This window comes from Homalodisca vitripennis, chromosome 4 (assembly GCF_021130785.1).
Source record: "Homalodisca vitripennis isolate AUS2020 chromosome 4, UT_GWSS_2.1, whole genome shotgun sequence".
NCBI classification, from domain to species: Eukaryota; Metazoa; Arthropoda; class Insecta; order Hemiptera; family Cicadellidae; genus Homalodisca; species Homalodisca vitripennis.
Window position 1 is genome coordinate 174,928,841 of NC_060210.1, and position 288,358 is coordinate 175,217,198.

Consider the following 288,358-nt stretch of genomic DNA (forward strand, 5'->3'; position numbering starts at 1 on the left):
AATGGCTACATTAAACCCTTCTCAAGCACAAAAAAATGATAGAGTTGTAGAAAGAGATTCTATGGATCTGGAAAAGAAGCGTGCTCTCTCTTCAGAATCTGAAGAGGAAACAAACAAACAGAGAAAAAACTGCAGACAAGAAAATTAATATTCAAAATCTTCCCACCCCACTTTTTCTAGTATTCAAACACAAAGACGATACTCAGAACTTGGCAAAGGTGAGCCCCTTCCTTGTTAACAAGGCTCTAGTCGGAGTGGGCGGCTCGCCATCTTCTGTTAGGAAGCTCCGTAATGGAAGCATCTTGGTAGAGGCTGCGAACGCTCCACAGGCTCAGAAAATTTCTCTCCATGAGATCCTTTTACGACAAAGTAAAAGTCGTTGTCCATCCTCATGAGACATTAAACTTCTGCAAAGGAATTATATTCTGTCGCGATATGCTATGTTGCTCAATTGAATCGTTTATTGCAGAAACCACATAACCAACAGTTTTTGAATTTTAGGGAAATAAAAAAAACCTAATTTCTAAAAAAGTAACAAACATTTCAATTTAGTAAGTTTTCATTGTTAACCAAGGTATTCAAAGTCGTGGATGTTGATCTTAATCATCAGGGTTGATATGCCACTTAAAAAAAATTTTTTTAAATTGTTTCACTTATGGTGTTTCTGTAAAAAAAGCTGTTTTTGTAAATCAAATTATAATTTGGTTCCTAATTTTCTGACAGATTTGCAGGTTTGAGCACAATGGAAAACAAAAATATGGTTAAGACACTTTATTCAAAGATAGAACTCATTAACTAGTTTAAAAACATGAAAATATATAAATTTTTCGGACTAAACCTACTCGTCATCTTCATTGGACCTCTCAATCATTTCGGCATCTGTTGTTGGCCATTGTAACAAAGCATTGTAGAAGTCTTCTTACCCTGTGGTATAGTTGGGCAACTTTGTGATGTCATTGAGCTTTGCCTTTTGGATAGGTACCTGTAACCAAGAAATCAACTTGTTGATTCAGCAAAAATAAGTCGTGACTGGCTAGCATATTAAAAAAAAAAAAATTGTATACACTGTTGATATTATTTTTATTAACTAATAACATTATGTTCATTATTATTGTAAAACAAAAATAACTTCATTGTTTTCTTTTAATTGTTCCGAATAAAATTGTAGGAATTAAAAAAATGTCTTACCTGTCCTTGAGGGTAGGCAACTGCAGTTGGTAGCTCCGGTGGTTAGTTACATTTCAGGAGGGTGAATGTGGACTCACGTAAGCCATCAATGAACTCCCTCACTACTACTTTCCCTTGTGAATGTGAGGAGAAATGGAACTGTCTGTAAGTGGATATTTTAAATGCTTCTTTGTCCTTCTTCGGAATGGCTCTTCCTGCTGATTCATCAGAGGCTGAAACTGTCTTTTTGTAGTATGCAGGCCACCAGCTCTTGAAGTTTAATATTTCATGGGTTTTCACTTCATGGACTGTGAATCTACCAGAATTACTGGCCCTCAGTATCAGTTCAATGTACTCCTGTGGTGTATAAATCCGGTCAGCTTTCCGTATTAGGCGCTTTATACAGCCAAAGTCCCTATCACAGGGGCAAAAAGAATGCCCTCGCACTGGGAAGTAGTATGTAATAGTCTTAAAATGTGAATTGTCACACAGAGCCATTAAGAATCTTATCATGGTGTGATTCTTATTTTGTCCGAAAGGACCATCACTAAACAGTACCAATTTCTTTATTGTATCAGGGACTTCAGTCTTCATGTAGTCAAAAAGAAACGAACACACCTCATCTGGTGATTTATTTCCTACACCCTCATGGTATACATAAATTTTCGCCTTATTTGTCTTTAGGTTGTGGATACAAAAGCAGTTCACCCACAATTGCCGCATATAGAAGACTTCTTGGACAGGAATGTGCGGCAAAGGTAGATTTTGCATGAAGTCGAAACATATTGCCAGAGTTTCGTCATCTTTGTCATTACTGTAATCTTGCAATTTCTTGAAATACTTCTTAGCCCTGTTTTTATGGACCATCATCTCTGCCACAGCAGTACATTTGGCACTTTCACACAGAAGAGGGTCTCTTAGCTTACTAGATAGACTTTCACAAGTGCAACAAACATCCACTTGAGGGCGACCAAATCTGTAGTCAAAGTTCTCTTTGAAATATGTGTAGTAAAAGTTATACTTAACTACATTGGTTAGATCTGGATGTTTATCAAGAAACATTTCATACCTTTTCTTAACAGTCAGTCTGGCGTCCAAATATTTTTTTGGCTTTCCTCCATAGTGGGTCACTTTGACATCGTAAGAACTGACATGTTGATGAATCAGATTACAAACTGTGCCAGGTACAGAGTTCCCACTCCGGTTTTTTCCCCGTAAGTCCCTTGGACTTTTGTTCTGGAGTAAAAGACTACAAATCCTTCTTATGCGTTCACCTGTTACTCCATACACTTTCAAAAACACATTTTTGCATACCGGTACTAAGCACCCTTTATTTTTTATGTAGTACACAAATGTGTGTTTTCTTTTATAGACTGTCTCACTACGTTCATTTTCATCTTCATCATCTAACTCATTGTCAACTGTTACCGGTACATCATTCTTTGCAGATTTTGTACGTCTACCTACTGCTCTTGCTTCAATTAGCGATTGTAAATATGTATCTTGGCAATTTTTGGTCTCTAGGCTATAAAAATAGTCCCATATATCTGTTACTACTTCTTGATCAATCTTAGAATGACATTTAATCGGGCATTTACAAGTAACATTTTGAGGACAAACTTTGCTTTCTATTCCCTTACCTTTGTAAGTAACATAACCTTTTCCTTTGGTCCTGGATTCATGAATCACATTCCTTTTGTAAGTATTTGGATTGGTGATACCTCTTTTCCTCTTTGGTTGAGAAGGCCCATCACTATCTGAACTTTCACTCATGTCTTTATAACCAGTGCAACAACTTATACTTAACAACACATTAACAACCAAGAAATCAGCCCGGTATAAACAGTATGTAAACAAACCACCACACAGTACACCACTGACAACAGACAGGAAGTGAAGAGCACATGGCAACAAGAAAAGACACGGTTGCCAACATTGCTCAACACAAAAAATAAATTTACCCCGAGTTTGTTGCAGAAACCCCACAACTGCAGTCACTTGAGGGGTTTCTGCACTAAATGGAAGATTCGATGCCCAGTTTAAAGCCTTTAGGATGGTTGCAGTTGTGTGATTTCTGCACCAAACAATGTATTTCAATTTGTAGATTATTAATATCCTAAAAAGTCAAAATCGAAAGAAATGTTGGTTATGGAGTTTCTGCAATAAACGATTCAATTGAAGAGTTGAAAGAAGAACTGAAAGATTGTCTTGTGACTGATGTGGTGAGAATAATGAAGGTTGAACACGGTGTACCAACACCTACACCAGGTCACATTTTGACTTTTGCCCTTCCTCACCCACCAGCCACAATTAGAGCAGGATATCTTTCTCTACAAGTTCGTCCATACTTTAGAAATCCTCAGAGGTGTTATAGATGTCAACGTTTTGGACATTCAAGCAAAACTTGCAATAACCCTGAAACATGTAGTCTTTGTGGCAAAAGTGGTCACAGTGACAAGGACTGTGCCGGTGGCGAAGAGCAGTGCGTCAACTGCAAGGGCAAGCATCCTTCAAGCTCTCGCAGCTGTAAAATATACTTAGAAGAAAAGGAAGTGCTGAAAATAGTCACTAGCGAGAAATTGTCTTTCGGCGATGCTCGTAAAGAATATAGGAAACGACTTGGGCAAACCCCGAAGAAGGACGTATCCTATTCTCAGGCTGCCTCTGTCCCTGTGCAACCGAAACCGTGTTCTTCCTGCTCAGCTCTGGAAGGCATGGTTAGAGAACTAACCCAACAGGTTGCTGCTTTGGTACAACAACTTAGTGCCAAGACCTTCCCACGTAGTGGAGGCACTGATGTATCAGACCTTGCACCTTCTGTGCCTGTAAGACCGGCTACACCTACTCAACTCAAAGGACGGAACACTTTAAACAAGCAACAGTCTTCTGAAGGGCAGGTTGCTGCTCAATTTTAAAAAAACCCTAATGCTGGAGGTTCCAGTGTGACGGGAAAGAAAAATTTATCTCCGAAAGTACGCCAAAAACTTGTATCAGGGCTGAATAAAAAAATTGCCTCTAAAGTGGTCGAACGGTCAAAGGGTGCCAACAGAACCCCTCCCTCATACCAGTCCTCTAAATCCAGGCTAATGGAGGAGGATTTGTTTGATGACGACCTTAGACCACATTCAGAATTAGAAAAAACTACTGTAAATTTCAAACAAAATCAAGGAAAAACAAAAAACAAAATTACTTTTAAAACCTAATTTTATATGAATATTATACAATGGAATATTAACGGACTGCGAAGCCATCTAGAAGACCTGAACCTATTAGCATCACAAATAAAACCAAATGTCATATGTATTCAGGAGACCAAGCTTCGCCGTGCATGCCAATTTTCCATCAGGGGATGGGATATCTTCCGCCATGACAACCATAATGACGGACATGCATGTGGAGGAGTTATGGTTCTCGCAAATCCTTCTCTGAATACAGTGGAGGTACCTATGAACACACCTCTACAAGTAATATGTATAAAGCTTGACATACCGTTTAAATTACATATCTGTTGTGTTTATATCCCCCCGCCACCAGAATGTCTTCCAAGAGAAGATCTATTGGACCTTATTAATCAATTGCCTCATCCTTTCGTACTTGTGGGGGATTTCAACGCCCACCATCGTTTTTGGGGCTCTACTACTTGCTCTCCAAGGGGCAACATGGTTTCCAAGGTCCTTGATGATCTGAATCTTGTTTTATTGAACGATGGCTCGCCAACTTATCTTTGCCCGAGAACAGGTTCCTGGTCAGTATTAGACCTAACCGTGTGCACACCACAAATTGCTTACCGCTTCGACTGGTCAGTTTCCTCTGACCTTTACGGTAGCGACCACGCACCGGTCATAACTAAAGTTCTCGATATTCCAGGTAATGTGCCCCAAAGACCTAAATGGGTGCTTGATAAGGCAGATTGGGGCAAATTTAAACAAGTTTTACAGGCACCAGATGTTTCAACATCAGTAGATATAGACTCCGCCGTCAATAAGATAACTGTTGCCATTTCAAGTGCCGCTCTGGAAAGTATTCCAAAAACAACAGGAATCATAAAAAGACGAAACGTACCTTGGTGGACAGAAGAGTGTAGGATATCGCTTCGGGAGGGCAGGAAAGCCTTGCGGATATTTAATAGATCTCCGACCGAGGAAAACCTCGCACGTTTTCGTCTTGCCAGAGCTAAAACTCGTCTCATATTTAAAAGATGTCGACGAAATTCGTGGAAGGAATTCACTTCCTCGATTAACCGTACCACCCCTTTATCTCTGGTGTGGAGGAGACTAAAGGCAGTTTGCGGAAAACAGCCACCTCTGCCTATTCTTGGCTTAAGGGTGAACGACATCATATTAACCGAGCCGAAAGATGTGGCAAACGCTCTGGCCTCGTCCATTTCTAACGTGTCGAGGACGACGTCCTACAGTCCTTTGTTCCAGCGATATAAAGTATAACATGAAGCACAGCCCATAAATGACAATAACTATATAAGTCCCTTAAATTTATTGTTTTCCCTTGACGAACTAGAATCTGCTATTTCTCCCATTATAAACACAGCTCCCGGTGCTGACGACATCCACTACGCCATGTTGAGAAACCTTCCTGTAGAGGTTAAAGCGTGCCTCTTGTCCCTTTTCAATAGAATTTTTCAAGAACGCAGCTTTCCAAGTTCATGGCGTAACTCTTACGTTGTGCCATTATACAAACCTGGCCAAGACAAGTTCTCCCCTACTAGCTACAGGCCTATCTCGCTTACCAGTTGTCTTTGTAAGATACTGGAGCGGATGGTAAATCGTAGACTGGTATGGTTCCTAGAACACAATAATCTCCTGTCTCCACAGCAAGGTGGCTTCCGTCAAGGCCGTTCAACTCTAGACCACCTAGTATGTCTAGAGTCGTCAATCTTGAATGCTTTCCTTGAACGGAGGCAACTTGTTGCTGTGTTTTTCGATATAACAAAAGCGTATGATACAGCTTGGCGTAGGGGAGTTATAAATACCCTTTCAAATTGGGCGTCGGCGGTAATATGTTATATTTTATTAAAGGTTTTATGGATGAACGTTCTTTTAATGTAAGACGTTCTCATTTGTCCGACACCAAAATTCTTGAGAACTGTATACCTCAAGGGAGTGTCCTTAGCTGTACTCTCTTTGCTGTGGCCATAAACAGCATCACTTCCTGTGTCAGAGCTCCTGTCAGATGCTCTCTATTCGTAGATGACTTTGCTGTGTTTGTCCCTGCCAGGAGGCTGGCTACTGCAGAGAGGTACCTTCAGCTCACCATCCACCGTCTTGGATTGGAGCAACCAAACCGGGTTTTCTTTTTCTCCTTCAAAGACTAAATGTATAACTTTTTCTCGACTGAGGAACGTCGCTGATCCAACTCTTAGGATAAATAGAATAATAATCCCAGCGAGTCGCTGTGTGAAATTCCTGACACAGTTTACTGACAAGAATGTTCTCCTCACAGCATATTTTGGCTGTATATATCCGTATTTGTCCTATGCAGTTGCAATTGCACAAAAACTAAACAAATTTTTCGCTTGCAAACAAATCAATTAGGCTGATTTTTAAATGAAAGAAATCTGATTCCTGTAGAGGGGTTTTTTCTAATCATAATATTTTGAAATTTTTTAATATCTACATTCTTAACACCCTAACTCTTTACATGAAACATAAGAGCATTCAGGTATGCCAACCTACTAATACTAACAGATACAATCTTACAAATAACATTTTTTTAAATTATTAACAGTTATAATAATTGTTATTTTTACTGTTCACAGTAAAGTTATTGATTGTGAATATTAATAAACAAGTATTGGATTTCCCCTAAGAAAATCGGTTGATAAACAAAGGAGCTTATTCGCTTTTTAAATGACAAGTGCTAAACAATATCAACTGTCATTATGTGACAGCATTGCTTGTTAGGTACACAATTAACTGTTTCAATTTTATATGCTATAATCAGCTGATTATAATATTTCATTGTTGTATTATGATCATAATACCCTTACCAATTGTCAAATCAGTTACAAAAATTTGATTTGTTGGATTTGTAATTTTAAATTATTTAAATAAATATAATAACAATAAGTTTCTTGTCATGTACTTTTAGTTTAAGGTATTTATGCGTGAAGTTTTTAAATAACCACCATTTTGAAAATTAAACTTTTAAAAACTTATGAATGTGTTCTGTAATTAGTTCTTTGGGTTATAAATAAAGGTAAAATACCATATTTAAACTTACTAACAAGCCGTTCTCAAAATCAAAATAGTTAAGTTAAAAACCAAAATACTAGCAGTTTGGATAATTATTAACTTTTAACAAATTTGTATACAATATTTAGGATTGTTTTCGGTCCAGCAATTATACCTGAAGAGGTTACAGAAAGTTCTGGGACAGTTCATTAAGTGCCGCACTAACCAAATATTTTCTGAATGATTATAATATATAAAGCAATAACACTTGGTACATCATTACTACAACACAAAATCTATTTTTAAAAGTTACTATCAGTTTTCTGTCATATCAGTTGGAAAGACGCCCATAAAAACAGTTGACAGAATTTTGTAGGACAACTGGAATAAATTGAGGGAGTGAATAAATTGATATTCTTGAAATATGTTTTCTAAGTTTATCCCAGTTACTTAGTTTTGTAGAATTTTCCTTTGAGGTAACCACAAGCAAAATAATCTACTGGAGACAGATCAGGTGGCCAATTTTCTGTTGGCCCTTATTCCCTTATTTTTACGCTATAGTGTAGTGAGACTCCATCCTGTTAAAACCAGATATTCTGTAAATTTTCTCCAAACATGGTAAAAAACACCAGTATAATATCATTTTGGAGTAAATATTGGTATGATGCTGCATTTAAGTTGCCTTCTATAAAGACAGAACCCACTAACTGGGTACATATCATACCAAGCCAGACATACCTTTAGTGAATGTTGTGTGTGTGTCTTAAGCATCTAGTGAGGATTTTTGTTACTCTTTTAACAACAATTGTGCCTGTTTTTTTTTTCTTCCATTTAGCAAGGTAAATAAACACTCATCTGAACAGCAATTTTTGCTATCAGTTTTGTTCATCATTGTTTCAGAAAATTCTATACAATGATCAAAATCGTCTCCGTTGAGCTCATGCACCAAATTATCTTTATTACGCTTGAACACTTTCAGAATCTTTTTCAGTGATTAACAAAAATGTTGTGAGTGTTTCCTGCTGAGCATTGGAACCAGTGTGGGTACTCAGGAAAGTCTGCAATATATCTAAAGATTTTTCTTCATTTGTCTTAGAACCTGGCATTCCTGACCTAAAATTATTGAAAACACTTCTTATTTCTATAAAATATTGAACAGTTCTCCTTACAGTTGTTCTAGACATTGGCTGCCTCTCTGAAAAGTAGTCATTATATAAGTGGCACTCATCCTTGTGTGATTGTTTCTCTAACCAACCATAATGAGAAAAGTTATTCATTCATGTTCATCAAGCTATGTAGTTAAAAAATTACAAGCAATGCAAAGTGTGGCTAGAAAAAACCCCTGAGTTTGAGGTTGAACAAAAATTTACTTACCTATATTTACAATATGACGTGTACCTTCAATGTACTCCTCCCCTCCTCTGTGTTGCACCATGCAAATTGCACCATGTCATGGTGGAGGATTCATAACTTGTTTTTTTCACAAATCATTCTGTTTTCTTAGTACACACTCATGAATGATAGTCAGGATGCTAATTCACTATTTACTCCTTTAGGTAATCTGTGCACAATGAATCAATATCCCTTTGATGTAAAAAAACATTGATTTCAATTTCAATTTTGTATTTTTTGTTTTTTTTCCCCATGGAGAACTAGGGGATTTTGGTTTTCTCTCCGATCAAGAAAAAGAAAAATATATACAGTTAAAATCAAATATGCATATATATATATTTATATTTTAACAAATTCTTTGAATGTCAATAAATGTTGCTTGACAGGTATTTGGTTTTCCGATCATGTGATAGATTGGTTATTTAAACACATTCAATTCAATTCAAAACCTTATTTATTTCAAAATAAAGAAATTACAATTCCACAATAGATTAATATATACTATAGTAATTTTAAAAATATGATTAAAACATAAACGTTTCTTAAAATATAGGAAAAAAGTACTCACATAGGCAAGCCTGTGCGTGGGCACAAGTCGTTGAAAAGATAGGTTGACCCACATTTCTTTTATGAAGTTTGTTTTTGACGATGGAAGGATTGTGAAGGAAACAGGTTTTTTTCCGGAAATTTGCCAATGTTTAGTGATACTAAAAATCAATAACACTTTTGATAGAAACGGCTAAATACAAAATAATGGAATCGTAAAGAATAAGGGGTCTGTGGTGTAGTGGTAGCGCACTCACTCTGCAAGTGGGAGATCCGAGTTAGAGCCCTGGTGGAGAAAGTACTTTTTGTGACTCAATCTTTATTCAAAATTAAATCAGGCTATTGCCACTGTTAAAAGTTTGACAGGTATTGGTCATCCAATCATATGTTATTTTTTTAATTTAACCCTCTAAGTGGCAAGCGACGTCTGAGACGTTCTATTTACGCCGCCGTGACGTGGCAAGCGACGTCTTAGAAGTTGCTTCACATTGCCGCTTATTGCTAGGCAACCGATAATTATTTTTACGCCTAGTTTGCACAGTTGCGTTCACCACTAAATTTCAAATACATTTCATATAGTATCATCAACATCACGATGAAATAATCAATGGTACTAACTGAAATAATCCTAAGTTTTCTCCCGCGGTCTGTGGCAAAACTAGCTGAGTAGGCCTACGTAACTGTTTCGTTTCTCTTGGCTCGTACATATAGCTATATATTTTCTTTATTATTATAACATTGTCTATCTTTTTGGTTTGTAATAAATTTGGCATTGTTTTTACGATCTTGAGTTAGTTTGTTTATTCACTGTTTCCTGGTACCAAATTTTATTTTCAAGTTTGATTACAACCAAAAAACTAAAAATAATAATTTACTGTAATAAACTGATCTGGTAGATCTGTAAAAAAACTCTTTCTCTTCAAAGTAAAATATAGTATGCAAAAATTCTACAGCATTTAGGTTGTTTTTTTACCAGTTTCAACAAAATAACTTTTTTTGCTATTTTGCAAAAATGTTTTATTTTTTTAAATTTTTAAATTTATTTTTTTATAATTTTCAAACTTTTTCCTTTGTTATTTGTAGGTAATTATTGTTTCTACCCTTTGTATATAATGGATTTTCTGTAACTATGTGTTTGTTATTTTTTACAAAGTGTCAAAGTTACAATTTTAGTTTGGTCAATCAAAATTTTTTGGTTTTTCACATGATAAGTCCAATTCAGGTTTCAAGAAATCATTTTATTTTGTCATAATATGAAAATTCAACTATTTCCAAAGAATTCAGTATGCAACATGACTAGATTAGAGTAAAAAATATATTTTTGGTGAATTTAAAAAAAATACTCTTCAAAGTGGCCAAAAAGAGCTTGCCACTGTGGAAGTTTAGCATCGCCACTTCTAGGGTTAAACACATATGTGACAGAAACTGTCAAATACAAAATAATTGAATTACATAGAGTCCCACTATTCCGAACCCCGCTATTCAAAAAATCTGTCTATTCCTAACAGAATTCAGAAAAAAATACCATTTAAAAATGTTTTTGTAAATACAAAAATGATTAAATCTGCGATTTTTAACTCTAAAACTGTAGAAATTTAAAAGATGTTCGTGAAAAAAACATATATTTATTGTTATACAAAATATACTGTACAAGGAAGTTTAATAAACACATACCTGTGCTTAGCGCCTTGGTAGAGGAAAACACTAGACTAATTTATACACACTTAAGAAGTAAAGTCAGTGATTTTTTTGTGACGTAGTGCAGTGAATCGACTTGAGGATACAATGTTCTGCCATCGCTGCATAAACTTAACATAATTTGGTGTTGATGAAGCGTGTTGTTCGATGTAGCTGAAGGTGAGGTTAAGAGCTTTTGCCGCGTCTGAGTGTGCTGCACCATTGCAATGATGTCTTTGTCTCCATACTCCTGGTGGCCATTGTCATCCACAGCAAACCACTCCTCAACACAGCTTTCTTCTACTATTTTACAGCCAGTTTTCTTGAGTAGTGGAAGAAGTTCACAGTCATTTACTGGTGTAAAAGTTGTTTCAATAAATTCCAATCTAGGCCGAAGATTCTTCCACAGTTTTTGTATTGCACCTTTATTGGTGTTATCCCACACTTCAGCTACCCAGTAAATCACACCTTTTGCTGTAATTTCCTTAAGTTTTTGAAGGATTGTGTGTTAATTTTCATTCTCTACAGTAAGGCTACAAAGAAGCATTTTTCTGTATTTTTGTTCATTGGCCTGCATACAACACCCTGGTCCATAGGCTGAAGAATTTGGTGGCAGGGAAATTGCTTTGATGTCTCCACAAACAAGTTTTATTTCTTCTGGCTGGGATGGTGCATTGTCTATAAACAGGACAGCACAGTTAGGCAATCAATTTTCTCTATTGAACGCATTCACTAGGGACAGATAGGTGATCAAACCATTCCTTGAACAAGTCTTATTCCATCCAAGCTTTTCTTTGATTCTTATAATACACAGGAGTTGAGTTAGTGTTAATGTTTTTGAGCGCTCATGGTTTCACTAGTTTGCCTATTACCTTCAGCAGAAGTTGTCTGTTGGTGCAAGCTAAGACAGTTAGGCTTTAGTCCATTTTTAACCCTGGGGGGCAGATTTCTCTTCTTGAGAAGCGACTTTTGATAGGCAGAGCCTTAAAATTCAGTTAGGTTTTATCTGCATTATAAACTTTCTGTTTCGAGCAATTTTGAGAAGAAATAAGCTCTTCAAATTCCTTTACATAATTGGCAGCTGCTTCGTTGTCAGCTGACAGCTCCTCCCCGGCCATCATGAGATGTCTAATTCCGTGCCTTTTCTTGCAACGATCCAAAATATCACAACTAGCTGTAAATGAAGGATCACCATCCAAATGTTGTTTACTGTAAGTGCCTTTTCTTTTACCAAAGGCCTAGAAATATGGATTCCTTTCTGTCTCTGTTGAGTGAACCATAAGAATAAGGCCTCATCAAGTTTTTCATATGAAGTCACAGCCGTTTTTTTTTGCAGTTTTCAAGAGTTTTGTCACATGAAGCAGAACGAATCTGCTCAATTTTAACATGATTAACAAGTTTTTGTTGTAAAGTACATGAAGAACTTCATTTACATGCCATATTTAATGTTTAACAATTGACATCAAGGACTAAGAACATAAGTAAAAAAGGCACAGTCACTTGGTAAAGTCACTCAACACACATGGAACAAACCTTTACTATAAGCACATATAGTTCATCAAACAACGCTAGAGTGAACACTAACGTAAATATGACAAATGAGTCTTTTTTTGGAACGTGAGAGGGGGAGGGATATGTAGGCGTTGATGGATAAGCGTATGAGTCACCGATGGTCACTGCCTCTCCCTTCCGACTTTCACTAGTTTATGAGCCGATAAATACTGATATATCGATATTATTAATGAAATGCGGCTATTCCATGCGGCTTCCCAGGAATCCGGATTTGACCCCTATGGACTTTTTATGTAGTTATTAAGTAAAGAACATTATTTTGCTGTAAATATTCGTGATTTGGCACTTCTGCATTGGAAGCGATCGTAACTGTGACACCAGAGATGCTACGTAACACTTGGTGAGAAATTGAATACTGCTTTGATATCTATTAACTCCATTCCATTCAAAATCCCGGTACCCTTTTTCGGAGACCCTGTTCATATTATACTCTCTGAAGGTTCTCTGGGAATATAATAATATCTTTAATAATATATTTATTGCATGTAAACAATTTCTGACATTATATCACAATCGTCAACTTTGATAAAATTTGTAAAAAAAAACCATGTACACGTTTTCTATCAGTCAGACATACATTTTATATATTCATACAGACACATGCATTCTGACATCAGATCCAGCATTTATTTCTTGATTTCTATTTCCCAGCGACTCATCATTAATTCTTCAACCGAGTAAAACGCTTAAGAAACCAGAAGGTGCTTGAGACGAGTTTTAAATTGGTACATTTTCAGGGAGCCTGTTGATTAGTCTGACACCAACTTGTTGCAGGAGGTATTGATACGTCAGTCTGTGTTGCTGTGTTCTAAAGTTGTCTCTGCCTCTGGTTTCATATTGGTGAACTTCCCTGCCATGAACCAAGACACACTTGGACAAGCAGTACATGATCACCTCAGAATTATAAAGGCAGAGTAAAGTCAGCAATCCCAGCTCCCTGTAAGATTCCTTGCACGACTCTCTAAAGTTTAACTTTCCAATTACTCTTACAGCTTTTTTTGGAGTTTAAAATCTCACACCATTTTGCTTTTGGAACAACCTCCCCAGAGTCTTATTCCATACGCTAAATGTGCATGGATAAGACCATAATAAGCCATCTTTAAGACTTGGGGAACAGAACATTGCTATTTTTCGCAAGGCAAATATGCCTGAGGAAACTTTAGCACATCATACGTTATCTACATGATCGTTCCAGGTCAGTCCCCTATCATGGAGCATTCCTAAATCCATCACTGAATTACTTCCTCTATAAGGTCTTCATCCACAGAAACAGCAGGCCGCTCTGCATCTGGCTGTCGGAGAGAGAAATGAACAACATTTGATTTCAACTGGTTGGTTTTCTAGTTTATTTCCGAATAGAATTGTATAGATGAATTTAATTCTGTGAATGATGTGATCTCCAAATCTTTAAGAGATTTATTTTTGAAGCAGAGAGTCGTGTCGTCAGCATACTGAATCAGTTTCCCATGGTGGATTACTGAATTCAATCTGCTGACGTATATCATAAATAAAAGGGGTTCAAGGATTGAACCCTGAGGGACACCTGAGCCATTTTGGTTTTTTCTGAAACAACATTTGAAATCTCTACGCAATGGTCTCGATCCTTGAGGTAAGAAGAGAGCGATAAGTGCGGGAGGCCCCGAACGCCACATTTATCTAACTGGTACAACAGTGTCTCATGGTGTACGCAGTCAAAAGCTTTGGCAAGGTCGAGAAATACACTAAGCACGTATTCTTGTCTCTCCAAACCATCGACAACATTTTCTACAACATTATTTACTGCATCAATTGTGGATTTTTTTTTCTAAATCCAAATCGTTCAAGAATTTCGTTGTCTTCTAGAAAGCCTTTCATAGAAAACATTTTCAAAGATTTTGCTGAACACTGGAAGGATCGAAATAGGACGGTAGTTACTTTTAAGCAGGGGTCGTCCTTTTTGAAGGTTGGAATGACTTTTACGGATTTTTAAAAGAGATGGAAAATTTCCAGTGTCAAATGAAAGATTGATCAGTTTTATTAGTGGTCTCAAAATATGTCTAAAGCAGCATTTGATAAGCCACACTGATACTCCATTGGCATCACACGATTTCTTTGGGTTGAGCCTCTGCACACAACGCGGTCATGGATACAACTGGAATTCTAACATTTTTGCAAGATTGTTCTCTGAGCGACGGATTAAACAAACCCACAAAAGAGAAGTATTTATTAAATTCATTGGCAACTTGTGATCTATTTTAAACAATTTTGTCTCCAATTTTTACAGCAATTTCTTGAGTATGTTTTTTCAAACTTCTATCTCGAGAAAAATCGTTTATAATTTTCCAGGCTGTTATTGAAAAGTTTTCACAAGTATCCAAGGTCTATTAACATCATAGGCCTTAGCAGCCCGTAAGACTTTTCTGTAAACCCTCCGGGATGATATGAAAAAGGTTTTAAAATTTTCATTTTGAGTTTGAGTGAATATTTTATGAAAGAATTTAAGCTTTTTTTGAGATACAAGTATTTATTTAGTCGACCAGGAGCTTTGTTTTTGTTTCAGGTTGATTTTAATTTTTGAAAGGGACAAGCAATGTCCAAATAACAGTTAAAGCCATTACTTAATGCCTAATACATATCAACACTTTCGAACTCGTCTAAAAATGCCCAAGACTCGTTACTCAGGAATTTATTCAGCAAGCATATGTTCTGATGTTTGATTGACCTCATGATTTTAAGTTTCGGACTTTAAATATCCAGTTTGTACCCACGAACCAAGGCGTCCAGCTCGAAATGGTCAGAGATAGCCGTGTTCACAACAGAAACTGTTGTGCCTGGCATGTTGGTAATCACATTGTCGATGTAAGTGCTCGTCGTAACGGTTACTTGTGTAGGAGAATTCACAGACCAATTTAGATTGAAGGAAATGAGAACATCGTGAAGCCGCTTGTTAAGAGAGTCAGTGTGGTCCATTACATTGATGTTAAAATCATCAATAATTAAAAATTTTGTGAAATATGCAAAAATATACATACATACACCAATACAATACTTGACATGCTGTCAACTTCACTTTATCCTCTGACATTGTTCAGCAAGAAACGTTGTTTGTTTTAACAATATACCACAAGCTAAAGCTAGAAATGGAAGAACAGGAACCTTAAAAAACATTTGACAAATTGGCTAAGGAGAACCCATATCTATTTCGAAATGGAATTCTTTGACTGTAAAGAAGACAAAATATGAATCTGTATTCAACAAAACATGTTTCAACTGTTTTTAAGTACATTGTAATTCATGCAACCATTTTAACTTATGTTCTAATACCTGTGATTATATACAATAGAATAAAATTCAAATAAATAAATAATTTACAAAACTTATTTTTGCAGTTTTTTGCCTTTTGCAAAATATGGCACATCCAATCAACCCAACAGGCCTGGGTGTGGCCTTGCTATAATTGTCTTACATTTGTTTTTAGGAATTTATACAAAAATATTTCATTTTGATTCTTTTCATAGGTGATGATCAATTTTGAAGGTGTTCCAATTCAGTGTCAACCAAGAATATTGGGCTTAACAGCAACGTTACTGAATGCAAATGTCAAACCTAATGATGTTGAAAGTGAAATAAGAACCTTAGAATGTACCTTTATGGCCAGCATTGCTACAAGTGTTAACGAAGAAATGGTTGCTATGTAAGTATGTGTTAGTTTTATTCTAAAATTATGTATTATTTCATTATCATCTAATAATCTTTACAATCTGTTCGTGTGAAGCAACTAAGGGTCACTTTTTGTGTAGGTTTTAGTGAAGCCATTGAACTGGTGTTTGGATTCTGGTAAACAATTTTCAATCCTTTGTGTCAAAGTCAATGTCAAATATTCTTTATTTACAATTTCATTAAGAAATGTAATGGTGTCAAAATTGCATAGTAGGTATTTTTCTCGCTTTACATTGCTTATGAGTTTTTCGTTGTAGTGAAGAATTCTTCCAGTGTGTTAAGTGGTCGTTCCATCAGCCAGTCATGCAGTTGTTTCTTGAGTTTCGTAGAGCTGAGGTTCTTCATGGATTCAGGTAGTGCATTATATAGTTTGCATCCCATGTATGATCTCTTGCTGTATTGTGTGAAGTGGTGAATTGGAAGGATGTAGTCTTTGGCTCGTCTTGTATTATAACTGTGAACATTTTCTCCTCGGTTGTAATCCTGTTGGTATGTGTAGATAATCACAGTGTGTATGTATAGACAGACCACTGTTAGGATTCCTAAAGTTTTGAAAGATTCTTTGTAACTCTCTGTTGGTGTGAGATGTGCAAGCATTCTGATGGCTTTCTTTTGCAGGATTAAAATTCTGTCCAAGTTTTGCTTGGTTGTACCGCCCCATACTGACAATCCGTATCTGATGTGAGATTCCACAAGTGCGTAGTAGGCCTTTTTTGGCATATCTAGCCCTCCAACCCACATCAGTCTTCTCACCACAAAAATGCCTGACCCTATCTTCTTACTTAGGTTATTAGTGTGGTTGGTCCAGGATAGATCTGATTCTATAGTGATTCCCAGTAGTTTGGTTTCACTTTCTACCCGGAGATCAGGAATTTCTGGTATCTCATCTTGTCGTCGACTAAAGTTGATGCAGATTGTTTTCTGTGGGTTTATTGCCAGGTCATTTTCGAGACAATACTGAAGAGTTTTATTTGTTGCTGAGATGATTTCTGACTGAAGGTCTTGTGGTGTCTTTTATACCATTTTATGCGCCATTATAAATTCAGAGGTTGAAAACTATAGTATCCTAATTAAACTATATTATTTATTTTTAATATTAAACCAAATTTAATGTTTCAAAATGCTTAGTACAGTACTGTTAAGAATTTTGAAATCTGTATTGAACGTTGTTTTGTCTAATCATATATTTTATGGAAACAGACTTTTCCGGACATTTGCATCTTTTCAGTGATACAAAAAGTCAGTAACACTAATTCAAGTTCTACAACCTAGGTTAACTTACTTTTAAATGACTAATGAGCTGATAATGAAAGTTATCATTTCATGTTTTTGACCCTTTTGATACCCTCCTATTTTGATACCCTTCCATTCTGTCCTTTACCAACACTGCTGTCTGAAAATCATATTCTCTCCCAGGGAAAATTTATTTATCGATTTCAATAAAACCAGATTGTATGCTTGTACAATGCAAACTGGGTCTCAGGTCCTGGACTACATATTTTAACATAAAATCAGTAGATTTATTAGAATAAATAAAACAGTAGCATTGAATAGTTATTAATTTATTTATTATTAAAAACAATTTAGTTTTTCTCAAATGTATTTGAAAGACTGTAGTAACTATTTTATATGTATATATTCTATGTAATCATTATATTTGTGATGTCACAGGTATAGCACAAATCCTATAGAGAATACAATAGAGTATACTGGAAATGATACTACTAGCAAGATGTATCAGATTAGAGATAGAATTTTGGAAAATTGCATGAGGTTTGTTAATTCCGTCCAAGTAGAAGAACCTATAATAATCCCCCCAGGAAGTAAACCTCCAAATTCAAAGCTAATAGATAAGAAAGAAAGAAAAACTAACAAGAGGTTGGTGAGCAAATTTGAAGACATTAAGGTAAGTAAAACTGTATTTTTATTTTAAACACATTTAGTCTAATTTGTACTCATTTTAAGATCTGTAGAGAATTACGAGGGGCGGCTAATACGTAACTTCAAGGTCATTACTCCAGTGAATATCAAAACAACTTACTTATAAGACTGAGATTTGTTTGAAAGTTACAAAAGTCAAAAGTTTGCCATGTATAAGGTAGATCAGTCTCTTTAGTGTGGTGCTTCTTAGAACTAAGTTATGAATGTGGAATATAAATTTGGTTGAAAATAGATAGAAAATAGATGAATAAAACAACATAAAATCGCTCTTCTTCATATCTAAAGAATGAATGGTCATATGATTTACAACTTGTTAGTGTAAAGTATGTGCTTGTTAGGGCCTAGAATGCTTTTAACCTTTAAATTAAAGCTCAGCATCTTGAAAGTTGCCGCATAATTCTTCACAGATATGAAGATTGAGGAAATTATTTCCTGCATAACATCACGACTTGAGATGACAGGGTGCCCACCACCCAACAGTGAAAACCATGAAACTGAATTAGCTGTGAATTTCCTTCACCCTGAAAAAAACCTGTAATAAGCCGTGAATTCAATTTACAAAGCATGAAAATCTCAAATTGTTAATAGGTAAATCTAATTCGTCTTCACGGTCTTAGGGCTACGTTTGGCCTTGTTCACACAAATGAAAATTTATCTAGCTTAATCGCGGTGGCTTGTGGCTACTCCAGATAAATTGGGAGTGCTTGACATGAGCAAGCAATGAGCTGGCCGGTCACAGCCAACCGCAGCGTGCAGGCGTGATAATTGCAAACAACCGCCACCATTACTAGATCAGAGCTAGCAGAGGTGTGATCGCAGCTGCAGACTGTGAGCCCTGGCAACATAGTATATGTGGGTGTTTCAGATGGTTCACATGGATTGCCAGTCTATTGCCGATATTCGGGAATGTGCCACTCTTCTTCAAATGTAAACAGAATATTTCTGAGAACCGGGAAAATTAAAAAAATAATTTTTCTGTCTCCAAGAATTTATAGAATCAAGACTTAATTTGACAGTCTATTGAATCAAGAACTGATTAATCACGAAATATCGTATTTTACACGACGTATGAAAATTCTGAATGAAGATCGACATATGTTCGTGAGCTACAGCTGACACCGGTTGATCTAAGGTTACCTCACTAATGTAATACATTTATCTTGGACCTGTGCCGTGGCAAACCTCCGCCCCCCCCCACCCCAAAATAAGTAACAATGCATTGGAAAATTAAAATCGGCCGACCGATCGTTTCTGACTTCGGTACTACACGAGTAGTACGCTTTAAGCGGTAACGCGGCAGAGCGGTAGTAACCACGATACAAACGGGTTTTTTGTACTTAAGCATTATTCAGTCGCCAAAGTGGGGTCTCCGGACGAAGTTGTCCAACTCTTATTCTTTAGAGAAAATATTGTTTTGGAAAGACGTGTGTTAGATAGATAGCAAAAGCCTAAAATTTATGTCTCATTGTCCTTAACATTTTGGAAAAAAATTATGATCCAAAGCACATTCTTTGATCTTATTGTTAGTCCGTGAGTACTTTTGGAACCCATATAACATACAATTCATGGTATCCACGTTTTTGTGTGACATTCCTGTATATAGAAGTATTGCAACATTAAGAAATTCACTACCCAAGCACTTATTATCAATCGCCAATCATATTCTGAATCAATAAAACAATTGTAGTGGCATCATAAATAGTCAATAGACCTGTTAGTATTTAATTATAAACTATCAGCTCTCACTTTATGAATACATTTATACCCATATATTCCAAGTTATTATTAAATTATACTTTCATAGTCTATTATAACTATTTGAAGTTGAAAGTCATAATTAAAGCCCAGGTTATATCTGGAGGTAAAAACAAAATTACTAAACAGTTTTAAAACCATAAATAAAACCTGTGATTAATTTTATGCCCTATTCACAATAGGGAGTAAGTATCATCGATGCTACTATTAAGAGCTTGCTGTGAGTGATTGCAAGTTCTGTTAACAGTGGACAACTATATTGTGTGTACTACGATCAGATCTATACTGTACAGTATGTATTCTCTTCCAGGTAAACATGGATGACCTGGGGGTTTATGGAGGAGATATGGCTGTCTTGGCCCATCTTGTTCAGGTCATTCAGATGATACCTAATTGCCAGCTTGAAGCAGCAAAACAACTCTTCTTGACTGTCATAACGGAGCTAATTTATCTCAGGTTGTATAAAAATGTGTGATATATCAGTATAACTAGGAGAGTAAAATACCCTGGTATTTACGAATCAGGATAAATATCTTATGTTAATAGATACCCGGGTATTGTGAATTTTAATAAAAAATCTTGTTTCGGAGTAAGTTAAACATTGGGAGATTTATGGAAACTAATTTTTTAGAACTGTTAAAGCACTATTAAGTTATTAATATTTAACAGAAATTATAATTAACTGGAACAGCACCTCTGGTTAAAATATTATGAACTAGGGTCTAATCTAAAATTTCAAAAATGCTCTAAAAGTGAATGATACATTTTGATTATTTAGAGGATGATTCACTATTTTCACACCCTTTGTAATTAAAAATAAACTTAAATATCTTCCACACTATTTAAATTATTATTCTTATTAGGCCTATTTTTACTACAAAAGTGTCAAGCATCCCCTCCTCTCATATTGTAGGTGCTATTTTTCAGTTAAATTAAGTGAAGCTTTTTATAAAGAATTTAAATTAAAAATAAAAGCTGTTTAGTTAAAAATAAAAATTAAAAATATTACCTAGTTGACTGAGTATTAGTAAATCCTACCAGTCAAGGTGATGCAAAAATTTCATTTATTTAGTCTGTCCACACGGTATTATGAGAATAAATTCACCTATGGTCTTGAAATGTTGTACAAAACTTCATTTTTCTATGTGTAATATATCAAGTTAACATGATGCGCATGTCACTTCATGGGATTTGGCTGAGCATAAAGCGAAAACTTTTACGTTAATGTTATGGGTAATCATGATAGCATCAAGAAAATCGTAGATTAAACAAATTTGTTCACAAACTGAGTAAACACGTGTAATGAGTTTACTTTATTTGGAATGGCTGGTTAAGACTCTCATTATGTTCTATTGGTTCCTTTTTTTCTCAGTTATGTTATTTTATTTGTTATTAGTCCATGTCAAAAGTGTCTTTACAGCATAATACTTTTGAGTATATTGTGTACACATACAAGTAAAAGACAAGGGACTTTTAAAAGTATAAATACAACATATAAAATAAAAATTATACGCTACGACATGTACATTATAAAAACAAGAGACATTTTAGGCTTTAATTATCACAGTCAAGATTCATATAAACTATTACTGAAACAAAATTAGAAATTAGAAATGAATTATTTATAAACTCACAAGATAGAGTTAGATGATGGTATGTATACCTCCATGGGATTCGATTGAACAGTACATTTTATAACTCATAGTGATATTTTGAGATAGAATTGGACTATAAATTTGAACTGTTATGTATTTTGATTAGTTATCACAAAGGATCCTATCAAAATTATTCTTCTATCTATCTGGCTATGTTTGTTTTCCAATAAGTAAGAAGAAAGTGTGGTCCAGTATCATTCTTGAGGTGCTGACTTTAGTGGTTTCCTCTCTCGTGGGAGGTCTCCGTCCATTGTGTCATAGCTTTCTTTCATACACTTGAAGATGGTGATTTGGAAGGTTGTAGAGGCCAGGCTGTCCTGTATGATGTTGATGTATTACTCTACTTCTGGAAAGATCTACACCCACATGTAATACTACCTCCTGAATGTGAGTTGCTACAACTGTTAGAATTTCAGTTTCTTGAACACCTCTCTCCAGCTTTCCATCCATCTGAGTCTAGCCAGAACCCTTATGGCCTTTTTTATATGTAAGTATTCTCTGAAGATTTGTTGATTTCCCATCCCAAACAACTAACCCACATCTCAGGTGAGCTTCAAACAAGGATAAATATGCTGTTTCGGTGCTACTGAATAATTTAATTTGCTTTATAATATATACGTCTGTTAGTATTTTTGAGAAATTGTCAAGGTGTGGGATCCATGTTATTTTGTCATCTATATATTAATTCCTAGGAATGTGGCTCATGATTCCATTTCTATGCCAGGGATCACTGGGACATTTTCTTCTAAGAGGCGGCCTTGAGGGCCTTTTGCGCACCCTGAAGTATACCGTGAAGCCAATTAGTTTACAATTTCTTATTTATGTGGTTATATAATTTTATGAATTGAATATGATATCTTTATGTTCCTGATGTTATCAAAATGTGATTTATTAATTCATCACAGTAAATTTATTTAATCTAATTTGTTTGTTGTATTTTGAGAATTCTGATGAAAAATGTGCAATTTTCCTTATTTTATATTATTTACTCTAGATTGTACTGATTGACCAATGAATAAAAATATCTCCTTGGTTGTACAAGATTTTCTAGAAAAAACAAATTGTTCTTAGGATTACAACTTATCATTGTTAATACATTTTTGTAGTTGAGTTTTATCTTATTCATAGACAAATGCTAGACGTTAAATCATAGTTGAAGTCACTGGACTACTATCTTTTGAATGATTTTGCCATGAGAGGTTTTTAGTCTAGGTAGTCTTCTATTAGTTTCCACTTCTGCAGCGTAAGAATTTTTGGGCTTGAAGCTTTGGAATAGTCTTATTCTTTTGTCTTTAATTGATGGTTTCTTGATTTAGTCTTGTGTACGAGTCAGATTTATTTTTTTAATTTTTATGCAGTTTTTTAACATTGTGAACAAATAGATTTCCCCTTTATCAAAAGATGCATTCCATTTTTGGTAAAATAACGTCCTGGGATGGAATTTAAATCAAACAATTCACTGTTTGCATATTTATCAGTCAGTTCAGCGATGAAACTTTTTACAAAATCTGTATGTTCACTCATTTTGGTATTATACGGTAAATCATGATTGTAAGGTAAATTTGATAAAATAAGATTTCAATTTTTTTATTATATATTATTTAAATTTTTTTTAGATATTTCATTCCTCAACTGCAAATGTGTCATTAGATTCTGCATTCTTCATTATTAAATTTAGTACATTTTGGAATAATTTTTACTAATTTTGCTCCTGGAGGACATGTCCCAGTAATATCACTACTTTCGTCAATCTTGGCTTATTTTATCATACCATGTAAACTTCTATTGTGATTGTCTACATAGATTGATACATTTGTAAATGGAATTTCTACTCTTTGTAGTGATTTATAATATTTGTTCACTTTATGATAACCTTTTGCTATGTTACTACTTTGTTTAGTGATGTCCTGGGATGACGTATTTGCATGTTCTGAGTATGTTGAAATCGTACTTTCTATGCAAGTAGGGATATTTGTCCTTCAGAATGTCTTTTGAGTTCTTATGTGAACTTTGCGTTCACTAAATAAGTCACTTAAATTTACGTTATCAGAATTCCCTGGATTCAACCTTTATCTTAAGGTAATGTTATCAGCTCCCAATAATTCAACTATAGTTCCAAGATTTTTAAAAGTTTTGTGTCAACAAAGCTGAATGAGTTGTGTTGTGACATCTTATTAGAACTTAACTCAAGTTGGCATGTTGTTTCTGTTTCCATGTTTTTCATAATAGGTGTTACATTTGACTGCCAGTATCTACTTTTTGTGTATCCAATCTCGTTTTCTAGTAGATTAACCAAATTTATGATGTCAGGAATGTAGTGTACAAGAGTGTCATTTTGTATTGGAATCATAGTTGTATTATGCTTGTTAACCCATTGCGGATTGTATCGTTTTGGCGCGTGGGCACGAATTAATTTATGGTCAGCGGCCAAACGAACAGCAATGGTGCGCCACATCGTATTGCTCGCTATTGTATACTCATTTCATATCTGCGTTGAACTGGATTCTGGTTTATAAAATGTCTCCATCTATATTCTTGAAAACAAAGTAATTAAATACAATATATTGGCCACTACTCTCACTAACACTATCTAATAAATATCGATCAAGTTCAGACGATCGTAATTTTTCCTTTTCGATCAGCATATATTATGTCATGCAAATTATACCATAAAATGCGATACTAGTTACTATTATAATAACAGCTGAGGAAAACAACCAATCAGAAGCGCTGAAAAGCAGAGAGTAAACTCATGAATGATTTTTCAACTTCGACATACAATTGAGATCTGTAGGATATTTATAAAACTTTTGAAAACTCTGTACGTAGTCCATTGTTAAACATTCTTAGTTGACAAGTGAAGACGATCACCCAATCTATCAAACATTAATAGAACTATTTGGAGGGAAACTTAAAAGCAGACCATTTTTGCAACCTGAGCTCGTCATCGTGCCTTTAGGCCCGGCCACTGCATGACGAGCACAGGACGTCAGTGATCCACAATGGAATAATAAGATTGTCTAAAAATTATTTAGTAATATTATTTTTTTTAGAGTTTTTTTCATTACTGTGAGCTTTGTAAAGTTTTAAAGAGACAATATTTCCTTACTTGGAAATCGTTGAGTTTATAAACAAATGTTTTTGTGATTGACTGTTTTTAATAAATACAAATCAGAATAATTGGATTCAGTTATAAGACTATACCTTTTGAATCCAATATTTAAGAGTATTTATGTATTATTATGCAATTTAATTTAAAATTTATAATATACAAATTCACAATAACCACAGGTTTTTAAGTTTCATCCTGTCAGTTATCATTACATTAACTGTATTTTCAATTATTTTGATACAAACACTATGTGTATTGTTTTAAAATTAAATGTTGAGTGTAATGTACGTGTCTTTGGGGTAATAGACTTTATACATGCTTATGCGTAATATGTTAACCTTATATTAACAAATTGTATACTTTAAGTAAGTACGAAATAAATTTAAGTTTATTTATTTCTAACTAAGCCATTCATACCAAGCCATTGGTAACTAAAGAATGAACCTAACAGCTGGCAGGGTTGTTTAGATTGTCTTAATTGAAATGCATTTTATTATTATGTTTATTAATTTTATGCTTTTATCAACAGACATATATTTCAAAAGGAAATGGTACAATCCGGTCTAACAAGCATTGAAGCAATAAAAGCCTATTCTTCAAATAAAACTAATAGGTTTCTGGCTTTACTGAAGGGGGTAAAACCAACAGACTCGATGATCGTATTTACCAAGAGACGATTTACAGCAAAAATCTTGTATTATGTGTTGAAGGTAAGATGAATGAATAGTTAATTTTAAGTTATAGTTTTCGTTACATTCATGAATGTAATAATATATATTTTTGGGTGAGTTACTAGATTATTTATAGTAGCATTCCTCATGTAGTTGATTCACTGAGGCTTTAACAGGAGCATCATAAGATATCAGTGATTGGCAGGTAGAAGAAATCTTTCTTCTGGTTAATATCACGCCATATTATAATAGAAGCAAATGACCACCAACCGGGGCATCAAGAGAAATCCTTTCTTAACATTTTTAATAAAGATTTCTATGTCAGGAGCACATATGCTAGGAATTATACTCTGGTATCACTGTTGACATTGGAAACTGAGAGGTTAGTGGGGGGGGGAGAGCCCTAAGGGGGTGTCCTGAAATTACATAACGCCCCAGAGGATAGGAGGGGATTTTTGGCAACAATAAGCACCATTGAGAGGTTGAGTAGGGGGTTTGACGAAGTATAACGTCATTATTATATTTCAATTGCTTGATGTCGTCATAACATTTGCTTGGTTTCACAAATATGTTTTAATGTTAATATAATTTTTCCACCCTTAAAAGCAATCAGAAAGAAGTTTGAGTCCTTCATCTAAATACCTCCTTAAATGGTAAAGCAGTTTATTTAAGTCTGTTTGTGTCAAGCGTTTTTGATAAAATAGGCGTTTTGTGCCAAACGTGACAGTTTTTGATAAAAACTTTGTTTGGAGAAACTGTCTCCCTACTCACATGCTCTGCAACAAAGATAAAGCTTTGTGAATCATTGTGGATAAACATTGTCTCTTTCATTAATCCAAATATGCAATTTGATAAAAAATTGACTGAGCAGTTGGCCATGTCAGAAATTATTTTTTTTTTACCATGAACCTATCCTAATTCCATATTTATATTTTACTGCTTGATTTTCAACCGAACGATACCGTAATATTCATAGAAAATTTTTAATTATGTACTTTTTCAAACTAAGTCAATCTAAATCTTTTTATGTACGAGGACTACCAAAAGTAATTGCTGTTTGGTGGTAGTGGAGATATTGCTCTCACTCAAACACTGGTGCACTCGGCAGGTCATTCAGCATCTAGCCGTGGCAGTTACAAAGTCATACCAGTGCTCGTGTGTGTGTTTTCTATAGCTTTGCAAAGTGTATGCTGCATTTGAGTATCCCGCCAAATGGGAATTGCATGCTGTAATTAGTTGTTTTACAGCAACAGGGTGGCCATTCAACCGGGAATAAGCCGGGAATTTTTCTAAGGACCGGGAAAAATTTCACAAATAATTTTTTCGTCTCCAAAACTTGTAAAATTAAGACATAATTTGACAGCTTCTTGAATCAAGAACTGATTAATCACGAAACATTGTATTTTACGCGACGTGGCTCGTAGTACAGGCCTAAAATGTATAATGTTATAAACAGGTTTCAGAGTTCTGTTCGTTGATTAATATAATGTTTGACGTTTGATAAGAGGTGCAGCCCGAACCATTGTGCATATGATAAAACAATGAGAATACCTCTCAGGGTGGCCACCCAACCGGGAAACCGGGAATAAGCCAGGAATTTAACGGACCGGGAATAAGCCGGGAATTTTTCTGAGAACCAGGAAAATTTGAAAAATAATTTTTCTGTTTCCATGAATTTATAGAATCAAGACATAATTTGACAGCTTCTTGAATAAAAAACTGATTAATCACCAAATATCGTATTTTACGTGACGTAGCTCGTGAGCTACAGCTGACGCCGGTTGATCTAAGGTTACCTCTACTGGTGTAGTAATTTATTTTTGTCCTGTGCCGTGGCAAGCCTCTCCCCCCCCAAAATAAGTAACAATGCATTGGACAATTAAAATCAGCCGACCGATCGTTTTGGACTTCGGCACTAAACGAGTAATATGCTTTAAACGGTAACACGGCAGAGCGGTAGTGACCTCGATACAAATGGTTTTTTTGTGCTTCAATATTATTCAGGTCTCAGAGTTTGGTTCGTTGATTAATATACTGTTTGACGGTTTGATAAGAGGTGCAGTCCGGGTTTTTGAGTACACCAGAATGTCAGGTTAATAAGATGTTTCAACTAAACATCGCTATTCTAAACGGGTGCAAGAGCTCTTGCGAGCACTGCCGCAATCAGTGTCGGACAGTTGGTTACAAGAACTGGAGAACAGTGTCAGCTATTAAAATTTCAATTACAATCATTGCCGAGACATCACTGTCATGTGTGAACAGACTTGACTCCCGGAACAACCAGCGATACACTACTGTACAAGCAAGTATTTGCGATAGTTCTCGTGAGTAAAATTGCTTATATTGTTCACATTATGCTGCAGTAGTTGTGCAAATTCTCTCGCAACTTTACTTGCCAGTATAAACGCAACTTAATTTTGTTGCCAGTCTACAAACGGCAAACGACCGGCCGATCGAATCAGCAACGCTCATCAGTTTTCATTGTCAGAGCGGTATTGGTTTGACGACGGCTGGAAATCCCGTCAGTTCTCCAGTCAACTATTTACCGGAACGACTTCTTCGCACACTTGACGATCGTTCGGACGATTCTAACTGTTCAAACCAAATAGTCCAACGTGCATGAGGAAATATGTCTTGTTGTTTTGTAGTCCTTGACTGTAATCTAACTGACTGATTCTGCACTGTCTATTCGTGGACAAAAACGATCGGTAGTACTCATATTACCGTTAAGTGAAACATGTTTTTGTAGTTATTTGTGTATAAAACTATTTAGAAATATATAGCTACAGAAAAACGTAATTTATAACTAATATTTTAATTGAAATTCGTTTTTTCTGTGTCTATATTTTTCAACGCTAGCGTGCCTCCTGGTTCTATACCCAGACTTCAGTTCCTTGATAGTAAACAGATGATCGCTAATTCATATTTTATCCTTACGTCGTACTTTGCGTCATAGTTGTAAATAAATATATTGTCTATAAATGTACATCCATACATTTTTACGTAAATGTAATATATTCTGGAAGCTCGTTTTACGACCTACCATTTCTATTATTTAAAAAGAAAAAATGACTTGGAATTTTAAATATATTCTTTTGCCTGAATCTCTGCAAATTCCTTTGAAGTAACGTATTCTTAGGTTTCCCTCTCCCCCCCTACAAAAGATAAATTAATTAAGTAGAGTTCAGATGAAAGTATTTGGTTTATTTGTTGATTGTACTAAACCAACCTTGTGTACCGGCGAAATCATTGTCTCGTACCGAAAGTTCATCCACAGCTAGACCTTTGACCCGCAATACTGCCTCACGGTAGCGCTGTGTTGGTATTTATTTGTTTTCTTTGTATTTCTGAATAGGATACATGTATTTTCTAAACATCACAGAAAGGTAGGTTATTAGGTATACACAGTGTTATGTCAACACATTGTAAGACACAGAGATAAAAACTAAGTAGCTTAAAATAGGTGATAGCAATAAATCGTCACCAAATTTCTGGCACATCTCTAGTGACGAAATGCTAGAGCACCGCAGATTTGTGGTATTTCTTGCAAATACTGCTAGTGACGATAAACCGTCATCGTTTCACTTGAGATAAAGATTAAATACAGTACTACAATTGTCTATTTGGTTAGAAAATAGACTAGATAATCGTAAATGTTCGACCGGGAAAAAAACCTGGAATTTGAGAAGAGGTTTTAAGAGGCCACCCTGAGCAAAACAATATTCGCAGCAGCTATTCCTAGAAAACTTTGTGATGTTAATAGACCAAATGTTATGGGTGAAGGGATTGTACATAAATGGGTTCATTTGTTTTAAAGTAGACAAGCAAACATCTATGACAAAGAAAGGAGTGGCAGACCTTCAATAGTGAGTGATGAACTTTTTGATAAAATCAAAGAAACATGTAAAGAATAACGATGGTTCACAATTTCCGAGCTTTCAGATAAATTTCCATTACTATTTTGTTTAGGGTGGTAACATAGCGGTTAGGTCTCCTTAAGTAGGTGCTCGATAGGTACCAAAATTCTTTTTGAAGATCATAAAACACAGGGAATGGCATCTCCTTTGGAATTGCTTATGCATTTCGCTAATGAAGGTTGTATTCCTTAATGACTGGTGAAGCATGGATTAAGTATATGAATCCTGAAACTAAAGAGCAGTCAAAACTTTAGAGATCCATACGTCTGAACAAAAGCCAGTCAAGACTTTTGGCAGGAAGCTTATGGCAACAATCTTCTGGAGTATAAAAGGTGCATTATTGGTGGAATTTATGGAACAACCACCAATTCAGAAGTGTATTATGAGACATTAAAACAACAAAGAAGGGTCATAGATTACTGAATTCCAGTGAAATTTGTTGGCACAATTTTCTACCTCACTTTTCTTGGCAAACCACAGACCTTCTCTGAGAATTTAAAAGGGACATTTTTAACGATCAACCCTAGAGCTTAGTGCTCAGACTGGCTCTGAGTGATGCACATGATCATTTCTTTGTACATATGACTCTCAGTGTTTCAATGATGACTATGAACTCAAAGATGCTGTCACTGACTGTCTAAAGGTGCAAGCGGCAGAAATATTTGAAGAGCATAACATAAAAAAAATGCTCCAAAATTACACTCTTCCAGCTTTCCAGATCAATTAGGAGAGTGGGCATCATCCAAAAGTTCTCAATTCACCATTTCACAACATTTGATTACAAATAACTATTATGATATATCTGTAAGGCACAAATACAGTGTATATTTATCCCAACACATTTATATTTTCAAAGAAATGCCAACAAATTAAACCCAAACAAACACTGCCACACAACACACAATACAACACTGTAGATTGCACAACACATTTTGTGACATTGTACTTATAAACCAAACATCAGCTACCTTTAGAAGCACGAATTACATAAAAAAATTCTGTAAATTAGATTATAAAGTATAAATAGATGTTTAAAAATGACTGAAATGAATATGTATAAAATAATATGAATTTAGACGATGTAGAACTGAGACTAAGTATTATATTATATAACCTTATGCCAAACTGAGTCCTGTTCTGGAGCGGAATGGGAAATTCGCAATGTCGGACTCAGTGGAGTGCAAATCTTTAAAATCGCCATACAAAATTAAATTCTTTTAGTAATGTAGATAATTTTTCAGAAAAATAACCACAATTGTAGAAAATATTTGTGAAATATTACTGCTGCAGTCTATTTGATTAACTAAAATACCTCATAGTTAACATAAACTCTCTATAATTTTCATTGGATTCAGCTTTAATAGAGTACATATTATAAACATAAAGTATGATGTACTATTCATGATGTTTTATTCTTCTCATTCTTATTATTGAATGTACTTTATTATTTTTCATTATATCTGTTTGTTTATCCCCATTTCAATACAAATATTGTTTGAATATATGCATTCTGAAGTTAAGTTTAAGCTTGAGCGCGATTTTAGTGCCATCAATGTGTCCACATTTAGTAATTTTTTAAATAATGAAACTTGGGACGATGTTTTTTCTTCGACAACACTTGACGGTAAGTATAAGGCCTTTTCTTCAATTTTGCTATACTATATGGATTTGGCGTTTCCTATTCGCAGGAAAAAAATTATTAATCGAAAGCCTACATGTAAGATTGTTCTTGATGACAGTTTATTGAGCGTAAGACGGCAGCTGTTATCTTTACACAGACAGACCAGAGATCTTGATTATCTTGACCATAGAAGGCAGGTTTATTTAAAACTAAAGAAAGATTTTAGAGCTTCAGTTCGTTCAGCCAAATCTGAGAAGGTTTTAGGGTATGTTCTAAATGCTCAATCCAAACCTAAAGCGATGTGGAGCATCATAAATGAAAATACGAATCGGAGTAGTTCAAAAACGAACTTAATTGGAAGAATCTTGGATTCAACTGGAACTCCTGTGGATGAACCTTTTGTTAAGGCAAATGTCTTTAATGACTATTTTGTAAGCCTGGGGGAGAAGTTAAATGCTAAGACCAGCATGGCTCAGGATCTTTTGTCTAACAAACTTTCAGTGAGTTCTTCGCTGTTTCTGTTCCCTACTGATGAGACTGAGTTAAAGAATGTTGTTCTATCCTTAAAGCCAAGTAGTTCTGTAGGTTTTGACGAAGTATCGTCCAAACTTCTGGAGCAATGTATAGATTTACTTACAAAGCCACTAGTTCATTTGATAAATTTTTCTTTATTGTCTGGTTCATTTCCTTCACTTCTAAAAGTTGCGATTGTAAAGCCTCTTTATAAAAAGGCTAGCAATGAGCAGTGTAACAACTATAGGCCGATCTCAATTCTCTCCACATTTTCAAAGGTGTTTGAAAAAAATTTTTTCAATTAGACTTTTATCACACTTTGACAAGCACAATATTTTGTTCCGTAATCAGTTTGGGTTTCAAAAACAAAAAGGTACTCTTGACGCAATGTTCTGTTTTATTGACAAAGTAGTTACTGCTCTGGATAAAAAAATGTGTGCTATGGGCCTTTTCGTCGATTTAAGCAAAGCGTTTGATTTAGTTGACCATTCGTTACTGTTAAGTAAACTACAGAGGCTGGGCGTCAGAGGTGAAGCTCATGATTGGATAGCATCGTATCTTTGCGGTCGATCTCAGCGAGTTGAAATCAGTTTTGTGGACAGCCAGGGTATTTTAAGAAGAAAGTGTTCTAATGATCTGGTCATTAAAATGGGAGTTCCCCAAGGGTCCGTGTTAGGTCCTCTTCTCTTCTTGGTATTTATTAACGATATTAGACATTGCACCAAAAAGTCAGATCTTTGTATTTTTGCCGATGATACATCTCTTTTGGTCACAGCTCACAATCAAGTGGATTTAGAGATCAATGGTTTTGTTGAATCCAATGCTCTTCTTCAATGGTTTACCTCAAATGGCATGATTGTGAACACAGACAAGACCCATATTCTGAATTTCACACTTAGACGTAGTTTTGTGGACAACTTACAGGTAATGCTAGGGGAGTGCATGGTATCATGTGTGGACTCAGTGAGCTTTTTAGGTCTTCAACTTGACTGCAACCTGACATTTGAATTGCATATCAATAAAATAGTAAAAAAACTAAGTTCGTGTTTGTTTGCACTGAGAAAATTGGCTTCTTTCGCTAATTCACAACTACTACTAACTTTGTACTATGGCTGCTTTTATTCTCATCTTGTTTACGCAGTTCCCATTTGGGGAAGGAACTGCAGAACCAATTTCATTTTTAAATTGCAGAAGCAAGCTTTGCGGATTATTTTTGGGCTAAGTAGGCATCAATCTTGTAGAAATGTATTTAAAAACAACAACATTCTTACTTTCCCAAGCATATTTATTTATGAATCTTTAGTTTTTTTTAAAAAGAATGAATACTTTATGACACTAGCTAACACCAATTCAGATTATTCACTTAGAACCCGGCTTAACATTCCAGTTCCACAACATTCTACTTCTTTTTTTCAAAAACACGTAACTTACAACTGCATTAAACTTTTCAACTCACTTCCAGATGCTTTAAAGGTGGATTGTTCTTTAACCTTGTTCAAAAATAACTTAAAACAGTTCCTCATCGACGGTTCCTTTTACAGTGTCCAGGATTTTTTGCATAAATTGTAAATAGTAGACTAAATATAGTTTTGTTTTTTTTCTTTGATGTATACTTAGCATAACATGTAACACTGTATAAGTTAGTTAAGCTAGCCCTGTGTGTATACTTTAATGACGTTGCTAATGCATGAAAATGTTATTTTGAGCAATAAAGGATTTTGATTTTGATTGATTGATTGATTGATTATAAAATCTAAGCCATATTTTCTTTTGCACTCACCAAACTGTAGTTGTGTATTTTTTTTTACTGATTCATCCAAAAATCAGTCATTTCTAGACAGTTTTACCAATTGAAATAAATATTTCGGAATCTTTGTAGTTTGATGAGACCTACTTTTTGGATTATCAAAAATGTTAGGAGGTCGCCCCTAACTCAAAATTTTCAAGTGGCAATCCCCCATGTATGGGATATTGTTGGAAAGAGAATAAAAAGAAGAAACAATCAGGTGCTAACCGGAAGTTGCTGTCTATCACAATTTCAAGGTGGCGGCTGCTAAATGGAGTTTTCCTTCGTCCCACAGTAAGTTTTTGGCGGATTTGAATGAAAATCAGTATTGGGAAGTTTTTAGGTAGAGAAGGGTGAATTTGAAAACTATTTTCAAGAATATGTTACATGTCTAAGGTGGCGGCATAAATAATTGTATGTAATTGTGTGATATCCTAAAAGTAAGTCTCATTAACCTATAGAGGTCCCCAAATTCTTATTTCCATTGGTCAAAACGTCTAGAAATGACAGTGGTGTTCACTAACTTTTGGATGACCTTGTATAGTATTTATCACCCATAGAACTAGGTGGAGGTTTCAGAAAATTTATCACTGCCTAAAGTAAACTTCTGATTTGGATTTTAGTGGTATGATGGGTACCATTAGCTTTATTACCCAGGATTTATTTATGAAATAATATTTCAGAGAGCCTCAGCGGTTGATCCTCGTCTGAAGCATATTAAAAGCAATTTTATTGTGGGTTACAATGTTGGTAACCCATTCAAAGATACAAGAGAGAATTATTTACAAAGGGATCACAATAGAAAAGTTATGAACCAGTAAGTATTCACTTTAATTCATTCAGTTGTATTAATAGGATTGTGTTCTTTTTGTGTTTATTGTATGTTTGGTTTGTCACCTTACCTCAGGATATCATATAAGTAATTAATTATTTATTTTTAAATCTCTTTTATTACAACAACTTGTAAGTACTGAATTAAAGGAAACTATTTATTAAATTTGTGTGCCACCAAAATGTTAATACAGTTCTTGTTCATGCTCTAGTGATAAGGTCTGGCATTGAAAGGGTTTAACAAATTGCCAAGTGATGTCGAGGTTCATATTATAGATTTTATTTATAATAACCACATTTTTATATATTTATTTTTTTATAACAGGACCAGGTCTCCTAAACCTGTTAATTGCCTTTCAGCCATCCAGCTTATTTTAAACCCTCTTCCAGGTTTAAGCTATGTCAAATCCCAGGCCTTTACAAAACCATGAAATCTTCTGTACAATGCTTACCTGCTCCAATCCCTCTTCAGTATGCCTAAGGAAACCAAGGGACCTTGAGCGTTTGCTCTTTAATGTTGGACATTCGAATATGACGTGCTCAGCTGTTTCATCAGCCTCACCACATTTCCTGTACATGGTTTCCTGAACATGAATACCAATTATATTCGTGTAGCTTCTGAATATCCATTGTCCTGTAATAAAACCAGTCATTTTAATCTCCGTTTTACTCATTCTAGGGTTATCTACTACAATGTTCCTTGATAGTCCATTGAGCGACCGCTTTGGCTGTTCTCCTCAGTACTTTTCCATGTTTTTGGTGTTTATAAAACACCCACTTGGCAACCGATCTCCGTGCTAAGCTGTAGGAAACTCCACATATTGGTTCAGGACCAATAAGAGGACAATTGGCTCCTAAGTTAGTGCAACTATCTGCCCCCTCATTATCTGTTATTCCTCTGTGCCCTGGCAACCATTTTAGAATAACTTTATTGGTTTTTGCTAGTTATTTCATGGCCATATGGCATTCCCACACTGTCTTTGAGATGCAGTCATGGTTGGCCAAGGCCTGCAGAGCAGCCCTGCTATCCAAGTTAATGTAGATGGTTTTGCCTTTATAGTCTCTTTCCACATTAATTCTCACACATTTCGCAAGGGCAGTGACTTCAGCCTGAAACAATTACTAGTTTTTCCTAGGCTAAAGCTTGATCTGGCTTTAGGTCTGTCTCCCCAAATACCTGCCCCAGTACCCTTCAGTCTTCGACCAGTCTGTGTACCAGATCAGAGCCTTCTTCATGTAAGCAGGTTCTCCATTCATCTCTTCCAACAATGTTGACCTGAAATGGTTTTTCCATGTCCGTAACCTATGATATTCTGTTAGACATCATCTCTTGAATGTCCAGTTTTTGAATCTCAAAGATCATGGAATGCTTTCTAGCATAGTGATAATGCCAGTTCCCATTGCACTGCATTCTGTTGGCAACAATTCTACCCTCCCCTACGACAATTATATAAAGATGTGGGAGGTTTAGCACTACTTCCATAGCAGTGGTTGGTGTGCTTTTCATGGCACCAATTGTCCCCAAGCAAGCTAACCGTTGAACAGGCTTGACAGGCTTTTAACTGCAGTCACCTGACGATCTTTCAGCCACCATACTAATTTTTCAAGATACTCTTTGGTTTCTGCATTGACGTAACTAACCACTATCACTCAATCTTCAACATGACAATTGCACATTCTTACATTTTGCTTTTGAAGGCACGTTTACCCAGCACTTTCTTCAAGGTGTTGGCTTCCTCGATTGTTACTTTGGCCTCTGGTTATTGGTGCCGGACAATGGTCTGCTTCTCTACATAGATCTTTTTGATATATATTTTGGGTGTCTTCTTGGTAACATCTCCATCATTCCCCTTTCCTTTTTCCCTCTCCCCCTTTGCTAGCTCCTTGGATGTCAGCCGATCACGGCCTCTTCACACCTGCATATCTAGGGGTTTGCTGTTGTTTTTGTCCACAGATTTGGAGGAAATTTCACTTTGCTCTGGAACCACAACATCCAAGTTCTCTTTTGAGGAACCGGCTTCATTACGTGGTTTTACAAGGGCTAGGTCTTCTCTTCCCACCTCCTCTGTCTCCTTCCTGGGGATTAACAGCTCATCTCTTGCAATGGCCTTTTCTATTCTCCGTCTTCTTAGTGCGCCTCTAAAGACTCCTTTTTTAGCCCTTCTGGTTGAACTTCACCTTCTGAAAAGAGTAGTCCATCTCCTTCCATTGGGGACATCTCAGACAGTCTTAGATTCTCAATTGGTAGTTCTTCAATTTGAATACCACATACCTCTTGAGTTTTGGAGTAGTTTGTTGTTTTTTCTTCTTCCATTTTGTTCCCACGAGAAAAGAGTATTTGCAGTCCATCTTCGCAGTGACCCGAGTAGAAAGATAAGGGTATATACGATTGGTCGTCCTCTTGTTCCCAGAAGGCTCCATTAAAGACACTGAATACCCTCAGTTTCAGGATCAAACCAAAAGTGGGAAAAGGTTTTCTTCCATTGTCACTGGGATAATGATAAGGGAAGGTGACCTCCTCATCTTGCGCTGTCTCCCCTTTAGAAGCTGCAACACAAGACAAGGAGAGTACATCATTCTCAATCCCATCTGAAAGAGAGGCTGATGCCAATTAAGACGCTAATATAATGATAACAACATTAAAGGATATTTAAAAGAATATTAAGAGACTGCATGATTTATTCCACCTTCAAGACAAAGGTCTCCCATCCCAACCAGCCTCGTACCTCGTAGACATTGATTGTGAGCAAATGTACTAATTTGGAGTAAAGTTTACTACACTGATATATCCCCTCCCTGATATGTTGTGCTAAGGACTTAAGTACTTCAATAATTAATAAAATAATAACTAAATTAATGCTTTTTTAACTGAATTTATACACTTATAATTTTGTAAAAATCTTCATTTAATTTTTTCTGTTTTTGTTCTTATAGTTAGTAAGTTCAAGCTTTGTAAATGTATAAACTTGTTGTTCAAAACACATTGTTGTATAACTACAAATACAAAACTAAATTTGAATTTTAAAACATTTCTCAATATTTATACACGTTTTTAGATCCATAAAAGAAGTAAAGTTATCTATGCAATATTAGTTATTGTGTGATATTAGTAACAGAACATTCACTATCCAGTGCAAAAGCAGTATCTGCAAATAGAAAAGGTCTGAAACTCCTGCTTTATACATTTCAGTGACTAATGTGATAAATATTTGTTCCAGATTCAACCAAGGAGAACTAAATGTGCTGATAGCAAGCAATGTTGTTGAAGAAGGTGTTGACATACAAAAGTGTAACTTTGTTGTCATGTTTGATGGGGTATCAGATTTCCGTAGTTATATCCAATCAAAAGGGAGAGCTAGGGATGTAAATAGCCGTTATATCATTATGGTGTGTGTTACAGAGATAGACAAATTTAATGCAAAATACAAAGCTTTTAATGAAACTGAGACAGCCCTGAAAAAGGTAAAGTATGTTTCTGATGTGTCAAATTTAGATAATTTTGTCACTTTACAATGTTATCATATAAATAAAAATGAATTGCTAAACATGTTGCTAAGCACTAATCTTGAGAACGGTTGGATAATTTTAAAAAATATGCATTAAAATCTGAGAAAGATTTATATACTGAGAAAGATCTGAAAAGTTACGTGGAATATTTTAGAATTCGGAAACAAATGTAATATTTATGTTTCATGATCCAAATTTAATTGTCACCAACAGCTGTTGACATTTCAGTTGAAGTTCATCAAAGAGGCAGAAACACTTCATTACAATTTAAATTTTATAACTGTGCTTGATCATTAGTGATTCAGATAGCAAAGAAAAAAGTAATATCAAAATTTTGCTCCAGATTGTACCAATTTGACAAATTTAAACTATTTAATGCATTGGAAATATTGTTTAAACACTATTATAAAACCCATCTTATCGAATAAAGCTGTGAATGTTATCACATAAGATACTCAAAACTAGTAATATGCCATTTTAACAGTGGCTTAGGGAAACGGAGAAACAAACACAAATGTGCTTCAACGATTCGTTCTTTCCCACAATACAGTATGAAAAACAAGGCTTTTACAACGCAAAACCATATAAACGATTGTTTTGAAATATTGTATGAACTTAATAAGGATTTCCTCCTTATACCGGAAATGATGAGATGTTTCTTGGTTCTGCCAACAAATGTCAGTTTAGGAATATTATTCATTTCCTGCAATCAGAAGGGAATAGTGGCACCATTGGTGAATGTGCTGTGTTAATGGAAAAAACATAAATGATGGTGTTGTGCGTGAATTGCGTCAAAAGTTTAAAGATATCCAAATGTCAAATTCAAGGATCAGTTCGATAAATGTCAAAGCCTAAGCCATTTGGCAATTTTTGTGGGTGTCATTCAACATTTTTGGCTTTCTACACCATCATGTACAATGCCACCATCATTCATAATGTTTTTTCCTTAATTCTACTGAAATGTTACTAGATTATCTTCATGCTAGAAATGGTAAATGAGATAAATCCTAGTTCCATATCTACCTCTCTCCCTGCAACAGATAGAAAGTTAATGGGAACTGTCATTACAAGGGCGACGTTGGTTCTGCAGTCTGGCGGTTTGCGTGTTTGGACAAGCAGATGCCAGGCTAGGTAAATAAACAAATCCTCCTCAATTAAATTGGTGTAAAAAATTTAAATTTTTAGTACTTTACAAAATTAAACATCCAATATGCTTAAAGACTTAATGCTTGTTGAGAAATTCAAGGACATCAGTCAGATAGTGTGGCGGTGCGCCATTTTGTTTGAAGTAAATATTTCTTTCTCGGTCATCCTCATAGATCTGTGGTATCAAAAATTGTTGCAACATATCCAGGTACACTATCTCTTTAATGAATCTCTGTGGAAAAAAGGAGCCACAAATTTTCTTTTTGTCCAGCTTAGAGTTACATGAGCATGTTGCAATTTTTATGTGGATTTTCACTGCCCCAAATCCTACCTTGTTACTTGAGTAAAAAGTTGACTCGTCAGAAAAGGTAATGTTGTCCAAGAAATATTCATCATCCACTCGCTTTAACATACCCACACAGAAATTCTTCTCAGTTTTTTAATTGCTTGTAAAAGCAACAATCGGTATGGTTTCAAATGCAAAAGTTTTATCAATGCATGCCAAACCATTGTGTGTGGGACTTACAGCCTACGATATTCACGTCAGGTTGATTTTGTTGGGCTATTGACAAAACTTCATCTCATTTGCTCAACGAATGTGCTTGGACGACCTGACAACTTCTTGTTTTACTGAGCACCCCTTTTCAACAAAACATTTATGCCACACATAGATTGTAGCCCTACTTGGAGGATCTTTAGCGTACTTGGTATGAAAATTAAGCTAAACTATTGTTGCCGATTTTGATTCTTAAATCAAAACACACTGCTAGCAGATCCAGTAAAGGCAGCCATCTTTAATGTAACTTCCGCTAGAGCTTGTTGCAACACAATTGTACAATTCTGCACTAGCGAACTATGCAAGTCAAAACTTGATGTGTTTACCTTTAAAACAACACTAAAACTGTAACTTTCTTTGAATACATTTATATAAAATTTCAAAGTTGTAAAGCTCTTTTTGAAGCACCCTGTTTAATAGCTCCTCCCATGTTTATCTTGGAGAATGTGTCTGCTTCTGGGGTGTTAGCATAGACTTTACAGATTCAATTTAGATATTAATTTCTATCTTGAACATATAAAATAAGGGCTCCTCTGAAATTCCAGCAAAACTTTAAAATGTTCTGTCTGTTCCTTTCTCCTTCCTTGTGACTGTATGAGAGACATCCGCTACTGTACTGAACTAAGTTAACCTATTTGTTTATACTTTATTTGGTTAACTGTTAATGTTTTAATGCACAAATATCTGTGTGTGTTGTTTTTAATACATCAAAAGATGCAAAAAAAGAATAATTAATTACAGTTTTATTATACATTCCCCCAAAAATCCACAAGAAGAATAAACATAATTATTAATGATCATGTTAGAATCATTAATAAAAACAAACCTTTTTAAACAATTATAAAAACAGTTGGTCTAGGTAAAAGATGTAAATAAAGAAATAACCAGAAGATTTCTATGAACTTGTCAAAACTATAAGTTTAGCAACAATTTTTCTGTATAACTATATATTCAAAGAAAATATTCAATGTATAAAAAACTGAAAGATTTTGAATTTACTGATGATGAAAGATCATTTATATAGTTTCTTTTAAAGATTGTTTAAATAAATATCAAAGAAAATTGCATGATAATGTTTTTTAATTAACTTTGAAATTAACTTGGACATGTGTAAAGAAATTAAAGATATTTCAGAATTTATAAACAGCATTTCAATTAAGGTAAACAAGTATGCCTATTAAAGGTTGTGCAAGAAGTATTCATCACCAAAGTCAAAATAAAGATACTCATAGTAAATTGAAAGTAGTAAGTGGAAAGATTATTCAGTGGTTTATAACTTTAAAAACCATTTACAGACCATTAATCATAATAAAAGAGTGGTTTCAAATCTAATTGTATATAACAAATTTTTCTTTTTTTAATTTTTTTGATGGTTTTTTAAAGTTGATATCATATAAATTAATTTTGAAATTATTACAAATAACTTCTAAATTTTAAGATTCCTTCATCAGAGTATAAAGATTTAATTTTATTAGGATCCTTAATAATACTTATAATTTTGGCTATATTTCTAATTCTCCTAATTTATTTTTATTTTATTTGTATTTTTAGAATGAAATAATCACATTAAAAAAGATAATTTTCCTTAATTAACACAACATTGTGTAAACAAATTCATTACAAATAAGATCTTTTTACATTAACTTAGTTATTATATTTTGATTTTCAGTTATTACAGGTTTTTTTAGTTGTTGCTTTAGAAGATTTGTATTCTATTTTAAGTTTTTATTCTCTAAAATTTTTAATTGAAGATAAAACCTTTTTGTAACCCACTTTTTAAAGATTTTTCTTAATTTTTGTTTGATTTTAAAAGTAGAGAATAAAGACGAGGATCATTGAAAAATACAGTGTTTCACTATTTTTTGGTGGGGAGGAGTTTATTTACAGTATCCTTAATAAATTTATAAAATACATGATTTTTTTACCCATCACCTTTAATCTAATTTTTTGTCTTGTATTTTTATATTCTAGGACTTTACAAACATCCTTAGCTTTAAACCAAATTGAATTTTTTATTTAACAATTGTTGAAATGTTTTTGTTATTGAATGTAAGTTCCTAATTTATTAGGTCTACAACTGAATCCATTTAGACATAAAAATTGTAACTAGTAATTTGTCAATATAATGACTAGTAATGAAAACAGTATGAGATTGGAAGTTCAAAGGGGTAGACTATTCTTTCATGCTTTTATATATGTACGTTTTTTATATTTTTGGATTTATATATACCATTACACTTCTTTTATTGAAATATTGAAAATTAAAATGTTTTATTTAATTTTAAAATTAGAGAATATAAACCTGATTCATTGTTAAATAGAGTATCTTTTTAAATACTTTTTGTGATACACTTTAATGGACTACAATTATTTTTATTAAAATGTTTCATCATCATACACAAATTTTTCTTCCTTTTTGTTTGATATTAAAATTAGAGAATGAAGGCCAGATTAATTGATAGATACAGTGTCTTTATGAATATTTGTAAGGTATCTATTTATAGACGCTTTGCTAAGTATATCAAACTACATGATTTTATCATTATCATCAACCAATTTTTCTTCCTTTTTTTCGACCCTAAAATTAAACAATATGATCAAGATTTTTCTATAAAAGTTCTATCTTTATTCATTTTTTTATGAGAGCATTAAAATGACCTCTTGTTTTTAAAAACTTTATACTGATATTTTTCCATCTTTATAAATATTTTATTAGTAAATTTTAGTTTGTCTTTTAAATCTTGTTCATTAATAAAAACTGGATTAATTTGAGTTTAAAGAAAGTAGCGAAACATAACTCCTTTATTTATACAAATAAAAAAATATTCTTGTGTTAATTTTAATGACCCATAGTTATTATTATTTTGATAATTTATAATAAACAGTTATTTTACTTTCCCATTTTAACAAATTTTCTTAAGAATTTTAAACAGTCAACCCAGTATTTTGAATTCTTTTAATATTTCTTCTAATTGGACTCTAATTAATTTCATTTTCTTTCTCACTAATTTTAAAATCAAAATCAACATTTGGAAATAAAGTATGTACAATTTTTAAATGTTTATGTAAATTGGAATGTTTAGAACGATTTTCAATACTAGGCTCTCTAAAATAAAATGATTTTCAATAACATGAAAAGGTTAAATTTGGGATATCCTTAATGTATTTGATTAGTTTTTAAATTTCTCTTTCAAATCCTAATAAATGATTCAAAATTAATAAAAATATAAATTATAACACACATTTTAAATAAATGTTATTAGTAGTTTTTATTTCTAAATAATTGTTATTAATTTTTTAAGTTCTATCTTATTGAATATCTTTATGTAATCCTCAATAACACCTTTAAATTCATCGAAAGTATAATATTCTTTTTTAATTTCATAAGATTCATAATATTTATTACTATCATTTAAAAAAACTAATAACCGTATCTTTAGCAATATTCATTACAAAATTACCAGGATGAAAACCATTCAGACCAATAAAATACAGGGGCTATCCAGAAAGTAGATTACGTTTCGCATCCGCTAGGGGCGGGACCATTGCGGCCATTTTGATGTCAGGGCTACAAAAAATCTTAACATAAACCTATAAAAAACAGTGTATTGTTGCTTGATTGAAATTTTTGAACACTTGAAAAAAGATGGTGACTCGCTGTGAATTCCTATATATATATTGTGAAACCTACGAAATTGTAAAATTGATGACGATGTATAACTGCGAGAGGGTGTGACAATTAGGGTGTGTTGCTTTACCTGGTTGAAGTTTCAAGCTGCAGAATTGTATCTTATACAATTCTGCAGCTGGAATTTCAAAACTTATTCACCTCTATAAGTGGCCAATGTATGCCATTTGTATGGTGATTATATTGAAAACTAGTATTTTAGTGTTACTTTCAAATGTATATAATATAATTTTTATTCTTGTTCTTTTTTTATTGATATCAAAATGTAATCTACTTTCTAGATAAACTTCGTAATTCAACCTATTGAGGAAGCAATTAACCTAGCCTATCTATGATTGAATGTTTGAATTGATTTTGGCAAAAATGTATCCATGTACTAAAATATTAATAGAGTCTATTTGGTTGCTCTGCATTAGTTTTTGTTGTTTTCTCCAAATAATTTTGTTTATAATTTTTTTCTAGTATATATTTACAAATTTTTGTAGGAAGAAAAACAAAAAATCAAAAGCAACTGTCCATTTATATTTTATTATTTATTATTTTTCTGTTTCAATAATTTTGTTGACAGGTGGTTTTCCTCATCCTGTATACATCAAATGTGTTATTAGCCTCTAAAGTAGGCAGCAGACGGATATATCCTTACCATTGGAATTGCATATTTAAACTCAGTATTTAAGAAAATCTGAACTGTCTTATTTTAGTTTATTGTGTATGTTAAAATTTCTGAAAAAAAGGTACAAACATTTAGAAATGCATAATTGTATTGATTTATGGCCATCGGGAAGAAAATTGGATTGATATCACATGAAACATTAATAAAAAACCAGTGCTATTCCGTCTTACAGTGTATCTGCATGTAAAACTGATAGCGTAAAAAATTATGTGTTTGCTCTTTATTTAGCAAGAAATAGAAAATAAATTTTACCTTGGCAAAAATATAATTTTTTAAAATCTCTAAATGCATGCTAATTTAACCCTTTGAGTGCCACAGGTATAATTTCCCCAAGGCATATGCATAAAGTGCCAGGCTGTTTTTTGCATACTTGTAAGCTTATGGGAAAAACGCTGTTGTAAAATAACTACCCAACAGATATCCATATTTTTGTTGTTGTTTTTCTCATTAAATGCAGAATATGATATATAACGTTATAAACAAAATGTGATTTATAAAAATTTCAATATTTATAAAAAAGTTTTTTACTTTTTTATAAAAAGTTAAGTTTTGACCTAATTTGAGTGTATTCAGTATTTTTAATATTTTTTGCTTTATACTATGATAAAGGCCATATAATTCTAAATAAAACCCATGTATAATATATTATTCTGGAAGTAAAAAAACATGGCATTATATGTATAATAATAAAAAAACTAATGACGCTGTGGCACTCAAAGGATTTATTGGGACCAAATATTTTCAGCGCTTTTAGGGTTAATTGATACTTAACCCTTAGCGAACCACAAATAAATAACCAAAACTACTTCTAAGAGCCATACACCTTAAAAATAAAAAAATTCCCACATACCAAAACCAATTTTTTATAATTCTTATAACATAAGAGGTAAAAAAAACGACAAAATATTTTTTTTCACTCTTTATTGTTAATTTACAGCCAAAAAATGGTAAAATCATAATTTCACGGAAAAAATTTAATTTTGACATTCTATGTGTTCATATATAAAATTAACAATAGTTGAACACAATTATTGTTATATTTTACAAAAAACAAGCATATAGTAATTTGTATTTAGAGAAAATATAAAGAATATAGTAAAAATTTATATATATACAAACTCGCCTTCGGCTCGCTGGGGGCTACGCCCCCAGGCCCCCATTTGGGTGTTGGCTAAATTCGGGGATAAGCGTAGTTCGGTGATTGGTTAAATTCAGACGTGAAGTTTCCAAATTTTATGTATCCGTTCTCGAGAATCTTACGGGTCGTAATGCTTCGCTAACGCTCAGCCAAAAGATGTGTGGTGTATAATATTAATCAATTGATGTGGTAGAAGAGTTAAGTTATGTGTTCGTGAAATTTGGAGACAAGAAGAATTTGGTTTTAACCAAAGTCAGAGGACGTATGTATACCATAGTTTAATTTTCCGGATTTACCCAAACTTTTGACTTTGAGGGCGTTTTGCGGCTTAACCGTTAGAGATACGTGAAAAAGTGACTGGACCTTTCTTGTCGGAAATTTAATTTTGTCTTTCGATTTTACCCTCGGATTTGAGCTACGATCTCTGGTTTAGTCGGTACAACGCTTAGGATAAAAGTCTGCACAGGTCAGTTGTTGTGTAAACAGATATAGTGTAAATCAATTTAAAACTACCTTTATCAGATTATTAAGTTGATCAGGGGGTTTAATTTAATCAGGAGTTCATCAACCAGGAAATTCCCGGGAGGGGGTGTTAAAGAAGGCGTGGTACTTTTCTAGTAAATTTGTGTCTGGGCACGAGGAATTTTTATCAAAATTAAACGTTGATCAGAGGGTTTAAATTACTTCGGAAATTATAATTCCACGCCAGAGTTTTGACAATGAACTAATATTTCATAAAATTAAATAGAAAAACACTCTGTCCCTATCTACTATTGAAGCTTCAATAACGCTCAGCCAACTCCCGATGTGGAGGGGGGTTTTATTCACTCGTTAACTTAGTAATACAAGGTCAATCTGGAACCAGCATGAATCGCACCAATTATAGTTGCAAAATTTAAAACACCTAAAAGTGACGACAAAGAATTAGCCATTTAGAGCATTTATCAGGCTTACGGAAAGCTAAACGACAGAAAGCTGCTGGACCTTTTTTGTAGATCCTATTAATAGCTACTTACAAAAAGTTTAACATATAAGCTAGGGCCAACGGTTCGGCCACTATCGAGCACGAAAAGTAAGTTTTTAAGTGAAATTTTAAATATAATCACGTTTTACGGCTAAACCATGGAAGATAGAGTAAAAAGTCACTGAACCTTTTGTGTAGACTGCATTATTTTGTATTCAAATCATATGTTTTATCTGGCCTATAACTAAGATTTTATCTAAAATATAGCCCAGAATACAAAATCTCAGGTAAAACTCAAAAAATCAAAACTTTAAAACGCGTTATGCGGCCAGACCGTTTAGGATAGGGCAAAATGTTACTGAACCTTTTTTGTAGATCACGTCATTTCCTAATTCCCGATGAAGATTTGTTTTAAGCTACGACCAACCGTTTAGCCGTTATCAACCCCGGAATGTAAATTTGTAGGCGAAAATTTCCAAATATTTTCACTTAATAGCGTTTTGCGGACAAACCAATGGAGATAGAGTAAAATGTTATTAGCCCTTTTTTTAGATCACATTATTTCCTAAATCTAACCTTTGATTTATTTTGACCTCCGACCAATGGTTTCGCCGCTATCGACCTCAAAAACAAACTTTTCACGTAAATATTACAAAAAAATTGCACATAATCACGTTTTTCGGCCAAACCAATGGAGATAGGGCAAAAGGTCACTGGACCTTTTCTGTAGATCGCGCAATTTGCTAATTTGATGGGTCAATCAGATTTGAGCTACGACCTACCGTTCGGCCGCTATCGGGCTAGAAACTTTATTTTAAGCGAAAAAATCTCTGGAATGTCAAACATTCCCGCGTTTTGTGGCTTAACAACACGAGATAGGAAAAAAAGTCACTGAACCTTTTTTGTAGTTCACTTCATTCCTGACTAACGATTTTTCGTCAGATCGAAGCTAGCTCCAACGGTTCGCCCGCTATCGGGCTTACAAAAAACGCCTGCAAGGGTAAAGAATGCGTGATTTTTCGGGAATTTTTTTGAGGGGTTTAAAAGTAAAAATTCCCGGTTTTCAGACTTTTCCTGTTGGTTATACGGCAAAAGGTACCTGCGTGCAAAATTTCAAGTTTCCAGCACTTCTAGAAGTAGGTTAGAATTTGTATACATATATCAGTCAGTCAGTCAGTTTCACATGCGGCTGTATAGTATATTAGATTAAATAAAAGCAATGAACTAAAAAAAAAACTTGACAATAAAGCCCTACATCACGATAATAATACATAAACTACACTGCAAATTGATCAAAAATATTGATTAACATCAAAATTGAAAAGATAAATACGCGGATTGAAAATGGAAGGGCGAATAAACATCTAACCTCACGGAAGGCTACAGGCGGACTGAGCACGCGTCAGTAGACGTCGTTGGCTCTGCGGGAGACTATGAACATCCGGCCGGCCGCTATTTTGTCGATCGAACAAGAGCCGTGACATTCAAAATAGACACGAATGGTTGTCTCTTGTTTAGATAAACCTTGTTTAATAGTTTTTACTAAGTTTGTTACCCAGAAATGCTTTTAAATAATATTAAAATAAAAAATTGATTTGCTTCAGTGGACGTCGTTGGCTTTTAGCGCTAGTTTAGGCATGACGTCTAGTAACGTCATTGGCTCAGTAAGGGTTAACAATAATAATATAAAAGGACATTTACTTTTGTACGTTTTAAAATTCATTGCTCTTCCATAGCCAAAAAAAGTTATTACGGTATAACCAATTCTTACATTTTCAAAATTAATAGCTGCCATCAGAAAAAAAGGAAAATGACATAACTACTATCTTAATATGTTTGTTGCTTCAGATATGCATTGTTTTGCCATCAATGTCTTGATGTGGGATGCCTAACATAAAAATCTGTCCAGATGCTCTGCAAAACATGTTGTGATATTCAGATAGATTGTGCAATTTCTCCATTTTTTAAATTTCTTTTATAAATATTTATAAGTTGTTCGGAAATTGAAAATTTTGGTTTTGACAATATTCAATTTCAAACCAATTAAACATATTGAAGTTTGATTGGTGTGCAGAATATTCTAAATTGGTGTAATCTTTTCCTGTTTGAAGAGAGGTTGCACTATCAGAAAACAGAACAATTTTAGAGTTTACATTAAGAGGTAAATCATTTATAAATAATAAAAACAATAAAAGACACAAAATGAGACCTTGTGGAACACTAGCGTGAATCTCCCTCCAACCAGAGTAAAGTACTTTGCCTCTATTATCATCTATTTTCGACTTTGTGGTATCTCGCTCCCAGATAAGTTTCAAAAAATTAACTGGAAACTTTTAAACATGTAACATTTCGATTTTTTAGTAAAGGTCATGATTTACACAATCAATGGCCTTGGCTAAATCACAGAAGATACCAAGCATCTTCGGTGATTCATCCAAAGCCCCTAACAAATATAAAACAAGATCAAAAATATCCATTTGTGTAGACTTTGCTCTCTGAAAACCAAGTATTAAGCTGTAATGTGATTGAACTGTACCGGCATATGTTTTGGCGATGGCTGTGACTATCCAAGGTTGTGCCTACGTTTCATAACTAGGCATCCATTCTAAGATTTTCATTGATATTTTGTTGGTTGCAAAGCTTATTCAACCCTAATTGAAACAGCAGTGTCTCTTCTTAGTAGGCCAAGAAATAAATTGCTTGACTCAAAATGCTTGCACTTGTGACAGAGGAGATCAAGATTTTAGATAGTACATAAAAATCATGATGAAATTTTGCAATTTAAAAGATTTGTAACTAACATTTTATTTTATTATTTTGTGAATTAGATTTAATTTCATATGAAGTTTTTTAAATAATTTAAACAGTTACACATATGCAATTAATATGCTCTTGAAATTACTAACAATGTCAAGAATGCTTATGTTAAACAGATATTGTATGGAGGAAAGTTCCAAAGAAGAAGAGCTCCAACAGAGGCAGAATTAAATGAAAGCATATTTTTAGGAATGAAAGGTTTAGAACCATATAAACCACATGGGGAAAACGGCCCTGTTGTCACTGCCCTTTCAGCAGTTCCTCTGATAAATCGGTAAGTGTGTATTTTAAAATATCTGAATATTTATACAATGAAACCTAGACATGTAGCAGTTGGTTTGTGTTCAGGCCATTTTAAGGACATTTAGAAACATCCATAAACTATGAAGTTATTGTTCAGTGAATGTGTAGTAAAGGCTTCACATAAAAAGTATTTAAATTCGCTAATCTCATCACAAAAACATGATTTTATGTGAACATCAGTCTCTACATGTTTTAAGAAGGCTACTGTCAAAGTCTATATTTATGAATGGTTTTAAATGTGAATAGCTAATAGATACAGGGAAGCTTTGAAATATAATAAAAATATTAAAATAAGAATTATTCCTGTTGGCAGTAAAATATCGATGGCCTCTACTGCTTTATTAATTGTTGGTTATTGTATTGTGGATAAAGACTACAAGACATAAAAATTATGCTAATGAGGTACATACTGAGGATATTATAGTAGATAATTCTCCTTGGCAAACTATAGTTCTGGTTATGGCTAATCAAAATTAATAAAAGGTCATAGATTGTTCTCTAATATTACTAAGATGAATTATTTTACATTACTTGATGCCTATCAAGTATTGATCGTAGTGGTGTGTTAGAGCAGAATCTTGAATCCATTGAATCTTCGACGAAGACTCAAATTCGAGAATTAATTGATGCGATTCAACAATTGAATCTGCAGAATCCATCATGTCATTAATTATCAGTAGAGTGAGTCCCAAAATGTATGTATAAATGAGAGTTCGGTGTAGCTTGTGTGTCAAAATTATTAGATACTTGATGTTTGCTATACAAATGTACTTTTTGTCTCTGAAATAAATAATTGACTATTGGTCAACATTACACAAATTACTCCAAAACTATAGATAGACAGGATAGCCACCTAACCGGAAAAAACATGAAACCGGGAATGAGCAGGGAATCTCCCTGTAGAATTTCATACAAAATTTTTCTGTCTCTAAGAACTTATGAAATCAAGAATTAATTTGAACCTGAAATAGAGAAATAATGTTGCAGCTCCCTGAATTAAGAATTGATTAATCCCAAATATGAACAGTTCATACATGATGTGTTGCATTTTAAATGATATGGTCTGTGAATTGTAAATATAGACCAATAACTTGTAATGATGTTGTAATGTTTACTGAGTGCGTGGGCAGTTCTATGAAATTGGAGGACCGGTTTTCTGAATTTAAATTTTAAATTGTGAACAATTGCTCCTCACACACTTTCCGATTGGTCACTAGATTACACAGGATTACAAAGAAAGTGAGGTTATAGTTTGATACAGTCCTTCCGACCTTCTGATTTATCCGATATTCTGGGGCAATATGTCATGTAACATGATTTTACGCAATATGTCGTGTGAGACAGCCCCCTCTCGGCCTCTTGAGAGGTCGTTGTCGTTTAGTGCATAATTTTCTTGTTTTGTTTCTGCCGTTTTGTAGGCTGTTAGTTGTGTTTTGATTTTGTCATCTCTAAAAATTGTGGTGATGCCTTCAAAATGTAAAAAATGGTTGCTTCAATGGAAGAAAAAACCTTGAAGAGATTAGACCAGTGGCGTAGCGACAGAGGAGCAAGTGGAGCGACCGCTCCAGGGCGGGGGCGGCGGGCGGGCGGACGATAAAATGGCGGGAAGCAGCCCCTTCCACGCGCATCACGGCCGCGCAGTGTCTTTGTGTCAGTCAGTCTGTCATTGACCTTGGCTGAGACAAAAGGCGTCCGTACAGACCCACCGAGTGATTGACTTAGTTCAATTTACCTTTGCGTAGTGATTGCAGATTTAGCGTTAGTGCAAAGTATTGATTATATTATTTATTTTGTTGTGATGTGATTTGTGTGGTGTTGATTTATTACCTTTGGAATATAATGTCAAAAAAACTAAGTGGTGCTGAGTATCGGAAACGAAGGTTAGAGAAAAGTCACGCAGAAAATCTTGAACTTAAGAAAGTAAAGAAGTTATCTACCTACTTTTTGAGGGACACTTCAGTAGTTGCAGTTTCTCAAGAACCCACTTGTAGCTCACAAGTACCTACAAGCGATAAGGACTTGGAGCAAACACCTGTAGGCTTACCTGAAGATGCAGAAGACCACGTCCTTCTTCAGGAACCTTTTTCTAAGGTAGGCCTAGTTAAAGCTGAAGGTACCGATTGCGAGTTGAACCTTAAAGAAAATGTAACAGCTGTTATAAGTTCTTCTGATAAGGGTAATTTTGAAAACACTCTTACAGCCGAACAAAAACGGCAAATAATAAAATTAGGCCCTCATCAGCCTAAAGGGCCATTTCCAAAAGAATCAGAAGGGAGAAATAAAAATAGGGGATTTGACTAGAAATGGTATTTTCAAAAGAATAAAGAAAACCAATTGAGAATAAAACGTAATTGGTTATGCTATTCAAACATCCTCAATGTTTGCTATTGTCAGCCATGCTGGCTTTTCAATATGGCCTATACTGATGTGGGATTTTCGAAAGGTACGTCTGATTGGGCACATTTAGGTCGAAACATAAAAGACCATGAAGAAGATTCGCAAAGTCATGCAATTGCGTGTGAAATATACTATCGCTGGCAGTTAGGCCTAACAGTTGATAGTGAGAATCTGGAGGAGATTAAAAAAGCCACTGATTACTGGAGACAAGTTTTAAGGCGAGTGGTGGACGTCATTATTACGTTAGCTACAAACGACTTACTTCTGAGAGAGCACAGATTGTGTAATGACAATGAAGATGCAACTAAATCAAAAGGAAATTTCCTTGAGATAATACATATGCTAGCAAGATATGACCAGGTCCTTGCAGATTTAATTAAGTTACCAAAACGTAGTGTTAATATACATCATTAATATACAGCCAACCCACAAACACTCATTGAAACTTAACAAGAGGAGACTGACAAACCTCTATATAAAAAACAGTTCCCATTGCAATTTATGACTTCAAAAAATAAACAAATTTTAACACAGAGGAGCCTGCCAAACCTCATAATAAAAAAACAGTAAATTTCAAATTTCTGACACTAAAATACCATAACACAGAGGAGCCTGCCAAACCTCGTAATAAAAAACAGTCCATAACAACACAGAGAAGTCTGCTAAAATTTCGCTGTAAAAAAAGTGTTTTAAACCACATCAATTGATGACGAGCAGTGCTGACTGAGCAAGGCCAGCACATTCCATCACTGGCTGCTTATTGTTGCTGTCACACAAATTGTACTAATAACAACCAAGAGACACTTTCAACTTACGGAAGCAACAACTGCACTCAAGTGTAACAGGTATTGCCTATCACTTCCACTTGAAGGAACTGCAACCTGTAATTTTGACATTGTTGTATAGTCTCACTAATATACAAGCCCCTATTTTGACTATCTCCCCTTACAAGAGCAAGTTTTTAACCCTTACAACAACAATTATGACTGAAACCCTATTCTGACAACTTGGAGTCTGGCAAACCAAGATATAAAAAAACAGTATTTTCAATTACCAAACCTCCTTTTCTACTTCTCTGAAAATAACCTAAACAACTCAGAACAATTAATTTTCCCCAGATCCCGAAAATGGCATCAAACAATGGTACTTTGTATGATGTGGGCGTTATAGTTTTTGCCAAAATAAGAGGCCATCCTTACTGGCCAGCAGTTATACAAGACATTTTAAAAATTGACAATATCACTAAATACAGTGTCACATTCTTTGGAGACAATACTACTGCCTCCATCAAACAAGGCGACATGTGCCTGTATGCAGAATATAAATTAATTCATGGAAAGCCAAAAACGGACAATTTCAAAAATAAAAAGTTTAACGAGGCCCTTAGAGAAGCAGAACAAGTTTTTTAAAAACCTCTCTTTCTAAGTAAAACCTATAATAGACAATAGCCACAATAGATCACCAGGTTGCGAAGAACTAGACCTCAGCATTACTGCACAAAGAGTTGAAGGTTAGCTCCAGAACAAATGAGAGTTTAATACAAGAGCTAGAGATGTTAAACAATAGCAAGGATTTAGTTGAGGGTTGTCCATACTAAGATACAACATTTTCATGACGTTGATGACTTAGAAACTTCCCTGACACTGGCCGCCGAAGCAGGCAATGCCCTACTAGCGGAAAACTGTAAACTTAAGCAGGACCTGAATTCTCTAAGGAACTCCAAACTGGCACAACAGATAACCGATCAACACACTCTGTCAGAGCTAACCTATCAAGCCAAGATAGAAGAACTTAGAAGCTCAAAATGAAGCCTTACACAGCCGAAACACCCTGCTAGCTGAAAAAATTGACCGAAGTTGAAAACCAACTCTCAAAAGAAAAGCAGCTACAGGCTGCTCTAGAAAACACCTTTGAAGAACAAGACCTAAGTAAAGAAAAAATAATATGCAGACTTGAAGAGAAAATTAAGCAGCTCGAAAATACCATTAAAATGCTACAGAGTAGAACAGATAACAGTGGCTGCACTGAAATCAAAGTTAATGCCATCGACTCCGAAACCCAAACAAACAACCCTAATATCACTAAACAAAGAGGACACACTTCAAATTATGATCGAAACTGACCAAAACTTAAGTGCAGACAGGACCACCTAGAATCAACAGTGAAGACTTTTCAAAATAATTCCTATCAACATGACCTGCATGACCAAACTAATACAACACACCTGCAAAGCCTACTAGTAGAACACCTTTGTTTAAGCAAGTTAAAACACCAAACCGCTTGAATAGGGCTGTGAAAAATTCAAGTTCAAAGAAAGGAAATTATTTTAGTGTCTCTCTACAGATAGCCAAAAATAAAGAATTACAAGAACAAAGACAGATGGACACAGACCCCGAAAAAACAATAGTTCGTACAAACATAAAAAACTTTCGGTAACTTTTCGAGTACATAACAAACCCCCAATGACAGCAACTCTACTTAAAGACAAAACTTTTGAAGATTTTTTGAAAGAACATATGGAGAAAATCTCAAGAAAAACAAACAGCTCACCAGATGACAGCATGACCAAGACTCCATTAACTAGCACTCCTTCAGATATCGTACCTGGAAATACTTCAAATACTTTTTTTAGAAATTATACAGAGAAAGCCAAAACACCACTTAAAGAAAACAAGGGAAAAAAACCTATCACCATCTTTCATCAGAAACATTTTCAAGGACTATCAAAAAAGGTGGAAAGAGTAAACCATCTATTGAGTGACCTACATCCAACCATATTAATACTTACTGAACATGGATTAAACTCAGATAAACTATTACTCACTAAGATTAGTGGTTACAATTTAATTACACACTACAGTAGAAAAGACCATAGATTGGGAGGAGTTGCAATCTACATTAAGGAAACAGAAACCGCAAAAAAACAGAAGCAATCAACATAGCAAACAGTTGTCAAGAACTGATATGCGAAGAGCTGCATTAAACAAAGATAAAAATCAAGAAAAAAACTCTTTACATTCTAGGGGTTTATCGGACACCAGGAGGACAAGCTAATGTAGCTATCAACATTATATCAGATATACTTAACCTCATTTTACAGCTGAGGCAAAACTACTTATCTTAATGGGCGACATCAACATAGACAGGCTAACTGTTAACACGAATAATACTATTTTCGAAGATGAACTGCTGGTTTTTGGAGTCAGGCGGCTTCCCCTTCCAGCGACAAGAATTACTAATCATTCGACAACTTCAATAGACTGCATCTGTACCAAACATACCTGAAGATGCAGTCGACTTTTCAGTGATCCAAGGTGGAATGTCGGATCACACTGGCCAAATCTGTTCCATTGCAGTGGAAAGAGAAGTCTTCCCTAAAAAAGAAGCTACACAAAAAGAATTTTCTCAATAAAAAACTTAATAGCTTTAAAACAGGAATTCGAAATGGAAAAAGTGGGAACTGGTACACAATGCCCCTGATGTTGAAGAGGCATACAGAACATTTCAGACAACTGTGAGACAAATATTGGACCATATATGCCCTAGCAAAAAAAGTAAAAGCAAAGCCGAGGGGCAGACTAAAAGTTCAGTATGACCAAGAGTCCAAAATACTAAAAGAAGATTTTCTTAATTTGCCTTACAAAGATATCAGCTCACCAGAAATGAACATGATAGAACATCCATGGCAGCAAAAAAGAAAGCCTACGATCTCAAGCTTAGGAGTCTCAAACAAACATATGTGGCTGCTAACTACATCACTAACTCTGACAATAAGTCTAAAGCCGTTTGGGACATAATAAACTCAGAAAAGCAAAGTAAGCAACAGAAAAGAAAATTCAACACTGAAGATGGAGATAGAAGAAAACATAATAGACAACCCCGCCGAAATAGCCGAACATTTCAACCAATACTTTTCCCAAATAGCAGATTCCACATTAGGCGAAAAATAGAGAACATCTGAAATACACAGCAATAACTCATCCGATTTTGCTTCCACAAAGAAATTGTCAATTACTAATTTTAACACCAACAACTGTTAAAGAAGTCTTGGGAGTGATAGCTTCCCTGAAAACTAAATTATCATGTGGAATTGATGAAATTTCCTTCAAAATTAGTAAAACACTGTGCCAAACAACTAGCACCACCACCACTGGTTACCATAATAAAATCAATCGTTTTCCTCAGGCCAGTTTCCATCCCCCTTAAAAATATCAAAAATATACCCAAAGCACAAAAAAGGATCCATCACTAAACCCGAAAAATTACCGTCCCATTTCACTAATACCAACTTTCTCAAAAATAATAGAAAAGGTAGCACTCTCAAGAATGTTACAACATCTGGACAGATATAATCTAATAACAAAGAACCAACATGGCTATCTCAAAGGACGATCCACCACCACAGCTGTCACTAATCTAATTGAATATGTCATAGATAAATTAGAAAGACCACAAACACGTATCAGCTGTCCTATTAGACTACAGTAAGGCTTTCGATTGTCTAGATCATGATCTTATCTTGAAAAAGATTTCAGCCCTAGGTTTTGAAGGCTTGGCGAAAGATTGGGTGACTAGCTACCTGAAAGGACGCAAGCAAATAGTTGAGATTCAACAAAATGTAAATGGGAGTAAATGCGTGTATAGATCAAGACAACTCACAGTAAGTAGAGGAGTGCCTCAAGGCTCAGTTTTTAGGCCCCTTTTTGTTCATACTTTTTTACAAACGATTTTCCAAGTTTTATCAATGACAATTCTGTAGAAACCATTATGTACGCAGACGACACAACTCTTTTGTTTACAAATAACACAGCACAAAATCTAATTTTGGATATTTCATTAGCAACAGAAAATCACTCCAATTACTGCCTTCAAAACGATCTGGTCATAAATCAATCCAAAACCACCCAGATAAATTTTAGCAGAAGACAAGAGCAGATTCCAAAAAAAATACCTAATATTTTAGTTGAAAAAAAAGGCAAAACTGCTTGGCCTAACAATTAATGCTGACCTCTCCTGGACAGATCACATACGCGATCTGACCAAAAACTTTCATCTGGCACTTATGTGGTTAAAGCGAATGAAGTGGATAGGAGGTTTGGGAGACGGCAAAGACAGCATTACTATGCTGTAGTGGAGTCCCACCTCAGATATGGCTTAATTTCATGGGAGGAAACATCTGAAACCAATCTCAACAAAATCCTGATACTCCAGAAAAAAGCTGTAAGGGCACTCTATAGCCTCAGCCCTAGGGAAAGCTGCAGAGAAGCTTTCAATCCCTGCAGCTTCTTACTGTCATAGCACTATACATCCATGCAGTCGTCATCTACACCAGCCAGATGGACCTTCCTAGAAATGAAAATGCTCACTCATACCACACCAGACGAGCAACGGACTACATTCTCCCTGTACACCACACATCGCAATTCAGCAAAAAACCTTCTTACATTGGACGCAAAAATCATTAATGCACTACCACCAAATCTCAAGAACATGAAAGGGAACGAACTGAAAAGACATTTTCGAGACTGGCTGATGGAACGACCTGTATATTCATTGAAGGAGTTCTTCGATCTTCTATAAATACCACATCAATATTTGTAAAGCAAGAAATATTAATCTAAGTTTTTGTTATTATCTACTATTGACGCAATTGTATTTCTTAAAGAAACAACAAATAAAGAATATTGTCTATTGTCTATTGTCTATTGTCTATTGTTAAACTACCTTAGTCCTCAGATTCAAAACGAGCTGATCAACCTGATTTCCAAAGAGATAAAAAAATAAATCAAGGAAGAAATGAAAAAAGCCCCTATGTGTCTATTATCTTTGATACAACTCAAGATATAGCGAAAACCGACCAGCTGAGTACAGTGTTTCGTTATATAAAGATAAAAACTGATGAAGGCGACAGGCCAGTACAACTAGTCATAGAAGAAGCGTTCGGGGGCTTTTTGGAAGTGGAAAGCCAGAAATCAGAATACTTATCAAATGTGGTTTTCAATATCATAGAAAAGTATTCAGATATATCTAAAGTTCGAGGGCAAGGCTACGATGGAGCCGCTAATATGAGTGGTATATATTCAGGCCTTCAAGCAAGAATAAAACAAAAAAATCCTGCAGCTAAGTATATTCACTGTTGTGCTCATGCCCTTAACTTGGTAATCAACGATTCAGTATCAAACATTCCTGAAATCAGAACCTTTTTTGATAATGTTCAAAGTCTTTATGTATTTTTTAAAACTATATCAAGATGGGCACTGTTGACTAAGTCGGCTATGTTACAAAAAACCTTAAAGAAAGTGTGTCCAACAAGGTGGACTTCAAGAAATCAAGCCGTCGACGCTCTTCGATGTGGTTATTTTGACATAATGAAAGTACTGACTTTCCTAACGTTAGAAGGTAAAGACCAAGAAGAAGTAAACCAAGCTAAATCACTTTTGAAATATTTTGAGCAGTTTCCTACAGTAATATTGATAGTTATTGAAAGTGTGTTGCTTGAAACTATGGACATAATTTCTAAACAACTTCAAAGTACCGAAGAAGACTTGGAACACGCAACAAAAATGCTCTTAAATCTCAAAACAAAAATTAGCAAACTTAGGAATGAGTGGCAAACAGTTAAAGCAGATGCAACTAAGCTTTGTTTGCAGTGGAAAGTTGTACCACATTTCATTGACTCAAGAACAAAAAAGAAGACAAGAATGTTTGATGAAGTGCAAGTTGATGACCCTATTAAAGACAATGAGAAACGTTTTCCGGTTGAGGTGTTCAACCGAAGCCTTGACATAATCACAACACAGCTGACAGAGCGTTTTGAGGCTGTTACATTACTAGTAGTTTCCAATGTCTGAAGCCTTCTTTTTTAGTTGGAGCAAGTGATGAAGAAATCTTAGAATCAAGCAAAATTTTGATATTAAACTACCAAGATGACGTCTCCCTTAACTTAGGTCCACAGCTTGTAAGGCTAAAAACTTGTTTTTTAAGTCACGTGGAAAAAACTCAAAAGTATAAGGGATCTTGCAGATACTTTAATAGTGCGTGCTCAAGTTGGTTCCAGCTTTCCAGATGTTGTGAATGCTTGTTTGATTTTTTTTGACACTACCTGTTACAACTGCAAGTGCAGAGAGATCATTTTCAAAACTTAAACTGATAAAGAACTATCTTCGCAGCACCATGTCCCAAGAACGTCTGAGTGCCTTAGCAACCATATCTATAGAGCGCAGCAGAGCCAGGCACATCAACTTGGACGACACAATAACACAGTTTGCTAGCATGAAGTCACGAAAGAAGATTAGTTAAGATAGTAATATGCGAGTTGGTTTTGTAACTACTTAACTGCTATGTTCACGTTTTAGATAATGTACTCAGATTTAAACTAGGGTTTTCAATACATATTTATTATTATTAAATATATTGAAATTTGTACTTTCATTCCAAACCCTATGGAATTGAATTGAGATTTAAATACATATTGCTATACACGTAAACTAGGTCTCTTACAAGGAACAAAACTTTATAAAGAATAGTAGACTGTAAGTTATTATAAAAAAATGATGTTTGGTCAAAGACGCCTTACATTGCTGATGAAATGATGGCCAAGAAACGTTTGTTACGGTAGTGAGGTGAACTGTCGGCACTGATTGATCATGTAGGTAAAAAATTTGGGGAAGGGGCGCCAGGGACTGAGTCGCTCCATGGCGCCAAAATCCTCACTACGCGACTGGATTAGACAGTGGTGAAACTTTATTAAAAGTGGTGCAAGATTATAACGTGGCAAAAACAATTGTTAGAGATTGAAAGAGGAATCACAATTATATTTAAAAATTGTGTTCTCAGTGAGTCATGGAAACTGCTTTGGAAAATCAGATAACTATGAAAAAATTATGAGTACAAAAAAAGTAAGTGAAGTTTTGTACCCGTGGTTTACTCAACAAAGAGATAAAGTTGTACTGATATCAGGACCAATCTTACAACAAAACTCCTTAAAGTTTCGAAATGAACTTAACGATGGTGAACCTGTTTTACAGCTAATGTAGGTTGAATATATAGATGGGAGAGAAGATACGGAATTCAGCAGCTTAATATCTGTGGGAGAAGCTATCAGCAAACTGTGAAGCCGTTCAATCATTTAGAGACAAACTTCATACGCTATTGAAAGCCTATCAGGTGATCAAATATTTAACTGTGGGATTGGTTTCAATTACAAATTGTTACCAGCGAAGACACTAGTGCCAAAAAACGAAGTGACAGTGCCAGATTACAAAAGTAGCAAAGAAAGAGTGAAAATTCTTGCATGTAGTAATGCCATGACAATGAAACTGGCAATGATAGGCAAGTCAAAAAATCCTAAATTAAGTAATACGCTTCAATTTAATACTCTGCAACTGGTATCTTACTTCTGCTGTGAAAATAAAACTCACGGGCGTGTTGCCATTTATACTAAACTCTCTCCAACTAAAGTGAAGGAAACGTATGATTTGAATATCTTATCTGTAGAACTTGACTGTGAACTTACTTGCATAGAACTGATAGATCACAACCTAGTTATTTTGGCTGTGTATAGAAGTCCATAAGGTTGATTCGACTCTTTCTTCAAGACAATGGAAAATATGTGTTGTTTTATTAACTGATATATTTTATGTGGTGACTTCAATTTTTAATTTTTATATCTTGACAAGAATGCTGAACTCTGTAAATCTCTTCCTGGCCTATGGATTTAACAAGACAATTGGAGAACCCACCAGACTGAATTACTAGTAGTTTACACAATGTCTTTACTTTGGATGCAGAGAACTTGGAGCAAGGGTCATTAATTTCAATATTAGCGGCCATCTTGAACAGCATTTCATATGTTAGTTTTAATTTAGATTATGTAAATAAACCTGACCAGCATATTCATAACAGTTTTAGAGCCTGTTCAAGACAGTTGTACATTATCAATAATATTAATATGCAAAGTTTTAAGTTTCTTCTTTCCAAGCAAAACTGGGACAAAGTTTTCCATTTAGAGGATGCTGAAGCTTGTTTTGAAGAGTTTGTAAATATTTTTCAATTTAATTTCAATGCCTATTTCTCAAAGCATGTGAAAGTAAACCTTAGATCTAATATCTGTAATCATATAAAAGTGAATTTAATTGGTACACACCTGAATTTTAAATAGGCTACCTTTTTTGTATGAGCTAAAAGAGAGCCTCCTACCTCTAACACCTTAAAAGATATGTACTGTAAACAGAAAACCTACTACAAATTAAAAATAAACGAGGCAAGAAAACTAGCCTCGTAATATTGAACATATAAGTAATTGTTAAAATCAGACTAAAGAGTTATGGAAAGTTGTAAATAAAAACAAACCAAATAAAAAATGCAGATGTGAATGAAAGCAAACTAAATCCAAATGATTTCAACTGATTTTTTTATTAATGTTGGTAAAAATGTCGAAAGGACCCCTGATGAACCATCATATGTCTGTACATATAGTTACTTTACCTTATTATACAACAAAACTATTCCTGACAATTTAATAGATTTTTCTTTTAATTAACAAAAAAGACTTACTAGAAATAGTAAAATAAATGTCTTGCAAAAATAGACATGTGGTCACTTTCTGTGATCTCAACAAGGCCTTTAATTGTGTTTCTCATGAGATACTTCTAAACAAGTTGTAGTACTATCATGTAAAAAGCTAAGCTTTGCAAATTTTCTAATCCTACCTACATGATCGCAAACAGTATGACACTTTTAACAATCTTTATTCCTCGTCACACTTGTAGAGTGCCCCAAGGCTCTGTCCTTGGGCCATTGCTCTTCCTTGTAATGATTAATGACCTAGATGAGAATGTGCCATCAGAGGTTGTCTTGTATGCTGATGACACCACTATCATCAGCAAGCATTTATGTTACAGCCAAGCATTGAAAAATTCAATATTAAATCAAAATTTAGCTCAAAATTGGTTGGCTGCAAATCAATTGGTCTTAAATGAAGCAAAAACAAGAACTTTTATATTTGGCACAAATGAAAAATCTAATAACAATTTTCCAAAATTTTTGGGTTTGAACCTTGACCCAACATTTTGTTATAATCAACATATTATTGGCCTCAAAAAGAAACTTTGTCAGAGTATTTGTGCTCTGAAGCACCCTAGTGGTGAATTTGATAAGTACAATCTTCAACAGGCTTACTTACTTTGGGCTTTTTCAGACCCACATTATTTACAGTCCAAGTGTTTAGGGTGGTGCTTTACCATCATATTTTTTGTAATACAAAAAAGCTATAAGAGTCATAGAAGGAACTGCTAAACTTGAACATTGTAGACAATTATTTAGAGACCTCAGAATTAATATGTTATTTTCCCTCTACATTATTGAATGTTTGTTATATTTAAAAAAGTACTCTGAGAAAGTTCACTTCAGAAATAAAATACATTATTATGATACTAGGTTTAGTTCTCTTGTTGATGTACCATTTCATAGGTTAAACAGTGTTAGAAGTCATTTGATCATGTTCTGCAAGTTGTTCAATAAAATTCCTCTAACTGTAAGGCAGTTAAGTTACGTTAAGTTTAAGAACAAGATTAGTCATTTTTTTCTTAAACATGCATTTTACTCAATTAGTGAGTTTGTATATGAAAAATGGACTCAAGAAGACTTCTTCTCATAAATCCCAATGTTGCTTATTATTGTGACTTGCCTTACACATATGTAATGAAATGTCTCTTTGGTGAATAAATATTCTATTCTATTCTATGTCATAGAGTATATTTTCTCCTTGTAAGGAAAATTGAACTATTTGAATTTAAATGACCTATTATTGCATTTAAACTTAATTTAAGCAAAGCACATTACATATTGGTTTAAAGACTGACTATAATAATTTAGATATCAGTAATCTCTTTTGTTTAGTGATATTTATCTCAGAATTTAGTATAAATCATGGCATAGACCATTGTTACCTTATGTTTGTAAATATGGTGTTTTGTTTTTCTGATCAGATAGGCCAATTTGAAGTACTGTAACAATAAATTATACTATCCTTAAATTATATTTCTAAATTAATTGTATTAAATGTTAATATCTCAATTGAAGTGCATGTTTTAAAATCATTGCAATATAGGACTTGAACTGGATAGTTATAAAGACCATATTGTCTTAAACTATTGTCTAATACAATTATTGATATTTGTTATGATCAATAAATTTTGTATAATAATCCACTTAAGAAATTTAAATTTTTAAATTTTACTTGTAAATGTAGATTAATATACTATATGTACAATGCTATTGCTGTGTTATATATAATACATTATTTTATTATGAGGAGTTGGAGTGTATCATAATGGGACTGATTCTTGTTTACTGACTTGTATACTACTGTCTACTGTAAGTATTAACATTTTGTGTTTATATAGATGGCAGGGTTTGGGAAGTGTATTCTTGGATAGTTTATTGCATTGGTTAGAAAATAGTATCTACAAAAATTTAGCATTGATAGGCGACATGAATATTAATTAAAAATCAATATTAATGAAAAATACGTTGATGAATATATGAGTATTGTTTCAATGAATTGCCTAGTTTAGAATCCCTAATTGATATTGATACACAATTATGATCTGGTAAGTGGAAGGGGACATGTATCGATAATATTTTCATCTAAACAAACAGTATTTTAATAAAGCAGTTTTGGAATCATTAGTAACAAATCATAGAGCTTTGTGCTTTTCATTTTTATAGAGGAAAATGTAAAATCTCAAAATTAAATAGAATATACCCAATTTTATTATAATCTGTTGGGTAAGCTTGTAGCACATATTAATTGAAACAGTATTTTATTGATCAAAGATGTAAATGTTGTCTTATCTACTTTCTTGGACATTTTATATTAAGTATTCAAAATTTATTAATACATAAAACTAGAACATTAAAAGAAAATGGAGAGAGAAACTAAAACCACGGATTACCAGTAACCTGTGCCTTGCTTTAAAGCAAAAAAAGTTTATAGAAAACTAATAAAACCAAGTTAATAATAACAGCACTTTAACCGTTTGAGTGCTGCGGCATTTTGCTACATGGTATGCACGAAATGCGAGCCAGATTGCCTGATTTTGCAAGGGTCTGGTTAAAAATTCATAAAAAAATTATTTATTGGTATAATGTCTTGGGTTTTTGTTTGTTTTGTAGATAAATATATTTCCTTTATAAATATAATACATTCATTAGTAATTTAACGTTTTTATACCAATAAAAAAATTATTAACAAAAACTTTATGAGCAAAAACATTTTGTTTTTTATTTTGACACAACGTAGTATTATTGAAATATTTTATTTTTTTCATTTTCAGTTATGCTATCTTATACTCCATTTAATTCTTTACAAAAAGACATATAAAAACTTTTTTTATACTTATAATTAAAGTTTGGAAAATAAATATGAAAATATAAACCGCTACAAAACTAGAATGTTTTTAGCCTAACCTGACACTCTATGTCTTGTCTACACTGCTAATACTTGAATCTAATGCCTGCAATACTAGGTCATCATTGTCAGCAATGTTATTACAACTCATTGTTAGTAATATCACTGAACAAACACAAAAAACATAAAAACTATACAAATGTATTTAGTAAAGTACTAGCTGCTTACGATCACCGTAACTCACGGTCAAGTCATTGTTCTACTTATACATAGACTAGAACAACATAAACAAACAAAATAATATGAAGATACTAACACTACAAACCCATTTACACTTAAAAACTTTCAATATTTACAATAATTTGTGAAATAAATGCCAGCGCAAACAAAACATGTGACGGCTCGTCCGTGTTGCTGTTAATTCTAAACTTGACTAGGACACGCTCTCTTTACAACCGCCGTAAAAATCAGAATCTACTCAAAATTCATCAAAACCTTCATCAAAAGTTACGTTGAAGCCTTTGGAATGCGTATGTATAGTCATTGAGCCAATTAAGATAAAATAATTAGATAAAATATAAGCGTTACTGCAGAAGTCGCAAATAGCGATTCTGGCATTTCTTGCATATAACGCAGGATCGTAAATAGCGATGCTCCGGTACTCAAAGAGTTAAAGCAAAATTATAATACATTTAATAACAAATTGAATAAATGGATAAATGAAGCTAAAAGAAAGTATTATAGTACATTTTTCAATAATAAGTCTCAGAATTCTTGTAAGATGTGGAAAATAATAAATAATGCAACAGGTAAAACAAGAAAAAAGGCTAAAATTGCATTAAATATAGATGGGGAGTTCGTGTGTAATGAAACCGTGATAGCAGAGTAGTTCTTTTTTTTTTGAATCTCAAAAAAAAATATTACTTTCAATTGGCAATCTTAATGATGACTACAATGGAACATATGATAATACTTTAAAAAACTTTACTATTTATTTTAAGTTTTTCTCTACATTTTCAACTTGAGAATTAATGGATCTAATACGTAATTTAAAAATGGGGAAATCAACATGTGAAGACAATGTGTCTTCAATGGTCATTAAATCAATCAGTGATATCATTGCACCTGTTCTGGTTTAAATTTTCAATAAAAGCTTATCCTCAGTTTTCCCTGATATATTAAAAATTGCAAAACTTGTTCCCATTTTCAAAACAAGATACATTTTTTCAGTTGAAAATTACAGATTAATTTCATTACTATCTATATTTTCAAAATTATTAGAAGAAGCCGTTAAGATTATTGATTTTTTAAATTTAAACAATTGCTTTACATACATTTATGTCTAATATTTACAACAACTTAAATAATAACAAGTCCATTAAAATTTCTGGTCTCTTCCTGGATATTAAAAAAGCTTTCGGTACTGTCAATTTAATAAACTACATGAAGCTGGAATCTGTGGTGTTCTATTGGAGTGGTTTGTATCATGCCTTAAAATTGACAACAGTTTGTAAAAATAGGTCAGTCAACCAGTTCATTGCATACTATAACATGTGGTGTGCCTCAAGGCTCAGTTTTATTTTATTTATTAAAATTTTATTTCTAATTTATATTAATGATTTATTTTCCGGTCCTTTTAAAGGTATGATTACAGCTTTTGCAGATGATTCTGCTTTCTTTTATCATGTGATATCCATTGATGGGTTTTATTTAAATCTCCATGACTTGAATTATCCATCTTTATGGTTTACAAAAAAAAACAAATGATCTCTCAATGCCAATAAGACCTTTCTAAATTTCTCATTATCCAATTCTTTTGGTCTTGAAATTTTGATACGTTATCATAAAGTTGATTGCCAGCCACTTGTAATATTGCAGTATAATTGAAACAAGTATCATAATTAATTATTTAGTTGTTAAACTCTATGATCAAATATCTTGGAAATATCATTTACAAACACTTAAAAATCAGCTATATTTACTCTTTCACACATTTTACACTCTTAAAGAATGTTGTCCAATAAGCAATTCTCAAGTATCTTTTTTTCTTATTTATTCTAAACTGTAGTATGGAATTTCTATTACAAGAGACTGTTATGTTACTAATTTGAAGCCTATTATTAATATTGAAAAAGCTTTGGTAAGAATTATAAGTGGGAATGGCAGACTCACTGCCTCCTATCCATTATTTGTATTACTCGAAATTCTGCCTCTACGACACCTTTGAAAGTTTTGGATATATTCTTTAGGATGAGTGGTAATGTTGGAGTCATAATTTATTGTAATAAACATTATAGACAATCAACAGTTGAACTAAGGAAAAATTAGACCACCTAAATCCTATAATACTTTATTTCAAAAGATGTTCTTATTTTTAGGGAAAACATTTTTAATACAATACCAATGGAAATCAAGACCAATCTATCTTGCATCAACACAAATAATAAAATCAAGACATGGTTACTCTCTTTTACTCATGATGTTCTGGAGAGCACATATTTTGAATCTATCAATAGTTGCCTTTTTTTAGTTATAAAAATGATACAATTTATGCATAGGGATGTGTGCGTATGTATGCACGTGTATGTGACTAATTTGTTGTTTATTTGGAAACTTGATGATTCCCGCCTTTAATCAAGGTACTATATGTTCCTTAGAAGTTTTGTATTTACCCGTAAGTCATTCATGACTGTTTTTTTATTTGTATTTTATTTGGTTTTTTTTAATTATATTCCAACAAAAGTTTCTTATCGGGAATATTTTTTTACTCGATAATTATGAACAGCGTGACGGGCAATGCCCGTTATCAGTAATTACGCGACGCTAAATGATGACGGGAAATACATGTCAATGGTACCAATGGGTAAATATGTGGTAAAAAATAAAAACATGACACTTAAACTATAATCAAGTAGATGGTCAGTAGGAATATTAACAGTTCAAAAGATAAATTACTTTGTCAGCTATAGCTGCTTTGATTAAGGCAGTCTTTTTATTTTTAAGACAGATGTCTTGGAACTCACAATAGCTGCTACTCTTTCACAATCAGGACACCCAATGTTGCAGTCTTCTCCCAAATATTTTCTTCGTGTGAAATTAGAGAGTCTTCTGTAAATAATAGAAGTTTTGAAATTGTTAAGACCTTTAGGAAATGGTGACACTATGTAATTGGTCGGCATTTTAGGTTATTGACTTATCAAACATCAGTACCTTTTATGTTTGATTAACCCTTACCGCTCGGTAATGTTAGAATGTCCACAGAGATCGGATGGGCAGCAGTGTTGGCCACCGCCATTTCCTCTAGCGCGCGCATTTCTTTTTAGAGTCGCCGTCCTCAGAGATCGGATGGTCAGCTGTGCTATCCGTTGAATAATCCTACTAGCGCTCGGATGGACAGCAGCGTTGACCACAAGATATAAACTCTTTTTTTTTATTATGACGTATTTTTTTATAATACAACGCATTAAGATCAATCAGCTGTTTCATTACAAAGCTTGGAAATTGATCATCTGGTCAATATTGCATTCTAGGCTTTCGTTTTAGCGCGCTTTTAACCACATTGTCACTAGTGAGTTAACCTACACGCATTATTAGAACGGATTGTTTATTATTCTTAGTATTGTGCAATTTTATTAAATATTAGTGTAAATGAAGTTTTGTAGATATCAGTGTAAATATAACCGTAAATAAAAGTGTAAATATATCAGTATTAATACCTGGTTTTACTGGTATTATTATTAATTACTGGTATTAGAGCTTGTTGGCGATGTAAAATAAAAACAAAAATAAAAAAGGAAGACCATCCCAATTGCAAGACATTTCCCGACTAAATGGGAAACTTCATCTACCATATCCTCTTGAAGGTAGAAAAGTGAAGAATTGCGTCGTGTGTAGCAGCAGAGCACAAGGCGGCACCAGGAAAAGAGTAAAGTTTTATTACAAAACTTGTGAAAATGAGCCCGGTCTTCACATCGGTGTTTGTTTTGAAAAGTACCATTCTTCTCAGATATTTCAACAACAAGATGACAACTAGCCTGCAGTAAAATTTGTATTCGGAACAATAATAAGCAGTTCAATTTTATTTTTTATCATGTTATAATTATTTACTGTCACATTATTAATACTCATTGTAACTCATGTTAGTTTATAGAAATATAACATTTCCATTGTAATACTTTTCGACTACATTATTATTTACCTTTGGACCTTTAAATCCATTTAACTTTTTAAAAGGCACAGTATCAATGACGCGGCGAAAATAAATCCGAGCTGGTGGGGACGCAACAATGACATGGCTGTTGTGTGCACGCATGCGCCATAGTGGACAGCACCGCTGCCCATCCGATCTGAGTGGACAGTACGCGCTAAATTAATACGAGCCTACGAGAAGCCATATTTGGTCAGCACTGCTGCCCATCCGAGCGGAAAGGGTTAACACTAGACAACCAAAGTTAAAAATAAAATAAAATACTTTGTTGGTGACTGGGACTTTCCTGTTACAGCTTTTTTATTATTTCCGAGTCAGGAAAGCAAAATTAAGTAGCTGGTTCTATGTCAAGAGTTTGGTGCAGCTACTAAAGCTGAGGAGCTTTATACATATTCACATCTTAGACATTCTGGACTTACTAGAATTGCTTACTGAATCAAGAAATTTACCTATTTTACTGGAAAGATCTGGAAAAATGGGTACATCTTGTTCCGTATATGATTGTATGCAAAGGTTCCTGCACTGATAATGCTTTCGGCAGACTGATGCACAGAACAAGATAATTGTAATTGAAAATCTATTTGTATTATCAGTAATTTTCAGGAAAGCACTTTTTGCCTATTACTATTCAAACTAGATTTAATCACTTACAGGAATTTTCACACCAATCACATAGGCTGATGATATTAATATTGTTTAACAAAATTTATGTTATACTAAGTAAATTATATTATACTAAGTAACAAAATTATATTATACTAAGTAACATAATATGAGATTTGTATTAAAGCTCATTCCAAAAAGCAGAGACGACGTTTCAATGGGAACCCAACATTTTAATTTGGACATTACAGAACTCTTAATTATTGTAAGTATACTGCCTGGTATATAAAGGGAAAACGTTTGCAACTTAATTATTTACCTATATTGAATAGCTCTTGAATATATTTTCATGGTAAGCATTAATTTACAAAGAAATTTTTATTTAAAAATAAGGTACTTTTTTCCAATGAAGTGATTTATTCAATAGACAATAGACAATATCTTTATTTGCATAATCTTGGAGATCAGCATGGCGCCACAATTGTTACAGAGAAATGATAAAGTAGTATAGTATCGTCCGTGGGCTATGGAACAAAGTCAGGTATAGTCTGGGAAGTCCTCCCATCTTAAATATTCTTCTATGGAAAGGTCTTTTCAGCAGCCAGTCCTTTAGATGCTGCTTCAGCTGTTGGGGGTTGTGGTTCTTCATATCATCTGACAATAGGTTGAAGAACTTGGCTCCGGCGTAAGTGGGTTTCTTGCTGTAGAGTGTCAAGTAATGTGGTGGCAGGACAAAGTCTGTAGAGCTCCTTGTTTCGTACTTGTGGACATCTTGATTTCTGAGCTGCGAAGTTGAGATTATGTAGAAGATGACTTCTTGTATGTAGATTGCCACAACGGTAAGAATTTTTAGCTCGACAAAGGCCGTTCTGCAGCTGTCCCGGTAGCCAAGTCCTGTTAGGTGTCTGATCGCTTTTTTTTGTCGGATGAGGACCTTTTCTAGGTTAGAAGAGGCAGTTCCCCTCCATGTAGCTATGCCGTATCTCAGATGAGATTCCAGTAGAGCAAGGTAAGCTGTTCTTGCTGTTTCTGAGTTGCTTACTTGACTTAGTCTGCGAATAACATATATCCCAGAGCTCAATTTCTTGCACAATTTATCGATGTGGGGTTTCCAATTTAGGTTGGAATCGATTAAGATACCAAGGTGTTTAGTATTTTTCCTGGATTCCAGACCAGGCAGTGCCATAATGTTTGCTTCCATGCTCTTAGTAGTGAAGCCCAACTGTACCGTTTTAGATTTGTTCAGGACCAGGTGGTTGGAAGAACGGTACTCGTTGGTCGCAGTGAAAGCCTCTTCAGTGCTAGATAAGAATTGTTCCTTATCTTTTCATGCAAGAGTTACGACAGTGTCGTCCGCGAACATAACAGTCTGGCAGCTGTCTTGCAGGTGGGCAGGGAGATCATTTGTTAGTAAGAGAAACAGCATTGGGCCCAAAACAGAGTCTTGGGGAACTCCTCTTTGTATACTGATGAGTTCAGATTGATATTTCTGTGATATTGTTAGATGTATATTGTAGTTCCACTTGCTGTTTCCTATTTATTAGGTAGTTCTGAAACCATTCTGCTGATTTCCCTACTATGCCTATTGTTTGTAGCTTTTGTAGTAGGCAGTTGTGGCTGAGACAAGGCCTTGCTAAAATCCAGAAAAAGGATGTTAACGATGCAGCCTTCCTCTAGTTTGTCTATGATGTATTCGACTAGTTGTATCAGCGCGGTTGCAGTCGATTTGCCTTTCAGGAATCCGTGCTGCTGGTTGGTCAGCACATTGTTCTGGTCTAGATAGTTCGTGAGCTGTTCCAGAACAATTTTCTCCATGACTTTAAAGAAAGTTAAGATGAGCGAGATCGGTCGATAGCTGTTTATTTCATTTTTCGGGCCTTTTTTATACTTGGGATACACTTTAGAGAGTTTGAGTTGTTCTGGGAAAATTCCTTGTTGTACAGATTTATTTATTAGAGCCATCAGCGGAGAGGCCAGTTCTTCTCTACACGTCTTTGTGACCATAGCACTTATTTCATCGACACCAGATGATGTTTTTGGCTTCAACATTGGTTGTTGGAGCTATGGGTGGATTGTTTTGGTGTGTAGTTCTGGGATTGATATTATTGTCTAGAAGTGTTTTTTCTGCTATTGTTGAGAAGAAATAATTTTAATGATTTGCTATTTCCACTGGGTCTTCCATGATTTATCCATTTACTCGTAGCGAGTGTTTCTCTGAGGTGGCTAAGTTTTTCCTCTCCCTATTAATCACATGCCAGAGTGCCTTAGATTTGTTGTCTGCTCTGTTGATGTACATGGCTGTTTGCTGTTTCCGTAGGGTATTCAATTTTAAGTTGTATTCCTTTTTCCTTATCTTTGTTTCTGCTTTATCTTCTGTCCGTCCATAGAGAATTTCCTGGTCAAGGGCTTGTATGTAAGCATTCTTCAATCTTGAGCACTCTCCAACCCAACATTGCCTAATTTTATTGCGTTTGGTTCTGGAGTTTGTGAACGGGCAAGAGAGATTTAAATTTGTATAATATTGTTAAATATGTTGTAGGCCGAGTTTACTTTCACTAAAAGTCACTATTTTCATATATCCATATGAAAACCGTGGCTGATTCTGTTGCACTGTTTTACCACTTCAGGTTCTGGTCCTCAACTTGTCTGTTAGAGTTCAGTAATTATATTTTTTGTTATCAGGTACTTTGCTTCTCTCAAAACTGACAAGTTCACAAAAATAATACCTTGGTGGTGGCTTGAAGAACAAGGGCCAAGGCGTAGATGCTGTTTACAGCTCCCAATGGAAAGTAAAGTTCGAGGTTTAGTTGAGGTAAGTTTTTGTTTTATAATCTTCATTTGAAATTTTAAGTGTAGATCAAGACTGTTTATAGACAACCAACACATTGGCCTAAATAAACATTATAAAGACTATTAGGAGTCACTACTGATAATTGCCATTAGTAAAGGTTTCTTCAGATGAGAGTATGGAGAGTTTTCAACTAAAGTTAATATCGGCAATGCACAGTCATATCGTAGATTAGTGTATTAGAACTTGTTACTGATTGCAAGCCTTCTGAGTGAAAAATAGCACTTTACCATTGCTGCAGCAAATCCTAGAGCTTTAATACATTTTCCTAATAAAGTGAACATTTATTACTAATTCCACTAATATCATATCAATAATCTATAAGAGGGTCATGGAAAAATTTTTGTTTCTTTTTCCAGATTTGATTGTTCTATACTGTGCTTGTGCATCTCAATGAATTTCTGGATTCTTTTTTGACATTTGGATACTGCCTCTTTATATATGCCTGAATTACCTTTTCAATACTTGCTGGCCTGATACTTTTGGATGTTTTTTGTTTTATTAGTATGCATAACACAGCATTTTTTTAGTTATTTTATTAATACTGAGCATTTTATTGTTCTTGCTAGCAGTAAAGTTGCTGTTTTCCACAAATTTTTAAAACATTAATTTACAATGCTACAGCATTATTAACATGTCCAATAGAAAGAACTCATTAGTTTTAAATACTCTGTGTATTTTTAAGGGTACTTGGCAATCAAATCAAGAAAATGCTAAGCGTTCAGCTGCGCTAGAAGCTTGCAAGTTACTGCATCAGGAAGGCGAACTTGATGACTACAATCTTCTACCAGTTGGTATAAATGATCCTGCCATACAAAATGATAATTTTACCCCATGTATTGACAACAGTGAGGTTACTGTTGAAGAAGTTGGAGATGACAAGTTTGTGAAAGTTGGAACCAAGAAGTATAAACGGAGTTGTGAAAAGAAGGTAGATTAATATAATTAGTTAATTTAGTAAAACTCCACAAATCATGCAAATAACTATCAGAAGAGCAATTGAGAAGATTAGTTCATATGTTGAATATTCCATCAATAATAATATAGCAGTGGCAATTACTCTTAGATAATTTCTAATCTGAAATTTTTACTTAATTACTTTTATATTAATAATGGGATACTGTTTCATAATAATAAATACTGTTTAATAATGTGAACACTAAAATTTCTCAATACTTAATTATTTTTAAGTGATTTGTTTACAATCAAATTATTATGATGAACCTTTAAATAACTCATTTCATGAATCATGTGCTAGCTATACCACTCCAGCTATTTTTATGTAGGAAATCTGGCATGTCTTTTTGGATTGGGAGCCATTCTTTTCTTAAATGTAATTATTGAATAAAATTTTCCAACTATAAGTGTTACTCTCAAATGGAATAGATTTTGTAAGAGAAAAAAAGATTTTGTTGTTACAAGAGTTGAATGAGGTTGGTGATTTAAATTCAAAGAATATAAGAAATTAACTGATTTAGAAGACAAAAAGAAATATAAAATTATGAATCTGGAGAAAATTAAAGATAAATTTGGGCTTACAATTGTAAAGTACACTTACCTAAGACATTTGTAAGCCTTTTAGATAAAAAAGATTAAAGAATTTAATAAAAATGATAAATTACACTTGATTGTTACTGGAAAGAAGACTATTAAAGATAAGGAATGTGTTACAATTAACTTTGTAGAATAAAGATCTTTCAACAAATTTCGAAGATTTTTCATTAAAACAGCTATACCGGTTCATTTGTATATTCGGTTATTTTCCATTCGTGATTTACTGTTTGATTTCTTAGATTCATTTATGGTACACTGAACAGGATTTTACGTTGAATTATGGTTTGCCTCTAGGAGTGAGCTAGGAACCCCATATCCATATCTAACTTGCGCGTGCACGTGTGTGTGTGTGTGTGTGCGTGTATATATATACATACCGGGTGTCCCAAAAGTCCCACCCCACCCTTCTAACTTTTGAACGGAATTAAACAAACCAATATCCTTTGGGGAGTAATTATATAATGACAAATGATGATTTTTGCGCTACATGAGAACTTAGCCCCTCAACCCAAAATGAGGGGTTGGGGGTCAAGTCAAAATGTTTAAATGCAAACCCCCATCAAATGACACTTCATTTTAAAGGTCTTTATAAAAGAAGAACAATGCCACAGACTAGAGGTCTCTATCTCAATCCAGTACGAAACAATGGTTGTCAAAGTTTTATTGAAAAGTTACGCTAAAAAAACACTATTTTTCTTAACTCATCTGTTCAGACTTATTCTTAATACTAAGTAGTGCTAAATTCAACTTAAAATAATTAAACTTACCGTTGAAATCTTACCTCAACCTTTTTTAAGCTCAAAGTAAATGCTCAAAATGGCCCCCATTTACTTCTTGGCAAAAATAAAGTCTTAATTCAAATACAAAACAACGACTTGTCAAAATTAATACAAAAATACAATTCAAATCACTTGAAACAATTCTCAAATTTTTGGAATGAAAGTAGGAATAAGGTATGCTTAAAACATTTAAAGATATCAAAGCAAACTGATTTATATCGTGTAAGTACAAAGGTCATTCTGGACATAGGAGTAGTGTAGCTCTTATCTTTGGTTTAAAGTTCAGTGACTATGAGCACCAATGCCAGTTGTGACATTCGTTTTGTGAAGAGTGGTTGTAGCTTTCAGTATCCTTACGCTTTAAGATTTGTTTAGTTAAAAATATGGTTAGATCTAACGAAGATTAATTTTTACTCTTTAATTTTATTTTAAATTTTTAGTCTGATTTTTATATTTATACATTTATTATGGTTTTATTTCAGTGGGCTGACTGCCTTTGTGAATGCTACCCACTACCAGATAAAGAAAACTTTTTACATGTGATAGACGTGCTGCCAGTAGATCTACCACAATCAGACAATCACAGACTGATTGTTATGTTAAACACTTTGAATCTGCCTCACAACTTTGCCATTTTATCGTCAAAGAAATTACCAAAGGTACAAATTATAACGTATTCTTCTTTAAAAAAGTGTTTTATAAATCTTGTTATAGGTGAGGGACATTTTAATCTATGTTTAAAATCAGGATTCTATTAATTTTCATTATTGATTTACTCAAAAAATATCCTTTTTTTACACCAACATTAAATTTCATAAATAATTGTTTGTGGAAAATAATTGGTATATTACTGTGTATACCTTATTGTTATGATTTTCACTTGATTCTCCCTCATTTACACCAAACCATTTTAATTTCCAAGGTATATACTTGCTAAAGGAGAGTATTCTCTTTCATGAAGCCTGATGCTTTCATCTAAAACCAGATTTCGGTATAACCAAATGAATAGTATTTTCTCCATAATGTTCCTAGCACAGTCCAAATATTATATTGCTTATCTCTAGAGAATTAGTATTTATATAATCATCAAAGTAAATCAAGCGTTGCAATAATAATAAATATTTATCTTGACGGAAGAAAATCTCGGTAAGTGGATCTCTCGATCAGTCGTAATTTATTGTATTCTTTATACATCAAAAAGCTGGTAGCTAAGAAGCAATAAATGTCATCAGGAATTTTTGTCCCCACCCATTTTTGAGTTTGGGAAACTCAGACAGGACAATTTTTGTACATTGTGTATAATACTCGTAGGTTTCCAATGAAAAGTCCCAGTGCAATTTGTTCATATACCATCTGTCAGTAAATTATGTTTAAGTTGAACATAATTATTACTTATTTTGTTGTTGCATTAAAGGCGTATTGAGTAGGTCTGCTAAAAAAATCCTCTGGAGTTTCTCAATCAATTTCATTCCCACTGTCCTCAAAAATGTCCTCGATATCAAAATAATCTCCATCATACTCCAAAACTTCACCGTTGTCGTCAATGTTATAGTTGTCAGAATCTATTTGTAACTATTTGTCATCATAGATTCTTGTATGGATATGATTTCTCTGTAGTCCATCGTAATAGGTTCAATCACTTTAAAACTACCGTAATAATCAAAATATATTAATAATACTGCAACAACTGTAGGACAATAGTCTGAAATGATGTTATTATCAAAAAAAATGTTCTGTATAGATTAGCAGAACAAAAGCACCTAAATTGAAAGGTCACAAAATCTGTCTTATTTACTGCCATGGTTCATCATTAGATTATAGTACATTTAGAGTTTTTTTCCATTTTAAAATATTGCCAAAATATCTCAGGAACTAGGTATTTTTATTATAAATTACAAATAAAGTTATGTGTATTTTTTTAAATTATGGACTTCTAATGTAATAGACTTGGAGCTGACAATCAATTCGCATTGTATAAGCACAAAACCTGTTTTTTTTTTTTTTTAAATCAATAGATGTACTTATTCTATTTAAACAAAATCATTATTCACACTTACTTTGGTGTAGGTCAGTATGTCAGTATTTGGTTAGCTGATGCTGGTTAACCCTTTGGCTGCCAGCGGCCGGTTAAGACTAGTTGAAAACTGCCAGCGGCCGATATTTTCGGCCTCTTCCTTTTGGCTTATAGCGCAGCTATTTAACCACCAATCTTATAACATAAAAATAATAGCTAGAGTGTTTTTATTTCATAAAATATCAGTTATTACGAAAATCTTACTTTATATAGTACGCCATGTAGAAGAACGACGTAATTGTGTGGCTGTTGGTCTGTCGCGAACCTGCCGGCTGCCGATGCCGTTGACAACAATATCATATTAACAATATCAACCTAATATCATGTAAAATAATTTGTAGTTTCATAGTTCATAGTGTTTTTACTCGGAAAAAGCAATTTTTATTGCCATTGTTTCTCTTCAATCTTCTGTATCCAACTTCATTTGTAAGTATAATATTATAATTTATTTTCTAACTTTAAAGGCTCTTTGTAACTATAAAACCTATTTATTAGTTTAATTTTCTTCCAATAACAACATCAAAAAGAGAATTTAGTGTAAGACTAGTAATGTTTACCAATTCAAGCAAGTATTTGGAACCACATTGATAAAATTATGAAAATATGAAAAAATTTGCGTTGCCGCGGTGATTCAGTGTTATAATCATTATAACTTTATTCTCCAATATTTTTTTGTAATTTTTTGAACATTGACTCTCAATGACATTGTAAACATAAAACAAACATTTATTTTCTCCCATTATAGTATTTATAAGGTGTTTTGCAATACAAAAAAAAACTTTTTTTAAATTTAATTAATTAATTTATTTATTTATTTAAATAGTTTAATTAATTTGAAGTGGTTTTAAAAGTTATATAAGTTATAGTAAATTTCATTACGTTCAAAACAAAACAAAAATCATGATAGCTAGTTAAAAAAGAAAGTTATTATCGTTTTTGGTTTACCTATGCAAAATGCTCATTTTAAGCCTGGCAGTACAGGTAGGCATATGGTAGTTTGGCTTGGCAGTCTTCAGATACAGGTAACTTAAACTGTCTGACAGACTTTAAACATAAAATACAAATATAGCATGGCAGCCAAAGGGTTAACATTTCTTTAAATAATTGAAAGTTGGTTTCAAGTTTGTCAGGCTTAGAAAAATACAATCTCAGGAAAAATTATTGTTTTATTTTTTAATTCTTTTGATAGGTACCATTCCATTTTAACTTTCACCAAAACTAGCATGGCTGACAATCGATTTCTTTCGTAGAATAGATGAAATTTCTTATTCGATTTCAAGAAAAACCTGGTTGTGAGTTTGTCTTTTACAACGCAAATTGGTGCTGGTTCCTGAACTGTTAAGTCAATTCATGTCATGACAAAGATTCTTGTTTGGGATCTTTTGGATCACTCTACAATAAGGTTTTTTATATAAGACTTTATGAAACCTGTAACTACGTGTTAAATTAAATCCCATGTGAACTAGTTTTAAGTATGATATTGGACATCATAATGAATCAAATAATATTATTCTTTTAATATATACATGTGACATCACTTTAGATAGTAGGCTAAATTTCAAACATGCAAGTAGGAAGCACAGTAGTGTTGGAGGATAATCACAAGTAAAAAGTACATCAATTTTGGAGTTTAATCATAAGTAGGAAGAATAGCTGGTAGGAGTTTCATTACAAGTAGTAGGAAGCACAGCAGTGCAGGAGATTCATTTCAAGTAGAAAGCATATATTTTAGTAAGAGGTTAATCACAAGTAGGTAAAGCATATCAGTGAAGAAGCTTAATCAGAATTAGGAAGAACAGCTGGTAGGAGATTCATTACAAGTAGAAAGCACAGCAGTGTAGAGGTTCATGGCAAGTAGGAAGCTCAGCAGTGTAGGAGGTTCATCAAAAGTAGGAAGAAAAACAGTATAGGTGATTCATTACAAATAGGAGGAACAGGTGTAAGAATTTCATCACTAGTAGGAAGCACATCAGTGGAGAAGATTGATCACAAGTAGGAAATGTAGCAGAGTAGGTAGTCCATCATAAGTAGATGGGACAGCAGTGTAAGAGGTTAATCACGAGTAGGAAGCACAACAGTGTAGGTGGTTTATTACAGTTAGGAAAGACAGCAGTTTAGGAAGTATTTTACGTTCTGAAAACTTAAACACACACAACAAAATAATTTCTTGAAGACTAATAACATTTAGTTATAGACATAATATGAATCTGTTTTATGTAGAATTTCTTGAAGAAAATAAAAAAGGATAAATTGGTTTGTATGGCTTTTTTATTAATGATATGGTCAAGATGATATAAATTGTGTGATGTTGCAGTTGGCACCATTCCCACTGTATATGAGCACCGGAGAAATGGAGGCCACTGTGAGGGAAGTGCTTCCAATCACCCTTAGCGAGGCTAATTTGAAACGTATCTCAGATTTTCATGGAATAATTTTTGATCATGTCTTGAAAGTATCAAAAAAATTCATGATCAGAAATTTTAAAAACACACAGAATTCCTATCTCATTGCTCCAGTAATAAGAGGTATGATTTTATGTTAATACTAAATATCAATGTCATATAAATTAAAAAAAAAAAATATTTGATGAAGCAAACAGTGGGTTTGTATATGTATGATGTTATAGTGCATGTCTGAATTGCTCATAAATATGCAGGTTTCTGATAGTTAGATACGAGGGCTATCCAGAAAGTAGATTATGTTTCCCTCTGTAGCTGCTAGGGACTATCATGGCCATTTTGATGTCAGGGAGTTTCTTCATTCAGTGGCTATCCAGTCATGCTAGTGAGAGGTTACTGTCGCTCCTTGATGCTTTATAATAGCAGTTTAAAATGTGTGACACAATTCAAAATCCCGCTAGTTGTGAAGTGCGGTCAGTAATAAGGTTTTTGATGGCTAAGCACAGCAAACCAAATGAAATGTATCACTTACTCTGTGAAGTTTATGGGAACAATGTGATTACTTGAAAGTGGAGTGTGTCAGTGGTGTATTAGGTTTAAAAATGGCTGAAATAATGTGCTCGATGACGAACAAAGTGGATGGTCAAGCATTATGACCAATTAAATTGTCTCTCAAGTCAATGAGAATTTAAAGAAGACTGCCAATTCACAATAACAGAACTCTCACTAAGTTTTCCTCAAACTTCAAGGAGTTTGTTATACAAAATTGTTACACAGAAGTTAGGTTATAATGTTGTGCAAGATGGTTACTGAAAATCTTTACAAGAATCCATCAAAATCAGTGTATGGCTGCTTCATTGACATTTTGGGGATGTACGAAAAAGATGGTGATTCACTGCTCGAGAATCATTACAGGAGACAAGACAAAAACACACGATTAATTGTGAAACCAAATTACAGTCTCTGGAGTGGGGGCACACACATTCCCCCCAAAAACCAAGTAAATGCATGCAAACATTGTCATGGAAGATTATTACAACCGTTTTTGGAACAAGAGAGGAGTTGTTGCTGATTTCTTAGAACGTGGCACAACCACAAATTCTGCAAGGTTTTGTGAAACCTTGCAAAAGTTAAAAAGAGCACCATGACTCTCTAGACTGAAATGAGCTATAAACTTTGAAATTTTACATACAACCTCATTGAAACTTGTTACAAGACACATGTTTTCTTGTTAACATTATAACCAATGCTACAGTTAATGTATTTTAAAAAATTTCAGAAAATCATTCATATATGGATGATAAATATGTCAGAATTTTGAGCTTTACATTGAAATAAGATTTATGTATTTTTTTCCATTTTTAGATTCATCTGGTAGAGTGACCATTGATTGGAATGTAATGGAAGAGGTGAAAAATCCTTTTCCTTCAACCGAAACCAAACCTTCAAATTCAGAAAGACAGAATCTAAGTATCACTGATGAAAATTATCTGGGAAAAATTGTGTCACCTTGGTATCGCACAGTACCAACACAGGTAATCTTGTGATTTGTTACTGTAAACAAATTGTGTATCAATATTGTGTTATTTTTAACTGTGTTATTGTGTTAAATGTGTGATTTTTTTATTATATGAGGTAGATTTATTGAAGAAGCGTTAGCAAATCCTTTCCCTCAAGGGGTTGGAAAAATATCATTTCTGTCTGTTTGTCTGTACAATATCTCGATATCATGAGAGATATTATCTGTAGGATTAAAAATGTACACAAAACTTAATTTCTACAGAGTCGAGAATGAGTTCTGGTATGGTGCATGGCCATCCATTGGATTCTGATATGGTTCACGTCCATGCATTGGATTTGGCTGAGCACTATTAAAACTTATCACTCAATAGGCTGGTACAATTTCCCTTTTGTATGCCTGGGAGCTGGTAAATATTTCTGTTCTGTATGATTGTCCGTCTGTTTGCCCGCAGGACATCTCAAGAAAGGAATGAGCTATAGACTTAAATGTTTCAAGCAACTTCAGCAATGCCTGTTAAGTGACAAGTAGTGTGGCGTACTCCTATCTTGTATTTTATTTGAAATGTTTCAAGCAACTTCAGCAATGCCTGTTAAGTGACAAGTAGTGTGGCGTACTCCTATCTTGTATTTTATTTGAAATGTTTCAAGCAACTTCAGCAATGCCTGTTAAGTGACAAGTAGTGTGGCGTACTCCTATCTTGTATTTTATTTGAAATTCTGGTATTGAAATATTTACAATTTGTCAAACAACTAGAACGTTATCCATAATATTTTAATTTTAATTTTAAAAAAATTTTCAATTAAAATTTTTAACAAATTTTTATTTTCAACATTTTTAATACTGTACCAGAATGTACAGGTTGATTAATTTGTGGAATAATTTTGTGTTATTTATCATCAATTCTAATTTGTTCTTAAAATACTTCAATTAATTTCTTTTTAATTTTATCATGTTTTTTTAGTTTCTTCAGAAGTTAAGTTTGTCATTTATTTTGAAACATTTTGAAACGTGCAACGTTAATGTGAAATGATATATTAGACAATTTGTTCATATATATACATATATATATATATAAAATAGTGTGTATATATATATATATATATATAATATATATATATATATATATATATATATATATACTATTTTTATGTTTTAAAGTTAGAATAATAGGTAAAATCCATAATATTTTTTCCAAATCTTATCTCAGAATTGATCAAAACTCTTATAAGGACCGATATATTTATTGTAAATTTTTCTTGAATAATGGTTATTGCATTTTAAAATATTGACTCGAACTCTAAACCCCCTGCTTGGTGCTCCTGGAAAGAATTTTTGTTGTAATATTTTTAAACTAGGAAGAAATGTCATGCAGATTCCATTTAAAAAACTTTCCATTATACGTACTAATAAGAGACCTGTGACAGTTTGAAAATTTAGACCTAAAACTGTTTTTTGAGCACAGCAAGTGAACAACGCAACCAATGTATATTAACTTAACCATATAGATTTGTTGGTGTTTTTATTACAATTTCATTTCATTTTTTCTCTATCTCTTACATTTTCCAATATTCCTTCAGCGTGCATAAAATTTATAACACCTGGTATTCTTTCATAATACCAGTATTCCAATAATTTGTTCTTGGGTTTGCTCAAATTCAATTCAACTAACATCTTTCAGTATGATTCCTTGTTCTAGATTATATTCTTAATTTAGAAAATAAACAATATATTCTGTTTAGTTAAGAAGAGTTGTACATAATTTATTTTTATAATGTTCTAGAACAAGTAGTAGATCTTTATGTAATTATTGTTAATTTGTTGGATATTCTAGATCAACTTCAATAATATGTCCACATGATTCATCACCAGTAATTAATTGTAGAATTGTTTTATTTCATTCTTTAACTGTACAATTTTTGGGTTTCATCCATTTTATATCATCATGAGGTAAATTTTGGAAAGTGCTGAACCATAAATTTAATTTGCATCAAAGTACAATAGTAAATTGTCTCGTTTTGTTTCATGAAACTCTTTTAAACATTTATTATTTCCTTTTTACACATCTTTTTATATATTGGGAAATTATACCTAATCTCTTTTCAATCATTAAATACATGTTTTGATCATTAATCAATTGTAATTTAATCTTGGTTAGTTTTAATATTCCATCCCAAGATAGACTTGGAGCAGTTAATGTAATGGATCCAAATTATAACTGTTTAAGCAATGTGAATGTTTGAGTTTACCTCCAGTTCACCTTCCTCTTAGTGCAGCGTCTGGTAACTGATGTCATAGACTTGAGCCCTGTAAGTTGGACTCATGTTCGTCTGAAGAAATCTAAAAAGTTGGCAACGAAAAAGGTTAAAATGAGTTCTTAACCTCGTTTTGACATTAGAGACTCCTAGACTTATATGGGGCGGCCTACTGCCATGCACTTAAGCCTCAAGGGCTTTTTGCGCACCCTGGAAGCATACCATGAGGCCTGTCAGTCTATGATTTCAGCAGTTCCACAAACCGCCGAAAACAACCTATCAGGTCCTCCTGGGGAAATTCACCACCCTTGTCCAAACTACCAAAGATGGCATACCGCTCCTTTGCTGTTGAAAGGCAATCAAAGAGCAAGTGTTCAGCAGTTTCATCCTGCTCATCACACATTCTACAGAGTGGATCCTCCTGAAGGATGCCGACTCTGTGAAGATGCTTCCTCAGGTGACCATGTCCCGTGTTCAGACATATAACCCGTGAAGACATTGATCCATTTAGTGAGAGAAGGTCCGACGCCACTCTAGAGGAAGGCGACTGTAGTATTATTCTGCTCATTCTCATGTCCGAATGCAACCTCCACCTTCTCTAATGTTCCACGCGAACCCATTTCGAGACAGCCCCAAAGGATTCACACATTGGAACACCACAGAACGGTTGAGGGCTCGTCATAATTGACGCTGAGCCCCGGTTGACCAGAGCATAAGCTCTTTCATCCCCATGACCAGGAACCCAACAAACGGTCTCATTGTTGTTTCTGGCAAGGGAAGAAACGGCTTGATAGCAATCCCAAATTAGTTTGGATTTGATCACACAAGTCCAGCACCATCAGTGCTGCCTGACTATCCGTGAAAATGTTAATCGTCTTGCTCCTATATCGCAGACGAAGATTCTCACGAGCACATTCCATAATGGCTGTGGCCTCCGCCTGAAAAACTGTAGGATACGGACCCATAGGGACCACCAGCTCCCTACATGGTCTCACTCCCACAATTCGAGCGCATGTGCCGCCTTTTGTTTTAGAGCCGTCTGTAAACCATTCAAGCTCCGCTGGTGGAAGAGGTTTTCTTCCCTCCGACCAATCATCCCTAGAAGTTATCACTATCCTAAAGGGTTTGTCAAAGGAAAACTTTTGTGGCATCTGATCAGAGATCATGTGCAGAACATCCTCCTAAATCAGGATGCTAATTCTACAGTGCCCACTGCTGCAGCACGACCAGAGTCCCATTTGCTGAAGACAGTAGGAACTCCTCCTGGCCATAGCTAGAATAACAATGTCCAGGGGGGAGAGGTTGAGACAACAGTCTAGAGCTGCACCTGGTGCACTAGGAAAAGCCCCAGTGATAGCAAGGCAGGCCATCCCTTGGATACCCGCCAGGTGAGCTACCACTGTCTTGGCCTCTGTTTTAGCCACCAGATAACAGCAACAGCTCCATACATTAGTGCAGGTCTGACTACGGAAACATAAAGCCAGTACAAAAACCTTGGCTTCAGTCCCCCAAGACCTACCTATCACCCATCTGCATTGAATTAAAGACCATTTCCCCCTGGCGATGTCCCTTTCTAGATGAGGTCCCCAGTTTAGAACCCTACCTAGGATCATGCCTAGGTACTTGACTTCTGACTTCAGCTCAATGGAAGAGCCTCTGAATAGAAATGGACCAATGCCCTCTATCTGTCGCCTCCTGGTAAAGGCAACCATAGCAGCCTTGGTGGGGTTGACAGTGAGGCCCACCTCATCGCAACAATTTCCCATCATGTTCAGAGCAGCATTGGTCAGTTCCGTGACTGTTGTGTTAAACTTGTGACTCACAAGAATCACAATATCATCTGCGTACCCCTGTGCAAAGACACCGCTACTATTCAAAGAAATTAGTAGGTCGTCCACAACTAGGTTCCACAGGAGAGGAGATAGGACGCCACCCTGCGGACAGCCTCTCATAGTCCTTGCACTAACACTTGCTTCCATGAGGGTTGTACCAACCACCCTGTCTGTGAGCAAGGCCCTTATCCAGTCACATAGTTGACCTAGACTTCTAGACTACAAAATATAGTGTAATATAGGTTAAGATGTATTCTCTTTGTTTCAGAGAAAAGTGAACTGGAGAATATTTTTATATTGAACATTTATATTGAATCAACCCTTCCCACCATAGCTACGTTATGTGTAGGAGAAACTGAATCAAATTGTTCTAAATTTTTCAAATATATACATAATAATTAATATATTTCTCATAATTGTTTGCAATTAGATATGTTTCCAATATTTCAATATTGTTTTGCTAATTCTTTTATATACAAATGAGTGTTTTAGTTTGAAAGATTATGACAGAAAACAGATATATTTAGAGGAAATTTAAGATATAAATTTAAATTACAAATGTTATGAGCAGCACCTCTAAATTTTCCAGTTAAACAGTGACAATGAGCTCTAACTTTTTCAGAGGTGTCATCGTACCAATCATCATGCATAAATCCTTTGTTAGTGTTTTGATAATACTCATATGATGTTTGCACACAAATATGAAATAAATAGAATTTTTATATAAATTTTACTCTTCTTCATTATTTTTCATAGGTTTTTGTTATTTTTAGAATTAAATTTTTTTTTAATATTTTGACAATTTGGTGAGTTCTTCGAATAATTTTGTTGGAACATTCGGTTAATCTTCTTCAGATTTTGTTCCACACTATTTATGTTTCTATATTTTATTTGTTATATTTGAAACTATATAATTAAAACCGTAAGGAATATGCTTCTGAATATTAGTGGTTCTTGTTTTTCAGCTATAATTTTACGAGTTGGAATTTTTTCTAAGATTCTCTCAAAATCCATATAAATAACATGAGGATGACAACATTTCTTATAGTAGCTGAAAAACTTTGTCATTTGAACTTGAAATGGCATAATTAGATTACAAACTTCATGTTGTTTATAATTTTCTAATTATCTGATAGATCTCCCAACTTGTAAAAATCACTTAGCACTTTCACTGCCATCTCATTTTGACAACTTTCTTAAACATAAATATTTCTAAGAGATAGTTTTTCAGCGATATCTTGTATTTTTCAATATTAAAGAGATATAGATCACTCTTATTTTCTTTAAAAGATTTCTTTAACTATTTTTGAATGTAGTTTTTTATAATTATAAAATTTATTTTTATTTTCTCCAAATTTGAAAATAATTAAATTAATTGCCTTTTATTTTAATTTTTTAGATGTTACTTAAGAGTTGTAATGTAAATTGTAATTTGTCTTTAAAATATCTTGAGTGCAGTAAGGACATTTAATTTTGTCACACTACATTTATTAGGAACTTTTTTTAATATTTATTGAAATAAATTTTTATTTAAGAATTGGTGTTGTTACAATTTTGATAAATCTTTCAAGATTTATAATCTGAAACAGTTTTGTTTATTAAAAAAATATTTTATTAAGTCATTGAAAATTGACTTTTTAAATACTACTATTAAGGGAATTTTTAATTCTTTTTTTTTCAAGAAAAAATTATAAGAGATTAAATGTTTATTTTAATAGATTTATTTTTTGTACTTTAACCCTTTTAGTGCTATAGCATCTACGTTGTAGACGCTGCGTTTATGTCTGAAAGTGCTAGCGTCTACGTCGTAGACGCAGCGTATTTTTATATATATTGGTTCAGTTTATGCAAGTTACTGGCTGCAAACGATGACAGTTCATCCAAAAGCCATAGAATAACGATATTTGTATATTTAATTGCCGACGACCAGCTTTGTATACGTCATTGACGTGAAATAAAAAGGTCAGTTCGGATGTTTGCGTTGCGAGCGAACTGACGCTGTGCTTTCTTTACTCTGTTTTATCTTATTTTATCGATTAAATTGTATTATAATTGTGAAGTACTAATTCATTATTATTCCAAATCATTGCATTACTTAATTTTTCATTTTTGTTTTCCGTGTGTATTATATTTTACTAAGTTACAATGTCTAATAAGAACATTGTAGGTTATGATGAGTTACTTCACCTTTTTTATAGTTTTATTACTGAATAAAACAATTATTTAGGTAAAAAATGTGTTAACTTTGCTTGAATTTCTTCTTTGTTAGTAATAATAAAGTTAGTAAAGCATTTATGCTAATAATAGTAAGTGTATTACTTTTTCTCTTGAGCGTTTCAAACATTAGGCCTATATGTAGGGCAAAATTTGGCGCGGACAACATATTATATTTGTAATCCACACTTCTTATTTTTTGTGTAAAAATAAAATCAAATATATGGAATTTGTTTAGTTTTAGTTGCCCTTCCCGATGGTAGCCTCAGAAAACATAATATACAATTGTTTACATACTAAAACTGTATGCCAAAGTGAAAAAAATTATAAAAAAAATTTGCATTATAAAGAAATTTTTTTTATAACAATCCAAATATTTACAAATTTATTTTTTTGTATTTATTTCTGTTTATTGGTTATTTATCTTCAATACAAAAAAAGTAACAAGATATGACCTCAGTTAAGGAAATAGTAAGGAATTTACTAAAACTCTGCATTTATGCCCTAAAATGCTTAGCACTCTTGGGCATGGCAATGCGCCAGACCCCTTAGCACCAAAAGGGTTAACAAAGTAAGGATTTTAAAGATTTTTAAAGAGCCATTTTTAGTACATTATACAAAAATTTGTATTCATTTCTGATGGATTCTAAAAAAATTGTAGGAACATTTACTATAATTTTATAGATCTGTTTATCATATTTTAGACAGTATTTACATTTGAATTTTGAATGGCTTCGAAAGTGGACTAGGAGTGACAATATATTATCTACTTACACACACACACGTGCGCACGCACCTCCAAAACTCTAGGACACAGTATGCTTCTAAAAGTTAAGATATACTCTCATGAAATGGGGTTATTTATTTATCTTATCATAGTTGTCTAATAAATCATTTAAAACGTGTCTTCTAAAATTAAATATCCATGAATGTATACAAAAAAACAAAAAATACAAAATGAAAATTATCAAAAATATATCTACAGACCCTATATAATAAAAATATTGTATTTGACAAGTGTTTAAAGATTATGTATTTCATAAGAGCTTAATTTATGTGTGGATGTAAAAATAGAGAATACATTATTTTTATAATTAATGTTTTCTGTTATATTGGTAATTTTTTACATTTTAGTTCTTAATTGTGGTAGTAGATTATGTGTTAACTCAAATATTCTATTAAATTGATCAAGTATTTTTTTATAGAAATTGTGTTATTGTATATGTACTTTAATTTTAACCAACATTAAAATTGCTTTTTAAGAGTAGAATATTTAATAATGGAAGTTTATCTAGATAAAGCCACTAACAACCAGTAAGTTATATTTACAAGCAAGTAATGTGCAACTTATTTTGTTTTCAGAAATATCTAGTTACTAAGGTGTGCTATGATATGTCAGAAGACACAAAGTTTCCAAACAGTTCATATTTCACGTATAAGAATTACTTTAAAGAAAAGTACAAAATTGAGACTCTGCAAGCTGGTCAGCCCCTGTTGGAAGTAAGAGCTTTATCAGAAAGGTTAAACAGCATTAAACCAAGGTATGCAGTACTACATGTTATGTGTGTAAAACTATAGTTTTCTGTCCTTTGCCAGTTTTAGTTAATTAAGTCTACTACAATAATTATTCAAACTACAGTAATTATTGAAATTCAGAAATTTAGAATGATTGAAATACACTACTTAACAAAAAAATAAAACGCATCACTAATATAATTTGAAATATTTTGTTTTTATATAATTTTGTGATCGAAAGTTATCTTTTTCAATAAAATAGAGTATCCTACCACAATTGTAGGGATATAATCACACTCCCACCTATTCAATTACTCTCTCTTATCTTCGTAGGTATCAAATATCACACACCTTATCTAATTTGATTTTATCTGTTGCATTGCGTTATCTTTCATTCTGAGTAGAACCTTTAACATTTATTGTATGGACTTTTATTCATCTTTCTTTAGTTTTTTTTCCATTTTTGTATCCATTTTGCATCCAAACGACTATCGGAAAGGTGATAAGTGGTTCTGGGAGACAGGTGATCTGAGGCATAATCATTTTGTACTGATGAATACTCTCAGGAGGAGGTCAGCAACGAGTACTGAGGTGCAAAGTTTGCTATCAAGAGTACGTTGTAGATCGATGACGAGTGTGGAGAAGGTAAAATGAGAGGTATGCTCAAACCTGCATTTCTTCTAGAATGTCATTTGGTGGTTGATCTCTCATGTTTTGGGAAGGTGTTAATTTTGAAGCCTGTACAGAGTTAGTAGTTGCGCCAAGGCCAGCTCTTAATGCTCAGAGATATGTACAGACTATTTTGTAAGAGAATGTGGTGTTGTTTGCACCCTTCATAAGTTCAGACTTGAGTGACAATACCCACCTGACCTCTGCAGTTGCAGTGATAGACTACCTCCATGAAGTGGGTATTGAAGCACTGGATTGGCCACCTAAGAGCCCGAATCTTAATCCGATTGAAAAGATCTGATAAAACCTTGAGAAACACAATTGAGCCCGAGAAAACCTCCAGAAAACATTGCAGAAAAGAAGAATGGCAAAACATACCACAGGAAGATATCCAACGTCTCATCTCAAGGAAGCAGAAGAAGCTAATGACTGTTATCAGAGCAAGGGGAGGTAACACAGAATACTAGGAAATGTTTGGGGATTGTATTCGTAAAGGTTTGTAGTCAATAACAAGAAATTTAGTAAAAATGTTATATTTAAAATAAATATAACATTTATTATATTTATATAAATGTTCGGTAGAGTAAATTTCGAGGCCTGTCGAGTGTTGTATTTGTGTCTATCGGTATCTCTCTGTAGCTGTAGAGTGCTAGCATAAGTGGCCACCTCTAAGATGTACAAGCAAACCACTGTTAAAACCTTCAGTTCTTTAAATTTTTGTCGACAGCTGTCTCTGTTGTTGAGTTCTGCAAGCACTCTAATAGCTTTTTTGTGGTGCACCAGGACACGCTGCAAGTTTGTTGCTGACTAGTTACTCCAAACTCCGAGTCCGTACCGCAGGTGTGATTTAAAGATTGCATGATATGCAATTTTTGCTACTCTAGTACTACTTATGGATTTAATCGTCTTGATGCCATATAGGCTGCTACTTAATTTATGGCATAGGTTGTCAACATGAGGGATCCATGTCAGTTGCTCATCAATAGTGATTCCCAAATAATTGGCCTCTTTGGATACTTCTATATGAACAAAAAAAGTCTTTCAACGCCTTTGCCAGTAAAAAGAGGGGTGCCCCAGGGGGTCTGTCTTGGGCCCAGCTGTTTTCATTCTAATAGTCAATGACCTACCAGTCTATCTAGGAGACAGTTGCACAGCCATCATGTACGCAGATGACACCACCCTGGTGCTGGGTAATGACAACCTTGTTATAAATACACAAAAGACAAAGCAACTCATGTTTGGCAGAAGAGGAAGGGAGGAAACAGCTTTGTCTGAGATAGAAGTGGAGGACAGTGCATGTTTCCTGGGAGTTACCATTGACAGCTGCTTTACTTGGACAGCCCACATTGACTGCATATGCAAGAAATTAAACACTGGCATATATTTAATACAACAAATGATAAAAATTGGCACACCTGAAATTGCAAAAATAATTTATCATGCTTTTTGTGAAACTCACATAATGTATGGTATTGCAGTATGGGGTGGTACTTCTAAGAAAAACATGGACAGGATTCTAATACTACAAAAGAAAGTAATAAGAACTATAGCAGACATAAATCATATGGAGAGTTGTCGTGAGCACTTAAAAAACCTTCATATATTGACTGTTTATGCATTATACATCTGTGAGGTGGGACAATACGCATCTCTGAAACAACCTGCCCGAGGAACTGCCCTGCACAACTATAATACGAGACATGCCAACCTTTTCAACGTACCAACTCACTGAACTTCTCTATTTGCAAGAAAACCAATATAATATGGTATTAAAGTTCTCAATCACCTTCTTCAAGATATCAGGGAAGAAACTGTTGCTACATTAAAGAAGAAACTGAAGAATCTCCTATTGGATAATCCAATTTACTCTATGAATGAATTTTTTCAAATTACCTGGACTTCATGTTATACATTTTATTGTGTATTTTATAAAATATAATTTTGTACATAAGACACTATCACATTTCTTGAAGAAATTGTTAATAAAGAATATTCTGATTCTGATATTTGGTTCTTCCTGTTAAAAAACTGTTGAACTTTTTTTGCAGTAGTTCCATTTATACCCAAGATCTTCATTTTGTTCATCACTTAGTGTAGTCCAGGCAGTCAAAAGCTTTTCTAAAGTCAAGTAGGATTGCTGTTGATGTGTTGCCGGCTTCAAGATTGTCTATGAGAAACTCAAAAAGGGTGATAGTGGCTGATGTGGTAGATTTTCCCTTGAGAAAGCCGTGTTGATTCAAACACTTTGGAGAATGTGGATATTAGTAATATAGGACAGTAATTTTTGGGATCAAGATGGTCTCCTTTCTTTAATTTAGGAAATATTATTGAAATTTTGAGGTCAGTCAAGAAAATTTCATTTCTGAATGAATGATGACATGTACAAGTGGTGTGGTAAGTTCTTCTTTACATGTCTTCAGTAGCTTAGCAGAGATATTGTCAAAGCCAGTTGATGTCTTGTTCTTAAGAGGCTCTATCACCTTTAGCACTTCATGTTCATTAGTTGGATAAAGAAACATATTCGGTATTTGTTGTGTATGGGTAGTATCTACTTGGGGCTGTTAAGGCATTTGATGTTGGCTTTTTACAAGGAGGTCATTTGCAGTATTAGTAAAAAATATGTTAAGGTGGTTAGCAATTACATTAGGATCTTGAATTTTGGCTCTATCTATATTCAGCTCCACTTCAGCTATACTTGTGTATTGTTGGTAGATTTCCACTCACTTTTGATTATACTCCACACTGCTTTACTTTTGTCATTAGCTTCTTCTATAGTATTTGCAGTTGTTCTCATATCATTCCTAATATAATGAATTCTGTTGGTTAGTTCCAATAAAAATGTGCTGGAAGCTACGAGAACACCAGCTATTTTGAGGTTGTTTTTGTTAATTGTCATCTATGCTCACCTCTTGTTAGTTATTTATTTTGAAAGATGTTTTGGCAAGTTGGGTTACTGGTAGAACTGTTAGGATATAAATTGGAAATAAGAGTATTTCTGCTTTACTTACTCATAAAATAATTTTGTTTGACTTTCCTTACTTTTTAAATTATTTAGCTGTTTCGTAGGCTAGACAGAGGACCAACCCTCTGGCTGACACTCGTTTGAGCCTTGATTGGCACAAAGAGTTCTTACAGACTTTTTAATTTAGTATCTTATAATATTAGTACTATATTCATGTTTTTAAGTACTGTTATATACATGAAGTTGAAAGTGGTAAATAATTTGCACTAATTGCTGGTTCCTTCATGTGTCTTATTCTAGTAAAAGTCTTGAAAACTCTGTAACTTTTGAATTCATATAAAATGGTAAAAAAAACTTGTGTTGAAGTAAATTTAATTCTCTGCACCATCCCTTTGGACAAATTTTCTGTGAAAATAAAACTTGAAGCACTGGAGACAGAAGTGTGGCAAAAAATGTGTTGCCATAAAGGGTTTTTCCAAAAATTATAATTCACTGCTTAATGTCATTAATAGTAAGTAACGTGTAAAAAAGAAATGATAAGAACACAAGATGAACATTTTATCAGCTTAATTTTGTATATATGTGAAAGTTTTGTAGGACCAAGCTCTACTGAGATATAGGTGATAAAATGGGACCTTTGACCTCCTCCCCTTTTGTAGCGCCAACCCTTGGTTTGAGGAATTTTTGTGTATTATACTTACCAAAATTGTTCCAGTTACCCCAAAATATGTTCTATATGAGTTTTTCCACTAATTGACATTCCTTCTAGAACCATTTGTTGACTGGGCTAATAAATAATTCATTAAACGTGTGTGTGTGTGTGTGTGTGTGTGGTGTGTGTGTGTGTGTGTGTGTGTGTGTGTGTGTGTGTGTGTGTGTGTGTTTATTTAATACAGTACACTTATTGAGAAAATGTAACAAAATTTAAATATTCAACCTTTTAAGAATAAATATAGGCTTATTACAACTCTATGAGTAATAGCACTAACATTTAATTAAAGTCTCTTAAGTTTTAAAAGCTCTATACAATCATAATTCACAAAATCCTAACATCAAAAAATATTTTTACAATCTCTGTGACTGGCAAAAATCTAATTTGCTATGCATTAAACATCATCTACTAATTACATAAGAATTCTTACTATACAAATTCTGAATATCCAAGCTGCCTATTTAACTAAAGCCTTTAAAACAAAATAATAAAGAGGGTAAAAAATTACAATGAAGATACCAGGTCTGTTTCTGATGTGGGAGAATACTGCACACAACGTTAAGAGTGCAATTCTTGAAAAGATGCATTGTTAGTTTTTCCGCTTATTGACTTTTCTTTTAGACCTCTCATTTGGCCATATGTTGACTAGACTGGTGTTATAAATTTTTTTAATATTTTGAATATTAAATGCCATCAAGGGAATATCAAATTTCAAAATTTTAAATGATTATAAAGGTAGTTTTTTGTTAGATGTGGCCGAAAAAGTTACTTTGTCTGATCTAAAACGTGTGTCTTAAAAGTTGTGTAATAGGTCTCTGGATGAATAACTTAAAATATCAGGTGAAGACAGATAAAATCATCATACTGCACAAACAAATTTAAAAGTGATTATTTTCTTGATTGATTTTGTTGCATATTATCAAAATGTATTTTAATTAGCCAGGTTTATCTAACCACCTTACAAAATATGTAATATGAAAACCCTTAAAGCGCAACATGCAGATACGTCAACACTGTCGTCAAAAGCATACACACGTTAAAAGCGTGACAGTTTACTGAGAAAAAGTAAAAATGCCTCAAAAACTAAGGAAATAAAGTCAACCGACTTCGTACCAGGCGTGCCGAGAACGAATGTATATGTGAATGAGCACTCATACCACTCCATACTTCAGGAACCTGTTTTGCTATTCTAAAAAGCTGAGGGAATCCGGATTTAAATTCGTTTGAATCTCAGAAGGGAAAATATTTGTTAAGAAGACCGAAAATGACAGGAAGATACGTATCTCGGTGATGGAGGACCTGCAAAAGCTCGGACTGGATATTAATAGCGCTTAAGTGATCCTATGTCAAACAGCTATAATTTCTTAAGTATTATACACATGAACCAAATTCAAAATTTTAATTTTAATGTTTTTTGTATGAATATTTGTAGTATTAGGATGAATTTTTAGTTTATTTAAATAGTCTTTCATTAAAATATCAAGTAATAATTTTAACTGAAGTCTGGATCAAGGAGGATGAGGAGGGGCGGTACAATATCGCAGGCTATGACTTGGTATTACAACCTCGGCCAGATAATCAGGCGGGCAGTGTTATCATGTACATCGACACTGACCTTTGTTACACGCACCAACTCATCCTCCTGCCCACAGCTGAGCTTGTTAATGTTGTTATTGACCTAACATTTAATAGTCATGTTTTTAAATTTTCGGAATTTATAGACAGTGTAAGTTAACTTATAAACAGTTCAAACCTGATTTTGAAAATATTTTAAAATTAAAAAATGATCCAACTTTGATAATAGGTGATAAACATATGCACATTGAAAAATAAGGGATCCGGTAAAGATTACTTGAGCGCAGTTTCATCTTATGGTTTTTTTAATCTGGTTAACTGTCCCACTAGAATAGATGTAGGTGTAAGTTCTTGTTTGGACCACGCACTGATACATCACTCCAAACATTTAAATGTTAAATGTAATGTTGAGGAACTGGGTATTACTGACCATTATGCTCTCAGTGTTAGTTTATCTGGAATCATGAATGAAAAATGCAAAGATAATTTTGTCACAGTATCCAATAATGAGCAATTAAAGCGGCAACTATTATTAGCCGACTGGAGCCTGTTAACAGTACCTTTACATAAGAAGGGTGACAAAATAAATTTAAATAATTACCGGCCTATTGCCCTAGTACCCGTCATATCAAAGTTAATAGAAACTATTGTGAAAAACCAATTGGAATATTACTTTGAGTACAATAATTTGATTTCTTCATCTCAGTATGGGTTTAGGAAAAATCTGTCAACTGTTAAAGCTGTAGAAAATATTGTCTCTTATGTATTGAATAGCTTTGAAAATAAGGAAGAAACAGCTGCTGTGTTATTGGATTTAAGTAAGGCATTTGACGTTGTACCTTATGATGAACTCATTCAAAAATTGGTATACTATGGTCTGGAGAACAATGCTTTGTCTTTGATTATGTCTTATTTGAGCAATAGACTTCAGCTTGTCAAAGTAGGTGACCAGAGATCAGGGCTTAAGAGGGTGGCAAGCGGGGTGCCTCAGGGCTCAGTCTTGGGCCCCTTCTTGTTTACTGTCTTCTTTAATCAACTACAAAAATTGTTCCCTGGTAAGGTTGTCTTGTATGCTGATGATACTACTCTGTTATCATCAGACAGAGACTCAAAATGAAATGATGTCATTATGGGCTATATGAGAAAAGGTAATATCTCTGGTTCTCTGCTAATAAATTAACTTTTAATAATAACAAGACCGAATAAATTGTCTTTAGTTTACGTAATTCTGAAAATAAGTCTGTAAAACTACTTGATATCAATTTAGACTCAAAGCTTAGCTGGGGAATCCATACTAACCATTTATGTATTAGATTAGCAAGAGTAATATTTCTACTAAAAAAACTAAAATTGTATACAAGTCTTAATCTTGTCATTAGTGCATATTACGCTTTTTTTAATGTACTCCTTCTGTATGGGGTTTTACTGTGGGGCAACTCTAGTGGGGCCAAGACTGTGTTTAAGTGGCAAAAGAAAGCCATACGCTGCATAGTGGGAATTAGCGACAATGAGTCCTGTAGGCCATTTTTTGAAGAACTGGGTATACTTACGCTTCCGTGTATGTATACAGGGTGATTCAAAACTAAACGGCAATCTCTCGAGAGCTTATTCTATAGCTAAAAACAAGTAAAAAAGTTCATATAACCATATGCCCGGAAACGCTTCGTTAGCGAGTTACGCCTAGCGAAAGATTTCGCCCGGATTTCAGAACCCTTGGTGAAGTCAGGCCGTATAAAAATGGTAAAGGTAGTTACAAAGATACAAATACGATTGTTTTTTATGTTTTTATATCTGACAAATTTATTAAAATTCGTCCCAGAGCTGTAAATGCAATACTTTCAGAGATATCTTACGTAAAACACAAGAATTGGTGCAAAGAGAAATAACACATTTTTGTGTTTAACGTAAAATTACTTCCATAAATGTTAAATAAAGGTCATTTTTTTCTTAAACAGATTTGTAGAACATTTAATTCTGAAAAGATTCATGTGAATTACTTAGGAAAAAAATTAATAATAGGTATTGAAATTTAGCTTTATTTAAAAATAAAACAGACGCACAAAAATGCATATTCTTATCTGCATAAAATATTAACTAATGTTTAGGTTGTGAGTAACAGCTGATCATTTATTCTAGACTGAACATTAACATAAAATGTATTTACCTTTATAAAAATGTAATAATCACCTATAATAGTTGCTCAAAGTGTCCTCCGTTGTTAGCAATGCACGCTTTCGCACGACGAATCCACTCTTTTCTAGCGCGTTTCATAACGTTTGGAGCATTCTTGATAGTTTCTGCCGCTCACAACCTAAACATTAGTTAATATTTTATGCAGATAAGAATATGCATTTTTGTGCGTCTGTTTTATTTTTAAATAAAGCTAAATTTCAATACCTATTATTAATTTTTTTCCTAAGTAATTCACATGAATCTTTTCAGAATTAAATGTTCTACAAATCTGTTTAAGAAAAAAATGACCTTTATTTAACATTTATGGAAGTAATTTTACGTTAAACACAAAAATGTGTTATTTCTTTGCACCAATTCTTGTGTTTTACGTAAGATATCTCTGAAAGTATTGCATTTACAGCTCTGGGACGAATTTTAATAAATTTGTCAGATATAAAAACATAAAAAAACGATCGTATTTGTATCTTTGTAACTACCTTTACCATTTTTATACGGCCTGACTTCACCAAGGGTTCTGAAATCCGGGCGAAATCTTTCGCTAGGCGTAACTCGCTAACGAAGCGTTTCCGGGCATATGGTTATATGAACTTTTTTACTTGTTTTTAGCTATAGAATAAGCTCCCGAGAGATTGCCGTTTAGTTTTGAATCACCCTGTATATTACACAGTTTAGTTTTTGTTAAAGAAAATCTCGACTCTTTCAATCTTAGAAGCTTTAACCATGAACACAACACTAGAATTAAAGGTCTCTCTTTCAGGTCTTTAATTTCCCCTCACTTTTTTCTGGCTGATTCTTCTCTCGGTGGACAAACGTTTTCGGGGGTTATGTAACTCAATATCGATCTTGTAAAAAGGGTGTTTACAACAATAGATGTTGGGTATGAATTTGAAAATGGTAAGTACCGCCAAAGAATCTTAAGAGTAAGTACCCACAGTATGTATTAAGTTTTGTTCAGCTATAATTGTTTTCTATTTTGGTAAAATTATAAGACATAATTAATTTGTTAATAGAGCTTTAACAAAACAGTTGAAACGGAAAAACAAAGAAGAAAATGAAGATTTTGAAGTATGGTTGATACCAGAGTATTGTGTGGTTTATCCACTGTCAGGAAAATACTGGGTTAAAGCAATGATGTTGCCATCAGCCCTCCACCGTATCAGCCAGTTATGTCTAACTGAAGAGCTGCGCTGTCAACTCGTCAGTGAGACTGGCATCGGTGAAGTCCATCTTCCATCAGGTATTGTTATCTTTATCAATGATTCTTATTATCTTAATTATCACAGTGCCATAATGTTACTATATTTTCTTTTTTACGTTCATAAAAAGATTTGCATAGACTACAGAAGTTCAAATGCATCCATTTATTAAACTAACCAATGTTTTATATGGCTGTTTAGGGCTTCCATATTTGTACTGAAATATTTAACTTTAATATCGTAAATTAGGTAATAGGTAAGTTAACATTTGGTTAATAATTACAGACCAGCATCACTTTGTATGGATCTGATAAATCATGAATAGTTTTAGTGTGGTTCTTATCTATTTTTGTCATAAAATATACTGAATCTCATAGCTACTTTTAAAATTATATAAATCAGAACATATATATTGTAAATTTACATCTTCAAGCTTGTAAGCAAACCAGGAAATGGTTAGATTAAATATTCTGTCTTGAAATCACCATAGTTTCTAGCCTACTGTTTAAGATGAACTTTTCATATATTCACAAATGGAATCCAGGATTGTAAAACATTAGCAAATCAGTATACTTATTTACTCTTACGCCTGTGGCCACTGAAAACCCAGTTGGGCTTTGACCTCTCCATCAGACAGCCTTCATGCTCTTCTATATTGGCTTATTCCAAGAGTTTTCCTCATCTTCCTCAGGCCTTATCTCCACATCTCATTTTTTGTCTCATTCCCTCTGGTCTTCCTTCCTACAACTTTGAATCTTCTATTAACATAGCCCGGCCATTTTAATCTTGTTTCTTATAAGAGCAACCGACAAAACATATTCTACTGACATATGGATAGAAGAATATTCTAAATTATTTGACCTAAAATAACGAAAAAGCCAAAATTCTAGTATACCTAAACAAATTTTAATATAAACATACCCAACAAATATTATGAAAAATGTAATCCAGTATAACAATAGGAAATGTTCTTTTTATCTAGAACACAGATATATCTTAACTGTTTGTGATGTACAAATTTAATTTATATCTTTCACCAAACTTGTTCACTTAGTTTAAATCACTTCCCCATGTAATATTTCACTACATCTTTAATTGAAGAAGGGTGAATTTTCTTCACAGAAATTATAAGAACTGAAAATATAAAATGTTACAATTTTGGAATTTAAGAATATTTTCTTAGGATTTACCACTTGAAAAATATGTCTGATTATATCCCAGGTTTGTAGTTTTTAAGTATATCATATTATAATGATTAGTTTAAATCAGCATTTCATAAAATGGAAGCATTGTTGTTAGATCCGGTCAGAAGGACCCAAAAATTATGTAGGAGATCCGGCTTGGCGGACCGCAATTATGTTCGAAGGACCATAAATTATGTCTAATATTAAACTCATACTTTGATAGCTGAGCAGATGGAGCCCATACGTTGATTTTCTAAGAATAACTATTAGTCGAATGGGGAAAAATAAAAATACGAAATGAGCTCACAAAACATAGTATTAGAAAAAAGGCACACAATTAAATCAAGAATACAGGTGTTAAAATGATTTTCGCTTTCAATTAAAAATGTCCAAAAATGTCCGAATTAGTTGACGATTTTAAAATCTTGGTTGAGAAGAAAATTGTCTTTAGTTGCGAAGGACCATGATAAGAATGATGAAACACTGTTACCTTGCACCGTCCATTGTCTGATACCTCGACACAAATGAAGTTGGGTTGATTGCAGTTCGACCTGGGTTGCTTCCAAGGAACGTTGCACTGGTGGAGTCCTTGTTGATGGATGAAGATTCCACATTCACTTGACACTGTTTTCGGTTCACTCACGAACGCTGATGTTCCACAGAGACAAAGTTACTTTTGGCTCGCTAACAAAATAATGTCCGGCAAGGGGACTGCTAATTGCCATAGAACGGCTTACGGTTCACAAAAGACAAGACAAGGGGGCACGGCCCGAACTTAGTTAAAGCTGGTGTTGACGTACAACCTAGCGAGACGGAGTCTTTAGAAGAACTGGAGAGATGCCTCAGGGGGCTTTTCTTGTCTGCGTCCTGGACGCCTGATTGGTTGACAGAAGTCACCTCATACCACGTGACAATCGGACCACTATAGATTTGGAATGCAGGTGGGTGTGTGTGTGTGTGCACAAAGATAAGTGAAAATAGATGGCTTATAATTAAAATGGTATTGAACAACGGTGGGCAAAGAGCAGTTCTAAATAACATACAAAATTTTGATTGTTAGTAAAAAACTATATTAATGTGTAAGTTTGATTAATTATTATAACTAAATATGAAAACCTAACAATTGTAACTTGTTAGTATACAAAACTGTTGTGTCAGATTGATCTTTAGCACAACGAAATTCAATTTATTTTAAAGCATTACATCATATCATGTACGTGACTGGCAACTTGTTAATCAAGGTCTTATAATATTTTTACAAAGCTGTGTCTAATATAAAATCTAAATCTAAATAATTTTATCAAACAGAAACCCCATTACACAAGACATAAAATTTAGATGTCCTTTCTGTGGCCTTCCTCTGAAGCAATTTCTGAAATTATATTCTAAATTTCTTAAGAGTTTGTCATTATATTTCTAGGAATTTTATTTTATGTCTAAAAAGCTGAGGAGAAAAGATTAAACTAGTGTGAGCCAATGTTGTACATCTTTGTACATGTCAGTGTTTTTTATATATGCTGTCAGTAAATCAAAATTAGATAAATGACAAAGACAAATGTTTATATGTGTCCACAAATTTTAATTTTGCTTCTATTTACTGTAGAAGGTGGTACAAGGGCGGTGTGATAAGTCAGTGACTTTTTGAATTTCCTGTGCAGTAACTTTAACCCTCCGGCTGGCAACGTCGTAAATTACGACTCATTTTTTCCCACTGTGAACTGGCAGAGTCGTAATATACGACTCATTAAACATCGTCTACTAATTACGTCATAGTTCCGATAATTACCGCTCGAATCGCATAAAAGTTATATCACTTTAATCACAAGATCCCAAGCCTTCTAATAATGTATTCACTTTTATATATATATGAATATTTGTTATTTTACTGGCCGCTAAAAGCTCCCGACTACTTCCGCGTGACGCGACTCGGCAACTGTTAGTGCTTGTATATAGTCGTTTTTTTCAATTGTAATATCATTTGTAAATAAAAGTGTTTATAACTATGTATTTTCTTTTTGTGCATAATTAAGTGAACATTATGCATATTTTAGATTTTTAAATAAAATTAATTTTGAGTTTTTTTTTAATGGCTTAATATAAAAAAGTGTTTTTTGAAAAAAAAGTTTTGAGTTCTGACCATCAAACATCCACCATTATTTAGGCAAGTCAAATTATAGTTATGTTTATATTGTACAACATATTCTGCAGAGTAATTTGATGTATACAGATTTTTTGTTTTCTCCAATAATTAATTGTACAGGATAAAAAATTAAAAACTCTGCACGAAGCTTCAAAACAGGGTGCCAGTCAAGGCTCAAATGCGCGCCAGCCGGAGGGTTAAATGTAACAGTGCTGCTGTCAGCTGTAATCAATCAGTGAACAACTTCTAATTTTTAGCAAGCTGCGTCGTGCATTTGGTGTTTGATAGCCGTTCAAAGCAGACAACCTCTTTGAATTTTTATGAAAATGGTGAATTTTGTGTGCTGATAAGGCATTACTTTTTATGTACAAAATCCATCACCGAGACTTAAGGAAAAACTTGATAAATACAGGCTGGCGCAGAGAAACGTGAAATTTTGAAATAATCATAATAAACCAATGAATTGTACAAACAACTTTTTAATGCTTAAAATGTATTAGGCAAGAGTGGAAATTACATGAGAAATGTTGGAAATAACAATAAAGTTAAAGTCACTTTTTAAAAATAACATCAGTTAAGTGCTGTCCATTACACCTAACACATTAATTCAATCGATTTTGAAAACTTAGGGGATGAAACTGCAGGCCGTGCAATATTCTTTCTTTCCACTGCGACTCGCACTGCATCAACATTTTCTGGGGTTCGAACAGTCACTATACGCCCAGGAGGTTTTTTATTTAAGGCTGAACCAGTCTCTTCAAAATTCCGAACCCATAATGATATAGCATGTGAAGAAGGAACTCGACCGCGGGGAGGAATATCATAATGGCGTTGGAACTCTCGTGCAGCTTTTACACTGTCGCCATTTTTGTAATACGCTCTCACGGCAATGGCATGCTCCGCACCACTCCACTGCTCCGTCTCAACTAAATGACCGTTACTACTTGGCGTCATGACTTCCTTCCCCCACTCCTACGAGACTTACAGGTGTACCAACAACTTCAAAATTTCCTGTTTCTCTGCACCACCCTGTACTACAGGGACTCGGCACTTCAATTTCAATAGTTAAGAAGTGGTTTAAAGAGTTCCGTTGTGGTCGTACCAGCACTAGTGATGCTGAATGTTCAGGTCGCCCAAAAGAAGTGATCACGCTAGGAATCGTCAATAAAGTTTTTAACAAAGTAACAAGTGATCTGCATGAGCTAAGCAGGCACTTAGGAAGTGACGACTACATTTTAGTTTTGGCAGGGACATCCATACTATATCTGCCGATCTTGAAAATAAGAGAAGCTTGAGCGCGGGTGTTGCAGTAGTTTTCAAATATGTCTTTGGGAAACTATTACTCTGATTGTATTAATAGCCATTTGGCTTATCAGAAGATCAAGGATGAGTGTAGTGTTTTTAACTTAATCACTAAACCAGTATATCAAAAGCTGATCTTTGACTATGATGCTGCCTCCTACAATTAACAGAGGAGTTCAGGCAAAGAAAACTGAAAAACTCATACGTTCTGCGATGGGTTGTGTACAAGATCAGATTTGGCCTGATCACTTTATCAGAAAACTAACTGAATTTCAAAGATGAACAGGTGAAACTGTCAACATAGTTTGCTACTACCAACAATCTAGCCGGCTCTTACACAATGGCTTACCAATCAATTATTGTGAGAAGTGTCGCAGCCAAATCATTGATCACTATCCCCTGCAAGAATCATCCCCTGTTCTCCAACTGCAGTGCAGTATTGTTGCAGAGCTGATGGCCATCCCCAAAGATGACAACTCACCCCCAGTTACACCAACAGCAGCAGCCTCTTCTCCAGAGACCACAACCCAGTCCATCACGGTTCAACATTACCAATCTGATTTTTTGGACAATCCAATTCATCCTATACCTCAAAATTAAATAAATATCTTGACATTAATGTCTCCTCTGTTCTCCCTAAAATATCAAATAAATTTCAAATTGAATCTAAACTATCCATTTTCCATCAAAATATTCAGCATTTTAGCTCCCGTAAACTTGCTTTAGAAATAATCCTTGATGAATTTAAACCAGACATTCTAACTCTCTTTGAACATAAACTGCAGGATTTTGAAATAAGTAATACAGCATTAAATAACTTGTAATAAAATCATTCTTTTGCAGAACAATTGCTAGAGATGGAGAAGTTATTATTTTTACTAGAGAAAAAGATAGTGAACAGTAAAAAAATGTAAATATTTCTGAAGTAACAGATTTAGTAAGTGAAAAAGAATTTGAATGTTGTGCAGTAGATGGTAAATTAGATAATATTTCACTAGTTAGTTGGATTGTATAGAACACCTGGGTAAATGTATGATAATGTTTTTTTGAATAAGCTTGATATAATTTTAGTTATATTATGTAACAAATATGATAATGTAATTTTGGCAGAGGATATAAATATAAATGTTTTAAAGGGGTCTGGAGCTCATGACAGATTACAAAATATTCTATTTTATTCACCCATTGTCTATATTACCAACATTTTATAAAATATATGAGCGTGTAATGTATATCAGATTAGTGGAATTTTTTGAAACCAATAGTCTATTTGATGATGAGCAGCATGGGTTTAGATCGGGCAAATCTGTCATTACTGCAGGAATTGGTTTACAGTCAATTTTAGATACCATAGACTAGGGTGACCATGCTGTGAGTATATTTATGGACTTCAGTGATGCGTTTGACAGTGTCTTGTCAAGTATTAAAACATAGAAAATATAGGGATTTTAGGAATTTCATTGAACTGGTTTAAATCATACCTAAAAATAGAAAACAATATGCAGAACTACCCCATGTAGGTATTAGACAAGTTATGCTAAATCAACATTGAAAACAATAAAATACGGAGTACCTCAAGGCTCCATTCTTGGACCCGTATTATTTATCTGCTATATTAGGGGATTGCCAAATAGTGTTACAAATTTAAACAGTAAAATGTGTCTATACACTGAAGACTCTAGCGTTGTCATATCTCATAAATCTTTTAATAAAATAGAAAATCTATCAAACCAAAATTTATTTTCAATTTATAATTACTTTAGCAGAAAAAAAACTTTTACTGCTAAAGGTCCCCAAAAATTTTGGGTAACTTATGTTAATGACTTGTAGGGGGTGTCCTCATAGCAATGCTTAAAATAGCACAGTCCTCAGAGAGCATCTATAACGAATTTTAATGGTTCTTAGTGTTTGCCCCAATTGTGATGGGTAAATATCATAGTCCTAAAATAGTATGGTATGGCCAAGTTTAACAGTTTTTGGTGTGATTCCTTGCTGTGATGGTTCATTATTATAGTTCTCAAATAGTGTAGAATGGCCGATTTTAACATTTGTCGGTGTGTCCTTGCTGCGATGATTTCAAATTGTAGTCCTCACAACGTAAGACTTTGAAAACAATAAAGATCAATAAAGTATTTTATTTTTACTATCAATACCTATATAGGGAACATGATGAAAAATCAAGGATTTATTCATATACTCGGAACGTAGACTCCTGTCCTTGGATTGTACCCTTTACAAACTGTGTGTGTGTGTGTGTGTGTGTTTGATATGTGCTTACATGTACATGTTATCTAGTAATAAGTACTATTTATTTGATTTACAATTCTCTATGTACAACATTGCATATTAAAAATAAATGTATTGTTTGTACTATACAAACTTTTATTAAGATGTATAAAGTAATTCAATATGCACTGTTTGTATGTTTTTAGGAAGAAACTGGGACAAACTAGCACAAGATATCAACTGTCAGGTTGAAGAATTGTTACCTGATACACAACAAGCTTTAACTTCTTTGAATATATTTTCAAAGAACTCCAACTCTCTTAAAAATGAACAGTACAAAGTTTGGGGTAACGAAGAAGAGCCAATGGACATTGAAAGATGTATGGATACAGCAACTTTGTTTGATGTACTTAATTATGGAAAATTCATCAAGAAACCACTTCTTGGACTAGCTACAGTATGTATATTGAAAACATTATATTGGACGTTAATTCTGAAATATCAAATTGAATACAATAAAATTTCATAATTGAATTATATCAATCCTCCTGTCGAGGAGAGAGTTCATGAATTTATTTGACACTCAAGTGTATAATTTATTTTTAATTACAGAAGAATGTTGATGAAGCTGCTCGTCACAAGCTGACTAGTATGGACAAAAGGCCAGTATCAAGATTTGTGGAACCTCCACCCCTGCAAATGCTGCAAAGAAATACTAAGGGCCTTGGACCTCAACAGGTCCACTTGTTGCAGGTAATCTTTTCAATCAGTACTTTTGTCTGTTGAAGTATTTACTACATTTTACAATGTGCATGTTAAAATTGGATTGAGTTTCTAATTTTGTTCTTGAAGTTTATTCAGTTGCTGGAATTCAAACAAATATAATTTTACGTAAATTATAAATATAACAAATGAACATTTCTTTTATTTCCAAGTGTTTCTCAGTTTACAGACTGCTTTTCAGAACAACTTAAATCAACAAATACAATGTAAAATAAAACCTAAATACTACACAGATATAAACTGATAATTACAACAAACTGAATCAACAAATAATGGTTTTAATTAATCTTATTGTTAATTTAATTCTAACTAAATTTTAACCGTCCATAAAATTCTTAGTTCTAGTTTTTTCATCTTGCTCCACAAAACTTGGTGGAGTCCCTTAGTGGCAGAGAGATTTCGTGCTGGACAGAGACCTCACATTCTCCGATTATGTCACATACACTATTCAGCATGCCAATGGTAGACTTGGGGGCCTCCACATGTTCAGAGATCTGCTGCCTGAGTCCGCAAAGTTGCAGCTAATGCAGGCTTTTATATTTTCAGTTTTTTTTTTATCCTGCCTATGGTAATAGCATCTCGAAGAGAGACATGGGACAAATCCAGAAACTACAAAACAATTCATTTCATTTTTAAAATGAAATGTTTCGACCATGTGTCTCCCGTTCACGAAGTTACTGACCTTTTGCCTAAGAAAACGTAGTTGTGACGAAAGGGCACTGACCTTGACATGTATGCACCCTTCTCTTCAAACTTTGTCTGAGAACATGACCCAATCATATGCTACATGCTGCAGCCCACTGGTTTGGGACCATTGGTTTAGGCCAATAAAAAGCTTTCTGAATAAAATATAAAGTTCTGTTAATCCACTAGGGATGCATCCCAATTTAGGACACTCTTTTACAGTGTGTGTCATTGTCTGACCAGCCAATCCGCAATAGGATTGATCTAATCAACCATTTTGACTTCAAATTAAGCCTGTCAAAATTTAAACTTCTATTAGTTGCATTGTTCAGAAGGATGGAAGTGGTTGGTAAAAGATTCCTTCTTGGAGAAGTCCATTCTGTAAGGTTCTTTAATTGGTTAAGCTGTGAAAATGTTGTTTTTGACTTGAATTGGTTGGGCATTTTCTCTTTCCTGTGGTCTTCCCTTTTACAATTTTACTGACTCAACTCTCCTTTGTTATTTTTGTTCTTTCACTCATGATCTTCACCACAGTAACAACTGAGTTTCATTTAATTGCAATACTTGGTGATATGTTCGAAGCTTGCACTTACAACATGTCACTAGGTCTATGTAGTTCTTCATCCTACAATATTACTATTCTTTATATAGCTTTTGATGCATTCTTAAATCTGGTAGGATGTTACTGTCTGATTTAGAATGTCTGTGTTCTATGCAGAATATCTTTACAAAATACTATTCACTTATAATATTTCCTTGTACATTCCTCTTGAACAATTCTTCTTTAATATCCTTGTCCTTCAGGTTTGTGTTAACATCATAAGCCATTATTACCAGTTTCTCCTATACCAACTTCTTTGCTCTGTGCCCAATTTCCTTCAGTATATCACTTTTCAGGAGCTTTTTACACCCTCTTCACTTTCCATTTTAAATAACCTATTTTCTTCATTTTGTTGACCCATATAAGTCATATGTTAAGGACTCCTTTTGGGTACAAACTCTGTAGCTGATAGTACTCATGATTCCAAACAAAAAATGTTCTTTAAAGATCGATCAACAAATGTGTTGTTTAACCACTAGCCACCATTTTGTATTTTGTCTAAACAAATTATTTTCTCTAGAATTAGTAAGGCCACAGATACCAAACATTGCTCATGGGTTATGACAAATAAGAGGAAAATTAAAAAAAGAAATCTTGTGATTTGCATAAATATTGACAAAATGGCACCTGTTGAAAATTTGTAATATCAAAAAACAAAAATAGTAGTATAGTTATAAAAAATTAATAGCATGCCACCACTTTTTGCAATTTTATAATAATTCCTACTTTTTCAACAAAATCCGTCAAGGCATAAGCGAACATGACCACTTTAAAGGTATGATAGCACAAGCCGGGAGCAACAAACATGAGAGACATCAGCTGTTTGTTGTAATCTGTTTAGTAAATAAACCACTACTACCTGTTTTTCACTAAATTTATCAAGAGTTTCTTTAATTTTGGCTATCATTATCTTCATTTCTAAAAACATAATTTGTTTAGGACAAAATTACTAATATATTTTCTTTATTTGCAAGTTCCTTTTTTATGTTACTTTCATTTAAAATTAGATGTTCAGCCTCCTGAATTTATAAAACCTACTGACGTAGATTTCTTATTGTTATTTATTTGATTTTACCCTTTTGTGAGTTCTTTAATTTTTTCGTTGAAATGCCGAAATAAATCATTTCCATGGCATATAAAATCAGGATTTTATTTATTTTAAAATGACTTGGTTTACTATCCACCTCGTTACTAATAACTAATAGCGCTTTTACTTTAAAGTAATTTTAATTTATATAATTAGGTCTCAATCTAATTTCATTCAACATGGAAGGGTTAGTGTCAACTTTACACTTTTTTCACTCCCGGAATAGAGTTTGTATGATCATGACTTTATCTGCTAAAAATAATTCTTAATGTTAGCTGTATCATCTACTTGTACAATTCTTTTTTGGCACAGTGAAATAATAGTCTGACTGTGCTATAAAATCTTCTCTCAATTCTTTTATTTCCTCTTGTAGTTTAATTATTTCTTCTTCTTTTTGTAGTATTATAGATGCAAAGTGGTTTCTGACTTCTGAAATTTTCCTTGATTTGCAAGAATCAGTTCTTTAGTGTTGTTTTCAGGACAGATTATATATTTTCAAGTTGTTCTTTTAATTTCTTATAAACTTCATTATTTATTATTTCTTTTTGCCTCACTGCCCTGTTTATTAAAAAATTTCCTTCATTAGAGTTGGTGTCACTTTCGTCAGAGAGTCATTGTTATATACTTTTATTTCAGTTATGTGGGTCTGATGATTTTTTTCTTTGAAAACAAAAGGCCTCACAGCAATAAAATTTAATCGTTATCAGAATGTTTGTTTTTAAATTAAGTTAACTACATTTTTTTTAGGTATTGTTTCGTCAAAGAAAGCTATTGTTTATAACACTACATAAAACTTTTTCTTCACATAGTTTGCATTTAATTTTTTAATACTTATAAGAATAATGTTTTATAGTTTTATAATACGTTGTAATAAAATAAAATATCTTTTCAGGCCTTAACAGCTGCTGTAGCAAATGACATCATGAACTGTGAGAGACTAGAAACACTTGGGGATTCCTTTCTCAAGTTCGCCATTTCTCTCACACTGTTTGAGAACAAGCCAGATTGGCCAGAAGGTCATCTAACCTATGTGAAAAGCAAAATCGTTGGAAACAAAAATTTATTCTATTGTGGAACGAAGAAAAGACTCGGTTCATTACTTGAAGTGAGTTTTGTGTTTTTTAGTTCTTTACATTGTTTTAAATTGAATTTTTAGTTAATAACAATAACATTTAGAATCCCAAGCATTAGCAAAGCCTATTAACCCTTTGAGTACCACAGCGTTGCTTATTTTGGTCAAATAACCCGACATCTGTATTCAATAGGTTCCAAACTATCGACAAATACGATTTTTATGTTGTTTCTCTACTATTTTATCTGTGAGACTTATGTTGTTTGGGTACTTTTTGGACACAAATTTTGGGTACAAAAGGTCACAAATTTTGGACGAGTTTTCCTTATCGGGGCCAAATAAATTACAGTATTAAAAAGAACAGACTTTCTTTAACCTATTTTGGAATTTACAGGTTATTACGACAATCAATGAAAATAAAAGCTAAAAGAATGCTACCCAACAGATTTCCATAATTTTGTTGTTGTTTTTTTTTCTTATTAAATGCAGAATATGATACATATTGTTACAACCAAAATTTACTGTATACAAATATAAAAATTTCAGTACTTATAAAAAAAGTTTTTGACTTTTTTATAAAAAGTTAAGTTTCAACCTAATTTGAGTGTGTACAGTATTTTTTAGATTTTTTGCTTTATACCATGGTAAAGGCCATATAATTCTAAATAAAACCCATGTATAATATATTATTCTAGAATAAAAAAAAACATGGCATTATATGTATAAATAAAATGCTGCCAACATTTTATAAATTGTACTCCATTTGTCAGAGTTTAGAAATTACATATAGTAATAGTGCAGTTTTCACAAAACATTTAATAAAACATAAATATAATACAAATAAACATGATTAGTAAATGTATGGACAATTACTTGCTAACATATTTACATAGAAGTTTATATTTACTAAAATAATAATCATCCTAATATATTTACACTGAAAATTCATGTTATTCGCTTGGACACAACTCAAATAACTTCATTACTTTTGTAAAGAAATACGGTAAAATACTGTATAAGTTACTATTTTAGTTTGTATTTCTCTGGTATTATCGTAGTCCACAATTTTTGGTTTTTCTTATTAGGAACTAAAATAAACTTCATTATGTCATACTTCCTATCACCAAATCCTCTCCAAATAGACACACGAATTACCTGACATTTTCGAATAATAAAACGTTCTTTTGTTTTCATTGATTGTCGTAATAACCTGTAAATTCCAAATTAATGCTGTGATAATGCCTTTGATAATGTACTTAAATTGATGATACCTTTTAATACCCATTGAGAATTTTCTAATTGACTTCAAAATAATGATGAAAACTGTATATACAGTGGTGAAATAAAACCTCAAAAGTAAGTTAATTCAAAATATATTAATAAACTTGGAATCAGTTGATTAATATATTGCTTTGTATTTTGAATTTCAGATCATTCTTTTGTTTGTGTTCTACTGTAGATAGTACTGAATATAATCTAAAACATTTAGTTTGTTTTAATTTTCTTTTTTTTTTGAAGTCTTAAACAAAAACTAAAATACTGTATAAAATTGTAGGTACATCGATTCTCGCCAAAGGAAGACTGGGTTCCACCAGGTTTCTGTGTGGAACAATCTGTACAGACAGTGTTGCGAACCGCAAAGTTGGATCCAAGTAAGTAAATCCTCAATATTAATGTATCTGTAATTTTTAATGTTTTGTCAGATGTTTTAGATGAACTAATATCCCAAGTGTTCTCACACAATGAGGAATTGAGGTTCCAATTACTTACCAAGCATTGTATAAGAAAAACGCATAAGTTTACTACAGTTTGTTATTCCACACATAACATAGCTATGGTGAGAAAGGTTGATTTAATGTGAGTGTTGCTCCATTTCACCCTCCACTTAATGCAACGTCTGAAATGTGACACTATTACAGACTTGACTCCTGGATCTGGAGTTCACATTGATTTAAAGAAATCCAAAAAATGTCAACAACGAAGAAGTTGAAAACGAACTCTTTGTTATTTCATAGGTGCTCATAAGACTGTTTTACTATTTGACTTCTGTGGCTCTTAAGATTGTTCTTTAAACTTAAAGTCTAATCATTCTAAACTGGTAGATAGAAGTGGACCAGTTGTGTTTAGGGTTACCTGTAGTACCTAAATAAATTTAAAAAGTAAAAACTTATTGAAGGTGACCTTTAAGGTAGAAGGTGAGATAAAAATTAAAGATGGAATTTTCATTTCATCAAATTCATTATGATGTATTTAACCCTGACAACATCGCAGTTTTGCTGTTCCACTCATATTTCGAATGACATCCAACATTGTAATGACATCCCTTTTACTTCATTTTCAGCCAGTCTGTGTTGTTTCTGATCGTTGCTTTAATCGCATGGCATTCTCAGGAACTAATAGCTTCACATATATATTCATCCATTTTCCACCTAACATTGTCTAAGGAAAAAGAGAAAAATCAGGCGCTTCATAAACAGACCAACTCTTTTCCAATCCATTATACCACCATCACTATTTCCTGTTGGGCTTAGTCCTAGGCTATCATCACTCTGGGCTGCTACGCTCATAGAAAACCAGGAATTCTCAGAGAATTTAGTTAACTCTAAAAAAGCAGGAAATAAAAAATACTTCTTCACTATAATTGCTTAAATTTTATAATTACCAAATTTCTTTTTTCCTTTCTTTTAAATGATAAGTTTTTAAGTAGAAAAAGGATCTTTTAATGTCTAGTTTTTAAGTAATTAGACTTAAGTAGATTTTAAGTAAAATATCAGATTTGAGAATTAATTCACAGGCATCAATAATCGAACCTTCGGAGATTTGCAGCATAATTAATGATCACCTGATTGACAGTATACAAACTGACCTCGCTAAAAGATGTTTTTGTCATATTTTGTGTTTTTAATCATAAATAGATAACTTAATAGACTAATATCATACTTTTGTAAATAATATTTTGCTTGCATTTAGTATTTTGGCTCTATATTTATGTTCCTGCATGGCCACAAGTCTCCTACATTTATTAGCGGATGATAGCTGACCATAGAAGGAGTTGGTCCCCTTTACAGTGATTTTGATATAAAAGATATCAAATTAAGCAATAAATAAATACATGTTAATCATAACCAAAATTTGGGTTACATGAGATTGTTATTTAGTTTGTAGTTGTTATCATTATTAATTGTTATTTTTATCGAGTGGGTCCCTTTACAGCCATATCAATTAAAAAAATAACAAACTATGCAATAAATACATTTCAATCGTAATACTAAATTTTTTGTTTGTCATATGGTTTGTACAATTAAACGTTTGTATAACAATCTGACACTACCAAAATATGAGTAGATGTCAATTTTGACCAAGGGCATTGATGAAAAAAGTGTTCCCTCCATCCCAAAAAAAGCCAACCAACAAACGTAGCATTAGCAATCCTCACTCAATCGCCTTAGCATCAAAATCTCCAAAGACCAAGAAGCTCTTCATTAAAAGTAAACCCTCCCAGGTGGGTTTATTTCTGGATAGTTTATTTATACCTGTCAATAGATCCTACACTGCAAAAACCAACGTGTCATTTACATCTGGTCAACCTAATAGATATCCAAGAGTGAGTACATTTAACTACAAAATGTCAAGATATTGGAGTTCCTTAGGTATTAAGGATTAATCAAGATAGAGTAAACTTGCATCTACATTTGTCTGGAAGAAGCTGCAATAGACCAAGCCTCCCCTTCTTCCAAGATGACATGACTGAGGTAGTGTTCACTACCCTCTCTTCATAGAAATTTTAATATAGGATCTCGATAGGAGGTGGCCCATTCCTCTACTCCTTTAAGGTTTGTTTGAAAAATAACCAACTTTATTTTCTGTTGTGCAAAATGTGTTCCCAAAAACCTTTTCAACAGATCGAAAGCAGTTGTGGCTTGAAATTGCTTAGGGCATGTTAGAATGCACACAGAATGACCCTGATTTTCTCAGAAACAGTCGCATTAGGTGATGAATCGTGGTGTGTGAGTTGGACTCTGAAACAAAAATGCAGTCTTCCCAGTGGAATCACACAACACTGCTTGGTTCAAAAAATTGTGTCAAGTTGGAAGCAAAATCAGGGTCATGCTGACTGTGTTTTTATTGCAATGGAGTGTATCATCTTTAGTATAAATCCAAACATCACACTATCACTAAAAAGTACTACTTAAAAGTCCACACTCTCTTTTTCAGGATATTTTTAATGCACCTACTGTGCCATTTCTTGCAAGTAAATCACAAAGTATCAACTACAGCATTGAAAGGGCAGAATAACAGTATTCTCCTTTTATGTTAATTAATCATTAACAAATCCTAATAATAGTTTCAAAAAAATTCTAAAAATATTACGCTATAATTTTAATTATATATTTTGTACTAAAAAGGTAAGAGGTCATGAGCGTAATCGTTTTCTCCAATGTACATTTAATGAATACACTAAGATCAGTTGTATAAAAGATAGTAGTTGTGGAATAATGTTATGAAGACGTGCAAGTGAAATATAACAAAGAACACAGAGATGGGTTTCTAGGGTGAACAAGATTGATACACACCGAACTGTACTCGGATTGCCATCTTTTGGTTTACTTTTACTGATATGATTTTCATTTTTCAAATTTACGAGAATTGATTCTATATTTCATATAAAAATGCAATATAATCTGTCTCAAAATGTGCAAAATGTGAAATCTGTCTCATCATGTATTTGTTAGAAATCTCTTGTATCATAAAATACCAAAATACCATAGTTTAGTATTTGTAAGGAGAAATTTGTGCTACGTTTTGTACTATTTATTTGACGGCGGTTATACGGTTTGAAGCGATAATACAGTCTGCCATCTATGATGTTGATACATACTTGTCAGTAGAATCTATACCGAATACATAAAATCAGATGTATCATTTAAATCTGGGTAACCCAATGATAGTTTAACCGCATTAATGACCACAAATTTAAAATATCCCGCATATTAGGGTAAAAAGGTTTAATCGATTGGTTTAGTTTACTGTGAAGAATGACGGTTGGAGTAGATGGGGGCTGCTTTAATTTTAAAGGCTTTTAAAAACCTAATCATGTCTGCTGTTAATTTTGGTTTCCTTTCATCGAGATCATCTTCTTTTTGCAATTTTATTTTAAACAGACTGACTATGTTTCGTTTAAAAGTGTTATAAATATGGCTGGCTGTCTGAAAAACGTCTCATTGTGTATTTTTCAGAACTGTATTCTTTAGTGCAAAATACATACCTACAAAATTTAGTAGACGGAGGATATTTTATTATGCTTGTATTACTGTTTAATTAATCGCAATTATGTTGTAATCGCTATCACTATCTGTCATATTCAAGAGTCTAAGTTTTACTCATGGATGTAGGCGATACAAATCAAATCAAATCAAATCAAATCAAAATGTTATCAAGGGTTATGCGATGTTATCGTACATTGATACATAAGTACATCGATAGTTTATTATAGGTAAATCCCTTGAATGTGAAATAAGTTTTGGTGAAATAAAAGTGTGTTAAGAACATCAAGACATCAGCACAATGTTGAGATAGTGCGGGGGAGCTAGTTACCTTAGCTGTGTTTTTAATACTTGGTTTTTAATCTCCATAAAATGCTAGATAGAATTTTTCATGAAGGCATGACCTTAGCTGTGCTACTAATCCTTGGTTTTTAATCTTCATAAAATGTCACATTGCAAAATTCTACTCGATGATCAAAATCGACTTCACTTAGCTCATGAACTAAACTAATTCAGTTCTTATCAGTCTGCCGAGCTGGAAGGTCAAGTAGAGATAAGCGCTCCGTACGTGTAGTGTATGTGCGTGCCTTCCTGCCCAACTAGTTCTATCGTGCAGTCCGCCTAGTTTTTCATGTTCTTTCTTTTACTATCTCAAAAAATTTTTCTATAACAAGTTGGTGTTATTTTTTCTTGTTGTTTTCTTTTCTCACTGTGTTACATTTACTACCGACAAGTATGTTGTGTGCAAGCTGCAACCAGTCCTTGTCTTCTTCTACGGAGGTGGCCAAGTGTGCAGAGTGTTCTAACCAGTTCCATCCCGCTTGCTGCCGCAACAGAACTGCTGAGAAGTTGAAACAGCTCAACGCTAGAGGAGGTGTGTGGAAATGCGAGTCCTGCAGCGCTAAGTCTGAGTCAGATGATAGCAACACCCTGGAACTATTGAAGAGTATCCAAAAGCAGATGGCAGTCGACAGCAAGGAGTTCAAGACAAGTTTCGCCACTCTGGAAAAGTCAATGGTGTCCATCCAAGAATCGATGGCGAATATAATCACAAGGTTATCAGACGTTGAGCAGGACAACATCAGACTGAGGGAGGAGTGCAGTGAACTGAGGGAGAACAACAAGCAACTGAACCAGAGACTGTGGTCTGCGGAGAGCAAGATCCTGGACATGGAGCAGTACACAAGAATGAGCAACTTGGAGGTGAGAGGTGTTCCGGTAACAAGTGATGAAGACGTCTACACTATTCTGCAGTCTGTGGCTAATGCACTTCAAGTACCCTTCAACAACGAAGATATATCTACAGCTCATCGTCTTCAAGCACCTAAGAACCGCAACTTCCACGCTAGTATTGTTGTGCAGTTTGCTCGGAGGTCAGTGAGAGCTTCGTGGTTGACTGCAGCGAAGAAAAAGAAACTCCAGACGACTGATCTTCACTCATCTCTGAAGCCAGCCCCGGTGTTTGTCGTCGAGCATCTCTCCCCACACAACAGAGAACTTCTACAGGAAGCCAAGGCCATGGTCAGAGAGAACAAGCTAGCGTACGCCTGGTGCAGCAACGGCAAGATCCTCGTCCGGAAAAGTGAGAACTCTCGTGCAGTAAGGATTTTCCGCAGCCTAAACGAGCTAGAGGACAGTAACTAGAGGACAATGTGACTTCAGGATAGGCTTATAGCTCATCACAATGTAACGTAAGCATTTTATTTTCGTATCTTCCATACATTTTTTAATCTTGAGCTAATTGAGGATATATATTGTTTTAAGTTATAGTTAGCAAATTACTTACTTATAAAAATATTTTCAAATATCTTTAAATGTTCATTTATTTTCTCAATTTTTAAGTCTAATAACTTATTTTTCTCTGACATTTTAAGAATTTAATGAGGAATGTCGTTTTTGTGCTCGGTAATTCCGTATGTGTATTTTGTTTTTTTCATCAACTAAACTATAAATTCTGGAATTCAGGAGTACAATTAAAATATGTAGGTATGTTCTTTTTTTAATCAAGTTTTACTTAGAAGGAAAAATACAACGTAATAGCGTACAACGCTAATCTTGTAAACTGGTAAGGAAGTGTTACATAATTACATTTTATTCCTTGCTATCTCAATATATAATTAATTAATTTTATCTTAATAGTTCAAGTATAGTCTAAAAGTGGATTGTAGAATTAGTATTGAAGTTAATTTCAAGATTATTAGGATTTTTTTGCATAGGTACCTATATTAATCTTGGTTACACAAGTTTTAAAAAAAGAAAAGTTTTTATTGTGCTCTATGTATGTGTGTGCGCACGCATGTGTCTGTGTGTGTGCGTGCATGTGTGTGTGTGCATGCGTATATATGTATATGTATGCATACATATGTATGTGTAATTAGTGTGTATAGAGTGCAACTTCTGTAAGTTAGAATCAGTGTTTGTACTGAACGATTAATAAATAAATCTTGGGATTATTTATTTTATTAGTATTTTTCTAAACTTCTCTAAAAATAAACATATTTTAATTGTTAGTATAGCTAACAATTATGATTTCATTTATAACTGTACAAAATGAAATACAATATACATATAAAATAATAGTGTAAAATCTTAAGCCAGGCTTAGATCAATGTTACATTCAAATAATAAAAAAGTAGCGGGATATTTGGTAGTTTTTCTATTGTTGTGGGTGGGATAGGCAGCTCATTCGTTATCAAACAGTTTAAGTCCTCTTTACTTTTTCTTATTCTTGTTTGAGTTATTCTTTATTTTATATCAATTTAATTTTTTTTGCACAATAGAGTTTTTAGAAGAGTTAGCGGAGTACTGGAATATCAGCATTTTTTAATATGAAGATTTAAATCAGTTTTATTTGTCTAACGGTACCAATCAGTCCAGTGGTAACTTATCGATCCTGCATGTGAATATTAGAAGCTATAATAAACATATAGACGAGTTTTTAACTATTTTAAACAGTTTTAATGTGACATTTGATATCATAGTGTTAACAGAAACTTGGTTGGATGAAAGTGGTGTGATTGTTGGTGTGGATGGGTATGACGCCATAGTTAATAAAATAAGCAGAAATCAAAATGATGGCGTGATTGTCTATGTACGAAAGTGTTTCAGTGTTACGCATGAGGAAGTCAGACTGCATGGGACCACAAGTATAAAGATAAACTTATCTGTAGGTAATGAGCGGCTTTGTTTACTCGCAGTGTATCGTAGTCCGTCCCCTGACCTTGACCTACAATTGTTTATTCAAGACCTGGAGGTATATTGTAATGATAGCCCAGGGATTGCATGCACTGGATAGTTGGTGATATTAACTGTTGCATACTACAGGAAATACAAAATCTCCTCTCACAACAATACCTAGATGTTTTGGTACGGGTCCGGTTTTATTGGTTGTATTACTGTTTCCACAAGAGTTACGAGCGTAAGTAAAAGTTGTATTGATCATATTTTTACAGACTGTAAGGAAATTAATAAGTTAACAAGCTCAGTTATCCAATCCGAACTGACGGATCATTTCTTTATTATTACAGAATTAAAAAACTGGGTAGAAAAAACAAAATCGAAAAATAAAAAGTTAATACATTTTGTTGATGATACAGCTGTGGGTCATCTTATATCCGAGTTAGATTGGTCTCCGGTCGTAGAAACGGATGATGTCAATGTTAGTGCGGGTTTACTTGTTACAAATTTACAAAATATCATTAAAAAATGTACCAAAGAAATGCAAAATACAAAGCAATCAAACCTTGGATCACAAACAATTTAATTAAAGAAATCAGGAATAGGGACAAACTCAGTAAACAATTAAAAAAACAACCTTTTAACCCATTAGCATTAATGGCATTTAAAAATTGTCGTAATCGGGTAAATTCATTAGTAAAAAGTGCTAAGGAAAATTACTATAGAAATAAAATTATATTGGCAAAAGGTAACGCAAGGGAACTTTGGAAGAACTTGGGAGAATTTATGGGAACTTCTAAATCCAAATAAACGTTTCCTGTTGAACATTTTTTATCTGGAAATACTAGAAGTGAAACTGATAATATTTTAGAAGCTGCTGATCAGTTTAATGAGTACTACGCCAATGTGGGTAGTAATTTGGCTAATGCAATCCCTCCTGTCACGGAGGTGGTTGTCAATGACGAGGATTATCAGATAGACTCCGTATTCCAATTTTCTCCAGTTTCTCTAGAACAATTAGAGAAAAGTGTTTTAGAACTGAAAGGGGGATCAGCTCCAGGCGTCGATGGGATCCATACAAAAGTTATTAAAAGTAATTTTCAAAATTTAAAAATGCCTATTACTCATGTTATTAATGTTAGTTTGTCTCAGGGAAAATATCCAGATGTTTTTAAGATTGGCAAAGTAATTCCAATTTATAAAAGTGGCAAAAAAAATTTGATCATTAACTATAGGCCTATTACTCTCGCTTGTGTTCTGGCAAAACTCATTGATAAGTGTGTTAAATTACAGCTTGTTGATTATTTAACACGGAACAATTTCTTGTTCTCAAATCAATTTGGTTTTAGAAGAGATAAAAATATTAATGATAATTTATTTATGGTTACAAAAAAAATTCATGAAACAATCGGCCCTAATAATAATAAATGTATTATGGTGTTTATTGACTTGGCGAAAGCTTTTGATTCTGTTGATTGTGGTATTTTATTAACAAAATTGGTTAATGCTGGTATAAGGGACTTAGCACTTGATTGGTTTAAAAGCTACTTAAGTGATAGGCGTCAGTTGGTGTCGATAATGGGTGTTAGTAGTAGATCAGCAGAAATTGATTACGGGGTTATACAAGGGAGTACCCTTGGTCCTATTCTATTTTTAATATATATGAACAATCTAGGTAGGGTTAGGTTAGATAATGGCAAGATATTTCTTTATGCTAACGATACTGCTCTTATATTCGAGGGTTCGACCTGGGATGAAGTGTATGGTAATGCTGAACAGGGTCTCCGTACGGTTAAGGGGTGGTTTGACCAAAATAAGCTTACTGTCAATTCGCAAAAAACTAAGTGCATGGCCATCTCTCTTAGATCTTCTTCTGATCCTGTGGGATTACAACTCAGGTTACATACTTGTGGCAGAATGAATGGTTGCACAACGTGTGAGTGTGTTGAGAGTGTGACCGAATATAAGTATTTAGGAGTGACATTTGATAAGAGAATGAGTTGGGCCCCACACATCATTACAATAAGGAACAAGCTTAGAAAATTCATATTTGTTTTAGCCAATTTGCGCCGGGTGGTTAATCTGAACACTGTTAAATGTGTGTATTATGCTTATGTTCAATCGGTTTTACAGTTTGGAATAATCGCCTGGGGTGGAGCAAATAAAAATGTAATTAATCCATTAGAAATAGTACAAAAGGCTATTATTAAATCTATCTTGCAGAAAGACAGAAGATACCTGACAAACTTAATTTTCGATGAGTTTTCAATATAAATCAACTCTATGTAAGAACCCTTATTTTATATATTTTTGACAACAAGTCTACCCTTTTCACACCTATAGGCCATCACTACCTTACTCGTTCAGTGGAAAATATTGGAATTGTGATTCCTAGATTATCGAAATCTATTAACAAAACCTGTTCGTTTTACATAATTAACATGTTGTATGCAAATTTACCAGCACACCTTAAAGTTAACGATGTCCTAAATATAAATAGTTACAAAAAATTAGTAAACAAATGGTTAGTTGAAGTGGGGAGAGAAGGTGTTAAACGGTTTATTGTTTCTATATATTCCTAACGAGTGGTGTGGTGTGTGTGTGTTCGTGTGTGTGTGTGTGTGTGTGTGTGTGTGTGTGTGTGTGTGTGTGTGTGTGTGTGTGTACGAGAGCGGCTGGGTGTGTGTGAGAGAGAATGAGTGAGAAATTGGGAGGAGAGTGTGAGTGAATGTAAAAGGGAGTGAGAGGGAGATTGACTGAAAGGAGTGAGAAAGAGATAGAGAGAGAAATTGCTGATTTGTCTTTTATTTGTTGATAGTTTCACATGCAGGACGAAAGGATGCCGAAATTTTATAGTGTTACATAATTTTACAAATTAGGTAATTGTAATTAGCTTATCAAATAAGTAGTCTCAAATTGTATTACCTTTCTTTTCTCATCTATCTCTAATTCGCTGATTTAAGTTATGTTAAACTTATTCATAAATTGATTACAAGAGTTAATTTTTTTTTCTTAGAATTAATTCTGCTATCTTATATTTTTATTTATACTTTATGGTTGCTATATTTGTTTAGTAGACTTTTAGAGCTCATTCCCAGCACACAGGCATTTGCCTTTGCTGGGAACATATTTCACTTATAAATATGTATGTATTTAATGATTTCTGTGTGAAATAAAGTTTCTCATTTCTCAATTTTGCCCCCTTTATAACAATTGCCATGTAAAACTTCACAAACTGATGTTTGAGATATACCTAATAATTGAGAAACATTTCTTGTAGAGGTACGAGGATCTTCTACATTCTGTAAATCGTCAAGTGACAATGCTTCGTTTGTAGCCGATTTTAGTCGTCGCGGTCTGAAACGCTGCCTGTTTCCTGGAAATGTTGGATTGTTTTTTGAACTCCTGATTTAGACACAGGGTTTCTTTTGATAGTGGCAACTAGGCAAGCTCAACATTGGCTTCGAAAATATAATTCACTTGAACCAGAAGTTTTCATACAGGTGCAAAACCTACTAAATTGTGGGAAAAGCAGTGGATACCTGCTAGCAGTGCAGATATAAAAGACAAATTTGTCTAAATTTTACTACAGACTTAAAAATTGTTATGAAACCTATCTTGGTTGTCTTTTGACAGAAGTAGGTTTCTCAGACCTGTGGATGTATATATATTTTCTTGATTGGAAAAAAGGCAAAATCAACTAAGGAATAAAAAAATAATTAGACCGGAGTAAATTACAATGGCCATATATATATATATATATACACTGCTTAACATAATATTTTCTTGATTGTAGCAAGAAGGCAAACTCAACATTGGCGTCAGAAATACAATTCACTTAAACTAGAAGTACTCACACAGGTTCAAAACTTAAAAATGGTTTGCAAAGCCATGGGTAATTGCTAGTAAAATAATAAATAGTAGATTTGGTTTTAAAATTTGATTTTTTATTACATATTGATTAATTTATTGCTTCATAATTTCGTGTTCTAAATTTGAATTCTTTTCAGATTGTTTGTACAGTGTGCAAATTCCTGAGGCAGAAAGAGCTGCTGGAAAAATTGGTGAAAGTACTCACACAAAATTTACAGGTAATTTTATTTCTATTGATTTGGTTGGTTGTAGTCCTATGTTAGAACACTACTAATGCATGCTTTCCAAGGTGCGTGGAACAATTAATTTTAGAATGACACACTGTGTGCTATGCATGAACCTTATTTTTGTTTTAAAAAATGAGATTGATGTGCCTGTTTTCTGTATCTATTGCTAAGATAGAAACTTGTGTCAGTAAAGAGATTGAACTACATTATCATATACTACAACATGGATAGGCTTCATGTAAGGATTTAACTTGCATTACTAAGTCCACCCAACATTTTCATGAAATATTCCTAATGATCCTTTGTTTGAATAATCGTAGTAAGGTTTTCAATGATGTCTGACTGCCTGCGAAAATGAATTTCTTCGCTCAATAGAAAATACTCCTCAAACTAAGATACAAGCGTCCTTGGCAACATTCCTTTGTAACTAAAAGACAGTAAGAAAACATTGTGTATTTTATTGCCATCAAGATGTTATTGTTTGTCTAGTTAATTAATAAAGTAGGCTGACCATGCGGTTGTGTCCAAAATATAAGTTTTCTGATCATAGTAATTGTAGTTGCCAATCTGTACACAATTTCTACAAATAACAGATAATCCAACAACATAAAACTCCAATTCCTTGCATCGGGTGCACCTCCAAAACTGTTTCTAACATGAGTCACTCAGTATTCCCACCCGTACTATCTCGGTTTCTTGTTTGTAGGACATTGTAAAGAGAGAGAGAGGTGCAGTTTGCTCCTATAACTGCAATTGAAATATTTCAGCGCTATTTGTTAAATTGGAAATCTTTTAACTGTATTTATGGAACATCAAATAGTTTGAGATAAAATATGTTTGACGTCAACAAAAAACAAATGTTACTACAAACAAAAAAGCAAAACACTCAATTTTATTCACTTATTTTGATTAGATAATTATATTTATTTATTAACAACATTTTGATTAACACATTTGCTACGGAGGTGATCGTAGTGGAGAGGAGGTTGATAACACTTATAACACTGCACTGCACCGCTTAGTATCCAAACTAACATTGAACATTGTATACTCATAGCTAAATCAGTATTGGTATATCTGCTTATCTAACAGTTTTCAGCATGTGAAAAATCATTTACTAATCAAAAGTGATATAAATTTATCAATACAGTTTAATTACAAAATTTTAAAGTTACAGTACATTGTTTCTATCTTTTTGTTAAAAATTAATAATTATTACATGAATAATGTAATTTAAATGATGAGATAGTTTCCCAGGTCTTGGACAAACGTGCAATATAAGTTAATAAACAGTCAACCAAATTTGAGTAATTGTGCTACCCAAGAATCTTGAGGACAGCAGATGCCAGGAGACATGATGTGGCTAGAGTACCCGATTTTAAAGTAAAAATTTCAAAATTCATAAACATTGTATTATTCTAAAAATGACTGCCTATGTGCAAATTTTAATTTTCATTCAAACATTACACATAATCTTTACTTCTAAGTAATCTAACATTTAGGTTATCACACATACATTGTAGTTAAATTGCCAAACTGTCTAATGGGTCATAAACAGTTAATACACCTTAACATTTAATTCCTAATCTTTGATTGATTAGATTTCTTCAAATTAACTTATTACAATCATGGTTATATATATATATATATATATATATATATATTATATATATATATATATATACAGGGTGAGTGGCTCTTGGTGTGACAAAATTTTTTGGGTTATAATGCAATGTAAATGTGATACAATGGCGGTTATAAAAAAGTCTAACTCCAAAAATTAAGTCTGAAATGAATTATTTTCAGTTTTTCTAAAAAAACCCGTGTTTTTGTACGTAAATCTGATATTTCTCAGCAACGTATACACATATGTGAGAAAACTACACAATTTTTAGATTCTCCGTTAAATTTTCGATTTGAAAAAGTTATCGGTTGAAACGGTAAGAAAAGAAAATTAAGCTTCAGGTCGATTTAAATGGCAAAGTTGCTAAGTTTCAGAAAAACTTAAATATCATTGAACCCCATCTTTTTACCACACCCTGTATACAAGAATGTGTCAAGTGATATTAAAAACTTTGCCATTTAATAAGGCTTTAAAATGGTATGCCATATGACCATAGTTAAGTATTCGGTTACCTAATTTTATCGGGTTAAATATTACAAAACATGTAAGCTACAAAAAGATTAAAACAATTTTATAAGAACTGTACTTAATTTTTAGACTTTTTTATAACCGCCATTGTATCACATTTACATTGCATTATAATCCAAAAAATTTTGTCACACCAAGAGCCACTCACCCTGTATATATATATATATATATATATATATATATATATATATATATATATATATATATATATATATATATATAATTTCAATAAACATTGAATCACAAAAAGTACTTGCTCCGCCGGGAGTCGAACCCGGATCTCTCACTTGCCGGGTGAATGTGCTACCATTACACCACAGAGCGCTTACTTTTTCCGATTCAATTATTTTGTATTTGGCCGTATCTGTCACATATGCGTTTAAATAAGCAAACTAACATATGATCGGAAGACCAAACACCTGTCAAACGACTTTTATTTACGTTAAATTGTATAAATGGCAATAGCCTTATTTAATTTCAATAAACATTGAATCACAAAAAGTACTTGCTCCGCCGGGAGTCGAACCCGGATCTCTCACTTGCCGGGTGAATGTGCTACCATTACACCACAGAGCGCTTACTTTTTCCGATTCAATTATTTTGTATTTGGCCGTATCTGTCACATATGCGTTTAAATAAGCAAACTAACATATGATCGGAAGACCAAACACCTGTCAAACGACTTTTATTTACGTTAAATTGTATAAATGGCAATAGCCTTATTTAATTTCAATAAATTATATATATATATATTATTATTATTATTATTATTAGTCCAACATCATAAAATTAGGTATTGGTCTTTTTAATCGTTATATGTATTTTAGTCATAGCACAAGGCTATCTGGACAGTAAAGGGCTAGTGGATTTTGTCAGGTGGTAGGGATTTTGTTGGGTCCTGTACAATGGCCATTCTAGTGAGAGTTTGCTGTTGCTCCTTGTTGTTTTACAACATAAGTTTAAAATGTATGGCACAATTAAAAATTCCACGAGTTGTGAAGTGCGGTCAGTAATACGGTTTTAGTTGGCTAAGCACAGTAAACCAATTGAGATTTATTGCCAACTCTGTTAACACATTCACTGCGTATGACAAAATTACTGGCAACAAAAAATGCGGGAATTTTTTTTGTTTTTTACTTACCCAAAAGGGAGTCAGAATAGCCGAAAGAGTTATCCAAGGTATCCCGGAAGCTTCGTTGGCCAGAACGGGTGACGTTATGTCCGTGCCGAGTCTGCTCGTCATCCGCACCGGGTGCCGGTCCCCGTGTTGTATGTGCTCACAGCGAACTAGGTTTCGGCACAAACACTCGCGAATTACACGTAGATAGTACATAAATTACACGTATGTATTACATATTAGTTTGAAAAATATACAACATCAAAAGCAGTTAACACTCCCCCCTCCCCATGGACTAAAATTAAACGTAGACAAAACTCAGTGTATTATGATAGTTCATCCAAAGCTTGTTCGTAAACTTGACTTTACTACGGCTCCCAAATTAAAACTAATGATCAAGAGCTAGAATACTCTGAGAATGTTAAAAATCTAGGACTTATTATTGACAAACACTTAAGATGGTCTGAACAGGCTTCTTTGAAATGTAATAGGGTCTTTTCCGGTGTTCACTGCCTGAAGCGGCTGGCTTCATATCTACCACAACAAGTTAAAATAATGCTGATAAAGACTTTTGTACTGCCTCACTTCAACTACTGTGACATAGTCATTAATGATATGACTGTGGAGCTTTCAAATAGACTCCAACGTGCTCAAAACTTTTGCATTAGGTTCATTTTCAATCTCAGACGTGATGATCACGTAACGCCCTACTTCAATCAATTATCTATCTTAAAATTACAAGACCTTCGAGACTATCACTCACTCATTTTGTTGCACGCTCTTTTAAATACAAATTGTCCCAGTTATCTTTCAAACAACTTTCGATTTATGTCTGAAATAAGTGAACAAAGTGCGAGAAGGTGTACATCCTTATTATCTATCCCAATTCATCGAACAACTACCTTTAGCAAATCGTTTACAGTTTCTGCCTGTCGATTGTGGAATGCTTTACCTGTGAACAACAGAGCCATCGATAAGCGCGCTCGCTTTGGGGCGGAGGTCAGTGCCTTGATGCTGAGGGCTCAGAGGGTATAGCGGTTGGCGGCTTTGGAGTGCGGTACTTAGGGCGATTGCATGCAAGTTGAATGAATGCGAGTATGTGTCTTGCGATATTATTGTAAATTTGTATAAAGTTACATTAAATATTGATGATTGTTTTTATTTTAAGATTCATTTAATATGTAATGTAAATAAATAGACTAAAGTTTAGTTATAAATGTATACATATGTATGTTAGTTTAATTTTTATGAGGTTAAGTGGTAGAGAAGACTTTATAGTCCTAACTTCGCCTCTAATAAAGTCATTTTTCATTTCATTTCCCCGAGTAAAAATTTGAAAAAACTATATACATCCCCACCCACCGCTAAAGACTAAAAACTACTTATTTGTCCTCGTGATACTTATCAAAGCAACTGAGTTCATACAGACCTGGTTCGTCAGGACACACTGCACAATAGTACACTGTTTCCTTACGCTTGCCTTCTTAGTAGTAAACGCGGCACCTCCGGGTAACTGACTTGCCGTTTCCTTTGCGCTTCGTTAGTTTGGAGAGACGATGCATGCTGTTACGCGTCGGTGTGATGAGCAGTGGGGCTTCCTTTGGAGGGAGCAGGTCTTCAAGAACACGAACTCGGAAGTCATACAGGGACAGTCTATCTGAGTTGTACATGTTGTACAGGTAAAAAGAATTTACTACAACAACCTGGAGAAAGTGCACAAAAATTTTCTTGTGCCATCGCAGGGTCTTGCGTTCACTGGGGTAATAAGATACCATTTGGTCCAAGCGGTCAGTCCCCTTCATGTGAGAGTTGTAGTACATGATTAGTTTTGGCAGCGTTCGGTTTTGGTTTCCCCTGTTGGTGGTTTGGACCATCTCGTTTTCATATTGTGTGGAGACGTAGGTCACCGTCCGCTTATCCCTCCATTTTCCAGTCATGACACTTTGGGCATAGTTCGCTATCGTTTCACCTTTGCCCAATGCCTTTGCCTTCACTGCTGGAGGCGTATGGAGTCTGTCGATGCGTAGGGTGCCGGTAGTGTAGGTTGAGTGACGTAGAAGTTTGGATGATAAGACAAAACTATTATAAAAATTAACCATGAACAGGGAATGGCCTTTCCCCAAGAAGTCACTCATCAGCTTCATGACGACTTTGACGGTATGACCTTTGCTACCACAAGAGTCATGACTCCCCGTGTAAACATGGAAGCGCAGCATGAGTCCCTCGGGTTCATTCAGGGAATAAATTTTGATTCCATATTTGTGGCGCTTGCCCTTTACGTGCTGGCGGTAGACCAGTCTGCCACACCACAATACCATCTCTTCGTCGATTGTCAGTTCACGGTCGGAATAATAGATCTGTCGCATCTTATTGTTGAAATAATCAACAATATTTTGAATTTTAAAAGACCGGTCGTTAGCAGGTTCGGGGTGATCAGGGGTGTCAACTCTTGAACAATGCAGATATCTCAAAATGCCAAGAAATCGATCTCGAGACATGTACTCCTTGAACATAGGAAAGTTCAACAACCGATGAGTTTTCCAATAGTAGTTCAATCGATTCAGTCTGACATTACCAGTCAACAGTAGAAGGCCTACGAATGTTCTTAGTTCGGCCATCACTAAGCCCTTCCATTTGGTTATGCGATACGCGGGAGTAGTGGTGGGGCCACAAAATAGTTCCAGGGCATACAGGTTTTGTCTAATGATATTCTCTAAAAACATGGTGTCAAGAAGAAGATTGAACCAGTCAATTGGTTTATTGTCACCTGGAATGGAAACAAGCAAGCCAGGTTGACCAGTGAACGGCAGGTCACATAAACCAGCCGTCGCTGGCCTTGCCGTCCCACTGGGGGTGGGGGACACCGCCTTCACCGTCCCGAGAACTGTTTGAACTCGACTCATTGTCTTCATCAGACGAAAAATTATCATCAATAACATTATTGTCTTCCTCCATTATGAGTACATACACTTACACAGTCAACAGACACTATAAACCACTCACACAATATCGCAAAGCATACACAACAAACGAAAATGGCGAACCGGCGACGAATCGCACCACCTGACTCACCGAAACAGGCACACCTCGCTATGATTGTTACAGCCTTCCCAGGCAACTGCTCAGCTCACACTGAGGCAATATGAAAGCAGCTGCTGTATGCCGAGCTCACCCGTCCACCGCCCGGCGCGCCACTTTCGCATGACGAGCATGCTCGTCAAACTGCATTATATGTTATAAAGAGGCATGTGTATCAGCTGCACAAATGTAAATTCAGGGTCCCCACCTGACCGTGAAAACCGGGAATAAGCCGTGAATTTCGTTCACCGTGAAAAAACCTTAAATAAGCCGTGAATTTTGTTTACATACCGTGAAAATCTCTACAACTTTTGAATAAATAAAATCAACACGGGTCGTCGTCAGACGATCATATGGGAAAGTTGACCTTCGCTATTGCAAAGTAAAAAGTAGCACGCAATGTAGGGGATAGACCACGAAGTTTGACAGGTGCTGCTATCTGAGCGATTTTACTGATAATATGGTTTATAAACAAATGATGAAAAGGAAGGGCCGGTGGGAGATGACGCTTCCGGCTCAAATCACGTGAGGCCTGTCTTTGTCTGTCGCCAGGTTCCGGGCCTTGGCTACGCTACGCGGCTGTAAACAAGGCATTCTCTGATTGAACGCGAGATTAATAACACAATTTAATTACTTGATAGATTGTCGTTTAATGTAAACACTTTTCGTATTGGAGTTTTATTGTATCAGATATAGTCTATTATTGTTTTCATAAAATAAAAAAAGTATGCAAATCCTTAATCTAATGTAAGGAATTTAAATTACATTTTAACTTAATTTCATTCTATTAAATCCCTTATTTTATTTAAATATTAATGAGAAAAATGCTATTCAGTACGATATCTATATCGTTGTGTGTAATGACTGTTAACACAATGTAATAATTATAAAAAATTTTAATTTATGGTGGACAATAAATTGAATTAATTTAGGGTCTTGCGTAAATAAATAGTATAATAATGTGACGGAGCAGAACCTACACGACACATATCAATTAACGCAGCGAGACCATAACTTTATAGGCCTATATAACTGTTTTAATTACCAGTAAGGTCGTTTGAGAAAACAATTTTATTTTTCATCTCTTTAGATATTAAACGGTAGTGATATGCGTTTTCCTTATCAATAATATTTTTTATGATTCCTAAGCTGCATGGATATTACGAGTGTACACGGTTTAAATCTTTTATGGTGAATGTGTGTTTAAATTGTATAATGTATTAGTAAAATATTACAAATGAAACGTCATGTTATAAAAACGTTAGAAAAAAAACCATTGCATTTTTTCTAACCAGGAAACAACAAACGTCAAGTAACTTTGTAGTGTAATGCTTTATTACTACAAAACTACAAATCGAGGAAGTCGTCCAAGTATAATTTTGTCGGGTTCCATACGACTACGTTAACGCTATTAATCATTTCATGCAGATGAAAAATATATCGTACAAGGTTCATTTATTGTAATGTGGTGCAGCGATGTTATGGTAAAAATAACCTTTGTTGTCTACTGTCAATGAGAGTGGAGGGGGAGGGGTATATCGTGTACTCCACTCCCCCATCCTCGGACAACAGCTGGTTTCATGTCTCAACATGAAAGATTTGTTTCCCCAGCTCGGCACTCCAATCTTATTCTTATTGTGAGAATTGATATAAAGATTTAAAGCTTTTCATTCAACTCATTCTGACACTTTCTCACGGAAATTCTTCTGTTGAAAGAGGCTTCTCTGTCAACAAACAGTGTATAGTTGAAAACTTGAAGGAGGAGAGTTTAGTCGCGTTGAGAAAAGTTTGTGACGGCGTATCAGCAGCAGGAGGATTGGAGGCAATGGAAATCACTAATGAATTAGTTCATGCTGCCAAAAATTCCCACGCCCACTACTCGGAGCACTTGGCAAAACAACGAGAAGAAATGAAAGACAAAATTAATTCTGAGAAAGAGAGGAAGCAAGCTGCAATAGAAAAAAAAGAATTGGAAGCACAAAAATTCCAGGTTTTGTCCGACGCCAGGAAAAGGGCAGCTGAGTTAGACGATAAGATACAGGAACTTAGCAAAAAGTGCAAATCGTAATTCACTTTTATTCTAGACATTTTTGTCAATTTCTTTATTTATGTGTACAAATATAATTTTTTTTGTATAAACTGGTACCAAATAACTTTTCTTATAACAAGTTGTATATAATTTTTATACATTTAACGTTTATATGTTATTTTAATTTCAATAAAATTGCCTTTTCTTATGTACTAATTAAAATGTGAACCTGTGATTATGTGAAAATTTTCCTGTGGAAGAAATTGATCGAAATAATAATAATGTGTTAAACAAGAAAATAATTTAATAATCACGCAAGTGTACTTCATGGACTCAAACGAGTTAGCCTTAGCCAACGTACGAATCCTGTCACCCTGCATCTTGTCTAACCTGTGTCAACAAAGTTCTCTTCAGATTTCAACAAACTTGTAAGTTAAAGAAAATTATGAGCTATGTGCATGCTAATTATATTCAAATTTGTCTTTGTCATTGCTTTGATGACTGTTATGATGATGTTTTGTAAAAATAATATGCCTTGTTATATTCATTATGTAGCAAATCGCACATAAAATCGGGCGCTCGCCGCTCATTGCTTGCGTCGTAACCGAAGCCTATTGTTATTTCGTTCTTTTAGACGTTTCCGTCAATTCCTGCACGACCAATGACATTGTTAGTCAAATGGGAAGAAGTTTTATATTGTATTTTACCGCTCTGCCGCGTCTGTAGTGTTTACGTCTCAACTTCGCCCCTCTCCAACACGATTTTGTTTGTACCGGTAACGTTGTTTATGAAAACTTTCCGACCTTGAATTTTAATTTTTTTAACCGTGAAAACCGTGAATTAGCCGTGAATTTGAGTATTTAGATTGAGTGGGAACCCTGAAATTAGAAAACACCAATTACAACCCACTAAAACCCACCGAAGTGTTGCCATGTATGTACTGACAGCATACGGAGGATACACCTCAAACTGTACAAGACCCTAGTTGTTGTCTACGATTCACCTTTTTGCGAAGTAGATGGTTTCTGGACTACAGTTGGTGATAGTGGCCCTGGCAAGCAGATGACAACAACTAGGGTCTTGTACAGTTTGAGGTGTTTCCTCCATATGCTGTCAGTACATACATGGCAACACTTTTATATATATATATCCAACGAATAGATTCAGCCCAAGGAAAGCACTAGAGGACTGTAATTTTTTAAACTATATTTTTCAATCTGTCTATAGAATATAATGCCAAACTGTTTTTGGCTAAATTTAGGTTTTATTCAATGAAGTATTGAGTACAATGCCTATTCATGGGAGGCAAGAGTGTGTTGGATTTTATGTGGGTGGTGAAATCAAAATTTTCATAACCATTGTTTGTTTTATTATGCAGGTGTTATAAGAAATATATTATACCACCTGTATGAAAGGTGTTAATATACTTTATAATATTTAACAATTCTTTCTTTGACTCAAATGAGCTCAAATCATTTAAAATTGACAAGTATTAAAATCTGTGTGGGGCTGGGGAGATTATTATGATTTAAAAATCCATGTTATTGGCTAAACCTTCAAAGTAGTTCCCATATCTTCAAGCAACACCTCTGTAGATACTGGCATCTACAAACTCTCATCTCTGGCAGTTTCCAACATCTAGGATCATTTGATCTTTTGGAGCTTCCAATCCCTGACACCTTCCAATCTATGGGTCATCCCAAACTGAGATACCTTAATCTTGTGCAAGCATAAATTCTGATTGTTTACAGAAACTTCTAACTCTTAAGAAATTTGCCTTTGGCAGTTCCTGTTATAGTGCATGAGGGATCCTTTGTTCTAGAAGAATCCTGCTTGTAGGAGCCAAGATCTCTGGAAGATTCCGATCTTATGAACATCCAGAATAAATTTCTCTGCATACAAAAGTGCCTACCCTTAGGTGTTTTCCCTAAGCTGTTGAATTTTGGCTCCAGACTACTGATCATTTTCACCATCTAGAATTATTTTTCTGTGGCTGTTACCAATGATGATATTATCCAAAGGACTTGCTCTTAAAGTTTACAATTATACAGCACTAACTACAGATCTATTTTGTGTTACTTTCTGCAAGAAGCCACTCCTAACTCACTCCATATTAATTTCCCCTTTAAATCGTGTCTTGTTGAGTAATGCAAGTAAGCTTTCAGTATTTAAGTCACAACTACAGAATATTTCCTTTGAAACATTAAGACTTCAGTTGTGATGTATCAGACTTGTTCTGTATTACTTCGCCATTTGGAACTCTACCATATATGTTCTGAACACAAATACAAAATAATAATTATGATCATTAACATTTGACATTGTGAGTTTTTACAAATTACAGTTTGATTACAGGATACTTGTAATGTAATCATTTTTTTTAGTTTTATACAATTTCTTATTCAAGGACTTAATCCAAATATTAAGCCTCAAGAATTTTTAACCCTGTATTTCTTAGAACTGAATTTAAATTTGTAAAATATTTTATTACTGTTTATTTGAACAAAGTGTCTTTATCTGGACTATGATTTTTATGTGTTTGTCATTAATAGTTTTTTTCCTTACCCAATAGTCATTGATCATCAGCGCAAACTACTACTTCCAGAAAATCGTAGTGCTTTTAAAATTATAAATTCATACATCAAACTGTGATAATTGTGTGAATTACAATCCTTCTCACATTTTCAACCCATTCTAAATTAATCATTGATATATTAAAATTATTAAAAATCAGTTTCATTTTATTTAGAAGAATTCAGATAAATTTGATAAAACATTTATTATTTTATATTTATTCATTCAATTTATTTATTTATCTTATTACATATTTATCGACAACAACAACTCCTCGAACAAAATCTGAAAGTTTGTAAAGCAAGAAATTCTTTTTTACTACTGTGACGCCATTGTATTTCTTAATGAAATTACAAATAAAGATGTTTGTCTATTGTCTATCGTATTCCATTCAAATTTATTCATTTTGTAATCAGAAACAAATGTATTAGTGTTTTTCATTTATTTGTATACATAATAAATTTTAGCATGACTTAAGTATTTCCCACTGACCACATTATTATTCATATTAAACACTGAATATTTGAAAAATGTACTTAAATATTTTTATGTTGCAGACATACTGTTAGAAGCAGACGATAACAAACTCCCTCAGAACTGGACCTTTATCAACCTACAAGCTCTTACAGACAAAAATGTTTCTGATGCTGTTGAAGCTATTTTGGGAACCTACCTTATGGTATATGAATCATCATAAATATATTGTAATAATAAAATTATTTAATGTACTTTAATTTATTTTGGACTTTTACCAAAAGGTTTATTTAAATCATCTCTCATATATTAGTGTTAATATTAAATATAGTAGATTTTCACTCTGTAGTGCTTTTGGCTGGGATGAAAATATATTTCAAGCATGGTTATTTATTTCTTTGTAACTAATAAATAGATGAGAAATTTCAAAATTTGGTCAATTTATTTTAATCTTTGAGCATATGTAATTTTTTTTATAGTTGACACGCACAGTCAATTCATGAAAAAACCCACTGTACCAGGGTAATATTTTCTTTCAATTCATACTTACTATTATGATTTAATGTTTTGGTTTCTTTGAAAATTGTATGCTCTTTATTTATGCTTTTAAGTATACTTTAAAAAACATTAATTTTACCGAATTGTATATTGCTAAAACTGATCTTAATTATTGTAGACCAAAACAACATAATAGTTCACAGACAAAATCCAGCACTAGAAGATGACCACACAAACAATGATACAAGAACTTTGACATGAATAACACTTAATTGAAATAGGAAAAATTATGTTATAATCAGTCAGCTGTCCTTCTTAGATGAAAATGAGTGCAAAAGTTATTTATATCTGTTATAATTGTTTATAAGTAAAATGAATTAAATTTTATATTTAAACAAAAACCAATGTACACAATCATTAATTAACAACACATAAATACCATGTTTTATTAGAAAGTATCATCATAAATATTTAACATAATTATATATGATATTTAAACATAGATTTTCTAAATGTTTATAATGAATCGGACATTTATTTTTTAGGCATTCAGAATGACTATTGGATATTGGTCTCCAATGTTTTAAAATAAAAAGTATCAACATACTTTTTATTTTAAAACATTGGAGACCAATATCCAATAAATATTTAATATAATTATATATGATATTTAAACACAGATTTTCCAAATGTTTAGAATGAATCTGTCATTTATTTTTAGACAATCAGAATGTCTATTGGACATTGGTCTCCAATGTCGTAAAATGTGTAAGAACTCCTGAACATATTACTTTTAGCATTTATCAATTAAATCATAACAACAAAAATCTATGATATTTAAAAGTACTTCTTAAAATTAAAGTTAAAGTTTAAAACTAAATTATACAGTTTAGAGGAATTAATCATGAAGGCTATGTGAATTAAACGTGTGAGAAACAGTGAATAAATTAAATTAATAAATGTACTGTAATATTATTGTGTGTAAATACCAGTACATAGATTATTTGTTTTAAGTTAATTATTAATGACTATGGATTGAAATTATAATGGACATTCGCCATGGTTTTATGTGTTACAAAGAATCGTTACTTGCCCTATATTTTACATAAGTTATCAAATTCAAAAACTTAAGATTAACCTCCGATTGACAGGGTTAATAAATGCTCATTGGAAGGAGGTTTTTGGAAATATTTGCTCTTTAACAAAATTAAATAACACAATTATTTGATCCTTAAACATAACCGTGTTTATACTTACATTAAAGGGCAAATTATAAAGAATACAAATACCTAATTTATGAGTCCCTTATAAATTGGATGAAAAGATTCTGTTTTGGTAAATACTTTTTTTGCAGGAAAAACCCCTAAAAATTACATTGCTTATTTTAGGCATACATAAGTAATTTATATCTATACTATTATCCAATTTATAAAAATGTAACAGTTTCTGTGTGTGTTACTCAATCACGTAAAAAAACTACTTCATTGATTTTACTTAAATTTTATATAGAAAATCTTAGGGTCCCTGGTTAACATATAGGCCTATTCTTGTTTCAAAAATCCCTCTGGGCTATGCACCAGTAGTCTCTAAAGTCGCGAACAAATCACATTTTGCAGTACAGGAAACAATTATTATTAATTGTTAGAGCCTATTAAATATGATCACCTGTACCGTGTAAACATTGTTTTATGGCAGCACAACAGTATTTTAACTCAGGAACTGGCAATCCACATTATATTGGTTTTATTATTAATATTGTTATTGAGCCTTTTTCATGTTATTTTAGTATAATAAATTCCATTTCAAATGAGATGAAATTGGTTGGACATATCAGTCCTTGTCATTAGTAAATTGATGTTAACGCTGAGCTGGTCTTTGCTACTTGGAGGGTTGACCACACAATAAAGTAAACAATTAAAAGAACTAGTGATGAACACATTCTTGTCAGTGCTCAGGAACCTTACTTCAAGTAATGAATCTTTATGGTCTGTGAGGACGAGCAAGGCAAAAGTGAAAAACAATTTTTATTTATACTTTTAGTTATTGGTTTTGACTTAATTGTATTACAGTGGGATTTTATATAATGAACAAAACAAATTTGTGTTTTAGACTTGTGGATTATTTGGAGCTCTGGCAGTGTTAAATTGGTTTCAAGTGACAAACCCTGCATTTTCCACTCCAAAAGTATTCACACAGAAGACTTGCTCTCCAGCCAAAGGCCGTGGGAATCCCGACCATCATCTGATAGATCCGAGTTACTTGGAGAACATTCTCAACTACAAGTTTAACGACAGATGCTTCCTTCTGCAAGCAGTTTCACATCCTTCCTATACAAGGAATAATATCACTACTTGTTACCAAAGACTTGAGTTTTTGGGAGATGCTGTAATTGGTATGTTACATTCTTTATTTTTGTACCAACTTCATTTTGGCTATATTATTGACTAAAACTTAAAGGTTTTTGTAGTTTCTAATTTTTAAATTATATATATATATATATATATATATATATATATATATATATATTTCGTCTTCTCTTAAATACACCTGTATTATGTTTTAGAGTAGGTAAATTGTTTGATCTGACCTCACACTCATCTTGGAATAGTTTATTTGAACTACTCTAAATGAACTACTCCAAATTTACTAAGTATGTTTATACTGGGGCTATCTAGAAAATAGATTACGTTTTCATATGAACAAAAAACAGAGTACAAGACAAATAGTATTATATTGACAGATTGTATTATATACACATACATTTTTATATAACAGTTTTTTTTTAGTGTGCTTGTTATTGCGATATAAGAGGCACTGTAGCTTTGCCAGTAAATACTAAGGGTTAGTGCTCACTGAATCTCATCTAACTAGGCTGCCTCTTTAGGTAGTACTTTAAATATAAGTTATGTTAATACTGTGTGAACTTGGATATAAATGTATATTTCTTTTACATACCTTCAGTAAATAAATTATGAAAATTTAAACTCTATTAGTTTTTTCTATATTTTTTTATTTAGTACATCAGGATTTTTTAATTAGAAAAGCAGACATTACACATAGTAAAACAGTCCATATGTACAAGGAATTAATATTTCTGGTAGATATTTAATCGGGAGATAATTTAAATGGTAGATAAAAACTAATTGTAATGTTGAAGATGGAGCTTGTATTGGCTATTTTTTATTTATCCACTACATTTACTTTTTTAAGGTCTTTCGATAGCAAAGCTATTTTTATCAGACACATCACAAAAGTCTTGCTATCGAAAGGCCTCATAAAAATAAAAAGTTGTTAGTATTGGTTGACGTGTTCTATATGTAGTGAATAAATTAACTAATTATTGGTTTATTTAAAATTTCAAACTCATAACGAATCTAAATACAAATTGTAACTGCAATTTGCAGACATTAAGTCAGACTATCATGTCAAATTGTGATGGATTACCAGATCCTCTGATAGTGAATACCAAGAGACCTAATGTAGAAAACAATCTGAGTAAAGGGTGGCTACATAGTGTAGAAATGTAGTTTTTAAAATTAGTTCTTTTATTGGTCCATGTCTGAAACTAAATGTTAATTTCATAGTCAATGATACAAGGGCTATCGGGAAAGTAGATTACATTTACATCACATATAGAAAAAAAATAAATTACAAGAAAAAGATTCTATTATATATTTGAAAGTGACACTAAAATAGTATTTTTCAACGTAGTGACCATACAAATTTAGGCACTTATCAAAGGTGTGAACTAGTTTTGAAATTCCTGCATTATAAAATTCGGCTACTTCAGACTTCAACCAGGTAGTCACACCCTCCGCAGTTCCACGTCGTCATAAAATAGCCGTGTCACAAGCCAGGTCTTCATTGCTGGAAACAAGTGATAGTCACTGGGTGCAAGGTCCGGACTGTAAGGCGGATGTGGAAAATCTCTTACTTAAAAACATTCAGGACTTCTCGAGTTTGATTTGCTGTGTGTAGTCTCGGTACCCATCTTGCACAAAATTTGTGATAAACTCACTTGTTTGTAACAATTCTGTTTAACAAACTCCTTGAAATTTGAGGAAAACTAAGTGAGAGTTCTGTTATCGTGAATCAAATGTCTTTTGTTTATCTTGTTTACCAGTGACTTACCAAATTATATTGACACATACTGCTACCCAGGCATGTATGCAGATGACACTGTTCTGACCACCTCTCACAAATCGACAGAGCTTCTTAAAATTAATACCTTCATTTCCGTTAGCATGGCCCATCAATATTGCTTAGAAAACTACCTAGTTTTCAATGAATCAAAAAGTCAAACATCATATTTGGAAAAACAAGGACAAAATAACAATCCCACATGACTTTGAAATTTCTTGCTACACAAAACATCTTGGACTGACGTTAGATGACTCTCTCTCCTAGAGCTTTCATATTGATTCTTTTTGTCATCAGCTGAGCACAGCAGTGTTTGCCCTAAGAAGAATAAAATCTGTAAGTACCCTAGAAGCCACCAAAACAGCTTATCATGCAATATTTGAGAGCAGAGCTCTATACGGAATTGTACTATGGGGAGCATCCTCAAACAACAACCTTCAACGAGTCATGGTTCTTCAGAAAGGGGCAGTAAGAATAATGGCTGACATTGCACCGTGGGACAGCTGCAGAGATGCATACAAGAACCTAGGTTACTGACCATCACATCTCTTTACATACTTGAAGTCATCATGCTTGCTGCTAAGTTAAACTTGACAAGAAACAATCGTCACGGTCGAACCACAAGACATGGACTTGACTACAACTTACCTGCTCACAGGACCGCTCTGTTTGCAAAGAAACCCTCATATGCTGGAGCTAGACTATATAATGCTTTACCTATCGAGCTCAAGAAAAAAAAATCTAAAAAAAGGACTGTATTCCTGGCTTGCGAAGAAATCAATTTATACAATCAGTGAATTCCTTGAACATGCTGCAAATAGCCGCAACAACTATTAAAAACTTACAAGGAACTAAAGACAATTTATTTCCATTACATTGTATTGGTTTTCATTTATATTATTTTGTATTTGACACCTGTTCTAAACTTGATGTTTATGAATAAAGCTTTCTGTATTCTATTCTATTCTGTATTCTTTAATCTTCTCATTGACTTTAGAAACAGTTTCATCAGTCACAATGCTTGACCGTTCACTTTGTTAATCATTCATTATGCACATAAGTTTGGCCATTTTTAACCTAATGCACCACTGATGCACTCCACCTTTAGTAATTACATCACCCCATAAACTTCACAAAGTTGGCGATAAATCTCAATTGGTTTATTGTTTTTAGTCCAAAAAAACCGTATTACCAACTGCATTTCACAACTCACAGGATTTTCAATTGCGTCATATATTTTAAACTACTTTTGTAAAACAGCAAGGAGCAACAGTTACTTTTTACTAGCATGGCTGGATAGTCCCTAACGGAGAAACACCCTGACATTAAAATGGCCACATTATCAATCGATCATTTATTGTCAGAACACAAAGTGTAACAACGTCATCAGTTAAAGGATAACAACAATCCCTGCTAGCCTATAATTATTAACTATAAATACATTTTAAAAAATTCATCAACCCTTTAAATTTATGTCTTTACTATATTCAAGAGTCAAGTTTTTGTCATTTTACAAGACATTGTCAAAACAGTGAATATTTTATTGAATAGGCCTAGGCCTAATTTAAAATTACAATTTAGTGATCCAGATGTAAAATTAACCTAAAATTTATAAAATACAGTGATTACAAAGGACTAGAAACAGGTTAAAAGTTAGCCCATACATCAAAGTACTCACTTACACTATACATGTATTTTTCAGTTAACCATAACTTAATAGTGGTTTTATACCTGTTTAGGGACATTCCTTTGACTTCACTAGGTAATACATTGAATAACTTAATGCCGTGATATACAAAGCTGTTTTGAGTGCTAGAATAAACACATCTTTTTGTAACAATATTTAACCTATTCCTTGTTTCATAGCCATGAATATAAGCTAAATGTTGAAAAGCGTGGAGGTTTTCTTTAATGTACATTAGTGTAGAAAAACAGAGATGGGAGAGAAAGAATGTATAATTTGATAAAATATCATCTACAGTGGGTCAAATTGGGAAAAAAACACCCTGAGTGACACATAAATTAAAAAAGTAGTGAGGACTCAAAAATAAAAACAGAAGCAATTTTTAGCCCATAGACATCCAGGCATGCACTTTCTCTTTGTCCATTTATGGCTTTAAAAACTGTTTACAGATCTATTACCATCACAGTTGACACTATTTACATAAAACCTATAGTATTTTTTACTACAAGGCACCTTTGTTTTAATTCACATTTGGATAGGAATTCACACTTTTAGTATATGGTACCTCTTATACGAAAAGTGTTTTAAAAACAAGTGATAGACACTTTTTAAAATATCTAAGGCTAAGGTAGAAGAACAAATGCATTGCATTGGTAGTGTACTAAATGCAACAAAACATCGTGAAAGTAAGTATTTTTGGCACCATTTCTTAACTATCGAAGTTAAGGCCAAACTTTAATTTAAAAAATTTTAGTTTTTAGGAGATCTATTGATAGGTATAATGAAAGTAATACCTTGCTATTTGAATTGTGTAGGTTTTACAAGTTTGAAATATCCTAAATTTGAACTATCAAAGAAACGGAAATGTGCTGAAAAGTGACAACTTTAACTTCATATTTTTAGGAAGAGTACTTCTTTGATAACCTTGGATAAATATTTGAGTTTGCTAAAAACATTGAACTTGGTAACAGTAAAAAAAAAGCTGAAACCTTACAACTTTGTACATTCTGAACGACCCTGTATGCAAGAAGTAACATACATTGAAACTTTTTTTCTCTCAGAAGTATTAGTGAATAAAGGACATCTCATAGATAGTTTTGTTTATGACTGAAACATTATATATGTAAGTTAATTTTCTGAATATGTTTATTTTATCTTTAAATCATCTACCCTGATTTGGAATTTTAAATAACTATATTCGACCCATGCATTGGCTCTCAATGTACAATTATTGACTAATCTTATTTTGATTGGTGTTGGCACTGAAATTTTAATAGCAATGACAGCAGTATGATAACCACTCAGCTAAGAAAGAAACCGAAGTGGTTGAATAATTTGCAATATTTTATCAATTTTAATCGCAGTTCACTTCTATTATAAATTAAATGTACTAAACTTGAAAGATTAATGAAGGTGTATCCTACTGTTTCAGATTTTCTAATAACAATTCACATCTACGAAAAATGTGAAACTCTTACACCGGGAGATCTAACAGACTTGCGCTCAGCTCTGGTGAACAATGTAACTCTCTCTTGCATCTCTGTGCGCAACCAACTCCACAAGTTTCTGCTTCACAACTCAAATGTTCTCAATGATTGCATGATGCGATTTGTGAAACACCAGGAAGACAGGAATCACATCATAGATAATGATGTAATATTTCATTTATGTTATTACCAGGTTTCTTGTATTTCTCTTTTTGCAGGTCTTTGTCCAACATATTAAGAGATATATTAGATATGTTAGTAAACTAAACAGTGTATTAATCTAAAAATACAGTATATATACAAGCTGGCTTTTGAATTTCTTGGAAAACAAGTAAGAATATTAACCATGTGCATGTTCACAATAACTTTATTTGCACTAGTACTGTATAGCCTAATACGTGAATTTTCTATTTATTTTGAAATAAAAATTATGATTTATTTTGAAATAAAAATTGTGATTTATTTTGAAATAAAAATTATGATTTATTTTGAAATAAAAATTATGATTTATTTTGAAATGAAAATTATGATTTATTTTGAAATAAAAACGATGCTCTAGTTCAGACTCTTCTTTCTGTGTACTATTTGCAATAGAACATAGACCATAAATATACCGTTAAACTAAGTGTTATGTATAAGACTCATTTTGGAAAACCCATGATTATTATTTTAGGATACTAAAAATTGTATCAAAAATCTAAAAAATCCTATTATAAAACAATCCAATAGTCATATTTTTGCAGTGACATGTTTTGAAGGCTCTTTATGCCTTCATTATTGGACCTATGTAGCTATGGTGGTTTAATGGCTTTATCATTAAATTAAAGTGTATTACACAACACAGACACAAGTAAATAAATAAATATCACTTTACACATTCTACACAAAACATGATTGAACATGATACTACTTGCAGGAAGCTGTGGCGCAGCAATGACAGGTGGACGACTGGAGTTATTACCATTGTAACTTTTGAACGCAGCATAAATTTCATACTGTACTTAGTATGAAATAGAAGAAGTAGTCTACTTCACTCATGTTGTGATTTTCATCCAGCAGATGTTGGGTGAAAATAGACATTTTGGGGCAATTTTCCTTGTGTATTTGTTTGAAGAAGAAATAAGCCATCCACCACCATGGCTGCAAAGGTCTGACGATGAAGGAAACTCTTTTGAAACATGTCACCTTTAAAACACTTAACTATTGGATTGTTTGACAAGATATAAACCTAATTTCCTTTCTAAATTTTACATCACTTTTCTGTAATTTTGTGTGTATAGCATCATTAAAGGTAAAAACAGGTTGTATTTATAAAAATACAACATCAATTGTTTCAATAGGAAATATTTTGTTTACCTCATAAAGATTACATTAAAACGTAATTATACCACTAAAAAGGACGGTAAGGACTATAAACAGTAAGGTTTTTAAAATTCATCATAAGAGGGTTACAAGGAGGTACCCAAAAGAAACCAGAATTATTTTTTTAAAAGCTATACATTTTCAAATTTTTTACAAATAAACCTTATCTGTTTCAAAATACTCTCCATTACAACTAATATGTTTGTCCCACTGGTATTTCCACTGTTCAAAACATTTTTTGTACTCATCTCTAGAAATGGCTGACAGCTTATCCCTCGTTTTTTTATTCTTGACCTCTTTGATGTTGCCATATTGGTGTCCTTTCATACCCTTGTTCGTGTGTGGAAATAAGAAAAAGGTCACTCGGTACCAAGTCATGCGAGCAAGATGTGTGTGGCCACAGAACCATGCCATTGTTAGCCAAAAACTGTCTAATAGAGATGGCTGTGTAAGCAGGTACCTTGTCGTGGTGAAAGAACCAGTCTCCTGTCTCCCACAAATCGGGTCTTTTTTGACTAACACTGTTGCGCAGTCTTCTTAAAATATCCAAATAAAGTTTGATTGGTGGTCTAACCTGGGGGAACAAACTCTGAATGAACTATGCCCTTGGCATCAAAAAAGCAACTCAGCATTGTTTTGGTGTTTGATTTGACTTTACGACATTTGTTTTGGATGGGGTGACGATGACGTCTTCCATTAGCTTGACTGTTGCTTTGTTTCTGGGTCGTAACCATAGCACTATGACTCGTCACCAGTAATGATCTGTGACACAAAATCTGGATCAGTTTCAAGCTGTTATTTTAAAACAACATGTTTCAACTCAATGTTCTTTTTAATTGTCAGTCAGAATCTAAGGAACAAACTTGGCAGCAACCCTTTTCATTCCCAAATCTTCCATTAAAATTCACTGAGCTCCAATATAACCAACTAATCTCTTAATCTGTCGACGGTCTCTAAGCACAAGCTGTTGAATTTTTTCAATATTTTCATCGATTTGGGCAGTTGACGGACGTCCAGAACGAGGTTTGTTACCAACCGACATGTCACCATTTCTAAATCAAACAAACCACTCATATACTTAAGTTTTCTCCATAGCGTCATCTTGGTAAGTTTTTTTCAAGATTAAAACAGTTTCAGCAGTATTTATTAGAAAAAAATTTCACAGCTGCACATTGTTCACTTAAACTTGCTATCATAAAAAACAAAACAAGAACAAAACAGCACTAACTAAAACAATCACTGCAGAGGATTAGAACAAGCCAGATTGACAATACATTCGGCAATGAACTGGCTATGAGTTGTGCTATACATGCCTAGCAGCAGAAATGCGTTCCATACAAGATCTCCCCACGGCAGTGCTGTCCTGGTTTGTTTGGTACCCCCTCATATGGTCACTCAACTATATTCTGTCAACAAATAAAATTAATCAGCTTCCTTTCTTGTGTGGTCAAGAAGCCTTCATGACAACTCTAATGTTAATCATAAAGAATTCATAGGCTTCATTAATTTTAAAATACAAATAAAAAAATATTTTGTAGAACATTTTTAAATAAATTAGTGTTGTTTTTTTGGGCTTCAAAATAAGGAAGCTTGCTAGTTATATTAGCTTGCCACTCAGTAAAACTGAAGAAATGTTACTGTATTTTAGATCCTGTTTCTGTTTGAAGAAAGTGATGTGAATATAGCAGAGGCAGTAGATGTTCCGAAATCTCTTGGAGATATTTTTGAAGCTTTGATTGGAGCAATCTACTTGGATTCCGGTAAAAACCTTGATGTTACTTGGAAAGTTGTTTACAACCTCATGAAGGATGAAATAGGTAAGACTTTCCTAGTGATGTAAAAATATAAGCATTTAGGTAGGTTATAACCAAAATAACAACCTCTGAATCTTCAAGATTCAAAAAGTCTTAATTCGTGAAATGCACATCATGTACAAGAATAGTGTCAAGTAATATTACTTTCATAATAAGAATACTGTAAAATAAAAACACAAATTTGCCGTTAAAATACCATTAAATTAATTATATAAAGATAGCAATAAATTATATATATATATATATATATATATATATTATATAATATATAAAAAGGACACACCTTGATGTTGGCGTATCTGGTATTTTGTATTAGGTTATATATACAAAATAGTTACCTCCCAATTTACCTTCTTTCCAAAAATTCTTCAAAAGAATAAAGTGCTAGTTTCAGCAGGTCAAAAAGATTATTGTGTTTGAAAAACCTTAGATAGATTACTTAATAAACAAACCATTATAGATTATAAATAATAGTTTGCTTGCAATTAGTATTTTCTATATTTACATTCATGAATTATATTTTTGCTGCGTCTATGCAGGATCTTATTTTCTCGGTTGTAATAAAACAGATGGTTATGAATGTATTTTTAACTCGTAATATGTGTTGCTATATAATAACAAAAATTTATTCTAGTTTTTGAAAATGTATAACTATATATTCTTTATTTCACGAATAAATAATTTTTAGTACATAAACTACAGGTAAACTGGACCTAGTATGAAAATACATTATATGCAAAAATAGAAATATAAATTTTTAAATGTTTAAAACAGTTTTATTAGTACTACAGAGTTCCATTATATACTATAATTTAGCTAAATACATGGTCTACAAAGAGCATATAATGACTTGATGATTACTGATGGCGAGAGAAAAGAAGAGACCTGGATTCTGGCCTATCTGAAATTTGCAGGCGTTACTACTAGTATGTTGCCGCGCCTTGTTTCGTAATTCCATTAGTGTTTCACTGTTCCATTGCTAGGATAAACAATTCGCAGGGTTGGCTGTGGGGCGAAGCGCCTGAAATTACCGCGCGGCAACACACTAGTACACAGCTGTGCGCCGGTACGGGCCAGGTCTCTTCTTTACTCTCGCCAACAGTATCTTGTAGTGTTAGCTTAGGATTACTGTGAAGTTCGACGAAGTTCTCAGGTGTTCAAGGCCCTTGACAGGAGTAATGGAAAGATGATAAAGTTGAATAGTCAAAATTTTTTATTTATCTCTCCAATGGTTTATTGCCATAGCGTCTGCAGCATTAGCGTAAGCACGTTGGTTCAGTGCCGATGCATCATCAACTGTTTGTAATCACTATTTCATGTGTTCATCACTAAACATGTTGTATTGGCTATCGTTGAAAACTGCTAATTTCGCTCTTCATTCAGTGAGCATTCCATATTCCTGATGTTGACCAGACAAAAAGAATTATAATAAAAATCTTGCCAGCTAATTATTTGTTTACATTGTGTTCAAATTCATGTCAACTTGTTGTGGTTATTATTGCGGTCTTATATAGTTATGGTGATTGAATATGAATAATTTACGTACAAGTGAGATTAACAGAGGTAGATGATCAACTAACTGATTCAAGTGATGATGGAAGTGATATTGGAGCCGAAGATGTAACTTTGATTTGATAGTGCGTTCTGATTGTAAACTTACAATTAGGAAGATGGCTGATGAACTTAATTTAAGTTTCTATACAGTTCAGTCAATTTTAACTGAAGATCTGAACATGCGACAAGTGTCTGCAAAATTCGTTCCAAAAGTGTTTTCAAGTGACCAGAGATAACACCGACTTGAAGTGTGCCAAGAACTGATTAATCAGACTACAAATGACCCAGATTTATTAAATAGACTAATTACAGGTGACGAAATGCGGGTATATGGATATGATCCTGAAACCAAACTGCAGTTTTCACATTGGAAGACTCCCAAGTTCACCACATCCGAAAGAAGCATGGCAAAGTCAATGAAAGATGAAGACAATTATGGTGATCTTTTTCGATTCTACCGGCATTGTGAATCAAGAATTTATACCTGGAGGACAGACAATTAACCAGGAATACTACAAATGTGTCCTCCAGCATTTGCGTGAAAAGGTGCAGAAGAAAAGGCTTGCATTGTGGAAAGATAGGAGTTGGGTGTTACACCATGACAATGCTCAGATCATCGTGCCTTCTCCATAGTTGAATTTTTGACCAAATTCAAAATTCCTGTGCTTTCACAACCACTAAATTCTCCTGATTTGGCCCCTGAGGAATTTTAATTTCTCTATATTGTTATGAATTTTTCATCTTCCAAACTTAAATAATTTACTTGATACAAATATTAGTTTACTTAGGTTAAGTAAATTTAATACCGTACTGATACCATTCTATTTTGCGCATCGAAGCTTATCTATTTGTGAACAACAGCTGATCGGTAGTAAGCGAATTGTTGATTATTAAAAAGTGATTGATTGAAAGTGAGTTGATTATTAAAAGTTGATTATTAAAAATTTTATCATACCCTGTGTATGAAAATTCTGAATCAGTAACAACATGTGTGGCGTTGTAAATAATATTTAGCTTTAGTTCACATTTCCTATATCTACTTTCATGCATTGCTACATGTCTGCTGCATGGACATCAGCCACTGGACAAAATTTATTAATTTTGTTTTACCTTGTAAAAACATAGCTAAGAGCCAAGGATTATTACTAGTTGATAGGGAAATCAGCAGGCTTACCTTGAAAACTACTTTCTAGTATCCACTTAGTTAGAGGTAGTTTGACATTTTTTAAGATCATTCTCAGTATAATTAATATAGGCCCATATTGTTTAGGTCAAAGGCATATTTTCTTTTTTAATATATAAAAATAAAGTACAAGATATTGACTAAGTTTACAAAATAGCAATTTCACTGAACTTCTATCTACTGCTGCCCGCTACATCACGATGAAAGATCGTGCAAAGTGAGAAATGTGTAGCGCTAATCTCCATTAAGGCCACTCAGTGGCTTTTGTTATGTACGATTCAAAACCATAAGAATGTCAAACGTACATTTGTAATGACAAGAACTCAGCTTTTGTCATCTATGAAAATGTGCAATAATCTTTGTGATTGACAAGACTTTTTCCAAGGTGTTGTGACTTTTTTTGTTAAATAACGTTTTTTAATATTTATGATTTTGAGAATTTTGTTTTTGATGGATGACAAAATTACCAACTGACCAACTTAATGAAATAACTTCCCACACAGCTCGTGTTACCAATTGACCTTTGGGATATCAAAAACTTTGTTCTTGATTGGCGTTGAAAATGCTCATTGATCAACAGTAAAATCAGTTCCCACATAGCTCTTGTTACAACTTATAAAATATAAAAATTTAATTCTTGACTGATGTGTTGAGTTCACTAACGAAATAAACTCTTAGTGGATACACTCTCGGATGATGATTCGTTACCTACTTAAGTGAAACCAAGGAATAAATAATCACTATTACTCATTTATAAAAAAATCTTATTTAAATAAATTGTACAAGAAACGAGTTTGAACTACCATATTAGTTTAGAGCTACATATGTTTCTATACTAATTTTCCAAAGAATGAATCTTAGTAGGAAGAATAATAGGAGAGTGAGTTACTAAAAGAATTACATTATTAGTCTGGTATAATAACTCTAAAGTTGAGTGTCACCACAGGTGTTGAAAATGCTCACTGACTAACAAATTAGACCAGTTCTCACAGCTAAGTGACAAGTGGACCTAAAAGCAATATTTTTGTTAAATAGATGATTTATTTGTGTGGTTTTTAGTACCAAGCTCTTCTATTCATGTACTATTAAATCTAATTATATATACTCTATTGACTTGTTATGTCATTACTGTAAATGGTATTTATGACAATGAATAATGTGATATTTTTATTAATTCATAACTTGCAATATTTAAATTTAATGTAAATGAATATATGTTACTAATTTCAGACAAATTTCACAAAGATGTTCCTAAGAACCATGTGAGAATGCTCTATGAGTCAGAATGTGGACCAAACTTCAAGTGAGTATTTTATTAATTAATAACCAGATGGTCATATTTTAACACCTAAAACCAGTTAATATCTGTATTGCTGAGAAGTATCATTGTAATTTAGTATGAAGATTATGTCGTAAAATGTCTTTGAACCACAATTGAGGAGGTTCAATGGTAAAAGGGCTGATAACCAGAAACCATACTTTTGGGAAACAGGCAAACAATAATTGACTTGATTGTACTTTTTTACACATAAGAGTTATGGCTTCAAAACGTTCAAACAAAATAAAGTTCAGAATCTCTACTTTTATATTACAAAAAGAAATATTTTGTTGTTAGCATTTGAAATATAAATTATTATTAAAAAAAAACATTCATATACCCTTTTTCCTAAGATGGCAGTCAGCCATGTTTTTATACACCCTTTTTACAAAGAAAAGCCCTTATTCCAAAGATTTACAGCTCCAAGTATAACAAAACGGTTATTAATGTTATCATTAATGATCTCTAACCCAATGGGGACTGCATAATAAAAGGCTAGACTATAATTTTTCATCCAAATTATTTGTAGAATGTTTTTATCTTGTTTTTATGCCTGTTTAGTATCTTAGGTCTATTTACCTGCATGCACTAAGGAAATGTTTATGGTTAACAATTAATTTAAACACAATTTTATAATAACTATTATATTTATTGCAATGAAAATTCTTACATTAGGAGGTCAATTTCTTAGCTTTAGTTTATTTCCTCATCAGCCACAATTGATTGTCCACAATAGCAGCTGTCTCTTCTACTTCTGTGAGAGAAACAGTTCCATTATGAGACTCTTGGAAAACGTTCTCAAACCATTTTACGTCAGTCTCATTAAGAAATCTAAATAAATTTTGAATGTCCTTTTCCTTAACAGAATTAATTTTAACTTTATCAGCTGGTAGAAGAGTTTCGTAATCAAACCTCACGTTTCTTGAAGTACTGAAAAGGGCAATAATCCCCAAAATATGAAGTTGACACCAGAACTCCTCCCAAAGGTGGGTATCGAAGACGACAATATGACGCAATTTTAAAAGCCGTTCTCTTGGATGTTATTGGCTTCTGAGAAACATTCTGAAATCCTGTAGCCCAATTTTTAACAAAGGGGCACCATTTTTCAAGATTTCCCAAGCGAAGTTGCTAACCAGCTGCAGAATGTTACCATCATTTTATTCCTATTTTGTCCACTTGTGCTGTCTGACAAAAGATAGATCTCATCACATCTGATACTTTCAACCTTTTCCTTAATAAAATCATACAGGAATGAGCATACACATTCTGGATTTTTCCTTGCTTCGGTCTCTAAATAATAATACAAATCACTGCTGCTATCATTATGACAGTGCACATTAAATAAATATACCCAAAGAAGACGTCTGTAAAACTATGCCGTTTCATTTGTTTTTGGTAAAGGTAAATTTTGAGCATAATCAAACTCCAAAAACAAAATCTTTTGGTCAATATCTACACATTTTTTTAACAAATCATCTTTCATTATCTTAAAGGCTTTAAATTTTCTGCAATGTAATTCATAAGGTACTTTGCATTTATCGTTAGGATTGCTCTTAAGTTTCACTACACATTCCGAACAATAGTTCGAGGGACTCGAAAACCATAGTTCATTTTGTGCAGAAAGAAGTGATGATCAGTTTTATAATGAAGTTTAAGAGCTTTACCAGTTTTTTCTTTGTAGAAATCAGCGAAATTGTTTTACAAAACTGTTGTATTTAGGTTAGAGTTTTCAAATTAATGTTTCTTTATTTTGTTCCGATAGTAATGAGACTCACGGCTAGGGAACATCGACAGATGTGTTTTTGCAAGATCCCAGATTTCATCATCAATTTTGTGAGGTCGATTACTATGAGTCCTACGCTTCTCAATAAAAGTATCACCAGATAATACTTTTTTTTAATAATTCTAAGTCGTTTTTCAGAAAGGCATGCTTTTTTGCCTCTTTAATTTTACACCTGTACATTTTTCAATATTGGTATTCATTTTTGTACCATCCAATATTAGTTTCTTTTGAAAAATGGTAGAGAATATATAATCTATCTTTGATTCTTTGAAGCTCAGAATTGTACCAATGACACTTCCTATGTACCTTTTTATTTGTTGTTGTTTTATTTTCACAATGCTTACAAAGCATACATCAAAATAATATTTTAGAATATGTACAAATGTACCAAAGCCAACATTATCATCGTCTATCATAAACACTTACTTCCAATTTTCTTTCAATAAATAATATTTAAATTCTCTAATGCCTGCTTCAGTTATTTTAGTTATAGTTTTAAAATTCTCATTACAAAAATTACTTTCAAGATTACTGGTCGTTACCACTTCCTTGTGTACGCAGGACCAATGTGCCAAGTTGCATCTAATAGGTAGGTCTATTAAAACCACATTAGTGTCCTTTGTTTCATTAAGGGCTTTATGTAAAATATCAAAAAAATTGTCCGCTTCATTTTTTGCCACATCATTACTTTCGCAAACCACTACTAAAGTGTCACTTTTACTAAGGTTATCTTCTTTTACATTCATTACTTTAAGTACATCTTCAGTAAGTCCACCAGGTCTTAAAAAGCCCACTGCCTCATGTGTTCCCTGCACTGCTTTCAAATGCCATGCTAAATCATGACCATGGCTATCAGCGCAGATGAGTAAATTTCTTTCAGTAGATTTAGCAACAGAATGAGCAGTGTTAATTTTTTCTTCTACTTCGTCAGCCGAATCCTCATCAACACTGTCGTTACCATCCTCAAGTACTTTATAGCAATTATTTGTATCAACATCTTCATGCACTATTTGATGTTTCAGAAGGCTATGTGTTTGAATTTTTCCTTTTTTACTTTGGAAATTTGGTGTAGGGAGTACTGGGCTTAACTGTTGTTTATCCTTCTTGCAGTAATAGCCAGACAGGTTTCTTAATTACTGAATTGAGTTTGTTAATTTTGTTCTAACATTATTATAGTTTCATCTTTTTTTAAGACTAAAGTTTCAAATTGTACCTTATGCATTTTCAATTCTCGTATCTCCTCATTTGCTTGATTGAGATCATCATTTAGAGATTTTATAATTCCATTTTGAGTTTCAAGCTCTTGGCTTATCTCAGCATTTAATTCTTTATTTTCTTGATCTATTCCCAAAGTAACATCGTAATACATGCAGGAATCACATGTCCATTTTACGTTGCTTTTATATATTCCTTTTAATTCATCATTGATCAGTGAGGTACACTGTGAGTGATACCACTTACAGCATTTCCCTTTGCATAAAATTGCTTTATATTTTCCAACATTTATAGTACACTTTGGACATGGAAACTGTTTCTTATTCCTCATTATGATCAGTACAATTAATAGTTTTTTTTATCAGTATAACCACACTATAGTGAAATTCCCTATAGTGTTTGCAAAGTAGACAATATGATAATACTAATCTTTTTATGTATTTTATTTATTTTTATGGCTAGAAGAGACAAAAAAGTAATCCTTATAATTTATTTGTTGTAATTAACTTAAAACATAAATAATATGTTTATAAACTGAAAAATAAGTTAAGTTATATCTAAAACCTGTCTTAATATTCAATAAAGTTTAATCAATCATTCAATACTATTGGGTACACAGTTGAAGATATAATTGGGCTATAGTAGCTGACCTTGAGCTGTTCTTCCAGCTCTATTCAAGTGTCCAGTCCGCTAAGTCAACAATAAGACAAACTGCAACAATAGAGTTACTACTGTCAGACAGCTTGAGTAAACTGGTTACTGCTAATGCCAGATGCGTGTCTCTTTCCTATTAAACAATAATTCTCATTAAAAGAGAAAACAGTTTTACAATGTCCACTTTGTGTTTATTGTGCCAAATTATGTGATTAAGCACTCAGATTAATAATGTTTTATTCAAAAGTTTGGCCCTGAGAAGGACCGTTTGTTTGGTCTTCGATAGCTGCCATAACTGGGAGATCACAAGAGTGACGGTCCAGCTACCAAAAATTGCTGTTCGTTTAGCGTTACCCAGGGAGCACGTGTAGCAAGCTACGGACGCGAACAACTTCACCCCCCGTAGAGGATGGGTCTCTAAACTGGCTCAGTAATTTGGATTTAGCTTTGTGACAGGAGATTTTAATATTATTTTTAATTTATGACTCAAGAACTTTGTTCTTACGTACTTTTTAATAATTGTAATTTTTAATTTATTTATTTATGGATAGCTGCCTTTGTCCCCATACGATATATATATATATATATATATATATATATATATATATATATATATATATTCAAAAGTTCAATTTTATTATTGTTTCAATAAATATATAATTGTAACAAAAAAAAAACAAAATGAAAGTCGCAGCTTGATCCACTATCAAGGTAAATCCCCCAACAACTTCAGGTTTAACTTCTTCGCTTCAAACTATAATAAGACTCTTTGTAATGTATGATTTTAATCTTGAATAAGTTTATCTAGACTTTTATTATAATTTATAAGTGTCATATCATCTGCATACAATACTGATGAACAAGGCATATATTAGGTGCAAAATCATTCACTATAATTACAAATAGAAAGGTCCAAGAACAGATCCCTGTGGCACACCAATTATAGTCTTTTCTGTATCAGACTCATATATGTGCTGGACAACCATTGTTTCCTATTATTTCTTCAGATATGGTGTGAGCAGTTTAAGTTCATTGTATCTGACTATGAGCAAAATATTGTTTTAAATAGTAACTCTTTAACAGTGCGCATATACAGTCAAATGCCTTTGTCAAATCAATCAGTATTACAGATGATGTAATTTTGTTTTCAAATTTCATCAAAACTGTTTTGACAATATTTTCAACTCCTTATACAGTATTTCTGCCTGGTAAAAAACCAAATTGCTCCTCACAGAAAATACCATTTTTGTAAAAAGAAATATTAAGTTAAATTCTAATACATGATTCTATGATTTTACTAAACATTTGTACAAGAGATATTGATCTGTAGGTAGATGTGCTGAATCCTTTTTTTATAAATTGGCGTTACTCTTTTAACCTTCATTGCTGTGGGGTAAATACATTGCTTTAAAGTTATGAAACAAATGCTACGATAGATTATATTATGTATATATTGATATTTAAAAAGGTTAATATCCTGCAGCCAGACCCTAATGGTAACCTTTATTAAACAACCTTGCATTCAGATATGAAAACAAATTCTTTTACGTGATATTTCTTTGAATGCTTGGGGAGAGATGTCACTACTTGTATTATATTCCTTTAAGTACAATGGTTTCTTTACTGGAGACATAAGTAGTAGGAACCTCAAAAATTGCTGGATGATTTTTCTGGTTCACAGCAGTATTTTATTTTTTAAATATCTCCTATTTTATCATAACTTTTACTGTATAAATACATTTTGACTATAAATACTTCTTTGCCAGTATGTAGTGCCAAAGAGGAGTATGTATTTCCATAGTGGAGTGAGTAAACAGGTGGAAACATCTATTCCTCCATGAACTATTACACCGTCTAGTGTTTATAATAACTACATCAAAGTATACTTTTTTTACTTTGATTAAAAATAGTTATTTTGTTATGGAATTGTCTCTAACTCTTGATTACAATTTATGTGGCTTAGTAAGTAATAATGTTTAAGAATAACACAAATTAGAGCTGTACTAATTGCTCTAATAATTCAAACAAAAATAATAGTTTACACTATTTAAATGGAAGGTATAATGTATGTCATAAACAAAAATAATATGTCTTAACAATATCTTCTTCTTTAATAAAAATGGAATATAACTTTTAAAATGATGTGTTGTATTTGTATTGTCTAGATCGTCCATTCAAACAGACAGTGCTGTGATGGTAACTGTGGAGATCAGCCACAAGGGTGTCATTAAAACTTTTAATGGATTTGGAGACAACAAGCGTCAGGCAAAGAGAGCGGCAGCAAAGCATGCGCTGAGAGCCATTCGCACTCCTTCCAACTAACTATTGATTTATTTGCTTAAACCATTCACCAAAAGTGCTTTTGTTCGTAATAAGATATAATGTATACTATTTAGTATATTAAGATAGGGTACAATAATTAATTATATCTATTTATTTATCCAATTTAAAAATTATTGAAGTTGGTTTATCAAGTGCTTTTGTTAATGGTATGACTTGCATGTATACTATATAATATATTTAGATAATGTTATAATTTTCTATTTGTTGTATTTGTGCAACATAAATTTAAAGTTTACCTTCTAACCAGTTTTTTATTTACCCTTTGTCTTTATTAATACTATTACATAAAGAATATATTCTCTTTATAATAAGTCGTATTATAATATCTATTGTGAAATGCAAATTTTAGACACAAAACATTGTAAACTCTTTCATAAAAATGTTGACACAATAGGTAATAAAATTGATAGATGGAATCAAAAGCACAACGTAGATCAAAGTCTTAAGTTGTACTGACAGAGCAGAATTCAATGTAACTACTCTGAAATATGTTTGCGTAGTAAATTTTTTGCAGTGAAAATATCAGAAAAGCAGTCTATCTATTTACAAAAAGAAAAGTATAACTAATGAGATTGAATCTTTTGAGATAAGCAGTCATTGTGATCAGCTGTGTGGTGATGGTGACCCTTGATAATAGAAAACATCTCTGTGTTATTGGCATCTACCGACCCCTAAACACGTCTCATGAAATCTCTCTGCCCCATTTCGCTGGTGTACTTGAAAAAATACCCATAAATCACAGCAGAATCTGAATTTCAGAGTGCCCTCCAGTGAAAGTTGTGTTATAAGTGGTAATTATTCTACAAACTACTAAACTACAAACCTTAATAGGAACAACCGTAATTCCACTCATTAATTAAACTCCACTAATAAACTGACATTTTCTCCATGAACATTAAAACTAACCTTCTACACAACAAAAGCATAAAAACATCATTTTTACTAAGTACTTTTAAACCCAGCTGGGATAACTTGTGGCTGGTTTATACCTTCCAGTTGAACCTACATTGGACACAGCAAAAGCCGATGTCACTTAAATCTGAGCAACCTTGTGGATGTCCAGGAGCGGCACATCACTAATCACAAATGTCGAGATTTTGGGGTGTAAGGGTAATTTGATAGGTCTAGTCTACTGAGAGATAACTGTTGGAAGTTGGTGGAGTTCGTTCCTTAAGTTTTTGCTAGCCTCAACATAAGGGTGTGCCACATCCTGCCTGCTTTGACTGGTTCTAGCCTCCCCTTTCGAGGGGACATTAGTACCCTAAATCTTTATCCTCATGGATCTCGATAGGAGGCGACCCCTATCCCCAACCTTACCCATCCAGAATATCTTGTCACTTTGGAAGCAGCAAAAAGGTCCTTATAGGACTAGGTGCAATTTCTAAACTTCTTGTTCTAAGAAAACAAAAAGAAAAAGTACTTTTTAGATTTCACTGACTAAAGAAAATAATTAAGAAAACCCCATAGTTGAATCTAAAAGTGTCTTAGATGTATTAAATCTGAAAAGTCATTGATTTGTAATCTGAATTATATGAAAGTTATGTCCAAATAATTGACCAACTCACAAGTGTTATGGGCCTCCAACTAATCACCACATGTGACAGTTGCAAGTGTGTCAACTTGGACTGGTGGTGTCTTGTCTAGTTTCAACATATAGGCTGATAGAATGATAACCCCACTCTGGCTACAAGTATTAAACAACTCGAAAAAAAATCTTCCCAAGTAAAACTGCTAGCAAACAACACATTTTTGTTGTTGCCACTTCTTGTAGAGTGGCCTGATTTCAATTCTTTAAGTGTATTTTTATTCACTAACCAAGGCCTTAAAAAGGATATGTTAAAAGACTGTAAGTGCTACTTGAACATTTTTAGCTACCCTATTTTCCTCTAAAAATCAAAAGTTAAAAAACTATCATTATTAGTGTAGACCTTTGTAGCTAGTAAGAGTGCCGCAAACAGATTTCACACATCCAAAATAAAAATAAATTAATACTGAACCAGTTTTTGCTGCTCAGTTTTCAGCCGATCTAATATCAATGCAATGAATAATGCTCACCAGTAATGGTTTTACCATTTTCTAACTGGAACTGTTAAATGACTCCACTCTAAATTGAAGCCATAGATTTCATGATTAACTTCATCCTAGACTTTCCAGAAATGAATCAGAAAAAAATTCAGAACTACTGGTTTGGAAATTCCCCCTCAGCTAGCAAACATTTCAATACAGATTAATGATACAATAGATAACAAAATTTTAACTAAGAAAGATAATTCCCCGGAAGTTATCCAACAGATAGTTAACAACATGATCAACTTAACCTATAGACAGAATCAGGGTCTATAACAGGGGAAGGTATAGGAGCTGCAATTTTTATACCACAAGTGAATGTGGAGAAGAAATATAAATTTTCACCAAATGCATCGATTTATACAGCTGAGCTTTTTGCTCGTACATGTGCTCTCAGCTTATGAATAACCTCACCAACTGTGTGACATATTAATCTGCATCGATTCTCTTTCTGCCATCAAATCACTACAAAGTACATGTGATGGCATAATAGAAGATAACATGTCCCTAGAAATAATAAAAAACTGTGTAGACTCCAAGAACACAATCACCTTTCACTATGACACCCAGCCATGTGGGTTTGAAATAGTGGTGGGAATAACTGAATGAAAATAACTGGTTAGTTCGGTTATTTTATTTTAACCGATTAGTCGGTTATTTTTGCTGCATCCAGTTAAATTAGTCTATAGACTAATTTTTCTATAAGTTAACTGATTGTGCAGACTTAGTCTGTACTTGAATTAGTCGGTGATTCTGATCGGTTATTTTAAATTAGTCTTTAGATAAGTTTTTCTACCGACTAATTTTTCTATAAGTTAACTGGTTGTGAAGACTTAGTCTATATTTGAATTAATCGTTGATTCTGATCGGTTATTTTAAATTAGTCTTTAGATAAGTTTTTCTACCGACTAATTTTTCTATAAGTTAACTGGTTGTGAAGACTTAGTCTATATTTGAATTAGTCGTTGATTCTGATCGGTTATTTTAAATTAGTCTTTAGATAAGTTTTTCTACCGACTAATTTTTCTATAAGTTAACTGATTGTGCAGACTTAGTCTGTACTTGAATTAGTCGGTGATTCTGATCGGTTATTTTAAATTAGTCTTTAGATAAGTTTTTCTACCGACTAATTTTTCTATAAGTTAACTGGTTGTGAAGACAGTCTATATTTGAATTAATCGTTGATTCTGATCGGTTATTTTAAATTAGTCTTTAGATAAGTTTTTCTACCGACTAATTTTTCTATAAGTTAACTGGTTGGGAAGACTTAGTCTATATTTGAATTAATCGTTGATTCTGATCGGTTATTTTAATTTAGTCTTTAGATTAGTTTTTCTACCGACTAATTTTTCTATAAGTTAACTGGTTGTGAAGACTTAGTCTATATTTGAATTAATCGTTGATTCTGATCGGTTATTTTAATTTAGTCTTTAGATTAGTTTTTCTACCGACTAATTTTTCTATAAGTTAACTGGTTGTGAAGACTTAGTCTATATTTGAATTAATCGTTGATTCTGATCGGTTATTTTAAATTAGTCTTTAGATTAGTTTTTCTACCGAATAATTTTCTGTACGTTAACTGGTTGTGCAGACAGTCTATACTTGAATTGATCGTTTATTATAATAAGTTATTTTTATTACTGAAATATCGTTCTTTAGCGATTAACTTTCGGTTAACTTTGGTGATTCGTAATTAAAATAAATTATAATTTTACAATTTGAACGGTAATTATCTTGTAGTGTTATAGATGATATATGATAATATAACATTTTAAAATGTTATGACTATAACGTATGCACAGAAAAAAGTAATAATACAATTACAGAATTTCGTTTTCAATTACGGTTCTGCCAGTGCGGGTTTGCTTGGAATTTTTTGATTGTATATTCAGGTCCGAACTCAGACCGGGTTTTCGTACAATTTCTTCCGGAGCCAGTCACACGTCTATATGAAGGGACTGTGTCTGGTGGGGGGACACGACGGGGCCCGACCGAATATCTTTACCAGGGCTCGCCAAAGCTAAGTACGGCCGTGAGTAAATTGGCCGCTCCGCGTACCTGTCTCAACAGGAATGGTTCATTCCCCCACCACCCCATCCCTTTGACTCTCCATATCTATCAAAGAATATAAATAATCAGTTCAGTTCGCACCTACTTATCTCCAATAGAAGATCTTCTTTTATCAAACTTTGATGTTTGATTTTTTTATATGACATAAATAAAATAATTGTGTAGGTATTATGGTTAAGGTGTTTCGTAAATAATAGTGTTTTGTTTAAATACAAAAATGAAATGCGTTATATTGAGAGTAAGTTAAGCAGAGCATTAGGCTAATTGTTTAGGTGTAATTGTTATCTGTAAATAAACTCTGAAATTGTGTACTAAAATGTGGATTGAATTTAAAAGGTAATCGGTTATTCATTCGACTAAAATAACCGATTAACGAGAAAAATAACTGACTGGTTAGTCGGTTATAAAATCCACTCGGTTATCCCATCACTAGTTTGAAATATATTGAAATGGTTTACAAGCTCGCTAAAGAGGCAGTGGTGAATGAAATATCTGTTCAAGACAGGCCCTTCCATTATGTGACCTCAAATCGTTCCAAAGAGGAAGATACTTGAAGAAAAAAAAGACTTGTTGCTAAATACAACACATATAAATAGGAGTATACAACCTATTAGTCCTTTACTGCCTTGGTACCAAGATATGAGACTTAGCAGAAGGGAAATAGTAAATACTGTATAATCAGACTAAGAATAGGACATGTCACAGTAAAACAAGACTCCATCTAATGAAACTTTATTTCACTCCTCTATGCTTAGATTGCACTGCAGGAGTGAATGAGACTGTGGATCATCGGTACTTTGGGATTATACCGACCAGACATGAATCGTTATTCGACATTTTGCTTCTACTGATTACTAGATTAGCGTAGAACAATATTTCGTCAATATAAAACAGGAATTGTCTTATCGCAAACCCCTTCCCATCCTCAGACAGAGGTCAAAGTCGAGCGGTCTAGTAGATAACGTAATTGCAGAGTCTCGCCGCCCGTTCAGCTGGTGCCTCGCTTTGTTGTACTTCCGTGTTTTAGCTCTACATTTCTCCAAACACAAAAATTCAACAAAAACAAACATTACCAAACTAAAACTAAACTCTTTATTGAAAAAACACTAAAAAATTGTTTTCATTATTGATCACATTCCGCCACCCAAAATGCGAGTGCCTCCGGCCATCAGCCCGCGCTGATGTCAAGGAAAGAAAAACATCCCTCGAGATAGTACCTATCAGTTAAATATCAAATTCTAGAGGGGCTGGTCAGAAATATAAATTGAATTGTAATGGAAAGGCAATTATGTACCGTGCAAATCATGTGATGCCGCGCGGCCTGCCGTAATCGGGATTCTCGAGAAAGATAAGATAACAGCGACAACAATACCGACCACAATACCTGGAAATGCTTGTAATTTTGTAATTAAAGAGTTGTTTTTTCGTTCTATCATGTTTATTTCTATAAATTTATATTTTTGTGTTCTTCATACTGGTCGGTATAATCCCAAAGTACCCTCATCTACTAATGAAATGTCCACAATTTGACTATGCAAGGAACTCGTGTTTCCAACAAATTAGAGGAATACCTGATAACGATACCCCAGAAAAACTAAAAAAAAAATTATCCAGTTTTGGCGCAACATTATATAAGGAAATAAGTTGATTTCTGACAACCATAAAAAGAAACATACAACCTAATCGAAGAATAATGATCGAAGGCAATCGCAGATGAAATTAATGCAAAAATGTTTTAAGTGAAAATTAACTTCATGGTGTAATTTCATGTCAGCCGTAAGGCATTTAGAAAAAAAAAGAATCTGATAGACCGTCTGCTAACTTCAGTCTGGTCTTACTGATTACGTTCGTAGATTAGACGTCGTTGACTTGCACTTAAATATTTACTAGTGAATAGGGTATAAAAAAGTTACAGAGCATTTGTATCTTTTCTTATCTTTTATCTCGGTCAATATTCTAACTTGGTTGAACTTAGTGTGATAATATTGTTGTGTTCAAGTAAGACTATTATTAATTAGGTATTATGAAGGAATGCAATGGAAGTTTGAGGCATATAATTCATTACTTTTACAAACCCTAACAACTTTTTGTTGTACTTTTCTTTTTACAAACATATAATATCTTATCAGTTTAAATCCTGCAGTTATTTGATTATATTAATATTTCCAAGAGAAACCAAGGGATTTCCAAAGTTTGAAACCATGTTTATTGTGGGTCTAACAGGAGGTATAGCTACTGGAAAAACTACAGTGAGTGAAATGTTTCAAGAATATGGCATTCCAGTTATCGATGCAGATAAAATGGCAAGACAGAGTAAGTTAATTGGCCATCACATATATTATATTGCATTTACCATTTCTACTACATTATATTTAATTAATTAATGCAGATGTACAGAGTATAACATAGGTTAACAGTCATAAGTTATTCCCTCTTTGATTATTGGCTGGTATTTTCAGCTGCATTTCCACGAGGCCCAGCAAAATAAACAATATAAATATTGGTACTAATTACATGGGCCACTTAGCAGTGTGAAACTGCCCATAGATTCCATCCATAATAGAACTAAACCTCTGCCTAACCTGGTTCATGAACTACTACTGATGTAGTTCCTGAACTACCACTAACCTAGTTATTGAACCAGTTCAATTAACAAAACTAAATTAATTTTATTATTTTAAAACAGAAAAAACAAATAAAAAGTTTATGGAATTCACTTAACAGGCATTCTATAAGTTAACTAAAAATGCCAGTTTTCATGAACAAAGTGTACTTAATTTCACAGGCCAAATGCAGAAAAACAAATGACCGTACCTAAACTACGTAGGTGAAGATTTGGTAATTGTCACATTAACGGTCGGAGCGGCAAAATACGAGTTTTGCGTTATTAACTTATTGGAATCGTCTTACAGAACAAAACAATATAAGGTTTGACGGGGTGGAAATGAGAAATAACGAAGTTCTAGAACATCCAAAATGGAACAACTGTTCAAGCTCGGAGCAATATTTCATGTTCTACATCCACATCTGGCATCACGTGACCTTTTGTGACCATGATTCAACCTCGTGATGACGTCATCGGATGCGGCGCCATCTTCGTTGTCAGGACAATCTATGACATATGAATTACGTTTTTAAGGTATGGCCATCCATAGATTAGTTTTAATAGCACAAAGCCTGTTAAATCGTTGTGGCTCCGAAAATAGGCTTGGCCTAAGAATGAGGCTTTTATTGTAGTATAGTAGACCATGTAATAAATGTATATAGAAAATTGTATCAAAATCGGTTTGTACGTTTTTGATGTACGGCCATCCATATGTTTTTCCGGTATTTGACATGTAAAATCGATATATCTCCAAAAATAGGCTTATATTGTAGTATAGTAGATCATGTAATAACATATACCGTATAGAAAGTTTTATTAAATTCGGTTTGTACATTTTTGAGGTACGGCCATCCATATGTTTTTCTGGTATTCGACATGTAAAATCGATATATCTCCAAAAATAGGTGCGGCATAAGAATGAGGCTTTTATTGTAGTATAGTAGACCATGTATTGAATGTGTATAGAAAGTTTTATCAAAATCAGCTTGTATGTTTTTGAGGTACGGGACCATCTATAGGGTTCAGCGGACCCAGTTTTTTATATCGAAATTGGCAAACGATATTACTTAATCATAACCAGCGATATAACCAATCGATACTAATTAATTATTTTTAACAATTAACTTAAATAATCTATATGAACAGCTGTAAACACTTTCAAATAATACAATTAAGGTAATATTTCAAATTTCACATAAGTAACATTGTTTATTAAAAAATGGCTGTCAATCTTAGGAATCTTCACGAAACTGCTTTAAAAGACGATAAAACATGTTTTTTATAGCTTCAACATGTTGGGTTAGTACCTAAGAATCCATTATGTGATATTTGTGGAAAGGTAACAAATGTAACTGTGAGAGGAGCAAACATAGTCGTCTTCAGATGCAAAAAAGAAGGTAATGGTGGACACAATTTTAGTAAAAACGCACTGAAGAGTAGTTTTTTTGAAGGGTCAAAGTTCGGACTGCGTAATATTGTGACTTTAATGTACTTCTTTTCCAGAAATCAGACAAATTACGATTTTTTAATTCTTGAGTGTAGTTCGGATTTACACAGTCCATCAAGAAGTACGATATCTGACTGGCTGTCGTTTTGCAGGGAAGTGTGTTTTGTTTGGATAGATGATCAGTTTAATAGTGAAGAAAAGATTGGAGGTCCTGGAGTGGTGGTGGAAATTGATTAGTGTAAAATTGGAAAATGTAAAAATAACAAAGGGAGGTTGGTAGAAGGAACCTGGATTCTAGGTTTAATAGAAACTATACCAGAAGGACAAAAACGTGGGGGTAAGTATAGGATAGAGATTTGTCCTGAAAACAAACGAGATGCTAAAACTCTCATTCCTCTCGTACTAAAACACGTGGAGCCTGGAACAACCATAGTCACAGATATGTGGAAAGCTTATTTTGGATTAAGTGATTGTGGTTTTGTCTATTTTACTGTCAACCATAGTGAAAACTTTTTAAACCCAGCAACTGATGCCAACACTCAGGCAGTTGAAAGTTCGTGGAGAGCCGTAAAACGTAGTCTAAGAAGTGGTATCCCAGCCGACCTTCTCGCAGATCACCTCTGTGAATATTTATATAGAAGAGAGGTACGATTTTCTGAACAGGACGCGTTCAACCATTTCTTAAAAGCTGTAAAAAATTGCTACCCAGGCGTAAACTTATAGATAGTTTGACAAATTTCCGTTTCCTATTCTAATTATTGTTATGTTCTAATTTATTTTGTATTCCCAATGTTTGTTATCATTTCTTAATTATTTATGAGTTTTGTTATTTGATTGTTCTCATTCTGATTAATTTTGTTAAAGTTATGAGTTTCCCTAATTTTAGTTATGTTCATTTATTATTTGTGACATCATTAAATTCATATTTTAATTTAAAACATATGATTGTTATTGGGGACTATAGATACTTTATATCGATTGATAGTCTATGATTCGATATGCGAATATTAGGTATCGATGATTATATTCTTCGATATAAAAAACCGGGTCCGCTTATCGTACCCTACCCCTTGTCTTGTTAAATGAGAATAGTCCTGAAAATTACTGCTATAAATGGCGATTATTTTCATAAAAGTAGTCTTTGTTCATTTAAAGTCTTATTTGTAGTATTTATCTTCACGTTATTAAATTAATATATATTTTGTACGGGTTAAGTTGATGAACTAGGTTAGGATTTAATTAAGAACTAGGTCCGGGTACTCGTTCTTTCAATGGATGGAATCTGTGGCCAATTTCACGTCGGCACCCACTTTACATTATTCCATGATTTTTAAAATGGAATATGTAAGTGATTTGAGCTGCAGCATAATAAGCACAATATTATGAGTATTGAATCCTCAATATTCATGACTATCTCAAAATACTGTAAACAGATGTCAAATCGTGTAATAGGTATTTCAAATAACAGTATAGTTCTGCTAGTTTTACGTTAAAAATTTAATATATTAATGATAAATAAAAAACTTATCTAGACTATGTATATTATAAAATGTTACAAACAAAAGATACTTTACTCTCTACACTGTGCAGGTAGTTGCAATAAATTTACCCACAAATCCCTGATTTTTTTAACGTTTTGGTGTACCCTGTACATAAGCGGTAAGATTCAAACTTTTTGCATCAAAAGAATCAGTGAAGAAATACCTTTAAAATGAGGCAAAACTCAACATACCTTTACATTTGAAAATTTTCCAAAAACCACTCCTACCCCCCAAAAACTACCCTTTTGGGGAGTTTTAGAGATTTCAAAATAATTTCTCCAAATTCTTTGGGGTGGAATATGGGGGTTTAAGTTGTTATGCATAATCTACCTCGTTTGGTTTGGCCGCTATACATACTGTACGGGTGGTCTGCCTCACCCTGTATATGGTACTCAGTAGTTTACACCCTGGGGCCGTGAGTACCATATTGGTACTCACCACACTGAAAAATCTGACCTATATTTATTTGTTTTTTTTTTAACAATAAATAGATTAAGTGTTTTTTTTTTAGAATTGTGTTTCTTAAAAAAAAAACACATGTTTAAGCTTTTTATGTCTTTAGCAAGTAATTTTATGTTTCAGTTATGTGACAGTTTCTAGCACTTTGCTTTGTTTATTTTTCAGTCGAAGAGATTTGTTGGTTATGTGTACTTGTGGACAATGCACTAATGCAACTTAAAAATGGATAATTTCTAGGCTAACAACAGACAATTGTAATAATTCATTATGTCTCATGAGTTTGTATACTTATCTACACCTATATTGATGTATGTTTCAACGTTGCATAGTAAATTTTTGATATTAGATTTTCTTAAATGGATTTTTAGTACATATTTATTTAGCCCAACACTTTTATTGTAAATAATTATTGGATATTCTCATTTCTAGTTATTTTTGCTTCTAATACAATACAGGAGATACAAAATATTTTCTTCACCCGCAGGCCATGAGTACCAAATATTGTACTCACTTAAAAAATTATTATTTTTTTTATTGTCACTAAATTTACTTTCTTGCAGTTAATAATGTATGAAAAAAAAATTATGGTTGCCTGTAAAGTCGGTTTTACGGGCGAAGATTTTACGTGACAACGTCTTTTTCTCGGTAGAATATTTATTGATATGAATATTATTAAATTGCACAATAGGAACAAGGAATTGAATAAAAATAAGAATTGCACAAATTTTAACTATAGAAATATATTTTGTTTACTAAAACATTGTACATAATTTGAAATTAATTAAAATTTGTTATTGTAAATGGTAAAGTTGAATAAAACATTTACTAAAATTGGAATTTGAAATTCTTGCTAAACACAGTTAAATTCTAACTCCGCGCGTGGTGATTGGTCGGTTTAGTTCGTTTGTTTGGTCGCTCTGTTATGACAGGTTAGAGGTTATAATTTGTTATTTTAAATGTTTGACTAGCAATACGCGCTGTTTCTTCTCAATCGACTGAATTACGATTGATTGCAGAGTGATTTAAACTAATAATTTACTTAACACTATCAACATTTGTCAATAGTATGACATAACCTATAAACTCAGTTTCTCAACTTTTGTGTCAATCTAACAATTAATCAATCAATCATAGTTTACGATAATGAAATATCAGTGTACAATTATTTACCTTTATTGTTGTAGTTGTTGTAAATGACGAATCTAAGCACTCCACATTTTCACGAATAAACATAGTTATCTGCTTTATCCCGTGCGGCGGACCCACAGTTATCTGCTTTATCCCGTGCGGATCCCGTGCGGCGGACCCACTGGACGGGCATCGTAACGTTACCGGGCGTTACACTTTTTCATGAGTGACTCCGAGCCGCAACCTAATTTAAGACGTTTTCACGTCAAAAACCAGTTTATACATAATTACATTATTACCAAAATTGTGGCCTCAGGGCAAAGACATCCAAAAAGGGACTGGCAGTCAACCTGTTAAAGCCAAATATTTATCTAGAAAATTCAAAACTGAATCAAGTAGAAAACTCAAAATCTCTTGGACTAATATTGGAACAACACTTAAGTTGGGATAAACATGTTGACCATGTAGTAAATAAAATGTCCTCTGGTCTTTACGCTCTACGGCAAATGTCGAGAGTATGTAATATTGAAACCTTAAACACTATTTATTTTGTACTAATCAATTCACACATGTCTTATGGTATAAGCATGTATGGAGCTACAAAAAAAGCCTAGACCGAATTCTTCAATGCCTCTGTACTTGCATTTAAGGTTTGGAATGATGCCTTGGTTCATGGGCTGAATTAAAGGTGTGAAATTTGGAGGAAGGTACATGAAAGAAATATTACCAGAAGTAAGTTCATTGGTAGAGGGATGTGCCTACAGTTGTCTAGCAAAAGAACGAACGGCTTTTGTATCTTCTGGTTTTCCCAAACTGACAAATTGAGATTTTACTGATGGTACAAACTGGTGGAAAAACCATTCTTTGAACAGTTCTGCATTCATCCAAGCATTACTTTGAGCTACATAATGTACTGGTAGATGAGTAAGGCCCTAAATGTTCTGGGTTATTATATTTGCCTATTACGAACAGTTTAAGTTTATAAATTACCAGACGCTTTCCCACAGCACAACACTGTCTACCTGTCTTTTTTCATTTTAAAACCTTTGGCACTTTTTTGCCACCTTGACAAGCTAAAGTGGAGTTAGGCAAACAGCACAATAACAGTGCATGCATTGTACCTGGAATGGACTCAAGCCATTTTTTTTCAACGAAATCTTGAAAAATATAAACTCATTTGCAGCAACTTTGTAAGCAGACTTAGCTTCTCCTGAAAAATCTAACTTTCAGATCCCATGCCTAACCTTAAATGTATGTAGCCAACCACTTGAAAACATACATTTATCCTCCTCAAGATTCAATTCATGCTCAAAGTTTTGCTTTTTCAATTAGCGTAAGTCCGGTAACAGATTTGCCTTCTGACCTCTTGGCTGAAAACCATGTGTAAAGAGCGCTATTGAGATTTTCATTTTTTGGTTTCTTTGTTGCCGAGCAGTCACAGTGGTTAGCCCACTCAAATTCACTGCTCAGAGCATGACGCTTTGTGGCTCTTGAGTGTTGGCAGTAGTTGTCCAGTTGCTTACTTTACAATGTTCATTGTGAAGGCAATCTATAATTTTTGTATATTGCTGATGATGCCGGATTATAGGCAATTCCGGATTATAGAATGCCAGATTATAGGCAATTCCGGATTATAGAATGCCAGATTAAGGAGGTTTTAGTGTACATAGTACTTATATACGAAGTTATGGTTACAATAGTTTTACTTATTTATTAACTTGTGATTTTCTACACTATTTATTGGTTTGTTGAAAGTTATTTAATTTGTATGCGTTATTTTCAAATTTATTTTTATGCACATCGGAATGAGATTCGCGTTATTAACCTATTGACATTGTCTTTCTGAACAAACCGATATAAGGTTTTCGGGTAATGAAATAACAAATAACGAATATTATAACATTTAAAGTAGAACTACTTTTCTTGCAAGATAGTAAGAAGTTATATTGGTGAATTTATAATATTTGTGTTTTTTTAGTCTTGTGTCCTAAAAAGCAGTAAAGGCCAGAGGGATTCATGATCAGACTATGTAAAATTTTATTTCTTACTAATAAATACTACTTTAAGGGATGTTTTTCGTTTGTTGCCATCAGTGTGGAGCAACATCGGATGTGCTGCTGCATGGTCGGAGGCACTTGTGTCAACCTGATATGAACTTTTGTTCTTACAAGGTCTAAATTAATGAAAACGTCTTTCATTTGGGTCAAATTCCACTGATTTCAATATTATTGTTATTGTGGGTGCAGTATAATAAGCGGCCATCACCATAACCAAATTATTGATATACATGATTATCTAAATTACCGAAACCAAAATGTCGAACCAAATTACTTTATTGGTAGGCATATTTCAAAAGTAGTAATTTGTAGTGTACTGGATGCTTGATAACAGCACACTTCTTTCTTGGACTGCTTGGAAGGACAACTCACAAGATTATTTTCAAAATTTGGCATTGGTTTGATTAATTTGCTCCAAACTCAGCTAAGCATATTATTCTACGTAGCAAAATGACAATGGCAACCATATTATACAATAAGAATGTAATGTTCCATGACCACTAAACACTGCATAATAACTTTCAATTTCATCTTCACTCAATGAAAAAAAAAAACTTAATACAACACCCACTACATATATTGTCTGGAGTGTTAGCTAGCAAAAGTATCCATCACTGTATAAATAAAAAGCAGCAGACAGGATGCACCTGCCCACAATGTAACAGTGTCCACATTCCTGACTTCTTGAAAGTAGGTATGGAACAAAATATGACCATCAGAAAACAGAAAAAATATTTTAATAACAAGATGCATGGTATCAAACAATAATACATATTGACACTGTTTTCACTTCTTCATATGCCTACATTTCCTTAGGTTGTAATCCCCCTCCCCACCCAAAAAACCCTGATATTTCCCAGTCCCCTAGATTGAAGGACTATTTGGGATATATTCTAAATTCAAATTGGGCTATTTTAAAATATTGTTTGAACATGTTATTAAGTTTTGTGCTGGTTTGTAACTGATTACAAAATTCTTTCTGGTAATGAAAATATAGACTAATATTTTAGAAATAAATATATATTTTTTAATAGCGGTTTCAAATTGTTTTAAGTAATGTGGCTAAAATAAATACCACCCCTAACTTCAAATGTCACAAAAAGGTACTAACGTTTAAAAAATAATTTGCAACTTGTGTTTTGTCATGTGATATATTTAAAAAAAAGATTGGTAACATATTTTAAAAAATTCTACAAAAGTATAATTTATATTTATAAGTATTAATTTTTCTTTTGCTTTATTTATTTATTAACTGTTCTTTGCTCTTGTTTAACTAGCTATTGATATAAATAAATAAACGTTTGATTTACAATTATTATTGAGTTTGTTTGTCACATGTATGATACAGGGTTTCGTGAATTATACTGCCATGGGCACATAAAAAAAATATATCCAACATAGAAAAGGTTTTGGTTCATGTTAAGGTTTAAATTTTGAAAGATTTGGAATCATAAATTGGGTAGATCTTACTTGAGTTCAAGTCCAGTTTTACTTTGTGTGTTCCATTGACATTTATTCATCTTCCAGTCATCCTTGTCGGTTTAGTGTGGATTTAATACTGGCAATGTTGATCCTTGAAGATTTGAGAGTTCTGGTTGCCATCCAATATTCAAATGGTTATCCTCTAGTAAATGTCTATTCTGTTCTTTTACAAAAATCGAGATTCACCAATTTAACACAAATAATAAAATGTTTTTATAACTTTTATAACAAATGTTGTGTTTTTTAAGAAATTTCTTGACAAAAAAAGGTTTTTCTCAGTCTCATGTTAAGTCATCATTCAAAAGAATAAATTCCATTATTGTAAAGTCACCAGCTGATCTAAATTCACTTTATAACTCAAGGTGTTGTAAACTTACTTTGCATAACAATCTCCTTGTTTTTTATATAAAGATTTAATGTATTCTGTGGTATTTGGTCTAAAGAAATAACTTTATTTTGTCTGATGATTCAATTTTACAATAGTTTATGTATTTCTATCTTATTTGTGTGATAATTTGTTTTATGTTAATGTTAACTCTAAAATAGGTTGCTAGTTTATCTTAATTTAATATCTATTGACATATATATGTTTATTGTAAGTTATCAAAATTGTATAGGTGTGTTCTTCTTGTACGGATTCCTGTGTGTGTGTGTGTGTGTGCGCGCACACACGTGTGCGTGTGTGTAAGGTGCTATTATATTAAATGTTACTTAAACTATTGTCATTGCTGTTAGCAGTAGACTACTAGTCTTGAAACACTAGTAATTTCTTGTTTCAGTGGGAACTCTAGAATATACATATTTCCAAATTTTCTGATTATTCAAATATCTATATACAGTTACTTATCTCTGTTGACTACAGACGGACCTAGACTGTCTGACAACTGACTGACGGCATTGTCCCCTCTCCTCTCCTCTTCAAACTATAGATAATAAAATCCATTCACTTAAGTAATTAGCCTATTTTTTGTAACTTTTGTTCACTCAATATTTTCATTTGTTTTTGTCTACTTTCTCCTCTATATTGCTGATTATCGGAATTCGAGGTCATATCCGTCGTTTATTCTGCTTTAGATGTCTTCTTTAAATTATCAAATTTTATAAAATTAATCTACACTCTGCTCGAGATAAAATTCGAATCTTAACAATTTCAACTCGAGTCTACGCACAGGCCATTAAGGCCCATGTAGGCTCTTTTCCCATTATTTGAATTTATCTAGAAATTATGTAGCAAATTTAATGCTGTTTTTACTAGGTATGCGTCTATGGATGTGGATATGTATGTATATATATATGTATACTAGCGGGCCCGGCGCGCTTTGCTGCGCATTTCAATAATTTTTTGCAAAAGTTGCCCGCGGCTTCGCACGCAATTTCCCGTTGAAAACAGTACACTATATTCACTTATTCTTTTTCTATCACATTCTAAACATTGCTGAGATAATTGATAGTCGTTCCATCGTGAGCCTCTTGGGCGTATTATGAAGGTATGTACCATATTCCTGCCTCTATCTAGCTGTTACCCACGGCTTCGCACGCAAATCTTAAGAACCGAAGTCCTTATATTACTTAGTAAATTTTTTTTTTTACTATAATAAATTTTAGATTAAATTAGTTATATCTCCGATGCCACGATTGAGCTTGCTTTGTTGTCTCGATCGAGAGAATATGTACACACGGAGTTTTGAGAACCATACTTCTGTCAAAAAAAACAACTAAGGTTGATTTTATAACATTCTTTATATTTGTAGCCAACGTAAGATAGTAATTATGATATCTGCATTACTCTTCTGATCAAGCATGAGCATGGTTTATATTAAATAAATATTGCAGTTAAAGGTGAATTTTTACGTCAAATTTGAATTGTATTATCTGGATAGTAAAGTCTATGTTTAACAGTGATTGCAAAAACAGTTTAAACAAAATTTGTCGTTTCTCTTAAGCTTACTCTATGCTTTAAAACTATAAGTGTAATATATGTTTACAAAGAACAGCTGATTAAAAATTTGAAAAGACGTTAACATATGTTTGCTGCAATGCATTTCTTATGGGTATTTCTGTAACCAGTGGGGCGGAATCCTGAATCGGGAAAGGGATGGGCATAGCTTATAAACCTTCTCCGTGGAAAAATACATATACGTACAAATTTTCATCATGATCGGTCCAATAGTTCACGATTCCATAAAGGACAAACATTCATTTATATATATATAGATTTCATCTATTTATTCATTATATTGATTTATTTATGTAACATAAGTCTTTTTTTTATATTATTTAATGTTAATTATTTAATTTTAGATTTTGAATTGTATTACTAGAATACTATTGTATGTTCATATGAATTAGATAATATACAAATGCTACATTTGTTATCATTTAAATGTAAAGATTTATTAATTTTGTATTTCATTTCATTGTGTGTGGAAATAAAAGTGATTTGATTTGATTTATTAAAAAAAACCCTAATTTTGATCATTACTAAAATATAAAAAATGTTTAATCGGTCCAGCTCAGGTGATATGGTTACCAACATACAGCATGTTCTTTATATATATATATATATATATATGATGATAAAAGCATATAAATCAAATATCCTCTCTTTGTAAGTGTATTATAAGCACTAATGTTAATTTTATCAATAATTTTGCAATAAAATATTGGTATTTGAATCAAATGGAAAGGGTTGCGGTATCGAGAATCCTGCTATGTATCAAGGTATTCTTGTATTGAGTATTTGATTCGGTTTAAATATTGAAAAACTAATCACAACTAACTAAATTTTCTATTAATAACATGTGTTTGTAGTAATGCATTATGTAGAAGTAGATTGAAGTGTTGAACCCTTCTTACAAGAAAAAGACAAGAACTTTTTCACACAACCTTCTTTAAAATTGTAAAACACTTAATTGTTACCAATTACAATATTTCTGTAATCAATTTACAGAATTATTATTATTTCTGTAATCATTTGTAATATTTTTGAGAATTTGGCCTATTGTTCAGAACTGTAAACGTAAAATTAAAGATCTTTTATATACAACAACTGACAGTTCTCAGGGCCTGCTCGATATGATACATGATTTTGGTGTAGCAGTATTGTTAGTTCTGATATATAGGCTAATAATGAAAATAAAATAAATAATCTTGATCCCCACAGGTATTATTTCAAAATCTATAGATTTTTTTATTAAAGATAAATTTTTTTTAAGTCCTTTCAGTATTGAATAATAATTAAAGTAATGGAATAAAAATTTTGATATTTCAGTTGTAGAACCTGGTAGAACAGCATGGAAGAAAATAAAGAAAGAATTTGGTGATGAAGTGTTTTATCCATCAGGCGAACTAAATAGAGACATATTAGGTGAAATCATATTTGATGACGTCAATAAAAGAAGAACCCTAAATGAAATTACTCATCCAGAAATTTATAAAGAGATGTTCTGGGCAGCAGTTAGATGTTTTTTTCAAGGTAAGTGATTCAGAAAGAAATTCATTCCGTGTCATCTTTTCTATCCTCTTTTTTATTGGATATTGGTAATTATGTTATTATTATTATTTAGTTTTGCAGTGTAGACATATTTGTTTAGACTTCCTTTTTTGCAATATAATGTAGCAAAGTGCATTATTTAGAGATTTTTTGTATCAAATACGTTAAAATTTACTTAATTTTCATCATAATTGTTAACGATTTAAATCAATAAAATGTTTTTGGATCATTTGACCCACATATCATACCTTGCATATAGATTTTCAGAAAATTCATTCAGTAGCTAAATTCACTGCAAAAGAATTCCTGAGTGGTCTAATTTATTTGGAAACAATATATAAGACTTCTTTACTAAAAAGGAATATGTGGTAGGGTTTAAGCTGTGATCGCATTTCTCGCATTTTGTGAAATGAGTTGAGAAAATGTGATGCTGTTTAGAAATGCTCTCTCAAAATTGCGACGAAAGTGACAAAGAACAACTAACAGCGAAAAGTATATAGAATTTTGAAAATCCGTTTACAGCAAAACAAATATTGTTTTCCAATGATACTAAGACAATACATTTTCTTGTCGCATTTAATTTTAAATATATAAAATATTAGATAGACACTGTGCCACGCTACTGGTTGAGAAACTGTCTGGTTGGAAAATGCCTGCCTACTCTCGGATCAAAAAGAATAGATACCCAAATTTTAAAGTTAACCACAAACGAACTAATAGAGCTAAAATTATGGAAGTTTCTTCAAACTTAAGTTTGTTTATTTCTGCATCCAGACGTATAAAGCAAATTATTTATAAACAATAACCAAGTTTTGTGTCTGTAACAATGAAAGAAGGTACTGGTTTTGTTGCTCTACTACTAAACTACAATTTTGAAAGTTAAATTATTAATTGATAAAACTGCCATTGGAGGCCTAAAGCTTGTATGCAAAACCTGATGGTAAATGGTCCAATATATTAAAACAATATATAATTTACTACGGCTTCCTCTTACATTTAAGGGCGCGAGTTGACCGTGCATGATCATTGCAACACCGCCCTCAACTGTCTGACGGTTCACGCGTTCCAAGTAAGCACCAGCCCCAGCAAATGAACAAAATCTGTTTAATTAAGTTAAAGTGCTGTTAAAAACTATAGTTTTAATTTTTGCTTACAAAAATAAATTGCCTTTTAACAAAAATTATGACTATAAGCTCAATAACGTGACCAATGCTGATATTTTTTACCAAACCCGGCTGAGAATAAAAGTTAAAAAGGTTTACAAACAACTGGTTCGACAACAAGTTTTATCCATACAATTCTGAAATTTTAAAATTTCAATCTCTAAGTTAGTACTATTGTACATACGAGTATCTTGTATAAAACTTAATAGGATTACAAGTTTTTCTGCCTATGAATGTTCGAAATTGTGGTCTGGTTTAAAAGCGCCAAAAGAGGTACCATTATTCGTTCTTACCGACATAAAACTTAAATTTAATGTTTGTAAACAATTTGATTGATTTCTAGACACAAAAATAAACAAGTTACATTTTAATTTAACTTCCATGATTTTCACTCAACTAGTTAGTTTGTGGTCAATGTTCAAACAAGGTTTATCTGTACTTTTTGATGCAAGAGTAGTATCCAATGAACGCCCATGCTTGTTGCTGTAACAGCGGTTCTGATACTGATACTACAGCCCCGTGGCTGAAATTTACGAACAAAAACACACATTTTACACTTCTAAACGTCATGTCTTGGCGTCTGTAGTTAGTACTGGAGATTTGAGGTTATGTTATAGTCCGATTTTATTTTGAAATGTCAGACATTCGTGAAAGGTTAAGCATAAATTAATTAGGTTAACCATCACTATTTGGCAACATAGAACAAAACTATAGCAGGTGAAATTTTCTTTATGACAACAAATTAGTAAGCAATGAATCATTTCAACTGTAAAGTAGGTATGCGCTTTGCTTTCTCTGTCTGTAATGGTAGTATATTGATACTGGTGAACAGTCATAATGAGAAATAATGGTAATGTCTTAGCCAAGGTGATTTCTTTGTTGTGTATGTAAAACTGTTGTTTAGTAGCTGTAGAGAGTTGAAGGTAGTTAACCAATATAAGGAAATGCTGTTTACTTTGTAAACAGTATTTGATTAGAAATTTGTATATTCTATTTATGTTTGTGTATCAAACAACATTCATTTCCAGACAACAGCTGATCAGCAGTAAGCCTATTACTGACCAATTAAATGTTTTGTTTTACTTAAACATATGAAAGACCAACAAATTTGGTGGTATATATTTGCTGGTAGGCTGGATTGAGTAGGTAGAATCTGAGTAGTTTGTTTTTAGTTTTAGTTTAGTGTTTTAGTTTAGAATATTTTAGTAACTTGATGAAGTCCATTGCACTATTGAATGTGTTTAAAGACCAATAAAGATCTTGAATCTTGAATCTTGAAATTATCACAGCTTTGTAAATAATTTACTTTCAATTACAATTTTCTTATTTACGTGTATGCATCTTCATGAATCAGCTGGTCTATTTGCGGACGATACCTGATCGTCAGTACACAATTACCAACTGCTAAAACATATAATTTACGTACTTTGTGTACAATTAAGCGTAGAGAGATAATCTATTTAACGAATTATTATAGTGTTTTTTAGTAATGTTCGATTGTAGCTTATGTTGGTGCTTCATATGTACTTGTGAAAGACAAATTGGTTGGTAGTATGCAAACCACTGACCAAGAGAATGTGTTTTTGATTATGTATGTAAGTAAAACCATATATAAATGATCAAATTAATAAATTTTCATGTCTTTGTAATGAATATAAACTTGTAGTTTGTATTTGCTCTATTTGTGTTCATGCATTGCTATGTGTATGCTGTGCTATTATAAACAAACAAATCATTGCTAATTTTAAAAATCTTTTAGTTTTTTTAGAGATGTGTAAAAATGTCCTCTTTAAATTGTATGTACATTTATATATTAAAATTGCATTGCCGTGGGTCTAAATAAATGTTTTTTATCATGGCTAGGGATAGTTTTAAGTTTTTTGAGGCGTTTAAAGTTAAACATAGTACATTTTATATGTAATACTTAAAAATATACCCATGTTTTTCTGAAAAAGTTTTTTTGAAGCCCATTTTATAATTTTATATACTGAATTACTATTGCAGTGGATATTGTATTTTGGTTCCTGTCAAATTATTCACATCTTTATGCTTGAAATTCTTACATAAAACTGGAAAATGGCTTGAATGCTAAATTAAAAAAAGGGATTTCAGTAATTACTCCGGTAAAGTAAGACAATGAATTAGGATGTTCCAAAATTGACCAAGAGTATTTATAATTTACATTGCATGTATTTTTCTATATAATAATTTAACTGTGTATGGTGATATTTGGTGATCCTGTCACATTCACATCATTACTAAAACAATAAAATTGATACATTAAAATCCTTGTTTTCTTTGGTTTGATCCATCTTTTGTACATTTTTTTAATTTTTACTACTTGTTCTTAATAAAGTTATCCAAGTTGTTATAATGTTTCTGCTACATAAACCATTTTAGTTTTGGTTTTACTACAATTTAGTAAACCAAAACTCCTGAATCATTTGGAACTCTACAACTTGCATAAGTACTTGAAAACAAGCAGATTTAACAAAGAACCCTCAAAACATTTGCAGACAAGCACTGGCTACATTATCAAATTATGTTTGAGAACTTCCTGTCATCACACATCCCAGACATTTAGACTGCAGAAAAGTTACAACTCCTGACTATTCACCTAACTCCAAATGTGTACTCCAAAATTGCTGCAAGCATTATCTAAGGAGATGTGATCTCTACTCTTGAAAACATTGTTTGTGAAACTAAAGAATGTGATTTGTGTCTGCCACTGTTTGGCTACAAGACATTAGCAGTCCAATGAGTCCACAGATTGATATTTGCAAACCTTGAAGCAAACAAGCAAAGACTGCAATTTTGAAGTTGTCTCAGCTACAGAATAGAAAAGTGAGTACATACATGACGTTTTCATTTGCAATTTAGAGAAAACAACTCTAACACGAAGCTTTCAATCAGGATCCCATGAAGTAGGGTAGCAGCAATTTTGTTTCACATATATTCTTAACTGCACTGTTGCTTCAACACAATACACTACTGACACTATAACTGTTCCTTCATCTCCAAAGGGCTTTTACTGCTGTAGATCTCCTAGAATGTTATGTCCACCTAAAATATCCAAATGTACAAATTGCTCCAAACATGATCACTTTGCTGGAGTATGCAATAAAAGAAGAAGCAAGTGCATTTTTGAAGTAATGAGTGTTGGCTACAACCGTTATGAAAACTATTGCAACAGATAACGAGTAGCTTGAAGAAATGGATGTCTACTGTTCTTGTCGAGACGTTCTGTTGAATGTATTATAGTGGATCGTCTCTTGGTTTCATATATGAATGTCTTGTCAGGAAGTGTAATGTAAATATTCTGCCCTACTAATAATGCAAGGTCGACCTTGAAGTTGGTGATCATTCGTACAAAAACACACTTCTCCTTATCATGAATCTCTGTCCAGGTGTAATCATTGGTCTAATTTATTAGAAGATCATTTTACCTCAAAAATGTTATATGACAAATAAAATCCAGCACTCAAAATTTGCAACTTGCCAGTTGTAGAATTTGACCAAGAAGATTTCAAACCAGTCATCACAAAGTCCAGATGAACTTTACAAGACGATAATATGTTTTTGAATCTGGAGTGAAAACTTGCTTGAAGAATAATGAAGCTCATCTCCTCCTCTTGGTGTGTACTAGCTGTAGTACGTGATTTAAAGCACTACCTAGCTACATGGTAGTTGGTTATTCAAGGATAAAGATGATTTTCCCTTCCCCTTGCATTGATGACAGAAAAAACCCATCTCTTATTTGGATGATGTCACTATATATGACAAGGATCAAGAAGAACATGACAAGACTCTTGAAAAATGTTTACAACTGATGAGAGATATAACCTGACTCTGAACAAACACAAATCAATTATCCTTGTAAAACATTCAAAAGTCTCTAAGCTACTGTATATGAAATAGAAAAATCAACCACTCATACCTTTTCAGAAAGAATAGAACCTGTCTCAAAAAGCAAAACTCTGAGCAAGGGAGCTAGCTGCTGAGATATTTAACCCTCTCCTACTCATATTTCAGGCACTCATGATGCTACTGAACTCAATTAATTTACTACACCGACTCGGAATGCGTGACTTGCGCCACCCTCAACTCATGCAGGTTTTGCTATTATTTATTTATTATTCAATCCTAATAATGTAAATATTGAACTCATTGGCTAATGTTGGCATTTGTTTATACTAATATATCGATGGTCTGTTAAAACACATGTTCGGTTTTTAAGCGCTTTGACTCTTGAATTAAATATAATATAATATAAATTTTGTAAAACCCCCAAAACATTATTATAATAACTGTTTTTTTTTTTTTCAGGTAATTATCTCTTTTTTAGAAACGTATTATAACACTTTTTTTGGTTTCTACTAACCATGAAAACTAAAAATCTTAGGTTTTCTCACAATATTTAGTATTACAGTGCTCTGTAGTTTATTGGAAATAAAATTATACCTAATATAGTTAGGTTTACATTTTATAACAATTTATTAACATTTTTATAAATTTATGTGTTTTTGATCAAGAAACCCACGCTTCTTGTACTACTTTCAATTTTCAGGCTAAAACTAATTTATTTACCCAAAGACTCCTACAAAATTACACATTTTCTGAAACTAGACTAAATCTGCGACCTTTAGGTTATCTGGGAATCGATATACTTAACAATATTTTTCAGACACTCCTATCCGTTTTTACGTGCATAAAACAAAACAAAAATCCCCACTTGCTGTAAAAAATTCAAATGAAAATATTTTCCCTTGTTACGTATTATCATTGTATTATACTGTTCATTGTGAAAAAAATAATAGCAAATACGGTTAGGTCTCCAGTAAAAATTATTTTATAAATTTTAGAAAGAAAGCTTGCAAAACTGAAAAAATGGCTTGGCGTTTAAGGAAAATACTAAGGGCAGTCAGAGGGTTAAATCTCTGAAACTAGACAAATATAGCTTAAACAAGTGCATTTATGGATGATTAACCCTTTACTGCTAATATAAGGCACCTCAAACTTTGCTATTGAAGCTACACTTAGGCTGGTAAGTCAACCCGTTATGTTCTTTTCAAGGACCTTATTAATCAAAAGCATAGCCGCTCCGTATACTGTATATAAGCAAAATGTAAGTGTTAGAATCATGTGATAGTGTTTAAAACTATCATGTTTCAAGTTTGATATTGACTGTCATCTCTGGAGAGATAACACCCCCACAGATACTCTTGTCTTGCATTTCTGTTGTTATTGACTTATAACAAACTGACTTACTATGATCTGTGTACCGAGGGATAACTGCCATGATGCATTGAATTCATGCCAAGAACTTACTGGACAAGGAATAAGTGCAACAAATCATCAATACGTGTTCTCTGGGTTCAGAATTTAAACCAAGATTTATTAAGCATCAGGGATAACTTACTAAGTTAAGGCTACATTCACTTTTGACAAGTTGAACTTACACTTCAAGAGACCTCTTCCTATAGAATCTGGAAGTAAATACATTCTCACTGTTGTAGATTAGCATTCTTGCTCTTTCACCTTTCCCTTACCAACACTTCAACGCAAACTGTAGTCAGACATCTCAAGAATCTTGCACTCTTTGGTACATCTACCTTCTTGGTACATCTCAAGATGCATCTTTTTACTTTTGAACCAAATTTTTTTCTCTCATAAAATCTGTTGGTACAGTTGGAACCACCCACAGGAACTTACAAATATTGAGAAAAGAGTCAATGCAAAAGGTTATTTAAAATCATATGGAATACTGTAGTGCTAGCACTGAAATCAAACAATATGGACTTAAATCAACGGGAATGTGTGGAGACATTACCCTACATTCTATACAATCTTGTATCTGTACTGTAGCAAATGCTACATCTTATAAACTCATATTCCCTCATCCTCATAAACAATTCAATTGAAATGCTATGACCACTTGGTTCACAAAGCCTGCACCAGTCGTCTTAAAGAAGTTCAACCAGAAATAAAGATATGACCATTTGGTTGAAAAATTGGGACCTGATTCAAGCTAATTTTAGCTATGCTTCCTGATGTCATTGAGTCACTGTATCTATTCAGCATCTTGCATCTACATACAAACCAGTTCTTAATATTGAAGAAGAATTAAATTATTATCAGGAAAATGGTGGCCTCTGTGAATCACAATGGGTCCAGAAGAAGTGATACCTACAGAGAAAAGACATGTGAGACTAATTCTGAAAAAGGAGTTATAAATACCAAGCATTAAACAGATACCAAAACGTCAGGAAGACTTCCTGCATACTTGCCATGACTATATAACCGATTTTTAAGTACAGGGTAACAATTATTGTATCAGCAGATACATTTACAATCTGCTAGCTCCAAATGTAACAATATTGTACATTAGAACAATCTTATGTTCGTTGTTTTGAATTAACTTTTGTACACCACTTGCAATCGTTATATACAGGATAATTGTGGTGGTATCAGCAGATATTGTCACATTCAGCTGGCTATAAATGCAACAATATTGTTCATTGGAACAATCTTATGTTCGCTGTTTTGAATTAACTTTTGTACACTTGCAATCGTTATATACAGGATAATTGTGGTGGTATCAGCAGATATTGTCACATTCAGCTGGCTATAAATGCAACAATATTGTACATTGGAAACAATCTTATGTTCGCTGTTTTGAATTAACTTTTGTACACTTGCAATCGTTATATACAGGATAATTGTTGGTGGTGTATCAGCAGATATTTGTCACATTCAGCTGGCTACAAATGCAACAATTATTGTTCATTGGAACAATCTTCTGTTCGCTGTTTTGAATTAACTTTTGTACACTTGCAATCGTTTATATACAGGATAATTGGTGGTATCAGCAGATATTGTCACATTCAGCTGGCTACAAATGCAACAATATTGTTAATTGGAACAATCTTATGTTCGCTGTTTTGAATTAACTTTTGTACACTTGCAATCGTTATATACAGGATAATTGTGTGGTATCAGCAGATATTGTCACATTCAGCTGGCTATAAATGCAACAATATTGTTCATTGGAACAATCTTATGTTCGCTGTTTTGAATTAACTTTTGTACACTTGCAATCGTTATATACAGGATAATTGTGGTGGTATCAGCAGATATTGTCACATTCAGCTGGCTACAAATGGAACAATATTGTTTATTGGAACAATCTTATGTTCGCTGTTTTTGAATTAACATTTGTACACTTGCAATCGTTATATACAGGATAATTGTGGTGGTATCAGCAGATATTGTCACATTCAGCTGGCTACAAATGCAACAATATTGTTCCATTGGAACAATCTTCTGTTCGCTGTTCGCTGTTTTGAATTAACTTTTGTACACTTGCAATCGTTATATACAGGATAATTGTGGTGGTATCAGCAGATATTGTCACATTCAGCTGGCTACAAATGCAACAATATTGTTAATTGGAACAATCTTATGTTCGCTGTTTTGAATTAACTTTTGTACACTTGCAATCGTTATATACAGGATAATTGTGGTGGGTATCAGCAGATATTGTCACATTCAGCTGGCTACAAATGCAACAATATTGTTCATTGGAACAATCTTATGTTCGCTGTTTTGAATTAACTTTTGTACACTTGCAATCGTTTATATACAGGATAATTGTGGTGGTATCAGCAGATATTGTCACATTCAGCTGGCTACAAAAGGAACAATATTGTTTATTGGAAACAATCTTATGTTCGCTGTTTTGAATTAACTTTTGTACACTTGCAATCGTTATATACAGGATAATTGTGGTGGTATCAGCAAATATTGTCACATTCAGCTGGCTTGCAAATGCAACAATATTGTACATTGGAACAATCTTATGTTCGCTGTTTTGAATTAACTTTTGTACACTTGCAATCGTTATATACAGGATAATTGTGGTGGTATCAGCAGATATTGTCACATTCAGCTGGCTACAAATGCAACAATATTGTACATTGGAACAATCTTATGTTCGCTGTTTTGAATTAACTTTTGTACACTTGCAATCGTTATATACAGGATAATTGTGGTGGTATCAGCAGATATTGTCACATTCAGCTGGCTATAAATGCAACAATATTGTTCATTGGAACAATCTTATGTTCGCTGTTTTGAATTAAACTTTTGTACACTTGCAATCGTTATATACAGGATAATTGTGGTGGTATCAGCAGATATTGTCACATTCAGCTGGCTACAAATGCAACAATATTGTTCATTGGAACAATCTTATGTTTCGCTGTTTTTTGAATTAACTTTTGTACACTTGCAATCGTTATATACAGGATAATTGTGGTGGTATCAGCAGATATTGTCACATTCAGCTGGCTACAAATGCAACAATATTGTTAATTGGAACAATCTTAATGTTCGCTGTTTTGAATTAACTTTTGTACACTTGCAATCGTTATATACAGGATAATTGTGGTGGGTATCAGCAGATATTGTCACATTCAGCTGGCTATAAATGCAACAATATTGTTCATTGGAACAATCTTATGTTCGCTGTTTTGAATTAACTTTTGTACACTTGCAATCGTTATATACAGGATAATTGTGGTGGTATCAGCAGATATTGTCACATTCAGCTGGCTACAAATGCAACAATATTGTTCATTGGAACAATCTTATGTTCGCTGTTTGAATTAACTTTTTGTACACTTGCAATCGTTATATACAGGATAATTGTGGTGGTATCAGCAGATATTGTCACATTCAGCTGCTGACTACAAATGCAACAATATTGTACATTGGAACAATCTTATGTTCGCTGTTTTGAATTAACTTTTGTACACTTGCAATCGTTATATACAGGATAATTGTGGTGGTATCAGCAGATATTGTCACATTCAGCTGGCTATAAATGCAACAATATTGTTCATTGGAACAATCTTATGTTCGCTGTTTTGAATTAACTTTTGTACACTTGCAATCGTTATATACAGGATAATTGTGGTGGTATCAGCAGATATTGTCACATTCAGCTGGCTACAAATGCAACAATATTGTTCATTGGAACAATCTTATGTTCGCTGTTTTGAATTAACTTTTGTACACTTGCAATCGTTATATACAGGATAATTGTGGTGGTATCAGCAGATATTGTCACTTTCAGCTGGCTGGCTACAAATGCAACAATATTGTACATTGGAACAATCTTATGTTCGCTGTTTTGAATTAACTTTTGTACACTTGCAATCGTTATATACAGGATAATTGTGGTGGTATCAGCAGATATTGTCACATTCAGCTGGCTACAAATGCAACAATATTTTTCATTGGAACAATCTTGTTTTCTCTATTTTGAATTAACTTTTCTACATGTTTGTAATTATTATATGTTACAAAAGATAACTATTTAGTAACATGTAATAATGGCGAATGTCCAAAATTCTATTATCCATTTAAACCTTCCATCATCAATAGCACACTTTAAACAACGAATTTAACACAGAAATTTAAAAAATTCTGTACATGAAAATAAAGAAAAACAATGTAAATTAACTTTTAATCTACTACAAAGAAACTATTTATTGACATAAATGACATTTCTTGGAGCATTGGAGAGATTTTAATTTATCATCACACATTTCCCAATATTTATTTTATTTTTACAAGGCCTTTCAGAATTAAAGATTTCATCATCAGGCAACTTTTGCTAGTCAAATATTTATTGATACTTTGTACTTATTGGTCTCTTAAAATTATCATAAAATATATTGAAAGCAAAGAGAACAAAACTATAAAAAAGCAAATAGTAATAAACTCCATTTTCTAAACCTTGAAGCAGCAATAATATGTTAAGCATTTTGATAAGCTACTTACCACACAAGTATAATTAAGTTATTAATAATTAAAATATTCCAAAATCCTAATTTCTTTCTGAAATTTAACTCAGGACTAATAATGTATTAGATATGAATTAATGTTAAAATGTTACAAAACTAATTCATTGTTGTGTATTTGTAGGTCATCAGTTTGTTGTCATGGACCTTCCGTTATTATTTGAAACAGGCAGTATGATTGAGTATCTTTATAAAATAATTGTAGTTACCTGGTAAGTAAAATTGTAATGTAATGGTTGGTAATACATTTTCTTTTAGAATAGCTTTGTTCAAATTTATAGTATTTGTTTGGAAGTGTAAACTAATTGTCAGTCATAGTTTTTTGCAATTCATACACAACTTAATGATTTCTTAAATTCTCAACTATCATATTTTATCTACTTTTTCAAAAAGAAACTCATATTTTGTCTTACTTTTAAGGTACTTTGCTTACTCCTCCTAATCTGTTATTACAGAAATGGATAATTATATATTTCTGAAGGAAACAGGATTTTTTCAGACATTATTTTGCCATCGTTCAGTGAAACAAAAAATCAGTAACACCGTGTTTACTTATATATTTATACTCTGTATATGTAAAAAGTTATAAGATAGAAGAATGTTTTCTGTTAGTTATGAAAATTAGAAAATGATTTTCTCTAGGAAAAATGATTACTTTTACCACTTCTACTAGTTGTTAAAACAATATATTGCTTATTGCTTTCTTCCTTAATTTTCATTTTCAAACATTGTTAAATGTTAAAGTGATGCTTAAGGCCAAGTGTACGTTGTCATCTTAGTTTCTGCCTTATTAAATGTTAAGTTTTAAATTGTGCTGTTATAACCTACTGCTGGGTTTATTTGATTAGCTATACAAATAATAATTGATGTTTTTGAAGGCATTTTGTTTTTGTTAACATATGAAAACATATTAAAAATATGTGATAATGTGGGAAACTTTGTTATGTATGCGGAAGTAAAATTGTAGGATGTTGGGGTTGAAAGAGTTTGGGTAGGTGTGAAATGAGAATGGGCTACTAGGAACAAAAGAAATATAAATTTTTACTTATCTTTGAAATATTCTGACAGTGAAATAAAACATTTCTTAACATAAGAGAATTTTTATACACTATTGACAACAAAGTTCACTTCTTTTAGTATTTTTTGAGTGAGTGATAGTTAGCGAAGTTAGGTGCTGTATGATTAATTTATCTGGTCCTTGGTTAATTATTTGGATCCGCATCGCAATCGTCATCATCCTCAGAAAAGTCAAACTGGTGAATGCTAAACTCAGAACTATGCATTCAAGCTAATCTAAATATGATAAACTGTCATAATCATTAATACAACTGTTTCCTGTCATACCAACTCAAACACAAACTGAACATATAATATAACTTACCTTCGCATCTTGAAAAATGCCTTTGAAAAATTAGAAAGCGATAATGTTGTTTCAAATGATCTGGTAAAACTCTATCATGTGCTTTCTTAATAGTTTCTTTATTGACCGTCAGAGTGCAAAAGCAATTAAACAGTACTTGTGGAGTAAATGTACAGTAAAACTTTAGTATAATGAATCTCAAGGGTCCAACAATTTTTTTTTATGTTAGGAGATTCTCAATAACAGGGTTAGTTATACTTAGGATAAATGCGGTCAATATTCGTTATAAAGGGGTTCTTAAACCTGAATGCAAACCTCTATGTAGCGAATTACATTAACAAATGATTTATACATAACTGTAGACCTATGTCTAAATTTTAAAAATACAGTTATCTGAAACATGGAGACAGCACAAAGGTTTTTGAAAATTATGTAATTTATTTTACATTGCACGTTGAAGATTACATAATATGTATTTAATATTAAACTGTATAAAAGTTAGATTCATATTGAAAATGTACGAGGTGTGTCCAAAAAGTATCCGACCTTGACGTCTGGCATACTGACGTTACTCGGCGGCAACGGCAATCTTGTCCCCTTCAAAGTACTCCATTCCACAAGCCACTACCTTATTCCAACGCCCCTCCCACTTCCGGAAACACTCCTTAAATTCATTTTGCGGAGTGTTTGTTATTGTCCAGCATTGCTATTTGGTTTGTTATGAGACAAATCCATCACAGGTCACTAATAGATCAATCGTAATGAACGTTAAAATTTAATCGTAATTCACATTTTTAGTATACAAAACCTCTCATAATACTGAAAGTATTTTGAAAACATATAGTACACACCACTGAATAACCTAAGAGCAAAGGAAGAAGAACAACATACTACATGCAACAAAACGTAAAAATTAGTATTTTTTGTGCTATTTCTCAACCATCCAAGTTAAAGCCAAACTTAAAATTGGAAAATTTTAGCTTTTAAAAGAGCTATTGATAGGTGTAATAAAAGTCATATTTTGCTATTTTAATTTTTTAGGTTTTACGAGTTTTGAAATATCCTAAATTTGAACTATTTTTTAAATTGGAAATGTGCTGTAAAGTAACTACAACTTATTTTTAGAAAGATTACTTCCTTGGTAACATTGGATAGAAATTTGGATTTGTTAAAAGTTTTAACAAGGTAACAGTAATAAAAAAAAAAAATAATAAAACTGATACCGTACAACTTTGAACTTTTGGACAACCCTACACTTGTACACAAAAAGCAAAATAAATTAAAACTTTTTTCAAACTGATCAGTGAGACCTTTAAATTGAGGTACAGCTTGACCTACCTTTACATTTGAAAATCTTTAAAAAATCACCACTAACTCCCAAATTTGGGGTATTTTTTGGCATCACAAATTATTTCCACTAATTCTTTACAGTTTAAATATGGGTGTTTTCGTTAAACTGCAGTTCAGCAACTATACATCATAGGGTAGTCTGTCTCACCCTATATAGTTCTTAATATAGGCTTCATTCAGAAGAAGTATATGTTTATGAACATTTCTGTAAATACAAAGGCTTATATTTTTCTATTTTGGAAGCAGACAATGCTCTAAATGTTTGTAACATCATAGAGATAATTTTTATCTTGGCATAGAAACCTTCAAATGTGTGTATTGTTTTTATGTGTGCTATAATGTATATTGTGTTTGTATTACAGCGAAGAAGATATCCAACTTGTAAGGGTTATAGAGAGAGGAAATCTGACTGAAACTCGTGCCAAGAAAAGAATTGGTGCTCAGATGGGATTGGATTTAAAATGTTCAAAAGCCCACTACGTAATAGAAAATTCAGGGAGTATAGAAGACACAAGGGACCAAGTAACAAAGGTAGTGGCAGCTCTCAAGAGCAGCAACCATCACTGGAAGCTAAGATTGATTGCTGGACTGTTCTGCTCAGGTGTTGTGTCTTTGTTAATCTGGCTTGGCACAAAATTCTATCAGAATAGAATAATGTCATAACAAAACACATGTAGTGTAAGTTCTGACTTATGACTGTTCCAATTTCATGATTCTAAATTAACTAACATTGGAGAAATTACTTAGGTATTTTGTACTTTTTTTAATAACATTTTAAAGAATACTAAAGTCAGTGGAATTTAACCCTAGGGTTGTAATTATTTGTAGACACTGATTAATTTAATTTCACAATTCACTGACAAATACTTTACTGGAATGGTTCTATTCTTTTACAGCATCATGCAGCCATTCAATGTGAAATGTGTGTTTTTTTATTAATTTTTGCTGTTTTCAAAGTGTTATATAATCTGAGAGGCATTATGAATAGTGCAAGTGCAGTTTTTACCAATGTATACATTATGGCTTGTCTAGAAAACCTTATGATATTTATCTAATAGAAAATTAATTATATGTATATGCTTGTAAAATATTAAATAAATAAAAGTAAATGTCTAGATTTTTTTAAATGGACGTAGCCCGAATGGAAGAAGTGCTGTCTTCATAATGCGAATCGGTTTACCAGGTGTCATATCCGTTGTTGATCTTTTATCAGTTGCATTTATTTTTTGATGAATGTGACAGATCCAATGTAATTCTCATTAGCTGATTTCATGTTTTTTGAAGATATTTTGTGTTTTCAAAACATATTTTTTACTGAATTTAATCAGTTTATGGACCTATTATAAATATCTTTTCTAGCCTTTATTCATTTGTCAAGACCTGTCTATTATATGCAACTGTAAAAGACCAAATTTTCTGTGAAGATAAAAGATATATACCTTTGGTTAAGGTATATACAATGATTTATTTTCACTGCATTACTGTTTCATTAATTTTATCTTTAATTTGTCCTCCCAAACATGAAGTGACGTAAGTGCTGTAACATAATATTTTAGGAGAGTAAACATAAAATGATGCCTAACCGTAAATTTTTTTCATGAGCAACAATTATACACTCCCAGAAGGGTTCACTAATTGCTAGTGTATCCTTTCCAGTTGCTATACTGGTGCAGCAAGAACCAATGTATCACTTACATCTGAACAACTCCATGGATTTCTAGGAGCAGCACATCACAAACCAAGGCTATACTTGTCTTTGAAGTAACATTTGCACGGTCATCCCCTATCTTCAAAAGCCATAAATTGACGATGAGATTCATAAATATTTTGATTCCATTTTAAAAATTTAGAGACTGTGGATGCTTTCAACGAGTGAAAATTCAATTTCAAAAAGTGAATTGACGTTGTAGAGGATTACTTTGAACACACCTCACGTTTGGTAAGTCTGGTAAAAAAAACTCTTCATATATATAAAAACTTTCAGAGTGATTCTCGCATATAGTGTGCTTTCAATGACAGTGTTTCTATGACCTGCCCTTCATGCCACTCTGGTTAGTCCTGTGTTAACTTTAAAATTTAAATGGAGTTGTCTTTGGTTAGTCTCATACTTATTTCACATTACATTGTTGTATTTTAAAAGTGTAATAGCAAATTGTTAATTTAAAACATAACCTTTTTTGTGGTAATTTGCTTCACAGTAGTGTTTTTCATTTAGTTCAAAAATGTCAGTTCAGTTATCGTAATCAAAGTCATTAGTGCTCATGATGGCATGATAATATTCTTATTCCTACCACCTGAACCAATCACAAAATATTTAAGAATCAGTTGTTGATTATAATTTCAAAAAAATTGCATGATATACATTGAATTGGATGTTCAGCTAGTGATGGTATTTTTATTATTTAATACCATATGAGGTATGGCTATTAAATAACAAGACTGACGTAAAATATTTTATTTTTATTTGATATAATATAATCACTTGTTGTCCCTTCAATATACACTCCTTCTCTATCCCGACAGTGCTCCATGCGAATTTTCCATTGTTGGAAACAGTGCTGGAAATAATCTGTCAGCTTCTTTAGGAAATGTGCCCTCTTTCTCTTTTACAGCTTCCACAGACTCAAATCATGTCTATTTTATGGAGATTTTACCTTAAGAAACAGGTAGAAGTTACATGGTGCAAGATTTGGTGAATAAGGTGGATGCTGTAACACTGGGATGCTGAACTTAGCTAGGAACTTTTTTTACTCTTTGGCGTAGTGTAGAAAGTACCTCAAGGTAGTAATATTGATTAATTGTTTGACCTTCAGGAAGCCAGTGACACAACCCCATGAATATACAAAAATAATCATCATTGCAATAAATTTTTACTTACTCATTAAAGCTTTTTTGGCTCTCCGTGACATTGGACTCTTCCAGTGCATGTATTGACACTTCGTTTCTGGATCATAAGTAAAAGACACAGTTTCATCACATGTTATTATTGTTTACAAGATATTTAGGTAATTTTCAATCGCTTACAAAGTGTCAGTACAAACATTTTTGTGAGCTTCTTGTTGTTCAAACATTAAAATTGTATGCACTAATTTCCACATGTTAAAAACTGTCATGTCGTTGTAAAATTTGCCGCACACATTCTTGATCAACTCCTACAGTTTCACCAATTGCATGAATACGTAACCCCAGAACTGGCAATGGTGTCACTCTGTACTAGGCGGCTCTATTTTTACAGACATGCAGTTTTTATAATGTACCCATTTCTTAACAGTTTGTCCAAATGTAAACTATTATATGTCAATTTATTCACAACTATACAGAGAACTTAGTAATAACAATAATTTATTGTTTCTAATTAAACGTATTTTTTTACATAAAGTTAGAAAAATATTTTTCAGAAATTATTTTGTTAATATTCCGTTGTGTAACTGCGTGGCAATAAGCTTTACATCAAAACTGTAAATCTAACCTATTCTAAATTTTGTGCTCATTTAAAAAATATATAGCTATCTAAACCTCAAAACTTATTTGTTAGATGGCTTTGTATTAAAAAGCATTACTTATTTTCAAAAATAGGTTGATTTTTAAATAAATAATATTTCTCATGGGTAAAGATAATCTCATGACTCCATTTATACTTATTTAAGTATGACAGATAAAACAAAAATAAAATAAAATAATAAATTTTATTCCTACGTTATTTACATAGTACAATATATACAAAGTTTCATCATTCACTCAGAATCACTCACTGGATTCCACACTGTGTTTATGGGGCCTCTCTGTCAAACTGGTCTGGCATAGTGTACAAGCAGATGGTAGCACTAAGGGTGAACTCCACAATTATAACCAGGGTAAAAAAAATTGGTAAAGCAGTTTGTTGTTTAAATTTGTTTTAGCCAGACATTGACCGTTAAGATAAAACTTTGCGGAATATTAAAATATTACGAGTAAACATTCTCCATCGTAAATCCAAATATGCGAGTTAATAAAAGAGAATGACTATTATGCCATGGTATTAATAAGGAAGTTTGGTGCTGTATGCCTGATGACACATATATGTAGGCTTGTGACAACTGCGCGACAAGCAAGCAGACTCCGAATCATCTGTCAGTTGTGCATGTGCATTACAGTCAAGTGTAACAGTACAGCACAGTAAGTACCATGCCAAGCGATGATGTAGGAAGGATTGGAATTTGTTTTGGTTGCATTAGGTAGAAAAAAGTAGACAGGGTATAAAATGGATTTAAATTACAAAAATGCACATCCCAAGAATAAATAGCAAACAGTTTAGCAGTTTTAAGCTGTGGAATTTTTTATATTAATAAAAAATGTTTGAGTTTGAAATTGTATTTTTTTATATAACAATTTTAGAATAATTTAAATTGGGAGGGGGATTTGTGTTACATAATTTTTGAGGGAGGTTAGTCTTACCAATACACGGAGGGGAGGGCGTCTAAATCTGATTTTAGTGATCGTAATCAAGGGACCTTAAGTTACAATATTGGCCATTGTGAGGATCAGTGGTGAACTTATGAGATTTTTTTATTCACAAGGGAAAGAGACAGTTGCCTCCACACATAGTCCTAAAAGGACCTTTGCACCTCCCTTACTTGTGTTTGTGCCCTCAGAATCTGAGTCTTTTACAGAAGCCAATCAAATTTGAGGGCTCCTGTTCTCTAATGTCTTTAGGCTGAGAATATACGACCCTAGGAATTCTTTCATATATGGCAGAAGAGTTTAATCAAATGTGTTCTGCTGATTTTCTTCTTCACAGAGTCTGTTTTCAGTCTGATGTAGACTGACCTTCATAAGATGTTTTCTAAGGGACCTGTTAACATCCCTAATATCAGTCTGATATCCTCATTACTTTGCTCTAGGAGAGCTACCCACTCTCTAACGTAAGAAGAGATGAACATTTCAGTCCTGAGGCCCTACTCCAGTTTAAGGATATAATCCTCTTTTCCTAATCTTTTACGAGAGCTTTCTGTAGGAGAAAGAACTCCACAGCCTGGCTTAGGCTTTTATTTTTCCTTCCTGAGGGAAAAATACAGTTTGTCCCCGCGCTTAGTCCTAAAAGGACCTTTGCGCCCCCCTTACTTTAATTTTGTGTCCTCAAAGTCCGAGGCTTTTGCAAAAACCTCAGATTTGAGGGCTCCTGTTCTCTGATATCCTTGGGGCTGAGGAGATATGCTCCCACGTATCTTTTCCGAGTTGGAAGATGGCAGGACGATCTAATCAAATGTGATCTGTTGATTCCTTCTCTTCTCCACAGAGTCTACACTCGTTAGTCTGGCTAAGGCCTACCTTCATAAAATGCTTTCTTAGAGGGCCATGTCCTGTCAACATTCCTAATATTAGTCATGTCCTCCTTATTCTGATCTAAGAGAGCTGTCCACCCTTGAACGTAAGGAGAAATAAAACAATTTGGATAGTCTTTGGCTTAGGCCTTACCATAAGGAATGCTGTACCTATTTTGGCAAGGGTATTCTGCTTTTTTTTGTTTCCATGAATGCCCTCATTGCCCGGCACCCAACCAAATGTGACTCTGTTCTTCTTTATCCATTTCGGATATACCTTGGCTATTTTTAAGGCTGATGGAAACAGTCCAGTTTGTAGATTTATTAGTGATACTGGTTAATAGTGCTATAAGTGAATCACTGCAGTGCTTTAAAATCAACTCTAGAAGATTTCTTGGGTTTTAGATTTTTTTCAAGTTTCCAGTGTCCTTTTTATCTGTATAAGCAAAATTAAGAAGTGCAGGTGTTTAGTTTTAATTATATTTAGTTATATTTTTATTTCATTAGGCTTAATCAATGAGCGAGTGAGAGAGATCGTGTGCCTGCCCTTGCTGCTCGGCTGGCAGTGGGGCTGTATCCTTGTACCAGTATGGTCAATGTTACACAACGTAACTCTCCTCCCAGTACCCCTGTGTGTTTTTATACACATTCACTTCTCTGCTCATTATCCCATCACCCTCTCAAGTTCACCATTCTCCTTTATTGTTTTACCTATTTTGTTATCCCTTGTTTACCGTTTATGTGCTCAAATGTGTGTGCCAAAATGTATGTTCTCCCGCGAATGTGGACCTCTGGACCTCACTCTGGTCTTTTCTACCTCTGACATCGTGTGCTTGGTCCAGAGACTCCTCTTGTAGTAGTACTCGGGCAAGACAGCTTCTCTTGGCGAGTGACGTCTTTGGCACATTCCATGAAATATCCTATCCTCAAATAGTCTCCTTTAAAATTGACGAAAGCTGGAGACCCAGAGTGGTCCTCCAAACTTTTTAAAAAGTAATTATTCTAAAATAACTGACTGATTAATTTTATTTCTTTTCTCTACACGACATTGTTTGGTCCGCCACGACCGCATGTCTCTCTTTCTTGTACTTAACATTGTTTGGTCCTCCGGGCAGGATCTTTAGTTTCTAATTTTATTGCAATCTCCCACGTAACATTATTTAATCCTATCCTGGACTGGATGCTAAAGAATCACACTCTGGATTTATATTTAACTTAGTCCATTTGCCAATTGTGATTTAACATATTATGTTTACTTATGTTACGAATAGGACCAAGTCTTTGACAGTTATTATAAAAAACTACCAGACCGCTAATCATGAAAGTAAGCAAGTAAAGTAATTTTAATATCACTCACCTAAATTAATATATCACTTTAGTGTGATATTGCCCTCCCCCTCTCACACTCATTGTTTGAACAATAGCTTAGTATGCATTCTCTGTAACAAGTTATTTATAATAGAGTATTAGTTCAATCTCAATAACAAGGGCGCTACAGTCCCCCTCAAGCGAGCCTTCTAGAGTGACATGTATAGCTGCCAATGGTGCAATGTAGCGGTTACAACGTTTATCACAAGATAACTAGATAAAGCAATGTCGAGCATGGCTGCTGCTTGGATGGGTGACCACTAAGCGATTCTGTTCTTGCAAGCAGCCCACTTGCCTGGCCAGGTGGTGGTTAGGAAGTTACCTTTCAGCCATTGATCCCCAGGTTGTGTTAGAGAGGGCTTCTTAGCCCTAACTTCACCTGGTAAAATAAGAAATATATCTTTACTTTACTAAAGTTGGCAGTGGCATTCCATGCTAAGAATAGATTTATCTACCCCTGCACCCCACAGGACCCTCACTATCTTACATAATGAATCCGAATTGGAAATTGACCCTAATATTGTTGACACTCATCTCTCAATATTATATTAATGTTCCCTCTAGATTAAATTCATTTGAAAACTTCTAATAGTTTATTATTTTATTTCATTTTAGCTGTTAACACTATTATTGAAATTTAATAGGCTTTGTGTGTAATCACATCTCAAACAGTTGATTATAAACAATTTTGATATATACTTGGTTTATTACAAACAATTCATTTGTTCTATTCATTGTTTCAATAAAATTAGTTTATAATTTATCATATGAAAAATTAATTTTCTCATTTAAACATATAATAATAAATATTAATACATTGTTTTAATCTCTTTGATAAATTATATACACTTTATTTTGTCAACTCCTGTAATTTAGTTTAAGACTAAGTAGATTCTATTGTTTTATTTAGGTATTTATCAGCTCTTAATTTTTTGTAAATAAATTAATATTTCAAATTGATAAATTAAGTTGAAAAGATACATATTATATCAGTGTTTGTGAATCGTGCTCGCCCCTCTCACTGAACGTTCAATTGATTTTTATTCTTTAAGCCTTTCTAAGAACGGTCAACTGCTGTAATAAAACAAGGTCAACAACCATCCAGTCAGAGGTTAATGAGCTTGCAAATCAAGATGGTCCCTTAAGTGCAGTTCAAGTGCAAGTTCTAACTAATTATATCACTGAAAGCAAGAAGAAACGTTATGAATTCGAAACAAATCTCGCACGCCATTGAAAATACTGATGATGACGGAAGGAAATTAAAGCCAATATGAAAAAACCATAAATGATTTATTTGAGCAAATTTCCAGTGTAATAACAAACAAAACACATTGGGGGTTCAATAGAAACACTTTTACCCTCAATTGAACCCTCACCGTTGTCTCACACTGCTACACACTGAAAGTGCTCTCGCAGATGCCACTTATGACCACTCAAGTTAGACTCCCAAAATTGGAGCTGAATGGAAGTCTTACATAAATTTATACAACATTACTGTCTGTAACAATGTGTTGCTCTCTAATTTAGTGAAGATGCAATATCTTCTCTCCATGCTCAGTGTTGAACCGCTGGCGTTAGTCCAATCTCTCATCTTGACAGCTCGAAATTATACCATTGCCTATGACCGGCTCTGAGATTGTTATCCATAACCCCATCGAATGACAACTCTCCATTTAAATCACATCATGGATTTGCCGTAAATCTCGGCCAACACAACAAAAAACATGAAATCATTCGTAAATTATTCTTTAAACACACAAGGCTCTTGAATGCGACATCACTTCTGAGTCTAACCCCTTGCTCTCTGTGATGATACTTTGCAAAATGGATAATAGTTTAAGAAAGCAACTCAAGAATTATTGTGCACGTATTAGCAACAAATCTCATGCTCTACCCGATGTATAATAACATTTTTTAAGAATGCTTTTTTTAAACTTATAAAATCAAGACATAATTTGACAGCTCCTTGAATCAAGAACTGATTAACCTCGAAACATCGTATTTTACGCGACTTGGTTCGTGAAATTTTGAATGAAGATCGACATGATCTCGAGCTCCATTTGATCTAAGGTTACCTCCACTATTGTAGTGGAGTTTATCTTGGTAAGTTCTACTCCTGTACCGCGGCAAGCTTCCGCCCTCCCCCCAAAAAACATAACAAAGCACTGGACACTTAAAATCGACCGATTCGATCGTTCCGGATTTTAGCATGCTTTAAGCTGTAAAGCGGCAGAACGGTAGTGGCCGCGATATAAACGCGTCTTTTGTACTTAAGTATTATTCAGTCGTCGGAGTGGGATTTCCGGACGAAATTGTCCAACCTTTATTCTTGAGTGGACAGTATATCATAAAGACGTGTGTTAGATAGATAGCAAAGGCCTAAAATGTACAGTTATTTGGTATAAACAAGCTTAAGAGTTCGGTTCGTTGAATAATATGATGTTTTAAGGTTTGATAAGGTGCAGCCTTTTTTTTTGTACACCAGAATGTCAGTTGGATTTTTACCAAGCCTGATAAGATACCTTTTAGAGAAGAAGAGAAAGTAGTGGGTTAGCTACAAGTAACGTCGAGAGGGTTCGTTTGCGTCCTGTTGCATAGCAATAACAGAATGGGCTGAGGGTTGAGCGGCAAGAGAAACATGCTGCCCTGCCACTCACGTCTGTTGTGGCTAGTGCCGATATCAGCGATACAAACATTAAACTTTAAGTCGTAAACATTAAATTGTGTATCCGTCTGTACAAATCGCTAGTCTTAACGGGCGCTAGAGCTCTCGTGAGAATTGTTACAACCGGAGGTTGTTTGCAAGAACTGGAGAACAATGTCGGTTGTTGAAATTTCATTTATAAACATTGCCAAGACATCACTACCGTGTGTGAACAGACTTCGTCTTGACTCCCGGAACAACCAGCGATACAAATACTTGCTACATTTCTCGTGAGTAAAATAGCTTATTTTCTTCACATTATGCTACATTAGTTATGCAATTTCTCTCACAACTTTACTAGCCAGTGTAAACGTAACCTAATGTTGTCACCAGTCTACAAACGGCCAGCCACCGAATGAACCACGCTCATCAGTTTTCGTCGTCAGAGCGGTATTGGTTGGACAACCGTTAGGAATCCCGTCAGTTCTCCGATCAATTATTTACCTGAACGATTTGTCCGCACACGTGACGATCGGTAGGACGATTCGAACTGATCAAACTAAATAGTCCAACGTGCACGAGGAGCCTTATTGCATGTTGTTTCGTAGTCCTTGACTATAATCTATCGAACACGATGTGACAAACCACAGCCTTTCGTGCATTTATTTACTTTGTAGTTATGTTGTCGTGATTCTATTCTCTCATTACGAAATATTTAAAAACCAGTTATTGATCAAATTAATTGTGCTCGTTATCTGGGTGCAAATATAGAATGTACTGTTCTGTACCTATTGTACAGATCGCGAACTAGGCGCACTTCGGCAACTTCCGAAGCAGATAACTTTCTGATGCATTCTTTATGTATTGGACGTTATTAGTGGGATATATTCTGAGCCACGACACTTTCGCGGGAATGTCCCCCCCACCCCCCCCCCCCCCCACCCCCCCCCCCCCCCACCCCCCCCCCCCCCCACCCCCCCCCCCCCCCACCCCCCCCCCCCCCCACCCCCCCCCCCCACTTGTGTTTTCGTCCAAAACTCTCTGGCACTTTTCGCATGGTCACACAAAAAATAACTCAGTACTTGTCATTATGGATTTAATTTTATCTCTGGCACTAAGAGGGTTAATATAATATACAAATTAAAATATAATTTATAATTACAGCAAAACATTACCTTATTTATTTACAAGTATAAACATGACTGCTTGCAAAAAAAAGAAGTCACACACATCACTGTTCTTGCCACTATTAGTCAAAAACGAAACACATGATTGTAATTATGAATTTATTTCCAAACACTTTTTTATTTTGAATGATGTTGTTGTATTGAATTATGTTTTAGGCTTTAAAAATGTTAATATAGAGAAGCTATATTTTTATATGTAAAAGAAATGAATTTGTTTTTTTTAAATTGTATGAAGGCTATTCAGAAAGTAATAGACGTATTTGAATGGTGAGGCAGAGGGCAGGACTACAGCCTCTATCTTGGTGTCAAAACACTCTGGCGTTCAGTAAGCATCGAACTGTGGTCGCGTGAGGTCCGTATCTCTTTTACTTCTCTCACTGTGATGATTTAAAATGTGTGCTGCAATTGAAAATCTCGCCACTTGTGAAGGGCGGTCAGTGATAAGGTTTTTGTTGGCAAAAAACCATAAACAAATTGAAATCTATTGCCAACTGTGTGAAGTATATGGAAATGGAATAATGAGTGAAAACAGAGGAAGGCAGTGGTGTATTGACTTTAAAAATCGCTGCACCAGTGTTCATGAGAATAGTCGTAGCGGTCAGCCTCAGCCTAGTGACTGAATGAAGACTTGATGTTTAAAATCAATGAAAAAGTTCGTGAAAAATCGCCGTTTCACAATGACAGAGCTTGGAAGGATTTTTTGAACCCACCTGGCACAAAATTTGTGGTATCCAAGCTTCCCTACAACAATTTCATGAAGTAAACTTCGTGAAAGGATTCACACCTTGGGATACCGCAGAACGTTTGAGGACCCATCATAATTGACACTGAGCCCCGGTTGGCCAGAGCATCAGCTCTTTCATTCCCAGGGATCCCCTCATGACCAGGAACCCAACAAACAGTCACATTGTTGATTCTGGCAAGGAAAGAAACAACTTGATAGCAATCCCAAAACAAGGTAGAATTTGAACATACAAGAGTCCAGCGCCATCAGTGCTGCTTAACTATCCATGAAAAATATTGATCGTCTTACTCCTATAATGCAGACAAAGAGTTTCACGAGCACATTCCATAATGGCTGCGACCTCCGCTTCAAAAATTGTAGGATAAGGACCCATAGGGACCACCAGCTCCTCGCATGGTCTCAACCCCACAATTCCAGTGCCTGTGCCACTTTTTGTTTTAGAGCCATCTGTAAGCCATTCAAGCTCCGCTGGTGGAAGAAATTTTCCTTCCCTCCGACCAATCGTACCTAGGAGGTATCACAGTCCTAACGGGTTTGTCAAAGGGAAATTTTTGTGGCATCTGATCAGAGATCATGTGCAGAGCATCCCCTGAACCAGAATGCTGTATCTACAGTGCCCACCGTTGCAGCCTGACCAGAGTCCCGCTTGCTGAAGACAGTAGGCACTCCTCCTGGCCATAGCCCGAATGACAATGTCCAGGGGGTCGAGGTTGAGGCAACAATCTAGAGTTGCACCTGGCACACTAGGAAAAGCCCCAATGATAGCAAGGCAAGCTGTCCTTTGGGTGCCATCCAGACAAGCTACTGCCATCTTGGCCTCCGTTTTTGGCCACCACACAACAGCCTCATACATTAGTGCAGGTCTGGCTACGGAAACATAAGCCAGTACAAAAGCCTCGACTTAAGTCCTCAAGACCCACCTATTATGCGTCTGCATTGAATTAAAGACCATTTCCCCCTGGCGATAACCCTTTTTAGATGAGGTCTCCAGTTTAGGACCCTATCTAGGAGTCACGCCCAAACGAGAGAAAAAATGGTGGAAGACAGTCATTGAAACCTAACCTATAAATTTACTTATAAAAAATGAAAACTGTTCGCTAATAAAACAATCTACTGGTTGAAATATTACATAACTAAATATAAATTTATCATTTATAATTACACTGTCAGCAGCTGGAACAAAAATAAATCATAAAAGTCACAACATCATAGCTAGCTATTATCAGCAGCAAATTTGAAAATTGTAACAAAGATTTACAGTTATAGTTATAATTATAATAAGATATATACAGAGATTATTATTATTATTATTAACAAAGATTATCGTTTATACTACTAAATTTATGACCTTTAGGTTATTATAAAGTTTTTTAAAAGCCCCAAAACATTATTAGAATAACTGTTTTTATCAGGTAATTATTCCTTTTTTAGATACTTAATACAACAATTTATGTTTCTACTCACCATAAAAAAGTAAAAACAGCTTTTCTTACAATATTTATTATTAAACTGTTCTCTAGTTTATTGTAAATAAAAATGTACCTAATTGAATCAATTAACTCAATTTAAAACAATAAGTTTTAAAACCCAATGATCATGAAAACCCATGCTTCTTGTACTACTTTCTTTTTTTTTAACTCATTTATTTACCCAAAAACTCCTACCAAACTATTCATTTTCTGAAACTACATAGAGTATATTTGTGACCTTTAAGCCATCTTGGAATTGGAAATTGATATACTTAACACTATTTTCCAGGCACACCCCTACCCATTTTTTTACATGAATAAAGTATTTTCACACTTCCCGTAAACAAATTAGAATGAAAATATTTACTTACTTATTATCATTGTATTATAATGTTCATTGTAAACAAAATGATACCAAATACAGTTAGGTTTGCAGTAAAAAACTACTTTTTACAGATTTTAGAGAGAAAGTTTGCAAAACTCTGGAAAAACAGCTTGGCATTTAAGGAAAATACTAAGGGCAGTCAGAGGGTTAAGGCCAGTAGATAATGGACTGTTCCAAGGCTACAGATTACAGACAACAGAATACTTTAAATAGTATTAAATTGAATTTAAAGAATTTTACGATACAAAAGACCATCCTATTTGTGTTTAATAGGTAATTTTACATTGGAATAGGTAGAAAAATACTGATTTTTCCTTAAATACCAATTGTTTCAAATATACCTGATGTTAAAGTGTTTGAATTTATGATACTCAATCACACAAAACTTAGTGGACAGATTTAGACACAATTCACCATGTAGGCTACATTGCTTAGATATAATACTAAAACATGGGTGTATATTTATTCCAAAATACAATGAATAAATAATTTTAAAAATAATTAAAGCAAATTTATTTACTATTAAGAACCTCAGAACGCAACGTGCCATGCAGTACCAAAGAATTTTATATTTACACTAATAAACACCCAACTGTTTAGTGGGATTCAAATAGCAATGACTATATTTGCCAAATTATTCAACTTTTACTAAAATTAGTAGCAGTCAGAATTAATGAATTCGAAAAATTATCATAAAATTAAATTTAGTTGATAAAACTGTGAATGCATCCAAGTAAGGTATTTAAAATTTACTTCTTTTGACGATGTGGGATCTGTTTTATTTACAGAAGGTGACAGGAATAAAATCTTACTAATCACAGTGTACTCATATTAGTACTAATTGCATAATGTATTTGTAACAAATTTGATTCATTACTGTACACAACTACATTGAAGTAAAACAATACGATGAAGTATTTCTGTAACTTATATTTTTGATTAAGCTCATTCAAAACCATAAATACAATAGCAACTAATGACTGTTATATTTGGTATTCCTATGATCACAACCATATCATACTCAAAAGTATGAACATCAAAAACTATATTTTATTTTCTAAAAGTATAACATTTAATTTGAGAATGCAACTCTTTTTTTTCATTTTAATAACGAAAATTAAAAGTTATTGCAGGACAATTACATGTTAATATTTTGTATATTTTTATTGAATCCTTGCCAAGTAATATACAACATAGCTCAATACAAATCGTAATATAATGAGACAAAAATTATAACTTTTGTTTTAGACTTTTCTGACTGGCAAATCTAGGGTTAAGAGTTGGGTATAGAGAAGAAGCAAGATTTAGTTTTTCAATGTTAAACTTTGTGCACTTTTGCCCCTTATTTTTATCATAGCATTATGAGAGATATCTTATTTTAAAGATATAATTAATATGCATCCAAACGATTGTTTTTATTTAGAGTGTTTACATTTGAAATGTTTTAAAATTCAAGCATAAACCATCTTAAAATTTTTGTGTGAATAACATTAAAAAATTTAAATAACAAAAAAGCATTTGGATTTGAATTAATATGTTCAAAATGAGACATCTTCCATAATTTTATCAGTAAAAATACATGTACTGCATGAAGTTTAAAATTGTTTTAATAGGGTTACAATCAAGACCATTACCATTAGCTCTTAAAATGAGCACAGTGTATGGTTTGATTTGTATAGTGTCAATAGATGATGACGGACAACAGCCAACAACAAATATGAAGATGACTTGTGACTACTATACATACAATAAGTAGAATAACAAAGTATTGCTAGTAAAGTTTTCAATTTAATTTTCAAAGAAAAGTTTGTGATTAATACGTTCCGTAGTTGTGTGATGGTAAACCATGTACTTTGGGGGTCCATAAAATACTCTCATCAAGTTTCAGCATACAGGTATTATTTGTCAGGTCAAAATAAATAAGAAAAGCAATGTAAAGTTTAGTCCTATCTTTGTTAGATTATAAATTGTCTGTTTTATGCCAAGAAAGATTTCATGAAAAAATTATAACAGCACTCAATTTTGGCTTTATTTTTAGATAAATATTTCAAGACTGCTTTTATGTTGTTAAACAAGTACTATCAGAATATTGAAGTTTTTGCTGAGTTCACTCTCTGAGTTAAAATATAATAATCAAGTTATTAATGTTGTTTAACTCTTAAGTCAGTAGTCTAACAATTTTGCAAAGTTTAAATCTGATTATCTGATTTAGAATTACTTTGTAAAAGAATACATATAAAGGCAAGTACACCAAGATCGATTAGACTATTATAAGATATTTCATATTTATTTTGATCTGTCCATCTGTTGGAAGTTTGATAGAGTAATTTATGGACTCTATTTGTAATTTCATGCAGGAAGTCAAGTAGAATAAGGCTAACTACAATACAGTAAAACAATTATTAAAGTTTAAGTTGGTCTAACTCATTGAAATAGTAGTTCAACTTCATTTTGTTCAGTTTTATGGAAAACGCAATCTAAATTCATGTGTAGTTCACTTTGTCATATTTTAATGCTCTAACTATTCCAATTCCTTTCGTAATAAGGTAATAGCTTAGTATTAGGATGTATAATGTATTTGCCAAAGAAATAAAATGAGATAAATGTGTTATTTTGCTTTGTTTAATATTAATTTAGAATTTATTTTTCAGAAAACAAGGAGGAAAAGAATTCATTTTGAATTATGGCCGACTGTGAAGAAATGAAAGGAAATAAAGAAGATCGGAAGCAGATTTGCAGAGACTTTTTGAGAAATGTATGTTTACGTGGCCAAGATTGTAAATATTTTCATCCAGACGAAAAAGAGTATAATCCTCCAACTACTCGGTCTAAACTGATAACATTTTGTCATGATTTCCAAAATGGAAAATGCATGCGATATCCTTGTAAATTTTTACATTGCTCAGATGAAGAAGAAGAACGTTACAGGCAAACAGGTGAACTACCTTCTAGAGTACTTGAAGAACCATGGAATAAATGGATAGCAGCTGAATTAATTTCTGCAAAAATGGGGGATACAACACCTGTCTGTAAAGATTATTTGAATGGGGAATGCGGTAGAAGAAGTTGTAGGTTTCGTCATATAACTATGAGAGAGCTTGAGGCTCTGAGCAATCGTGGCAGAGTTCCTCCTCGACCTCCACCGTTTGAAGAAGAAGCAATGTTTCGTAGACGAGATGACAGGCCAAGGCCTATAATTGATGATTATGAACCTACTTTTAAACGCAGACGTTTTATGGATACTCCTTATGGTTATCCAAATGGGCATGTTCGACCAGATAGAGCAATGTTTGTACTGGAAGAAGAAAATGCTATTTTAAGGCAGCGTGTTGCAGAGCTTAAAAAAAGAGTTGACGATTTGCAAGCGACAAATGAGTTTTTGTTAGAACAAAATGCACAAATGAGAATTAATGACAAAGGCGCAGCGAGTTTAACAGCTGTTACAGTACCTGCAGTAACTATTACAAATACAGCACAAATGCAACCTGCGCAAGCACCCAATCATCAAGTGATGAATGCAGCGATTCGTACAGTTACGGCAAGCGTAGCAACTGTGCCCGTCTCAATAGCTGCTGTTGCGGGAACACCTTGCTCTATTGCGACTGTGTCTATGGCACCTGTACAAATTCCTCCCGCTGTTGTAACAATGGCACAACCCAGTGGACAGAATCCTTCAGGCGGTCCGCAAGCGCTTCCTATGTCTATGAGCGAACCTCAAGGTCCTTTAGTTTCATACCCTATTATGACACGACCAGTTCTTCAACCAAGCATTACCCATTAATATCTTCAGGTGAGATTAATGTATCTCAGAAATTAAAAGCCAAAAAATGTGCCACCATATGTGGATATAAAAGCAGTCATCACTAAGACTCAGTGAGTCCAAAAAGACACATATATATTTTTTCAATTAAAATTTCGAGATCTGCAATCTAATCTCTTCTTCAGGTAAAGAACTAACCTAATACATAATTACAAACTAGGTTAAAATAAACAAATCTTACCAAAGCGTTGTGGCACGCCTAAGTCAGGAATCACAACCTAGTCGGGTCTTTATTTAAAACTGTATATTTGCCAGTATTTAAAGTTTCCGCAATCTTTTCTTTATACGCTACTGAGTCAAGTACAACAGTAGCGTTGCCTTTATCGGCTGGTAAGATTTTGACTGTGTCGTCTTTCCCAAGGATCGACATGGCCTTTTTCTCCTCTATTGTCAAATTGGGTTTTGTGGGGGGAATTTTTCTGAGTGAAAGACTGGCCTCACAACGAAACCGGTCACCCTGTTCCTGAGATAACTGTGAAACAGCCAACTCGATTCCAGTTACGAAATCCAGTGCCTTTACCGATTTTTGTACCACAGAAAAGTTTAAACCCTTGGATAAGACTGATATTTCCGCTTCATTGAGGATTTTTGAAGAGAGGTTGATTACATTTTTATTATTTACATCCGTATTCACGTTGCCATCTTTAGGCCAATCACATTTTTTGGGCCTAATTTTTTCAAGTTTGGAGATTTTCTTTTTCTTATCTGTTTCAGAAACTTTGTTACATCTATTTTGGATGCTTTCGAGAATGTTGTTGAATTCTGTACCGATCAGTGTTTTTAATTCAGTTGTTTTAACCATCAGTCGAGATTAGGCCGCTTTGGTTGCCAATTCTAAAAAATGAACTAAAGAGAAAACCAAAAGTATCAAACGGATCAGATATTTGTGATAAACCAATGCGGAGTCACTATATGGTTTTAAGAAGTTCATCTCGTATGAACCTATAATAACGAAAGGGCCCATTCCTGTCCCCCTTCCTTTTTATTTCCGCCATCTTGTTTTAGCCAGCCGTGACGATTACCATTGGCTAGTCCCTCTGGTCAGTCGTAGGTGGTTAGTAGACGAATGAAGACATAATTGTGACCTGTATTCCGTAGTTAAGTTTTAATGATTAGTGTTTTGTATAGTTTTTTACTAAGTGCATGTTTATAGAGTTAGTGAAGTTGGCAAACAACATGTAAGTTGTGATTCCTGACTTAGGTGTGCCACAACGCTTTGGTAAGATTTGTTTATTTTAACCTAGTTTGTAATTATGTATTAGGTTAGTTCTTTACCTGAAGAAGAGATCAGATTGCAGATCTCGAAACGTAGTGTTACTGTTTTCTTGTTTCACTGAATGATGGCAAATGAATACTATGTATATATTTGTTTATCTTGTCCAGAGACAAAAGAATAGTTTGATTTTGGTTGAATTTGGCTTTGTAACTTATAAATCAATCTTTTTTTCAGTTTGACACAAAACATTTTTATCCACGGCCTCACACAGAATTTCCAAAATATAAATCTGTCCCCACTTAGTAAAACCACTTATGATGTAATATGATGGAGCACTATATTTTTCAGACATAAGTAAGCATACACCAGATACGTATTGCATTGTTGATCGTTAAAAGAATTATAGTTTAAGGGAAATCGTGATTGACTTTTATATCAGGTTTTGCATGTGTAGATTGCATTTCTGGTTAGAATAACTTATATTTCTAACACTACAGCTGAGATGGCTTAGTTGCCCAGATCAAGAAAATATATTCATGGTCCTTGGATCTATTTTGGCCATAATGCCTTTATTTACAAACCTTGTAATTTGCTTATGATCTTTCTAGTGCTATGGTTTACCTTTATCCCGATGAAAAAACAACTATATACGAGGTGTGTTAGAAAAATAATGAGACTGATTTCATACTAACCAAAGTTTTTATTATTTTCAAACAACAATGTTATCCCCTTCAAAGTAGTTTCCTTGGGCAGCTATACATCGGCGGAGTCGTCGTTCCCACTCTTGGTAGCAGCGCTGGAAGTCTTCAATTGGTATGGCTTTTAACTGGTCGGTCACAGTCTTTTGAATGTTCTCCAGAGTTCCAAAATGACGTCCTTTTAGGACATGTTTCAATTTCGTGAAGAGGAAAAAGTCACAAGGACTTAAATCAGGTGAATAGGGGGGTTGAGGAACAACAGTAATGCGTTTTGAGTTCAAAAATTCACAGAGATGGAAATGGCCGTGTGACATGGAGCATTGTCATGATGAAGCATCCACTTGTCTGCAATTTCCGGTCTCACACGGATCACTCTTTTCCTCAAATTTTCAAGGACACTTTTATAAAACACTTGGTTGACAGTTTGTCCTGGTGGAACAAATTATTGTTAAACGACGGTCTGATCTCACAAGCGCCCTCACACGATCCATGTTTTCGTCCGTTCTTGAAGTCAAAGGTCTCCCTGAGCGAGGTTCATCTTCAACGTGTTCTCGGCCTTCCAAAAATGATTTGTGCCAGCGGAAAACTTGTGCTCTCGATAAGCACTGTTTCCCATAGACCTGTTTCAACTTTTCAAAAGTCACACTCGCGGATTCACCAAGTTTAGCACAAAACTTTATTGCACAACGTTGCTCTAAATTTCGATGCTCCATTTCTGTGACGCACAATTAAAACACAACTTTACTAATGGCGCTGTCAAAACTAATGTGTTAACTGTACGGAGTTGTAACTCGGACTGAGGAAGTGGAAGGGATAAATAAACAGGTTTAGCGTCAGCCGGTAGACACAACGTTGCCAGATCTCCCGCAGTGTTACCAATCTCATTACTTTTCTAACACACCTCGTACACAAGACTGAGAGGTAGAACATACTTCAATCAAAATGTGTCTAACTTCGGGTTTTTAAATTCACTTCCAGTCTAATGTATGGCACCACAGTTGAATTTGCTTTATTGCCTCTATCAAACAATATCTGTGTAGGTGTTTAAAATATTACTTCGGTTTAAAAGTATCAACTTTCTGTTTAAGATATTTCCAATGACATAGTAGAGTTTATTTTGTGGTCTCGATAAAGAATATATACATCAACACAAAGGACTCAGAAGCCACTTCGGTCAAAATGCATCTACTTCTGGCTGTTTGAATTCACATCCTGTTTAATGTATTTACATTACAGTGCCACAGATGAGTTTGTCTTATTGCCTTGATCAAGAACATGTATAAATATTTAACCCTTTGAGTTCTGTGGCATCGGCATAACAGACGATGTAAATTACTGGTGTAGATTGGCTTGACGATCCGTATTAGGCGAAATTCAATATAGTATACAGTTGAAATGTCCAAGTGACCACATAGCTGCACCTATAAGAGATCGGGACTTCTCAGAGGCCGAGTTTTGGATGCTGAAAGTTTCCACAGGCCAAGAACTACCAAAAGTGAGGACCTGCCAGAGGTCTTAGGCTGCCAAAGGATGGATGGAGCTTATCAAGAGCTTGGAGCCTCTAGAACCTGAGAGCTCCAATAGGTGCCAGAGGGCCGGGGCCTGCCAGAGTCCGGGAGGTCCTAGAGGCTGAGCGCTCCCAAAGACTAGGAACTGCTAAGGTTGGGAGATACCAAAGATCGGGACATGCCGGAGGCAATCTTGGAACAACAGCCTTATTTAACTTAGTTTTCAGAGAGCAAAGTCTAAACAAATAACAATTTTGTGTCTTGTTTCAGATGTGTTACAGGCTTTGGATGAATCACGGAGGATGCTCGGTATCTTCTGTGATTTATCCAAGGCCATTGATTGTGTAAATCATAACCTTTACTAAAAAATCGAAATGTTACATGTTTAAAAGTTTTCAGTTAATTTTTTGAAACTTATCTGGGAGCGAGATACCACAAAGTCAAAATACATGATTAATAGAAGCAAAGTACTTTACTCTGGTAGGAGGGAGATTCACACTAGGATTCCACAAGGTTTCATTTTATATCCTTTATTGTTTTTTATTATTTATAAATGATTTACCTCTTAATGTGAACTCTAAAATTGTTCTATTTGCTGATAAAACAACCTCTCTTCAAACAGGAAAAATTGCGCCAATTTAGAATATTCTGTGCACCAATCAATCTTCAATATGTTTAATTGGTTTCAAAGCATTGGTATGAAATTGAATATTGCCAAAACAAAATTTTGGAACAACTCATAACAAGTGTAATATTCAACATTTTTGGCAGAGAACCTAGACAGTTTTTTAAGTTGGGCATCCCATATCAACACATTAGAGGATAAATATATAGAGCATTATTTGTAATTAGAAAAACTATCTGAAACAACAGACTTAACCCATTAAGGTAGTAGTTATTTAAGTTTCTGCAGACCTGATGGCAGCTATTAACTTTTTTGAATAAAACATAATATTATATAACATTCACACTATTTTTTTTTATTATAATGTACACAATAAACTAAAATAATACAGTACATATGTTCTTAAATGCTGAGTTTAGCACAATTCCAAAGGTACGGACATATTCACCTGTCCACGATGTAGAGCAACTGAATCGAGAAACTCTTCATTTTAATGAAAACCCCCATATTTCAACCCTGAAATGGCGTTTTTAGGGGATAGGAGTAATTTTTGAAAGATTTTCAAGTTTAAAGGTAGGATCATTTTGTAAAATGTTTTAATTTATTTTGATTATATAAAGGGTGGTCCAAAATGTCTAAGTTGTACGGTTTTACTGTTACTTTGTTAAAAATTGTAGCAAATCCAAATTTTTATTCAAGGTTATCAAAGAAGTACTCTTTCTAAAAATATGTTTTGGTTGTCACTTGTCACTGTTCAGCACATTTTTTAAATTGTCCAAATTTAGGCTATTTTAAACTTGTAAAAAATTCAAATAGCAAGGTGTGACTTTTATTACATCTATCAATAGGTCTCTTAAAAACTAAATTTTTTGTACTTAAAGTTTGGCTTTATCTTGAATGGTTGAGAAATGGCACCAAAACTACTAATTTTCTTCATGTTTGTTGCATTACTATGTTCTGATCTCCTATTTTTGCCGTAGGTTCTTAGTGAATTGATTTTTACTTTTTTTTACCTTCTTTAAAACTTTTGCTGTAATTGAAGTAATTATCATTCCTACAATTATCTAGGTTCTAACTATTTTGGTCTAACAATTACGTTATTCAATTCAACTAACTATTCTTATTTAAAGATGATCAAACTATAACCATAGTTTTCCAAACAGAGTTCTACTCTGCAACTGAATATTTTACAGCCCTTAAGACCTCTTCTCCATTTATTGATTAAAAAGTAGCCCTGATTTTGTTGCAATATGTCCTCTCGAGCCGTGTCCCTTGACTCATAAACCAAGTCTTTTAACCTTACAAGTCCAAGTACGTTAAATCCAGAGATCTGGGTGGGTAGTTGATTAGTTCTCCCAATCCATTTTTGAGGATATTCCTCATCCAGAGTTTCTTTAACTGCTTCAGAGTAGTGGGCTGACACTCATTGTGCATAAAACCACATTCCTTGGATATTTTTTTCAGGAATATTCAACAATAAATAAGGCAAGTAATCGATGAGGAATTTGTTGTACGTATTTCCGTCCAAATGTCTTTACAAGAACAGGCTAAGAATTTGGTTACCAATAATACAGCACCAAGTCAATACTTAAGTGCAATACCTTTGGTTGTCTACCTCCTGCATACAGTGAGAATTCTCAGAAGCTGGTTCACTTCTCTATTGCTCTGGAAGATTGCTCCCTTGCACCATAAAAACTTGTGAGAAAAATATCCGGTTGTACATTTCCAATTTCACAAACATGACTAAGAGAGTCTCAGATGAGGAAACCTTTCACAAATGATGTTCACTGACTGGGTAGTATTGAGCGTAGAACAGCAGTAGTTTTGTAGTAAACATATGAACTCCATTGATATCGAGGAAACTTCCTCATTGGTGAATGGCATGTATAATAGATAACAATACACGTCTTCATGGACACAGTACAAAACTGACTATCTAAAAGGAATAAAATCTGATAAAACATAATTATTATTTCTTCCAAACTTATTCAAAATAATTTAGTAGTTGGTGAAAATAAACTTGTTCATCCCAGTAGGTAGTAACGAAACACATAAGCATATATAAATTAATTAAAAACAGGTTAAAACATTTGGTTTGTTATCAAATGAATCCATCACAGGCTAATCAATGTTTATATTTGATACAAATTCACACTTTTAGTATATGGTAGTTCTCGTTATACGAAAAGTGTTTTAAAAACAAAGGTAGACACTTTGGCAGAAGAACACAACAGCATACTAAATGCAATGAAACGTTATGAAAATTAATATTTTGTGCACTATTTTTCAACTATTCAAGATAAAACCAAACTTGACACAAAAAAAAAAGTTTTTAAGAGAGCTATTGATTGGTGTAATGAAAGTCTTACCTTGATATTTGAATTTTTTAGGTTTGACTAGTTTGAAATGTCCTAATTCGAATATTTCAAAACAAATTTGAAATGTGCTGCAAAGTGACAAGTGTAACATATTAAAAAAAAGTACTTTGGTAATTAAATAAACTTTTTTTTAATATGTTACAGTTGTCACTTTGCAGCACATTTCCAATTTGTTTTGAAATATTTGAATTAGGACATTTCAGACTAGTTAAACCTAAAAAATGTATATATTATATTACACACACAAATATATATATATATATATATATATATATATATATATATATTAATTAAATTGCTCTCTGATAAATTGGAATAAAACAAAATGAGAGATTCCATTTCTTTCTTTAATAAATTTGCTAAAGATACAATTATTTTCTGTCTGGATCAAGAGGAATAATATGCCACCTGGACTAAAGTAATCACAAACAAAAAATGGAAAAGGTGACATGCTTTCTCATAGAAAAGAAAAGACCCTTGTTACTACATTAGTTTCATGGAAATATAAAAGGACAGTAACTGTGCTTAGCACAAACATAAATGCAGCAAATGAGAGATGACCAAAGTAGCAAGCACATGACCAAACTAACCTCAAACTGAACAGAAAAAATAATATAAAAAAGTACAATTATTCAAGTACAAATATTGTAATAATTCCATTTTAAATTGATAATCTAGTTTTGATCAGTAATTAATTATTTACTTAAAAGGGCACATAAGTTTGCAAGTAGCCACGGATTTGAAGATCCACTTGAAACATGAGGTAATAGTTTAAAACTGTGTTGATGATACCATGTTCAGTATACCCACATTGTTGTTGTTTTGTTACATTGTTGATGTATTAAAACTAATGTTTTATCATTTATATTTAATATATTTTCCTGTAAAAAAATCTATACTAAATGTGAATTATACACCATTAGTACCAACAGGTGTATGTATTTTAGACACTAAAATCTAAGTTTCTGAAGTTAAATTTAAGAGAAGTTCCTAATTATAACAGTTTTAAACTTTACCCTGTGCGCTCTCTTAATACAGTTTCATAAATAATGTGCTACGTAGAACTTATTTATTTATGACCTGTGGAATTTATAAACAACTAATATATTATATAATAATATATTAAAATATATATAAACTAATCATATATTTTAACATTAGTTTTTAGATACAGCCACAATGTACTTAATGTGTACAATCTAAGGCAAATAATTGGTTGATTGTCTGATATCTAATGTGCGGTTACAAAAAATAATAATAATAATACTTAAAATTTGCTCACAATTTATTTACTATAACTAAATGATAATTACATGAAAAATACGGCAGTATAAATTGGTTCAAAACATAAACAAAAGTGACATTTTTCAAGCTTTGTATGTAGTTATTTTTAATTATTATGGTAGTGTAAGATTTTTCAAATTATTAACTTAAATTCAACTTAAAAAATTAAATATTTAACACCAACATTTGTCTGTGTTGCAGGTTTGACTTGAGAATTTGTGAGTTTGGTTTTTCAAGACTTAAATGGCACAGCATTGTGATTTGATCCAAGATATCAAGTGACAAGTGCAATACACTCTACAGCAACATACAAGAGAAATGAAATGTTCTTATTCAAAACTATTCTGTTTGCACTGAGTTAAAACTAGTCCATAATGATTTTAAAAATTGTACATGGGAGGTGATTTTGTTTCGTGCATGTAGGAAACAGCACTGTCTTTGTTTTTGTTTTAGTGCACTTTTTGATTCTATAAATGAATCAAGAAAATCAGTTGTTGGGTTTTTTAGTAAGTATTACATCAAACATTTGGTTATGTTGTATACAAATAGTTATATAGTCACTGTTCTTGTAAATGTGACCTCTTGTATTATTTCTTGTTGTTTTATTTTTACTTCATTTAAACCGTGTTCCTGAATTAAAAAATATATAGGTTAGTTATTTTGTTATGATTTGTTATACAAAATAGTTATTTTAGTGTGATTAAGTCAAGTTAATTACCATATAATGAAGGCAATTCTGATATCAAAGAACCAACTCATTGATTATAGTGGGGGAATTATAAGAAATCTGGAGTAATAACCAATGATAGATTAGCATATGGTTGCCACATCAAACTACTGCTGCTGGTGATTGACCACTGTCATCATATATTCATATTCAAATCATGCATGGACACAATGCCCGAATGCTCTAACCTTACCTGATGTGAATGTTTTGAAAGTTTATTATGATCCTTGTGGTTCGGTAATGAAACTTAGATTTTACCCAGCAATTGTGAAATTAAGATGTTCGTCCAAATAAGAGGATTTTTAGAGTGAAGATAAAAAACAATAATAGTAAACAGGAAGATAGTAAAGCAGTTGTTTGGTAACTATGCCTTTATATTGTATGACAAATATTCATGTTATGCCAATAAAATTGTTTGTATTAGTAATAAATACTTATCAAAATGTGTTCAATCATTAGTGATTTTGGTATTTATCAGTCATTAAATACAGATAGGAATGTGCACCAATGACACAAAACTACTATGACTGACCAATTCTACACAGTGGGACATTTTAAACCAATCATTTTGTTTTATGTGCCTGTCAAAAGTAATATTAGTAATGTACAATTAAAAAGATGAAGTAAAATGGTGTTCCATTGAAAAATACAGGGTGATTACCGGGAAACACATGTTTTTGACTTGCGAAGTATACAAGGAATATCGGTTGGCGACGGCCGGAAGTTGTTGCACTGTGGAAGGGGGAGCGTGCAATTTCAGTTCTAGCCGAGATGTGGAACCTTGAGCATCGTACGTTTGTCAAGCGACAGTTTCACGCAAATGGTGAATCAGTCACTCAGACTCAGCGAGACTTTCGTGCACATTTTAACATTGCACGACATGGAGCTATCCCTGATCGTAACACGATATTGCGTTGGATACATAATGTTAACACAACTGGATCTTTACTTAAGAAGAAACCTCCTGGACCGGCAACGACAATTAGTATGCCTGAGACAGTTGAAAGAGTGCGCCTTGCAAGAGTTCAGAGTCCTAGCCGCTCAATTTGGAAGCGGGCATCTTCTCTCGGACTTCGCCCATCCACAGTGAGGAAGATTTTGGTCACACATCTTAAATTTCATCCTTTCAAGCTGGCAGTATGTCATAAATTGAGTCAAGCAGATAAGAGACAACGTGTAAATTTTTGTAAAACAATGAGTGAAATTTTGGAAGAAAATGACGAAGCAGTTATCCTTATGAGTGATAAAGCGCATTTCCACTTGGACGGAGCAGTCAACAAACATAATTTACGATTTTGGTGTGCAGAAAATCCTCAAAACGTAGCTGAGAGACCTCTCCATAGCTTACGTGTGACTGTGTGGTGTGCGGTTAGTGAAAATGGGATCATTGATCCTTATTTTTTTTAAGGCAACGATGGCAGAGCAGTGACAGTGAATCCACAACGATACCTGGAAATGTTGGAAGAATATCTCTTGCCAGAACTGTGTCGTCAACATGTAATGTTTGGTTCCAACAAGATGGGGCAACAGCCCATACGGCTCGCATTAGTATGGAATTCCTTCGGCGAACATTCCTACAAGAGTGATCTCACGCTTTGGTGATGTCACTTGGCCATCTAGCTCACCGGATCTTATAATTCCAGATTTCTTTCTGTGGGGATTTTTGAAATCTAGAGTTTACATAAACAAGCCACGAACAATAGAGGAACTTAAAGAAGCTATTCGCCAGGAAATCAACGCCATTCCTAGAGATATGTTAGCAAAATCCGTAGCAAGTTTTAAAGAACGCCTTCAACACTGTATCCAAGCAGAAGGCGGGCCACCTTAGAGATGTAATTTTTAAACGCTAAATTGTACGTAATTTTATTCTGAAATTGCATATTGTGTACACTGTTTTTCCACTCATAAATACATTTTTTGCTTTGAATTGCCTGAGTACTCATTATTTGAAAAACATGCGTTTCTCGGTAATCACCCTGTATGTAAGAATACTATTCTTACATCGTTCATTATTGGTATGAAAAAGAAGAAATGTTTGGTTTTATTGTCTGTGTAATAGTTTTAATAGAACCAATTTTATATTTTACACTAATAAAATCCTATTTATTAAAAAATAAATTGAAGAAGTAAAACGTTTTTCAGAGTTAATAACTTATGTTCTAGATGATATTGGAAGTACCATAAAGCAAACAACTGGGTAAACTGCACATTATTCTTATTAGCTGATATAAAAACATTGATTACAAGCTCCACCTTCATCAGAATTCTTTCATTCCGCTTCTTATTTTAGTATGCAATTATTCTAATGAAAAAAGCATTGCGTAGATGTTAAAATTTAATAGTTGCAGAAAGCTGGTTGTCAGATAAAACCTTGGCAACACAAGCAAAAAAACAAATCAATTAAAATTTGTAAAAGTCATATTTTTAGTATGGTTTAATCTTAGTTATTACAAGGCCAATGTGAGGTTTGAGCTTTAAACTTATTAAAATTGATGGGTTGTTGTGTGGTGCCATTATAAGTACCAAAACTTGGATTTAAGATCTTTTTACATGTAAATAAATTTAGTGTTGGAAATTCTTCTACCTTTGCCAATCATATTGAAAAGGTATACAGTAATAGGTTAATGTGTTGCATATCCTCATTGTATCTTATAGGGGATGTACTATTATTAGGATTTATTTAATCTCAGTTATGTTTAGAATCTTTACATTAAAAACTATTCAAATGATAAAAGTAGCAGTAATTGGATTTCAAATAATACTCAAGGTGTTATGATATACAATATTTTATGAAAATGTATGTCATTAAATACAGGGTGCGGCAGCAAAACTTCCTTTTTTAAAAACTCAATAAAAACTATTGTATGCATCAGAAAATATTTATTTATTTTTTTATAATGTAGGTACATGTCTAAAGTTTTTATTTACATTGTTTTGAAGATCAAATATGTTAGGTGACGTCCCCCATTCTCCATACATTGTGTAAGCCGATTTCTGGCGTTTGTCATGACTGTTGTTAGCGTAGCAGGTGTTATGTTGGCAATTTCTTCTCGGATGTTGGTTTTCAAATCTTGTAGGGTTCTTGGATGGTTCACATAAACACGGGATTTCAAAAAACCCCATAGAAAAAAATCACAAGGTGACAGATCGGGAGAGCGTGCCGGCCATTCCAAATCGCCTCTAATTGAGATAAGGCGCTCTGGAAAGTTTTCCCTCAAAACAGCCATCGATGCTCTCAAAGTGTGTGCTGTTGCACCGTCTTGTTGGAACCAAATGTCCCCCAAATCCAAATCTTCTAGCCGTGGGAAAAAAATTCTGTAGCATGTTTACATACCGGTCCGAAGTCACTGTCACTGTAACCTCATTTTCCTCAAAAAACCAGGGACCAATAATTCCAGCTGAGGAAATTGCACACCACACTGTGACTTTTGGTGAATGCAAAGGCCTTTGATGCAATTCTCGAGGGTTGGTGTCAGCCCAGTAGCGCATGTTTTGTTTGTTTACCGACCCACACAAATGAAAATGGGCTTCGTCGCTAAAAAAAAACAATAGCACCCTCGGGAACGACATCAAGAAGAAGCTCACACGCGTTCATCCGAGAATTGAAGTCACGTTCTGAAAGTTCCTGCACTATCGCCATCTTATAGGGATGAAAATGAAGATCATCACGAAGAATTCTTCTACAGAACGATCGGATAGTCCAAGGGCAGATGCGTGTTTGCGCGCAGAACGCCGTGGTGATCGCAACATTGACGCTCTCACTGTTTCAATGTTCTCAGGTGATCTAACGGGTCGAGGGACTCCAGTTCTTCGTTTTGTCGCACTTGCAGTTTGTCTGAATGTAGTGACCCATGTAACAATTGATTTGCGGTCTGGGACGGGAGCCAACGGGGCTAAATTAAAGCGATTCCGAAATGCACGCTGTGTTGCAATAACCGAACATCCGCTTGAAAAGTAGGCCTCAACGGCAAAGGCACGCTCCTCACTATTCCAACGCATGATGGCGACTGAACCGTGTCGGGACAAAACCTTTACAGTACCCCCTCTTGAATGAAACTACTAGCGCTCCGCTATGACATCAACTAACTGAATGGCGCGCATTTTAAAAAAGGAAGTTATGCTGCCGCACCCTGTATGAAAATCTTGTATCACTTTGAAACATTGTGGCTGCTTGCTTTAGTGCATAGTTCATTGCACTGTCGTATTAAAAGTAAACTTAGGAAATAATAAAAGGATTTTTCATTATTTTAAAGTTTAGTTCATGAAAAGGCACTTACAAAATATACTTGAAGATTCAAAAATTAGTACTAAAGTAATACTAGCACACATCTAGTGAAAAATAGTTGTTACTGCATGTTTTGTCTCTTTTCCAATCCTTATATGGACAAAAGGGTTGTACAAAGTTACTTCATATAACTATTTTCTATGTTAGTACCATGTTAAACATCACATTTGTACAATATTCTGAGCTTGTGCATATCACACTATTTACACATAACTTTCTTGTGTATTTTATAATGTTGTGTCCATGTTCTAACTTCATCAGCATGGTGTACCCATAGGTACAAACATTACAAAAGAATTGCCAAAACAGCTTTTAATGATGTATAAATGGGTCCGAGGGGAGTAACTAATTTCATTTTTACAAAACCATAAATAGTAGTTTTTATCAATTGGAGCAAAAGTGGTTGTTTTGAGTGTACAATAGCGTTTTACAAAAGAGGCTTTTGCCTACTTTTGAAATATGATAACTCACCTTAAGTTAATTCCACTCTATTTTAAAAAGTGTTTTTTTGTCACACAGAAAATAAAATTGAAATGTATTTTTATTATTTCCAGTTTTTATGAATCAAAAATACATACCCCATGTTAACTTTTTAATGAATGCTCCTAGAAAAATCACAGTCAGTTTATCTCTGTAGAGTACTAATCGATTAGTATCACAATATTGCCCCTACCTCAAAAATGCCATATTTTTTACCCGAATTACAAATTTTACATGTAAACATTCGACAAGTTACACATATTGTAAGAGTATGTAAAAAACAAACAGTCAAAATTAAAAATCACTCTAAAGTCAGTCCGTAGTGGTGAGTGATTCAAATATGCTTGTCTAAAATTGTTAAAAATAACAAGTGTAAACAAAGTTATAACATTTTAACTAGTTTGCATGAATTATTTTTTTATTATAAAAGTGAAACAAATAGGTTTTACATATGGATATGTTTGTAAAATCACAGTACATTCAGCTCACTAACATGAGTGCTATCATAACAGTGCTCGAACTGCTTCCTGTCAACAGTCTGAAAATTCTTTGTTTGAAGGTTATTTTTGACGATGGAAGGATTGTGAAGGAAACAGGATTTTTCCGGACATTTGCCATCGTTCAGTGAAACAAGAAAACAGTAACACTACGTTTCGAGATCTGCAATCTGATCTCTTCTTCAGGTAAAGAACTAACCTAATACATAATTACAAACTAAGTTAAAATAAACAAATCTTACTAAAGCGTTGTGGCACGCCTAAGTCAGGAATCACAGAGATCAGATTGCAGATCTCGAAACGTAGTGTTACTGTTTTCTTGTTTCACTGAACGATGGCAAATGTCCGGAAAAATCCTGTTTCCTTCACAGTCTGAAAATGTGCTAACTTGTTAAATCCTGAACAGGCAAGTTATATTCCTCTGGAACTCTTTGAATTTCTTGTGCAAAGTAGTATCTCAATTTATTTATGCACTTTAGTTTTAACTTGTACACATTGTCAATGTGGCCCCACACAAAGTAATCTATTGGTGAAAGATAAGGTGACTGATAGGCTACTCGATAGGTCCTCTTCTAACTATCCAGCGATTGGGATGGGTGTTATCCAAATACGGACATCCCGTATTTGGACACATTGAACATTCTGTAATTGGACATCTAAAATGTGCTCCACATTTTAGAAGTAAGATTTCTTTCAATAAAAAACAGAATTCAACAGATTGACCTCCTACAATACCCAGTAAAATGGTTAATTTTCTGGATATTGCGTATGTTGCTCTCTCATCAAGTGAGGCTTAACATCAGATCAATACCATCAGTTGTGCCAGTTTGTATTACCATTTAGCGTAATTAATGATGATGAAAATAATATTATTTAATGTTACTCTATTACTATCAATATTCTTCATCATTAACTCGCAAAATTGGACTATGCAAAACTTTACATGATTGACACGTGTTCAATTTTTAAAGCTTTTGAATCAAAACGAGTTGACATATTGGGATTCTCTACAACACATTGCAAAACGTCTATTCATATTTCCTCACTAATAGCTGACTTTGGTCTTTCAATTTTGGGAAGATAGTTGACTCTGCATGTCTCTTCAAAATATGGATTTTTACACTCCTGATTTTGAAATAGGGATTAATTATGAAATTTGGAAAAATTTCATGGAATAAGTTTCTCACTTCATCATAAGATTTAAGCCAATCTCCATAACAGTGAATCATTAAAATCGCTAAATTTCCATGAGCTCCACAAATTTTTATCACATCTAGCATATTTTATATTATATTATGTAATATAACACAAACTTGTGAACATGAAAACTGCTATAATTTTTAATAGATCCAGACTAAACTTGGTACAGGGAAACTAGGAAAGAAACTACGAAAGGGAAAGAAAAAGAAGACATTCTGTGATGAAGGAGCAGGCCCAAGGTCGAGTATCTTAAAAGCCTACATAATTACTAGGCATCGGAAAATACACAAGATAAATAAGATGGAGACTAAAAGAATATGATGAGACTAAAAATCTGAAATGTCAAGCATATATAAAACACATACAGAGGTCAGACAATAAATCAAAGGCTGTGTGTAGGTAATTAATAATGAAAAGAAAAATTTGTCAGACCACAAAACACAAATAAAAATTAAAAATAAATAAATGGACACAAAACTAACAACCCATTGACTGCTGAGAATGCATACAATAAGTTTATTAATACATTAACAATATTAATGGATGCGAATGAGAAACAAAGAAAGGGAAAGAAAGAGAAAAACAAGAAATTCTGTGATGAAGAAGCAGGCTTAAAGTTACGTATCTTAAAAGCCTATATAATTACTAGGGATCAGGAAATACACAAGATGAATATGATTGAGATTAAAAAATCTGAAACTTCAAACATATATAAAATACATACAGAGGTCAGATAATAAATCAAAGGCTGTGTGGCAGGTAATTAACAATGAAAAGAAAAAATGGACCACAAAGCACAAATAAAACTTGAAATAAATGGACACAAAACTAACAACCCATTGAAAATTGTCGAATACCTAAACCAATTCTTCACCAGTATTGCAGATAGAACACTCCTCCAAAACAATTGTCATCCTAAGATCTAAGGTAGACAAGACCAGCGAGAGTTCCAGGGGCTCCAGAAGTCTACACTGACGGATAGTCCACGTTTGTGGGAGAACATACATTTTAGCATTCACAATGAGGCACATTAAGGGTAAACAAGGCATAACATAGGTAAAAAAATAAATGAGAATAGTGAGCTTAAAAAGGGTGAGATGGGATAATGAGCATAGAAGTGAATGTGTGCAAAAGGCACACAGGACTACTGGGAGGAGAGTTACGTCATGTCACATTGATCATTCCGGTGCAAGGATACAGTCCCACTGCCAGCGAAGCGACGCGGGCTGATAAATGGTTGCTTTGGTCGTGATAAAGTTAGGATTGCACAACAGCTGATCTCTTATTTGATCATTGATTTAAGTTTAATGCTTAATTAAATAAAAATACTACTAAATATAATTAAAACAAAATATACAGGCCCTCTGGAAGCATAATAGCTTCAAAGTTCAAAAACACTAGACACACATTGAAAAGAGTAAGAGCTAACCTAGAAAAATATTTGGTATGTATTTAAGTTTCAGTTAATTTAAAGGGAGTGGGAACATTTTAACCACAGAGTGTTGAAGGTTACCACTGGGAATCTTAAAAGTAACCACGTGTACTTACACCGTTTGATCCCGGGTGAGCGGCAGTAACTCTGGCAACAGGCTAAGTGAGGGGGAGTGAAGTTGTATGAATTAACACCAAGTTCCCTATCTTGAAGTTTGTTGTAGTTTGGTTCCACTTGGACCGTTGTTGGCAAATATGCAGATCTTCCATCTGCTACCTTCGCTAAACTTGCTGATGAAGGGATTGGACAAGCTGCCAGTGTTTCAAGCAGAACATCTGTGAAGTCCGATTGTGGAACTGCTGGTAGGTGATATCCAATCAGAAAGTGTTTGGAGGTGTGCTGAGGGATTTGAAGAATCACTAGAGAATGGAGTAAGTGGGCAAGAGTTCAGCACAGCTTCTATTTGTGTGATGAACTCCATAAGGGTCAACACATTTTCTCTCATCACTCTGCGAATATGGTGTTTGGCGCTTTTGACAGCATTTTCTCAAAGGCCGCCTTGGTGAGGTGCAGCGGGAGTGTTGAAATGAAATTGGATTCCTTGAAGTGCAAAGAAGTGATGAATCGGCTTGAGAGGAATTAATTACCATGCAGAGATTTGCATCCGCACCAACTTACAAAAATTAGTACCACAGTCAGGAAAGATATGAGTACGGAGTCCATGACACAAAGTAGGTAAGAGTTGCAATAAGTTTCAGTTGTTAAGTTAGTTACCATTTCCAATACACAGCTTTGGTCACAAAACACTTATGTACACCTTGACGTGTCACACTGCTCACAAGTTTAACACTTCTACTGTCGAAGGACCTGCGTAATCAACGCTGGTTGAGAGAAAGAGATTCATATGACTCAAGCGTTAGGCGGAGAGTTCTCCTATGAGAGGAAAGCTGTTGCGTGGTTTAGCCTTGGAGCACCTAACACACTTGAAAATTGGAGACCGAGTAGTAGTAACACCTCTGGCACAAAGAATCCAGTATTTTTGGCTTGGAGGGATTAAGGTTCAGAATGAATGTTTTCGATGGTCGTTATCTGTAATGAGATTAGTTACGTGAGGAATCATACCACATAAAGGGGTCAAAGTTCACTTTTTAAAATTTAGTGGCAGTATACCACAAATTGAGCGAGTAAGTGAGGGCTAGCACCACCACTGGACATCTGACAACAAAAATCAGCACTGTGGCATATCCGCTCTCACTTGCATCTGAGAAGGCATGTAGTTCAAGGTGGGGAGCATGAATCTGAATTTCAGAAATGTTTCCAGAATTCATAAAAAAGGTTTGCCTTTTTGAGGCAAGATCATACCAGCAGATTGACCATAGCAATTGCATCAGATATTTTTCCAGCACAATGAAAGGAGCTAAAAATCCACAGGGGTCATATATCTTTGCAATAACGCTCAGGATATTGCGTTTTGTGGGAGTTATTTGTGGAAAGTTGAACTTGTAAGAGAAGTTGTCACAGTTAGGAGACCAGTGAAGTCCGATGATGGAGACATGGGGTTGTTGAGATTCTTCCAAAAACACTGGAGTCTCAAGGTTTGTCCTTGGGCAGAAGCTGGTTGCAATTGGACAACCATTTTCCGAAGTTCAAAGCTAACACGATTGAGCAAATGTTGAGTTGTAGCTGGAGGTCTAGGTCATCATCCACAGTGTTTGCACTAATGATTAAGTCATCCACGTAGGTTTGAGATTGCAGTGTTTCTGCTGCCATGGGGAAATATTTACTTTCATCCTTCGTCATCTTTAAGTTGAGAGAGAATGGATATATCAAGATACGGAGAACTATATACGGTAAGTGACAGTGTTTAACTTGTACACAGAGACTTTTTAAGAGGGGGAATCATGCTAGAGGATAAGTTGAAACATCTGGTCAGCAAGGTGCACGCTTATCATGCGGTACATTTGCCAGATGTCACAACAAAACACAATTTTGTAAGTCCTGAATTGAAGCAGGATGTCACCTATGTTGGTCTGAAGCTTACGACCAGTAAGTAAACAGTCATTGAGAGAGTCCATTGCTAGATTTTGAGCTAGCATCAAATACAGAATGCAATTAAGTGGTGCTACTGCTTTCTTTGAGGACCCTATAATAGGGTAAGAAATATTGAGGTAAGGTTTCATCAGTTCCATTTTTCTCATATACCCAAGCGATTCATATTCATTCATGATATAGTGTAGTGTTCATGGAAGTGAGGTTGAGCATGGAATTTAGCTGCTAGAGAGTAGAATCTATCTATGCTCCGCAGTGAGACATGATGTTCTGAGTAGAGCTTGGTTGCTTTTGAAGGGATAAAAAAAAAACAGGATGCAAGTGCTAAATGTAATAAAAAACAAAAAATGCCCTTAATATTAATTCAGAAATATCACCTAAAGAAAAAAACTGCTATTTTAGCACTTTTGAAAACTTGCATCTGTTTTCAATAGACATAGTAAGTTGAGAGGTGGGATCTGCATTCTAGTACACAGGAAAAATTGTTATGCTAAAATAAGGACAGATAAATCATCTTCCTCTGAAAGATTTTATATGCACTGTGGTAGAAATTTGGAAATTATAGAAAAAAAAAGTTTTGATAAATTGCTTACTGAACTTGTGCCTGAGTATAAAACAAAAAATATTTTTATCAGTGGAGATTTCAATGTAGTGTTTTTAAGTAAAATTTACTAATAAAACAATTGCATTTTTAGGTTTATTGACTACATGGATATTACCAAACAGTGACTGATCCCACAAGAATTTCTAGATTTTAGTCATCCTGCATAGATAATATTTTTATAAATCTTTAGATTGCTGAAGGCCGTTTGAAATGGAATATGGGCTTTCATCTCACAATGCCTTGTCATCCCCAAAATAGAAAATAATACTCCAAAGTTTGTAGAAAACGGATTTTTAATAAACCAAGTTATTTTTTGTGAATTGTTATCAGAAAAAAAAATGGATAAAATGTTTTGGTGCATCCTCAAGTTAGCAACGTTACAATGAATTTTTCAGATAAATCAACAAAAAATAAATAATTGGTAACAAAAGAAATAAAGATATGTGCAATCATAAAAAATTACTAGCCCAAGAATCAGTTTAAATTTTTCACACAATTTTCAAATCATACTTTAAAATTCAACTATAATATTAAAGAACAACTATATTGAGAAATTGTTGGCCGACTCAGATAATTTAATGAAAGGGACATGGAGGATTGTGCAGTGTGAACTTGGAAGACACCTAAAGAACCGAGTTAAATATTGGTAAGGGGGAAAAGCTCACAGACTTAGACGTAAAAATTTTTTTTGTAAAGCTGCACAGGAGGCAGCTAAGGGAGTATCACTACATACAGCCCTGACAATGTTGAATAAATTACCATTTCCATTAATTCCTAAGTTTAAATCGTAACCAGTAGCTGAATTAGTAGTTTTAAAAGTAAATAAACTGGTTGACATGGAATTCCCACAGCAGTTTCAAAGAATGCAGCCCTCATAATTCTAAAACCCCTGAAAAAAACTGTTGTTAAATATTCAACTGCTGTATCAAAGTAAGGCTTGTATTGAACCAAGCAATGGTGACGGTTTATCGTCACTAGAACTATTTGCAAGAAATGCCACAAAGCTAACAAATAAATACCAACACAGCGCTACCGTGGGACACTGCGGGTCAGAAGGTCTGCGGTGGACAAACTTTTAGTGCGTGACAATGATTTCGCCGCTATACAACGTCGGTTTAGTACAATAAACCAAATGCTTTCATCTGAACTCAGACCTAATTAATTTATCTTTTCCGGGGCGGAGGGGGGCCTAAGAAACCACGTTAATTCAAAGGGATTTGCGGAGATTCAGTGAAATGAATATATTTAAAATTACAAGTCATAACCTCCACTTTCCTTTTAAATACCTAATAGAAGTGGTAGGTTATAGAATAATCTACCAAAATATATTCCATTTACGTAAAAATGTATGAATGTTTATAGAGAATCTATTTATGTACAATATAAAGTACTGCACGACGAATAGATAAAATCAAAATTAGCCACCCATTTTCCGCTGAGCTGCTAAAGTCTGCGTATGGAACTAGCAGACACAATGGCTTTGACAAAAATAGAGATAGAAATACGAACGTTAATTTAAATATAATTTATAAATCACGTTATGTTGATACTATATATTTTTAAATTGTTTTAAACACAAAGAACTACAAAACATGTTTCACAAATCGGTAATTGGCTTACTGCCGATCGTTTTGTCTACGAATAGACAGGGCAGACTCGACGATGCGCCAAAATAAATATAAAAAAATACTATTATAGCTCAAATATTTGTTAAATTATAGTTGTATGTTACTTTGGTTATCTATCTACATCATACAGAAAATACAAAAGTATTTTAGCAAGAATTATTTTTGGATTCGAGATTCAGCTTCTCCATATCATTAATATTGTAAAATCGTGATTTTAAAAGCGTATTTAAGCAATCCTGTTGGTATCGGGATCAAGTAAAAAGATCCGCAGTATCGAGTATCGGAAACCACCCATTAAAAATTCACACATATCCACGTATGATTCTCGGAGTCAGAAATTCATGCATAATGCACGCTTTTCTAGATTCTCATCGTTGGTGAAAGCCCTGGTTACATTCCCGCGAAAGTGTCGTGGCTCAGAATATATCCCACTAATAACGTCCAATACATAAAGAATGCATCAGAAAGTTATCTGCTTCGGAAGTTGCCGAAGTGCGCCTAGTTCGCGATCTGTAGGATAGGTACATACCAGTACAGAACAATCAAATCATCTTTTATTGCATTTTCTTTACAATTCAACATTGCATCGCAATCGTCAAGAAACCCCTTATAATTATAGTTATAAGCAACCCCTTATACATTCACACACACAGTCAAACTTACATCTTCATACATTCTCTCAAACACATTCTCACTGACCTCAGATCCTATGCTCTCATAAATCCCAGCGGCTCATCATGAATTCATCGACAGAGTAAAACGCTCTAGACACCAGTAGGCGTCTTAGACGAGTTTTAAATTGATTTTGATTGTTGGAATTCTTTATACTTTCAGGGAGCCTATTGATCAGTTTGACACCAACTTCTTGAGGTAGATGTTGCGACAACGCCAGTCTGTGATGCTGAGTTCGATAGTTGTCCCTGCCTCTTGTTTCATATTGGTGAACGTCCCTGCCACGAATCAGAGTACACCTTGATCTGCAGTACGTAATCACCTCAAAAATGTAGAGGCAGGGCAAAGTCATAAATCCAAGCTCCCTAAAAGATTCCCTACACGACTCTCTGAAACTCAACTTTTGTATGATTCTGACAGCCTTTTTTTGAAGTCTGAATACTCGTTCCAATCTATTTTTGGCACAGCCTCCCCAAAGTCTTACTCCATACGCAAAGTGTGGGTGGATAAGGCCATAGTAGGCCATTTTTAAAACTTTGGGGGAACATAACTTTGCTAGGTTGCGCAAGGCATATATACCTGCGGAAACTCTAGCACATATGTGGTCGTCCCAGGTCAGCCCTCTGTCAAGGAACATTCCCAGAAACTTTGTAGAGTATGGTTCCTCTAAAAGGACATTATCTACAAATACAGCTGGCCCATCCGAACGTGTATTCTGCCGAATGCAGAAATGTACAAAATTTGATTTGGTTTGATTTGTTTTCAAGTTCATTTCAGAAAAGAATTGAATACATGAATTCACTTCAACAAACGTTGTGATTTCCAGTTCTTGCAGTGTTTTGCTTTTAAAACAGAGTCGTGTCATCAGCATATTGAACTAGTTTCCCATGTTGTATCACCGAGTTCAATCTACTGACATAAATCAGGAATAAAAGAGGCCCAAGGATAGATCCCTGAGGGACACCATGAGGCATTTTGATTTTGTTAGATGTGACGTTCGAAATCTCCGCGCTCTGATCCCGCTCCCTTAGGTAAGAAGCAAGCCACAGCTGCGGGAGTCCCCGAACGCCACATTTCTCCAACTGGTGCAGCAGTGTCTCATGATGCACACAGTCAAATGCCTTGGACAGGTCAAGAAATATGCTAAGCACATGTTCTCGCCGTTCCAATCCATCGACAACATTTTCCAAAAGGTTGTTCACAGCGTCAATTGTGGATTTGTTTTTTCTGAATCCAAATTGCTCTGGATTCAGAATCCGCTTGTTTTCTAGAAAGCTTTCAAGTCTTTCATAGAAAATTTTTTCAAACATTTTGCTGAACACCGGAAGAATTGATATGGGCCGATAATTGCTTGGAATGTAAGGATCGTCCTTCTTGAAAATTGGAATGACTTTGGCTGTCTTCAAAAGAGAAGGAAAAGTTCCAGATTCGAATGAGGAATTTATCAGTTTTGTGAGTGGTCCTAATAAGTGCCTAAGGCACCGTTTTAAGTAACCAAACTGACATCCCATTTGCGTCACCTGTTTTCTTCGAATTCAGTCCCTGTATGACACGTGCTATCTCATCCCCACACACAGGAGGCAGAGCCATGGACGCAACCGGCTCCGGAACACGCCTTCCACAAGATTGAGTTTCCGTGAATGACGGATTCATTGAGGCAACAGAAGAAAAATATTTATTGAATTCATTTGCCACTAGTAATTGATCTTCAACAATTGTGTCATCAACTTTGATCACAAATGATCTGGAACCCTTGTCCTTACTCGTATCTCGAGAAGAATCATTAATAATTTTCCAAGCTGTCCTTGAAAAATTTTCACATTCACCCAAGGCTCTATTGATGTCATAGGCTTTAGCCGCTCGTATGACTTTCTTGTAGATCCTCCGGTATGTTCTAAAAAATTGTTTAAAACGTTCATTTTCAGATTCAATAAAGATTTTGTGAAAGAATTTTAGTTTTTCTCGAGATATGAGAATGCCCTTGGTCAACCATGAAATTTTCTGAGGTTTGGTATTGATTTTTGTTTTTTTAAAAGGACACGCAACATCTAGATAGTAATTCAAGACAATACATTCTATATTTGCACCCAGATAACGAGCACAATTAATTTGATCAATAACTGGTTCTTAAATATTTTGTGTTAGCCTTTAATATAATGAGAGAATAGAATCACGACAACATAACTAAAAAAATATTTTGTGTTAGCCTTTAATATAATGAGAGAATAGAATCACGACAACATAACTACAAAGTAAATAAATGCGCGTAAGGCTGTGGTTTGTCACATCGTGTTCGATAGATTATAGTCAAGGACTACGAAACAACATGCAATAAGGCTCCTCGTGCACGTTAGTAGAAGTACCGCCACTATAGCCCAAGCCTCTGATTGGCCGAGAGCTCCGTGACGGCGACCAATGGGAGAGCAGCAAGCCCCCTCCCTGACTCCTCCCACACTCCAGAGCGATGGCGGATGGTGACATGTGGTGGTGGCATACGACTCCTCCCACACTCCCTTCCCTAGTAGATAAAGAGCGATGGCGGATGGTGACATGTGGTGGTGGCGTGCGGCGCGGCGCGCCATACGACTCCTCCCACACTCCCTTCCCTAGTAGAGCGATGGCGACAGTGCGACCGTAAATGTTCTCTCTCTTTAAGAAACACATTTTCCTAACACAGGGTTTACACGACCGTTATCCCACATGGACAGGGGCTTGGGACTGTCCAGACGTTAAAAGAAACGCCCCCAGGTTAAGGTATTACATAGTACGCATGGTCAGTCCAGAGATACTGGTTGTCACCTCGTGTACTATGTAATACCCCCCTCCCTTATTTAGTGGGAAGAACGGTCCACCTACAGGAAGAAGAGATCCAGGATACCGACAATTGGAACCCTGCATACAGGACACCTGAAGAGGCGGTGACTGCACGATGGACACAGTACGTGGCCGCAAGTTCTCAGGGCTACGGTGGGAAGTGCAGTTTGGCACACCACGCAAACGACCAGTCTAGCAGACTCCTGTTCCCTTTCAGTCCTTTGCAATCTGATCCTCTGCAACTCCGTTTGGACCCTTTCGGTAGCTTCCACGAGTAGTGTTTCCAGGAATGAACGCAGTACATCCCACATCCGCTCTGCATGAAGGAACAACAAATCCATGTCTGATTGCAGAAACCGGTCCACGTAGCGTGTCAGATTCGTGAGATCGTTCTGGACCCGTACCACCGCGAAGAGAGCGTGGGATGAAACCCTTAACCCATTGCACTGTCCACGGTTCTCCTGTAGAAAAAGAAGTCTTTCATGGACAATTGCACACCAATCGGTCAAATCGCAAAAGCGTCAATAAAGACTAATTTTCCAACCTGAAAAAATCTAGCGATACGACGTCTCTGCCTATCTTCTTCAAGACATACGGTACAATGACGGGAACAAGGACCGTCGCCAGCGGGTGATGGTGGTATGGGATCTCGGTGAGATGGATTAGTCAAATCTATAGGTTCATCCTGAGGGGGTCCGTCTATCAGTGCAACGTGGACTGCCTGTAAAATTGTGTGATTCTGTAGATTACGGAAACTAGATCACTGAACACACACACACACACACACACACACACACACACACACACACACACACACACACACACACACACACACAAAAATTCCACTAACCGAATCTGAAGAACTCGAAGGAGGAGGAGTTCTGCGTCTGCAGCTACCGCGTGATGGGAATTCCCAAGGGTCAGATGACTGCTGTAAATAGTAATAAAACGTTACAATCTAAAGATATTGCAAAAAAATACTATATAGTTAAATTACTTTCATTCAAAACAATAACATGTGTGCGAGTCTACTAACCTGTTCTTCTTCTTCTTCTAATAAAGCCTCAAAAAAGTCCTCATCGTGCTGGGCTCCTGGAGAATCGGGTGAATCGGGTATCTGGTGGTGAAAACCACAAAGATAATATTATAGTAAAGATCTTCAGTTTAGCAATCGGATAACAATACAATCGATAAAAAACCAACTTGTTGTTCCATAGTAATAAAACGTTACAATCTAAATACATTGCAAAAAGAACAATATTGTTAAATTACTTTCACTCAAAACCATAACATGTGTGCGAGTCTACTAACCTGTTCTTCTGCTATTAAAGCCTCTAAAAAGTCCTCAGCATGCTGGGCGTCAGGAGAATCAGGTGAATCGGGTATCTGATGGTAAAAACCACAAAGATAATATTATAGTAAAAATCTTCAGTTTAGTAATCGGATAACAATACAAACGATAAAAAACCAACCTGTTGTGCTTCTCGCTGCCGCTGACCGATAGGAGGAGGAGGAGTCGGCGGTGATCCGATGACTCCAGGCAGTATAGCAAAGAACAACAACAATAACACTGAACAGTACATGTTGGAAACTCAGACTGAGCGATTGAGCGACTGAGCGCTCATATACTAAGCACAGCGGGGGGTGAAGGAGTTGCAAAAATAAAACACTTTGTTTGACTTCGTACTGTTTATTTTAAACTCACTACAGCTGTTGTACAAACCACATGCAAAGTAATTACTTCCATATCCTTACGTCCGCTGAAAGTCCATTAGATCCGCTACACCGAACTCTAAACTTTTTTGACGTTGTCATCTCTTGCAGATCTTCCTCGTTAAGGCATCTCTCGAACCTAGCAGGCAAAAATGTTACAGCCGTCTTCGATCCATCCTGTTCTATCACCAGCATGACAGCCATCCTGTCAAATTTGGTGTGAACCTTCCTCGCCTCAAGAATCTTGTATCCTGATTTCCGCGTTAATTCCTTTATTGAAATCTTTGGTTGAATTTCACCCTGCTTTTCGAGGGATGTCAGTTTTGACGAAAGATCCATGATTTCCTGTAAACAAATTCCAAACTATAACAATAATCCGTCACAGAGCCTCTGTTAGCTAAAAATACAAAGTAAAGACATGGTCACCTACCTGTAACGGATACGATGATCACGATACGTAGAGATTGACTGTGACTGTCAGCTTTTCTCGCGATATTTTATACCTGATTGGAAAGGTGGGAGGTATCCAAGGTGCAATACCATGTATGGTAATAGGTGTCACATTTAGACTGGAATGCAGCGTGTAAAATTGGCCAACTACTCCGTCACCCCTGTAGGCTTTGTGCCATGCAACACCCATATATGGTAATCGCTGTCATATTTAGACTGGAATGCGGTGTATCAGGTTGACCCACGTTTCCATCACCACGGTAGGCATTGAGCCAGGCCGTAGGGGTCTCGGCGCGTTTTTTATTATAGTGAGTTTCCCCAGGAGGCCTAATCTCACTTAACAAAGAACACTGAACACGTTCAAGTTCTCAACTCAATGCCGAACCTCTCCGTGTCACCTCTCTTTGTCTTGGGAGTGGGCCCCAACCATCGCCCACTCTGTCGTGATGGCCACTCCATAACAAATTTGCCACCTCCGAAAAAAATAAACTTTTTTTTTGTGTCCTTGCGAGACCGTTCAGCGAGTTCGTTTAAGTTCTCAACTAAATGCCGAACCTTTCCGTCTCACTGTCAAGTACTCGCAAAAACTTTTATATTTTGCAAATTTTTTTTAGCCCACGTGAACTTTGAAGTTTTCAACTTAATGCCAAACTCCTCTGCTCTCGCAAATGGCTTTTCCTCTTCCACGTGTCAGGAGTAGTCCTCAACTTAATGCCGAACCCCTCCTCCTTCCGAGAAGGGTTTTTCTTTACTAACCTACAATATACTACATCGTCTAAGGCGGACGCGACAAGTCACTTTACTTGGTGAAGCCTTTCAATATGACTTGTCTCATCCAGGTGAAGCTGAAACAATCTCTCAGCAAGTTTCATACAAGCCACTTTACTTGGAGAAACCTTTCAATGTGACTCGTTGTAAACTTACATAGGATGTCCCATTAGCGGATTCAGATTCTCAGCAAGTTACCCAGAAGCCACTTTACTCGGTGAAGCCTTTCAATGTGACTCATCAAACACTTACAAAGAATCGGTTATAGACCACTTTACTCGGTGAAGCCTTTCAATGTGGTCTAATTCTTCTAGCTGGAGTTTCTACGGAACATATCACGCTTCATCACCATAATAACTACTATGGTCCTGAAGAAACTTTCCACTAAGTTGTTGGTACAATAGTATGTAATCCCAGTCCAACTGTTCAGCAAAATCGTGTATAAACTGTTCTGAAAGAACCTGGTGACGACTTATTACTATCCAACAGTAGGTGTCAAAGTTCGGTACCATTTCACGCAAAAAGAATTCAGGAAGGCGAGCATTCTCTAAAACCATGGTCCAAATTACTTTATGCTGAAATATTCTCAACATGTCAAAGGAAAAAGTATAGTTTGCCGATAAAAGCCTCCAATTTAGAAAGCGACTAAATTTCAAAATGAAGGCATCAGTGAGCACACCGACAGGAGCTTTTGGCTCTCGAGAAATTAGGTCCCAAACATCAGCGGTAGCAGCAGCCGTACTCCCCATGCTAGCACGATGTAATCTCAACAGTGACCGTTAACAGAATGACTACTAAGTGGACTGGTGAACCTGTTTTTAATCAGGATTTCAAAACTACATTTAGCAGCGTGCATTGCACACCGTACATCTTCATCACGGTCATTATGTTGCGGTAAGGAGCAGGAAAATCGATGCGTTCCTTTACGACTGCACAACGTACTATTTTCGTCACATGTCAAGTTATCTAGCTCGTAAACGTTATTGTGAAATTGTCTTAAAAATTTCACCTTCTCGTGTCCGCGTGTATAAATTATAGTAAAAGGCTTGCACAAATTGCGAATGACACGACCGCAGTAAGGGAAATCACCTTCTTCCCACAAGATCTTGTGGTAGTTCTTTTCTAACCACAGAGCTGTCTTTCGCATTTTCTTGTTTAATTTCTCCCGCGGAAATGGAGGTTTGAAAACAATTTGACATTGCAATGAATTAGACACAATTGCAAATTCTTTTATTATAAACTGCTTTTTATTACCTTGAAAAGCTTGAAATTCAACTACTGCCGCATTCATTACCTCTGGGATTTGGCCAACGTTTGTAGCACTGGACGTCATCAAAAAGTCTATCGCAAAGGTGACGTGGTAAAGCCTCAGGCGGATCAACGTAACCCTCGTCCGGACTTCCGTTACTAGTCAGAGCTAACACATCACTGACGTAAGATCTCAATAGATCCTCCGTTAAAAACAGCTCGTTGATTTGACGTGTTATGCAGGGCAGACAGTTGGTGAACTGTGTCCACTCGTCTACGGACAGAGTTAATGTATTCTTTCCGTCGTACAGTACAACGTACTGCTGACCAAACACCCTGCGTACTACCATATTTTCTCCACTTTCGCTTTTAGAACTCCTGAATCTATGCACGCCTGTCGATTCCAAGAGACCAGTGATTTGGTTCGCGCACCCTAATAAAATGTTGAACATTTCCGGTTTCCAAAACGCAAACGTTCCCCTTTTACCCTTCATCAAGATACCGACACCATTGTCGTGATCAACAAACAATCCTACAATCAAGTATTTGGAACAATCAGGATTCAAAAAGTAAAGAGACTTTAGAAACACTCCGGTAACTAGATTCGGGAGATTTCGTTTTGAGCTTTTACGGATTGATTTAATCTTGTCTATTTCCATCGGTTGACTCACCAGCTGCTTCTCCTCCTCCTCCTTCAACACAGCAGCAGCGACAGTAGCCTGTATGTCTTCACTCTTTCGCTCCATGATCACGAATGACTCTGTACACTTTGAGCAAACCTTTAAGTACCTGACGTATTAGTCACTGACTTATACAATTACATATCTCCTCCTTCTCCCCCTCTCCCTCTTCCATAGACGATACCGTATAGTCACTATCATCTTCTATGACATCGTCGTCGTTTTGCACAGTGTTATCGTAAATTTCATTTAACAGTCTGAATATTTCATCTTTCCGCCTGTCAATCATTACACATACACAAGTGTCTGGTACATCTTGACAATCCGGTGTGGTATATGCACATTCGCAATAATGCATGTAGCCGTCACTTGTTCGTTTCATTGTTGTTAACTGGTGATTCTGGATTAGTCTACGGATTTCACCGACCAAATCAAGGACGATATTTATCTTCCGTGAACCTTCCATCGTGGCGTCCAATTTGAAACTGAAAGATTCTGTCATTTGAATCGTGTTTTATTCACGTTACATCATCTTCTTTACCGTGCCCTTGAGCATTGTGTAAACGAAATACGAGTCATGAAGCAGTAGACAGTAGGCTGTGGTGTTGGCCTTGAACGCTTCCGTAGCCTCAAATTCTATCCGCACATCGACAGGTCCAGACTTGACCGAATCATTTTGGCGTGAACAATCAATCACATACAGAGGTGTTTTATTTTTAAACGTGTCCAGACTGACGTCAGGCCACCGACGACCACCTAAATCGCCATAATAGGAGTTTTGAAATCTTACAAACATTTCGTAGAATATAGCTGCGTCTCCGTGAATGTTGTCATAAGGGAAATATTGTGTATTTAAATATAGACGGATGTTCGATAACTTACAACTGTCAAAACATGACATGTCTTTCTTTAAGTTGTTTTTCCTTTCTGTCTGGAAAGCTACAATCACGTATCGTGGTTTCTCCAATTGAGAAGAGGTTTTTATAGTCCATGATTGACGTTCAGTTTGCGGCAGTACAGGGTATTCATGCAACTCCCACGATCTAAACGGTATATGTATTGGAGTATCTTTTTCAACTAGATGTAGGATTTTAGCACGAAACAAGTCGGATACAGAGATGTGAGGCACCCGCCAGTACAGATTGGTGATCTTCAACGCGTGAGTCACTGCATCCTCGCTAATAATAGCGTTGGCATCTGTCGCCGACCGCAGCAGTATCAACTCTTGTTTTACATTCACAATTATTCGCTTGTAATCCTCTGCGAATCCCAACAACAATCTTAAAGGTACAGAAAACGAGAATTTGTCCATTTCTCTCTTTCCACCGGGGCCGAACCAGCATGCATTTTCCAGATTCTTTTCGTCTTCTGCACGAGCTGATAATATATTTTTTAAGGAACTGGCTATACCTAAATTCTTTGTGCGATCAATTTCCACACCGCCAATCTCGTATCGGATATCATCAAAGAGAAAAGCGATAGCATTGTTAACCAAAGACACTTTAGCATCTGTTGTACCGTCTGCTTTCTTACCGCTTACTGTACCCATAACGTGTAGTGTACTTTCGAAAGGAGCTGTTATTAAGTCCTGATAACTGATTGGTATCCGTATTTCATCGTTATTATTAAACGTGGTTGAAGCATACGGATTATGTGTGTGATATTCCAGTCCGGTAATGATTTCATTGTACTCAGCGGGACTCTCTATATCGAGCATTTCCACGAATTGCGCCGGTGTTAACTTTAAAGCCAAGAGAGCGCAATAAATTTGCGTTAGCAGAAGTTACCACTATCAGGCGCGGCGGTCTAATGACCTTAATTATGTTCACACCCTCCTTAAATACTAGACCCATGAGCACCCACTTTCTTTACATGCAACCTCAAAGATAACGTTTCACCTCTGAGATTCACAGGATTGTTGTCTTGATCTTTAAGCTCGACATTTATGGTGTGCACCTTCTGAACGTTGAGTGGTAAATAAATCACTGTACCAGGTGTCTCGACTATTTTATACCCCGGCTCTACTTGTGGAAAGAACTCGTGAATAACGTGACTCTCTACACCGTTATCAAACGAGCCGCGAACAACGTTGCACTCAACTCTTATGCTGTTCACCTTGAGAATATTCACAGGCAGGTCTGAAGTGTGTACTTTATTAGCTTGCAGCACCTTTTTGCTGAAGCCCAATATCGATGCAATTGTGCCTTTCTTGCTGAAATCAATCTGCACGTTGCTTTTAATCTCGGTCTTAAGAGTATTGTTATTTGCATTCAAGCGGACTGTGATCCCCTCCGGTAGTCTCCCCTGTATATAATTCGCAATATCTTCTACTTCGTAAGAACCTTCCTCAAACATTATCACTTCATCATGGTTTCCGTAATAAAATTTATCGTTTACATTCTTTTCAATATTGGGAATGGAATTGAATGTGCTCAGATCTATCAATCCAATTACGTAATCGCCATCACTGGTGTCGTATGGAGGAAATACGTCACAAGTTATTCTTGAACCTTTCCCGCTCAGGCAAAACATTCTTTCCGCTGAGAAACTCTAAGCACAGATGTCCACATACAACTGAATCAATCCCCTGACGACTTTGATAATTATACTGTATATCAGCGGTGGGTCCGAAATAGTATATGAGTTCCCAAGGAGGGCGAAGATTTCCGAAACTGTCAAAATAGCTCACGTTATGCCGGCGTTTTCTGTAGCAAACCCAATGAGTACCGTCACCGTAACTTGAGTCCAGATTAACTATAGCTGACTCGTATTTTCTAGGCCCTGTTTGAGGTAACGTGTCACGCATAAACACCCCTCTAAAATTGGGAATGCTTAGTTGTTTAGCGTAGTGGATCAACTCGAAATTTGTCAACGGTCTTATCGGGATCGAGATTTTTTTTTACAACAACTCCTCTTCTTTTTTCTAACACCAGCCCCCCTCTTTGGATACGGTTTTAGGTAAAGGCCCCTACCTTTCGTCTTTCCGCTCTTCTTAACAACTTTCCTTCGTCTTTTTCCACCACCGAAAGCCGTTTTAGCTTTCATCGCACCAGTTACAGCTAAAGCAGCTGCTCTTTCACCTAAAGTCGCGTCTGACGATTTTACTCTATCCCAAGCCCGCTTTGCCAACTCTTTGTCTGCTTGATTGCGATGCTCCGAGTCACTGTATTTATCGTAAGCTATATCGTGAATACGGCAGGCATCATCCAATAAATTCACCCCCTTCTCACCCCTAGCGATTCTTTTTTTCAAAAATGTGCCAGGTCCGCAGAAGGAATAGCTGGGGATGTGTGCTTCAAAAGGTAGAAGGTCAATCGCCTTGTTAATAACACTAGAGATAACACCTCCTGCTCCTCCGATGGTTCGCTTTCGTCTGACGGACGACCCCTTGCGCTTTGCCATTTTATCCGCGCCGTGGCTAAAACCAGACTGCAGTGTATGCCTTGCAATCACAGTTTATATAATTAGTCTTCCGATCTCATTATTTTCGTTTTGGAGTTTAAGAAAAACGGATCAACAACGTTTGAACGAATCCACTGGTCTTTAGCGACCGATCTAACACTATCACCAGGAGGAGCGAGACGTATATAGAAACTGTAAAACACTTCACTTAAGACACGAACGAGATAGTTCATTGTCACAGCATCTTGCATTTCGGTAGGGTCTGCAACTAACCCTAACTTTTTGTTTGCAAACTCCCAACCGTCTTGCTTCTTTGTAACTGTGTTTGCGTTGAAATAGTTGAGCGTCACAGCGTCACGAAGCTCGACAGGATCGGCCACTAGCTTTAGCCTTTTGTTTCCAAGCTCCCAACCATCCTGCTTTTTTTTTATTGTGTTATTTTTGAAGTAACCGAGTGTTAACGCGTCATCGTTTTGTTTAGGCTCCCCAATTTGATGTAATCTAAAGCGATGAAACTTGTAAGATTTATCCTTTAAATCTTTTGACGGTATGTGTTCGGCCAGTTGAGCGAGTGGTAGAGCGTCATATGGCCTTGTAGCTTTACTTATATTGCTCAATCTCTGTTTCCGACAGTCAATTCCATCTTTCCCGATTATCACCGATTTACTGGTCAGCGTTTGTAGATTTACGGCGTCGAGATCATCTTCTGGACTTTTTACATGTCTTAGCCGCTTCCCGTTAATGTCGTAGTCACCTTCGGTCGTCAGCTTGAATCCATCTCCTTTCGGTCCTCTTAACCCGCCTTTTCCAAACTGCCTGGATCGCCGTCCAAACTTGTCAACACTCATTGTGCAAGTGATGACGAGTCACGAATTTTACTCTTTATAAATATCTTATCCCAGTCGATATATGTATGTGCATCAACGTTAAAGTGTGCTTGAAACCTACCAACAGCTACGGTACTGTGTACTCTATTGATCCAATGGAACAATTGAACCGCTAAAAGTTTCATAGAATTTTCTTGTGAATCTTTCAAGCTGTTTAACTTGTCGGTTAAAGTAATCATTTCGGTTTGCAGAGCTCCTAACTTACTGATCAACGTCTGTAGATTAACAGCGTCTAGTTCATTTTCCGGGTTCCCTAGATTTCTTAGACGTTTTCTCTGCACGTCATAGTCACCTTCGGCAGTCACATTGAATCCCTCGCCTTTCGGACCTTGTTTTAGCCTTTGTACGCTTGAAGCGTCGTCCAAACTTGTCCACACTCATTTTACAAGTGATGAAGACTCTTCCTGTACATTGCTCTTTATAAATATCTTATCCCAGTCAATATATGTGTTTTCATCAGCATCTAAGGCGGTGTGGAAGCGAGCTGGAGGTACGGTAGTGTGTATCTTGTTGATCCAGTGAAATAGTTGAACTGCTAGACGTCTTATAGCTTCTTCATTTCTATTTTGTAAGCTGTTTATTTGATCCTGCTGAATAAGCGCTTGATTTTGAAGGGTTGAAATTTGAGAGTACAGTCTTCTTACATCTTTCTTTAGCTTTTTGTTTACAGTATTCATAACTCTCTGGATGTCTTGCTTCTTCAGATATTGTGGTCTCTGACCAAACTTATTGACGGTCATCTCATCAATGATCTGAATCTCGCGTTACCATCACCTGATATAGTCTTTGATTCTTTCAATTCTTCAAGGATATTTATAATCTCGTTCTTGTGGTTCGTGTTTCCAGCTTCAGCGGATGCCACCAACAGCCTAAGACGGTCGCACAACTCATTTGGATCGTTCCAGTAAACCGTATCGGGATCTGATAGTGATTTAGTCACACTATGAGCTTTCCTGTCAGCTCCAGAACCCTTAACTACTTTTGGAAATAAGTCTGAAATTACATACTTATACTTTAGCGACGTGTTGCGATTGATAACTCCATTTGGGTTATAGTTTCTTTTATGAGCGCTAGTTTTCTTCAGTATATCTTTGTAAGCGATTTTGTCTTCGTCATTGTAGATTTCATCATCCGGTATTCGCTTGAAAATCAACTCGTACAGACCCTCTTGTGGCTTATACGCCACATCATCTATTCGAATACTACCGTCCTCATCAAACTGCAATTCCTTATTGCCAACCATTAAAGTATTTTTTTCGTAACGAGGACCGTAAAGATGGTCAATTTTAGATGAACGCCCACCCAAATCCTTCATAAGCTCTTGCATGTACTTTCTGGTCAACGGATGAGCAAAGCTATCAGCGATATATTGGGACGCCGTCTGTAGACCCGTAGGTGTTGAAAGCATTTTTGTAATTTCGTTGTTTCCACCATCACCTTTGTCGTCTGTCTCAAACACTTCTTCTGCTCCAGAATCAAGTCTAGTGGAGACCGATGGTTTTAAATGAGGAAGATTAGGCGAAGAAAATACATTTGGTAGAAACTCTGAGTTTTCATCATCGTCATCATCTGCATTATCTTCCTCTTTCTTGATTTCCTTCTTGACATCGGTGTGTAAAGTGCGTGTCTCCTTGGTGTCACGCAATTCCTTGATCAACGGCTGGTATTGCTTTTCAAACATCTCCTCGGACTCCAATTCACCCCGCTTAAACCGATTATACTTTTGTTTTATAGATTTCTTTAATTTTGATATCTCCGTCATAAGCTGCTTCTTGTTTCGCGTCATGATTGACACTGAACCCACAGCCTGTTATCTGTTTATTTATATAGGATTTCCTCATATGCAAATAATGAGAAGTATCGATCAATCTGCACTCTAGTCTCTTCATGGTAGTTCTACCTGTCTAAAAAATAATGCCCGCTTCTTGTGTTTTCTAATGTAACGAATCACTTCTTTAAGTGAAACACCTGAGGACAGTGGTAGGCCAGAATAGTATCTGTCACTTTCACGACTGAATCTAGGAATACGTTCACGTCGTGATAGGTCTTTGAAGATAAAAGTCCTTTTTATACCGCCTCGCCATTGGGGTATTTCAGCAACAGTGTACTGGTCGTTCGCTATCGTTTTGTCCATATACCTCTTCAGATCCTGAATAGGTCTTTCCACGTCAGTATTGTGCAATAGGTATGAATTTAGGAGCAGAAACTCATCTGAGTTTGCACCGGTAAATTCGTGCCAACTACTAAATAGTTCTGGTCGTGTTATTCTGTACTCACCGGATCCCTCTACTAGAGAGAGACCGAATTTTTTACACTCCAAAGGTACCGTGGGTAGAGCACGTCTTATGAACTCTGTTGTGTACAGTCCTTGACATAAGTTATTCACTGCAGCAAACGTCTTCCCCCGTTTTCCCTGTATACTACCAGGAGTTGGCCCGTAGTGTACGTTGTAGCTAACGTCTATGTAACACTGTGAACGTAGCGCGCGTCTGTACACTGTTACAGGTGATCTAATCGGAATGCTGCGACCCGTTAACACTATACACTTGGCTGCGTAAGGAATACTACACCCATACTTCAACATTCTCAAGTATATCTGAGTAAAGTTTAAACTACCGTGAGCGTTACTAAGTTTCAATATCGGTTTGCCAAATAGGTCTGGAAACGGTCTGAACCGAGACAATAAGTTCATGGGTTCACGCACAGTACCGTTTAGCATGTCTTCGTGGTAAATTACTAATTCTATTGGAACACCCCTCTCCTGACATTCGACGATGAACGATATCCATTTTTCACGGTTGTATATACGCTCGTCCGACGAAATCATTAACAATACTATCGGTGGTAAACTGCGACTGTAGACACCCTGTCTCTTGTGACGCCAACACCTCCTGTTATAAGCATCACCGTGTTTACCACGTCTACTGCAATAGTTCCCGCAAAATCCTTTCTTATCCTCATAATACCATGTACAGAGATTCGAGCGGACTTTTGCCGGTCTCCTGACTCCGTCGCTATTGACGCCTGTATATTTTCCAATATCATTGTAATAATAGATCCGCGCACTCATAGTGACTCAAGAAAAGTGTCAACACCAATACGGTACCGCCCTTTATAAATGTCACGGTCTTTGTCAATGACTAGAAACCCGTGGTTACTGTCGTTCCAAGCTTTAGCGCACACCTTTTTAAATGAGTCGAAAGGCATATCTGTATTGACGTGATCGGCGTAAACATGTTTCAGATTCATATCGTCCTGCTTAAATATAATTATAAAATTAGTGTTATCACGTATCAACTGCTTAGGAATACGACTGTAGGTCTGACCGAGATAGAACACATCAATATTGTTGTGTCTGCCCATAGTGAAATAGGCTCTAATGTTGTCATGCTTTTCACAGGCTATGTCATCAAACACCATGATTGAGTTTTTTTTGGCGTCACTAGGGTTTATCACAGTGCTGTTATCGTCCGATGGAAAGTACCCGATCTCTTTAGGTAACACTTTTGCAAGGAATTTATATTTAGGCTGATACAGTGATTTAGAAAAAACGTATATGTTCTCATAAACCAATCCATTGGGATCAAACAAGAGGTTGAACAGCACGTTAGTTTTGCCACAGTTGGAAGGTCCGGCAATAATACATCGTATCGAGTTTGGCAACAGGGGACCGTGCTTACTACCTATTTTGGTCATGTCACCTCCCCCAGTAACAAACCGATCAAAATTAGACACGGGAAGCTCCACGGATTGTTTTACTACACGCATTGCAACAGATACTGAATGCATCACAGGAATGGCTAAATTTAAATATAGTCACCGCTCTCTCTCTCTCTCTCTCAAAGAATGTCCTTTCTGTCAATCCATGTGTCACTTGTTTTATCAAATCCTGCCCATCTAACTAGTACCTTGTCTTTCTTTCTTCTCAACACTTTTTCAATTAAATAAACGTTTCCCGTGTTCGCCTTGGCCAGTTCAGGCTCATAAAATCCACCTTTCAAGATGGTTCCTTGTGAGTCTTGCAGGATATAAGTCTTGGGATTTGTCGGTTTTACAGCGTACACTGTAAATATTTCATTTGTCCAATTAGGTAAATAACCTTTTTGAAAAACACGTTTGTACTTACTTATTCTCACTTTATCGTTCACACTAAATTTGGCCTTTAGGTGTTCTTGTTCTCTGGGTTTTTTTGCACGATTTATGCGCTCCAGAATGGTTTTCACATGTTTTTGTCGTACATCTTTCGGTTTCATACCGATGGTTCTGTGAATAGTAGCATTGTAACCCTTAACTATTTTCGGCAAAAGACTAACCCATTCGTAACTACCTCGAGCAGTGAATATTTTCCACATTTTCTCTTTTAATGTTCGGTTGAGGCGTTCAACTATGCTAGCCTTGAGTTCGGAATATGTATTGAAGTGATTGATCCCGTAATGCATCATCAATTTATTAATGTGACCGTTGAACCATTCTTTACCCTGATCAGTCTGGAAGTTCTTCATCTTGTGTTTTTGTAGAATGGGTTCCAGCGCTTTAGCTACCTCCACTGCTGCTTTACTTTTTAACGGTACAGCTATTGCGAATTTTGTCAGACAGTTTATAATTGTCAGTATATACTTCATCCCCTTGTTTTCACCAGCGTACGGTATCATCTCCACGAGATCTGCCTGGTAAAGATCGTCCTTACCTTTCAGAGTGACACTTCGTCTCCTGAAATTACGACGAACTGGCCTATGTAGCTCGTTAGCTATTGCTTGACGTCTCTCCATTTTGAAAATGAGAAGAATGTGGCAGGACTTTTATATTTAACCCCCAAATTCTACAGCCCCTCCACCGCTGTAGACCGTGGCATGCTCCAAAAGACGCTAGTTCATGCCTCCGATTTATCCCCCTAGTATTACCGTTTCGGTTGTTCACAATCAGCATATAGACTGTAAACAATTCGACCGGAAATACCCATACAGCTCCATCCAACGCTGTATGCTGTGGTGGGCAGCCGAGTTCCCACCTCCCTTCCTTGCATCACGGTTGCTACCGTGTTACAAGGGTATTTCATCACATTTACACCTTCAATCAGGTACGGAACATGACCGATATTGAAGTACTAGATAGCGTGACAGGAGATGACATTAGAATTTGGAAAAGCTCAACGGTTTGAATTACTTCATTTCCCTCGTGGAAGTAGTAGCTGAGAACGATTAGGATGCAGTTTTTACACTGCAGAGCTTGGGTAAGGTTGGATTCAGCAGGGTCTTAAATACGTGTCCATGGACAAAACTATTGCATATTCTGAAGACTGCGAGTCGAGATACGACTGCAGGATGAAACAATGCTTTTGAAACATATACTGACGTGAACACATGTACAATAATAATAATAATTCCCCACATCTAGATCTACCGGAGCACTTTTAAGAGGTGGTGGTCACTCGAGATAACCGTCCAGTGAAGTTTTCACACATCTACATGCGTGAGTCCTCCCACCTTATATGGTCACATCTCACAGAGACCGAAGGAAAAGTTTGTTTCTACAGTGTTTAGACCAACCTCCTCATCACCCCGGCTCTGGAGTCTATATTTAGATAGTGCATCTATGCAGGAGATGCACCGCCACATGTGGTGACCACATGCAGTTGCTGGTGTTTATAATTGTGGGTCGTCTCACTCAGTACTGTGTTCGCGCCAACTCGAGATGATATCAGTAATTATTGCTGCTTATTCTTTGTATTTAAGTGTTATTGACCTGTTGTCGACTCCATCACAACCACCGTGTCCCCTTTCGAGATCGTCCTCATTCACCTCTTCAACAGTTTCCTGGGGTAGTGTTAGTAGTGGATGGGAGTTTTTGATTCAGGACTCAGAATCCGAGAGTGGATATTCAATACAGGAAGAAGAAGAAGAAGACGAATTCGATTTGCGTGATGGCGGTGACTGGAACGGCTGGAGAGAGTACTAGGATAACGGCTACTAGACTTCCAAAAGGGTGAGTTATTTTTATTGTTGTCTCCGATTATCATTAACAGATCACTACATTTCACTGTGATAATGTTTCCGTCTCTAGTACACCAAATACCTCCTTTAGACAGCTGAAGATTCCAACTCTAGCTGGTTTTAGATTTTTTACAATAACCGTACGGTAAAGTACCATATTCACCTTCACGCTTGCGTTTTGGGCCAGTAATTTTGAAAACCTTTGTTTCTTTGACGGTCACTATCTGTCTAGACTTTGTTCTCCTAATTCTGTTTTCTTCAATATCAAGCGTTACCCAGGTTTCACTAAGAACCATTTCTTTAAGTTTTTCAAAATTTAAATTTTTGGAAGTTTTCAAGTTAAGAGTCAAGCCCTTAATTTTGCAGACACATACAAAATCATTTTTGTTTGTAGAAAAAACACGGTAAGCGTACGTCTTTGGACCACCGGAAACGAATTCGATAATATATGAACCGGGACCGTAGTCTTTAGCCAGCTCGTCTGTCATCTGCCCTAGATAGTCACCGGTATTTACTCTGTATAAACCATTTTTGTATAGGTACACAACGCTATCTGTATCGTAGTACAATACTTGTTTACCCAGTGCTTCCAGGTGATCATAAAGCTTTAATCGGGCTTGACTTGTAGTGTAGGCTGCTAGGACAACGTTTACCGTACTTAATGATTCGCCAACCTCCTCTAGATGTTGCCAACTGACCAGAACAACGTCTTCACTGACTTCCTGTATTGTGTTGACGATAACTCCTGAGTCCATGCATAGTCTAAAGAGTTCTTCAGGATCCCTTGTGATGAGAGTCTTTGTTTGGTTTTCCCTTTGACCAAACTTGCCCCAAAACGAGTTAAGCATTAGTTTTGCGAGAGAACGGAGACCTTCGTTTTTCTCTATTTTAACTGGATCTAGTCTGATTCCTTCGTGCTCGAAGTAGTCTTGAACATACCTCTCTCTATCCTCATCTGTGACGCACCAGGAGGGATAGCCAGATGCTTCTTGTTTTATCTTTAAGAATTTATCTATAAATTCAGTGAACAGTCCACCTTCTTCGAAGGTGGCCATCTTGTACTCCCACAACTCGTACATTTCGACAACTTTGTAGCTTTTTTCAACTGCTCTGCGTATTTCATCCATCGTCCATGTGCCAATCAACGCCCTTTCGTCGTCGCTATGTTGACATTCTCCGCTGTTGAGCTCTTCGCCGCAATCATTGCACAGTACGAACATTAATTTGTCATTCATTCGAGCTGGAAGCACTGGGTGGTACAGATCTTTTGGAGGAAGCACTTTGCACTTTAGAAGACCCTCAGCTTGCATTCCCCTTTCCCTGCACTCTTTGTCACCAATGTAGATGGTAGGATGGGAAATCGCATATTTGCCCCGTTTACAGACGTAGGGATAGAGGGAACATACGTCTACGTAGTGTATTTGCTCATCTTCCGTACACCTGTGGTATGTCATCGCATTCCCCGTCCTTCCTCCGAAGAAAGCGTCTCGGGGATTGAGCGGTAAGGTTGTCAACACGGGATGATTTTCCAAATGTGTGAGATCTCGATCTCTTTTCAGATTGTTAAATCCGCATTGCCACATCTCTACTAGTTCGTAGGGGGTTCGAGAGAGTTTTTTCCATTTTGGCTTTTGTCCTCTCGTATCTCAATTCGAGGGTGTCAGATGGGTCTTCTTTCAGAGGCTCTTCTCTTTTGTACGGAAAGCACTTTGGGCAACCGTGGTAGTAGCAACCTTGAAACTCATATATTCGCGCCCCATCAAAACCATCCACCTTCATCCCCTCGATTTTAACCTCCCGCTCTCGACCAGCATGCTGGATCCTCACACCCCGCTGCTCTTCCTCATAAGCTAACCACTGGAGTGCAGCAGACGACTGGGTATCCACCAACCTGTATCCTTTCTTCGGTATTATGCCTATTGTCTCTGGCTTCAAGAAATTACGTCTAAATGCCAGGTTACACGCGCTAGCTATAGTGACAGCCTCTAAAAATGGGTCAACATTGCATTCGGATATAAAGAGTGATCTAAATTTAATACAAGCTTTAGCCAAGATGTCAACATCAGATATACAATATTCAATTAATTCCTTCTGGAAGTCAAATACATAGTTATTGCATACCTGCTCGTTGTGCCACTTTTCAAAGTCCTTGTTGTTTTTCTCAAACATTGAATCAGGACAGTAGTACTCTTTTGCAGGTATAGGTCCTGTGTAGTTCTGGTTCGCGAGTGTATTGAAGAGATGCGGAAAGTAGCCTTTTTTCTTTTCAGGGCCTAAGTCGAAGGCTTTAGGTAGGGCAGACAAAGCCATTGGAAAGTAGTTGAGGGAGTCTATAAAACGTACATTGTCAAGCTCCATCAATATCACTTTAGTCCCCCGTGTGATGACTTCTGGAGTAAACTTTGTTTGTTCTAACACGTATTTCAAGACAAACTGGAAGTCGAACCCTTGTCCATTGTGGGCAATAACGCAAACGTCTTTGTACGGTTTGCGCACTTCCATTACGTAGTGCATAAAATTAGATATTGGGTCTTGTTCAAAGATTTTTCTACGCTGCACGCAGCTGTCACAAGACTCGTTGCTGTGTATGCACCGGTTACAATACTGTTCAGAGACACACAAATTAACTTTGTGTACCTTGACGTTGGGGTCACTCTCGAGGCAATCATCCTGACGAGTCTCCAAGTCAAAGAATATGTATAAAAAATTGTCGGTTTTAGCGGATGCTTTATTTTGACGCATATAACATTGGTGGTTTGAGGGTTTGAAAGCAGTGCAAACGCTGCAATACACCTCACCGCATTCGTGGCTTGTTTTCCTTAGTCTTTTGTTTATGAGTTTACCGCAGTCTAGACACATTTTCACGTTTCTACATAGGTCACTTTGATGAGCGATGAAGCAGCGTTGGTTTTTAAAGTGACGATTACACTCAGGACAAGTTATTCCCGCATGCTCGAGCTTGCAGGGGGGTGAGATTGTGCTACAAGCAGAGCAAATTGTTGAGCATCTGTGTTCTCCTTTATGTTCATACGGCACATGGCAGGCTTCACAGTAAAAATGACATGAAAAAGCTGCGGTCAAGTTGGTAATTACATTGTAGTGACCGTCGTGAAACAACAAGTTGATGTTGTACAATGCGTCATTATTATTTCCACTAAAGTATACATCACGGCCTTTTGTATTATAACTATAAACTGTTATCTTGTATTTCTTTAAGTGGTCTTGAAATTTTTCGAGTTCTGCTATTCCAGCCCCTTCTTCTTCAGCGATATTAACTCGAGCTTTTGCCATTAATTTTTGAGCTTTTAGTGTTTGCCTCTGACGTCTGTCTTGACGTATAGCTTTATACTCCGGATCCTTCTTTACATGGGCTTTGCCTACGACTAGAGCTCTGGGTAAACATAGATTGTCTTTATTTTCTACAACGACAATACCCTTTCGATTTTTGCATTCTTCGCTATAGTTGCTGTACTTACCGGGTCTATTTCTACCTCTACCGATAGGAAGGCTGACAACAGTACAGGTCACCTGGAATGTGTCACTAGACGTAATGGATTCGGCATTACTCTGGACTATCCCACCAAATATCTGCCATAATATATCAAGTGTTACGTCAGCGGCTGGTCTAAAGGCTACATAGCCCGGTTCTTTATTTTTGAAATTTAAACTGGTCAGTGTGAAACCTAGATAGTCTGTGTCTGAAGCGTTCACCTTCATACGATCTACAACTTCTTCAAACCCTCGCTTGATCCAATCTAACTCGGTCGTACCGACAGGGGGTCTGTTAAACTTGAACGTAGTTTTCATGCCGTACAACCTGAACTTTCTGACGTAAGTTTGATTGGTGTTTACAATATGTACAGGCTCTACATTATTTACCGACATAATGGAATCCGGAATGCTTAGTTCTGTAAAACTGATATGTTATTAAATTATTTTGGGACTAAACGCAATTCTATACCGGTTAACGCGGTTAACGAAGCCGTGGTATTTATACAGCTTGCAGGTGAGTATTTGTTAGCCAACTAGAGATAGAGAAAAATTACCTATGCGAAAAGCAGCCAAAACAAGAATGCTACAGCACAGAGGTTGTGGTGCTCTTTTTATACCATCGCCCACATCAATCCATCTGGCATCTATATATAACTAGCCAACAGTTGCAACTGCTATATCAAGCCTCCCCGGAATGCACGCATGACTATTTATAGCACGAGGTGATGCAATCAACCACACTGCTCTTTTGGAATGCATCCACTCTCCAGCTGGCGGACCGCCGCCATGTCACCATCGGCCATCGCTACCGTCACTTAGTGTCCCTACCTTCCAGACCACCGCCACATGTCACTATCCGCCATCGCGCCATGAACCTCCGAGGGAACCACATCTGTCACCATCCGCCATGACTACCGCCATCGCTCTAGTAGGGAAGGGGAGTGTGGGAAGAGTCATCTGGAGCGCAGCTCCCTACCACATGTCACTAATCGCCATCGCGCCATGACCCTTCGAGTGAACCACATCTGTCACTATCCGTCATGACTGTCGCCATCGCTCTACTAGGGAAGGGAGTGTGGGAGGAGTCGTATGGCGCGCCGCGCCGCACGCCACCACCACATGTCACCATCCGCCATCGCTCTTTATCTACTAGGGAAGGGAGTGTGGGAGGAGTCGTATGCCACCACCACATGTCACCATCCGCCATCGCTCTGGAGTGTGGGAGGAGTCAGGGAGGGGGCTTGCTGCTCTCCCATTGGTCGCCGTCACGGAGCTCTCGGCCAATCAGAGGCTTGGGCTATAGTGGCGGTACTTCTACTCACGTTGGACTATTTAGTTTGATCAGTTCGAATCGTACTACCGATCGTCACGTGTGCGGACAAATCGTTCAGGTAAATAATTGATCGGAGAACTGACGGGATTCCCAACGTTTGTCCAACCAATACCGCTCTGACGACGAAAACTGATGAGCGTGGTTGATTCGGTGGCTGGCCGTTTTTAGACTGGTGACGTTAGGTTACGTTTACACTGGCTAGTAAAGCTGTACACTGAGAGAATTTGCACAACTAATGTAGCATAATGTGAAGAAAATAAGCAATTTTACTCACGAGAACTGTAGCAAGTATTTGTATCGCTGGTTGTTCCGAGAGTCAAGACGAAGTGTGTTCACACACGACAGTGATGTCTTGGTAATGTTTATAAATTAAATTTCAACAACCGACATTGTTCTCCAGTTCTTGCAAACAACCACCGGTTGTAACAATGCTCACGAGAGCTCTAGCGCTCGTTTAGACTAGCGATTTGTACAGTCGGATACACAGTTTATACACCAACCGAAGCCTCTGGCGCAGTGGGCGTTGAGCGTTGGATCGAGCGGCGACTTAAAGTTTAATGTTTGTATTGCTCATATCGGCATAGCCATAACAGATGTGAGCGGCAGGGCAGCATGTTTCTCCTGCCGCTCAACCCTCAGCCCATTCTGTTATTGCTATGCAACGGACGCAAACGAACCCTCTCGACGTTACTTGTAGCTAACCCACTACTTTCTCTTCTTCTCTAAAAGGTATCTTATCAGGCTTGGTAAAAATCCAACTGGCATTCTGGTGTACTAAAAAAAAGGCTGCACTTCTTACCAAACCGTAAAACATCATATTATTCAACGAACCGAACTCTTAAGCTTGTTTATACCAAATAACACTGTACATTTTAGGCCTTTGCTATATATCTAACACACGTCTTTATGATATACTGTCCACTCAAGAATAAAGGTTGGACAATTTCGTCCGGAAATCCCACTCCGACGACTGAATAATACTTAAGTACAAAAGACGCGTTTATATCGCGGCCACTACCGTTCTGCCGCTTTACAGCTTAAAGCATGCCAAAATCCGGAACGATCGAATCGGTCGATTTTAAGTGTCCAGTGCTTTGTTATGTTTTTTGGGGGGAGTGCGGAAGCTTGCCGCGGTACAGGAGTAGAACTTACCAAGATAAACTCTACTACAATAGTGGAGGTAACCTTAGATCAAATGGAACTCAAGATCATGTCGATCTTCACTCAAAATTTCACGAACCACGTCGCGTAAAATACGACGTTTCGAGGTTAATCAGTTCTCGATTCAAGGAGCTGTCAAATTATGTCTTGATTTTATAAGTTTTGGAAACAATAAAATTCCCGGTCGGGTGGTCTTCCTGTCATGAATTTTCGTGAGAAACTTCTGTATTGCGGCACAAGTAAAAAAATGTAATAGCATGGTTTAAATCCTATTTTCTAAACAGATACCAAAGAGTTGAAATCACTGCAGAAAATTGTTTGGATTTGTTTGGAGTGACAAAAAGTTTAGTATGGTATCTCTCGATCAAAATTAGGACCTTATTTACTTATAGTCTATGTTAATCACCTTCCCTTTAATTTTGATGGCTGTGTTAACTTTGTTTACAGTTGACAAACAGCGCTCATAACAGTCAAAACTCTTCCAGAAATTAACATTAAACTCCACTCATCAATCCAATAGCTCTCCAATTGGACTAATTGCAATGGATTTAATATAACTTTTCCTAAATCTAACATGATCAATTTTAGAACAATAAAAACCAACTACAACATATCTTATCAAATAGAAAATAGTAAACCATTGAAATTAATTACTTCAACAAAATTCTTTGGAGTATTAATCCAGGATGATTTAAAGTGGAATGGGCACATTAATGATTTGTGCTCTAGACCGAATAATGCTTTATTCGCCATTAGGCATATTACAAGAGTTGTGACTTTTCCTATGACCAAGGCAGTCTATCATAAATATTTTCAGTTGTATTTATCTTATGGTATTATGTTTTGGGAACATATTAGTTACAGTCTCTAAAGTTTTATTCTGCAAAAGAGAGCAGTATGTACTATTGCCAACATTAATTTTAGACAGTCATGCCACCCATTCTTCAAACAGTTTAACATTACCAGCTCTCTATAATTTAGGATTTGGAAAAAAAAACAAATATAGTTTTATACAACACCATCATCAACACGATCACAGTACAAGGAACAGAAGCAAGTTCCAGTACCCTTCTCATCGTCTCACTCTTTTAGAAACTGGACCATTTTTTAAAGGAATTAAATTACTTAACAATTTGCTTCCAAATTTGACTTTAGAAGAAAATTCCAGAATTTTTAGAAAGCGACTTGAAAAATTGCTTATTGAAGCCTGTCCTTATAAAATTTCAAATTTTGGTCCTAATTTCATAGTATAAAACTGTATTTTATTATTTTCACGATTACTGTTATTGTAATTTGTCAAAATTCTGTAATAGTATTATATAAGTTTTGTATTAAGATACTAAAAATGATGTGTTATATGGTTACAGTTGCATTGCAACATTCGATTGTAAAGCTATGTAACAAATAAATAATTAAATTGATCAACATAACAATCGTCAGAATCACTAGAGTGCGTTAAGTCAAAATTTAGATCACAAAATTTCTCATCTGTCAACTGTTTTTGGCATGAAGGAGCTTCTTCTTGCTGCCAGAAGTTTTGGAAAGATTGGTGCGTCAAAATCATTGGTAGAGAGTAGAGGAATTAAATAAGATAAGATAAAAGGGCTTCTCCCATGATCATAAAATCAAAATGAGTTCCAACCCCTGGGGCATCTTAGGACCAAGCAAGTAGCTTTTATTAGTGGGTATTTGGGGAAATAATCTCCGAGCAATACGTCGATACCTCCTGGAAGGTGAAATTTGGGTCTGCTAGAGTGTAGGCTCTGGCTTTCCGAAACACTTCTGTAGCCAATTCTACTCTACGAAGTTCCATAGATATTTTGTCCAATGTGTGGAAAGGATGTTGAGTTACAAAGGTATAACTGGAGAGAGATTTGACATCTCAATATAACATGCCTTTTGTATGGGTTGGAGTTTGAGCTATACTCATAATTTTGGTGAGAGGAGCTGAAGCAACGAGTATCCATAAATTGGGCAGCGCTCTCAGAAATAAAGTTACACATACTCTAAGAATCAAGTAGTGCTCTGAAAACATGAGTTGTGCTGTACGGTGATTGTGAGTTGCATTAACGTGGTGCCTAGAAGAACAGTAGAGTGACCAGCAGAGTAGAAGGCTGATATTAAGATTGAGACGCTAATACCACTGATGTATTTTTGTTTAAGGTAGAAGCGTTGTTGGAGGCATTAAGAGGGCCTAGACACTTAAGACGGTTTAGTTTGAAAATGTAAAAAACTATGGCAAGGTCTGTGACAAGTTAAGCATGTTGACTAAGATTTACACTGTTTATTACTGCGATTTCCTAAACACAACACATAACGTTGTCTTCTTTTTTATAAGTTGCTACTGTTCTTGAGAAACTTAGTCATATATATATGCTGGACAGATTAATATTTTATAGTCATTTTTACCACAGGCAAAACATAGATGTTTAGAAAAAGAGGGTGTAGAAAGTAGAGCTACAGGTTTGTTCTCTATTTTTTAGGGGAGGGCCTCATACCTTATGTGAATTTGGATGGAAATGATTGGCTATGTTGAGCCTTCATAGAGCTTGAAGTGTGGTGTAAACTAGCATGTTCAAAATGAGAGCATTCTTAAAAAATGTTATTATACATCGGGTAGAGCATGAGATTTGTTGCTAATACGTGCACAATAATTCTTGAGTTGCTTTCTTAAACTATTATCCATTTTGCAAAGTATCATCACAAAGAGCAAGGGGTTAGACTCAGAAGTGATGTCGCATTCAATAGCCTTGTGTGTGTTTAAAGAATAATTCACGAATGATTTCATATTTTTTGTTGTGTTGGCCAAAATTTACGGCAAATCCATGATGTGATTTAAATGGAGAGTTGTCATTCGATGGGGTTATGGATAACAATCTCAGAGCCGGTCATAGGCAATGGTATAATTTCCAGCTGTCAAGATGAGAGATTAGACTAACACCAGCGGTTTCAACACTGAGCATGGAGAGAAGATATTGCATCTTCACTAAATTAGAGAGCAACACATTGTTACAGACAGTACTGTTCTATAAATTTATGTAAGACTTCCATTCAGCTCCAATTTTGGGAGTCTAACTTGAGTGGTCATAAGTGGCATCTGCGAGTGTGTAGCAGTGGGAGACAACGGTGAGGGTTCAATTGAGGGTAAAAGTGTTTCTATTGAACCCCCAATGTGTTTTGTTTGTTATTACACTGGAAATTTGCTCAAATAAATCATTTATGGTATTTTCATATTGGCTTAAATTTCCTTCCAAGTCATCATCAGTACAGTATGTTCAATGGCGTGCGAGATTTGCTTCGAATTCATAACGTTTCTTCTTGCTTTCAGTGATATAATTAGTTAGAACTCGCACTTGAACTGCACTTAAGGGACCATCTTGATTTGCGAGCTCATTAACCTCTGACTGGATGGTTGTTGACCTTGTTTTATTACAGCAGTTGACCGTTCTTAGAAAGGCTTAAAGAATAAAAATCAATTGAACGTTCAGTGAGAGGGGCGAGCACGATTCACAAACACTGATATAATATATATCTTTTCAACTTAATTTATCAATATTTGAAATATTAATTTATTTACAAAAAATTAAGAGCTGATAAATACCTAAATAAAACAATAGAATCTACTTAGTCTTAAACTAAATTACAGGAGTTGACAAAATAAAGTGTATATAATTTATCAAAGAGATTAAAACAATGTATTAATATTTATTACTATATGTTTAAATGAGAAAATTAATTTTTCATATGATAAATTATAAACTAATTTTATTGAAACAATGAATAGAACAAATGAATTGTTTGTAATAAACCAAGTATATATCAAAATTGTTTATAATCAACTGTTTGAGATGTGATTACACACAAAGCCTATTAAATTTCAATAATAGTGTTAACAGCTAAAAATGAAATAAAATAATAAACTATTAGAAGTTTTCAAATGAATTTAATCTAGAGGGAACATTAATATAATATTGAGAGATGAGTGTCAACAATATTAGGGTCAATTTCCAATTCGGATTCATTATGTAAGATAGTGAGGGTCCTGTGGGGTGCAGGGGTAGATAAATCTATTCTTAGCATGGAATGCCACTGCCAACTTTAGTAAAGTAAAGATATCTTTCTTATTTTACCAGGTGAAGTTAGGGCTAAGAAGCCCTCTCTAACACAACCTGGGGATCAATGGCTGAAAGGTAACTTCCTAACCACCACCTGGCCAGGCAAGTGGGCTGCTTGCAAGAACAGAATCGCTTAGTGGTCACCCATCCAAGCAGCAGCCATGCTCGACATTGCTTTATCTAGTTATCTTGTGATAAACGTTGTAACCGCTACATTGCACCATTGGCAGCTATACATGTCACTCTAGAAGGCTCGCTTGAGGGGGACTGTAGCGCCCTTGTTATTGAGATTGAACTAATACTCTATTATAAATAACTTGTTACAGAGAATGCATACTAAGCTATTGTTCAAACAATGAGTGTGAGAGGGGGAGGGCAATATCACACTAAAGTGATATATTAATTTAGGTGAGTGATATTAAAATTACTTTACTTGCTTACTTTCATGATTAACGGTCTGGTAGTTTTTTATAATAACTGTCAAAGACTTGGTCCTATTCGTAACATAAGTAAACATAATATGTTAAATCACAATTGGCAAATGGACTAAGTTAAATATAAATCCAGAGTGTGATTCTTTAGCATCCAGTCCAGGATAGGATTAAATAATGTTACGTGGGAGATTGCAATAAAATTAGAAACTAAAGATCCTGCCCGGAGGACCAAACAATGTTAAGTTCAAGAAAGAGAGACATGCGGTCGTGGCGGACCAAACAATGTCGTGTAGAGAAAAGAAATAAAATTAATCAATCAGTTATTTTAGAATAATTACTTTTTAAAAAGTTTGGAGGACCACTCTGGGTCTCCAGCTTTCGTCAATTTTAAAGGAGACTATTTGAGGATAGGATATTTCATGGAAATGTGCCAAAGACGTCACTCGCCAAGAGAAGCTGTCTTGCCCGAGTACTACCACAAGAGGAGTCCCTGGACCAAGCACATGATGTCAGAGGTAGAAAAGACCAGAGTGAGGTCCAGAGGTCCACATTCGCGGGAGAACATACATTTTGGCACACACATTTGAGCACATAAACGGTAAACAAGGGATAACAAAATAGGTAAAACAATAAAGGAGAATGGTGAACTTGAGAGGGTGATGGGATAATGAGCAGAGAAGTGAATGTGTGTAAAAACACACAGGGGTACTGGGAGGAGAGTTACGTTGTGTAACATTGACCATACTGGTACAAGGATACAGCCCCACTGCCAGCCGAGCAGCAAGGGCAGGCACACGATCTCTCTCACTCGCTCATTGATTAAGCCTAATGAAATAAAAATATAACTAAATATAATTAAAACTGAACACCTGCACTTCTTAATTTTGCTTATACAGATAAAAAGGACACTGGAAACTTGAACAAAATCTAAAACCCAAGAAATCTTCTAGAGTTGATTTTAAAGCACTGCAGTGATTCACTTATAGCACTATTAACCAGTATCACTAATAAATCTACAAACTGGACTGTTTCCATCAGCCTTAAAAATAGCCAAGATATATCCGAAATGGATAAAGAAGAACAGAGTCACATTTGGTTGGGTGCCGGGCAATGAGGGCATTCATGGAAACAAAAAAAAGCAGAATACCCTTGCCAAAATAGGTACAGCATTCCTTATGGTAAGGCCTAAGCCAAAGACTATCCAAATTGTTTTATTTCTCCTTACGTTCAAGGGTGGACAGCTCTCTTAGATCAGAATAAGGAGGACATGACTAATATTAGGAATGTTGACAGGACATGGCCCTCTAAGAAAGCATTTTATGAAGGTAGGCCTTAGCCAGACTAACGAGTGTAGACTCTGTGGAGAAGAGAAGGAATCAACAGATCACATTTGATTAGATTGTCCTGCCATCTTCCAACTCGGAAAAGATACGTGGGAGCATATCTCCTCAGCCCCAAGGATATCAGAGAACAGGAGCCCTCAAATCTGAGGTTTTTGCAAAAGCCTCGGACTTTGAGGACACAAAATTAAAGTAAGGGGGGCGCAAAGGTCCTTTTAGGACTAAGCGCGGGGACAAACTGTCCTTTTCCCTCAGGAAGGAAAAATAAAAGCCTAAGCCAGGCTGTGGAGTTCTTTCTCCTACAGAAAGCTCTCGTAAAAGATTAGGAAAAGAGGATTATATCCTTAAACTGGAGTAGGGCCTCAGGACTGAAATGTTCATCTCTTCTTACGTTAGAGAGTGGGTAGCTCTCCTAGAGCAAAGTAATGAGGATTTCAGACTGATATTAGGGATGTTAACAGGTCCCTTAGAAAACATCTTATGAAGGTCAGTCTACATCAGACTGAAAACAGACTCTGTGAAGAAGAAAATCAGCAGAACACATTTGATTAAACTCTTCTGCCATATATGAAAGAATTCCTAGGGTCGTATATTCTCAGCCTAAAGACATTAGAGAACAGGAGCCCTCAAATTTGATTGGCTTCTGTAAAAGACTCAGATTCTGAGGGCACAAACACAAGTAAGGGAGGTGCAAAGGTCCTTTTAGGACTATGTGTGGAGGCAACTGTCTCTTTCCCTTGTGAATAAAAAAATCTCATAAGTTCACCACTGATCCTCACAATGGCCAATATTGTAACTTAAGGTCCCTTGATTACGATCGCTAAAATCAGATTTAGACGCCCTCCCCTCCGTGTATTGGTAAGACTAACCTCCCTCAAAAATTATGTAACACAAATCCCCCTCCCAATTTAAATTATTCTAAAATTGTTATATAAAAAAATACAATTTCAAACTCAAACATTGTTTATTAATATAAAAAATTCCACAGCTTAAAACTGCTAAACTGTTTGCTATTTATTCTTGGGATGTGCATTTTTGTAATTTAAATCCATTTTATACCCTGTCTACTTTTTTCTACCTAATGCAACCAAAACAAATTCCAATCCTTCCTACATCATTGCTTGGCATGGTACTTACTGTACTGTACTGTTACACTCGACTGTAATGCACATGCACAACTGACAGATGATTCGGAGTCTGCTTGCTTGTCGCGCAGTTGTCACAAGCCTACATACATGTGTCATCAGGCATACAGCACCAAACTTCCTTATTAATACCATGGCATAATAGTCATTCTCTTTTATTAACTCGCATATTTGGATTTACGATGGAGAATGTTTACTCGTAATATTTTAATATTCCGCAAAGTTTTATCTTTACGGTCAATGTCTGGCTAAAACAGATTTAAACAACAAACTGCTTTACCAATTTTTTTTACCCTTGTTATAATTGTGGAGTTCACCCTTAGTGCTACCATCTGCTTGTACACTATGCCAGACCAGTTTGACAGAGAGGCCCCATAAACACAGTGTGGAATCCAGTGAGTGATTCTGAGTGAATGATGAAACTTTGTATATATTGTACTATGTAAATAACGTAGGAATAAAATTTATTATTTTATTTTATTTTTGTTTTATCTGTCATACGTAAATAAGTATAAATGGAGTCATGAGATTATCTTTACCCATGAGAAATATTATTTATTTAAAAATCAACCTATTTTTGAAAATAAGTAATGCTTTTTAATACAAAGCCATCTAACAAATAAGTTTTGAGGTTTAGATAGCTATACATTTTTAAAATGAGCACAAAATTTAGAATAGGTTAGATTTACAGTTTTGATGTAAAGCTTATTGCCACGCAGTTACACAATGGAATATTAACAAAATAATTTCTGAAAAATATTTTTCTAACTTTAATGTAAAAAAATACGTTTAATTAGAAACAATAAATTATTGTTATTACTAAGTTCTCCGTATAGTTGTAAATAAATTGACATATAATAGTTTACATTTGGACAAACTGTTAAGAAATGGGTACATTATAAAAAATGCATGGCTGTAAAAATAGAGCCGCCTACTACAGAGTGACACCATTGCCAGTTCTGGGGTTACATATTCATGCAATTGGTGAAACTGTAGGAGTTGATCAAGAATGTGTGCGGCAAATTTTACAACGACATGACAGTTTTTTAACATGTGGAAATTAGTGCATACAATTTTAATGTTTGAACAACAAGAAGCTCACAAAAATGTTTGTACTGACACTTTATAAGCGATTGAAAATTACCTAAATATCTTGTAAACAATAATAACATGTGATGAAACTGTGTCTTTTACTTATGATCCAGAAACGAAGTGTCAATACATGCACTGGAAGAGTCCAATGTCACGGAGAGCCAAAAAAGCTTTAATGAGTAAGTAAAAATTTATTGCAATGATGATTATTTTTGTATATCCATGGGGTTGTTTTACTGGCTTCCTGAAGGTCAAACAATTAATCAATATTACTACCTTGAGGTACTTTCTACACTACGCCAAAGAGTAAAATAAGTTCCTAGCTAAGTTCAGCATCCCAGTGTTACAGCATCCACCTTATTTACCAAATCTTGCACCATGTAACTTCTACCTGTTTCTTAAGGTAAAATCTCCATAAAATAGACATGATTTGAGTCTGTGGAAGCTGTAAAAGAGAAAGCGGGCACATTTCCTAAAGAAGCTGACAGATTATTTCCAGCACTGTTTCCAACAATGGAAAATTCTCATGGAGCACTGTAGGGATAGAGAAGGAGTGTATATTGAAGGGACAATAAGTGATTATATTATATCAAATAAAAATAAAATTTTTTACGTCAGTCTTGTTATTTAATAGCCATACCTCATATGGTATTAAATAATAAAAATACCATCACTAGCTGAACATCCAATTCAATGTATATTATGCAATTTTTTTGAAATTATAATCAACAACTGATTCTTAAATATTTTGTGATTGGTTCAGGTGGTAGGAATAAGAATATTATCATGCCATCATGAGCACTAATGACTTTGATTACGATAACTGAACTGACATTTTTGAACTAAATGAAAAACACTACTGTGAAGCAAATTACCACAAAAAAGGTTATGTTTTAAATTAACAATTTGCTAATAGGACAATAATTACACTTTTAAAATATAACAATGTAATGTGAAATAAGTATGAGACTAACCAAAGACAACTCCATTTAAATTTTAAAGTTAACACAGGACTAACCAGAGTGGCATGAAGGGCAGGTCATAGAAACACTGTCATTGAAAGCACACTATATGCGAGAGTCACTCTGAAAGTTTTTATATATATGAAGAGTTTTTTTTACCAGACTTACCAAACATGAGGTGTGTTCAAAGTAATCCTCTACAACGTCAATTCACTTTTTGAAATTGAATTTTCACTCGTTGAAAGCATCCACAGTCTCTAAATTTTTAAAATGAAATCATAATATTTATGAATCTCATCGTCAATTTATGGCTTCTGAAGATAGGGGATGACCGTGCAAATGTTAATTCAAAGACAAGTATACCCTCGGTTTGTGATGTGCTGCTCCTAGAAATCCATGGAGTTGTTCAGATGTAAGTGATACATTGGTTCTTGCTGCACCAGTATAGCAACTGGAAAGGATACACTAGCAATTAGTGAACCCTTCTGGGAGTGTATAATTGTTGCTCATGAAAAAAATTTACGGTTAGGCATCATTTTATGTTTACTCTCCTAAAATATTATGTTACAGCACTTACGTCACTTCATGTTTGGGAGGACAAATTAAAGATAAAATTAATGAAACAGTAATGCAGTGAAAATAAATCATTGTATATACCTTAACCAAAGGTATATATCTTTTATCTTCACAGAAAATTTGGTCTTTTACAGTTGCATATAATAGACAGGTCTTGACAAATGAATAAAGGCTAGAAAAGATATTTATAATAGGTACATAAACTGATTAAATTCAGTAAAAAATATGTTTTGAAAACACAAAATATCTTCAAAAAACATGAAATCAGCTAATGAGAATTACATTGGATCTGTCACATCATCAAAAAATAAATGCAACTGATAAAAGATCAACAACGGATATGACCACACTTGGTAAACCGATTCGCATTATGAAGACAGCACTTCTTCCATTCGGGCTACGTCCATTAAAAAAATCTAGACATTTACTTTTATTTATTTAATATTTTACAAGCATATACATATCATTAATTTTCTATTAGATAAATATCATAAGGTTTTCTAGACAAGCCATAATGTATACATTGGTAAAAACTGCACTTGCACTATTCATAATGCCTCTCAGATTATATAACACTTTGAAAACAGCAAAAATTAATAAAAAACACACATTTCACATTGAATGGCTGCATGATGCTGTAAAAAGAATAGAACCATTCCAGTAAAGTATTTGTCAGTGAATTGTGAAATTAAATTAATCAGTGTCTACAAATAATTACAACCCTAGGGTTAAATTCCACTGACTTTAGTATTCTTTAAAATGTTATTAAAAAAAGTACAAAATACCTAAGTAATTTCTCCAATGTTAGTTAATTTAGAATCATGAAATTGGAACAGTCATAAGTCAGAACTTACACTACATGTGTTTTGTTATGACATTATTCTATTCTGATAGAATTTTGTGCCAAGCCAGATTAACAAAGACACAACACCTGAGCAGAACAGTCCAGCAATCAATCTTAGCTTCCAGTGATGGTTGCTGCTCTTGAGAGCTGCCACTACCTTTGTTACTTGGTCCCTTGTGTCTTCTATACTCCCTGAATTTTCTATTACGTAGTGGGCTTTTGAACATTTTAAATCTAATCCCATCTGAGCACCAATTCTTTTCTTGGCACGAGTTTCAGTCAGATTTCCTCTCTCTATAACCCTTACAAGTTGGATATCTTCTTCGCTGTAATACAAACACAATATACATTATAGCACACATAAAAACAATACACACATTTGAAGGTTTCTATGCCAAGATAAAAATTATCTCTATGATGTTACAAACATTTAGAGCATTGTCTGCTTCCAAAATAGAAAAATATAAGCCTTTGTATTTACAGAAATGTTCATAAACATATACTTCTTCTGAATGAAGCCTATATTAAGAACTATATAGGGTGAGACAGACTACCCTATGATGTATAGTTGCTGAACTGCAGTTTAACGAAAACACCCATATTTAAACTGTAAAGAATTAGTGGAAATAATTCGTGATGCCAAAAATACCCCAAATTTGGGAGTTAGTGGTGATTTTTGAAAGATTTTCAAATGTAAAGGTAGGTCAAGCTGTACCTCAATTTAAAGGTCTCATTGATCAGTTTGAAAAAATTGTTAATTTATTTTGCTTTTTGTGTACAAGTGTAGGGTTGTCCAAAAGTTCAAAGTTGTACGGTATCAGTTTTTTTTTTTTTTATTACTGTTACATTGTTAACAATTTTAACAAATCCAAATTTCTATCCAATGTTACCAAGGAAGTAATATTTCTAAAAATAAGTTGTAGTTACTTTACAGCACATTTCCAATTTAAAAAATAGTTCAAATTTAGGATATTTCAAAACTCGTAAAACCTAAAAAATTAAAATAGCAAAATATGACTTTTATTACACCTATCAATAGCTCTTTTAAAAGCTAAAATGTTCCAATTTTAAGTTTGGCTTTAACTTGGATGGTTGAGAAATAGCACAAAAAATACTAATTTTCACGTTTTGTTGCATGTAGTATGTTGTTCTTCTTCCTTTGCTCTTAGGTTATTCAGTGGTGTCTACTATTTGTTTTTAAAACACTTTCAGTATTATGAGAGGTTTTTGTATACTAAAAATGTGAATTACTATTAAATTTTAATGTTCATTACGATTGATCTATTAGTGACCTGTGATGGATTTGTCTCATAAAAAACCAAATAGCAATGCTGGCTATGTTTTAATAAGTTTTTAATTAATCTAAACACGCGTTTCTACGTTCAGTTACTTTCTACTCGAATGGACAAGCTTATCTTCAACAACTACCGAATGTTTTTGAACAAGTTTAGTAGAAACGATAATCATGTCATCAGATTTTATTTCTTTTAGGTAAGTATTGTGTTGTTTCCGTAAAGACGTGTTTCTTGTCTGTCAAATATGCCATCCACCAATAAGGAAGCTTTCTCGATGTTTGGTGGTGTTAGGTGAATGTTTACAGAACTACACAGCTGGGCATGATCCTAAGGCAAATGCAGGAGTTCTAAACGCTGCAATTCAACAAAACATCACGAAAATTAGTATTTTTGGTGACATTTCTCAACCATCCAAGATAAAGCCAAACTTCAAATACAACAAAATTAATTTTTTTAAAGAGCTATTAATAGGTGTAATAAATGTAATATTTTGCTATTTTTATTTTTTTGGTTTTACGAGTTTGATATATCGTAAATTTGAACTATCAAAAAAATGGAAATTTTGCTTAAAAGTGACAACTATAACATATTTTTAGAAAGAGTACTTCTTTGGTAACTTTCGATAGAAATTTAGATTTGCTAAACAACGTAACAATGAAATAAACTGTGACACCCTACAATTTTAACATTTAGACCTACCCTCTATATACAAAAAGGGAAATAAATTAAAAATTTTTCAAAATGATCAGAAAGACCTTTAACATGAGATATGGCTTGACCTACCTACATTTGGAAATCACTCCTAATCTCTCTCTCTATCTGGAAAAAAAGCAATGATTTTGCCTTTACCAAAAGTAGCCAATCCATTAGAATGTGAGCATTATGTGTTCTAGGTAAGATTATAGATAAGCTTGTACATAGACAAATTTGTACATTCATAGAAAATAACAATATATTATGTAAATTTCCAGTCTGGATATAGAACTAATTAAATAGCACTCATACAGCACTGATAAGGATAACAGACGACATCAGGACTGCTATGGACAAGGGTTAAGTGACAATCTTAATGTTATTAGACTTTAGGCAAGCCTTTGATTGCGCCGATCACGGATCACGGACTACTGTTATCAATATTAGAGTCCTATAATTTTAATCAGAGAGTTATTTATTGGTTTGATTGGTTTGACTTATTTCACCAGTTTGACTTTTCTGAGGATGATGACGATTGCGATGCGGATCCAAATAATTAACCAAGGACCAGATAAATTAATCATACAGCACCTAACTTCGCTAACCGTCACTCACTCAAAAAATACTAAAAGAAGTGAACTTTGTTGTCAATAGTGTATAAAAATTCTCTTATAGTATGTTAAGAAATTTTTTATTTCCCTGTCAGAATATTTCAAAGATAAGTAAAAATTTATATTTCTTTTGTTCTTAGTAGCCCATTTCCTCATTTCACACCTACCCAAAACTCTTTCAACCCCAACATCTTACAATTTTACTTCCGCATACATAAAAAAGTTTCCCACATTATCACATATTTTTAACATGTTTCCATATGTTAACAAAAACAAAATGCCTTCAAAAAACATCAATTATTATTTGTATAGCTAATCAAATAAACCCAGCAGTAGGTTATAAACAGCACAATTTAAAACTTAACATTTAATAAGGCAGAAACTAAGATGACAACGTACACTTGGCCTTAAGCATCACTTTAACATTTAACAATGTTTGAGAATGAAAATTAAGGAAGAAAGCAATAAGCAATATATTGTTTTAACAACTAGTAGGAAGTGGTAAAAGTAATCATTTTTCCTAGAGAAAATCATGTTCTAATTTTCATAACTAACAGAAAACATTCTTCTATCTTATAACTTTTTACATATACAGAATATAAATATATAAGTAAACATGGTGTTACTGATTTTTTGTTTCACTGAACGATGGCAAATGTCCGGAAAAATCCTGTTTCCTTCAGAAATATATAATTATCCATTTCTGTAATAACAGATTAGGAGGAGTAAGCAAAGTACCTTAAAAGTAAGACAAAGTATGAGTTTCTTTTTGAAAAAGTAGATAAAATAATGATAGTTGAGAATTTAAGAAATCATTACGTTTTGTATGAATTACAAAAAACTATGACTGACAATTAGTGTACACTTCCAAACAAATACAATAAATTTGAACAAAGCTATTCTAAAAGAAAATGTACTACCAACCATTACATTACAATTTTACTTACCAGGTAACTACAATTATTTTATAAAGATACTCAATCATACTGCCTGTTTCAAATAATAACGGAAGGTCCATGACAACAAACTGATGACCTACAAATACACAACAATGAATTAGTTTTGTAACATTTTAACATTAATTCATATCTAATACATTATTAGTCCTGAGTTAAATTTCAGAAAGAAATTAGGATTTTGGAATATTTTAATTATTAATAACTTAATTATACTTGTGTGGTAAGTAGCTTATCAAAAATGCTTAACATATTATTGCTGCTTCAAGGTTTAGAAAATGGAGTTTATTACTATTTGCTTTTTTATAGTTTTGTTCTCTTTGCTTTCAATATATTTTATGATAATTTTAAGAGACCAATAAGTACAAAGTATCAATAAATATTTGACTAGCAAAAGTTGCCTGATGATAAAATCTTTAATTCTGAAAGGCCTTGTAAAAATAAAATAAAATATTGGGAAATGTGTGATGATAAATTAAAATCTCTCCAATGCTCCAAGAAATGTCATTTATGTCAATAAATAGTTTCTTTGTAGTAGATTAAAAGTTAATTTACATTGTTTTTTCTTTATTTTCATGTACAGAATTTTTTAAATTTCTGTGTTAAATTCGTTGTTTAAAGTGTGCTATTGATGATGGAAGGTTTAAATGGATAATAGAAATTTTGGACATTCGCCATTATTACATGTTACTAAATAGTTATCTTTTGTAACATATAATAATTACAAACATGTAGAAAAGTTAATTCAAAATAGAGAAAACAAGATTGTTCCAATGAAAAATATTGTTGCATTTTGTAGCCAGCTGAATGTGACAATATCTGCTGATACCACCACAATTATCCTGTATATAACGATTGCAAGTGTACAAAAGTTAATTCAAAACAGCGAACATAAGATTGTTTCCAATGAACAATATTGTTGCATTTATTGCCAGCTGAATGTGACAATATCTGCTGATACCACCACAATTATCCTGTATATAACGATTGCAAGTGTACAAAAGTTAATTCAAAACAGCGAACATAAGATTGTTTTCCAATGAACAATATTGTTGCATTTGTAGCCAGCTGAATGTGACAATATCTGCTGATGATACCACCACAATTATCCTGTATATAACGATTGCAAGTGTACAAAAGTTAATTCAAAACAGCGAACATAAGATTGTTCCCAATGAACAATATTGTTGCATTTGTAGCCAGCTGAATGTGACAATATCTGCTGATACCACCACAATTATCCTGTATATAACGATTGCAAGTGTACAAAAGTTAATTCAAAACAGCGAACATAAGATTGTTCCAATGAACAATATTGTTGCATTTGTAGCCAGCTGAATGTGACAATATCTGCTGATACCACCACAATTATCCTGTATATAACGATTGCAAGTGTACAAAAGTTAATTCAAAACAGCGAACATAAGATTGTTCCAATGTACAATATTGTTGCATTTGTAGTCAGCAGCTGAATGTGACAATATCTGCTGATACCAACCACAATTATCCTGTATATAACGATTGCAAGTGTACAAAAGTTAATTCAAAACAGCGAACATAAGATTGTTCCAATGTACAATATTGTTTGCATTTGTAGCCAGCTGAATGTAACAATATCTGCTGATACCACCACAATTATCCTGTACAGTGGAACCTCGATAAGTCGGATTAATCGGGACCGCGCGGCCGATCCGGGTTAACGAAAATCCGGGTTAGCCGGAGAATTAGGTAAAAATTAATAAAATACGGCATACTTACAGATAAACTTCATTATTAATTGTAAAAACATCAAACATATGAACATTTAATAATTATTAAATCCTTACAGTACATTTAAAACTGTTCATTTCCTGGTAAAAAACTCAGTCAGCTTTGGTTGTGCCAATGTCGTCTGCCGCTTGCGTGCTGTGCGATCCCGCAGTCTCTTTAACAATTCAGCCGGCGATGTTTCTGCCTGCCGCTCGAAATAGAACCATTAGTTCGTTTAGTTTGGTCACTGAATCTCCATGACTCATCACTGGATCTTCAATGTCACCGTCTGCCTCCTCAGCGTCTGATTCATTAGCATCAGGTAAAAACGACGCGATCACTTCCTCATCAGTAAGTGGCTCATAGCCTCCGTTATTGTCTGCCCCTAAACCACAGAGTAATGTCATTTTCATCGACTTCAGAGAGGATTTGGAGAAATACGCGTCTCTTATTGTTTCCGAGAAATCCGGGACAATGACCGCCACTACTCGGCCGCCGCCGTGTGCCATGAGTCACACACTCACTGTCGTACAGTCCCATCAAATACTGATGCAACATCGATTCACGGATACTATACCACTCAAAAATATTACGTTTTTATTATTGAAATGTTTGTCCTGATTTTTCATTTTTTAATTGAAAATCGGTCCGGGTTAGCCGGACTTTCCGGATTAACGGGGGCCGACTTATCGGGGTTGTACATTTCTCCACAATTATTCCACAATTATCCTGTATAATAACGATTGCAAGTGTACAAAAGTTAATTCAAAACAGCGAACATAAGATTGTTCCAATGTACAATATTGTTGCAATTTGTAGTCAGCAGCTGAATGTGACAATATCTGCTGATAACCACCCACAATTATCCTGTGTATAACGATTGCAAGTGTACAAAAGTTAATTCAAAACAGCGAACATAAGATTGTTCCAATGTACAATATTGTTGCATTTGTAGCCAGCTGAATGTGACAATATCTGCTGATACCACCACAATTATCCTGTATATGCAAGTGTACAAAAGTTAATTCAAACAGCGAACATAAGATTGTTTCCAATGAACAATATTTGTTCTGCATTTGTAGCCAGCTGAATGTGACAATATCTGCTGATACCACCAACAATTATCCTGTATATAACGATTGCAAGTGTACAAAAGTTAAATTCAAAACAGCGAACATAAGATTGTTTCCAATGAACAATATTGTTGCATTTATTGCCAGCTGAATGTGACAATATCTGCTGATACCACCACAATTATCCTGTATATAACGATTGCAAGTGTACAAAAGTTAATTCAAAACAGCGAACATAAGATTGTTTCCAATGAACAATATTGTTGCATTTGTAGCCAGCTGAATGTGACAATATCTGCTGATACCACCCGACAAATTATCCTGTATATAACGATTGCAAGTGTACAAAAGTTAATTCAAAACAGCGAACATAAGATTGTTCCAATGAACAATAATTGTTGCATTTGTAGCCAGCTGAATGTGACAATATCTGCTGATACCACCACAATTATCCTGTATATAACGATTGCAAGTGTACACAGTGAAGTTAATTTCAAAACAGCGAACATAAGATTGTTCCAATGAACCAATATTGTTTGCATTTGTAAGCCAGCTGAATGTGACAAATATCTGCTGATAACCACCACAATTATCCTGTATATAACGATTGCAAGTGTACAAAAGTTAAATTCAAAACAGCGAACATTAAGATTGTTCCAAATGAACAATATTGTTGCATTTATAGCCAGCTGAATGTGACAATATCTGCTGATTACCACCACAATTATCCTGTATATAAACGATTGCAAGTGTACAAAAGTTAATTCAAAACAGCGAACATAAGATTGTTCCAATGTGTACAATATTGTTGCATTTGTAGTCATCAGCTGAATGTGACATATATCACCCTGATACCACCACAATTATCCTGTATATAACGATTGCAAAGTGTACAAAAGTTAATTCAAAACAGCGAACATAAGATTGTTTCCAATGTACAATAATTGTTGCATTTGTAGCCAGCTGAATGTAACAATATCTGCTGATACCACCACAATTATCCTGTACAGTGGAACCTCGATAAGTCGGATTAATCGGGACCGCGGCCGCCGATCCGGGTTAACGAAAATCCGGGTTAGCCGGAGAATTAGGTAAAAATTAATAAAAATTACGGCATACTTACAGATAAACTTCATTATAATTGTAAAAACATCAAAACATATGAACATTTAATAATTATTAAATCCTTACAGTACATTTAAAAAACTGTTCATTTCCTGGTAAAAAACTCATGTCAGCTTTGGTTGTGCCAATGTCGTCTGCCGCTTGCGTGCTGTGCGATCCCGCAGTCTCTTTAACAATTCAGCCGGCGATGTTTCTGCCTGCCGCTCGAAAATAAACCATTAGTTCGTTTAGTTTTGGTCACTGAATCTCCATGACTCATCACTGGATCTTCAATGTCCACCGTCTGGCCTCCTCAGCGTCTGATTCATTAGCATCAGGTAAAAACGACGCGATCACTTCCTCATCAGTAAGTGGCTCATAGCCTCCGTTATTGTCTGCCCCTAACCACAGAGTAATGTCATTTTCATCGACTTCAGAGAGGATTTTGGAGAAATACGCGTCTCTTATTGTTTCCAGAGAATCCGGGACAATGACCGCCACTTTTCCTATCGGCCTGCCGTGTGCCATGAGTCACACACTCACTGTCGTACAGTTCCCATCAAATACTGGATGCAACATCGATTTACGGATACTATACCCACTAAAAAAATATTACGTTTTTATTATTGAAATGTTTGTCTGATTTTTCATTTTTTAATTGAAAATCGGTCCGGTTAGCCGGACTTCCGGATTAACGGGGGCCGACTTATCGGGGGTTGTACTGTATATAACGATTGCAAGTGTACAAAAGTTAATTCAAAACAGCGAACATAAGATTGTTCCAATGTACAATATTGTTGCATTTGTAGCAGCAGCTGAATGTGACAATATCTTGCTGATACCACCACAATTATCCTGTACAGTGGAACATCGATAAGTCGATTAATCGGGACCCATCGCGGGCGAGTCCGGGTTACAAAATCCGGTTATAGCCGAGAATTAGGTAAAAATTAATAAATAAATAAACGGCATAAACTACAGATAAACTCTCAATATAATAGTAAAAAACATCAAACATATGAAGCATTTAATAATTATTAATCCTTATCAGTACATTTAAAACTGTTCATTTCCTGGTAAAAAACTCAGTCAGCTTTGGGTTTGTGCCAATAGTCGTCTGGCAGCTTGCGTGCTGTGCGATCCCGCAGTCTCTTCTAACAATATCTGGCCGCGATTGTTTCTGCCTGCCAGCTCGAAAATAAACCATTAGTTTCTTTTAGTTTGGTCCACTGAATCTCCAAGACTCATCACTGGATCTTCAATGTCACCGTCTGCCTCCTCAGCGTCTGATTCATTAGCATCAGGTAAAAACGACGCGATCACTTCCCCATCATAAGTGGCTCATAGCCTCCGTTATAGTCTGCCCCTAACCACAGAGTAATGTCCATTTTCATCGACTTCAGAGAGGATTTGGAGAAATACCGTCTCTTAATGTTTCCGAGATATATCCCGGACAATGACCGCCACTCGTCCGCCGTGTGCCATGAGTCACACACTCACTGTCGAACAGTCCCATCAAATACTGATCAACACACGTATTCACAGATACTAAGACCACTCAAAAAAATTACGTTTTTATTATTGAAATGTTTTGACTGATTTTTCATTTTTTTTAAATTGAAAATCGGCTCCGTGTTTAGCCGGAACTTCCGGGATTAACGGGGGCCTGACTTATCGGGGTTTGGTACTGTATAATAACGCTTGCAATTGTACAAAAGTTAATTCAAAACATCGAACATAAGATTTGTTCCAAAGTACAATATTGTTGCATTTGTAGCCAGCTGAATGTCGACAATATTCTGCTGAAACCACCACATTTAATCCCTGTATATGCAAGTGGTCATCAAAAGTTTAATTCAAACAGCGAACATAAGATTGTTCCAATGAACAATATTGTTGCATTGTAGCCACTGATGTGACAATATCTGCTGATACCACCACAATTATCCTGTATATTAACATGCAAGTGTACAAAATTAATTCAAAAACCAAAAAAGCCCCCTGAACAAAGGATTTTGCCCCCCCCCCCCCCCACCCCCCCCCCCCCCCACCCCCCCCCCCCCCCACCCCCCCCCCCCCCCACCCCCCCCCCCCCCCACCCCCCCCCCCCCCCACCCACATGAACTAAACTACACTACTTTACAATTGGAATGCCTTGCCGTAGTTTTTGCCTTCACTAAGTTTCAGCAGTATCTTGAGCACCGCGAATTCCAGTTGCAAACAGACTGTTCAGCACCGTCATGGCTCCTGAACCATCCTCGTCAGCAAACGGGTAAGATCACAAGATGGGTATCGTTAATTAATTCTTTCAAATTCGTGGTCCAGCATATTAAAGGCAGGGAAATGTGGTCGCAGACTGTTTATCCAGACTTTTTGAGAATACGGAAAAACCCAATGTTAATGAGGACACAGGGGTAACTAGTAGCTGCTCCACGGAGAGTAGTTGGGTGTCGGATGGTCAGAAGGATGTTACTATGACCTTATTTGCCATACCCGAAGCGTTTAAATATATTGCACAACATCAAAAAGAGGATCCTGAGCTTGCAAAGATTATCAAAACTCCGGTTAAGTATCAGAACTACAGCGTTGAGCAGGGTGTCCTTCTATATAAGCCACCAGGAAAAACTAAACCACGAGTCGTTTTACCGCAAAGATTAATAGATCTTGTTTTTAGGTACTATCATGAGGCACCAACTTCTGCTCATTTAGGAATCAAGAAGACATCAGCACGTATTACTCGTTACTTTTGGGCATACAATCTAACCAATCTCATTGCTGACAGAGTTAGGTCGTGTTATTTATGCCAGAGATCAAAGCAAGCTCTTACATCTAAAATAGGTCATCTATCTTCAGAAATAGTAGATCAAGTATGGAAAAAAAATTGTATTGATCACATAGGATCTTTACCAAGATCAGGTCAGGGAAATCGGTACCTTTTAACTGTAGTGGATGCATTTTCAAAGTTTACCATTCTTTTACCAGTTAAAAATACCACTGCATCTTCAACAGTGACACTTCTCACCAAACATGTTTTTTTCGTATTTCGGGTTTCCTAAATATCTCGTGTCCGACAATGCAAGTCAATTTCGCTCCCAAAAATTTACAGACATGTGTTTAGAGTATGGAATTCAACACATTTATACTTCTCCCTATTATGCCAATCCCTCGCACGCGGAAAGGGTGAACAAAAATCTGAAGGTCGCTATCAGGATATTTCATCAACAGGATCACAAGTCATTGGACAGAAACATTCATTGGTTTCAATTGGCATTTAATTCTGCATTGCATGACAGCACCAAAGCATCACCAGCCAGTTTGTTTTTGGGTCACGAAATTTCTCATTCATTAGAATTGGCTTGGAATCTGGATTCATTGGTACCTAATCAAAAGCATATAGTCCCAAATGATCAAAAATGGCATCAGGCCTTACAAAACTTACAACAGGCCAGAAGAAGTAGAGAGAGGTTATATAATGCTAGACGGATGCCCGTTGTATTTAAGCCGGGAGATTGGGTCATGTATAAGAGCAATCCTATGAGCAGAGCAACGGATAGCATAAATCAGAAGTTACTACCACTTTGGTCTAAACCTTGCGTGATAGAATGTTTCACATCACCGGTGACTGTTAAGCTACTTAACCCATCGACCGGAAAATTTGTGCGCAGGGCACACGTATCCCACTTAAAGAGATTCTTTTCACCAACTCATTAACTCCTGGGGCGCCGGTCGGTAGGGGACACATCTCTGTAGTGATATTAGTTTTAAGTTTCAAGGTGTACTCCTTCACTTTAACACTTAAACACAGGGATAACATCTGCTCCCATAGACGATTGTAGTCCGTTTGGTCTGAGGTATGGCTTTTCAAGGTCCGCCTAGAACGGACGGGTTGTCTTAGGGAATCAGTGCCCCTAAACATTAAACTTTTCGGTGTGGTCATCGGGCACTGGGAACCAGGTTGAGTTTGATTTTTTTTTAGAAAGCAGTACTGCTAATTAATTAACCTTGGTCAAGGAGAGTGACTTTTTGTATGTATTTTTTAATTACTTTCTTTGAGCAAGACACTCAACAGTAACCAGGACCCAGGATCCTACTTGTTGGAATGTCATGTCTTTCAACATTTAGGCTTGGCTGCACTGAAGGTACTCACACAAAAATTAAAAGTTACACAGAAATGTATATATGTATAGGTCTGGCCAGATCTTGGGTTATCCAAACGTAGTTTAGTTAAGTTAGTTGTTTGAATAAGCATGCGTACGTTAATAATTTCATTTTTAGTATAAGGGTTAGGATTTGGTCTACTTGGTATTATACTCGCACGTTTGTTTAGGTGGATATAGAATAGACGTGTACAAAAATCGGACTCTCAGGCGCCGTCACAGTAGGGAGTCAGTTATTTAAACCAAACCAAAGTACCAGACACGAAACATCGACTGCGTATGATCTGTGTATGATTTGCGTCGGTTTGCCAATTATTGCTGTTTCTTTCGTCTTACGAAAATGTCCTCCAATTCCTGTTCTATCCTAACTATGTAAGTGTAACCTTGTACAGTTTTATATCTAGGGTTTTATGCATGTTAGGTTACGTATTGTTATAATTGGGCAGTTTTGGGTATTCCTTTTGTTTTAGATCGGTGGAATGGTTTCAAACAACTCTTGCACGCATTTGCTGATATCCCGGACCCCATGTCCCATCCTTACTATTGGCATGATATCCGATTTCGGATATGAAAGTGGAACTCTTCTCCCCATCGTGCGCCGCAATAGCTTCTTACTTGGCAGAGTAGTATTACTTTTAAACATGAGAATGGTAGACGGCATATATCATATTTAATAACATAATGTCGAAATCGTGCACGCAGTATCATACTTGCTTGGTTGCAGGATTGAATTATCAATTAAATGGTTGTTCATGGGTTCAGCAAAATAATGAATTATGGAGTCCACAGCACCCACAAGTTGGTGTCTAATAACACATTTTTCTTGTACAGCATAACAAACCACTATTAGCATAAAAGTGGAAATCCTGAAGTGACTCCATGTGGGTACCCATTGATTAAGCGCACAACTATAAAACCTACAACCATGGGCCCTTTATGCAGACGTTTGTTAATTTACCCAGTGCACAGTCACGGCTGTTTTAATTCTATAATAGCAAAATGATAATGCTACCATTCTCATGTGAGGCCTCATATCAACATTTTGTTAGCCGGGGGAGGATGCTGTCGCGCGATGTGGAGAAAAATTGTAATATAATATTAACATATATTTGCCAAACCCATCCATCTTTCCTACTTTTTTACATCAGCATATCATGGCCCCCCAATTAAGCTCGAATGTTTTAATGTCATCAGCTCCAGCATGGTACACATTGCCCTGTGGATCTTCCCGGATTATACGCGTATACCATAGGAGCTGACAACTCCCTCAAATAGGGGGGGGGGAGTTACCCAAAATTCCGTGAGTAGTCCAGATTGTGGATGGGGTTATGGGAAAATTTGCTATATTGAGAGTAGGGTTCTCCTATCCCTTCCTACCCACCCTTTCGTCGTATTCGTATAGAAATAATTGTGGGCCCCGCCGGAGGGGGAGGTTGTGGCATGTAACCGCCACGGTGATCGGGTCGGTCAGTGTGCAGGAGCTAATCGGGCGACCTTTGACCGAGGATCGGAACGGGCACAATCAGGCCGATTATCGGTGAACGGGTTTGGTCGAGTACGCACTTGTGGTGGAGGAATGAGCGGACGTGTACGCTGACGGACGTTGGAGACTGGACGGGTATCCGTGAGTTGGACGTAGATTAAATTAAGTCTCGATACATATTTTTGTTACAATTTAGGTGCCAACAAATTATGGCGGGCTAGGCAGGTTAGACGGGGGATCGTGGGGGTTGTGGGGATCGGGAAATACGGGCAACATGGTTCGGGTATCGAAGGTCAATCTGTGTTTTAATTTTTAGGGGGTTTTAATTATGGGGTAATATTAATCAGGAATTCTAAATCAAAGCTGGCTAGAGGAGTGTCCCAGCATAATGACCAATCCGGGCCTTTGGGGTAATATAATTTGGTTTGGCGTTAGGATCACCACGTGGTTGACCACTACCGGAAAATACGTTTAACAATATTATGGTTGTAAACTATCTTCGTTTCATGTTCACTAAATAAAGCTGACTCAAACAAACACAGGTCTTTCTATTAAATCCATTCCTAATAAAGTGTTAATTGCAAAATGATAACAGGCACAGATAGTTAGTACCCTACATGTACAACTTAAATAGTTCACTTTAGGTTATGTTAAATAAGTTAGGTTATCAAACTATATAAATAAGGACATACACTTACCTTTACAAACGGTTCCAGTACTTCACAAATTGCTTTAAGCACTACAGGTAGAAATGGTATTGTGAGGCACTCTGAACAAGTATTGCAGTGATTTCAAACTATCTCCAGTAGCAATATACCTTAATGTTATTTCTAGTTTTGTGCGACATGTTATTGCTTTCCTGAATTTTGTATCTTGTTTTTTTTTATCAAAGGCGTTACTAATTGCAGCAACTCATCAAATTGTACTACAGACAATCTCATTATGATAATGATAAGACTTACGGTCTTCAATGGAAAGTTCTTTTATAAGCGTTGCTGAAGCACCAAGCTTTTCTCTTCTATTTATCCATTTCCGAACCCAGGAGCGTTTCTTTCTGTTCCGTATCTTATTTATAAGGTCTACACATACCTCGTTAACACGTATCAATAACAAACGGCACAACTCCTCACGTCTTTCAATACCGGCAGACGACATTTTATAAAATGAAGATGGCAGACGTGGACTTGATTAGCATACTAGCAGCTACTAGATAGCTGCTACTTTAATGCAAGTGTGACTAGTTTAGTAGCAGCTACTTAGTCGCGGCTACTAAGTAGCGTAGTGTGACATAGCCTTAAACAAGTGGTACGCTTTAAGAGGTAACGCGGCAGAGCGGATGTAACTGCGATACAAACGGGCTTTTTTGAACTTATAAGTATTAGTAGTAAGTATTATTCAGTCGCCGAAGTTGGGTCTCCGGACGAAGGTGTCCAACTCTTTTTATTGAGAGAAAATAGTGTTTTAGAAAGACGTTTGTTATATTTGCACAGGCCTAAAATGTACTGCTAGACCTCTTACCCACAATACTGGGCTGCAGGCTGCTCCATGGTAGCGTTTTGTTGGTATTTATTTGTTATCTGTATTTCCGAATTGGATACATGTATTTTCTAAATATCACAGACAGGAAAGTTATTAGGTATACAAAATGTTATGTCAACACATCGAAAGACAGAGATAAAAACTAAGGAGCTTAAAGTAGGTGTTAGCGATAAATCTCCGAATTCCTCGCATATAGCTAGCGACGAAATGCTGGAGCACCGCAGCTTTGTGGCATTTCTTGCAAATACTGATAGTGACGATAAAACGCCATCGTTGCACCTGGCGTAAGGGTTAAATAAAGTACTACAGTTGTCTATTTGGTTTGAAAATAGACTAGATAGTCGGAAATTTTCGACCGTGAATTTGAAAAGAAATTTTGAGTGGGCACCCTGAAAATGTTAATTTCAATTCTTAAGTAAAAATTTATTTTATAAAATGATTCACTTTAGCAGTGCATTAAGGTGCTGCTGACACACTGTAAGGCTTGATTTAAAAAGAAAATGGTGTTTTGCGGGAAAATTAATTTTAAACGTTGGAAATACAATAAGCAGCTGTCCAACAATATGATTTTAATTGTAGAATGCAATTAATTAATTTTGAGATCTAACAACTGAGTTTTAGTCCATGTGCGTATTTTTCTGTTCGTAGTAATAAAGTTTCAGTCCGTGTAAGTATTGTTTTATCCGTCGTAGTTATTAAATTATTAGACTAGTAATGCCACACTTACTCGTGAAGAATACGGCGATATGGTGTGTGTGAGAACTGTGCAATAGCCGTTGTTGAAAAATACAGACAACGTTATCTTCAGCAAGAGTTTCAAATGCTAGAACAGTTAGTGCCACATTTCTTACATTATGAGAAACAGGATTACTTCATAAGGAAAAGTTCCAGTATGATTGCTCTTGCCAACATGATGTTACTGTTGAGGAAAACATTGTCACTGCTGTTGAGTATAGTCCGGGTATAGTAAAAGACACATTTATAACCAGTTCAGGGTAACGCAAAGTAAAGTATGGAGAACACTCAATAATAACAAGCTCTATCCCTACCATAAACAAAAAGTACAGCATCTACAGCCTGGACAGGAATGACTGTCTACATAAGGGTGGCGGAGGTGTCGCCGTTTATGTCAAGTCTCACCTTCCTGTTTCTATTCTTCTAATCCTCTGACACATCAAGAGCGGAACGGCCAGAAGTCATGTTTCTGGATCTTAGTGTTAAAAGATCACACATCTTAGTTGCCGTTTACTATAGAGCTCATATACTTGGATATCTGTGTGAATTCGAACATCAACTTCTTAACCTATTGGCTCGCTAGTCATATCATTGTAATATGAATCTTAAAACACTGATTTACTTGGACCAGTCACGTACAATCAATTCTTCTTATCAGATATGTAATATGCCTGTACTACCACTTCATGCCACTTATCATACTACTGCTACCGACACCTGGCTGGACATAATTGCTGTCGGTGACCCAACCCTCATTGCGACCACGGACAACTTCCTGGCCCGAGACTTCCAAAATATGACGATATTTTGCATCTACAAACTTCTTCCCAAACCCACTCCAAAGTTCATGAAATACAGAAACTACAAAATCATTGATCTTGACCTTCTTTTCGATACTTCCAATATTTTCTGGCATGAAATACAATTTTCTTACAACGTGAACGATATGGTTTTTCAATTTAATTCCCAAATACTTCAATTATTTGGTAAACATGCACCAATATTCTTCAAACGTGTAACAAAAAAAAAAAAAAACAACGTCGTGGACGAAACTGAAGGAGCTGGGAGTGGAAAAATCTGATAGTGACCAACATATCCATTAAAATCCAAATGTAATCAATAACTTTTTTGCTAGTGTTTCTGTTGATCTGTCCAGTGCTCGTGATTATATCATAGATCTAGAGGCTGCTCCGCTTAAAGAACCTGCTCATCGGTTTTCTTTCACTCCGGTGACTGAGGCTGAGGTGTTCAGGGCGGTCATGGGGATGTCTGGCAATGCAGTCGGTGCCGACAACATTCCAATTAAATTCATCAAGAGCATTCTGCCAGTCATACTTCCAGTTATTACTGCAATATTTAATAAATCTTTAATGTCCTCCACCTTTCCAGATATATGGAATATAAGTGCTCTTCCCCCAAATCTCCATCTGGTTTAGGACCTATCAGTATACTACTGTACCTGAATTACCCAAGTGTTTAGAAAGAATAGCCCACCAACAATTCTTCCATTTTATTGACAGTGGCAATATTTTGTCAATATTCCAGGCAGCAGTGTGTCAGGACCAACAGGGGGTGCTTCGAGTGGAGACCTGTCACCCGAGGGGTGTCCAAGAGTTCTGTACTTAGACCACTTCTTTTACTCTCTATATTGATGACATGACTACTAACATCCGACACGCAAATTTCCATCTGTACGCTGACGATTTAAATACTTACCGCCACTTTTCACCTAATGAGATAGATACTTGTGTACTACTAACGAACTCTGATATTGACTCAATAGCTAACTGGACTTGCAGACAGGGACTAAAACTAAATGAAACTAAAACTAACGGCATATTAATAGGCTATCAAAGGCTTATTAATAAAATCGACATCAATATTGTTCTAAAACTGATACTGAACAACAAAGAATTAGTTTACAACGAAAAAGTAAAAAAGCTGGGAATAATTATAACAAAAAACCTAGGATGGGCTGAGCAGGTGTCGCTGATATGTAACAGGAGGTTTTCCTGTATACATTCTATGCTGGTGAAGACACTAGTTTTGCCTCATTTCAATTATTGTGACGCGGTGATCAATGACATGACTGTTGAGCTTTCTAATGAAATTCAGCGTGCACACATAATAATTATAGTATTCGGTTCATTTTCAATTTAAGACGTGATGATCACATATCTCCTTATTTTGAGCAATTATTCCTATTAAAATCCAAAGAACTTAGACATCGCCATTTACTTAGTCTGTTGCACGCAATAATCCATAATGGTTGTCCAAGTTATTTGGCCTAAAATATTGTTTTTATGTCTGTGTTCGTAGAAGTGCATCTTTATTATCAATTCCAATTCATTGGACAGCCTTTTTTAATATTTCACTGTTTCTGCATGTCCATTGTGGAACGCTCTCCCAGACAATATCAGAATTATTGACAAGCGCGATCGCTTTGGGGTTGAGGTTAGGACCTTTCTGCTGCGGACTCGGCGGGAGTGATGGTGGTGGTTCTTGTGGTCGCACTTGGGGTAACTGCGTGTAAGCTGAGTGAATGGAGAATGAAAGCTGACAAGGATGTCATAATTCTATTAGTTGATTTTTGCATCAAAGATAGTTTTGTTATAGTTCAATCAATATAATCAAATTTTTAAATGTAAACATTTTATGTTGTATCGTAATTAATTATTAAACGTAATATAGTTTTAAATGCCAGTTATGATATTGTAATAGGAACGATTTTATTTTATTTATTTGTATTTAGAGATTAAGTGGAAGAGAGGACATTACATTTTAGTCCTAACTTCGCCTTTATAAATAAAGACATTTTTCATTTCATCCAAGTTAGTTAGCCAGTTAACACAATTTATAGGTGTCATAGAAGATCGGTCAAAGAAATGTATTAGTTTTTGAGGAAACGTTTTTAACGTAAGAATACTCTGTAGTCTGTACTGCACGTATTAACAGCGAAATGGTAGTGGAGTTTACACATTTCATGAATGGAATGTTCAAAGAACCAGCTCTTAATTAATTATCACTAATTTTTATCGTGACAGCATCCCCATGAACACTGCTGTTATCCCTTTACATTACCGCATTTAATCTATAACAAAACATTAACTAAAATGTTAGTTAAATTGGCCTTTGCAATCAAATGTATAAAATGTTGATATCAATAATGAATTTATTTATATACTTAAAAAGGTTTTAGAAAATATATCAGACGTTTTAACCAATATGACATCTTACAGACCTTACTTGCCGAAAATAGTTTATATCATACATGTTTTTTTAACATGAAAGTGGTTTATTACTGTGCAATTAAATTATTGTAATAGTTATACTACTTTACAGATAATAATTAATACTTAACCCCAATAAAAATAAATAAATTATAATTAAACAACTAAAATCACAATAAAAATTAATGATACAATGGCTTTGAGTAGTTGAAAAAAATTGAATTCATAGAAATATATTTATATACACCCATTTCCAGAAATAGAATACATATTTGTGTAAAGTTTATTATTGAGAAATAATTTAATCTTCGAAACGCAGCATTTTATTTTTGTAACATTAAAAATGTAAAACATTTGAAAATTGGTTATCCTTTATAAAATTGTTGTTGAACACTTTGGTTGCTCTAGTGGATTATTTAAGGTTAATATATAAATTTAAGGTTAATAGAACACTAAGAAAACATGAGAAAGGGGCTAAAAGTTAACACTTTTACATCAGTGTTGGTCCGAAGATCACCGTATGAATTGGTATGAAGCCAACATAACGCATCATGAACCTCATTTCTTTAAAAGGGCATTAATCGAGGGCTTCATCTATTAAATTGGCAGACCAACCGATCAGTCGAAATTAGGCTGCTTTGGTTGCAAATTCTGAAGAATGAACTAACAAGGAATAAACCAATTAAAACATTAAAGATATGCAATAAACCAATGCGAAGTCACAGCTTGGTTTTAAAAAAGTCAATGGAGAAATAGCCAATAATAAAACGGCTCACTTCCATTCCCTCCTCTTTGCCACCATCTTGTTTCTGCCGTGAAGATTTCCATTTCATTTTGTAACATATAACGATGGCAAATGTCCGAAATCCTATTATTCTTTCGATTGCCATTTATTTTTGACCTCTAGTCAGTTCTAGGTTGGTCTGCGAGTGCAGACCTTTTGTGACCTGTATTCTGTATTCCAGTTTTAATAATTATTGTTTTTTTTTAGTAAGAGCATGTTTTAGAATTAGTAGAGTTGACACAAAACATGGTTATTGTGATTCCTAACTTAAGCGTGTCACAATGCTCTGGTATGTTCACATGAGGAAGACATCAGATTAGATGTTGATTCTTTGCACTCGGATTTGAACTTTCTCTCAGCTCGTGGGGCCACTATGGGTGCCACACAGTTATTCTCTGTATCAGGTGAGAGGTTTATGACTATGTCGTGTCTCTTAACTCGCCAAATTGCTCATAAAATTACTCTCACAGTTTTCCCGTTCAGTTTGTCGGGTCACTACATGTCGCCTACTGTTTTGTTCAGTTATAAAATTTATTTCTTATCAAGTTGTTACTACTGATAAGTCCTGCCATCTCTCAGCCAAATAAAGCACTTAATTACTATTACTCTATTTACAGCACATATAGTAAACAAGCATTTAAGTTTTTTTTTTCATTCGGGTTTCAGTGTCACTGTACAGTAGTTGATATTGTGTATCCTATCAATCTATTAAAATGCTAGTACTTTTGGTGGAACCAAACCTCAAAATATTAAAACGAGTTTATATGTATTAGAAACCTACTTAAGACTCTTGTGTTTTTATTTGCAAATAAAATTACTTTTAAATTAGCTATACCTTAAAAATTACACAATATTTGGTACATTAAAGAGAAAATAATAAATATCCAATTCAAAAATTTTAAAGTTTAAATAAAGCTAATAAACTTTGTAAATGTTTCAGAACTGCATTTGTACCCGTCATTTAAAGGGCCGAAAGTTAAATACTGCATTTTAAATACAAATTGAAGTGACGTACACTACAATCGCTGAGTGGTGATATACATGGCCCGCTGAGCTCAGAGGACAACTACCTGTATGCATATAGTTGCTGAAAGAGGGATTAGTGTTGACCACATTTAATGGCCTACTTAGAGATATAATAATATACATCCAAAATATTTGAGTATTTATTGTAAAGTGTATGGTCTTTAATATTTAATTGACAAAGTACAAACAATTTTTTCCTAATCACAAATAAAAATGTTAAAGGTTCTCTATTTTAATATTTCCTGTTGACGAGTAAATGTATTACTACTAATTAAATTTCAGTACCAGTATGCCTACTAATCAGTACTATGTGTGGTCAGCTGTGATTCAATATAAACTCTGCAACTGAATTATTTTAAAGCAACTCTATTTGTTTTATTAAAATTCATAAAATATGAAACAAAACTAGAGAACTGATAAGACTTGAAATTCGTAATACAACTATTGTAACAGTTTAAGTTTTGTCTCACCTTTACAATACAGCATCATAATAACTGAACAATATGTACATTGCACACAATCTGCACCCTCTCACTCGAAATAGACAAATTTAATACTTGGGGTGCTGGATTCCAAACCATTCCTCATCTACAAAACTTGATTTTTACCAACTGTCAACAAAACTGTATATAATTTTTTACAGGGCTTGGCATTAGTATTTCTTTGACAGAAGATAAACAACAATCTTTGGATGGCTTTAAAAATATATCTAAAAAGTTTTATATAATATTGTAGGAGACAAAATTTCTTCAATTTGGATAATAATGGTTTTGGAACAAAAGCAGCTAAGAAGCTGGTGTTGGAACTACAGCTGGATGAAGATTCTTTCGCAACACTCAAGTTAGTTTACAAATGAAACAAAATGATTTTTTCTTATTGGTTCTTTAATTACACTAATATTGGTTGTGTCACCCAGAGCAAAATTTACCATTGATCTTTAAAGTTAAAAAGCCTTATGGATACTATTCCCAAAGTGCTTATTCACTATTTCTGCATTCTTAAGTTGTCTTAATCTTATTTAAATTTTTCATTATATTCTTTTGGTTCTCAAGCAGTCTTTATGCTCAATTTGACATTCCCTTCCATCCGGTCTTGTTATTGCTCTCTATACATTACTGTTTAGTAGTAGTCCAAATCCGGTAGCTGTCACCATTCACATCAAGAGCTTATCAATATCTTTATTTTTCTTTCTTAATTGTAAAAAGTTGGGCAATGGTTTTGAATCAATGTCACAGATTCGCTTTCCTTGTTTTAAGATATTTTGATACTTTCCAAAATCACATTGGTAGTTCATTTCTCCTCTCACAACTACCTTATAAGTTTTAACAGATTTTTCAACAAAATTCGTTTTGATGGTGCAAACTGGAAACGCCAATTTGCAGACTTTTTAATAGCATTGTCGAATCAGATAGCTACTTGAAAATCAATTCCACATTTGACAATCTGTCCAAAGCCTGCAAATATGTCAATATACTCAATAGTTGTAATAATGGCTTCAATTTTTCTTACTCACAGCGTATAATTTTTCTTACTCAAAACTAGATCTGGTGGTAAGAAGCTATGATTTAGTATGGGGAATATAAATTAAAAGCTTTAACTTGCTTTGGTGCAAGTTCGCTGATCCACTTGTAAATCATGCCCTTAAACATATATTTAGTTTGGGCTCGGCAACCGTCTACCTAAAGATGTACTGTTGTCACATTTTAGGGGATGGTTACATTTTGAAGATAAATATATATCATAGATGCTATTTCATTGGATCCTTTACTTATCTGATCTTCAGTAAACTTCATAATTTGATTGAAATGAATTTAGTTAATTTTAACAACCAGATCATTGTTAATTTTCATTTTAAACTTTATACTAACAGTTTAATTGAACAGTGGTCACAACTATCATATTACTCAGTCTCCTAAACATCATGTGTTTATTTTTAATGTATGGTCGGTACATCAATGCTACCAACTGCACTATATAACCCAACAGTATGATATAAAGTAAAGTAAAACCCTTTTAAAATCATTGTTGAACAATTATTAGTTACAAGGATGAGGTTTCTTTTGAACAAACATAGTTGTTGAGAAACCATTCTGCATTGGATGATCAGTTTGGAACTTATTATTGAAACAGGATAAGGCTTGATTTAGAACAATTTAGGTAGATGAAGAAGCATTTAGAACATCATAGTATGATTTTCAAACTAAATTTAAAATAGCAAAAAGATATTTTTTGACATTAAAGCAGCACAGTCATATGCAACTCATTCATCTTTATGAGGAAACGGCAATAATTCTACTTTTAGTTTGTTTTAAATAAAGAACGGTTTGTAATCCAGCACCTCAATTGACAGATACCTGTAAATTTATTAGATGTTGGGCTGTAAAACATATATTTATCTGTTAAATTTTATCTGATTTTAGACTAAGAAAACTTAAATTATTTTCTTCATTTTTAGATCAAAGTAAGGTCTCATTATGACATATTTAGTAACAGTGCTGCAACTCAAAATATTTAGAATAATTAATTATTGATTAAATATCACAATACAGATAACCAAAAAACCATGCCCTTCTTTAAACACATTTGTAAGAACTATATTTATTATGGTACTAGCAGTTACCCGCAGCTTCGCATGCATTTTCCTGTTGAAAACTCGGACAATATATTCATGTATTCTTTATCTATGACATAATAAACACTCCTGAGATAATCGATAGTCACTCAAAGCTATTCCAATCTCCTGATCCATTTTAGATTTAAGTTACAGATTAAAGAACAGTGTTTTGGGGTCCTGAAGTCGTAAAGTGAAACAGTTTTTATAAGATTCGTATTCCCTCCAACATTATATGATAATTTATTGAAGTGCTCCGACGATTTCAGTAACAATAAGAGTTAGCCTTTTTATCCCAATGACGAAAGTGTATCGTCCAACTAAAAACTTGCTGCGGTCAATATGAGTCTGTTCTGGTCGTTTAAATTCTAATCTATTTACAGTTCCACAATTGATTTATGCTGTTGCACTAACCAAAACAATGGTTTCATATGTTGGTTTCGGAATTCAACTTAGATTAAATTTTGGTGATCAAGTGATTTTTATATTTTTACAGATCAATAAATATGTATGAGGGGTATATGCTTCTAGTATAAGGGCAAGAGTGTGTTATCCCCATTTGCTTTTTAATAACTACAGTAAAAATGCCAAACACAATGTTAAAGGAGCTAACCAGATTCGATTACTTTAAGTGCAAACATTAACAGCTTTATTTAATGAGGTAGTTTTTATAACAGCGTATAAATAGCATTTCCATGGCATTAGATGGATTATTGATCATTGGCGCAATCAAAATTTAAAATTAGATAATAACTTCGTCTCTGCAATCTGCATTACACTACTGATCAAGCAGTTTACAGTAATTTAATAGTTACTAAAATTTAAATGTAAACAAATGTTTCTGCCTCTTTGATGAAATTCAGCTGAAAGCATTAACGGCTGAAAGTATCAGTTCAATTTGTATTACGTGTCGTAGCGCAATCTGCCGGATCCAATATAAAACACTCTAACATCAACAATTTATAAATAAAAAAATAATTAAATAAACTATTTAAATCGGACCAAATCATGAATCTAAACCATTCTCAAATCCCCTTCAACACACACACACAAAATTTCATCAAAATCAGTCCAGTCGTTTAAGAGGAGTTCAGTCACATATACATGAACACAAGAAATATATATATATATATATATATATATATATATATATATATATATATATATAAAGAGAAGGAACCACCTCCTGGAGCAATGTTACAAGAACATCCTGTTTTAAAACATTTAGTTTTGACCACAATAATCATTCCTGATACTATTCAAGTATCTTATAAATAAAAAAGGTTTTATAAAAATTAATTTTTAAATTACTAAAAATAATAAAATCAGACTGGTGAATATTTGTTACCATGAACTTTATATATTTAAAACTTGTCTGCTAGATAGCAGCACTGAACAGGCTGTGAACTCATCCTACTCTTCTCATTATAATATGCATTGGTTCTGGTTGGAATAACTGGGTAAAATTTTACTATTTATTTTATTGTAGCCAACTGAGGATACAAACAGCAGTAGTCGCTGTAGTGTAAAATGGCATGTTTCTTTAGCAACGAAAGCTAAATATTGCTTATTTAGGCTGTGAGGGGAGGAAGGTTTAATGCCAAGTAGTACAATGTTACTACTGCAAGTCATGTTCCAGTCCTTGGACATGACCAGGCTCTGCTTCTACATACACAGGGGTTACAATATTACTATTTAGTACAAAAATTTCAATTCCAAAAACATTCATATTAAGAAGTAGCACTAAAAAAATAATAAAAAGTATTTTTCCAAAGAAAAATCAAAATTTAATAATATGATGACAACCATCAATTTTTAATATGAAAAAATTACCATCCATGTAATTCAAACTTCATTAGTAGGAAATTTTTCTAATGTAGAAGAAACACATGTATTTTCATGTTGAATCCTGGAAGTTTAACTAGAACAGAATTTTGTATACTTTTACAGGTTATACTGTATGTTTCCTTAGTGATAAACATAATTTAAATGTTATGTTGAGTAGAATTTACAGGACATTAAGACATATGTACTAATACAGAACTCTTTCTTTTAGGAAGAGAATGATGAAAGCTGTAAATACGGGAAGAGTGATGTTTCATAGAAGTTTCATAAACTGTCCACTAGATGTTGAAAAACATGAATATGTACAAAAGTTTAGTTAATATAATGCTGTCATGTTAGAGAATTAATTCTAATTATTTGTTTGATATTTAATTTTTATAATAATTAGTGTTTAAAATTTAATTTTGGAGCTTTGATGACAGTTTTTATAACGCTTCAATTTATGAATGAAAATATACATAGCTAATATAAATGATTATCAAGTAAAAGCACATCCACAACTTTACGGTTTTTAAACCTCAAACCTATAAAAGCCACACTTAATTATGTTGTAGCCTGCTGACCTCCCATCTTGTTAGTAGAAATTTGTATCATTCCCCATGAGACGTGATAAGTGTTATATAGTTTATTAACGTTTTATTGAATTAATTCTCTTAGTGGCTACTAACTAAAATCTAGTTGAATGGGGTATTTCAACACTGACCAAATAGAATCTAGTTGAAGTGTTATGTTAGTTAATCACATATTAAACATCAATTCAAAAATTAACACATATAAAACATGTCACCTGCATGTTTCTGATAAATTAAAAACAGATACAATTTAAATAAAATATGTTTCTGACGAATCTCAATAAAGTATATACAGTAAATGTTAATATGTAACTAGTGCCAAATGCCAATGTCGATACTTTATTTTAATGTTTCAGTCTTGATTCAGGTAAAAATACAAGTTTAGAATATTAATCAAAAGCTTAGATTGTAAACAATAAGGTATATAATATTTTGTTTATTGTCAATATATTTTCTCCAAGCAATAATTACATGATTTATAAGTTCATTCAATAATTACATGATTTATAAGTTCATTTCTCCATCTTCAAATTTCATTTGTTATTTTTTTATGGTATATTAAAAAAATATGAATGTACCATAAAGAGCTATGCACAAAACAAAACTGCACCACACCTAGGACATACAGAGTGTTCCAGAGTAACCCAATAAACTTCTCAGGTGGTTTTCTTTTATCAAAATAATTAAATAAAAAGTTCATATAAACATATGTCTGGAAACGCTTTGTTTGCAAACTGCAGTTAGCAGAATATTTCGTTTGATTTTCTGGGAAAGGATGGAAATAAAGCGAAACTGATGCTTTTATAACATATGAGTGCAACATAACAAGCTCGTAAAGTACAGTGTTAAAACTATCAGATTTTATGGAAAATTAACTGAAAAATTTAATAAAAATCCATGACCTGTATGACTACCCATATCTGAAATATTAAACTAAATAAACAAAATTCGGTTTCGAAAAACTAGCTTTCTTTAGATTTGAAGTAGATTAACTTCATTAAATGTGTAATAAAGACCCTACATTTTTAATCAAAACTTGTAGAGAATTTAAATCTGAAGAGAATTATGTAAAATAGGCCAATAATAAACAGCCAAAAAGTTAAAAAAATGTATGTTTAATCAAATATATTAATAATACAGAAATTGCAATATCTGTTTATTAAATGAATGTTCTACATAAAAACAAAACATTTAAGAAATTTTACTGTTACGCAATTTAAAAAAATTATAGTACATTGTAGGTTGAGAAACAAGATTTAAAAACACACAGCGTCAATTGAAATGCTTTTTGAAAATCGAGAGTTGGCAACACTGCTGCAACAATGCCAAGTTATTATTGTACAGCTGTCTTAAAATTCAGCTGTTGTAATAACTAGTCTATTATCTTTGATTTGTGCATTGTATGGGTATTATTGTATTATTAATACTTTATTCGTGTTTTTTTAACGATAAGATGCCATTTACATTTTCAAATCAAGAGTATGCAGATATTGTTTTCGTCTATGGTTTTGCTAATGGAAATAGTCGGGCAGCTAAACATGAATATGAAAGATGATTTCCAGATAGAAGAACACCTACCCAAAAAACATTTGCATCGGTTTTCAATAACTTACACACAAATGGATCTGATTTAAATCTCTTGGATTATTACTTTTGGGATCATTTAAAGCAACTTGTACATGCAGAACCAGTTAATTCCAAAGAATTATTGAACCAAATTTTAAACGCTTGTGAACTCCTTAAAAACACTGACATGCTATCAGAAAAGCTACATGTGGTTTTGTTAAACGCACTAGATTGTGTATAAATTATCAAGGAAATCATTTTGAACACCATTTATAATGTACCGTATGTAAATTGGAGAAAAAGATCAGCAATTAAAATGTTTTGCTTTTATGAAGAACATTAATTTAATAAACAGATATTGCATTTTCTATCTCATTTTCTGTATGTGTTCATTTAATTAAACATTAGTTTTTTTAAACTTTTTGTTTATTATTGGCCTATTTTACATCATTTTCTTAAGAATTAAATTCCCTACAAGTTTTGGTTCAAAAGTTTGGATATTTATTACCCATTTAATGAAGTGAATGAATGTACTTAAAATCTAAACAAAAAATGTTTTTTCGAGACTGAATTTTGCATATTTTGTCTAATATCTCAGAAATGGGTGGTCTTATAGATCTGGGACCTGTTTTATTTAAATTTTCAGTTCATTTGACATAAAATCTAATAAATTTAACAACTATCTTTACACCATAAAAACATCATTTTTGGATTATTTCCGTCCTTTCCTAGAAACTCGAGCAAAATCTTTTACTAACCGTAGCTCGCTAACAAAGCATTTCCAGACATATGTTTATATAAACTTTTTTCATTATTTTGATGAGAGGAAACCACCTGAAAAGTTTGTTGGGTTACTCGTGGGACACTGTATGTGTTAACGGTATAAGAGTTTATTTTCTGTTTCTTCTTTAATTGTTTGATTTTGTTGTTTATCTTGCACTTTTAATTTCTCAAATAAACAAATAAATTCATATTAACTGTATTATTACAAATGGAGAAACTTGTCAATATCTTTAGTTTCCAATGAGTTTTAAATTTTTTTGACAATTTTTAACTTTTTATAAATTTTAGTGTAGCATTTTAAAATTTGTTTCTTATGTTTTACAAACTCTTACTTATAGCAGAGTTACAAATTTTGACTATCCTGATTTATACTAAAAAATAGTTGGTATGAACCAAAAAAGTTAAAATTTGCAATTTAACATGTTCTAATGATAGTTATTGTTTTGTAAGGGACCATATTTTCCTTTTAAAATATAACCAAATTCTTATTATATACTAGAAAAAGTTTTATTTCACAAGTATATCATTTTTTGAGCAAAAGCAACATGCTTCAAAGCAGTTAAAAACCCCTCACAAAACAAGCCTACTAGTGTTAGGCGTGTGTTGGCACAGCAAAGGCAGATGAACAGTTGTAGGGTTGTATTAAAAAAATTGGGAGAGTGTTGAGGAAAACAGGAACATTGTGAATCTAGTTAATTTGTAGGGAACAATATGCATTGCTGTCGAAATCCCATTATTCATCTCCTGGATGTTAAAGTAACACTGGATACAAAAAATAGATTCTAAAATTTTTTTAAAAATATTCTAAAATATGTTCTTTATAAAAGAGTAAGAAACTCATTTTTGGAAAATATTTTTAATCCTTCAACATTTTACAACAGTAAACACACATTTATAAACATACATTCATCAAAGTAATGGAATATTCACAAAAAGTAAGGGTCATTAATACAATATTTTGAGATTTTCAATTTTAAGTTTTTGTTATTAGTATTTTAATATAAATGTTACGGAAGTGTTGATTTCAGTTTGACAATTAATATTTAAATGTATTTGATAATGTTGTTTTTTTATTTGTGGAATTGAACATAGAAGAACCAGTTGGAAGCTCTCATAGCAATAATACTGTTCATAACCCAATATTCACTTATTAATTTCAATAACACAATAATGAAATATGTGATTCTAATTTTCTAAATGATCTATCAGATGTGTGTGTTTATTCTAATCTTATCTTTAGGTTTCTTGTTTTGTTGGAAACTCATAATTTAATAATTTATCTTTTGTTTGAAAAAAATATAAAATGTTATTCAGTCTATGCATCCAATAAGGAGTGCTTCTCTGAAATACGAAAGATCACATGTTAGCAAATATTGTTCAATATACTTAAAATATATATATATATATAAACTATGAAATCTTTGTAATTCAAAAAGCACTGCGTGCAAAATGGAATTTTTATTTCAGGTATGTGTTTGTATGAATAAATATAATAATAATAAATTATTTAAAGTAATTTTTATCAAAAGAACATTGTGTTATATATTTAATCTACAAATTTCTTATTAAATAAAGAAATACACAATAGGATGGATGGTGGATTCAAAATTCAGTTATATGATTCTAGGCTTGTATCAGATGCCAATTTTATGGAAAGCCTTACTAAAAGTAAGGCATGATTTTGAAGTTGCGGATTTATTTAAGATAATTTTGTTTTTTTACACATCAAAGACTTATTGTATCCTCACACAGGTTCTTTGGTACATTCTAACATCTATCATGTTAAAAATGTTTGATATCATTTTAAAATTTGCTTCCTTAATTGTTCAATATTAAAGTTTGCGATTGAAGTTTATATATTACATCTTCTGGAGAGTAATAAGCATACATTGGTGATAACCATACTTGTTTTTGCTGTAAACAGATTTTTGTAACCTTAATTTTGGCTTAGATTACAACCATTCCTTCAACATTTGTGGAATAATGATTATTTCCTATACCACATAGTATTGATAGTTTATTTTGTGTACAATTCATTTTCATGACTCAGGATATTATTCTCTATAACAGTACACTTCCAACAAAAATATCTGTTATAAAACAAATATTTTAATGTAAATCACATGCTTGGCCAGATACCCCCGGGATTGAACACCCAATATTTTACTCACTGTGCTCACCATGTCTTGTGGTAATGATTATAAGACTTTGGATATACTTACAAACTGATGAATGAAAACTTTACAATAATAAATGTTATTAAAATTAACAAATGTTTATAATAACGTGTCTTAACAAATTATGACTATCGTTTTGTCTTTGTAAAATCGCTAATCCTCTATTTAATGGTTTACATTAGTATCAACACAAGAGCAGCTTACAATATTAATTGTATAACAAAAACTGTAACAAAGTATTAAAACATATTTTGACCGGTCATAGATTAGACAATCTTACACAATATACAGCACATTTAATCATGCTTAGACATCAAAAACAAATAATGGAGCATAGAAATATTTTATAGGCCGTTCACAATAAACATCAAATATTTACAAGCAACAGGTGTTTACATGCTGATGCAACAATTATTTAATAAATATAAAATATTTTTTAACGTTATAAATTAAAACTATTATAACTTTAATGCCATATATCAATGTTGCAGATGCCCTTAGAATACATTTACACCAGAGAAAAATTATGGTTATCTCTTTTACAAGTAATTGCTGCTAAACAGTAGTGATATTAAAAATAATATTTATAATTCACACAAGAGTCTAGAACGTCATATTTTAAGCCCCTATAATTTCTTTATAGTTTAATTTCAATATTTAATTTATGTCAACATATAAATAATAAGAAACTAAGCTGTATGCTCTTTCAGTTATAATAAAAGTTTGTGGGATGTATATACTCCTGTTGGAATTCTATTATTTCAATATTCCTAAGTGTTGGAATGAATATTGAAATAAAGCAAGA

General features: G+C 34.3%; 4 protein-coding genes across 6 annotated transcripts; 3 read left to right on the top strand and 1 right to left on the bottom strand.

Annotated features, from left to right (window-relative positions):
• Nucleotides 1–16,018: 16,018 nt before the first annotated feature.
• LOC124360694 (endoribonuclease Dicer-like) lies at nt 16,019–153,072 on the top strand. Of its 2 annotated transcripts, XM_046814522.1 has the most exons (25): nt 16,019–16,215; nt 17,913–18,147; nt 20,248–20,393; nt 25,234–25,414; nt 33,896–34,029; nt 37,262–37,505; nt 48,649–48,806; nt 71,137–71,266; nt 71,988–72,233; nt 74,118–74,294; nt 78,024–78,234; nt 79,474–79,643; nt 87,291–87,469; nt 96,565–96,791; nt 103,809–104,059; nt 104,215–104,355; nt 107,650–107,862; nt 109,385–109,481; nt 120,281–120,361; nt 131,878–131,999; nt 134,402–134,684; nt 139,549–139,769; nt 142,614–142,782; nt 146,747–146,819; nt 152,652–153,072. In XM_046814522.1, the coding sequence occupies exons 1-25, from the start codon at nt 16,043–16,045 to the stop codon at nt 152,806–152,808; spliced, it is 4,419 nt and encodes a 1,472-aa protein (XP_046670478.1). In that variant the 5' UTR covers nt 16,019–16,042; the 3' UTR covers nt 152,809–153,072. The 2 variants fall into 2 exon arrangements, with proteins under 2 accessions (XP_046670478.1, XP_046670479.1); XM_046814523.1 differs by lacking the exon at nt 120,281–120,361.
• A 5,721-nt stretch (nt 153,073–158,793) lies between these two features.
• Nucleotides 158,794–186,032, top strand: LOC124360695 (dephospho-CoA kinase domain-containing protein). Its single transcript, XM_046814524.1, has 4 exons — nt 158,794–159,279; nt 170,957–171,160; nt 182,332–182,419; nt 185,280–186,032. Exons 1-4 carry the CDS (start codon nt 159,168–159,170, stop codon nt 185,578–185,580), a joined length of 705 nt encoding a protein of 234 aa, XP_046670480.1. The 5' UTR covers nt 158,794–159,167; the 3' UTR covers nt 185,581–186,032.
• A 14,616-nt stretch (nt 186,033–200,648) lies between these two features.
• Nucleotides 200,649–210,718, top strand: LOC124360696 (zinc finger CCCH domain-containing protein 10-like). Of its 2 annotated transcripts, none has more exons than XR_006922268.1 (2): nt 200,649–201,888; nt 209,746–210,718. XR_006922268.1 is itself a non-coding variant. In XM_046814525.1 (2 exons), exon 1 carries the CDS (start codon nt 200,699–200,701, stop codon nt 201,794–201,796), a length of 1,098 nt encoding a protein of 365 aa, XP_046670481.1. In that variant the 5' UTR covers nt 200,650–200,698; the 3' UTR covers nt 201,797–201,805; nt 209,746–210,718. The 2 variants fall into 2 exon arrangements, 1 of the variants encoding a protein (XP_046670481.1); XM_046814525.1 differs by having other exon boundaries at nt 200,650–201,805.
• A 46,421-nt stretch (nt 210,719–257,139) lies between these two features.
• Nucleotides 257,140–261,229, bottom strand: LOC124360697 (dephospho-CoA kinase-like). Its single transcript, XM_046814526.1, has 2 exons — nt 261,111–261,229; nt 257,140–257,890 (listed from the first exon to the last, which is right to left on the bottom strand). The coding sequence occupies exons 1-2, from the start codon at nt 261,179–261,181 to the stop codon at nt 257,590–257,592; spliced, it is 372 nt and encodes a 123-aa protein (XP_046670482.1). The 5' UTR covers nt 261,182–261,229; the 3' UTR covers nt 257,140–257,589.
• Between the last annotated feature and the right edge of the window lie 27,129 nt (nt 261,230–288,358).

Bases quoted from the DNA above. Each gene is read 5' to 3' on its own strand.
- LOC124360697 (XM_046814526.1), bottom strand. From the start codon at position 261,181: ATGGACCTTCCGTTATTATTTGAAACAGGCAGTATGATTGAGTATCTT. The intron at 257,891-261,110 runs GTAAGTAAAATT...TTTGTATTACAG, and splicing joins AAAATAATTGTAGTTACCTG to CGAAGAAGATATCCAACTTG.
- LOC124360695 (XM_046814524.1), top strand. From the start codon at position 159,168: ATGTTTATTGTGGGTCTAACAGGAGGTATAGCTACTGGAAAAACTACA. The intron at 171,161-182,331 runs GTAAGTGATTCA...GTGTATTTGTAG, and splicing joins AGTTAGATGTTTTTTTCAAG to GTCATCAGTTTGTTGTCATG. The intron at 182,420-185,279 runs GTAAGTAAAATT...TTTGTATTACAG, and splicing joins AAAATAATTGTAGTTACCTG to CGAAGAAGATATCCAACTTG.
- LOC124360694 (XM_046814522.1), top strand. From the start codon at position 16,043: ATGATCAATTTTGAAGGTGTTCCAATTCAGTGTCAACCAAGAATATTG. The intron at 18,148-20,247 runs GTAAGTAAAACT...ATTCTCTTCCAG, and splicing joins GCAAATTTGAAGACATTAAG to GTAAACATGGATGACCTGGG. The intron at 132,000-134,401 runs GTATATGAATCA...TTTGTGTTTTAG, and splicing joins TTTTGGGAACCTACCTTATG to ACTTGTGGATTATTTGGAGC.
- LOC124360696 (XM_046814525.1), top strand. From the start codon at position 200,699: ATGGCCGACTGTGAAGAAATGAAAGGAAATAAAGAAGATCGGAAGCAG.